This window comes from Hyperolius riggenbachi, chromosome 4 (assembly GCF_040937935.1).
Source record: "Hyperolius riggenbachi isolate aHypRig1 chromosome 4, aHypRig1.pri, whole genome shotgun sequence".
Lineage (NCBI taxonomy): Eukaryota > Metazoa > Chordata > Amphibia > Anura > Hyperoliidae > Hyperolius > Hyperolius riggenbachi.
In genome coordinates, this window is record NC_090649.1 from 468,039,214 (window position 1) to 468,327,571 (window position 288,358).

The following is a 288,358-nucleotide window of genomic DNA, read 5'->3' on the forward strand; positions in this document are numbered from 1 at the left end:
TATGGTGCAAAAAGTAAATTTTGCCATTTTCAAGCATCTATGACTTTTCTGACCCCCTGTCATGTTTCATGAGGGGCTAGAATTACAGGATAGTATAAATACCCCCCAAATGACCCAATTTTGGAAAGAAGACATCCCAAAGTATTCACTGAGAGGCATAGTGAGTTCATAGAAGATATTATTTTTTGTCACAAGTAAGCGGAAAATGACACTTTGTGACAAAAAAAGAGAAAAAAAAAAAGAATCCATTTCTTCTAACTTGCGACAAAAAAAAAATGAAATCTGCCACGGACTCACCATGCCCCTCTCTGAATACCTTGAAGTGTCTACTTTCCAAAATGGGGTCATTTGTGGGGTGTGTTTACTGTCCTCGCATTTTGGGGGGTGCTAATTTGTAAGCACCCCTGTAAAGCCTAAAGGTGCTCATTGGACTTTGGGCCCCTTAACGCAGTTAGGCTGCAAAAAAGTGCCACACATGTGGTATTGCCGTACTCAAGAGAAGTAGTAGAATGTGTTTTGGGGTGTATTTTTACACATACCCATGCTGGGTGGGAGAAATATCTCTGTAAATGACAATTTTTTCATTTTTTTTACACACAATTGTCCATTTACAGAGTTATTTCTCCCACCCAGCATGGGTATGTGTAAAAATACACCCCAAAACACATTGTACTACTTCTCCCGAGTACGGCGATACCACATGTGTGGCACTTTTTTGCACCCTAACTGCGCTAAAGGGCCCAAAGTCCAATGAGTACCTTTAGGATTTCACAAGTCATTTTGCGGAATTTGATTTCCAGACTACTCCTCACGGTTTAGGGCCCCTAAAATGCCAGGGCAGTATAGGAACCCCACAAATGACCCCATTTTAGAAAGAAGACACCCCAAGGTATTCCGTTAGGAGTATGGTGAGTTCATAGAAGATTTTATTTTTTGTCAAAAGTTAGCGGAAAATTGATTTTTATTGTTTTTTTCACAAAGTGTCATTTTCCACTAACTTGTGACAAAAAATAAAATCTTCTATAAACTCACCATACTACTAATGGAATACCTTGGGGTGTCTTCTTTCTAAAATGGGGTCATTTGTGGGGTTCCTATACTGCCCTGGCATTTTAGGGGCCCTAAACCGTGAGGAGTAGTCTGGAAATCAAATTCCGCAAAATGACCTGTGAAATCCTAAAGGTACTCATTGGACTTTGGGCCCTTTAGCGCAGTTACGGTGCAAAAAAGTGCCACACATGTGGTATCGCCGTACTCGGGAGAAGTAGTACAATGTGTTTTGGGGTGTATTTTTACACATACCCATTCTGGGTGGGAGAAATAACTCTGTAAATGGACAATTGTGTGTAAAAAAATCAAAAGATTGTCATTTACAGAGGTATTTCTCCCACCCAGCATGGGAATGTGTAAAAATACACCCCAAAACACATTGTACTACTTCTCCCGAGTATGGCAATACCACACGTGTGGCACTTTTTTGCACCCTAACTGCGCTAAAGGGCCCAAAGTCCAATGAGTACCTTTAGGATTTCACAGGTCATTTTGCGGAATTTGATTTCCAGACTACTCCTCACGGTTTAGGGCCCCTAAAATGCCAGTTCAGTATAGGAACCCCACAAATGACCCCATTTTAGAAAGAAGACACCCCAAGGTATTCCGTTAGGAGTATGGTGAGTTCATAGAAGATTTTATTTTTTGTCAAAAGTTAGTGGAAAATGACACTTTGTGAAAAAAACAATAAAAACCAATTTTCCGCTAACTTTTGACAAAAAATAAAATCTTCTATGAACTCACCATACTCCTAACGGAATACCTTTGGGTGTCTTCTTTCTAGAATGGGGTCATTTGTGGGGTTACTATACTGCCCTGGCATTTTAGGGGCCCTAAACCGTGAGGAGTAGTCTTGAAACCAAATGTCGCAAAATGACCTGTGAAATCCTAAAGGTACTCATTGGACTTTGGGCCCCTTAGCGTACTTAGGGTGTAAAAAAGTGCCACACATGTGGTACCGCCGTACTCAGGAGAAGTAGTATAATGTGTTTTAGGGTGTATTTTTACACATACCCATGCTAAGTGGGAGAAATATCTCTGTAAATGACAATTGTTTGATTTGTTTTACACACAATTGACCATTTACATAGAAATTTCTCCCACCCAGCATGGGTATGTGTAAAAATACACCCCAAAACACATTATACTACTTTTCCTGAGTACGGCGGTACCACATGTGTGACACTTTTTTGCAGCCTAGGTGCGCTAAGGGGCCCAACGTCCTATTCACGGGTCATTTTGAGGCATTTGTTTTCTAGACTACTCCTCGCGGTTTAGGGCCCCTAAAATGCCAGGGCAGTATAGGAACCCCACAAGTGACCCCATTTTAGAAAGAAGACACCCCAAGGTATTCCGTTAGGTGTATGGCGAGTTCATAGAAGATTTTATTTTTTGTCACAAGTTAGTGAAAAATGACACTTTGTGAAAAAAACCCAATAAAAATCAATTTCCGCTAACTTTTGACAAAAAATAAAATCTTCTATGAACTCGTCATACACCTAACAGAATACCTTGGGGTGTCTTTTTTTCTAAAATGGTGTCACTTGTGGGGTTCCTATACCGCCCTGGCATTTTACGGGCCCAAAACCGTGAGTAGTCTGGAAACCAAATGTCTCAAAATGACTGTTCAGGGGTATAAGCATCTGCAAATTTTAATGACAGGTGGTCTATGAGGGGGCGAATTTTGTGGAACCGGTCATAAGCAGGGTGGCCTTTTAGATGACAGGTTGTATTGGGCCTGATCTGATGGATAGGAGTGCTAGGGGGGTGACAGGAGGTGATTGATGGGTGTCTCAGGGGGTGGTTAGAGGGGAAAATAGATGCAATCAATGCACTGGGGAGGTGATCGGAAGGGGGTCTGAGGGGGATCTGAGGGTTTGGCCGAGTGATCAGGAGCCCACACGGGGCAAATTAGGGCCTGATCTGATGGGTAAGTGTGCTAGGGGGTGACAGGAGGTGATTGATGGGTGTCTCAAGGTGTGATTAGAGGGGGGAATAGATGCAAGCAATGCACTGGCGAGGTGATCAGGGCTGGGGTCTGAGGGCATTCTGAGGGTGTGGGCGGGTGATTGAGTGCCCTAGGGGCAGATAGGGGTCTAATCTGATAGGTAGCAGTGACAGGGGGTGATTGATGGGTAATTAGTGGGTGTTTAGGGTAGAGAACAGATGTGAACACTGCACTTGGGAGGTGATCGGACGTCGGATCTGCGGGCGATCTATTGGTGTGGGTGGGTGATCAGATTGCCCGCAAGGGGCAGGTTAGGGGCTGATTGATGGGTGGCAGTGACAGCGGGTGATTGATGGGTGGCAGTGACAGGGGGTGATTGATGGGTGATTGACAGGTGATCAGTGGGTTATTACAGGGAAGGACAGATGTAAATAATGCCCTGGCGAATTGATAAGGGGGGGTCTGAGGGCAATCTGAGCGTGTAGGCGGGTGATTGGGTGCCCGCAAGGGGCAGATTAGGGTCTGATCTGATGGGTAACAGTGACAGGTGGTGATAGGGGGTGATTGATGGGTAATTAGTGGGTGTTTAGAGGAGAGAATAGATGGAAACACTGCGCTTGGGTGGTGATCTGATGTCGGATCTGCGGGCGATCTATTGGTGTGGGTGGGTGATCAGTTTGCCCGCAAGGGGCAGGTTAGGGGCTGATTGATGGGTGGCAGTGACAGGGGTGATTGATGGGTGGCAGTGACAGGGGGTGATTGACAGGTGATTGACAGGTGATCAGTGGGTTATTACAGGGAAGGACAGATGTAAATAATGCCCTGACGAATTGATAAGGGGGGGTCTGAGGGCAATCTGAGCGTGTAGGCGGGTGATTGGGTGCCCGCAAGGGGCAGATTAGGGTCTGATCTGATGGGTAACAGTGACAGGTGGTGATAGGGGGTGATTGATGGGTAATTAGTGGGTGTTTAGAGGAGAGAATAGATGGAAACACTGCGCTTGGGTGGTGATCTGATGTCGGATCTGCGGGCGATCTATTGGTGTGGGTGGGTGATCAGTTTGCCCGCAAGGGGCAGGTTAGGGGCTGATTGATGGGTGGCAGTGACAGGGGGTGATTGACAGGTGATTGACAGGTGATCAGTGGGTTATTACAGGGAAGGACAGATGTAAATAATGCCCTGGCGAATTGATAAGGGGGGGTCTGAGGGCAATCTGAGCGTGTAGGCGGGTGATTGGGTGCCCGCAAGGGGCAGATTAGGGTCTGATCTGATGGGTAACAGTGACAGGTGGTGATAGGGGGTGATTGATGGGTAATTAGTGGGTGTTTAGAGGAGAGAATAGATGGAAACACTGCGCTTGGGTGGTGATCTGATGTCGGATCTGCGGGCGATCTATTGGTGTGGGTGGGTGATCAGTTTGCCCGCAAGGGCGGGTTAGGGGCTGATTGTTGGGTGGTAGTGACAGGGGGTGATTGATGGGTGATAGGTGATTGGCAGGTGATTGACAGGTGATCAGTGGGTTATTACAGGGAAGGACAGATGTAATTAATGCACTGGTGAATTGATAAGGGGGGGGGGTCTGAGGGCAATCTGAGCGTGTGGGCGGGTGATTGGGTGCCCGCAAGGGGCAGCTTAGGGTCTGATCTGATAGGTAATAGTGACAGGTGGTGATAGGGGGTGATTGATGGGTGATTGATGGGTAATTAGTGGGTGTTTAGAGAAGATAACAGATGTAAACAATACATTTGGGAGGTAATCTGACGGCGGGTTTGCGGGCGATCTAATGGTGTGGGTGGGTGATCAGATTGCCCGCAAGGGGCAGGTTAGGGGCTGATTGATGGGTGGCAGTGACAGGGGGTGACAGGGGGTGATTGATGGGTGATAGGTGATTGGCAGGTGATTGACAGGTGATCAGTGGGTTATTACAGGGAAGAACAGATGTAATTAATGCACTGGCGAATTGATAAGGGGGGGGTCAGAGGGCAATCTGAGCGTGTTGGCGGGTGATTGGGTGCCCGCAAGGGGCAGATTAGGGTCTGATCTGATAGGTAAAAGTGACAGGTGGTGATAGGGGGTGATTGATGGGTGATTGATGGGTAATTAGTGGGTGTTTAGAGGAGAGAATAGATGTAAACAATGGATTTGGGAGGTGATCTGATGTCGGATCTGCGGGCGATCTATTGGTGTGGGTGGGTGATCAGATTGCCCGCAAGGGGCAGGTTAGGGGCTGATTGTTGGGTGGCAGTGACAGGGGGTGATTGATGGGTGATTGACGGGTGATTGACGGGTGATTGACGGTTGATTGACAGGTTATCAGGGAAGATAGATGCATACAGTACACAGGGGGGGGGGGTCTGGGGAGAATCTGAGGGGTGGGGGGGTGATCAGGAGGGGGCAGGGGGCAGGGGGGGGGGGATAAAAAAAAATAGCGTTGACAGATAGTGACAGGGAGTGATTGATGGGTTATTAGGGGGGTGATTGGGTGCAAACAGGGGTCTGGGGGGTGGGCAGGGGGGGGTCTGAGGGGTGCTGTGGGCGATCAGTGGGCGGGGGGGGCAGATCAGTGTGTTTGGGTGCAGACTAGGGTGGCTGCAGCCTGCCCTGGTGGTCCCTCGGACACTGGGATCACCAGGGCAGGAGGCAGCCTGTATAATACACTTTGTATACATTACAAAGTGTATTATACACTTTGTAGCGGCGATCGCGGGGTTAACATCCCGCCGGCGCTTCCGTATGGCCGGCGGGAAGTTACGGCGGGTGGGCGGAGCCAGTTGCCGGGGGAAGCGCGCGTCATCAATGACGCGATCGCTCCCCCGGCATGCCTAAAGGACGCGCCGCCTGAAGGCGTATTGCGGTCCTTTAGGCGTCCACTTTGCCGCCGCCCATGGGCTGTGGGCGGTCGGCAAGTGGTTAAAGGACTTACGAGGCCAAAAACAAAACAAAAAAAAGTTAAGTACCTGCATCATGTTTGAATGCACGGAGTACGCCATCCGCACCCTCCGTGCAGTTCCGCCAGGTCCCTGCAGTTCAATCAGCCTCTTGTAAAATGGCCGCCGGAGATGGCCGCGGCTGCGCAGTCCGCATAGACGCAAGTGCGGTTGCGCAGCTCTAGGGCCTCCCCCCGATACACGCATAGGAGCAGAGGCGGGACAAGGTCCTCCAGCACCCAAGGCTGAGACACCAAAGTGCGCCCCTCCATCCCTGCCACCCCAGCCATTATACACTGATTGCTATTAGACTAAGAGGCGCCCCAGGGCCCCCAACACCTTAATATGTAGTTATCTGGCTTGCAGTCACTGCCATGTATCCCCTTTTCTTATTTTTTTCTGCTTCAAACACAATTAGGAATGACAGCTGAATGAATTCTGCGCTCCCTCTTACACTGCGCCCTGAGGCTGGAGCCTCTCCAGCCTATGCCTCGGCCCGGCCCTGCATAGGAGACAGCCTGTATGCGGACTGCACAGCTGCGGCCAGCTCCAGCGGCCATATTACAAGAGGCAGGAGAGCCCGACCCAGGCTGTGGGGCCGGGAGTGGCCCGGGGGACAATTGAACTGCGGGGACCCGGCTGAACTGCACGGAGGGTACGGATGGCGTCCTCCGTGCATTCAAACATGATGCAGGTACTTAACTTTTTTTGTTGTTTTTGGCCTCGTAAGTCCTTTAGCCACTTATGTGGTGTCAACTTTTTTAATATGTATATCAAGAGGAAGAGGGTATATTACTATTAATTTTGAAAATATGGGCTTGTAAATAGTGATGGACGCAAAACTGAAAAAAATGCACCTTTATTTCCAAAGAAAATATTGGCGCCATACATTGTACTAGGGAAATATTTTAAACGTTGAAATAGCGGGGACAAGTGGGCAAATAAAATATGTGGGTTTTAATTACGAGAGCATGTATTAGTTTAAAACTGTAATTGCTGAAAACTGAGAAATAATGCATTCCAATTTTTTTTCTTATTTTTCCCGTTAAAATGCATTTAGAATAATGTAATCCTTAGCAAAATGTACCACCCAACGCCTAATTGGTGATGAAAAAAAAAACAAGATATAGATTGTTTTGTTGTGATAAGCAGTAATAAAGTTATAGGCGAATGACAGCTCCGCTGACAGGTGAAAATTGCTCTTGTACAGAAGGGAAAAAACCCCTCAGTAGTGAAGCGGCTAAAATGGGCCGGAACTCTTGCACAGGACAGAAAGAAAACATAGAGAAATGCACCCTGTATGAATTTAGAGAATTTTGCCTTTCTAATTCCCCCTCATCTGCGACTAATCACAAGTGTAATTTGACTTCTCAGCTGCGTCAGCTGGTTTTCTCAGTAAAACAGCTAATTTGTAAGCACAGGATGTTAACCCTATGTCTGCTTCCATGAAAGCAGGAAGTAGACACACAGCAGATTTATTGCATGATTTGTATCAGCTGTAACAAAGAAATGTTTTTCTTTAAAGGACCACTGTATTGAGAAGGATATGGAGGCTGCTATATTTATTCTCTTTTAAACAATACTAGTTGCCTGGCTGCCCTGTTGGTCTATTTGGCTGCAGCAATGTCTGAATCACACCAAAAACAAGCATGCAGACAATCTTGTCCAATCTGACAATAATCTCAAACACCTGATCTGCTGCATGCTTGTTCAGGGTCTGTAGCTAAAAGTATTATCAGCAGGATAGGCAGGCAACTAGTAATGCTTAAAAGGAAATAAATATGGCATCCTTCATATCCCTCTCACTTCAGTTGTCCTTTAAAAGGAACCTGAGATGCGGGGGATTTTTAAAAATTATACCTACCTGGGGCTTCCTCCAGCCCTCTCCAGACTAATCGCTCCCTCGTTGTCCTCCTGCACCGCCTAGATCCTCTGGAATTAGGGCAGGAAAGTCCTTCAGTGTGGGACATACTGTGCACGTCTGGCCACGCACGCCCCCATCGCTTTTCCGTCGTTGATAGCATTTTTGCATCTGCGCTCCCAGTCATGGGAGCACAATGGGGGAGTGCGCGCATCTGGACTGCGCCTGCACCCGACTGGGTCAGACTGAAGGACTCAAGCGGCGCAGGAGGACGGCGATTGAGCTATGCTTTTGCTTATCTTTTAGCGCAGAGAGGAAGTTCTGAGTTCAGGTCCGCTAGGAGCAAAGTGTATTTTAAAGGGAACCTAAAATGAGAAGGATACTTTTAAAATAATACCAGTTGCCCGACTCTCCTGCTGATCCTGCGTCTCTAATACTTTTAGCCACAGCCCCTCAACAAGCATGCAGATCAGGTGCTCAGACTGAAGTCAGACTGGATTAGCTGCATGCTTGTTTCAGGTGTGTGATTCAGCCACAGAGATCAGCAGGACTGCCAGGCAACTGGTATTATTTAAAAGGAAACCTCCATATCCCTCTCAGTTAAGGTCCCCTTTAAGAATCTCTCTGCCTCTTTGTGCCCTGGGGTGTGTGCTTTTCCTGTGTAACGGATACATTTACTCCTGCTGGCAATGAATTGAAAAAGTCTCACATCAGCCCACAGTCTAAATATTTTCAAGGGCTGAGTAAGTCAATAATGTACTGTGTATTTGGATACAACTGTTCTAAGCTGTGAGCTATCTTTGAACGCTAATCTGTTAATGCTTAAAAGTAAAATAAACAGTATTTGGCAGGGATGAAGCGAAGGACCACTGGAAAAATAATCGGAAAACACATTTAGCACATTTGCACATTAAATAAACTTTGACTTGAGTAATAACATCAATATCGGCCATATCTGATGAATGGCACCATCTAGTGGTAGACTTTCAGAAGGCTGGAAAACAAATGCAATGGCCACTAAAAGAAAAATGTGGGGAGAGGGTTATGAAGGTCGACATACTTATTTCCTTTTAAACAATGCAAATTACCTGGCAGTCCTCCGGATCCGAGGTTTATGACTGAAGTCTGACTGGATTAGCGGCATGCTTGTTTCAGGAGTGTGATTCAGACATGACTACTGCCAAAGAGATCAGTAGGACTACCAGACAACAGGTATATACCTGAGGTATTGTTTACAATAGAGTGACCAGACATCCCAGATTTCCCAGGACACGTCCCAGATTCGCGGTCCGCTGTCCCAGGCTGCATAAGGTCCCGGGAAACGTCCCGCTTTGAGCAGCGGGACGTCCCGGCCTCGGGACTCTGGCCACTCTATCTTCATGAACTGGCAGCGACGTCTATAGACGTCGTGCCAGTTCATTGCCCGCAGCCCCGCACCAGCCTCCTTAGCCTTCCGGTGTTTTGACACCGGCAGGCGAGCAGGGGTACGGCAAGATGGCTGCCGAAGCACTGTACTGGAGACTATGTGTCTCCAGTACAGGGCTTCGGGCGCCATCTTGCCGTAGCCCTGTCAGCACGGGAGACAAGAGCAGGAAGAATGTGGTCCCGGGAGCAGCGCGCCAGAGGCCGGAGACTTCTGCCAGGTGAGTAAATGCTTTCTTTTCCAAGTGAAATGTGCTCCCATTGCGATTATTTTCTGGTGAAATGTTTGCCCGCATTGCGTCTATTTTCTGGTGAAATGTTTGCCCACATTGCGTTAATTTTCTGGTGAAATGTTTGCCCGCATTGCGTTTATTTTGTACTGACATGTTTCCCGCATTGCGTTTATTTTGTACTGACATGTTTGCTCGCATTGCGTTTATTTTGTGCTGACATGTTTGCCCGCATTGCGTTTATTTTGTACTGACATGTTTGCCCGCATTGCGTTTATTTTGTACTGACATGATTGCCCGCATTGCGTTTATTTTGTACTGCCATGTTGCCCGCATTGCGTTTATTTTGTACTGACATGATTGCCCGCATTGCGTTTATTTTGTACTGACATGTTTGCCCGCATTGCGTTTATTTTGAACTGGCATGTTTGCCCGCATTGCGTTTATTTTGTACTGACATGTTGCCCGCATTGCGTTTATTTTGTGCTGACATGTTGCCCATTGCGTTTATTTTCTGGTGTCCGGGGTAACTGTTGCTGCATTTATTATTTGATGGTCATAGATGGCTATGTTTGCTGCTTTGTGGTTACGGTATACTATTAGCATCACACAGTTTCTGCACACCCATGATGCAAAGTCTCGTTTGTCCACATCATGGCGTAAACACTGCTTTCTTCTGCCTCGCTGTTACATCAGTACGTTAGCTCCGCCCATACAATGTCATGGCCACGCCCATTTTCTGCCACCAGTCTTCGTCACTGCGCACTCCTCAGTCCCCCCACTTCCGTCCCAGGTTGGACCCACAAAAATCTGGTCACCATTTACAAGGAAGTACATATGGCAGCCAGGGTTGCCACCTCATCCCATATACGGGTACATATGAATTATACATGCCTTGTGGCTAGTTAGATGCAGTTTAGGCACTGATTATGTGTGAGTAGCCCCAGAACCATTATTACTTAGGTGTGCTGGTATTTAAAGGGATGGAGTGGAAACCCTAATGGCAGCCTCCATGTCCCTCTCAGCAGCAATAGGAGGTGGAGGGGTTTCACCCGGGCCCCTGGACCACTAGGGGCCCTCCATCCATCTTATTAGCTTTTCATTGGGGCTATGCTGGTGAATACCTCTATATGTGCATTTCGAAATGGTAATCCTGGTACACACCATGCAATTTACCATCAGATAGAAATATTGAATCAATTATTTCCAGCGGTTCTAATCTGATTTACGATTTTGTACAGAAGTGATAGGAAAATTGATCAGTAAAAAAAACAAAAAAAAAATCGGAAATCGGATCATACCTGTGTGTACCAGGAATTACTCTAAGGCTGGCTTCACAGTGGAACGTTAAAGTCCCACGTTACAGCATCAATGTGCTGTTTCATAGTGCCAACGTTGTGCACAGTAACGCAGCATGTTTAAACAAAGTGCTGCATGCTGTAAGTTATACTAGGCTAAGCCACGTTAGACTGTTTGCACATGCTCAGTAATGTTGGAGGAGGTGGTCTCCCCTCCTCCTCCACGGCCAGCCACATGGCTAATTAATATTCACTGCACTGTGGTGACTCTTGGTGGAACTCGTAGTGTTGTCCGGATCATGAACGAATCGTTCATTTGATCCGGATCTTTTTTGTGAGTCTCAGATCATCACAATGAAAGATTCGGTTCACAGTGGATGTCTGTCTGGAAGAAACAGGAACATACAGAATGTACAGTGCAGGGAAAGTCCTGTCCTGCTAGTCATTTCACCCCCAGTCGGCTTCCCTAGTAAAAGGATTCAAATGATTCGGTTCAAAGATCTGGATCTTTTCAATGATCCGATTCAAATGATCCGAATCCTTAAAAAGATCCGGACTTCCTATCACTAACCTGGAGCGGCTGCTTTGAGAGCTGCATAACGCAGCTCAATCTGACGTCCAACTTAAACACCACCATGCGTTGCGTTAGGGGCACGTTATGCGACCATAACGTCCCATAAAAGGTAACGTCTTGGTGTGTAAGTAGCCTAAATACAGCTATTTTTCCACTGAAATGTGTTTGACTTTATTCCCATCCATTAAATTGATATACCTTATACACCCGCGTATAAGCCTAATTTTTCAGCACAAAAAATGTGCTGAAAAGTTACCCCCTTGGCTTATATGCTAGTCAGTGGAGCAGAACGGATGGTGGAGCAGGTTTTGTTACTGGCACAGGAGCGTAAGAAACGTGCACTAGTGATCCTGCTCTTGCCAGCTGGCTCCATGCTGTGTCTCCGCCCCCCATCCCCTGCAACATGGTGTGCAGAGTGCGCTGCTCAAGACCACCTGTGTCCCCTGGCTTGTGGAGTGAAGCGTGCAAGCAACGTATCAGTGGTGCAATCATCGGGGATTCTTCCTGTGTGACAATTGCTGTGTCTCATATCTATGATGGCATTTTGCGGCGTCTTGAAACACAGCTGTATCATCCTCAGGGGCACATCTGGCCATGGGGAGGGGGGGCTGACTTGTACTCAGGGCACATCTGGCTACTGTTTAAGGGGCTACATTGGGAGGGGGCTTATACATGAGACAATCACTTTTTCCATGTTTCTGAGGGAAAAGTGGGTTTGTCAGCTTATACGCAGGTCGGCTTATATGCGAGTATATACAATATTTCTTATTTTCAAATATTATTATAAAGGAAAATAAACCAGTATGGGAAGGACCAGTGTGGTTTGAATTATACAAACATTTCTCCTATGAAATCTTTATGGAATGCGTGACCAAGGGTGTGCCAGGGGTGTGGTTCGAGATGTGACAGGGGTGTGGCCTAAGTGTCCCTCTTTATTATCTTAAAGAGAATCTGTACTCTAAAATTCTTACAATAAAAAGCATACCATTCTATTCATTATGTTCTGCTGGGCCCCTCTGTGCTGTTTCTGACACTCCCTGCTGCCATCCTGGCTTGTAATTGCCCGTTTTAGGCAGTGTTTACAAACAAAAGACATGGCTGCTAAGCAAAGAGTGATAGGCTCAGAGGAGAGCTTGGAGAGGGTGTGTAAAGCTTCTGCCTATCACAAGCAGTGCTGCACATTCCACACATTCCAGCCTGAGCCCGACAGAGCCGACAGAGGAAAGAAGATAAGATTTATTACAGAGACAGTGCAACTAGAAAAGGCTGCAGCAAGCCAGACCACATTAGAACAGGTATAGGAACTTATAGGATAGACGAAATAAGGCTCAAAATTTTGTTACAGAGTCTCTTTAATGGGGTTCTGTGGGGGGGTTGAAAATAAAAACGGACACTTACCTGGGGCTTCTACCAGCCCCCTGCAGCTGCAATGTCCCACACCGTCCTCCTACAATCCTCGGAACACCGCCACCAGTCCTGGTCTGATAATCGTCTAACAAGACGAATAGTGCTCGCTTCTGTGCGTCATTGGGAGCTTACTGCGCAGGCACAGTAGGAAGCTTTCTTATACTGCGCCTGCGCAGAAAGCTCCCAATGATGCGGGCGGAAGCGAGTGCGCGCGCAGCCGCAGTTGGATTAGATGCAGAATTAGACCGGGACCGGCGTGGGGGAACGGCAGATCGTTGGAGGACGGCGCGGGACATTACAGCTGCAGGGGGCTGGTAGAAGCCCCAGGTAAGTGTCCGTTTTTATTTTCACCCCCCCTCTCCCCCCACACAGAACACCTTTAAAAATGTGGGAGGAATGGTTACGCCACTACCTCTCAGTTCAGGTTCCCTTTAAATTTGGCCAGGAAAGATGCTGGATTTTTTATTTTTTACATTTCTACCCCAGCAGAAAACTTTGATCAACATTAAACATGACCGGCTTTGCTGCAGACGCAAGGACCATAGCTGCGTGTTGATGTTCTGCTTCACTGTATTGTACACAGTTGTATAAAACATAACACCAGCCTACACCAGCCAGCCTCCCACTATTCCCTGTTCCCCCAGGTAAAAGCGGGGCCTACAGGCAAACAATCTCCTCCGCTGTTTACCCCGGCCCAAAACATCCAGGCATTGCTGTGACACTGTTATGCTAGTTCCGCCTGCGTGTGTTTTATTGTCATTTAAATGATTGTGGAAAATTCCACAAGAGAAAACATTAGGGGATTAGCACAACACATTCCGGAGCTAAGCCGGGTAATAAAATTATTCTTGGGCTACTTTCTCTGAGACTAGAAGTTCAGGCTCAGATTTTGTTTCTTTTTATGCATTTCAGAAAACATAAATCTAAATGAATTGTGGATGAAAGTTATTTAAAAAAAAAAAAAAAGAAGGAAGGAAAGTAAAACAACTCACAGATTTCACCTTCTCCTCCACAACCAACACTGCCTGCTCAGTCACACCTAAAGGATACCTTAGCCCTAACTTAAAATTAAAGAGAGTCTGAAGCCAATTTAAATACTTGTATTTACCTTTTATTTATGTTAAGGATTTTGGCCAGTGCTAAAACACTGCGTTCCCTGCAGCAGAACGAGGGCTTTATACCCCCCAAATCCCGGGGCAAAAGTCCACGACTTTCCAGGTCGTGGATTTTGCTGCCCGGGGGAGGCAGAGCTTTGTTCTGTAGCTCTGCCTCCAGTGCAGTCAATCTGCGCTGATCGCCGCCTCTCCCCACCCCGCTCATTGAAAGAAGACTGAGAGGGGTGTTGAGAGGCGGCAATCAGAGCAGATTGACGTGGGTAGAGGCAGAGCTACTGTGCAAAGCTCTGCCTCTATCAGGAAGCGCTTCCCGATTTTTGCCCCGGTGATTAGGGGGTATAAAGCCCTTGGTCTGCCGGGGGAATGCAGCATTTTAGCACTGGTCACAATCCTTAACATAAAAAAAAGGTAAAAACAAGTATTTAAATTGGCTTTAGACTCCCTTTAACCACTTCAGCCTTCAGTCGTTTTTCACCTTATGCATCCGAGCAATTTTCACCTCCTTATTCGTTCGCCAATAACTTTATCACTACTTATGACAATGAATTGATCTATATCTTGTTTTTTTCCACCACCAATTAGTCTTTCTTTGGGTGGTACATTTTGCCAAGAATTATTTTTTTCTAAACGCATTTTAACAGGAAATTTAAGAAAAAAAAAACAACAACATTATTTCTCAGTTTTTGGCCATTATGGTTTTAAAATAATACATACTACCATAATTAAAAACATATGTGTTTTATTTGCCCATTTGTCCCGGTTATTGCACAATTAAATTATGTCCCTATCACAATGTATGGCGCCAATATTTTATTTGGAAATAAAGGTGCATATTTTTAGTTTTGCCTCCATCACTATTTACAAGCTTATAATTTAAAAAATATTAATTGTATACCCACTTCACATGCATATTAAAAAAGTTCAGATCCTTATGCTACGTACACACTTGCGATAATGATCGTTCGCTAGGAACAATAATTGAAAGACGAACGATACGGCAACGATAGGAATGCAACGATGGGGATGCAGCGATCATCATACACATCTTAATGATCGTTCTCGCAGAAAAGAACAATCAGAAGGAAATGTTGCGTACATATTTATATAAAATAAAAAAAAACACTAACATGGAGTTACAATAGATACAAATATATGATTGTTAACTTGAGCACAAAGTTTAATTGAAATGAGCAATGTAACAATCTTTACGGCCGCGCTATAAAGGAAGTACTGAAGCTGGGCAGAATTCAACGCAGGCGCATTGACCCTTGTAACGATCGTTATCGGCCGATGTCTGTACACACTATAGTTTTGTAACGATTGTCGGTAGATACGATCCATCAGGTTGGATATTTCCATCTTCCCGATGCCGTTCTTTTGTCGTTCGTGTTAATGATCGTTGGGTAAAGTTTTTCACCGATTGTCGGCGGAACGATCGTTAATTAGCTGTTTCAAACGACCGTAGTCGCCAGTGTGTACGTAGCATTAGGTAACTATTTATGTTTTGTTTGTTTGAATTGTAGGTTTTTTTATTTGGGTATTTTTTGGGTGTGGGAGGTAAACCGTTATTTTTAAATGTAATTTATTGTGTCTTTTTGTAATAAAAATGTATGTGCGTGTAGTTTTACTATTTGGCTAAAAGATGGCCGCAGTGAGATTTTTGTTTTCTATCCTGTGAGTGAGCATGCTCGCTTACAGGAACTACAAGGAGGACGTGATTTTTTTTTTTTTCAGAAAGGCCAAGACCTCTGAAAATAAGCTGTCGGTTTTTCTACCGGGGACTTAGATCGATGAATGGGAACAATGTTCCCATTCATTGCTCTCCGGGCTAACGGGGGGACGGCACCGCAGCAGCAGCAACAACAACAAATAACATTTGTAAAGCGCTTTTCTCCCGTGGGACTCAAAAGCGCATAAGCATGGCTCCGACCATCGTGGTACAGAGGAAGAATTTTATAAATCTGGAAATGCCAGGCTAAACAGGTGGCTTTTCAGTCTGGATTTGAATAGCTCCAGGGATGGTGCTGTCTTTACTGGGTGTGGCAGGGAGTTCCAAAGAGTAGGGGCAGCATGACAGAAGGCTCTATCTCCAGATCTTTTGAGGTGCACTCTATGAGTGACCAAGTTTATAGAACTTGCTGATCTGAGGTTGTGAGAGGTGTGGTGCAGCTTCAGCAAGTCTTTCATGTATCCAGGGCCCAGATTGTGCAGGTATTTGAATGTCAGCAGTCCAATCTTGAAGAGTATTCAGTAGCCAGTGCAGTGAGCGAAAAATCGGTGTAATGTGACAGTGGCGAGGCTGGTTTGTTAGCAATCTGGCAGCAGCATTCTGCACTAATTGCAGGCGACGCAGGTCCTTTTTGGGGAGGCCAGCATAAAGGGCATTGCAGTAGTCCAGCCGTGATGTGATGAAGGCGTGGACTAGGATCCTCTGGGGGAATCAGATGTTTAATCTTTGCAATGTTCTTCAGATGAAAGTAGGAAGATTTAACTACAGATGAAATTTGGTTTCTGAAGCTCAATTCCCCACTGATTAGTACGCCAAGGCTGCGCACAAGGTTGGAGCTGTTTATGTCTGAATTCCCAATCCTGATTGGTGTGGCTTTAGGATAGAGCTGTTTTGATGGCAAGTGCTGGCTTTGGACAAGCAGGACCTCAGTTTTGTCAGCATTCAGTTTCAACCAGTTATTCATCCATGGCTGTAGCTCAGCTAAGCAAGAGTTTATTTTGGGAGGAGGGTCTGTTCCAGCAGGTTTGAAGGACAGATATAGCTGTGTGTCATCGGCGTAGCAGTGGTACGTCAGGCCATGACGTTGGATAAGTGTACCGGGTGGCAACATGTAGATTGCAAACAGCAGAGGGGATAGGATTGATCCTTGTGGCACTCCGAATTGTAGAGGTGCAGGTTTGGACATTATAGGACCTAGGGATACTCTCTGTGTTCTGTCAGTCAGGAATTATCTGAACCACTGGAGGACCGATCCACTGATGCCACAGTACTCCTGCAGTCTGTTAAGCAGGATTTCGTGGTCAACTGTATCAAAAGCTGCTGAGAGATCCAACAGGATTAGGCTGGAGCATTCCCCTCTGTCCCTTGCCATGAGCAGATCGTTGCACACTTGCATGAGGGCTGTTTCACAGCTGTGGTGTTTCTTAAAGCCAGATTGTAGAGGGTCCAGGATGTTGTTTGCTGACAGCCTTGTTTCAAGTTGCAGATAGACAGCCTTTTCAATAACTTTACCTAAGAAGGGGAGGTTGGAGACAGGTCTGTAGCTGCTCATAGCATCTGGATCCATGGAAGTTTTTTTAAGAAGGGGCTTGATGATTCCTTCTTTTAGGGCCCTTTTCCACCTGCAATCGCTAGCGTTCACGCTGAACGCTAGCGATTGCTGAATCGCAAAACCGGCGATTCCCCCGACGTTTGCGGCCGCGATTTTGCTATGCTATGCACTGCATAGCAAAATCGCGGCAATTATCGCTCCGCCGCGCGTTCGCGTTCCCGACAAAAGCGAATCGCGGTAGTGGAAATGACCTACCGCGATTCCTATGTTAAAAAGCAAACCGTAGCGATTGTAAAATCGCTAGCGGTTTGCGGTTTTGCGATTCAGCCAGCGCAAACGCGCTGGTGGAAAAGGGCCCTTAGAGAGGTAGGAAACCTCTCTGCTTGCAGAGAGCAATTTACTATTTTATGAAATGCTGGACCAAGCAGGTCAGGGCATTTCAGCATATGTTTAGTTGGTCCAGGGTCCAGGTCGCAGGTTGTCTGGCGGAGGCGACGGAGGATGTCTGAGATCTCTTCCTCACTAATACTTTTGAAGTCAGTCCAGGGTGTTAGGTTGTTTTTGCAGCTATTTCCAGGAGTTGCATGAGTCTTGGGTGCTGTGGACTGAATGAGAGACCGAATAGAGGATACTTTGTCAGCAAAGTAGCAAGCAAATTTCTCGCATAGCTCCTTTGAGGGAGTTATAGTGGGTTTTAGACAGGATGGGTTACATAGTCTATCAACTGTGCGAAATAGTTGGGCTGGCCTGTTGGTGGCCATTGCGATCTCCTGTGATAGGTAGGAGGATTTTTTCTTGGTGATCGCATTTTGGTAACTTTCCAGGTGAGAGACAAAGGTGTGTTTATCTTTTGAATTCTGAGATTTTCGCCACTTCCTTTCTAGTCTGCGCATTTCTTTCTTTAGGTCCTTTAGTGAGCTGTGAAACCACCGTGCATGGTGAAGTGGTGTAGACTGTTTAATGCGACCTGGAGCAAGGGCGTCATAGGCAGATGACACTGCATGGTTGTATATCAGGACCATGGAGTCTGGGTCTGCGCAATGATTGGTTAATGTGTCAAAGTTGAGGGTATTCTGAATGTGCTGCGGTGAGACATCTTTCAGAGAACGGTATTTTATGAGTTCTTTCCCTCTGTGTTTTATCGCTGGTGCTGTCAGAGAGAAGTGGATGATGTGGTGGTCTGACCATACCACTGAGTTTATATCCATGTGTGTTATTAAAAGTCCGGAATGAAATATAAGATCCAGGGTGTGCCCTTTCTTGTGGGTGGGGAGGTTGACAGCCTGAGAGAAACCCAGTTCACTTATTATGAGAAGTAGTTCACTTCCTAGGTGGGAGTCGTGATCATCCACCCATGCATTAAAATCTCCCAGGATGATCCATCTAGGGTGTTATACTGTAAGGCAGGATAAGAGTTCAGATATTTCCTTAAGAAAGGCTGGACCATTTTCTGGGAGGCGGTATATAAGCAATATGTTGATGTTTGACTCTGCTGACAGTTGGGCTGCAAGACATTCAAAGGTTTCAGTGGGGCCTATGGGCAGGGGCCTTATGTTCAAAGAGGATCTGAAGCATATGGCAACCCCCCACCCTTGCGGACTTGTCTATCACAGTGCAAGACTGAATAATTGGTCGACACGGTTGCTTCAAGAGTTGGGCCTGCATGTTTCCCAAGCCAGGTCTCTGTCAAAAAGGTCAAATCAGAGAGCTCTATTAGGTCATGTATAGTTGCAGTCTTATTATTTATCGATCTGGCATTGCAGAGTGTGGCTGTGATTGAGCTTTCCTGGGGACATCTATGTTTTTTAGACTTGCATCTGCTACCTCTCCTCCCCCTTCTGCTTTTCTTGAGTATCCCAAAGGATTTTAAGAGGAGAGCTAGTGAGGTGTTAATTTGTAATGGTTTATTGGGAGGGCAGGCAGAGAGAAGATCCTTTGACGAGTATTTGTATGTTGACATTAGAGACAATAGACTTGTTTAGATAGCTTTTACTTCTGGAGTCCTGCTGAGATCGAAGGGGATCTGTGTAAAATCCTTTAATTCCTACACAGAATTGGATCATAGATTTATTTTAAGTAAAGTTCCTTGTTTTAGAGTTAGATGATAAATGATAAACTAAATGTGGAAAATAGTCACTTGGTGCATATGCCTTGGATAAAGGATTACTCACAGGGTGGAATGAGGGCAATCACAGGCAATTACGTCTTCGGAGAGGTTGAAGGTCTTGTTTCAGGTCAGCTGTTAGAAGGCCTGTGTGTTCAGCAGAGGTAAGCTTCATGGAGGATTTCAATCCAGTTTAAATCTCTGCCATCCAAAGTAATCTGATTGTTCTGGTTGGTTGTAGTTGTAGCCTTAGTCGTGGTGGGTGGAATTCCTCTGTATTTTGGGTCCAGTTTCAGCACAAATAGGTTTAAAGGTGTAGAAATCTGAGACAAGGTCTGGAGAAGCTTAAGAGAGCTGCAGCCCGGTTGCAGCAGCCTTTTGGACGTGAAAGTCACGGGCTGTCACAGGAAGCCCAATGGCTTCACCTCAAACCACTGCTCAGCTTAGTGTACAAGATACAGAGGCGCCAAAAGAATAAAAGGTAATGAAATGAACTTAAAAAACCAACTGGTTAAACAGAGGAGGCAGCGGTGGTCTTACCCCCTCCAAACAGACACAGGCAAGAACTGCGATTCAGACAGTCAACAATTTATTCGGAACTCCAAAAAACAATGCAACGCGTTTCATGGGCCATACATCCCGCTTCCTCAGGCAAAATACAGTAGGAGTCACAGCATTTGTATTATATCAGCGAGCTCGGCGCCGAGCTCTCTGATATAATACAGATGTTGTGACTCCTACTGTATTTTGCCTGAGGGAGCGGGATGTATGGCCCGTGAAACGCGTTGCCTTGTTTTTTGGAGTTCCGAATAAATTGTTGACTGTCTGAATCGCAGTCCTTGCCTGTGTCTGTTTGGAGGGGGTAAGACCACCGCTGCCTCCTCTGTTTAACCAGTTGGTTTTATAAGTTGATTTAATTACCGTATTTTTCAGAATATAAGACGCACTTTTTCTCCCCCAAAAATAGGAAGAAAAAGTGCCTGCGTCTTATATTCCAAAGGCAGGGAATCCCCGACTTCAGAACCGCCTGCCGATGCCAACCGCCGATCCGCCGCATTGTCGGGGACTCCCTGCCTTGTCCCCCTGTGTGGTCTGCCGGTCCACTCCCCCGGTAACAATAACTGCAGAGCAACTCACCTTTCTATGGATTCCAGCACTGTGTGGTCTGCTGTGTGGTCCTCCGCCTCCAGCATGTCAGCTACATCTGTAAATGAAAAGTTAGCGCAGAGACGCTCACCTACTCAGCGGCAGCCGCGGCGGTGGCAGTACGATCTGCAGACATCTCTCCCGGGAGGCTTCCCCTAGTGACGGCTCCTGCTAATGACTCATTGAGTCATGGGGAATGACTCATTGAATCATTAACAGGAGCTGTCACTAGGGGGATGCCGCGCAGCTTCCCCTATAGACGGCTCCTGTGAATGATTCAATGAGTCATTCCCCATGACTCAATGAGTCATTAGCAGGAGCCGTCACTAGGGGAAACCTCCTGGGACGAGATGTCTGCAGATCGTGCTGCCACCGCTGCGGCTGCCGCCGAGTAGGTGAGCAGACATCTTGGCCTCCCGGGACCGAGATGTCTGCAGATCGTGCCGCCGCAGCTGAGTAGGTGAGTGTCTCTGCGCTAACTTTTCATTTACAGGTGTAGCTGACATGCTGGAGGCGGAGGACCACACAGCAGACTACACAGCGCTGGAATCCATAGAAAGGTGAGTTGCTCTGCAGTTATTGTTACGGGGGAGAGCTCGACATGGGGGGGGGGCAGAGGACAGGATGGGGACTGGGGGGGGGGCACACACATGGACATGCACAGGAGGGGCACACACACACACAGGAGGACAGGAGGGGGACACAGGGACTGGAGGACCACACAGGGGGGGGTAAAGGGGACACAGGGACTGGAGGACCACACAGGGGGGGGGGGGGTGAAGCGGACACAGAAACACATACAAGGGGGGCAGGAGGGGACACAAGGGGCCTGGAGGACCACAGAGGGGGGCTGGAGGAGACACACAGGACATGAGGGGACACATGGGGCAAGAGGATCACACAAGGTGGCAGGAAGGGATGCCACACACAGGGGGACAGAAAGGGACACATAGTGGACACAAGAGGACAATGGGGAGAACATGTACTGTACAATACGCTCCTGGAATATGGACGCACCAGGTTTAGTATATACTGTATACATTTTTTTCCTAGATTTTTGCCCTCTAAACCTAGGTGCGTCATATTCCAGAGCGTCTTATTTTCCGAAAAATACGGTACCTTTTATTCTTTTGGCGCCTCTGTATCTTGTACACTACATTGAGTCCACCCTGGGTGGAGGGTTGGTACCCTATTTTCCTGTCTACAGAGAGCCACTTTTTATTCCTGAGTGGGGTCAGGATTGTTCTCCCCACCTGCCTATACAGTGGTTGCCTATTGGTAACCCTGGTTTGTAAGTATCATTTTAACTTCTCATATATTTTGTTGTCCCCAAGACGCATTATACTATTGGGGCTCTTGGTGTCCCTCTGCTTTATTCACTGCTCAGCTTAGCTCCACCCCAAACCACTGCTAAGCACTATATAGCATTAAGCTCCTCACCCAGACCCCATGCAGCTCCGCCTCCACAGGCATACATGCCTGTTGGGTGAACCAGATCAAGAGGCACTGGATGATCAGTGAAAAGCATTTTCACTTTCTATCTGCTGTGCATCTTTCAGAGGTGTATAGCTGAAGGAAATGGCTCATTAGGCCACTAGCCAGTCACCTTTGATCTGCTGTCTCAGATGGGATTGTCTGTGAAACTAGGTTTGCATTAAGTTCCTCTGGTAGCAGAGAACTGCTAATTAGCAGCCACTTGATGAAGAATAGGCTGGTCTGCATGGCTTTTGAACTTTGTGTACATGTAGACAGCCCATTGTCCCAATATACAAATCACGACTACCAGAGTCTGTGGACTTCCAAGTAGGGATGCTCATTCGGATTCCACGGAAATGCAATTTCCGAAATAACGATCAGAAATTGCATTTCCGCATCGGAATGCGGAAATCGGTAATGCAAGTGAGTTAGGCAGATTTCCGGTGGAAATCACGGAAATTCCCGCCAGAAATCGCGGAAATTCCGACTTTAACATCAATTTTCTCAAAAACTATAAGGTCTTTTTGAAAACTTTTTTTGCATCTTGTTCACAAGATTCAGTTTAATAAACCCTGAAAATTTGGTGTTTCGGCAGATTTTTACTGTAACGTAAAATGCAGAAAATCTGCATCTGCCCATTTTCTGCATTTACATTACAGTAAAAATCCGCCGACTTTAGCGGTTAATAGCAAAGCCCCCGTAAGTCCTAGAAACACCAAATTTCAGGGTTTATTAAACAGAATATCCTGAACAAGATGCAAAAAAAAAAAAAAAAGTTTTCAAAAAAGACCTTATAGTTTTTGAGAAAATCGATGTTAAAGTCGGGTGGAATTTCCACGATTTCCAGTGGAAATTCCGCATTGGAATGCGGAAATTGGTAGCGGTATTTGGCAATTGCGGAATTGGCATTTCCGACCATCCCTACTTCCAAGGCTATCAGGAAACTCTGGAATTTACATATGACAGCCTACTGGAAGTGGGTGAAGTGTTTTGAAGTCCTTTTGATACAATTTTACCTGTGGTCTGGAGGCGTTTGAGTGTTTGAAATTTGCGAACTTCAGAAGCTAAAACAGGAACCCTTTGAAGTTTGCATATCACAGAAGGGATATGACAAGCGTTCAGTGCAAACAATTTGGGACTGAACCTTAAATGCCCCAGGCCCCAAATCGGGCTATAAAACATCAGCTTGGATAGTCACAACTTGTAGCTCTTTGGAGATAGCAAACGCTAGGGCTATCTTGGTCTGACCAGAAGCTGCGTTTTCCTGCAAACAATGCTCTGTATACGCTGGTAACGTTGACTCCCGTTTTACTTTTATGCAAATATCCTTGTGTGTATTGTTGTAACTTTTATCTTTGTAACTTTTACTTTGTTTTTGTAAATCTTTTGTATATATTATTTTCTGCATTGTTCCACTTTTTGCTGGAATATTAAATAGTTATTTAATAAGTTTGACTTCTGCTGTACTAAGCTAACGCTCATAGCCTAGAAGAGACTGCAGTGTAACTTGCATTACCAAGTCAGTGCCCGATTGTGCCTTGCTACTGTATGATTGTACTGTGTGTGTGTGTGTGTGTGTGTGGCGTTCACGTATTTGGCCTAAAGCGCAAAGCTGACCCGAATACGAAAACGCGGATTGCATGCAGATCACTCGACAGCAGAGTGGAAGCATCTAGCAAGAGCTAGTGGTGGCAGTGAGAAGTGTTTGAGGGGTCACAGCCTTGTTGTAGCTTGAATAAGGCTGCTCCCTGCTTGATCTGGTCAAACCTGCAGTCGGGAACCGTATCTGCAGGCTTGCCGCGGGAGCCGGTTCCTGACAGGGCATATTCACTAATTGCAGGTAAAATGTCCTTGCCCAGACAGCAGTACATGTCAGTTGTGTTACACTACTGCGCATTAGTTGTATAATACAAGCGATGCAACCGGTGTAAGCAATAGTAAGATTGTTTTGTGCTTCCTTGGAACAGCTGTGTTATCACTATTTAGTGCTCGTTTTTTTTTAACTTGTTCTTTACCCGGTGTGAGGGCCATAATTGGAAGTGGGGGGGCACCATAGTCTAGTTTTGCCCAGGGTTTTATGAAACCTAATGCTTGGAATACACGGCTTGATTCTAAGCCATTTAGATGGCTCAATAGATCATTTCCGACATGTCTAATCTCCAGCCCGATCGCTTCACCGCTCGATTCTGCATGGAGGACAATAGGAAAATATAAGAGAAACGAGCTGAAGATAAAAGAATCGCCTGCAGAATCAAGCGCGGAAAGCGATCAAGCGCGGAATCGAGCAGCAAAATATCGAGCCGTGTATGCCCAGCATAAGGCTGGCCATATCAACCAGTGCATGGCCACCTTTGTTTTAGTGCTTGTAAAAGGGACCATACCACTACACGATTTTTATCGAGATTTTTCCGATGACCGGCAATTATTTGAGTGATGAGCCATTGTTTCAGCGATTTTGCAATGTGGGTACAAAAGCGCAAAATCACACAAACGACGTTTGGTGACCCGGGGCGATAACGTCCGTCACTATGAATCAGACAGTTAAGATCCCCGATGACTCCCGCAATCGTTTGACCTCTCATTCATTCCGGTTTGCCGTCGCTTGCTCCCAGGGGTAGGAGGATGGATGGAGAACCTCGCTCGTCGGGAGGAGACGCTGAGAGTTTCCCAGATACATCGTTAGGTGGGTATTTAGCTTTAGGGAAGCTAATACATGCAGAGAGACAGCATTTTGGCACTTGGCTAAACTGCTTTCGATATTGTTGTGTCACCAGTGGTCCAAAAATTCCCCGATCAGAACACAACTTCACTCTTCAGCCCAAAAAAATCTTGGGGTAGCAGAGTTTTTATTTTATCAGTGATTCCATTCACAACCAACTGGCTCGATCCGGGCATTGGCCCTTAGTCCATATTGCTGCCAGCAGAGTAGATCCATATAACAGGCCGGTAACAGACCCCCTGGGCAGCATTCAGTAGATTATCTCATAAACTGGATCTCCAACTTTGATGGGCCCTTTCTTCACGATCTTCACAAACTGCCCGAAGAGCGGGGAGGACTTGTACACTTCCTTATCGGCTGTCTCGCAGAGACGATAACTGTAAAAAGGCGATCACAAGTCACAACAGAGATTTTCAACTCGATAAAGAGATTCATTGTTTAACCACTTTACTACTGAGGGGTTTTTCCCCCCTTCTGTACCAGAGCAATTTTCACCTTTCAGCACTCCTTCCATTCATTCGCCAATAACTTTATTACTATTTATCACAACAAAAATATCTATATCTTGTTTTTGTTACCAACTAGGCATTCTTTGGGTGGTACATTTTGCTAAGAGTAATTTTAATTCTAAATGCATTGTAATGGGAAAAATAAGAAAAAAAAATGGAAAAAAAATGTATTATTTCTCAGTGATACTAGGATCATTTCCAACTGATAAACACATTGATAAGCAAAACAACGTATAGAGGCAAAGTGGAGATCAGAATATGTGTTTCATGGGCCAAATGTGGCTGTAAACTGCACTACAGCTGCTTTCCTCTACTCCCTGGATTCAGCCACTGGGCAGGTCAACTAGGTGTGACTAGGTTACGCTAAAAAAAAATTAGGATGCCAGACTACATCTCCCAGCATCCCTTTATTACAGTAGCAATCCTGTATGTTCTATGGTGAAGGCGGGCTTCTCTTTCACAGGAAGTAGGCGGTGATCCTTAGCTAAAGACCTTGATCTGCTAACAGGAAACTAGTACATCATGAAAGGTCTTGAGTTTGTATGAATGGGTGCCAGGGACGTTGCTAGGATCCTCAGAGATCCAGGGCACTTTGGGCACTCCCACTGGAAAATGGGAGGGGCCATGCACCCGAATGGGGGTGTGGTCATGGGTGGAGTCAAATGTACATAAACTTAAGAGCAGTCTAAGTAGGCCTGCCCAGCAAAATGTTGGATGAAGCTCCCCTCTCCATTAATACAAAAAAAAAAAAGCAGCATATGATATGAAAAAGCAGTGTCACTTAAAGGATACCCAAAGTGACATGATGAGATAGACATGGGTATGCACAGTGCCTAGCACACAAATAACTATACTGCTTTCCTCTTTTTCTTTCTCTGCCTGAAAGAGTTAAATATCAGGTATACAGGTCCTTCTAAAAAAATTAGCATATTGTGATAAAGTTCATTATTTTCTGTAATGTACTGATAAAAATTAGACTTTCATATATTTTAGATTCATTACACACAACTGAAGTAGTTCAAGCCTTTTATTGTTTTAATATTGATGATTTTGGCATACAGCTCATGAAAACCCAAATTTCCTATCTCAAAACATTTACATATTTCATCCGACCAATAAAAGAAAAGTGTTTTTAAAACAAAAAAAGTCAACCTTCAAATAATTATGTTCAGTTATGCACTCAAAACTTGGTCGGGAATCCTTTTGCAGAAATGACTGCTTCAATGCGGCGTGGCATGGAGGCAATCAGCCTGTGGCACTGCTCAGGTGTTATGGAGGCCCAGGATGCTTCGATAGCAGCCTTAAGCTCATCCAGAGTGTTGGGTCTTGTGTCTCAACTTTCTCATTTACAATATCCCACAGATTATCTATGGGGTTCAGGTCAGGAAAGTTGGCAGGCCAATTGAGCACAGTAATACCATGGTCAGTAAACCATTTACCAGTGGTTTTGGCACTGTGAGCAGGTGCCAGGTCGTGCTGAAAAATGAAATCATCTCCATAAAGCTTTTCAGCAGATAGAAGCATGAATTGCTCCAAAATCTCCTGATAGCTAGCTGCATTGACCCTGGCCTTGATAAAACACAGTGGACCAACACCAGCAGCTGACATGGCACCCCAGACCATCACTGACTGTGGGTACTTGACATTAGACTTCAGGCATTTTGGCATTTCCCTCTCCCCAGTCTTCCTCCAGACTCTGGCACCTTAAATAGGGCTGAGCTCCCGGATTCCGAATTTCGAGTTTGCCATTGGAATTTAGCAGTTCCGAGTAAGCACTCGAAACTCGAAAATTCTGAAATTCCGAGTACCGAATTCGCGTTTACATTGAAGTCAATAGTGCTAAATTCCATGGTTAATTGTAAAGCCCCCTTACATGCTATCATCACCAAATTTGGCATGTATGTTAAGCAGATGAGTAGGAACATGGTAAAAAAAAAAATTGTGAAAAGACCTTATAGTTTTCGAAAAAAACGATTTTAAAGTTTCAGAGGAAAAATGTTTTTTAAACTGTGTAAAATGACAGTGCTGCAGTACAGGCAGGGGCGGACATACGGCCGTGCAGCCGCACGAGGGCCCCTGAAGTTCCGTTGCTTCAGGGGCCCATTAAGTACTGCTGTTCTTTTTTTTAATTTTTTTTCCTGGGGGGCCCCCGACTCCTATCCTCCCCCCTCACCTCGGTGCCCCCCCCTCATGCGGCGGGAGAACGGCAAACATAGGAAGTCTCCGGCATTCCATCAGGCGCTAGAGGTTCAGCCGCCTGGTCTCCGCTGTCTCCTCCTCTGTATATCGCTCGCTACTAAATCAGGAAGTAGCGAGCAGTATACAGAGGAGAGGAGACCAGGCGGCTGAACCTTTAGCGCTTGCTGGAGCCCCGGAGACTTCCTGTATTTGCCGCTCTCCCGCCGCATGTACCGGGAGGGGGGCCCCCCGAGGTGAAGGAGGATAGGAGTCGGGCCTCCCACCCGGATAGCTACCTACCCGGCTACCTACCTACCCACCCGGCTACCTACCTACCCACACACCCACCTGGCTACCTACCAGGCTAACTACCCACCCGCCAACCAGGCTACCTACCCACCCGGCTACCCACCCACCCGGCTACCTACCTACCCACCTGGCTACCTACCGGGCTAGTTACCAACCCACCCACCAGGCTACCTACCTACCCACCCACCAGGCTACCTACCTACCCACCTGGCTACCTACCCACCTACCCACCAGGCTACCTACCCACCCTCCCGACTACCTACCTACCCACTCACCAGGCTACCTACCTACCCACTCACCCACCTGGCTACCTACCTACCAGGCTAACTACCCACCCACCCACTAGGCTACCTACCTACCGGGCTAGTTACCAACCCACCAGGCTACCTAACCACCCATCCGGCTACCTACCTACCCACCTGGGTACCTACCTACCCACCTGGGTACCTAAAGGCTACCCACCCACCAGGCTACCTACCTACCCACCAGGCTACCTACCAGGCTACCTACCTAACCACCTACCCACCAGGCTACCTACCCACCCAACCACCCATGGGAGCTGCGTGCCGGATGGAGGCTGGGACAGGAGGTCTGCTGCTGCAGGTGAGTAAATTTTTTTTTTTAATTTATATTAGCAGGTGTATGTTCTGGGTAGGTCTGCCACATGATTGCATGTATTTTCTGGGCAAATCTGCCGACATGATTGCATGTATTTTCTGGGCAAATCTGCCGACATGATTGCACGTATTTTCTGGCATATCTGCCGACATGATTGCACGTATTTTCTGGCATATCTGCCGACATGATTGCACGTATTTTCTGGGCAAATCTGCTCACATTATGTGTATTTTCTTGAGAAAACCTGCACAATTATGTGAATTTTCTGGGGAAAGGGTCACCAAAACTTGGGCCCACTGTCTTTGCGTTGCACTTTTCAAGGGAACCTGAGGTGAGAATAATATTGAGGCTGCCATATTTCTCTCCTTTTAAGCAATACCAGTTGCCTGGCTGCCGTGCTGGTCCTCTGCCTCTTATTCTTTCAACCATAGACCCTGAACAAGCATGCAGCAGGTCAGGAGTTTGACAATATTGTCAGAACTGAGAAGATTAGCTGCATGCTTGTTTCTGGTGTAATTCAGTTTATTACTGCAGCCAAATAGATCAGCAGGGCCGCCAGGCAACTAGTATTGTTTAAAAGGAAATAAATATGGCAGCCTCCATATCACTCTCACCCCAGGTTCACTTTAAATTAGTTAGCTCCGCCCTCATCCGGTCATTGCCACGCCCATTTTTGCCACAGCGCTGTGCGCCACAGGTTGTATCCACACCCATTTTTTGCCGTGGCGCCGCAGGTTATAGCCACGCCCATTTTTGCAGGTCATAGGGGCCCACAATTGCAATTTTGCACAGGGGCCCACTGCTGGCTGTGTTCGCCACTGAGTACAGGTTACTGCATTCCGAGTTCTGTATACATATTGTATACATTTCATGAAACCAGACAGCCTGGGGTCCCCCTTCCCAAGCCTCCTTAACCCCTTGTCCCCCATGCAGGCTGGGATAGCCATAATGCGGAGCCCCGGCCGACTGGGGCTTCGCACCCTGAGCTATACCAGCCCGCATGGTCCATGGTATGGGGGGGGGGGCTCTGGAGGAGAGGGGCGGCCAAGCCTCCCCCTTTCCCCCAGAGCCCTTGTCCAATCCATGGACAAGGGGCTCTTCCCCACCTCCGGTGCCCCAGGAGGAGGTGGGGGCTGCCGATGTCCTGGGGGGGGGTTCATGGTGCCATCCGGGGTTCCCCTTTAACAAGCGGACCCCGGGAGCCGCCCCCTCCCCAGGAGAAATGAGTATAGGGGTACACGGTACTCCTTACCCATTTCAGCAGAGTTAAAAAAAGAAATAAAAACACGACAATGAAAAAAGTCCTTTATTGTTCCAAATTAACCAGGGATACTTTACCTTGCGATAATCCCACGCCAGTAACCTCAGGAGTGCTCCCACGCACCCACCCAACTCCCAGGGCTGAATGGCTGTATACAGCCTCTGCAATCTGTATTGCATAAGCTAGAAACACGAAAATTGTTTGCTACAACAAGAATTTTTGGCAAACAGTGTCAAACAAAATGGCTGCTGGGGAATCCCCGTTCCCCAGAGGCCACCTCAGAGTGTCAGATTGAGCGTTCTTTCACATAAATAAGTGGGTCCAGGGGACCAGGGCACCTCCTGCTCTGGTCACCTGGACCCACCATCTATGTGAAAAATGCCTGGTTTCGCCACTCTAGTGTGGCCTCCAGCGTACCGGGATTTCCCAGTGGCCATTTTGATTGCATCACTGTTTGCCGAAATTTCTTGTTTCAAAGGCAACATTTTCGGGTTCATAGCCTCTGCTATACCGATGCAGAGGCTGACTGTGACCATTCAGTGGTGGGAGTTCGTCGGTATGGGAGGGAGGTGGGATGTCATAAGAGGATACTGGCGTGGGACCACTCCTGAGGATACTGGCGTGGGATTATCGCAAGGTAAGTATCCCTGGTTAATTTAGAACAATAAAGGACTTTTTTCGTTGTCGTGTTTTTATTTCTTTTTTTAACTCTGCTGAAATTGGTAAGGGGTACCGTGTACCCTATACTCATTTCTCCTGGGGAGGGGGTGGCTTCCGGGGTCCGCTTTTTAAAGGGGAACTCCGGATGGCACCATGAACCCCCCAGGACGTCGGCGGCCCCCACCTCCTCCTGGGGCACCGGAGGTGGGGAAGAGCCCCTTGTCCATGGATTGGACAAGGACTCTGGGCCCGGGGGAGAGGGGGAGGCTTGGCCGTCCCTCTCCTCCAGAGCCCCCCTCATATCATGGACCATGCGGGCTGGTATAGCGCAGGGTGCAAAGGCCCAGTCGGCCGGGGCTCCACATTCTGGCAATCCCAGCCTGCATGGGGGACAAGGGGTTAAGGAGGCTGTTTTCATGAAATGTATACAATATGTATACAGAACTCGGAATGCAGTAACCTGTACTGCAGCACTGTCATTTTACACAGTTTAAAAACCATTTTTCCTATAAAACTTTGAAATCGATTTGCTCCAAAACTATAAGGTCTTTTCACAAAAAATGTTGTTACCATGTTCCTACTCATCTGCTTAATTTACAGGCCAAATTTGGTGATGATAGCATGTACGGGGGCTTTACAATTAACCGCAGAAGTTGGCACTATTTAATTCAATAGAAATGCACTCGGAACACGAAATTCAGGTTTCGCATGCGGTACACGGAATTTCGACGAAATCGGAATTCAGCTGTTCCGATTAGCCCTAACCTTGATTTCCGAATGACATGTAAAAGTTGCTTTCATCCGAAAAAAGTACTTTGGACCACTGAGCAACAGTCCAGTGCTGCTTCTCTTTAGCCCAGGTCAGGCGCTTCTGACGCTGTTTCTGGTTCAAAAGTGGCTTGACCTGGGGAATGCGGCACCTGTAGCCCTTTTCCTGCACACGTCTGTACACGGTGGCTCTGGATGTTTCTACTCCAGACTCAGTCCATTGCTTCCGCAGGTCCCCCAAGGTCTAGAATCGATCCTTCTCCACAATCTTCCTCAGGGTCCGGTCACCTCTTCTCGTTGTGCAGCGTTTTCTGCCACACTTTTTACTTTCCACAGACTTCCCACTGAGGTGCCTTGATACAGCACTCTGGGAACAGCCTATTCGTTCAGAAATTTCTTTCTGTGTCTTACCCTCTTGCTTGAGGGTGTCAATGATGGCCTTCTGGACAGCAGTCAGGTCGGCAGTCTTACCCATGATTGCGGTTTTGAGTAATGAACCAGGCTGGGAATTTTTAAAAGCCTCAGGAATCTTTTGCAGGTGTTTAGAGTTAATTATTTACATAGTTACAGTTATTTTGGTTGAAAAAAGACATACGTCCATCGAGTTCAACCAGAGAACAAAGTACAAAACCAGCTTGCTCCCTCACATATCCATGTTGATCCAGAGAAAGGCGAAAAAACTCTTACAAGGCATGGTCCAATTAGCCCCAAAAGGGAAAAAAATTCCTTATCGACTCCAGATGGCAATTAGTGATGTCGGGAACCTCAGATTTTCGGTTCGCGAACCCAGTTCACGAACTTCCGCGGAAGGTTCGGTTCGCGTAAAAGTTCGCGAGCCGCAATAGACTTCAATGAAGCGAACTTTGAAAATAGAAAAAATTATGCTGGCCAGAAAAGTGATGGAAAACATGTTTCAAGGGGTCTAACACCTGGACCCCCAGGTGGCCGAGTGGGATAGACACCAAAAGTCCCAGGGAAAAATCTGGATTTGACGCAAAGCAGCGTTTTAAGGGCAGAAATCACATTGAATGCTAAATTGCAGGCCTAAAGTGCTTTCAAACATCTTGCATGTGTATACATCAATCAGGGAGTGTAATTAGAGTACTGCTTCACACTGACACACTAAACTCACTGTGTAATGCACCGCAAACAGCTGTTTGCGTAGTGATGGCCGTGCTGGACTAGTGCACAACATGGCCAGAGTGCAGGCTGTGGCAGTTTTCCAGCCCATATGGTCGCCGGGCTGTGGTAGCTCAATGATAGAACAACAGTGACTGTCCAGCTGATCAAATTTGGTCTGTCCACAATGAAGCAACGACCTTATTATCTTCTTGTATGTAGGTAGGCATAAGTAGGAGTCCCAGTATAGGTAGGTAGGCATAGGTAGGTGCCTCAGTACTTAGCTAGGCATAGGTAGGAGTCCCAGTATAGGTAGGTAGGCATAGGTAGGTGCCTCAGTAGTTAGCTAGGCATAGGTAGGAGACCCAGTATAGGTAGGTAGGCATAGGTAGGTGTCCCAGTAGTTAGCTAGGCATAGGTAGGAGTACCAGTATAGGTAGGTAGGCATAGGTAGATCCCCTAATATAGGTAGGTAGGTGTCCCCGTATAGGTAAGTAGGTGCCCCAGTAGTTAGGTAGGCATAGGTAGGTGTCCCAGTATAGATAGTTAGGTAGGGCCTGGCTGGCACAGTAATAACAATTACCAAGGTCCAGCTGCAACAGATAGGGCTGTATAATGTCAGTGTCAGTGAGCAACACACACAAAAAAAACACATGAGGAAAACATTAGCTCTCAAAAGAGCTGTTGAGGGGTGCTATTTTAGCAATAACAATAGCATTGTTAGTAGCAAGCCAAGAGCCTAAATAATCTTTCTCTAGAAGAAAAAATCTGCAGCAGCTCTCCCTAGTCTGTATTTGCAGCAGGCACACGAGTGAGTGTCATGGCCAGCGAGCCTGCCTTATATAAGGGGGGGGGGGGGGCTCCAGGGCTTAGTGTAGCCTGAATGGCTACAATATGCCTGCGGACTGTGATGCAGTCCCTCATAGTGCATTATGGGGCGAATCGAACTTTCGCAAAAAAGTTCGCCTACTTCAGGCGAACGCGAACCACCAAAGGTCGCCTGGAACCGTTTGTCTCTAATAGTGTTGGGCGAACACCTAGATGTTCGGGTTCGCGAACGTTCGCCGCGATGTTCAGGTGTTCGACCCGAACTCCGAACATAGTGGAAGTCAATGGGGACCCGAACTTTCGTGCTTTGTAAAGCTTCCTTACATGCTACATACCCCAAATTTGCAGGGTATGTGCACCTTGGGAGTGGGTACAAGAGGAAAATTTTTTTAGCAAAAAGAGCTTATAGTTTTTGAGAAAATTGATTTTAAAGTTTCAAAGGGAAAACTGTCTTTTAAATGCGGGAAATGTCTGTTTTCTTTGCACAGGTAACATGCTTTTTGTCGGCATGCAGTCATAAATGTAATACATATAAGAGGTTCCAGGAAAAGGGGCCGGTAACGCTAACCCAGCAGCAGCACACGTGATGGAACAGGAGGAGGGTGGCGCAGGAGGAGAAGGCCACGCTTTGAGACACAACAACCCAGGCCTTGCATGAGGACAAGAAGCGTGCGGATAGCAATTTGCATTTTGTCGCCATGCAGTCATAAATTTAATACAGATGAGAGGTTCAATAAACAGGGACCGGAAACGCTAACCCATCACAGATGTTCATTGTTCATGTTACTTGGTTGGGGTCCGGGAGTGTTGCGTAGTCGTTTCCAATCCAGGATTGATTCATTTTAATTTGAGTCAGACGGTCTGCATTTTCTGTGGAGGCGCGGATACGCCGATCTGTGACGATTCTTGGATTCCAAAGATGGGGTCCCTACATCTCTGCAAACCAGAGTTACAGGGGTCCAAAATTGGTAAAATCCCCCATAGGCTTTCATTGCCTCCCTATTTCACTTTCCAAAATCTCACGTCTTTTCAAAGGGCAATGGCTCAGCAGTGGCAAAACTCACCAGTCATGATCCCCCTAAGGGTCCCTACAATGCTAGAAAATTTGGTACTGCTGAGCCATTGCCCTTTGAAAAGATGTGAGATTTTGGAAAGTGAAATAGGGAGGCAATGAAAGTCTATGGGGGATTTTACCAATTTTGGACCCCTGTAACTCTGGTTTGCAGAGATGTAGGGACCCCATCTTTGGAATCCAAGTCTAACAATATGTCTTCTACCTGCATGAGACATTTCGTGAAATTCAGACGTTGCTAACGGCCATGGCTGAGATTTATGTACGTCACCATCACTACCATTGAAATAGCCCAAATAAACAGGTTTTTGTGACCCTAGGCTATGACCTCTTCGGCCTAGGACTGCATTGAACGCGACCCACGCATTGTGCGCATTCTGGACAATACCAATTACTGGGTTTATACCCTTCTGGATCCACGGTACAAACACAATGTTCCAAAACTGCTTGAAGAAAGAGTCCGACAGGTCAAAATGGAAGAATACCAGCAGGCCCTTGTGGAGACTTTAAAGAGGAGATTGACATCCTCCCCCTCCTCTAGCCAGTTGTACGCCGACAGACTGACTTCCGCAAACCCAGGACGACCAGGAGGGCAGCAAACAACACAAGCCGCAGCTAGTGCCCAAAAGGGAATGGTATCGGCAGTGTCCTTGGAGTGGGAAAATTTTCTGACACCCATGCAGCAGCACACAGAACAGCAAGCGTGCAGATCCACCTCCAACACCGATCGCCTGGAGAAGATGGTCAAGGACTACATGTCAGATGGCATAGCTGTGTTGAACAATCCATCTGCACCCTTCAACTATTGGGTATCGAAGCTAGACACCTGGCACGAACTGGCAATGTACGCAATAGAGGTGCTGGCTTGCCCGGCAGCCAGCGTTATGTCGGAACGCTGTTTCAGTGCTGCCGGAGGCATCGTCACAGATCGGCGTATCCGCCTCTCCACAGAAAATGCAGACCGTCTGACTCAAATTAAAATGAATCAATCCTGGATTGGAAACGACTACGCAACACTCCCGGACCCCAACCAAGTAACATGAACAATGAACATCTGTGATGGGTTAGCGTTTCCAGTCCCTGTTTATTGAACCTCTCATCTGTATTACATTTATGACTGCATGGCGACAAAATGCAAATTGCTATCCGCACGCTTCTTGTCCTCATGCAAGGCCTGGGTTGTTGTGTCTCAAAGCGTGGCCTTCTCCTCCTGCGCCACCCTCCTCCTGTTCCATCACGTGTGCTGCTGCTGGGTTAGCGTTACCAGTCCCTTTTCCTGGAACCTCTTATATGTATTGCATTTATGACTGCATGCCGACAAAAAGCATGTTACCTGTGCAAAGAAAACAGACATTTCCCGCATTTAAAAGACAGTTTTCCCTTTGAAACTTTAAAATCGATTTTCTCAAAAACTATAAGCTCTTTTTGCTAAATTTTTTTTCCTCTTGTACCCACTCCCAAGGTGCACATACCCTGTAAATTTGGGGTATGTAGCATATAAGGAGGCTTTACAAAGCACGAAAGTTCGGGTCCCCATTGACTTCCATTATGTTCGGAGTTCGGCTCGAACACCCGAACATCGCGGCCATGTTCGGCCCGAACCCGAACATCTAGATGTTCGCCCAACACTACACATGACCCGTTCGGCCAATCACAGCGCTAGCCGAACGTTCGGGTAACGTTCGGCCATGCGCTCTGAGTTCGGCCATATGGCCGAACAGTTTGGCCGAACACCATCAGGTGTTCGGCCGAACTCGAACATCACCCGAACAGGGTGATGTTCTGCAGAACCCGAACAGTGGCGAACACTGTTCGCCCAACACTCTCTAATGGCAATCAGATAAAATCCCTGGATCAACATCAGGCATTACCTAGTAATTGTAGCCATGGATGTCTTTCAACACCAGGAAAGCATCTAAGCCTCCTTTAAATGCAGGTATAGAGTTTGCCATAATGACTTCCTGTGGCAATGCATTCCACATCTTAATCACTCTTACTGTAAAGAACTCTTTCCTAAATAAATGGCTAAACGCTTTTCCTCCATGCGCAGATCATGTCCTCTAGTCCTTTGAGAAGGCCTAGGGACAAAAAGCTCATCTGCCAAGCTATTATATTGCCCTCTGATGTATTTATACTGGTTAATTAGATCTCCTCTAAGGCATCTTTTCTCTAGACTAAATAAACCCAGTTTATCTAACCTTTCTTGGTAAGTGAGACCTTCCATCCCACGTATCAATTTTGTTGCTCGTCTTTGCACCTGCTCTAAAACTGCAATATCTTTCCTGTAATGTGGTGCCCAGAACTGAATTCCATATTCCAGATGTGGCCTTACTAGAGAGTTAAACAGGGGCAATATTATGCTAGCATCTCGAGTTTTTATTTCCCTTTTAATGCATCCCAAAATTTTGTTAGCTTTAGCTGCAGCGGCTTGGCATTAAGTACGATTATTTAACTTGTTGTCGATGAGTACTCCTAAGTCCTTCTCCATGTTTGATGTCCCCAACTGTATCCCATTTATTTTGTATGGTCCATGGTCTAGCACCATACAAAATAGAGAAACAAGTTCATAAACGCTCTACCCCCATGGTAACACATACCAGTCGGTGCAGGATCTAGAGAGCCAGTCCTTTGAGCACAAACCATGGAAGAAGGATCCGCAAACCAGACTTGGTTGAGTGAAAAAAATGTCTGTTCTTTATTAAATAATGTCACATGACAAAAAGGTAGTGCAATAAAATCACAGGATCGACTAACGCGTGTCGGGCTTCCAATCTGCCCTTAGTCATAGTCAAAGTGTACCTGTTAAGGAAGCGGCTTATAAAGGGCTGGAAGGGATGACTCCACCCCTCTCAGACCAACAGCCAGATCCTTAAAGGGAAACATTACATACAAACAATAAAAACAATCTTACAATTTACAAAGTGTTCACAAAATGTGTAAAAAGATAAAAGTAATGTTAAAAAGAAGTAACCACTGGATCAAAAGCATAGTTACAAGAAAACACCTGAAGGAAGGCAAATGTAGAAAAGCAAAAGAATAGTATCATGGCAGTCAGTAATCATACACTAGGTTCAAATCCCAGCGTTTATTCAAACCATTAGGTGTGCGAGTGCCTCACCTATAAATCCAGTAGGCCTCACGTTTCAGGAGGAGTCTCAATATGTCACCCCCCCCCCCCCCCCCCCCCCCCCCCCCCCCTGGGAGGGAGGCTGAATCGTTCCACTCCCTGGAAACTGAATGATTTTAAATCACCTTGGTGAACTGTTTCAAAATGTTTAGAGACTGCTGACTTCTGAAAGGTATTCCAGTGTCACTACTGCATCTACTAGGTCATTAATAAATAAATTGAAGAGCACTGGACCCAGTACAGACCCCTGTGGGACCCCACTGCTAACAGTCTCCCATTTTGCGTATGTTCCATTGACCACAACTCTTTTTTTTCTGTCCATTAGCCAGTTCCCTATCCATGCACACAGACTCTTCCCCAGTCCTTGCTTCCTCAACTTTTGCACCAGACTTTTGTGTGGAACAGTGACGAAGGCCTTTGCAAAGTCCAAGTATATCACATCTACAGTATTGCCAATATCCACATTAGCGTTCACTACCTCATAAAAGATGAGCATGTTAGTCAAACAGGACCTGTCTTTAGTAAACCCATGTTGATGCTGAGAAATAAGATTATTTTGTACTATGAAGTCATGTATAGTATCTCTTATGCTGGGAATAGTTTCGTTTTTGCCTTCGTTTTAGCCTTCGATTCGTTCGGTAAACGAATCGAGTGTTGAAAACGTATGTGAAAATAGTCATAATCTCATTATAGTTTCGATTAATAGACCCCAAAAACGAACGACTAGTGATTGAACATGTTTGATATTATCTCTCTTTATCCATCTAATCGAGCCATTGGTAGGCTTGATGGCTGTTCAGATCGATTATATATTCGTTTATGCCGTCCGTCCCTGTACTACGTTTCGTTTCTTTGCAGTCTTCGATCATTGGAAAAACGAAACCATCAGAATCGAAAAAAAAAAAACGAAACCGTGGGTGGTGATATTAACCGTACGATCGATTATTTCGGGATCGAAAAGGACAAAAGGCACAATCGAAACGAAGGTTTAAACGTAGGCAAAAACGAAACGTGTATTCCCAGCATTAGTGACCCCTCAAATAGTTTGCATACAACTGATGTTAAGCTTACAGGTCTATAATTTCCTGGATCTGATTTTTTGCCCTTCTTAAATAATGGGAAAACGTGGGCTGTATGCCAATCCACTGGGACTCTACCAGTTGAAAGAGTCACAAAAGATAAGATAAAGGGGTTTATCTATAACTGAACTTAATTCCCTTAGGACCCGAGGATGCATGTCATCCAGGCCAGGTGCCTTGTCTGTTTTTAATTTAGTCTTGCCTTCACTTCTTCCTGCGTTAAAGAGGAACTGAACTCAGAATATGAAAACAGAGTATTGCAATCCATGTTAAAAATTGTAGGCAAAAACAGTACAATATATGTACAAAAATATGTGAATAAACTATAATATACAACTATATTGATAAGCCACACCCTCTGTGACTTACTCTGGTGCAGCAAGGCTCCCAGAGATCAATGGGAGACTCTCTCCTGCTTATGCAAATCCCCTGCAGTTTATGCGAATTTAATGTAAGTCAATGGGAGCCCTTTTTAAAAAGCTTTCAGAAAGTTCTGATGGCTAAAAAGTGCTCATAAAAGCGCTTATAGTGCTTCAAAGTATAAAAAGGACTGAACAAGTTTTTCCCTGGAAAAAAATGAATACATTTATATGCTTCACTGTTAATGCTTCACTCTATATAAAACTAAACAAATGTCCACTAAAAACATAACAGTCCTCCTTACACTGTGAAGCACCAAACCTCTCTTAGTGTGTATGTGAACGGATAACGAGAGGGGGACAATGGGCTTGATTCACAAAGTCGTGCTAAACAGTTAGCACGTGAAGTGCCGTGATCACGGACATTTGCGCAGGAAAACGCAGACTTTTGTCTGCGATCGCGGCACTTTGCGCGCTCAAAAGTCTGTGAGCGGCACTTCACATGCTAACTGTTTAGCACGCCCATGCTAAACAGTTAGCACGGCTTTGTGAATCAAGCCCATTGTGTATCTAAAAGGGTTGCTTTTTGGCAAAAAAATGTTTTTACTGAAATTAGCAAGAGTGAAGTAATGTCAGTGAAGTACTTCACAGCGTAAAAAGGACTGAACAAGTTTTTCCCAGAAAAAACATGACTACATATATACGCTTCACTGTTAGTGCTTCACTCTATATAAAATTAAACAAATATCCAATAAAAAAAAAGTCCTTTTTACACTGTGAAGCGCCAAACCTCTATTAGTGTGTATGTGAACTAATAGCGAGGGGGGAAGATTGTGGGTTGCTTTTTGGCCAAAAAAAAAAAGTTTTCCTGAAATTAACAAGCGTGAAATAACAGTGAAGCATATGCGTGCCTGTCATATTTTTTAGTGGACATTTGGTCAGTTTTATAAAGAGTGAAGCATTAACAGTGAAGCATATATATTTATGATTTTTTGGGAAAAACCTGTTCAGTCTTTTTTACACTGTGAAGTGCCAAACCTCTCTTAGGGTGTACGTGTGTGTGTGTGTGTGTGTACGTGTGTGTGTGTGTGTGTGTGTGTGTACGTGTGTGTACGTGTGTGTACGTGTGTGTACGTGTGTGTACGTGTGTGTACGTGTGTGTACGTGTGTGTGTGTACGTGTGTGTACGTGTGTGTGTGTACGTGTGTGTGTGTACGTGTGTGTGTGTACGTGTGTGTGTACGTGTGTGTGTACGTGTGTGTGTACGTGTGTGTGTACGTGTGTGCGTGCGTGCGTGCGTGCGTGCGTGCGTGTGTGCATGTCTATATTATAGATAGATAGATAGAGAAAGCTACATGATGACAAGCAGACGATCTCACACAGCAGGAGGCATAGCTAGAGAAAGGATAATAATACTTTATCAAGGCATGTGCCAGTATAGTGCAGGGCAGCAGCAGAAGCCACAGCTGTCACTTTCCTGTAACAGGGGGGCGACTGATGTGATGATGACCTCATGACACTGGGCTGCAAATCTCATTCTGTGGGCGTGAATGGGTATGTCTAACTCCAACTGTAACACCGCCCACAGAATCAGACTCTGCACCTCCCATGGAGTGAGAGCTGCAAAATGGAGGGAGAGCGTTGCAAAATGGAGCCTGCCATTCTCTTTTATTCATAGTTGTATTGCACAAATATATCTACTTTTATATTGCCCTTCACAAGTGTTTTGTGTCTAATCATTCATTTCAAAGGGATGAGGAGGCTCAATTTAGTGACTTTTCTTTGGTTCAGTTCCTCTTTAAGTAATTAATATTACAGTTGGAAGATTGAGACTCTTCTGCATCTGTAATTTGCAACAGTGCTGTTTCATTTGTGAAGACAGAAGCAAAGAAAGCATTTAATAACTCTGCCTTACCTTGGTCATCCACCATTGAGTTCCCACCCTCATCCTTTAGGAGTCCTATACAGTCAACCTTTTTTTTTTTTTTTTTTTTTTTTTTTTTTAGAGTTGATGTACTTGTAAAACTTTTTTGGGTTAGATTTGATATCCCTAGCGATTTGATTTTCAGCTTCAATCTTTGCCAGCATAATTTCTTTTTTACAATTTTTATTGCACGCCTTATAATTGCTTAGTGCAGCCTCGGCCCCCTCCTGTTTTAGGACCTTATAGGCATTCTTTTTACTCTTCATTTTATCTCTAACCTTTCCCATAGTCCCCAACAGTCCCGATTTGATCGGGACTGTACCGATTTGGGGGGCCCCTCCCGCCATCCCGCGCTGCCCCCCTTCTGTTCCGGCCGCTGGGCAGAGAGAAGAAAAAAAACTGATCGAGGCACCAGCCCCGGGGATCTCTGTATGCAGGATGGATTGCTGCCGCTATTTCTCCCTCCCTCCCTCCTAATGTGCCCCCCAGCGTTGCCCCCACCTGCCTGCAGAGAGTTGAATGCGGAGCGGGCTGTCATTTAATGATCTGGCAATTGCCTTTCCGTGCGTTTCATCTGCTCTTCTTGGCTTCCTGCTTACTGTGACGTCACAGGAAGCAGGAAGCCAAGAAAAGCAGATGCAATGCACGGAGCGGCAATAGTAAGATCATTTAATGACAGCCCGCTCCGCATTCAACTCTCTGCAGGCAGGTGGGGGCGACGCTGGGGGGCATATTAGGAGGGAGGGAGGGAGAAATAGCGGCAGCAATCCATCCTGCATACAGAGATCCCCGGGGCTGGTGCCTCGATCAGTTTTTTTTCTCGCCGCTCCCCCACACCCACGGGCACCCTCACGCTCCCCTCCACCCCTTTCAGGAGTCCTATTAATTAAAAGAAAAATATTTGTAAAAAAATAAATAAATACAAAATTAAATACAAAAAATTAATGGTGGGCGTGTCCAGGGGTATTGGGGGTGTGGTTAGGGGTGTGGCCTAAGTGTCCCGTTTTCTGGGCTTAAAATGTTGGGAGGTATGCTTTCCATCCATCCATAGAGGCCTTTTTTTATTCCTAGACATTTTGTTTCCATATGGGATATACAAACTACAATATTGATTGAGAATAAGTTTAAAAGCTTGCCATTTCCCTTCAGTGTCCTCCCTTTGTAGTACATTATCCCAGATGATTCAGATGATTAGGTTAATAGCTAGTTTAGAGAACCTTTTCATGATATGCTAATTTTTTGAGATAGGAATTTTGGGTTTTCATGAGCTGTATGCCAAAATCATCAATATTAAAACAATAAAAGGCTTGAACTACTTCAGTTGTGTGTAATGAATCTAAAATATATGAAAGTCTAATGTTTATCAGTACATTACAGAATATAATGAACGTTATCACAATATGCTAATTTTTTGAGAAGGACCTGTAAAAGTGGCTGACTCAGTCCTGACAGGAAGCAACTACAGTGTGACCCTCACTTAGTTACATAGTTACATAGTTATTTGTAACTAAGTGAGGGTCACACTGTAGTTGCTTCCTACAGTGTGACCCTCACTTAGTTACACTGATAACAAAAATTCCCCTTTTACCTATTTCTTGCTCTCAGAAGCCATTTTCTGCTAGGAAGGTGTTTTATAGTTGGAATTTCTTATCAGTGAGGGTCACACTGTAGTCACTTACATACCTGATATTTAACTCTTCCAGGCAGAGAAAGAAAAAAAAGGAACAGAATATAGTTATTTGTGTGCTAGGCACTGTACATACACGTCTATCTCATCATGTCATATGTCACTTCGGGTATCCTTTAACCCCCTTGTCGTTCTGATTCTTTCCAGATTTTATGGTCTAAAAGAGGTGCAATTTTTTCCACTCTTTCAGACCCTAAAACCTGAAAAAAAAAAATCATTCTGGCAGGGAGATCTGCAGCAGAATAAAAAAAATCACCTTCCTGGGCTCCAGCGCTGCAGTTTTCACTTTGTCCACTGGATGGCGCTAATATACATATAAACAAACCTCTATATTTCTCTAATATAAAGAAGTTAGTTTTAAATATTAGCCCTGCCCCCGATGACGTCACGCCCCCACCGCCGCTCTGCCTCTCCAATTGGCCACCGGGGACATGGGGATCCCGGAGGCCAGGGAAAGGCCCCACACTGCCGGGGAGAGAGGCTGGAGTCCCGCTGCGCAGCGCTATCGTGCGTGGGACTCCACATTAGCAGACCTGAGCTTGAGATCACCGCTAGCAGCTTCTTTTTTTCTACCCCGAGCTCAGGTCGGGAAAACCGCCAAGGAGGTTAAACAAAAGACAGATACATGGCTTCTGTGCAGGCTGGTCTGGCTTTCTGCTGGGCGGGATGGCCTGCTATCAGGTTATCTGGCAGTGCCCCATAGCATTACCTGACCTTCTAGTGGACCCCCTCCCATGCTCCCACGGGCCTCCCATTGAGGCACCACAACTCCCAGCATGCCCCCATAGAATAACCACAGCTCCCTGTATGTCCCCATAGAGGCACTACAGCTGACTCTGTCTGGGGGACATCTGGGGCACCCCAGAATAGATTTGGGGCACGTGCCACTGATCTTTGGGCCTAGACTCGCCCCTAAAGGGTGCACAGCTCGAGGCAAGCAGAGCAGCACAATGAGTTTATAAGTAATATGCATAACTACATAACTAACTTGACTGCTTTGTAAAATTTGTCTAGTCTCATTTTGGTTTTAGTTACCTGCGCAGTGTGTTCAGTGGCTCCTTCATGTCAATAATGCCGGTGTCTGGGTCCACTGTGGTCTGTATACACCTAGGACAGTCCATAATAACACACAGTGATACAGCAGAAATAGGGTTAAGCTTGATCAAATCATTTGGAAAATGTAACCAATATACCATAAACTCCTGATCAATTTTTCCAAAAAGAGTAAAATAAATAAATAAATAAATATATACAGTTTGTAAAGATTTTTATTGGGGAAATAAACAGAAACATTAATTTTTTTCTCGTTCGGTATTGCTTATTTCTTATACAAATCAATTTTTTTTTTTTTTACATAAAAAAACTGGAATAAATCAATTGATTGATGCTTTTCTGGCAATTAGCTAATTCCCGGTTTCATAAATAGGACCCTCTCTGTCTTTTAATTGATCGCTTCCCAGATGTTTTGCTTAATGGATCATTTGCTATTAAATCAGGGTTATTATTATTATGTATGTATATAGTGCTGACATCTTCTGCAGCACTGTACAGAGTACATAGTCATGTCACTGACTGTCCTCAGAGGAGCTCACAATCTAATCCTACCATAGTCATAGTGTAATGTCCTACCATATTATTATTATGTACTAGCTGATTGCCCGGGAGTTGCCGGGAATGTATTTGGCTAGTGTTGGCTCCGCCCACTTTTTCTAACCCTAACACACAATTTCTCAATGGCCAAGTTTGTGAGCTTTGCGGTCTTTGGCAATAATCTGCATTGAAATGAAAAAAATCTTATTGGCTGTTTGTGGCTCCACACCCTTTTCTGAATTTGAACCCAATGACCACCCGTACCAGGTTTGAGGCCTGTGCCATTAACAGTGCTAGAATGGCAGCAATTAAATATTCCCCTTGAGAAGCAATAGATGAAGTTTGATTCACTTTTGTAGGCTCCACCCACTTTTCTGAATATTAAACCTAGTCACCCAGTGACCAACTGTGCAAAGCTTGAGAACCCTACCATTAACAGTGTAAGAATGGCTGCAGTATACATTTTCCCAGTGAAATTTTTATTTGTCACCACCCACTAATGACACGGAACTGCCCGTGTATGTATTTGACCGGTTTTGGTTCCGCCCACTTTTTCTAACCCTAATGCCCGAACACTCAATGACCAAGTTTGTGAGCTTTTGAAATATTCCCCTTGAAAATCAACTGGTGAATTTTGATTGGCTATTATAGGCTCCACCAGGGATGAGCAGAAACTACGCCAGTGCGAATTTACGCATCGTAGTTCGCATCTACGCATCGTAGTTCATAGGCGAAGTTTCAAACCTACGCTTACGAATTTACGCGTAGCGAAGTACCGCTACGCGTAGCTTACGCCCACTATGCGTACTTAACATGTGTATAAGTGGTATGTAGTGACTGCACACTCCAGCACTGCCTCCAGTCGACGTGCCCGGCCAACGATCCAGCAGCACTCAGGATCAGCAGACGAAACAGCAAGGAAGAAGCCGGCACCGTCTATGAACAATTTTCTGCTCTTTTATTGCATATAGGACATTCCAGCAGTTATAAGCAACGTTTCAAGGCTGCACGCCTCTTTATCAAGCTTGCTGAAAGTCAATTACACCTTATACACTGACACATGGGTATATATACACAGCATGGTTAACAGCAACCAATGAAATTCAAATATGTATACACCAATCACAATAGTCCTAATATGTCGAACCTGATGGGGAACTTACATGCTGGTGCTTTGATAGGACGTAGTAGGGTGGATCCTCCCACCTGTCAAGTCCCTCTTGGCAGACAGCTGACACCCCCTGGGTCCGCCTATCACAACGGAGAGCCCACTCCTCCGTCCACGGCGGACCTGAGTGAAGCCCCATGTGATGACTCACAGTAGGCGGCGCCAAAGCGCCGTCCCTGTGCGTCTCGGCGGATACTATGGAGACGCGAGCGGCAACATGCCGCTGACGTCACCAGGTGTCTCTAGGGGGGAGGCAGCCTCCGGCCAATCAGGGTCAACCCACGTAAGTGCGGCGTGGACGTCGCACTTCTAAAACACAACATGATGCCATCTATCGGATGCATCTACCTCATATGGCTAATTTGCATAAATAAACATAGGTGGCCATACTCATACTACATACTCTCATAAAGCTCTTATCCAAACCACATAGGAGAGGAGAAGTAAGGGAGAAGGACCAGAGGAGCAGAGTATGAAAAGAATATAAAGAAATAGAACTGTGTAGGGACAGGGAGGAAAAAATAACAAGTTGAAAAATAAAAAATAAGAAATAAAAATAAAGAATAAAAAATAACTGGCATATACATAGCAATGTCCTTATAAGGGAACGACACCAGACCAATCCATTACAATTAAAGGGACAGTGTCTCAGATATGACGATACACTCACTAAACCCAACCAAAGCATTATCTATTAGGGGAGACTGGGTACAATGGAGCAGAGGACAAGAATAGCAGAAAAGACTACAAAAACGGTAATAAATCAAATTCTCGATTTAATCCTCTAGGTTCCATTGTATCCAGTCTCTTAATCCAATAAGCCTCCCTCCACAGTAATTTTTTTAGGCGATCCCCCCCCTCTTCTCAAGGGTGCTATTTTTTCTACAACCATAAATCGCAGCTGACTGACATTGTGACCTGCTTGAGCAAAGTGAAATGCTACAGCTTGATCTGTTAGTTTTTCCCTAATCGCATGTTTGTGTGATGACAAGCGTTTTTTTAATTTTTGAGTGGTTTGCCCAATATATAATAAGCCACAAGGGCATTTTAGGGCATAGACCACATAATCTGAATCGCAGGTATGCCACCCCTTAATTGGAATTTTGGTTCCCTGATGGGGATGTAATATCGCTGGACCCTTGATGACAGAGCTGCAGTGAACACAATTGAGACAGGGGTATGTCCCCCTCCTCTGGGTAGAGGTGACATCACTATTGGCGTTTACGTCAGCATGTACTAGACGATCCCTAAGTATAGGGGGTCTTTTGTAAGAGATTAGTGGGGGGTTCCTAAAATGCGCAATGTCTGGGAAACTATCGGCTAGCAAATGCCAATGTCGTTTGATAATCTTTGAGATACTCGGGCTTTGTGTATTATATACCGTGACAAATGGAACACGATCCCGTATCTGTTGTCTATTCCTCTGTCCCCCATATTGTACATTAGCTCTATTACGTGCTCTCTGTAAAATTTCCACTGGATATCCCCTATTTTCAAACTTGTGTTGCATCTCATCAAGTCTCTGCTCCCGTGTCTCCCCGTCCTCAACTATATGTTGTATTCTTTGAAACTGACTAATGGGTACCGAACCTCTAGTCGCCCACGGATGAAAACTCCCGTAATGGAGAAGGGAGTTCACATCCGTGGGCTTGACATAGAGGTCGGTATTCAACCTATCTCCACATCTGCGAACCAGAGTGTCCAAGAAGCTCACTTCATCGGCAGAGGAATGGATAGTCAGTCGTATATTGGGGCATCTGCCCATCAACTCATCCACAAAAGTCACAAGGGCCGACTGTGGCCCCGCCCACACGCAAAAAACATCATCAATATATCTATGCCATTGTCTGGCGTATTTTTGAAATAATTCACTAGTGTATACGTACATTTCTTCATATACCCCCATGAAGATGTTTGCGTAGGACGGGGCCACATTCGACCCCATAGCTGTGCCTCTGACCTGTAAATAAAAAGAATCCTCAAACCGAAAATAATTAAATTGAAGAACAATCCTCAGCAGATCACAAATAAACTTAACCTGAGGACCCGAGAAGTCCGATGCTGTTTCAAGAATATACTGTATCGCCTCTACACCTCCATCATGTGGGATGGAGGTGTAGAGGCTCTCCACATCTAAGGTAACAAGTAAACAGGGATATGTTAGGGGTTCCATGTTACGGATAATATTCAAAAACATTCGAGTATCCCGTAAATAGGATTTTAATCCAGCCACATAAGGTCTTAATATTTGGTCCAGGTATTTAGCTACTGGAGAGAATACCGACTCAACCCCTGCCACTATAGGACGGCCCGGGGGATCCACCAATCGTTTGTGGATCTTGGGACAAACATATCACAGGTGTGATGGGGTGTTCCTGTATTAAAAATTTGGCCAGCTTCTCATCAATGATTTTGGCTTGCAACGGCAATCAACCATACCGCAGGACATGATTGTAGTAAACATCTCTTCATTTGCTCTGACGCCTGTGCAGACCTCCGCCCTCAACCTTGGACTATCATATGCTCCAACTAATGCTCCTGACCCTCTTGAAATTGATGTTGAGTTACAGAGATTTTTTCGTTTCATCAAACTTAAGTACTTTTTTTCTATACCGAGAACGTTCGAATCAAATATCCCACCTGAGAATGACTCAGAGACTTTACAATTACAGGATACTAATTTAAGACTTAAAAGTCATTTCCAACCTCCATCTTGCCAGATCATAGATCTCTTCATGAAAAAGGTCCAAAATGAAGTAGATGCCCTTCTTAGGAATCCGAGACTGTTGGGTTTTTCTACCCGTAAAAACATCACGAGGGAACAATCACAAGCACTGAGAGAACTCTCAGAAAACCCGCTAATTACAATTAAACCTGCGGATAAGGGAGGGGCAGTGGTGGTGATGGACACAAACATGTATCGGAGTGAAGTCATGAGACAGCTCTCCGATACATCGACATACCAAAAACTTAATGGTGACCCGCTGTGTGACATTCAGAAACATATAGCTGAGGTCATATCAACAGCTGTGCAAGCCAAAATCATTGATGAGAAGCTGGCCAAATTTTTAATACAGGAACACCCCATCACACCTGTGATATATGTTTGTCCCAAGATCCACAAACGATTGGTGGATCCCCCGGGCCGTCCTATAGTGGCAGGGGTTGAGTCGGTATTCTCTCCAGTAGCTAAATACCTGGACCAAATATTAAGACCTTATGTGGCTGGATTAAAATCCTATTTACGGGATACTCGAATGTTTTTGAATATTATCCGTAACATGGAACCCCTAACATATCCCTGTTTACTTGTTACCTTAGATGTGGAGAGCCTCTACACCTCCATCCCACATGATGGAGGTGTAGAGGCGATACAGTATATTCTTGAAACAGCATCGGACTTCTCGGGTCCTCAGGTTAAGTTTATTTGTGATCTGCTGAGGATTGTTCTTCAATTTAATTATTTTCGGTTTGAGGATTCTTTTTATTTACAGGTCAGAGGCACAGCTATGGGGTCGAATGTGGCCCCGTCCTACGCAAACATCTTCATGGGGGTATATGAAGAAATGTACGTATACACTAGTGAATTATTTCAAAAATACGCCAGACAATGGCATAGATATATTGATGATGTTTTTTGCGTGTGGGCGGGGCCACAGTCGGCCCTTGTGACTTTTGTGGATGAGTTGATGGGCAGATGCCCCAATATACGACTGACTATCCATTCCTCTGCCGATGAAGTGAGCTTCTTGGACACTCTGGTTCGCAGATGTGGAGATAGGTTGAATACCGACCTCTATGTCAAGCCCACGGATGTGAACTCCCTTCTCCATTACGGGAGTTTTCATCCGTGGGCGACTAGAGGTTCGGTACCCATTAGTCAGTTTCAAAGAATACAACATATAGTTGAGGACGGGGAGACACGGGAGCAGAGACTTGATGAGATGCAACACAAGTTTGAAAATAGGGGATATCCAGTGGAAATTTTACAGAGAGCACGTAATAGAGCTAATGTACAATATGGGGGACAGAGGAATAGACAACAGATACGGGATCGTGTTCCATTTGTCACGGTATATAATACACAAAGCCCGAGTATCTCAAAGATTATCAAACGACATTGGCATTTGCTAGCCGATAGTTTCCCAGACATTGCGCATTTTAGGAACCCCCCACTAATCTCTTACAAAAGACCCCCTATACTTAGGGATCGTCTAGTACATGCTGACGTAAACGCCAATAGTGATGTCACCTCTACCCAGAGGAGGGGGACATACCCCTGTCTCAATTGTGTTCACTGCAGCTCTGTCATCAAGGGTCCAGCGATATTACATCCCCATCAGGGAACCAAAATTCCAATTAAGGGGTGGCATACCTGCGATTCAGATTATGTGGTCTATGCCCTAAAATGCCCTTGTGGCTTATTATATATTGGGCAAACCACTCAAAAATTAAAAAAACGCTTGTCATCACACAAACATGCGATTAGGGAAAAACTAACAGATCAAGCTGTAGCATTTCACTTTGCTCAAGCAGGTCACCATGTCAGTCAGCTGCGATTTATGGTTGTAGAAAAAATAGCACCCTTGAGAAGAGGGGGGGATCGCCTAAAAAAATTACTGTGGAGGGAGGCTTATTGGATTAAGAGACTGGATACAATGGAACCTAGAGGATTAAATCGAGAATTTGATTTATTACCGTTTTTGTAGTCTTTTCTGCTATTCTTGTCCTCTGCTCCATTGTACCCAGTCTCCCCTAATAGATAATGCTTTGGTTGGGTTTAGTGAGTGTATCGTCATATCTGAGACACTGTCCCTTTAATTGTAATGGATTGGTCTGGTGTCGTTCCCTTATAAGGACATTGCTATGTATATGCCAGTTATTTTTTATTCTTTATTTTTATTTCTTATTTTTTATTTTTCAACTTGTTATTTTTTCCTCCCTGTCCCTACACAGTTCTATTTCTTTATATTCTTTTCATACTCTGCTCCTCTGGTCCTTCTCCCTTACTTCTCCTCTCCTATGTGGTTTGGATAAGAGCTTTATGAGAGTATGTAGTATGAGTATGGCCACCTATGTTTATTTATGCAAATTAGCCATATGAGGTAGATGCATCCGATAGATGGCATCATGTTGTGTTTTAGAAGTGCGACGTCCACGCCGCACTTACGTGGGTTGACCCTGATTGGCCGGAGGCTGCCTCCCCCCTAGAGACACCTGGTGACGTCAGCGGCATGTTGCCGCTCGCGTCGCCATAGTATCCGCCGAGACGCACAGGGACGGCGCTTTGGCGCCGCCTACTGTGAGTCATCACATGGGGCTTCACTCAGGTCCGCCGTGGACGGAGGAGTGGGCTCTCCGTTGTGATAGGCGGACCCAGGGGGTGTCAGCTGTCTGCCAAGAGGGACTTGACAGGTGGGAGGATCCACCCTACTACGTCCTATCAAAGCACCAGCATGTAAGTTCCCCATCAGGTCCGACATATTAGGACTATTGTGATTGGTGTATACATATTTGAATTTCATTGGTTGCTGTTAACCATGCTGTGTATATATACCCATGTGTCAGTGTATAAGGTGTAATTGACTTTCAGCAAGCTTGATAAAGAGGCGTGCAGCCTTGAAACGTTGCTTATAACTGCTGGAATGTCCTATATGCAATAAAAGAGCAGAAAATTGTTCATAGACGGTGCCGGCTTCTTCCTTGCTACTTAACATGTGTATTGCGTAGTGAACTACGAATGCATTATTTGCATCTAATTTTCCGCATGCGATTGTATGCATACAAATTTACGCATTGGAAAGGGGAATGTACGCATAGAAGGGTTCCCAATATATGCATTTCTAAAGAAATTAATGCGTACAATTTTCTGCATACGGGCTTAAGTATCCGCATACACTACGCTTCGCGTAGTGCGTAATTGCTTATGCGTAATTGCGTATTTTAACGCGTATTCTACGAAATGCATACGAAGCGAATATTTGTTTTCGCAGCCGTAGTTTGGCGAAGCGTAATTGCGTAAAACTACGCGTATTTCAAGCGCAGCGAAGTTGGCTGACTACGACCATCCCTGGGCTCCACCCATTTCCCTGAATATTCATCTCAGTCACCCAGTGACCATCTGGGCAAAGTTTGAGATCCCTGCCATTAACAGTAAAGAAGTGCTGCAGTTTACATTTTCCCAGTGAAATTTGTTTTTGGCTCTGCCCACATTTTGTATCCTGGACACACAGTCACTCAATGACCAAGTTTGTGAGCTTTGGGTCATTGGTATCAATAATTTGTATTTTCCCAGTGAAATGAAACACATCTGATTGGCTGTTTGTGGCTCTATCCCCTTTTCTGAATTTGAACCCCAGTGACCCAATGACCAACTGTACCAGGTTTGAGGCTTGTGCCATTAGCAGTGCAAGAATGGCAGCAATTTTAATATTCCCCTTGAAAATCAACAGGTGAATTTTTGATTGGCTTTTTTAGGCTCCACCCACTTATCTGTATAATAATCAGTGCCATTAACCGTGCAAGAATGGCAGCAATGTAAATATTCCCCTTGAAAATCAAAAGATGAATTTTGATTGGCTGCTGTAGGCTCCACCCACTTTCCTGAATATTAATCCTAGTCACCCAGTGGCCAACTGTGTCAAGTTTGAGAACCCTGCCAATAACAGAATGGCTGAAATCAATCTAACAAATCTGATTGGCTGTTTGTGGCTCCACCCCCTTTAGTGAATTTGGTCCCCAGTCACCCAATTACTGACTGTATCAGGTTTGAGACCTCTGCCATTAACAGTGTAAGAATGGTAGCAATGTAAATATTCCCCATGAAAATCAATAGGTGAATTTTTATGTTGTAGGCTCCACCCACATTTCTGAATAATAATCTCAGTCACCCAGTGGCCAATTGTGTCAAGTTTGGGAACCCTGCCATGTAAAAAATTAAGTGTCTGGCACCGCCCACTTTTTCTAACCTTGACATATTACCAAGTTTATCAGCTTTGGGGTCCTTGGTATCAATACTTTTTATATCTGATTGGCTGTTTGTGGCTCTGCCCCTTTCTGAATTTGAACCCCAGTCACCCAATGACCAACTGTACCAGGTTTGAGGCCTCTGCTATTAACAGTATAAGAATGGTAGCAGTTTAACTATTCCCTTTGAAAAGCAAAAGTTGAATTTTGATTGGCTGTTGTAGGCTCCACCCACTTTCCAAAATCTTTATCTCATTCACCCAGTGACCAACTGTGCAAAGTTTGACAACCCTGCCATTAACAGTGTAAGAATGGCTGCAGTTTATATTTTCCCAGTAAATGTTGGTTTTGGCTCCGCCCACTTTTTGTAACCTTGACACAGTGTCACTCAATGACCAAGTTTGTGTGCTTTCAGGTTCCTGGCATCAAAAATGTGTGAATGAAAGCAGTTTATCCAGCAAAGAAATCTAATTGGCTGTTTGTGGCCCCGCCCCTTTGAATTTGGACCCCAGTCACCCAAAGACCGACTGTAGCAAGTTTGAAGCCTCTGCCATTAACAGTGTAAGAATGGCAGCAGTTTAAATATTCCCCTTTAAAAGCAAAAGGTGAATTTTGATTGGCTGTTGTAGGCTCCACCCATTTTCTTGAATCTTAATCTCATTCACCCAGTGACCAACTGTGGCAAGTTTGAGAACCCTGCGATTAACAGTCTAAGAATGGCTGCAGTTTACATTTTCCAATTTAAAATGAATGGCTGAATTTTGATTGGCTGTTTTATGCTCCGCCCACTTTTCCTGGATTTGTAACCTCGGTCACCAACTGTGCCAAGTGTGGGGACTCTGGCTTGATTACTGTGAGAATGGCAGCCTTTTAAATTTTTTCCATTGACATGAATGGGTGAAGTCTGATTTGCTGTTTGTAGCTCCGCCCACGTGTGCAGGGGGGCCGCGAGACCCCCAGAACATATCATCCCAGGTAGTAAGGGATCTGTTCACCAAGTTTCGTTCAAATCGGTCAAGCAGTTTTCGCGTGATCGCGGCACATACACACACACATACATACATACATACATACATACATCCGATTTTATATATATAGATTTATATAGCACTGACGTCTTCTGCAGCACTGTAGAGAGTACATAGTCATGTCACTGACTGTCCTCAGAGGAGCTCACAATCTACTTCTACCATAGTCATAGTCTAATGTCCTACCATATTATTATTATTATTATATAGCACTGACATCTTCTGCAGCACTTTACAGAGTACATAGTCATGTCACTGACTGTCCTCAGAGGAGCTCACAATCTAATCCTACCATAGTCATACGCTAATGTCCTACCGTATTATTATTATTATTATTATGTATTTATATAGCACTAGTCATAGTCTAATGTCCTACCATCTATATATATAATTCAGTAAGTGCCTCAACCGTCCAGCAAGAAGAAGAAGTACTTTGCATGAGAAAATTTATGCGTGCTCAAAGACCAAGTTTGAGGCCTCCTTTCCACGGACTGTTGAGCTGTGTGCTCAGCAAGCAGTTACCTGGCACAGGTAAGAAGTTATCAGGCAGCAACAAGCAGTTATCAGGCAGCAACAAGCAGTTATCAGGCAGCAACAAGCAGTTACTAGGCAGCAGTGAGCAGTTGAGAGAGTTTGAGAGGCATTTCACTGCCTATCAACAGTCGGTGGATAGGAGGCCTAACCCTAGCAAGTCTGGGTTTGCAAATCTGGCCTAATTGGCTATTCATAATTGAATAAGGGCCTCAACCTTCCAGCAAGAAGAAGAAGTACTTTGCATGAGAAAATTTATGCGTGCTCAAAGACCAAGTTTGATGCCTCCTTTCCACGGACTGTTGAGCTGTGTGCTCAGCAAGCAGGTAAGAAGCTATCAGGCAGCAACAAGCAGTTATCAGGCAGCAACAAGCAGTTATCAGGCAGCAACAAGCAGTTATCAGGCAGCAACAAGCAGTTATCAGGCAGCAACAAGCAGTTATCAGGCAGCAACAAGCAGTTACTAGGCAGCAGTGAACAGTTGAGAGAGTTTGAGAGGCATTTCACTGCCTATCAACAGTCTGTGGAAAGGAGGCTTAACCCTAGCAAGTCTGGCTTTGCAAATCTGGCCTAATTGACTATTCATGAGGCAATGCTCATGCAAATATGCATTTGCTTTCGCATGTCAAACTATGCAGGGTCAAAAAACCAATACTGCAAAGCGGTCGTGGAGCAGTGCTTTTCAGCACTGCTAGATTTGGGCGCAGCGAGTGCCGCCATAGACTGTAATGGGAATCAGCCTATAGCGGCGCTCAGTGAGTAACATCAGCGCCGTCAGAAGACGGAGCCGAAGTTGCTTAAAAAAACACAATAATTCGACCTCCAGCAATCGCTGGAAGCTGAATTATATCATTCCCCCACTATCCATGGCGGCCTGGAGGGGGAATCTATATATATAATTGAGTAAGTGCCTCAACCTTCAAGCAAGAAGAAGAAGTAGCGCCCTGCCCCCAGGGCCGGTCCAAGCAAGAAGAAGGGGCTGGTCCAAGCAAGAAGAAGTAGTGTCATATCAAACCAAGGGCAAAGAGGGATAATTTGCATATTCAGTAGCAGTGCATTGTGGGTAACCACAAATGTTCACTTATAGCTGAATTATTGCAGATTTGCTTCTATTTTAAGAAGGAAAATTACACCAAGCTTTGCTTTTTTTAGTAGGAGGGCTTTTTGGTCCCTTTTATCCCCCTATACATTCTTAGTAATTTGGGTCACCCTGAGCTGCTTGGTTACTCTGTTGTACTGGTCCAAGCCCTATCTCAGACAGCCATATCAATCTCTGCTGTGAACTGATGAGGACTAAAAGTCTGAAATAGGCTGTCACATGTGGGTTTGATATGATTGTGTAAAATTTAAAGCTATAGGGCCTGATTCACAAAATGGTGCAAACTGTTAAGCATGGGTGTGCTAAACAGTTAGCACGTGAAGTGCCATTTGTGGACTTTTGTGCGTGGAAAGTGCTGTGAATCGTGCAAAAGACCGCAAGTGCTAAACAGTTTGCACCGCTTTGTGAATTAGGCCCATAGGCTTGCTTGACTTACCAAGAGTGAAAAGGAATAGTTTGCATATTTAGTAGCGGTGCATTGTGGGTAACCACAAATGTTCACTTATAGCTGAATTATTGCAGATTTCCTTCTGTTTTAAAAAGGCAAATTACACCAATACAGTGGGGAGCATTGCAGGAAGTGACAACAGTGGATCGCACGCTGGAACACGGAAGAGGTGAGGCATCCCCGCCCGCTGCCTCTTACTAATAGTGGCGGCTGCTACTGTGCTTAAGCAGGAGGGGAGCGCACATGGGGGACACAGGTGAGGCAGGGGGGGGTTCCTGCTGAGCTTAAGCTGCAGGGAGAATGCACATGGGCGACCCAGGTGAGGGGGGGTTCCTGCTGAGCTTAAGCTGGAGGGGGAATGCACATGGGGGACCCAGGTGAGGGAGGGGGGTCCTGCTGAGCTTAAGCAGGAGGGGGAGCGCACATGGGGGACCCAGGTGAGGGAGGGTGGTCCTGCTGAGCTTAAGCAGGAGGGGGAGCGCACATGGGGGACCCAGGTGAGGGAGGGGGGGTTCCTGCTGAGCTTAAGCTGGAGGGGGAGTGCACATGGGGGACACAGGTGAGGGAGGGGGGGGTTCCTGCTGAGCTTAAGCTGCAAGGGGAGCACACATGGGGGACCCAGTTGGGGGGGGGGGGTCCGACCCCCCTCCCCACCACTGTGCCCAATACCCCCTTCCTGCCCTCTACCCCCTTATGCGGCGTATGCTACGCTGCGGGTCGGCTAGTATTAATATTATTTATATAGCACTGACATCTTCTGTAGCACTTTACAGAGTATATAGTCATTAGGGATGCTCATTCGGATTCCGCGGAAATGCAATTTCTGAAATTCCGATCGGAAATTGCATTTCCGCATCGGAATGCGGAAATCAGTAATGCATTAGGCGGATTACCGCCGGAAATCGCGGAAATTCCGCCCGACTTTAACATCGATTTTCTCAAAAACGATAAGGTCTTTTTGAAAAAAAAAATTAGCATCTTGTTCAGGAGATTCTGTTTAATAAACCCTGAAATCTGCATCTGCCTATTTTCTGCATTTACATTACAGTAAAAATCCGCCGACCTTAGCGGTTAATAGCAAAGCCCCCGTAAGTCCTAGAAACACCAAATTTTCAGGGTTTCTCCTGAACAAGATGCAAAAAAAAAGTTTTCAAAAAGACCTTATAGTTTTTGAGAAAATCGATGTGGACTTTCTGCGATTTCTGGCAGAAATTCCGCATCGGAATGCGGAAATTGGTAGCGGAAAGCGGAATCGGTATTTGGCAATGGCGGAATGCGGACTTACCGCGGATCGGAAATTGGCATTTCCGACCATCCCTAATAGTCATGTCACTGACTGTCCTCAGAGGAGCTCACAATCGAATCCTTCCATAGTTATAGTCCAATGTCCTTTCCATGGGCGTCCGCACATATGGCAAAAACGGGCGCCTGCCTCCCCCTGCCCCCCCGGCCGCCGCTCCCCCCCTCCTCTAGCCACGTCAGACCTCGATCAGGCGGCGACCAATAGTGCGGGCGCTAGGACCTAGCACACTGCACTGATATGCGGAAGTGACATCACTTACGCATATAGAGCGTGGTGCGTCCGTGCGCCCGCTCTTATTGGTCGGGTCGCCCCCTGGTCGAGGTCTGACACGCTGCTGGCTGCAAGGTGGGTGCGGCGGCTAGAGGGGGTCTCCTGTCACTCACTACTATTGGGGGTCCCTGTTACTCACTACCTAAACGTGGGTCCCTGTCACTCACTACCATTGGGGGTCCCTGTCACTCACTACCTAAATGGGGGTCCCTGTCACTCACTACCATTGGGAGTCCCTGTCACTCATTACCTAAATGGGGGTCCCTGACAGTACCTAAATGGGGGTCCCTGTCACTCACTACCTAAATGGGTGCACCTGTCACTCACTACCTAAATGGGGGCACCTGTCACTCACTACCTAACTGGGGTCCTTGTCACTCACTTCCTAACCTGGGGGACGCCTGTCACTTCCTAACCTGGGGGACGCCTGTCACTTCCTAACCTGGGGGACGCCTGTCACTTCCTAACCTGGGGGACGCCTGTCACTTCCTAACCTGGGGGACGCCTGTCACTACCTAAACTGGGGAGCTCCTGGCGCTACCTAAACTGGGGGGCTCCTGACGCTACCTAAACTAGGGGGGACACCTGTCACTACCTAAACTATCCAGGCCAGCCAGCCCAGCATCACCACCAGCCAACCAGCCCAGAATCAAAAAGGCCACAGCATCACCACCAGTCAGGCCAGCATTTACTTCAACCAGTCAAGCACAGCCCAGCATCACAGTCAGCCAGGTCACAGCATTACCGCCAGCAAACCCAGCCACAGCATCACCGCCAGCCAACCCAGCCACAGCATCACCGCCAGCCAACCCAGCCACAGCATCACTGCCAGCCAACCCAGCCACAGCATCACTGCAAGCCAACCCAGCCACAGCATCACTGCCAGCCAGCCCGGCCACAGCATCACCGCAAGGCCTTTCAGCCCACAAATCATCCTTAATCCAGCCAAAAACAGTATTGCCAGGCACAGCAGCCAGTAGAGGAGAATTGAGAAGCCAGGTGAGAGGTGTCTACCATATTAAGGGGGCATTCTGCCTATTTATGTGAAATGCTGTCTATGTGCCTCATGACTGCTGAATTTGTGTTGGTGGGGGCCTCATGATTGCTGAATTTGTCTTGTTGGGGGCATCATGATTGCTGAATGTATCTTGTTCGGGGCCTCATGATTTGTTGGGGGCCTCATGATTGCTGAATTTGTCTTGTTGGGGGCCTCATGATTGCTCAATTTGTCTTGTTGGGGGCCTCATGATTGCTGAATTTGTCTTGTTGGGGGCCTCATGATTGCTGAATTTGTCTTATTGGGGGTCACATGATTGCTAACTGCGAGACTATGGGAAAAGCTGAATCATCATATGAGACAATAGCATTAAACCTACTTTTTAAGCTTTTTAAAACAGAAAATAAAACTGGGAGGTACTAAAAAAAAGAAAACATTTTTCAGGCGTAGGATGGATGAAATTATTGTTTATCTTTACAGTTTATTTTCAAATTGGATTTTCCATAATGTTCATGTATGAGTTAAAACATTTCTATTTAGTTTAAGTTGCTGTTGCCACTTTGCGATTAGGGATGCTCATTCGGATTCCACGGAAATGCAATTTCCGAAATTCCGATCGGAAATTGCATTTCCGCATCGGAATGCGGAAATCGGTAATGCAAGTGTGTTAGGCGGATTTCCGCCGGAAATCGCGGAAATTCCGCCCGACTTTAACATCGATTTTCTCAAAAACTATAAGGTATTTTTGAAAACTTTTTTTTGCATCTTGTTCAGGAGATTCTGCTTAATAAACCCTGAAAATTTGGCGTTTCTAGGACTTAAGGGGGATTTGCTATTAACTGCTAAAGTCGGCGGATTTTTACTGTAATGTAAAATGCAGAAAATCCGCATCTGCCTATTTTCTGCATTTACATTACAGTAAAAATCCGCCGACTTTAGCGGTTAATAGCAAAATCGATGTTAAAGTCGGGCGGAATTTCCGCGATTTCCGGCGGAAATTCCGCATTGGAATGCGGAAATTGGTAGCGGAAAGCGTAATCGGTATTTGGCAATGTCGGAATGCGGATTTACCGCGGAATCGGAAATTGGCATTTCCGACCATCCCTATTTGCGATAAAGACAGTAAGTGACTTTTGGGTTGCAGTTTGGGCACTCGGCCTCCAAAAGGTTCGCCACCACTGTCCTAATCTAATGTCCCACATTGCTAAATTCATCTTCACCCGTGGCCACACCCACATTCTGGTCCATGGCCACACCCATTTTTGGTCCATGGCCACACCCATTTTTCGGCCGTAATCCCTATATTTTTTGGCACGCACTACCTCCCCGAAATGTTTGGTGCGGTGCACCACTTCTTCCCCACCTTTTTGCCCCCTCCCCCCCCCCCCCCGAAAATTTTCTGCGGACGCCCATGGTCCTTCCATATTATTACTATGTAGTTATAGATCACTGACATCTCCTGCAGCACTTTACAGAATACATAGTCATGTCACTGGCTTAGAGGAGCTCACAATCTAATCCTACCATAGTCATATCTTCATCATAGTATATGCCCAATTTTAAGGGGAAGCTTTACTGTATGTTTTTAGGATGTGGGAGGAAAACAGAGTGCCCGGAGGAAACCCACACAGACACAGGGAATATACATACCCCATCCAGATATCGCTCAGGTTGGTTTTCGAGCGAGGGACCCAGCGCTGCAAGGTGAGAGTGCTATCCACTACGCCACAGTGCTCCCCAGTAACAAAAAATGTACAGTTAATACGGGTACTGACCGTGGACATGGCATGACTCGTCTGAGGATCAACCGACTGCCAATCTGCACTTCTTTCCAGGAATCCTATTATACAAATAATTAAGTCATAATGTGTGCAAAAACAGGAAAGAGGTCATTAAAGCAGCCGCCAATTATGTGACATGGACAGGACACTAGATAGAAATCACATTCGTAATCTATACCAAAAACATTTTCATCCTTCAGAAGTTGGCTGTTGCAGAGTCAGGGGATAAAGGGAGGAACAGATTATTTACATTGTAATTCTGAGGGGCAAACGGGTTATCCTTAAACACAAAAGGATGTCTGAGGGAAGCAGCTGATCAGTGTTAAAGTGGACCTGAACTCTTGCACAGGACAGAAGGAAAACAGAGAAATGCACCCTGTAAATATTTATAGAGTTTAGCCTGTCTAATTCCCCCTCATCTGTGACTAAGCACAAGCTGTAAAATTGATCTCTCAGCAGTGTCATCTCAGGAATCTTCTTTGCCATGGCAGAGCAGCTGATTTGTAAACACAGGATGTTAACAATACGTCTGCTTCCATGAAAGCAGGAAGTAGACACTCTGAAGATTTATTGCATGATTTGTATTAGCTGTAACAAAGAAGAGTAGAGAGGAAGTTCTGAGTTTAAGCACATTGGGAGGTGTGAAAAAGGCCTATTTATCTCACTCCGTGTTTTCCATAGCTGAAATACTTATTCCGGCAATTACTAAAAGCATTTTACAAGGAAGGAAAGCAGGGCGTTCAAAAATTAATTGCAGCAGATGGAGTGAGGTGTACTTTAATAGTTAAAGTAAACTTGTAGCCAAGACAAAAAAGGAAGGGGGGGGACTTGTCAACGTATGCCGATACGAGCCTCCAACCTGCCGCAATGTCGGGGACTCCCTGTACTGTGCCCATGCAGAGGAGGACACAGGAAGACAAAGGGGGCGTACGTTAAAAAGGGGCGCTGGGAAAAAAGGGCGCGGGGTTTTAAACGATAAACATGGATAACGTTTAAAAATGTATTGCACTGTATTTCGTTTAAAATTAATGTTTTATAAAGTTATAAATCATTAAATAATGTGCATTAAATCGGCAATTGTAAAAACGTTAATCTTTCGTTTAAATAGGGAAACGTATAATAACGTTTAAAAAAAAATTACTAAGTAACCCTCCCTGTACCGACCCCTAACCCCTAGACCCCCCCTGTTAGTGCCTAAACCTAAGACCCCCCTGTTGGTGCCTAAACCTAAGACCCCCGTTGGTGCCTAAACCTAAGACCCCCCTGTTGGTGCCTAAACCTAAGACCCCCTGTTGGTGCCTAAACCTAAGACCCCCTGTTGGTGCCTAAACCTAAGACCCCCGTTGGTGCCTAAACCTAAGACCCCCCTGTTGGTGCCTAAACCTAAGACCCCCCTGTTGGTGCCTAAACCTAAGACCCCCTGTTGGTGCCTAAACCTAAGACCCCCCTGTTGGTGCCTAAACCTAAGACCCCCCTGTTGGTGCCTAAACCTAAGACCCCCCTGTTGGTGCCTAAACCTAAGACCCCCCTGTTGGTGCCTAAACCTAAGACCCCCCTGTTGGTGCCTAAACCTAAGACCCCCCTGTTGGTGCCTAAACCTAAGACCCCCCTGTTGGTGCCTAAACCTAAGACCACCCTGTTGGTGCCTAAACCTAAGACCACCCTGTTGGTGCCTAAACCTAAGACCCCCCTGTGATAAGCATTAATAACGTTTCAAAAACATATTGTGCGGTTTTTTCGATTAAAAATAATGTAAAAAAAAAAAAAAAATTGTACTGTTTTTCGTTTAAAAATAATATTAAAAAATGTATAAATCATTAAATGTGTAATCATGAGAAGCAGTAATAAAACATTAAGTCTCCGGGCGCCGCTTTTAAAACGTTATTTTTCTCCGGCGCCCTTTTTTCCTATCGGGCGCCCATTAAACGATATTTATTATGGGAGTGAATGGCGGCGCCCGATTTGTCCACTAGCCTCCTGCGCCCTTTTTTACTGTTACCGACAAAGGGGCATAGAGGAGGGCACAAGGAGGATAAAAGCGGACACAGTCAGGGAGAAACAAGAGGTACAAGGAGGCATGAGGTACAAAGGGAGCATAATCCACAAGATGCCCCTTTACCATGGATGCACTAAACCTAGGTGCGTCTCTTGGTCAGGAGCGTCTTATAGTGCGAAAATAAGGTATTTGATCTTCAGAGCAGAGGAGAGTTTAACTGGTAATAATGCAACTCCTTCACAGGGAAAGGATATAGATTTTATAATATATATATATATATATATATATATATATATATATATATATATATATATATATAATGTGTGTGTATATATATTATTATTGGGGTGTGTGTGTGTGTGTGTGTGTGTGCGTATATATATACACACACACACACATAATATATATATATATATATATATATATATATATATATATATATATATATATATATATATATATATATATATATATATATATATATATATATATATATATATATATATATATATATATATATATATATATATATATATATATATATATATATATATATATATATATATATTCTAATAATAATAAATATATATATATATATATATATATATATATATATATTCTAATAATAATAAATAAATATATATATATATATATATTCTAATAATAATAAATATATATATATATATATATATATATATATATATATATATATATATATATATATATATATATATATATATATATATATATATATATATATATATATATATATATATATATATATATATATATATATATAAAACTATTTGCCCCCTTCCTGATTGCTTATTCTTTTGCATGTTTGTCACACTTAAATGTTTCTGCTCATCAAAAACCGTTAACTATTAGTCAAAGATAACATAATTGAACACAAAATGCAGTTTTAAATGATGGTTTTTATTATTTAGTGAGAAAAAAAAACCTCCAAATCTACATGGCCCTGTGTGAAAAAGTGATTGCCCCCCTTGTTAAAAAATAACTGTGGTTTATCACACCTGAGTTCTATTTCTGTAGTAACCCCCAGGCCTGATTACTGCCACACCTGTTTCAATCAAGAAATCACTTAAATAGGAGCTATCTGACACAGAGAAGTAGACCAAAAGCACCTCAAAAGCAAGACATCATGCCAAGATCCAAAGAAATTCAGGAACAAATGAGAACAAAGTACTGCAATTGAGATCTATCAGTCTGGTAAAGGTTATAAAGCCATTTCTAAAGCTTTGGGACTCCAGCGAACCACAGTGAGAGCCATTATCCACAAATGGCAAAACATGGAACAGTGATGAACCTTCCCAGGAGTGGCTGGCCGACCAAAATTACCCCAGGAGCGCAGAGAAAACTCATCTGAGAGGCCACAAAAGACCCCAGGACAACATCTAAAGAACTGCAGGCCTCACTTGCCTCAATTAAGGTCATTGTTCACGACTCCACCATAAGAAAGAGACTGGGCAAAAACGGTCTGCATGGCAGATATCCAAGGCGCAAACCACTTTTAAGCAAAAAGAACATTAAGGCTCGTCTCAATTTTGCTAAAAAAACATCTCAATGATTGGCAAGACTTTTGGGAAAATACCCTGTGGACCGACGAGACAAAAGTTGAACTTTTTGGAAGGTGCGTGTCCCGTTACATCTGGCGTAGAAGTAACACAGCATTTCAGCAAAAGAACATTATACCAACAGTAAAATATGGTGGTGGTAGTGTGATGGTCTGGGGTTGTTTTGCTGCTTCAGGACCTGGAAGGCTTGCTGTGATAGATGGAACCATGAATTCTACTGTCTACCAAAAAATCCTGAAGGAGAATGTCCGGCCATCTGTTCGTCAACTCAAGCTGAAGCCATCTTGGGTGCTGCAGCAGGACAATGACCCAAAACACACCAGCAAATCCACCTCTGAACGGCTGAAGGAAAACAAAATGAAGACTTTGGAGTGGCCTAGTCAAAGTCCTGACCTGAATCCTATTGAGATGTTGTGGCATGACCTTAAAAAGGCGGTTCATGTTAGAACACCCTCAAATAAAGCTCAATTACAACAATTCTGCAAAGATGAGTGGGCCAAAATTCCTCCAGAGCGCTGTAAAAGACTCGTTGCAAGTTATCGCAAACGCTTGATTGCAGTTATTGCTGCTAAGGGTGGCCCAACCAGTTATTAGGTTTTGAGTTATTTTTCTCACTAAATAATAAAAACCATCATTTAAAACTGCATTTTGTGTTCAATTATGTTATCTTTGACTAATAGTTAATGGTTTTTGATGAGCAGACACATTTAAGTGTGACAAACATGCAAAAGAATAAGAAATTAGGAAGGGGGCAAATAGTTTTTCACACCAATGTATGTATGAATGTATGAATGTATGTATGAATGTATGTATGAATGTATGAATGTATGTATGAATGTATGAATGTATGAATGTATGAATGTATGAATGTATGTATGTATGTATGTATGTATGTATGTATGTATGTATGTATGTATGTATGTATGTATGTATGTATGTATGTATGTATGTATGTATGTATGAATGTATGTATGTATGTATGTATGTATGTATGTATGTATGTATGTATGTATGTATGTATGTATGTATGTATGTATGTATGTATGTATGTATGAATGTATGAAAGTATGTATGAATGTATGAAAGTATGTATGTATGTATGTATGTATGAATGTATGAATGTATGAATGTATGAATGTATGAATGTATGAATGTATGTATGTATGTATGTATGTATGTATGTATGTATGTATGAATGTATGAATGTATGTATGTATGTATGTATGTATGTATGTATGAATGTATGAATGTATGAATGTATGAATGTATGAATGTATGAATGTATGTATGTATGAATGTATGAATGTATGTATGTATGTATGTATGAATGTATGAATGTATGTATGTATGTATGTATGTATGTATGTATGTATGTATGTATGAATGTATGAATGTATGAATGTATGTATGTATGTATGTATGTATGTATGAATGTATGAATGTATGAATGTATGTATGAATGTATGAAAGTATGTATGTATGTATGTATGAATGAATGAATGAATGAATGAATGAATGAATGTATGTATGTATGTATGTATGTATGTATGTATGTATGTATGTATGTATGTATGTATGTATGTATGTATGTATGAATGTATGAATGTATGAATGTATGAATGTATGTATGTATGTATGTATGTATGTATGAATGAATGTATGAGGCTAGGTTCACAGTGCTCAGTTGTGTTGCTGAAAAATTCTCCATGTCAACTCACAGCCCATACAACTCTATGGGGCTGTTCACAGTAATGGATCGCGTTATTCTAACTCGCTGCATGCAGGCTTTGCATTAAAGTCTATGTCCAGTCTCCATTGCAGTTCACACTCATTTTAACACATGCGTTATGCAACTGGCCACTGTGAATCCAGCCTGTATGTATGTATGTATGTATGTATGTATGTATGTATGTATGTATGTATATATATATATATATATATATATATATATATATATATATATATATATATATATATATATATATATATATATATATATATGTTCATTATTTTCTGTAATGTACTGATAAACATTAGACTTTCATATATTTTAGATTCAAATACACACAACTGAAGTGGTTCAAGCCTTTTATATTGATGATTTTGGCATACAGCTGATGAAAACCCAAAATTCCTGTCTCAAAAAATTAGCATATTTCATCCGACCAATAAAAGAAAAGTGTTTTTAAAACAAAAAAAGTCGACCTTCAAATAATTATGTTCAGTTATGCACTCAATACTTGGTCGGGAATCCTTTTGCAGAAATGACTGCTTCAATGCGGCGTGGCATGGAGGCAATCAGCCTGTGGCACTGCTCAGGTGTTATGGAGGCCCAGGATGCTTCGATAGCGGCCTTAAGCTCATCCAGAGTGTTGGGTCTTGCGTCTCTCAACTTTCTCTTCACAATATCCCACAGATTCTCTATGGGGTTCAGGTCAGGAGAGTTGGCAGGCTAATTGAGCACAGTAATACCATGGTCAGTAAACCATTTACCAGTGGTTTTGGCACTGTGAGCAGGTGCCAGGTCGTGCTAAAAAAATGAAATCTTCATCTCCATAAAGCTTTGTGTGTGTGTGTGTGTGTATGTGTATGTGTATGTGTATGTGTATGTGTATGTATACACATATACATATACACATATACATATACAGACAGAGATAGAGATACACACACACACACACACACACACATACATATATATATATATGCGAACATACATATACACATATATACATACGCATACACACACACACACACACTGGGAGCAAAACCCATATTTACAACAGGCTTTCTCAACCAGGGTTCCTTGAGTACTCTGCAGGGGTTCCTTGTGTACTCTGCAGGGGTTCCTTGTGTACTCTGCAGGGGTTCCTTGTGTACTCTGCAGGGGTTCCTTGGCATTTTCCCCAATCGTGGGGGAAGTATAATAGAGCACATTATAATACTATTGTAATACTGTACTGTACTGCACTGGAAAAAGAAGTATTAAGTTGGGGATAAGAATAATAATGAGCACGTTAATAAAGTGTAATAGTGGGTAGTGAAATAAACAGCCTCCCCTACTTTTAGGCTGCTTGCACACAGGGACGTTACAGGCGCACGTTAGTGCGCCTGTAACGCTCCCCCAACGCACAGCAATGTAACACAAGTGGGCTGTTCACACTGCCCACGTTGCGTTACATGCAACGCTGTACGTTGCCCAGAGAGTGCAGCATGCTACGGCGTTAGAGCGGCTTAAGCCGCGTTAGACTGTTTGCACATGCTCAGTCATGTTGGGGAGGAGCGGAGAGCGGCCAGGCACATGGCTAATTCATATTCACTGCACGTTGTTGCCGCTCTGTGTGGCGATTGGCCGGCGGGACCACGTGATGCCGCATGCGTCCAATAGTACGCATCACGGACGCCAGAGCGAGCTGCACAACGCGGCTCATTCTGACATCCACTTCGAAGAGCACCAGGCCTTGCGTTAGGTGCACGTTATGCGACCTTAACGTAGCACCTAACGCAACGTCTTGGTGTGCAAGTAGCCTAAATGACCATGGCTCCTGCAAAATAAATGCAGGGGTTCCTCGAGATCAAAAAACTGTTTGCTGGGGTTCCTTGAGATCCAAAAGTTATTCGCAGGGTTCCTCCAGGGTAAAAAGGTTGAGAAAGGCTGGTGTAACATGTACAACTGTTGCTGTTGTACTTTGCCTAAGCCATATGTACCACAAGCAATTCCAAGTACAGCTCCACCGTACTTGGCGAATAAATCCTTCTTGTATCTTGTACTGTTTCTGGGTATAGGCAGCTGGTTCCATTGTCAATTATAATTACCTCTTCAAATGCCCGCACCATGATCCAATATGTTCCAACTATGGCATTAAATCTTTTGTACCTTAAACTTGGATTTCAACATTATAATTACTGGTAATAATGCAACAGGACTTTTTTTTTTCTCTCTCTTTTCTTTTCGGTTAGACGTTGTGTTCACTACAGACATTCAATTTACCAATTTTTAACAGTGAAATTGTATTTAAATTTTCAGACAAACATAAACAAGATAGAGTACAGTAAGATCAGAGTAGTGCATCCTGTAAGTAACTAATGTGCGTGGTATACAAGTAGGCAATGTGGTATAGTTATAGGAAAATATATAGTAACAAGGAGCTACCTGCTGCGAGATAGACCTTATTATTACTGTAAATAACAGCTCTACCGGCTACAAGTTTCATAAGTATATCTGATGGTAAAATGATTTTACTGCCGACTTCTCCAGAATCAGGCCCGCTGTTTTGAAAAGTAGCTTTTGTGAACATTTTTCAGAAGTTCTGTCAAAGATTCTTCCATTTCACCAGCAGAGGGCACTAGAAGATAGCATGAAAGAATTCTATACTGTAATAGCTTGAGCCCAATCTACACTATACGATTCTTTGTGCAATTCGATTACAATTCTATTTACGATCCGATTAAATCCAACATGTCCGATCGGAATTCGATTCGATTTGCCATTGCAAAACAATGGCAAATCAAAATGAATCGAATCCCGATCGGACATGTCAGATTTATTTGGAACGTAAATAGAATCATAATCGAATCGCATAAAGAATCTTATCGTGTAGATGGGGCTTAAAGAGACTCTGAAGCCTTAATAAAAATGTATGTATGTATACGTATATATATATATATATATATATATATATATATATATATATATATATATAGATATAGATATAGATATAGATATAGATATAGATATAGATATAGATATAGATAGATAGAGAGAAAGAGAAAGAGAAAGAGAAAGAGAGAGAGATAGATAGATAGATATCTATATCTATCTATCTATCTATCTATCTATCTATCTATCTATCTATCTATATCTATCTGGGGCATATTTGCCCCTGGTAAAACGCCGCTGTCCCGCGGCTGAACGAGGGTCCTTTCCCCTCCAAATCCCCCCTGCAAAATCCACGACCAACTTGGTTGTAGATTTTGCTACCCCTGTGCGCTTCCGTGTGAGGCAGGGCTATGAGCTGCAGCCCTGCCTCACACGCGTGTATCAGCGTCGGATCTCCGCCTCTCCCCCGCCCCTCTCAGTGAAGGCAGACTGAGAGGGGCGGGAGGAGAGGCGGAGATCCGCCGCTGATACACGCGTGTGAGGCAGGGCTGCAGCTCATAGCCCCGCCTCACACGGAAGCGCTCCCCGGGCAGCACAGGGGGGATTTGGAGGGGAAAGGACCCTCGTTCAGCAGCGGGATAGCAGCGTTTAAGCAGGGGCATGATATATAAAGGAATTTATTTATGGCTTCAGACTCTCTTTAATGCTGGGCATACACGGGTCGATTAGCCACCGGATCGACTCCCGCCGCGTCCCCGCTCGTGCGCCCCGATCGATTCCCGCTCGTCCCCACCGGCGCTTCTTATCTTCCGCTCGATTCGACGCTATTGTTCGCCCGCGGGTATCGAGCGCGGGATCGATCTCCGCGGTGATCGGACACGTCGGATATTATCAATCAAGCCATCAGCGGCTCGATTGATAAGCCTGCGTCGAGCCGTGTATGCCCAGCATTAGAGGAGTAAGGACTGGCTCACACTGGGGTGCTTTTCAGGGATTTGCTGATTGACGGTCATCAGCAAAGTGCTGTAACAATGTATCCCTATGGGACCATTCTCACTGCAGCGTTTGTAATTTGCGATCTCTGGTGATTTGTATAAATTGTATACATGCTACGTGCAGAGAAACTTTTAGCATTTTGGGAGCTAGAATCGCAAAATGCAATTGCAGATAAAATCCCACTTTAAAATCACAATTGCTGGCAATAACAGTATGCGATTCGAGCGAACCTGGCCTAACCATTGTACAGATTGTTCTAATCTCCCAATACAGGCCAGTGACCCAACAATAGCTCCAGAGATGGATTAAGATAAACTGGGACCTTGGTAAGGTACTAGCAGTGGCTCCTTTAGGTAATCTGAGAGGGAGAGGAGTCAGAGAACCTAAACTGAGAGGGATATGAATGTTTCCTTTTAAAAAATACCAGTTGCTTGGCAGTCCTGCTGATCTCTTTGGCTGCAGCAGTGGCTGAATCACGGACCTGAAATAGGCATGCAGCTAATCCAGTCTGACTTCAGTCAGGGCAACTGATCTGCATGCTGGTTCAGGGACTGTGGCTAAAAGTGTTAGAGAGTAGAGACACAGGATCAGCAGGTGAGTCAGGAAACTGGTATTATTTTAAAAGGAAAAATCCATATCCCAGTTTCGGTTCCCTTTAGCATTCACTGGGCCCCAGGCACCTGCCTAGATTGCCTTGTGGATGATCTGGGTCTGAATAGCTCTCACAGTCCTTTCCTCCTTGCAGAGTAAGCACAGCAGAGCAGAGAAATATTTACTTGGTCCAGCTCTGTATTGGGACTCCTCTTTCTGACAGCCATACACTTCACCTCCTTAAAGGGGAACTGAAGTAAGAGGTATACGGAGGCTGCCATATTTATTTCCTTTTAATCAATGCCAGTTGCCTGGCAGCCCTGCTGGTCTATTTCTCTGCAGTAGTATCTGATTAACACAACAAACAAGCATGCAGCTAGTCTTGTCAGATCTGACTTTAAAGTCTGAAACACCTAATCTGCTGCATGCTTGTTCAGGGGCTATGGCTAATAGTATTAGAGGCAGAGGATCAGCAGGGCTTCCAGGCAACTGGTATTGCTTAAAAGGAAATAAACATGGCAGCCTCCATATACCTCTCTCTTCAGCTCCCCTTTAATGCTCCAGAGTGGCCTGAGTATTATTTAGTATTTATATAGCACTGGTATCTTTCACAGCGCTGTACAGAGTACATAGTCATGTCACTAACTGTACCTCAGAGGAGCTCACAATGTAATCCTGCCATAGTCATATGTTCATTGTAGTCTAGGTATCGTAAGTCTAGGGCCAATTTAGGGGAAAGCAGGAGACATTGTCAGCGCTTCCAAACACAAAAAAATATGTTTTCATCGGTAGACTAGCGGTAGGGGAATCGCCGTGGGGAGGTCTAGTAGGGAATAATTTGTGCACATATGTATACTGAAGTTTGTCCATATTGTGGAGCTTTGCACATCTATTGCAGGCAGTTAATTTGGTGCAACTTCTGTTTGGAAGCGCTGCCAATGACTCCTGCTGTACAAAACTCAAGTATACTTATGGCTAGTGCTTCAATTTGCATTCAAATTTTAGATTAGGGACCAGTGCATAATTTGCATCTGATTTGCATTCAAGGTATGTATTTAGCCCCTGTGGGGCTCTGCATGCCTCTGTTGGTCTTCATTTCAGTTGCAGCCTATGAGCGCTGTCATTTGTTTGATGTCAATTTAGGGGAAAGCCAATTAACATATCAGTATGTTTTGGGGATGTGGGAGGAAACCAGAGAGCCCGGAGGAAACCCATACAGGCACAGGGAGAACATACAAACTCTGCAGATAAAGTTGACTTATCCTTTCATTTTAGCAGAGAGATCTGAAAACTAACAGAGACGTGCTAAAAGATGTAATCTTTACCTCGTCAAAAGCACTACATCCGGAGACCACAATATTGGGCCTGAAGTTCCTGGCTGAGACTTTCTTCTCCAGTTTGGAGTTTAGATCCACCACAGAGGCTTCTGAGAGCAGCAACAGGGGGCTGAGGTAAGGGTACGCCACCTAGTGGACACAGAGAAAGTAACATTCTGATGAAAACGGAGTTGGGCCCAGAGCCATAACCCACTAGCAATATATTACAGTCAGGGACTTACCTGTTCGCTCCCCCGATGAGGGCTCCCTCGGCGACAGTCAAGCCGCTCCATCCTCTTCTGCCTCTGCACGCACAGGCCCTAGCAACGCTGGCGTCCTTCCCGACAGAACTGCGCGCGCCGCTCCTAACACTGCGTTCCAGCGCTGAAGGGGACGGACGTTTTGGAGCAGACGCCCGTCCTATTCGCTGAAGAAATCTAAGACTTGGTGTCAGCTGACAGTTCTAGTCAGCTGACACATAGGTAGGCTTTGTCATTTTGTGTCAGCTGATCTGTGAGTCAGCTGACACTCAGGCAGGGCTGCAGTGTGTATGATTGGTTGCTGCATTGTGTGGCTGGCCACTGATTGGATGCTGCCTGTATTTAAAGCCTGCTCTGACAGTTTGAGATTGCCTGTGATAGCTTTGGCGGTGTGCTTTTGGCCCGGGAGAGATTTATTACGTATTGGATTATCTGTGTACCGACCTTGCCTGGAAACTGACTACTCTTGCCTGCCGCCTGTACCGACCCGTGCCTGGAACTCGACTACTCTTTGCCTGCTGCCTGTACCGACCCTTGTCTGGAATCCGGCTACTCCCTGCCTGCTGCTTGTACCGACCCTCCGCTTGATATCTGACTACTATCTGATTTCTGCCCGGACTGACCTAGGATTGCCTGCTCCTTGTGTACCTCAATACTTCTGATATATGTGTATGACCTTGGATTGCTACTGGACTTTGCTCATCTCCTGTTAGGTTCTGGTGAGTTACATAGTTCACTCTACGTTCAGCTCCTATACCTTGCACCTACAAGGCCTGGGTGTAACCGAAGTCGGGCAGGTGTTTCCTCACCTCCCGTTTAAGTGGGGACGCACCACACAGGGTGAAGAAGGTGGTGTTAGATTGGGGCATAGGAGCTGAGCAGTGAGCTGATAACTTGCCAAGCCTGACAATTACTAAGCCATTTCTAAGCGCTTGTGATTTGAAAAGCTCTTGCTAATGCCATTCTATGGGTGTGATCCCGCTTGAGTGATGTGATTTTATTAAAATACCCCATAACATTGTATTAGCGAGAGCTTTTCATATCACTAGCACTTAGAAAGGCTGATGGCGGGTTTGATCCCTTACAGATTGCCCAGCAGCAAGCTCATGGTGAACCAGAACACCTAGGAAGGTGTAAGGGGCTAAAAAGGACCCAAAACCTCCTTACTAGAAATGCCATGCAAAACAGAAGGTATTTGTGATTATTCAGGATGGAAGTAAGCATATAAGGTCTCCCACAATGCATCACTGTTGAATATGCAAGTCATTGAATTCCAGTGGTTCTGGAAGTGTGACCTATCCCTACGGTAGTCCAGTGGCGTCCCTACCATAGTGCGCAGGGGGGCGGGGCGCACCGGGTGTCAGACACCCAGGGGGGTGTCACTACGACCCCCCACAGCAGCACAGCAGGAGGGAGAAGCAGGGCTAGAAGGAGGGGCAGTGGGGGCAGCGGTGGGGAGGGGGGAAATATCCCCCCCCTCCCTCACCTGGGACCCCTCCTTCTGCCTCTCTCCCCCTCCAGAATAGCGGCGACAAGTGCGGGGCGGCCGGAGGCGTATGAACAATTACTCACCTGATTTCCGCGTTCCAAGCGTGGAACGCAGCGTCATGACGTCACAGGTCTCCGTCTTCAATGCCGCCCACTGTGCTTCCTGATTAGCGGAAGCACAGTGGGCGGCATTGGAGGCGGAGACCTGTAACGTCATGACGCTGGGAACGCGGAGATTAGGTGAGTAATTGTCTATACGCCTCCGGCCGCCCCGCACTTGTCGCAGCTATTCTGGAGGGGGAGAGAGAGGCAGAAGGAGGGGTCCCAGGTGAGGGAGGGGGGGATATTTCCCCCCTCCCCACCGCTGCCCCCACTGCCCCTTCTTCTAGCGCTGCTTCCCCCCCTCCTGGGCATCTTTACTGGGGGGGAACTGTACTAGCTATACTGGGGGCAGCTATACTGGGGGCAACTATACCAGCTATAGTGGGGGCAACTATACTAGCTATACTGGGGGCAGCTATACTGGGGGCAACTATACCAGCTATAGTGGGGGCAACTGTACTAGCTATACTGGGGGCAGCTATACTGGGGGCAACTAAACTAGCTATACTGGGGGCAACTAAACTAGCTATACTGGGGGCAACTAAACTAGCTATACTGGGGGCAACTATACCAGCTATACTGGGGGCAACTATACCAGCTATACTGGGGGCAACTATACCAGCTATACTGGGGGCAACTATACCAGCTATACTGGGGGCAACTATACTGGGGGCAACTAAACTAGCTATACTGGGGGCAACTAAACTAGCTATACTGGGGGCAGCTATACTGGGGGCAGGTATACTAGCTATACTGGGGGCAGCTATACTGGGGGCAACTATACCAGCTATAGTGGGGGCAACTATACTAGCTATACTGGGGGCAGCTATACTAGCTATACTGGGGGCAACTATACCAGCTATACTGGGGGCAACTATACCAGCTATACTGGGGGCAACTATACCAGCTATACTGGGGGCAACTATACCAGCTATACTGGGGGCAACTATACCAGCTATACTGGGGGCAACTATACCAGCTATACTGGGGGCAACTATACCAGCTATACTGGGGGCAACTATACCAGCTATACTGGGGGCAACTATACCAGCTATACTGGGGGCAACTATACCAGCTATACTGGGGGCAACTATACCAGCTATACTGGGGGCAACTATACTAGCTATACTGGGGGCAACTATACCAGCTATACTGGGGGCAACTATACCAGCTATACTGGGGGCAACTATACTGGGGGCAGCTATACTGGGGGCAACTAAACTAGCTATACTGGGGGCAGGTATACTAGCTATACTGGGGGCAGCTATACTGGGGGCAGGTATACTAGCTATACTGGGGACAGCTATACTGGGGGCAACTAAGCTAGCTATACTGGGGGCAACTAAACTAGCTATACTGGGGGCAACTAAACCAGCTATACTGGGGCAACTAAACCAGCTATACTGGGGGCAACTAGTTTCACTGGGGGCAACTATACTAGCTTCACTGGGGGCAACTACTAGCTATACTGGGGCAACTATACTAGCTAATACTTTAAATTACAGTTAGCTCCGCCCTCATCCGGTCATGACCACGCCCATTTGACGCGAAGCACGCCGCAGGTTGTGGCCACGCCCATTTTTTTTACGGGGGGGGGGGCGCGTCTTTTAATACCCAGCACCGGGTGCCAAATGCCCTAGGTACGCCACTGCCGTAGTCATTTGTCCATTGTAGTCTATGGCCAATTTTAAAGGGGAAGCCAATTAACTTATCTGTTTTTTCAAAAGTGGGTGGAAACTGGAGTACTTGGAGGAAACCCACACAGACACGGGAGGACATACAATTTCCATGCAGGTAGTGCCTTGGCTGGGATTCGAACCGGGAGCCCAGATAGGTGAGAGTGCAATCCACTACGCCACCGTACTGACCACTGTAGCGCAGTGGATGTCTGTGCATGTGCAGATAGCTGTCTTTACAAACTGTGCATGCGCAAAATGCTCCCAACTACAGGAGCCCCATTGAAGAGGCACACAGCAAGGACAGCTCATACACCCAACCCATGAGTTTGCAACTCAGCCAGGTCACGGACTTTACTTGGGGTGACAGTGGAACAATAGAAGGGACTCTGAGCACACAGACAACTCAAAGACTATGGGGGGGGGGGGCTAGAAGAAGGCCCAGGTAAGTAAAAGTTAACTATTGTACCCTGGCTCAGTGCACCTTTAAATAAAAAGTAGGCTGAACTAACTTATCTCAGCCACAGTACTTTGACATCACATAATCAGCTCAGTGACTATTGCTCAAGATAGGACAGGTGAACAAAGTTCTGTAGCAAAAACAGAACAATGAGATCATGACACTTTGATACAAAGTAACGAAGTCAGTGTACAGCGTGTAGAACAGTGTGAATTCGCTGAACCGTCAAAATAACTCAACACACAGCCAATAATGTCTAAAGCGCTGGCAGCAAAAGTGAGTACACCCCTAAGTGAAGAATGTCAAAATTGTGCCCAAAGTGTCACTATTATTTTCCTATAACTCTCTTAGGCAGAAGGATGTCAGAGGCCTTCCGCTCATTTACCTTCCATTTGACATGACCCCGGGGGGGGGGGGGGGGGGGGACCTGCACCCCAAACCCCTTGCCTTGCAGTGACATGTGACCTTCACAAACCCCCCCCCCCCCCCTCTGTCCCCCCACCCCCGGCTCTCCAACTGTTCCAGCTGCCCCAAACCATCCCCCCTGAGCTCCTCGGCTTGACACATACATTCAGTCACAGAACAGCTGGCTGCATTCAATGGTGTGGAGTCAGTGTGACCTGTCATCGGTGGCCCCATGTTCCTCCCTCCTTCTGGCTAGGTGGGTATTGGTTGTCATGTGGGTGCTGCTGATGCTGGGTGTCATGAGGGTTCTGGGTGCAGGTACAGGATACAGGGCGCCATGTGGGTTCTGGCTATGGGTGCCATGCAGTAGTTGATTGCAGGTACTCAGTGTCATGTGAGATCTGGGTGCAAGTACTGGATGGGACGTGGGTGCGAATACTAGGTTCCATGGCTGTACTGGGTGCTGACTATGGGTGAGCATTGGGGGTCACGTGGGTTTTAAATGCAGGTACTTAAGGGGCAGGTACTGGTTAAAGTAAACCAGAGACGAAGCACCCTCATGTATTTTACCATATATATCAGTGGGAACATTAGAGAAAACACCTACCCTGCACTCGGTTTCATTATTTACTGTTCAGATTGCTTCTTATCAGCCCTGATAAAATCCCCAACTGAGCATTAAGTCTGGCTTTGTTTAGGAATCTTTATAGCCGAGTCTGTCTTCTGTGCTGTCTTTTCAAACCCAAGCCTGCACCCTTGTGGCTCTGCTCAGGAATCATTATAGCTGAGTCATTATAGCAAAGCCAGACTGAATGCTCAGTCAGGGATTTTATCAGGGCTGATAAGAAGCAACCTGAACAGTAAATAATGAAAGAGAGCAGGGTAGGTGTTTCCTCTAATGTTCCCACTGATATATATGGTATAATACATGAGGATACTTCGTCTCTGGTTCACTTTAAAGAGACTCTGTAACAATTTTTTTCAGCCTTAGTTCTTCTATCCTATGAGTTCCTATGCCTGTTCTTATGTGCTGGGGCTTACTGCAGCTCTTCCTAATTACACTGTCTCTGTAATAAATCAATGTATCTTTCCTCTGTCCTGTTTGTCGGGCTAAGGCTTTGATTGTGTGGAATGTGCAGGGCTGCTTGTGATTGGTAGAAGCGATACACACCCTCTGCAGGCCCCCTGCATACTCACACACTATGCTTAGCTGAGCCTATTAGAAGCTGGTTAGTTTGTTTGTAAACATTGCCTAAAACTGTTAATTACAAGCCAGGATTGCAGCAGAGAGTGGCAGAAACAGCACAGAGGGGCACAGGAGAAAATAAGGAATAGAATGGTATGCTTTTTAGTGTAAGAATATTAGAGTACAGATTCTCTTTAAGTGCATGCTTGGTGCAGATAGTGGGTGCCATGTGCAAGTTTGAGTACTGAGTGCAATGTCAGGCCTGGGTGCACATACTTGGTGTCATGCGAGTGGGAGTACTGGGTGTTAGAGATGGCCCGAACGGTTCGCCGACGAATGGTTCCCGGCGAACTTCCGGAGTTCGCGATCGCAGAGAACCGCAAACTTTTCCCGGTAGTTCGGCTCACCCCCATAGTGCATCATGAGGGTCAACTTTGACCCTCTACATCACAGTCAGCAGGCACATTGTACCCAATCAGGCTACACTCCCTCCTGGAGCCCCACCCCCCCTTATAAATGGCAGGCAGCGTAAGGCTTTTCCCTCACTCGTGTGCCTGCAGTAATTAGTGAAGGGATAGCTGCTGCAGACTCTCATAGGGAAAGCTTAGTTAGGGTCTTGTAGGCTTGTTAGCAATCCATTCCGAATCCGAAGTCTCCCGAATGTGCGCACTCAAATTCGGCCGGATGGAGCTGTGGGTTCGGTTTTGGGATTCGGGGATGACGTCATTGGGCCAATAAGAAGTCCTCCAGCCGAGGACCTGGCAACCCTAGCAACCAATCAGAGGAGGGGAGCCTGGCCCTCCCCTCTATATAAGGCGGAGGCCATCTTGCGGAGCCACGCACTTGTGTGACTGCTTGCCTGGTACTGAGAGATTCTCCAGTGCTGTGCTGTGTCTGAGCAAGTGCATTTCACTGCTAAACCTAGCGTTTTGCTTCCTAAACCCCTCCTAAACACATTTATTGTTGTCTTATATAGTTAGCTAGTATTTTGATTGTTTTTAGTCAGCTAGTGTACACTGTATACTGTGCTAGGCTAGTGTTAGTCTGTGTGCAGGCTAGGCCTGCTATCCTAGGTAGCCTTAGCCTACTATTAGCTTAGATAGGTTAGGGATTCTAGTTAGTTGTGTACTTAGTACTAGTTTAGTTAATTATTTAGTACTACTGTAGTCTGGTACTTTATTAGTTTCAGTACTGTGTTAGTTAGTTACTGACTGTGTACAGGACACCACCAGCATCCATTGTGAGTGACATGTGACTGTCACCTGCCCGAGCCTATTGATTGATTGTGCCTGACCGTGTGTGACTGATTGTAATGGTCACCAACTGTCTGCCGCGCGACTTAGTTATAGTGTGTAGTACGCTAGGTATTTGTTAGTTACCTGCGTGCTTACTACTAGTGTCTACTACTATACTACTAGTACCCGTTCACTTATTTTTTTTTCACTGTTACTGTGTGATTTTATTATCATCTGTAGTGTGTAATAAATAAGAGTTACAACACAGGCCACCACCAGCATCCATAGTGAGTGACCTGTGACTGTCACTTGCCCGAGCCTATTGATTGATTGCGTCTGACCGTGTATGACCGATTGTAATTGTCACCAACTGTCTGCCGCACGACTTGGTTATTGTGTAGTACGCTAGGTATTTCTTAGTTACCTGCATGCGTACTACTACTACTACTACTAGTCACCACAAGGTCACCACCAACACAGACTTTATTAAAGTTTACACCCTTTCCCACCCTCTACTTTTTTTTTTTTTTTTTAACTGCATTTGTATAGTGCACAATGACTGGCAGAGGTAGAGGGCGAGGCACCACCAGGAGAGGCAGTGCCATTGCAGGAGCCACTGCCAGCAGCAGCAGGTCTGGGACTGGTCCGCCGCCAGCCACTGACCACAGGGAGGAGGAAGCAGAGGCGCAACAACAGCGTGTTGCGGCCATCTTTGAGACGGGTCGTCACCCACGGCCCATTTTGGAGAGTCAGGTGCAGGCTGTGGTGGAAATGATGGCGGAGCAGGAAGCCACCGTTTCCAGCCAGGCCTCCAGCACCAGCGAGACCAGTGCCACCAGCACTCCTGTCCGCAGCAGGCCTCCACCACCGCTTGAGGCCATGGTCACCCCATCGACCAGCCTGCCCTCAATGAGCACGCTCTTCTCTCCTGAGACTGTGACCATGTACAGGGATGTTTTGGAGAAGTATGAGTTGGAGATGATGGGGCCATCCAAAGAGGAGGAGGAGTTGGAGGCGCAGAAGTTTGTTGTTGGCGCTGAGGAGGAGGGGCGTGAGGCAGGGGATGTTGGGGTAGAGGAGTTGGTTGAGGCGGGCTCACAGGATATGTTTGGGGTTGATGATGATGACTTGCTGGATCCTTCCTATGTGGCACTAGTACCACCAGCACAGTTGGTTGAAGGCAGCTCGTCATCAGAGGAGGAGGCGTCTCTGGCACAGAGGCACGGCAGCAGCAAGGCGGCCAGCACAGGATGTGGAAGGCAGGAGCCACAGCCTGCAGCTTCAGTCGCTACCACCACCTGCAGCAAACCAAGTAAAACAAAAAAGGGCACAATCCTCCAAGGGCACCCAAAAACCCCAGCCCTCAAGCTCAAAGAGCAGGTTGAAGTCCCCAGTCTGGCGATACTTCACCAAGTGCCCAGTGGACGCGGCACGTGCAATTTGCAACAGTTGCGGTGTCAGTCTCAGCAGAGGTCGCGATCTGCTCAAGTTGGGTACCTCGTGCCTGCAGACCCACTTACAGAGCAGACATTTTGAAGACTTTAGTGAGTTGGAGAGGCTGATGCAAAGTGGTGCAGGTAGTGGTCAGAGCCAGACAGCCACTGCACAGATTTCAGCAGCAGCAGCAGCCGACCCTCCTGCCCATCCAGCAGCAGCAGCACAGCAGCAACTCACTCCCACCTCCCCCCCCCCCCCCCGGGCAGCCAGTCCTCAGTGGCCTCATCAGCTCCCTCCACAGTGGCCTCCTCATCTTCCCGTGCAGGCAAACGCCGCCAGACCCTGCTAAGCGAAGCATTCCCCGGTGTGACCAAGGTGCTGCCTCCCGCCCACAGGCGCTTCCGGTTGCTGAACGGGTTGCTTGCCCGGGCAATGTGCTCCCAGCTCCTGCCATATTCCTTTGTGCAGGAGGGGAGTGACATCAGAGCGCTGCTGCAGGTTGGGATCCCAGAGTGGCAAGTCCCCAGCCGCCACTATTTCTCTCGTAGGGCGATCCCAGCACTGCACCGCTCTGCCATGGCGAACGTGGGCCACGCGATCGATCATGCTGTGAGTGTGCGGATCCAGATAACCATGTATTCATGGAGCAGCCATTTTGGGACAGAGCGCTATCTGTCCTTTACGGCCCACTGGGTCAGCCTGGTGGAAAGCCCGAGCGAGGAAGCAGCAGGTCCACCCTCGGGCGCAGGCGCAGCAGCACCAGTCGCCCACTATGTGGTGCCACCGTGCGGGGTCAGGGGAGAAGCAGCAGCTCCCGCCGCCAAGCGATCCCGTCTCTCCAGCAGCGTGAAGGCCCGCCACTACCAAGCGCTGCTGGAGATGAAAAGCCTGGGGAAAAACTCTTTGACGGCATCGAACATGCTCCGGTACCTCAGGGAGCAGGAGAGGACGTGGCTGACCCCTAGAGGCCTCACTGTGGGATTGGTGGTGTCCGACAATGCCGCCAACCTGCTGGCTGCCATCAGCAGGGGAGACTTGCTCCACGTCCCTTGCTTGGCCAACGTCCTGAACCTGGTGGTGCAAAAGTTCATGCGCACCTACCAGGGGATGCAGGAGCTGTTAGAAGCGGCGCGGAAGATTGTACGTGCTTTCCGCAAATCAGCAGCTGCTGCAGCCAAACTGGCAGACATCCAGCAGCTGGAGGGCCTGCCACGACACCGCCTCATCATAGATGTGCCGACTCGCTGGAACTCCACCCTGGCGATGTTGGAGCTGCTGGCTGAGCAGAGGAGGGCTGTCAACCGGTACATCTATGATGCCACTGTCGCTGGCACCAGCAGCAGCACCACCAAACTCCAGCTCCTCACCAACACACAATGGGGGCAGATGCAGCAGGTCTGCTTGGTGTTGGCTCCCTTCCTGTAGGGAACCAACCTGGTGAGTGAACAATGGGCATCCCTCTGCCAGTGGGTGCCCTTTGTTAGTCTGCTGGACAGGGCACTTGGCGACTTGGTGGATTTGGGAGAGGAGGCCCGGACGCAGCTGGAACAGCAGCCGCCTGCGCAGTCCACTGCTCCGCAGGTATTTGAGTCCCTGGGGGAGGATGAGGATGAGGAGGAGTTGGAGGTGCTGGACGTTGCTGTTGGGGGGGGGACATCGGAGTGCAGGTGCAGTGGTGCGAGGGTGGAGAGAGGAGGAAGAGGCTCAGGGGCAAGAGGAGGAGGAGGACGCTGACCCTGATGTCTCTGTTAGACGGTCCACCCTGTTCCCCATGGCAGCGCACATGCTGTGCTGCCTGCGCACAGACCCCAGGATCAAGCGGATGCAAGCGAGGGAGGACGCCTGCATCAGCATGATCCTGGACCCACGGCTGAGGGGGGAGGTAAGATCAGTTTCTGCCTGCCAGAAACCGTGAGCAAGGGAGTTGCAGGAGATCCTTGTTCGGCGACTGGAGGAAGCCTTCCCCCCACTTTCCACCCCCTCTATCCCTGTCCAGCAGCCAGCACAGCAGCCGATGCCTGCGGCCAGCAGCAGCCTCAGGCGCCCAGGAGACCTGCTGTCATTGACGCAGGCATTCTACATGAAGGTACAGCAGCCAAGAGAGGAGGTGCGTGCAGCAGCCACCTTCGCTGAGAGTCACAGCCAGCGCATGATCCGGATGATGGCCGACTACATGGGGTCCTTCAGTGGGCTTGACACCGGCAGCGAGGAGCCTGTGGACTCCATAGAGTACTGGGTGGAGCGCTTGCACATCTGGAGGGAGCTTGCGCAGTACGCCCTGGAGGTATTGTCTTGCCCCCTTCCAGCGTGCTGTCTGAGAGGTGCTTCAGTGCGGCCAGTGGCGTGGTCACCGAGAAGAGCTCTCGTCTGTCCACAGAGGGCGTTGTCAGACTGACATTTTTGAAGATTAACCAGGCCTGGATAGAAGGCACGTTCCTGGCACCTGTTGTCGGCGAAAGGAGGACATGAGGTGCCTGTCTGGAATTACAATACATTGCCTGCTGCCTGCCATACGTGACGACTCCTCCTCCTCCTCCTGCTGCATTTATTTATGAATTTATTTATGTATTGTATTTCTATGTGACTCCTGCTGCTGCTGGCCTGCTGCATTTATTTATGTATATATTGTATTTATACGTGACTCCTCCTCCTGCTGGCCCGCTGCATTTATTTATTTATGAATTGATTTATGTATTTAATGCATTTATAAAGCGGCAACATATTACGCTGCGCTCATTTTCATCCTCCTGCTGTCAGTGGTCCCACCGCCAGGGTCCACACAATACATTGCATGCTGCCAGTGCCACACGTCACTCCTCCTACTGCTGCTGTATTTATCCTCCTGCTGTCAGTGGTCCCACCACCAGGGTCCACACAATGCATTGCCTGCTGCCAGTGCCACACGTCACTCCTCCTACTGCTGCTGTATTTATCCTCCTGCTGTCAGTGGTCCCACCGCCAGGGTCCACACAATACATTGCCTGCTGCCAGTGCCACACGTCACTTTTTTTTTTATTACACCTATTTCAATGTGATTTCCCTTTAAAAAAAAAACAAAAAAAAAACGCATCCCAATTCCCAAACACGAATTTTTTACCAAATTTTGAGCCCGACACCTGAACCGAATTTCGTGGTCGAAGGTGAATTCGAATGTCATGCGGACCCGAATTCGAATGTACCCAAACCGAATTTTGGTACATCTGAGCATGCCTGCTTGTTAGCTTGCTCCTTGCTGATTCTTATTACAAAAAAAAAAAAAAACACCCAAAACAGCTCTTTTGAGAGCTAATTTGGTTCTTGTGATCTATTTTTTTTTCTGTGTGTCCCACTGACACTTGTGTTGCATAGACAGCCTTGCTAATTCCTACTGTGTGTGCCACTGCCAGGCCCAGCACATTCAGTGACTACTACCTGTGTGTGTGACAGGTGCACACAGGGCCGGCCCGCTCATGAGGCGGGGTGAAACTTTTGCCTCAGGCGGCAAATTTCCAGGGGCGGCACCCGCCCGTCCGTGGGTGCGGGGAGCCGGCCCGCCGAGCTGGAGGGGTAGCTGGCAGGACGGGGGTATTGGGCCAGCGGCGGGGAGGGGGGTCGGACCCCCCCTCCCTCGCCTGGGTCCCCGTCCTCCGCTCCCCTCCAGCCTAAATAGAAGCAGCCGTATGTGTAAGAGGCACGGGCGGGGAGACACTCACCTCCTCCTCGCTCCAGCGCGCGCTCCACTGACATCACTTCCTGCAGGACGCTGCAGGAAGTGACATCAGTGGAGCGCACGCTGGGAAGAGGTGAGTGTCCTCCCCGCCCGTGCCTCTTACACATACGGCTGCTTCTATTTAGGCTGGAGGGGAGCGGAGGACGGGGGACCCAGGCGAGGGAGGGGGGGTCCGACCCCCCTCCCCGCCGCTGGCCCAATACCCCCGTCCTGCCAGCTACCCCTCCAGCTCGGCGCCCCCCCCCCCCCCCCCCGAGGGGGGGGGAGGGAGGGGCGGCGGTGACAATTTTTTAAAAATTTGCCTCAGGCTGCAAAAAGTCTAGGGCCGGCCCTGGGTGCACATTGTAATACCCACTGCATATACCTACCTGTTGTTCACTGTGCACCCACCCACCTACATGAGTGCACGCAGTGTCACTGTGCTTGTCCAGTACCTGTCTGTGTGTGACAGGTGCACATTGTAATACCCATCACTGCATATACCGACTACTACCTGTTCACTTCAGTGCACCCACCCACCTATGTGAGTGCACGCAGTGTGATATACCACTCCGTGCATATCTGTTAACTGCACCTGTGTAAATGCACATTGTATTACTCAAGTCAGTGCATACCTTTCACTTCATCCCCAGATATGGACAAAACAGGTAGAGGCAGAGGTAGAGGCAGACCCAGAGGAAAACCACCCGGCAGGTCTGTGCGAGGTTGTGGTGATGTGATTTTGTGCGGCCCTGGACCAAAGTACAGTGCTCAGAAGAAGGCACGTCCCATCAACTCCCGAGATTGTCAAGACATGGTTGACTTTAACACAGAATACCTCATCTTCAGCAGCCACCAGTGCTACTATAAGTACTGCTACATTTGACAGTTCGCAGGAGTTATTGGGTGAGGAATATAACTGTTGCACAGCCATTATTGTTACAACCAGATGAAGGCGCTAAGCAAGTTACACCACCTCATATGTCTGAGTTAGGCGACACTATGGACGTAACGTGTGGAGGGGCATGATGAAGTACCTGCTGTTGGTGCAGTTTTGGAGGTGTCTGAGGCAAGCGAAGCTGGGCAGGATGATTATGATGATGACGATGATACGGATGCCACGGATGCCACGTATGTTCCCAATAGAGGAGATGAACAGGGGGACAGTTCAGAGGGGGAGTCAGAGAGGAGTAGGAGGAGACAAGTTCCTGAAAGAAGCAGGGGGAGCTAGTCATCAGAAACAGCTGGTGGCAGTGTCCGGCGCCATGTATCGCCACCTATGTACAGCCAGCCAACATGCCCTTCAATGTCAGCTGCTGATGCCACCATAGTGCCATCACCCCAGGTGGGCTCAGTGGTTTGGAAATTTTTTAATGTGTCTGCCTCAGATCGGAGCAATGCCATCTGTTCTCTCTGCCTCCAAAAATTGAGCTGTGGAAAGGCCAACACCCATGTAGGGACAAGTGCCTTACGAAGGCACATGGAGAAAAGGCACAAACTGCAATGGGAAGAGCACCTGAGCAAAAGCAGTACACAAAATAAAAGCCACCCTCCTTCTACTCTTCCTCCTTCAGGTGCATCATCTTCAGCCGCTTTCTCCCTTGCATCTTCACAGCCACCCTCCTCCACTCCGCCTCTGACCTTGAGTGGTTCCTGCTCCTCTGCCCACAGCAGCCAGGTGTCTGAAGAAAAGCTTTGAGCGGAAGAAGCCAATTTCTGCCAGTCACCCCCTTGCCCAACAGCTAGCTTGGCGGAACGGTTAGCTCGCCAGCTGTTACCATACCAGCTGGTGGACTCTGAGGCCTTCCGTAAATGTGTGGCCATTGGGACACCGCAGTGGAAGATGTCAGGCCGCAATTATTTCTCTAAAAAGGCAATACCCAAACTGTATCGTGAAGTTGAGAGGCAAGTGGTGTCATCTCTGGCACACAGCGTTGGGTCAATGGTCCACCTGACCACGGATGCCTGGTCTGCCAAGCACGGTCAGGGCAGGTACATTACTAACACAGCCCATTGGGTCAACCTAGTGACCGAAGGCAAGCAGGGAGTACATGGGCTGTGCAGCGGACCAACTTGTGACACCTCCACGGCTCGCAGGAAGGCCTCCTGCCACCTCCTTTCCGCTGTCATCATCCTCCTCCTCCTTGGCTGAGTGTCAGTTCAACTCTACTGATGCTGCGATCTCCTATCGAGCTACACAGCCCTAGCTCCCCAGGGCCTATGCTGCATGCCAGGTACGACGGTGTCACGCTATCTTAGACACGTCTTGCCTTAAAGCGGAGAGTCACACTGGAGCAGCTCTCCTGGCTGCTCTTAACAAATAGGTTGATCAGTGGCTGACCCCGCACCAGCTGGAGATTGGCAACGTGGTATGTGACAACGGCAGAAATCTCATTTCCGTGTTAAATTTGGGAAAGTTGACACTTGTACCCTGCATGGCACATGTGCTCAATCTAATCATTCAAAGATTTGTGTCAAAGTACCCAGGCTTAGAGGTCATCCTGAAGCAGGCCAGGAAGTTGTGTGGGCATTTCAGGCGGTCTTACACGTCCATGGCACACTTTGCCGAGATTCAGCAGAGAAACAAGTTGCCGGTGAGACGCCTCATTTGCGATAGCCCGACTCGCTGGAATTCAACCCTCCTTATGTTCTCTCGCCTGCTAGAACAGGAGAAAGCCATCACCCAGTAGCTCTACAATTTCAGTAGAAGGACACAATCTAGAGAGATGGGGATGTTCTGGCCCAATAACTGGACACTGATGCAAAATGCATGCAGGCTCATGCGGCTGTTTGAGAAGGTGACCAACCTGATGAGTTGCAGTGAAGGCACCATCAGCGACTTGATCCCGTACGGTAACTTCCTGGAGCGTGCCGTGCGTAGAGTGGTGGATCAAGCTGTAGAGGAGTGTGAAGAGGAACAGCTATGGGAGAAACAGTTGTGGAAGCAATTTTCTGCAGAACCAGATGTTTCCTCAACACCTGTGACAGCACAGAGGGGGGAGGAGGAGGAAGAGTTGTGTGGGGAAGAGGAGTAAGACTTGGATGATGAGGAAGGCATTTCCTTGGAGGAGGCGGCGGCAGAATAACAACCGCAGCAGGCGTCGCAGGGGGCTTGTGCTGCTCAATGTTCCAGTGGTATTGTTTGTGGCTGGGGGTAGGAGGAGGACTTACCTGACGTCAATGAGGAAGAGCAAGAGGAGATGGATAGTACGTCTGGATCCAACTTTGTGGAGATGGCGTCTTTCATGCTGTCCAGACTGTTGAGGGACCCCAGTATAAAAGAACTCAAGGGGAATGAGCTGTACTGGGTGGCCACTACTAGACCCTCAGTATAGGCACAAAGTGCCGGGACATGTTACCAAGTCACCTGAAGGCAGAAAGGATGCAGTACTTGCAGAACAAGCTGGCAACTATGCTTTACAGAGCGTTTAAAGGATACCACAACTGACATGTGGCATAATGAGTTAGACATGGGTATGTACAGTGCCTAGCACACAAATAACTATGCTGTGTTCCTTTTTTTCTTTCTCTGCCTGAAAGAGGTAAATATCAGGTATGTAAGTGGCTGACTCAGTCCTGACTCAGACAGGAAGTGACTACAGTGTGACCCTCACTGATAAGAATTTCACCCTTTTTTATCTCTTTCTTGCTCTCAGAAGCCATTTTCTTCTAGGAAAGTGTTTTATAGTTGGAATTTCTTATCAGTGAAGGTCACACTGTAGTCACTTCCTGTCTGAGTCAGGACTGAGTCAGCCACTTACATACCTAATATTTACCTCTTTCAGGCAGAGAAAGAAAAAAAGGAACACAGCATAGTTATTTTTGTGCTATGCACTGTACATACCCATGTCTATCTCATTATGCCACATGTCAGTTGTGGTATCCTTTAAGGGTTAAGTCACAGCACACGGGAATAAAAGGTACCACTGCCAGGAATCCTTCTCCCATGTCCACGCAGGCAAGGACAGGACGCTCCAGTAATCTCATTGTGATGTCGGACATGCGGACATTCTTTAGTCCAATGCCTCGACTTAGCACTTCCGAATCCACCCTCCACGAACGCCTGGACCGGCAGGTAGCTGACTACCTAGCCTTAATTGTGGATGTAGACACTGAGCAGCGATGAACCCTTGGACTACTGGGTACCAGGGGTCGAGTGGGGCTTGGAGACAGGTGGACGACGTCCACTTGCTTTTTTCAGAGGGTGGACGCCGTCCACCCTGGCATGTGTGGAGGAAGAGAGCGCAGTGGAAGTAGAGCTGTGAGCAGCGGTGGGGAAGGGGGGCATATGTGGACATATCCCCCCTGACTACATATACTGTGGACATATCCCCCCTGACTACATATACTGTGGACATATCCCCCCTGACTACATATACTGTGGACATATCCCCCCTGACTACATATACTGTGGACATATCCCCCCTGACTACATATACTGTGGACATATCCCCCCTGACTACATATACTGTGGACATATCCCCCCTGACTACATATACTGTGGACATATCCCCCTGACTACATATACTGGGCACATATCCCCCTGACTACATATACTGGGCACATATCCCCCTGACTACATATACTGGGCACATATCCCCCTGACTACATATACTGGGCACATATCCCCCTGACTACATATACTGGGCACATATCCCCCTGACTACATATACTGGGCACATATCCCCCTGGCTACATATACTGGGCACATATCCCACTGGCTACATATACTGGGCACATATCCCCCTGGCTACATATACTGGGCACATATCCCCCTGGCTACATATACTGGGCACATATCCCACTGGCTACATATACTGGGCACATATCCCCCGGGCTACATATACTGGGCACATATCCCCCTGGCTACATATACTGGGCACATATACCCCTGGCTACATATACTGGGCACATATACCCCTGGCTACATATACTGGGCACATATGCCCCTGGCTACATATACTGGGCACATATACCCCTGGCTACATATACTGGGCACATATACCCCTGGCTACATATACTAGGCAACGATACTTTGGCTACATATACTGGGGACTACTATACTTATGGCTATTTATAATGGGGACACCTATAGACCTGGCTACCTATGCTGGGGGTACCTATTTTGGGGGAACTGCTGTCAGATTATCTGCATTTTTGTGGAACCGCTGTTATGTATTTTGGGGAACAGCTGCCAGATTATGTGTATGTTAGGGGAACGGCTGCTGCCAGATTACGTGTATTTTGGGGAACTGCTGCCAGATTGTGTGTTTGGGGGACCACTGCTGCCAGATTATATGTATTTTGGGTGTTACGTGTATTTTGGGTGATCCACTGCCAGGTTTTGCGTATTTTGGGGAACTGCTTCCAAATTATGTGTATGTTGGGGGAACTGCTGCTGTGACATTGTCTATTTTGGAGGAACCACTGCCATATTATCTGTATTTTGGAGGAACTTCTACCAGATTATGTGTCTTTTTGGTGAAATGCTGTCAGATTACATCTATTTTTGGGGGATACACTACGACAGAGCTCAAACTTCCTCGGCAGACCTTTTAAATCACTGCTAAGGTCATGTATATTTGGCCCCACCCAGGACCACGCCCACATAATGCTTGACCCCGCCCATTTTTGGCGCTACGCACGGCGCAGGGGTTTTTAGGGTGAGTCCACTCACCTCTTTTTTCCAGGACTAGACCCCTGCTGGGTACGCAGGCTTGACCTGTGGCCAGAGCTGACCCAATTTGCCATCCTGTCAGAAAGGACTTTCAGCGCAGCTGGAGGCATGGTCACTGAGAAGAGAAGTCACCTAAGTCACAAAAAAAGTGTTCAGTACTTGACCTTTATCAAAATGAATGAGGCATGGATCCTGGAGGGCTACTGCCCACCCCAAGACTAAGTCAGTCCCCACACACAGCATCTCTGCCTGCACGCCGTGTGACTGCCTGCCCCATGACTAAGTCGCTCCCCACACAGCACCTCTGCCCGCAGGCCACTTGACTGCCTTCTCCGCCACCACCAACAGAGTCCAGGACTCCAGGTGGATTCCTGAATTTTTAAGGCCGCTGGCTGCACTGCAGCTGCAACAACAAAACAAAAAGGCATGTACATGTGCCCATTCCCCTTCGTGATCATTACCTTGTGAAGGGGCTTGCGTATCACAATGAAGCAATGACCGCCGGCTATATGAGTGTCTCGTGGGGGGGGGGGGGCACACCCAAGATAATAAGGTCATTGCTTCATTGTTGACAGACAAATTTGATCAGCTGGACAGTCACTGTTCTGTCATTCAGCTACCTCAGCCCGGTGACCAGATGGTCTGTAAAACCACCACGGCCTGCACTCCGGCCATGGTGTGCACCAGTCCAGCACGGCCGTCACTACGCAAACAGCTGTTTGCGGTGCATTACACAGTGAGTTTGGTGTGTCAGTGTGAAGCAGTACTCTAATTACACTCCCTGATTGATGTATACACATGCAAGATGTTTTAAAGCACTTTAGGCCTGCAATTTAGCATTCAATGTGATTTCGGCCCTTAAAACGCTGCTTTGCGTCAAATCCAGATTTTTCCCCGGGACTTTTGGCATCCATCCCACTCCGCCATGCCCCCCTTACAGGTGTTAGACCCCTTGAAACATCTTTTCCATCACTTTTGTGGCCAGCATAAGTGTTTCTAGTTTTCAAAGTTCTCCTCCCCATTGAAGTCTATTGCGGTTCGCGAAAGTTTGCGCGAACCGAACTTTTGCGGAAGTTTGTGAAACGAAAATAAAAGGTCGGGCCATCTCTACTGGGTGCGGGTGGCAGAAGCAGAGGTCAGTATGGGTGCTGCAGGAAGGGGAAGTCATTGGCGGTGTTGGAGAGGAAGAGGTCACTGGGGGTGCTGGGGTAGGCCACTATGGGTACTGCTGGGGACCGGAAGGGTGCCGCTGGGAGAGGTCAGTGAGGGTGCTGGGGGAGGCAGTATACCTGCAGTCCTAATGCTGGGGAGGGAGAGGTCAGTATGGGTCCTAGGTGGAGGGAGAGGTCACTGTGGGTGTAACGTTAAGGGAGTGGTCACTGTGGATTCTGGGGTCACTGCTGTTAGAGAGACACAATCTTACCTGCTCCCACACAGTTGTGAGGATGGTTACACTAGGATTCCTGTATGACACCTCTTTACTACAAACTGTCCTGAAAGGGAGGAGCTTCCCACATGGTGGGCGTGGCTTCCTGCACTCTTAAGAAATGTGACCTGCCCCTACCCTATAGATCTCAATTAATTGGGAAACTTACATTCTCATGCAATCAACATGGCACATAGTTCATGGGCAATGAGACAAAGTTTGAAGGTAGAGGAACACAAGAAAGTCAAAGTTAATGATACATTAAGTATCACATGGGCCCCCTATGCTCCAGGGCCCCATAGCAGATGCTATGACTATTGCTACGCCCTTGCTGTTGGCCGATAGTTGGGCATGTGTACACTTGCAAGAGACAAGACATCCAACTGATAACAGGCAGTTTGCCCGATCTAACCGCCAGATTAACTTGCCCAACGATCATGCAGGTTGGCCACATGTGTACAAGTCATTTCAACTACTGGTTTTTGAATGCGGATATGTTGGTGCATGCTGAGTATTTAAAGGAGTTGGTTGTTTAGTTGATCAGCGCGTGTGTACCAGGCATGGTCGGAATAGCCAATTTCCGATTCCGTGGTAATTCCGCATACCGCCACTACCGAAATTCCGCTACCGTTTCATTCCCAGATACACGGATCATCCTCATCCTCATCCTCATCCTCCTCATCCATCCATCCATCCATCCATCCACTTATATCATCCAGTAGGGAATTGCAGATTTTCAAAACAGCTTATATACCATAGCTGGGATTTGAACCCAGTATGCAGTGTGTAGTAGGTATCTGTCTTAACCTCTAGACCATGAACCACACTACATGGTAAAGCTATCCTAGCATAAACCATACTACCATTATGATCAATGCAATAGAAAAAGTAGTATGATTAAGGATCGGTACTTTTTGAAAAGCATGCTTATATACCATAGCTGGGATTTGAACCCAGGATGCAGTGTGTAGTAGCTAGTAGGTATCTGTCTTGACCTCTAGACCATGAACCACACTACATGGTAAAGCTGGCCTAGCATAAACCATACTACCATTATGATCAATTCAATAGAAAAAGTAGCATGATTAAGGATTGGTACTTTTTGAAAAGCATGCTTATATACCATAGCTGGGATTTGAACCCAGTATGCAGTGTGTAGTAGCTAGTAGGTATCTGTCTTAACCTCTAGACCATGAACCACACTACATGGTAAAGCTGTCCTAGCATAAACCATACTACCATTATGATCAATTCAATAGAAAAAGTAGCATGATTAAGGATCGGTACTTTTTGAAAAGCATGCTTATATACCATAGCATATCTATTGAATTGATCATAATGGTAGTATGGTACATGCTAGGCCAGCTTTAGCATGTAGAACAAGGTCCTTCAGCACCCAAGGCTGAGACAGCAAAGTGTGCCCCCATGCCTCCCACCCCAGCCATCACACACTGATTGCTATTACACTAAGAGGTGCCCCAGGGCCCCCAACCCCCCCAACACCTTAATCGCTACTTATCTGGCTTGCAGTCGCTGCCATGTATCACCTTTTCTTATTTCTTTCTGCTTCAAACACAATTGGGAATGACAGCTGAATGAATTGTGCACCCCCTCCTCCACTGCGCCCTGAGGCTGGAGCCTCTCCAGCCTCTGCCTGGCCCTGAGTGTGGTTGATGGTCTAGGGGGTAAGACAGATACCTACTACCATGTAGTGTGGTTCATGGTCTAGAGGGTAACAGATACCTACTACACACTGCATACTGGGTTCAAATCCCAGCTATGGTATATAAGCATGCTTTTCAAAAAGTACTGATCCTTAATCATACTACTTTTTCTATTGCATTAATCATAATGGTAGTATGGTTTATGCTAGGATAGCTTTACCATGTAGTGTGGTTCATGATCTAGAGGTTAAGACAGATACCTACTAGCTACTACACACTGCATCCTGGGTTCAAATCCCAGCTATGGTATATAAGCATGCTTTTCAAAAAGTATCGATCCTTAATCATACTACTTTTTCTATTGCATTGATCATAATGGTAGTATGATTTATGCTAGGATAGCTTTACCATGTAGTGTGGTTCATGGTCTAGAGGTTAAGACAGATACCTACTACACACTGCATACTGGGTTTAAATCCCAGCTATGGTATATAAGCATGCTTTTCAAAAAGTACTGATCCTTAATCATACTACTTTTTCTATTGCATTGATCATAATGGTAGTATGGTTTATGCTAGGATAGCTTTACCATGTAGTGTGGTTCATGGTCTAGAGGTTAAGACAGATACCTACTACACACTGCATCCTGGGTTCAAATCCCAGCTATGGTATATAAGCTGTTTTGAAAATCTGCAATTCCCTACTGGATGGATGGATGGATGGATGGATGGATGGATGGATGGATGGAGGAGGAGGAGGAGGAGGAGGAGGAGGAGGAGGAGGAGGAGGAGGAGGAGGAGGGAGGGAGGGAGGGAGGGAGGGAGGGAGGGAGGGAGGGAGGGAGGGAGAGAGAGAATTTTGATGTGATTCCAGAAAATTCCGTCGGAATTATAAATTTCCGCGCAATTCCGTTTGAGAAATTCCGTTCCGACTAACAAAATCGAATTATTAATTGCGACCGGAATCTCGGAATTAATAATTCCGCGGAATTTTCCGACCATGCCTGGTGTGTACGTACTTGTCGTGTAAACAAGTCGTGTAGCTGATCATCATGTGCGGTTGGTCGTGCATTAAGTTGCACGTGTGTACAAGCTTTAACTGGGCAGAATTTTGACATTCTTCACGTAGGGGTGAACTAACTTTTGTTGCCAGCGGTTTAATCATGAATGGCTGTCTGGTGAGTTATTTTGATGGAACAGCTTCAGACTCCCTTTAATGTAATTGGATTTCCCGGTAACAGAGTCTGAACATAACCTCACCTGGTCATCCTCGTCGTATTTTGGATATTCATTCTTTGGATTCCGGCGCCTCATGTTATCCTCGAACTGCACAAGGCGGTACTTCTGAACGCTCTTCAGGAAGCTGGTGATCCAACGAGAAGCATCTTCTCCACAATCCCTGCCCTGGACTTCATTTCCAAAGACCCTCAATGACACAAAAGGACATTATGGAGTCAGGGGCTACAACCCTTCAAGTCACAAGACCAAAATTACCAATTTGTACATTAACAAACCACTCTAGGTGCATACATGTGAAAAAGGTGCCTCAGTAATTTGAGCACCGGGGATGGCTACTAGCAGAATACAAGGCCGGATTTATACTTTTTACGCCCCAAGGCCAACTTTCTTGTAGCTTCCTTTACATGTGCAGCACTGCCCTCCTATTCCTTGTGCTGCCCCCTCATTCCTCTCTGCGTTCTATACAGGTCCATTGGGTAGAAGCTGTCTATTTCCATGTGTTGCTCAATATTTGCCGCTTCCATATTCCATTTGCAGCCTCTTCTCACATATGTAGCAATGCCTCTTCCATGTCCAGCCGCCCCTTAGGCTGCTGCCGCCCAGAGCCCGGGACTAGATTGCCTTTCCAGAAATCCGACCCTGGCAGAATATGGGTAAAATTACAGATATTCTACTATTTCCCAGTGGGTAACATAATAGTAAAATATCGGTCATTTTTCCTAATGTTTTATTATCCCTAAACCTAACTCTATTCTTATTTAAACTCACTCTCTATTCATGCTTAACTGATCCCTCCTTCCCTGACGCAATATCCCCCAATATCTGCGGCGCCTTCTCTGCTGACAACACGCCGATATCCGTGCTACTCAATTTATTGGACGCCACTAACCCCTAAATTACCCTCTGGGTGCCTATTTTACCAAAGTGCCACCATCGCCCGAATAACCTGCTTCGTTCCAGGTACAAACATTCTAGTTTGTGGTTATAAACTCCCACAATCCAAAGCACTTGTTTACCACAAGGTGGCGCTAGTTGCTCACAAACTGTACTTTTTTTTTTTCCATTTTCCTCACATGGCTCTGTAACTATAAACAGTAGATTTCCTCAGCCACCAAATAAAGGGGGCAATGCCAAAACTTTTAGGTGTAAACATTACTGTTTTTTTGTGGAAGTCATTAAAGGATACCCGAACTGAAATGTGACATAATGAGATAGACATGTTTATGTACAGTGCCTAGCACACAAATAACTGTGCTGTGTTCCTTTTTTTCCTTTCTCTGCCCGAAAGAGTTAAATATCAGGTATGTAAGTGGCTGACTTAGTCCTGACTCAGACAGGAAGTGACTACAGTGTGACCCTCACTGATAAGAAATTCCCCTTTTTTACCTCTTTCTTGCTCTCAGAACCCATTTTCTGCTAGGAAAGTGTTTTATAGTTGGAATTTCTTATCAGTGAGGGTCACATTGTAGTCACTTCCTGTCTAAGTCAGCTACTTGCATACCTTATATTTAATTCTTTCAGGCAGAGAAAGAAAAAAAAGAACACAGCCTAGTTATTTGTGTGCTAGGTACTGTACATACACATGTCTATCTCATTATGTCACATTTCAGTTCGGGTATCCTTTAACGTTGCTCTCTTGGAAATGTAGTAAATAAACTGACTTCAGATCCACCCTGATGAACAATTCTGTGTACATTTAGGTATGTCTCTAAAATGTATTTATGTGACTCGAAATTTTATTCATGTCCTCTAGATAGTTACATAGGTTACATGAAAGAAAAGTACTCTTTTGCCAACTTTTTTTTCACAGTATGTCTGGCTAGGGGAGTGATGGGGTGTGGCTGGAGGTATGTCTTCAGAGTCCTAATGTGTGGGCTGGAGGGGTAGCAGGCAGAAAGGGGGTATTGGGCCTAGCGGCGGGCAGGGGGGGGGGGACCCCCCTCCCTCGCCTGGGTCCCCCAATCTGCACTCCCCCTCCAGTTTTAAAAAGTTAAGTAGCAGTCGCTACTAGTAAGAGGCAGCGGGCGGGGATGACTCACCTCTTCCGCGTTCCACTGTCGTCACTTCCTGCAATGCCGCCCACTGTATTGTAAGTGGACTGTGTCAGGAACCGGCCTGCGGCACGCCTGCGTACACGGTTCCCGGCTGCGGGTTTGACCAGATCGAGAGGGGAAGCAGCCTTAGTCAAGCTAAAACAAGGCTGGGGCCCCTCAGAACACTTCTCACTGCCACCACTAGCTGTCGCTAGACATGTCCACTCGGCTGTCGAGGGCTCAGTGCGCAATCCGCGTTTTCGTATTCGGGTCAGCTTTGCGATTTAGGCCGAATATGGGAACGCCACGCACACACACACAGTACAGTTATACAGTAACACAGCACAATCAGGCACTGACTTGTAATGCAAGTTACACTGTCGTGCAGCAAAAGCACTAACAGTCGTTCCGAATGATACTGTTAGCCACTCTGCTGTCGAGCGCAAAAGTGCCCCATACACACAATGCAATTACAATCTCATACGGTAGCGTTGCTCAAACGTACAATCCGGCATGGACTTACACAGTTACACTTCAGTCTCTTCTAGGCTATGAGTGTTAGTTTAGTACAGTAGAAGTCAAGCTTATTAAATAACAATTTAATATTCCAGGAAAAAAAAAAGGTGGAACATTGCAGAAAATAATATATACAAAAGCAAAGTAAAAAGTTACAAAATTAAGAGTTTACAAAAGGTACACACAAAGCTATTTGCTTATCGAAATAAACAGGGAAAAATAAGCATCATTAGCAGGGCCGGCCTTAGGTTTCACAGCGCCCTGAGCGTAACCAGATTTTGGTGCCCCCCCCCCCCCCCCAATTCATCCTCATCATGCACGCGTGCACACAAGATCCGTGTGTGTGTGTGTGTGGGGGGTGTGTGTGGTGTGTGTGGTGTGTGTGTGTGTGGTGTGTGTGTGTGGTATGTGTGTGGTATGTGTGTGGTGTGTGTGGTGTGTGGTGTGTGGTATGTGTGTGGTGTGTGTGGTGTGTGGTGTGTGGTGTGTGGTGTGTGTGTCAGATGCATGAACGTCCCCCTGGAGTCAAATAGGAGGCACCTGCTGCACCGCTTCCCTCCCTCCAATTAAAATATCTCCCCATGGCACACAGCTTCCCTCCATCCAGGCTCCAATAAAAGGGTCTTCCCCGCCGCACAGCTTCCCTCCTTCCGATTAATGTCCCCCGCTCTAAACTCCTTTCAGTTCCCTTCCCTCCCTTCCTCCGATCAGGGCGGGTTCTAGCTACAATGGGGCCCTGGGACAAAAGTAGCCCGGGGGTCCCCTGACCCCGCCGTTCCAGGCAGCAAATTCACCCCCCAGGGTCCCCAAACTGGCTGTTGAAGTTCCCCCTCTCCAGGCCTTCTGATCCCAGGGCCCACTGCAAAGTTTTTGGCAACACAGCAACTCACTTGTCCCTGTAGATGTGCTGCTCTATTAGTCCGAGCTCTCGTCTTCATCCTCGCAGGGACGCCTCTTCTCAATGGCTGGCGCATATTATTACATAATGACATGTGCCAGGTCACTGAGAAGATGTGTCTAATGAGGATGAAGACATGTAGCAGGGACTAATGAAGCAGTGCCAGTCGGGACAGGCGAGTTTTTGCTATGTTGTCAAAAACTTTGCAGGGGCCCCAGGGTGCACAAGTCGGGGGAAGGGCAGCTGCGTGCAATTGTGTGGGCATTATGTCTTTCGTGTAACACATGCTTTCATAATGTCCCTATTACATGAAGGGCAGCCACAATGCTCACCACTACATGTAGTGCAGCTGTGGTGTCCCATCCAATGCAAAGAAAGGGGGATGTAAAACAGGAAGAGACTGCAGAGAATCCACAAAGTCATGACAGATTTTACACAACTCCAGGGGAATGCAGATCTCCAGCCAGTCCCTTCTCTGAATGAGGGTCCTGCTCATGTTTGCAGCCTCCTGTACAAGTTTTCAGCCTTGTACATGGTGGTCCCTCTGCACCTACCCCCCTCAGTAACTTAACTATTCCCAGCATGAAGGCAGCTCTCTCTCTCTCTCTCTTCGTTCCTAAGTCCGTCCAACCCCCATCCCCCTTCCTGCTGCTGTGTGTAGATAGCTGATTTAAGGAAGAGTAAAAGTTCCCAGTGTGAATTACAGTGACACACGCAGCTCTCTCTTTCTTCTCCATACACCCCTCCCCTACCCAAACGTGCAGTGAGAAAGTACAGCAGGCCAGCAGCATCTCTTACCTGTGGATGCAGCTGCCAAGGACTCCACACACTCCGTCGGCTTCCTACTACAGAACGGCACCTCCTTCCTTCCTGAAATTACATCCTGTGCCTGCTGTGCTCTCAAGGAGGGAACCATAGCTGGATCAGGTCGGGTCGGGAGGCAGGACTGAGAGTGGCAATGCTGCAAAATAAGCTGACACTATACGGAGAAGTTCCCCTGCCTGCTGCTGCCTGTCCCCTCTTACTGTCACACATGCGCTGCCGCGTCTATATTACTGCACGGCTGGAGCCGGCCTGGAAAGCCTGGGGGCCTCTTCAGACCCTGGGGCATATACCCTATTTGCCTTTATTGTAGTCCTGCCTCCAGTCCAGGTGCAAGCAGTGGCTCTTGTTATAATTTAAGTAGGCCTCAGTTACTTGGCCTGAGTTTTATGTAAAAGGCTTGTCCGCAGTGTATGCCTTTAAAATAAATAGAGGTTTTGTGATGCAGGCAGAGGCATCTCAGGGTCTGCGTGTAGCAGAGGATACACGCAGACACTGAGAACATGTTCCTAAAAGAAGGCCATCGGACTACTCTGACCTTAACACTACACCACAGGAACAGAAAACATTGGCCATATTTACTAAACATCCACGTTCCTGCATATGGGTCAAATGCCTCATTGATTATTAATCGAGTAGGCGGGTATGATGACACCACGAGTGGGTCCACCAATAGACTGATATAGGGGGTGGCGAAGATGATGTCATATTTAACTCTTTCCTAGTCGGTATTAAATCTGGAGCGAGGGATGGAGAATTCACTTCTGCTTCTTTCTTCCGCACTAGCTAGCAAGGCTGACTGGGATGACTTCTAAGCATGTTCTTCCTTTCTGTAATCTGATATAATGTATGCTGTACATAGGTAGTTTAGTGTAACGTAGTTAGGAAGAAGGTACCTGATAGACTCCAGCAGGGAGTCTAATCACGAGCTTGTAATGCAACATGAAGATTGGCATGGCTAGGATATGATGTATGTATCTATCTGTATTCCTGTTTCCTGAATAAATAACGTAAACATTGAAGAAGCCTGAGAAAGTCTATATCCTGTTTGCGGTGTGGAGAGTCAAGTGATCTCACAGTCTGTGAGACGATGGTGTCGAAGCAAGGTGATTAGAACAGTTTATAACAGTGGTGCTGAAATCCTTCCCTGCCTAGCAATACAGGCAGACGGGGCCGGGGCCGAAGAAAGTGGTTTCAAGATATTCCACAGCAAAACAAGCGGAATAGACGGACACGGACTGTAAAGCTTATCAAGCTGATACTGATAAGCTGGTGTGAGTGTGTGGGAGCCGAGCACACACGGGCTGAAATTCGAGGGAACCAGCGGCGAAACTCGTGGATGTTAAACTTTGGCTGTAAGTGCACGCAGTCATAGCCTAAACCGGATCACAGGTGACTGGAAGGCTCCGAGGCCGGCTGGCAGCTGCCGCTGGAGATCGATCCGCTGAGCCAGTGTGGGTACACAGAGATGACGCTCAGTAGTTCCAGGGATGATCCACTCAGTTTCGTGGAGTTGCCAAAAGCTGGTCGAATTAGCAGGCGTACGAAGTCCTCTGCTCAGGCAAGTTTGATTTACGTTGTATTTGGTGTTATAACAAGGAGAGGATAATGTGTTAATGTGTACATTCTGTGTTAATTGCAGTGTGGAGGCTGCGGGCTTCTCATCTCTCCTGTGCGTGAAGGGAGGGGTGAGGAGAGGTGCAGCTCCGATATAAATACAGAATGTGTTTTCAGAGTTTATGCGCTTTGATTGTTTCTTAGGATTCGATGTTCCTGTGTGGCAGATGTTTTGTTTTCTCTTTCTCTGGGTTTTGTTTTGTTTTTCTCTCCCTGTCCAGAGACTGGGCAGGATGATAGATAAGGGAGGGGGGGGGGGGGTCCCCCGCGGCAGAGGGAAACCATCAGTGTTAGTGGTGGACAGGGGAGAGAGGTAGCAGAGTAGACAAGGAGAGAACAGTTGTAGAACTTAGAAGTAAGTTTTCTCTCGGTGAGCTGTTTTTTTTCTTTTCTTTTTTTTTTTTCGGGGAGCTGGGTGGACAGCCCTTGTCTCTGGGTAGCTGTGTTAAGGCCCATACTCACGGGCGAGAAATGTGGCCTGTCGCCAGCACACGTGAGCGTGTGGGCGACAGGCCGGCGACAGCTTCTCGCCAGGTCCCTCCGCGTACACACGCGGAAGAGGGACCAGCGGCAAGGCGGAAGCTGTCGCTGACGTTCCTCCTCCCCCCGCCGGAAGCTCCATGTACCTACATGGAGGTTGCTGTCGCTAGTCCGCGTACTCACGCGGACTAGCGACAGTTGCGGCGGGGGGGCAGCGGCGACTGTCGCCATGCGATTGAAAGTTTCAATCGCCTGGCGACATGAGCGACGGGCGACAGTTCGGGGTGCGCGCGTGTGCGGCGGCCCATACTCACGGGCGACCTGTCGCCGCAACACGCGCGCGCCGCGTGTTGCGGCGACAAATGTCACTCGTGAGTATGGGCCATAAGTTTGCATAGTGACAGCTGAGATAATGGGTGAGGTTTTTGTTTATTTTTTCTCCGTGCGTTTCCAGTCAGAGTTGCTAACATGCTTGTAAATATCTGCATCTGTTATGTTGTTCAGCCAGCTCGTCTGTTGTTCGTCTCAGCAGTACTAGCTGTTAATATGGTTTATAGTTACGCTGCGCGCTTGAGTAGTTCTGATCTGAGTTATGGCGGAGATAAACTGCAGATGATTTGTGGAGAGAGGGAGTTTTCCACGTCCCAAGGATTTCTCCTTAGGTTTTTACGGACATCCAGGAATGTATGATTTTTTTTTACTCTGCATTGTGGATAGATGCTTTGTAACTATGCATAAAAATGTTTGTTCTGTGTGTATTTTGTTTTCTCTCCTAAGATATAGGAAACGAGAGGCTGCTATGGGAGCAGCCATTTTAGCTGGCAGTCCAGGACTCAAAATGGCGGCAGTGGAGAGAGCCCGCCCCCGAGAGTCATGGCCCCCACACGTCATGGCAGGGGGGGGGGGGAGGAGGGGCTGGGGGATCCACGTCACGTCAGGCTGTGCTCGCGGCTCCGGGCAGAGCAGCTGAAAGGGAGGGGGGTAGAAATACAGAGACAGTCTACTGAGTGTCTCAGGTCTCAAAGTATTTCCCCAGAGGTTTTCCCTGAGTCCATGGAAAGGAATGCCAGGATACGTGCGCCAAGCGATTACTGAAAGATTAGCAGGAGCACGGATAGGAAAAGTGTCCCAGCTAGGTGCAGGGACACACGTAGCAGTGCAGGTCAGGGAAGTGTCTGTACTGAGTTGCTTACGGGATTATTCCTGTAAGTGGGGCACCTTAATGGGTGGTGCAGCATGAGTTCCCAATAGCGTATAGGGGGGGACAGTGCATCAGGGGGGTGCCGGAGTTGGAAAAAAGGGAGTTGACCAATTTGGGTTTCCGTCGCCGCTTCTGCAGAGCGGTAACGTTTTTTTCCGGTTTTTGTCGTGGACAGGGCCAGAGCTTGACTGAGTGGTCTATGCTGGGCTGGGGCTGTTTTTTTTGTGCGTTTTTTTTCGTCCACTGATTGGTCAAATATGTTTTTTCCAGCTCCTATCAATTGTAACACAAAGAACAAAAACTGACCGCAGTTCTTGGGGCAATTATACAGATGATAGAATTGCCATGTACAGAGTGACAGTGTATCAGTACGCTGTTTGCCATGTGACTACCTACCATGTGGGTATTCAGGGATCTGCATACAGGCATGCGACGCTGGTATGCTTAGCCCTGCACCCTGTGTAGTTTAAGTGCAAAGTGCTCCTTCCTACAGGGAGGCAGCCTTTTTTTGTGAAGTCTGGGGGTAGTGGCACGGCAAACATTGGTCAGAGGGTACAACACACAGAACTTCTAGCAGAGCTGGTATCGCGATGAAGTTCTAGATAAGTAAATGCGATAATGAGTAAGAGCATTGCAGGCTCACCTGCAAAGCAGCATCAGGTGTGGCATCCGTAATCTGTGCATGCGACGGCCGCGCATGGACAGATGAGGGGGGATGTGGAGTGAGCTGCAATGGGGTGAGAGCTTCCAAAGGTGAAGCGAGCTTCCAAAGGTGAAGTCCGCGGGAGCATATTTTAAACGGGTAAGTACTGAGGATAGTACGGAGGTAGGGGGGTGAAGTTTAACTCCAATCTACCAAAAAGAGTAAACAGAGTTCATGAGAACCATAAAGCAACGAGATCAATTACGTTACGATATATATTGATCAATTTAAAGTGTACAGAGTACAAGCCGCAGGGCGAATCCCAAATCATTAATAAGAATTGATTTGTTTGTATTTCGATTTCAGGTGTTTGGCAATATGGAATGGAGACAGCTGCAGTGCTGGCAGCAAGGATGGAGATATCATTCGGATAAGCGAAAGGTTCCAGATGCCAATCTAAGCTTGGAGGAACACGAGATTCCTGAAATCGGAAAGAGACTAAAACACGAGATTCCTGAAATTGGAAAGAGACTAAAACACGAGATTTCGGAGATCGGAAAGAGACTAACAAAACTGTCGGAGCAAAGCATAATGCAAAGTGCTAATGTTTTTCTTTCCCAAGGTGGTGCTTTTATAATGAAGAGTACCATGCTGATGGTGATCCTAGGTTGCCATTCCGTCCTAGGAGAACGAAGAGAGGACATTCTCATGTATAATAAGGGGTTAATGAGAATGCAAGGCCCAAGCATGTTAATGTTTGGTGACAAAGGTACTGATCCTTTCACACCTCCCTCGGATTGGCACAGATGGACCAAGCAGGGATAGAGGGAAAGAGCACTTGTGCCAGGAGAAAACAAATTTCATGGCACAATGTGGGTGAAAGGTCTGAAGGGTCAGGTGTGCGGGCAGTGGGGATTGAATGGCAGTGTAAATCTGCTATTTAATACCACACTCCCAGAATCGACGCACCGATCCAAAGGTTTGTTAAAAGGTACATTGCAGTACAATGGGTACGTGCAAAAGGTGGAGTGTGTGATTCAGGGGTACCTTGTCTTGGTTATGCAGAGTGAGATGGTTCCAGATTGGAGAGGAACGAGTAGGAGGCGTCAATTCTCCTGCCGGAGAGACGCGGGGGACAACATCACACTCTGGAGCTACCAACAGAGAGTGCCTCTGAAACAACTTTACACACGTAAAGGCTGGAAAGCCGAGGGTGGGTGGTTCTCGAAACAAGAAGTAAAAATCGAGATCAAGCCACATTTCCAGGTGACAAAGAGGGTGGGGAGAGCGGTCCCGGGGGAGGGAAAGCCCACACAGGGAACCCCATTCACACCACACGGGTCCCAACAGGGGACGATATTACACAGTCCATATGCAGCAGCTTATCCTCATGATAGTTGGGTAAGTGAAGAGGTACTCTTAATTGAAAGATTGCAGAGAGTACTGTCTTCCCGACCTCAGGTACATATTGTGCCTCAGGACGTAAGGGGGGAAGAGGTCCAATCAGGAAGGTTGGGGGCATATTTTGTCAGGGAGATGCTTAAAGATCCTGTCCAACTGAGATTGGACAAGGGGAGATATATTAATTTTTCTGGAGAAGGATCTTTTGCATGGCAGCTTCGAGATGTTTGGGTGAACAAATGGAAACGGTGCAACATTCCTTTAGGCACCGCCACTTCCTTAGTTCCCACCTCAACCCGGGTCTTACACCAGGACCTGAGAGGTCAACCTTTTTTGGTGCTAGACGGGGAGGTGAAGCAAGTAGAGTTGTCCTCATGCGGGCAATTCTTGCAGAAGTACCTGCGTTGGCCGGGGCAAGTCAAATTTAGTGAAGAAGCCTGCAGGCTCAATAACGCAGAATGCGAGGCTACCATTCAAAAGATCCACCCTGAAGCCCAACCGATAGTTCCGGTGGCGGAAGGAAAGGTTTGGTTTTTTAACATAAGTTCTAATGATACATTCAAGGTATATTCTCATAATTGTTCCGATAAGGGGGAGTTTCCAAGGGGAACATATTGTGGGAGCGGAGATCCCATATGGATCCAGTCATCCAGGTTGGATGACGTTGTTTCTCAAATTGTTAAGAGAACTCTAAAGTGCAAAGTTTCACGGGTAGTTCCCGTCCTGAAAGAGAACATGACATGGGACAAAGGGGAACAGGTTTTGATCCAAGATGACCACATTTTGTTACAAAGGTTAAACAAACAGTACACTAAGTTAGAGGTAAGATTTCACCATGATACAGGTGATCTTCACGAGGTAGAATACAAAAATGAGCAGGTGAGTTCCAGTCTGACCTGGTGGACAAAGGTTCCGGTGATGTTCCAGGGACACTCGGACTGGGCCTCTGCGGTTCCAAAGTTCTTTCTACACCCACTGGTCGTCTGGATGGGGATGACAACTTTAGGCATCATTATCCAGGTGAGGTTGCGTGTTAAAATTACGTAAAACAAATTAACCTGGTTCAGAGATTGGTGCCTCATAAACAATCTCCTGAACCAATAGTTTAAATTAAGGGATATACAGGGTTACGGGTATAGGTTTAGTAGTACCTGTGATGGAGCTGATTGTATAAAGGCGCTCTTTTAGAAGGCACCTGACACTGCTCCATCGAGTAACAAACAAACGAGTTTCACTTTTCTGTGGTCATGCAAGTGTGTGAGTGATACGCAAGTGACGTAAATGCTGAGCATGTGGTATAGAGGGACTTAGAAGTAGGGCCTCCCCAGAGAGCCTGGTTACAGGAAGACCAAGAGGTCTTGCTCTCTCTCTTCCAGGGGTAATTGCCTAGAGCAGAGAAGTTGTGTGAGCACGAACATCGAAAAGTGAAACATAAAAGAAAAGAAACCAGGTACTGGGAGGTTCAGACGCTGTGATCTGCGGGTCAAGCCGTTTTAGGGGGGATTGTTATAATTTAAGTAGGCCTCAGTTACTTGGCCTGAGTTTTATGTAAAAGGCTTGTCCGCAGTGTATGCCTTTAAAATAAATAGAGGTTTTGTGATGCAGGCAGAGGCATCTCAGGGTCTGCGTGTAGCAGAGGATACACGCAGATACTGAGAACATGTTCCTAAAAGAAGGCCATCGGACTACTCTGACCTTAACACTACACCACAGGAACAGAAAACATTGGCCATATTTACTAAACATCCACGTTCCTGCATATGGGTCAAATGCCTCGTTGATTATTAATCGAGTAGGCGGGTATGATGACACCACGAGTGGGTCCACCAATAGACTGATATAGGGGGTGGCGAAGATGATGTCATATTTAACTCTTTCCTAGTCGGTATTAAATCTGGAGCGAGGGATGGAGAATTCACTTCTGCTTCTTCCTTCCGCACTAGCTAGCAAGGCTGACTGGGACGACTTCTAAGCATGTTCTTCCTTTCTGTAATCTGATATAATGTATGCTGTACATAGGTAGTTTAGTGTAACGTAGTTAGGAAGAAGGTACCTGATAGACTCCAGCAGGGAGTCTAATCACGAGCTTGTAATGCAACATGAAGATTGGCATGGCTAGGATATGATGTATGTATCTATCTGTATTCCTGTTTCCTGAATAAATAACGTAAACATTGAAGAAGCCTGAGAAAGTCTATATCCTGTTTGCGGTGTGGAGAGTCAAGTGATCTCACAGTCTGTGAGATGATGGTGTCGAAGCAAGGTGATTAGAACAGTTTATAACAGCTCTCACCATCCATCTTGCAAACAGCGGCTTTGCGCAGCTCCCGGGACATTCTTCTGCATTGTGGCTTTAAGGGTCCTCGCTTGATGAGGTCATCAAGAAAAGAAGAATGCCCCGGGTACGCAGCAAAGCCGCTGTTTGCGAGATGGACGGTGAGAGCCACTGCTTGCACCGTTCTCTACATTGGAGGGATGAAGAGAGGCAGGGAACTGCGAGAAGCTCAGAGCGGGGACATTCAGAAGGAAGGAGGAAAGCTGTGCGGCGGGGAAGACCCTTTTATTGGAGGGAGGGAAGCGATGCAGTAGGTGCCTTATGTGACTCCAGGGGAAAGTGCGCCTCCCTGGAAGCCGGCGCCCTGAGCGACCGCTCCGGTCGCTCAGGTCAAAGGCCGGCCATGGTCATCAGCGTTGTTTGAAAGTCATTGGCGGGAGAACACCGCTTCGACCAGTAGTCGGGCAGCCCTTAGCGTCCTTGCTATCTCCAGAGAGCTACAATTCTTTAGGCATCTGGACGTGCTTCTTATACTGGGAGATATGCCTGGAGGTTGCAACTTCAATGGGAAGGGGAGGAACTAGTTTTAAAAGTGTATTTCACAGCAGATCAAAGGTGGGGACTTGACTGCTCTTGGCATAATAAGCCATTTCCTGGCCAGAGGCAGTTTCTTGCCCCAAGACTAACGCAATTTCCCCGTTTGTGACATCACGGTCTGCCAAGCCACTTGTCACATCTGGGCTAGCTGTGACATGCGAATTTCAAGATTTTTCCTGTCTCCGTTTTCAGATCATCAAAAAGGACTTCCCCCACTCCAGGTGAAAATTGATTAAGGCTTCCTCACATTCCAGCATGCCTGTCATATGTAAATGTCAAACATTCCTGTCCACTTTGAACTTGGCAGACTCACTTAGTCGTATACTGTTTTGATCAACAGGCAGCCGTCTACATTAATACAAAAGATCCAAGCAATGCCCCACATTTGCAGGATGCCAGACAAAAGGGGATCGTTACCTAATTACCTGTATCTTTGATGGCCAGAGGAACTGTATACTAATGTCCAAGCTCCCTGCTTCCAGAGGAATTTAAGGCAAACATAGGTCTATTGACACATTAGCAAATCCATTCAGAGGTTCCTGCTCTCCTGTTCACAAATGTACTATATACAATTAGTAGCTTCCCCCAAAGCCAGACTTGCTTGTAGCCGGCATACACATCTGAAGTACACAGCAGACAGGAAAATTAAGAAATAGGTTCCTGTATTATCCTTACATCATAAGCACCCCAGTACAGTATATCACCACAGACGGCATTGCAGGAAGGGACGACAGTGGAACGCGTGGACCCAGGCGAGGGAGGGGGGGGTCCGAACCCCCTCCCCGCTGCTAGGCCCAATACTCCCTTCCTTCCCGCTACCCCCTCCAGCTCGGCGCCCCCCCACCCACGCGTGGGGGGGCGGCGATTTCTTTCAAGTTTGCCTCAGGCGGCAAAAAGTCTAGGGCCGGCCCTGACAGTATGCCTGGCTAGGGGAGTGATGGAGGTGTATCTCAAGGTGTGTCTTCTGCATATACCTACTACTAGTACCTGTTGTGTTGAGTGAACTACCTTTGTAGAGTGAACTCACCTCACTGCATTTAACTACCTTTGTTGAGTGAACTCACCTCACTGCATATAACAACTACCTTTGTGTTGAGTGAACTCACCTCAGTGCATATAACAACTACCTTTGTGTTGAGTGAACTCACCTCACTGCATATAACTACCTTTTGTGTTCAGTGAACTCACCTCACTGCATATAATAACTACCTTTGTGTTGAGTGAACTCACCTCTCTGCATATAACTACCTTTGTGCTGAGAGAACTCACCTCACTGCATATAACTAGCTGTTGTGTTGAGTGAACTCACCTCTCTGCATATAACTACCTTTATGTTGAGTGAAATCACCTCTCTGCATATAACTACCTTTGTGTTGGGTGAAATCACCTCACAGCATATAACTACCTTTATTGAATGCATTTACCTCTCTGCATATAACTACCTATGTTGAATGAACTCACCTCTCTGCATATAAACTACCTTTGTGTTGAGTGAACTCACCTCACTGCATATAACAACTACCTTTGTGTTGAGTGAACTCACCTTACTGCATATAATAACAACCTTTGTGTTGAGTGAACTCACCTCACTGCATATAACTCCCTTTGGGTTGAGTGAACCCACCTCACTGCATATACCTAGCATCCCCCCCGAGATGGACAAAATGGACAAACCAGGTAGAGGAAGAGGTAGAGGCAGACCCAGAGGAAGGCCACCTGGCACCGGCAGCTCTGTGCGAGGTGGTGTTGCTGTTATTTCGTGCAGACCTAGCCCAAAGTACAGTGCTCAAAAGAAGGCACGTCACTTCCCAAAATTGTGAGGACGCGCTTGAGTATTTAACACAGAACACCTCATCTCCCGCAGTCACCAGCGCTACAACAAGCACCACATCCGCTGCATTTGACACTTCGCAGGAGTTATTTGGTGGTGGTGAAATCACTGATTCACAGCCACTACTGCAACAACAAGAAGAAGGCGCAGGTACACTACCTCATACATCTGAGTTAGGTGGCGATAGTATGGACGTAACGTGTGAGGAGGGGAATGATGAAGCACCTGATGTTGGTGCAGTTGCGGAGGTGTCTGAGGAAAGTGAAGCTGGGCAGGAGGATTAGGACGATGATTATACGGATGCCACGTATGTTCCCAATAGAGGAGATGACCAGGGGGACAGTTCAGAGGGGGAGCCGGAGAGGAGGAGGAGGAGAAGAGTCCATGAAAGAAGCAGAGGGAGCTCGTCCTCAGAAACAGCTGGGGGCAGTGTCTGATGCCATGTATCGCCAGCTATGGACAGGCAGCCAACATGCCCTTCAACGTCAGCTGCTGATGCCACCGTAGTGCCATCTCCCCAGGGGGGCTCAGCGGTTTGGAAATTTTTTAACGTGTGTACCTCAGATCGGAGCAAAGCCATCTGTTCTCTCTGCCTCCAAAAATTGAGCCGTGGAAAGGCCAACACTCACGTGGGGACAAGTGCCTTACGAAGGCACCTGGAGAAAAGGCACAAACAGCAATGGGAAGAACACCTGAGCAAAAGCAGCACCCAAAAGACAAGCCACCCTCCTTCTCTTCCTCCTTCAGGTGCATAATCTTCATCCGCTTTCTCCCTTGCACCTTCACAGCCACCCTCCTCCACACCGCCTGTGCCCTTGAGCGGTTCCTGCTCCTCTGCCCACAGCAGTAGCCAGGTTTCCGTGAAGGAAGTCTTTGAGCGGAAGAAGCCCATTTCTGCCAGTCACCCTCTTGCCTGGCGTCTGACAGCTCGCGTGGCGGAACTATTAGCTCGCCAGCTATTACCATACAAGCTGGTGGAGTCAGAGGCTTTCCGTAAATTTGTGGACATTGGGACACCGCAGTGGAAGATACCAGGCCGCACTTATTTTTCACGAAAGGCCATACCCAAACTGTACCGTGAAGTTGAGAGGCAAGTGGTGTCATCTCTTGCGAAGAGCGTTGGGTCAAGGGTCCACCTGACCACGGATGCCTGGTCTGCACGGGCAGGACCGCTACATTACGTACACAGCCCATTGGGGCAACCTGGTGACCGATGGCAAGCAGGGAGTACGTGGCTGCGCAGCGGACCAACTTGTGACACCTCCACGGCTTGCAGGCAGGCCTCCTGCCACCTCCTCTTCTCCTCCTGCTACATCCTCTTCGCTGTCATTAGTGGATGATTGGTGTCAGGACACCTTCTGGGGAAAAGACACAGGAAACAAAAAACACGGGAGCCCAATAGTGTAATATATTTAGTCAAAATTGTCAATGTAGAAGATGTAGGTCGGTTGCCCCCTTGGGTTGCAAGGGGGCAACCGACCACAGGAAGCAGGTGGAGACAATTAGCCCAACTCCACTCGGGGAGGTCACTAGGGACCTGGATGCGGTCGCTCTCCTTGGAAAAAAGAAGGGAGGCAGATGTCCACCGTGGTGTAAACCACATATGTTCTGCCTCCACCCCTCATACGGGTATCGTATGGGGGTTCGGGATGCACTAAATGGTTTAAAGAGGCGCCCTGGTGGGATATAAAAGCGTTTAATAGCAGTTTAAAACCGAGAAAGGTTTGAGGTTGCTTACCTCAAGGACGACAAATCTTTGTAAGGACAAAAGATTTTATTGGTAGCACAGGCAACGCGTTTCACGGGTCTGAGCCCGCTTCCTCAGGCCAATAGCAGTGCCAGGCCAATTGAAATAGCAAGCTAAGGGAGCTTAGGTCCTCAGAAAGGACCTTCAGTGCAGCTGGAGGCATTGTCACTGAGAAGAGAAGTCGCTTAAGTCACAACAGTGTTCAGTACCTCACCTTTATCAAAATGAATGAGGCATGGATCCAGGGCCGGTTTAAGCAACAATGGGGCCCCAGGGCAAAATAAACCTGGGGGGGGCCCCCCCCAACATATACCCCGGAACAAAAATCGGCATTAGGGGACCTTTTTTGCAGCTGGTATAGTCAGGGTGTGAAGTCCCAATCGGTTGGAGCTCCACATTCTGGCTATCCCAGCCTGCATGGGGGACAAGGGGTTAAAAAGTTTCAGGAGGGGGGATCCCACATAATTTTTTTTTTTTTTTTTTTAATTCCTACACTCTAAACATAAAAAAAAAAATGGGAAAATAGGAAAAAATGCCAGGGATCTTCATACAGCCATATTGCGGCTGTATAGTGATCCCTGGCCAAAGCGCTGCGGCTGCGTATAGACCCCCTGGAGACCCTGTCAGGAAATTTATTGCGCTTTCGTTTGATGCATGTAAAATTACACTACCGTTAGGTTTGCTACTAAAAGTGACATTTACCGCATTTAAAAGTATACTTTTTTCATTCGAAACTTTAAAATCGATTTTCTCAAAAACTATAAGGTCTTTTTGAAAAATTGTTTTTTCCTCTTATGCCTAATGATCTCCTTAACATATCCTGCAAATTTAGGGTTTCTAGCATTTAAGGTGGATTTGCTATTAACCATTAAAGTCGGCAGGTTTTTAAATGTGTATTTGTTTTTTTCCTTTGAAACTTTAAAATCGATTTTCTCAAAAACTATAAGGCCGATTTGAAAAAAATTTTTTTCTTCTTGTAGCCACTGGGGGCCCCTACAAGCTCTGGGGCCCTGGGGCAGCTGCCTCCTTTGCCTTAATGGTAGCGCCGGCCCTGCATGGATCCCGGAGGGCTACTGCACGACCGAAGACTAAGTCAGTCCCCACACACAGCATCCCTTCCTGCAGGCCACTTGACTGCCTTCTCCGCCACCACCAACAGGGTCCAGGACTCTAGGCGGATTCCAGAATTTTTAAGGCCGCTGCTAGCAGCAGTCGCTATACTAATTTTTCTGCTGCGTGTACATGCCTGCCTAATTTTTCTGGCTGCACTGCGGGCGGCTGCATAAAAAAAAAAAAAAAAAAAGAAGGGGGGGGGGGGGAGGGGGGTGCCATCAACCCCCAAGATTGTCAGGACATAGTTGACTATTTAACACAGAACACCTCATCTTCCTCAACTTCTGCACGGAAGCGTGACATATCTTCCTCCTGCTGCTCTGATTCTGGCACCCCACTTAACACTCAGTTTGCCGCCCCACCAAAGTGCCATCACCCCAGGGCTCAGTGGTGTGGAAATTTTTTTGTTTGTCTGCCTCAGATGAGAGCAATGCCATCTGTACTCTCTGCCACCGAAAATTGAGCCGTGGAAAGACCGAGTCCCGCGTAGGGACAACTTCCTTACGAAGACACATGATGACAAAGCACAAACTGCAATGGGATGACCACCTGAGGAAAAGCAGCACACAAAAGCAAAGCCACACACAATTGAAGATACCAGGCGGCAATTACTTCTCAAATAAGGCGATACCCAAACTGTACCGTGATGTTGAAAGGCAAGTGGTGTCATCTCTGGCACACAGCGTTGGGTCAAGGGTCCATTTGACCACCTGGTCTGCAAAGCACAGCCAGGCCTGCCCGAAGACTAAGGGTACGTACAGACATACAATAACGATCGTTCGTTCTGAACGACGAACGATGTTAAAGGAGGTATCGGCCGATGATCGTTTGAAGAAAGGCTACTTTGAACATCGTTCGTGTACGAACGATCTTGGAACGAGCGTTGCGTGCGCAACATGATTTATAAACTGATTTCAAACACAAGTGTCAAAAAGAACTGTTTGAGCATGTGCAAAGCTTTGAGAACGAACGATCAACGACCGATCGTTGTACAGACATTACTTTTTGAACGATGGTCGTTGGAAAAGATCTGGCAGAATGGATCGTTCTTTACCAACGACATATCTCGTTGGTCGGTCGTTTAAACGATCGTTCGTGCACTTTTTACGAACGATCGTCGGGCAATGCCGTCGGTAACGATCGTTTTAAACGACTATAGTCGCATGTCTGTACGCACCCTTAGTCAGTCCCCACACACAGCATCTCTGTCTGCAGGCCGTGTGACTGCCTGCCCCAAGACTAAGTCGCTCCCCACACAGCACCTCTGCCCGCAGGCCGCTTGACTGCATTCTCCACTACCACCAACAGGGTCCAGGACTCAAGGTGGATTCCTGAATTTTTAAGGCTAGCAGCGGCCACTATAATAATCTCTGTGGTGCGTGTACATGCCTGCCTAATTTCTCTGGCTGCACTGCAGCTGCAACAACAAAACAAAAAGGCATGTACATGTGCCCATCCCCCTTCATGATCATTACCTTGCCGCGGTGAAGGGGCTTGCGTATCACAATGAAGCAATGACCGCCGGCTATATGAGTGTCTCGGGTGGGGGTGGCACACCAAAGATAATAAGGTCGTTGTTTCATTGTGGTCAGACCAAATTTGATCAGCTGGACAGTCATTGTTCTGTCATTCAGCTACATCAGCCGGGCAACCATATGGGCTGTAAAGCCACCGTCACCTGCACTCTCGTCATAGTGCGCACCAGTCCAGTACGGCCGTCACTACACAAACGGATGTTTGCAGTCACTGCATACCTTTCACTGCATCTGTGACTGCACATTGTATTATACCTGGCAGTCAGTGCATAACATAACTTGCACTTGAATGGATGGCAGACTTGCCCTCCATAACTGATTCCCGTTAAAGGATTTAAAAGCTGATTCATTACAATTAGGGCCTCAAAAGTCCTCTTGAGTCCTGTATTGTTATTTTTGGTCACTACCTCGGGGCGGGCATGCCTTCCTGCTGCCCTCCTTGGATATGTAGTGGTAGCCGTTTCTCAGGCTCCACACCGGATTCAAACCCTTCTTCCCCGGGGTCACAATGGCAGACTTTCCCGCCTCCATATGATTCTCATTGTAGCGGTACTGAACACAGCAAGTAGAAAATGTAATTTAAAAAAACACAACAAAAAAACGTAAGCTTTTTAACAATGCCATGGAAAGTTGATAAGGCAGTCACACATTAACCGACATCACTGAGTGAGGAAGAGCAATCTCGCCATGTTGCGCAGTAGTCCAGCATGGCCGTCACTACACAAACAGCTGGTTGCGGTGTGTAACACAGTGAGTTTGGTGTGCCAGTGTGAAGCAGTACTCTAATTACACTCCCTGATTGATGTATACACATGTAAGATGATTTAAAGCACGTTAGGCCTGAAATTTAGCATTCAATGGGATTTTTGCCCATAAAACACTGCTTTGCGTAAAATCCAGATTTTTCCCCGGGACTTTTGCAGTCTATCCCACTACGCCATGCCCCCCTCCAGGTGTTAGACCCCTTGAAACATCTTTCCCATCACTTTTATGGTCAGCATAAGCGTTTCTAGTTTTTCAAGTTCACCTCCCCATTGAAGTCTATTGCGATTCGCGAAAGTTCGCGCGAACCAAAAATCGGAGGTTCGGTCCATCTCTAGTTGTGTGCCCCCTCCTACACTGCGCCCTGAGGCTGGAGCCTCTCTCGCCTCTGCCCTGGTCTTCAGAGTCCTAATTTGTCACAGTACGTTTGGCTAGGGAAGTGATGGGGTGTGGCTGGAGGCGTGTCTTCAGAGTCCTAATTTGTCACAGTATGCCTGGCTGGGGGTGTGGTTGAAGGTGTGTCTTCAGAGTCCTAATTTGTCAGTATGCCTGATTAGGGGTGTGGTGGGGGTGTGTCTTCAGAGTCCCTGTTCTTTATTAAAAATAAAAGTTGGGAGGTGTGCAGTGCTATAGAAGAGAATGAGGCTGTATAAATCCATACTATTGCTATACTCTGGGCCCCCAGATATGTACTTGCAGGTGAAAATGGCGTTACTTCTCGGCAATCTCAGGGGTACGTCCAGATTATCCATTCCCGGCGCACTGAGAGTTAAACGTCCATTTTCACAGGTTACCGTTATCAGCACCATCCGAGGTTCCTGTGTGGCCGTAACGTGGACTTTGTCCTCTTTCACAACAAGCCAATGTCTAGAGGAGAAAAACAGTCAAAAGAAAACAAACCATTAGTTCCCATACAATGACTCGCTGCTGCGCGTGCCCCGTACGCATTCACGTCGCCGTCCGTTAATACACAGGATTAGTGAATGGGAGCACAGGTCCCATTCACAGCTCTAAGCGCCTGTGATCAATAACCACCAGCATCAATGAGATGCTGTGGTCATTGATAAAACAAAAGTAAAAATATACACACATACACACACTACTTCTTATTAGCGTACTATGCACAGGAATGGAAGGATGGATCGCTGCAACCACCAATGTAACCAACGGAAGTCTGGGACCCAAAGCATCAACTAGCAGTAAACAAGGAAAGGATGTCCCGCTGCACCGTTGTAGGGTAAAAGGATCTCTGAGACTTTATTTAACACATCAGCAAAAACACAGACAACAGCTCACGCGTATCGGAGCTCTGTATGGCTCCTTAAAGCTAATGGGAACCGGGTTATTAAAAAAAAAAAAAAAAAAAAAAAGTCAGATACTCACCTAAGGAGAGGGAGGCTCTGGGTCCCATAGAGTACTTCCTCTCCTCTCCCGGTGTTCGCTGCTGTTCTGGCTCCCCGTAGCGGTATTCGACCGTTTCAGTCAAATGCCGCTTTCTCCTGGCCGAAGGGAGGCTTCGGAGATGCTTCGGGAGCCCGAGTGCTCCCGAAGACGGGCCGCTCTACACTGCGCATGCGCCCTCTATGACGCGTTAGCGTGTGCGCCACCTGTCTTCGGGAGGACTCGGCTCCCAAACACTTCCGAAGTCCCCTCGGCGTGTATATATAAATATAAAAATAAATTAACCCCTTACCTCCCCTCTCTTAGTTAACATAATAAAAAAAAAATTGTGAAAAATTAAAACATTAAGTGTTTTTTGAAAAAAAAATACATTAATAGTTACCTTAGGGACTCAACTTTTTGTTTAATAGGTATGTCATGAGGGTATATTACTGTTATTTTTGCAAATATGGGCTTGTAATTCATGACGGACGCAAAACAGAAAAAATACACCTTTATTTCTGAATAAAATATCGTCGCCATACATTGCACTAGGGACATACTGTAAACATTGTAATAACCGGGACAGATGGGCAAATAAAATGTGTGGGTTTTATCACTTGTAGCACATTTTATTTTTAGGCTACCCTGTGCCCTGCACCCACCATTAGCTCACAGCCTCCATCAGCACGGTATGTTGAATTTTTGTTCCACATGAACTGTTTTATGTGTACCATTCACTGAAAAATAAATACAATTGCCAGCAGTGCCGACTTTTGCATCTTCCTATCTCCTCCTCACTAAATCTGTACCCATCAAGTCAGAGCACGCCAGCTATGTGAAAGGAGGCTGTTTATCCTGCCAAGACCCCTCTCCATGCAGAGTGTACTGTAGTGCCGACCCCTTCCCTCTCCTCCCCTCATTCCAAGCACATTTTATTTTATAACAGAGAAATCATGATTTTGTTTCCATTTTTTTCTTAGTAGTCCCATTAAAATGCAATTAGAATAAAATAATTCTTAGCAAAACATACCACCTAAAGAAGGCCTAATTGATGGCGAAAAAAAACAAGTTAAAAATCATTTTCTTGTGATAAGTAGTAACAAAGTTGTAGGCGAATGAAAGGGAGGAGCACTGAAATGTGGAAATTGCTCTGGTCCATAAGGGGAAAAACCCTCAGTGGTGAACTGGCTAGCCAGACGAATCGATTATAATGATCGAATCAGACAGAAATCAGTGCCGCAAAGTAGCCTCCTAAACTTGGATTTCCAACTGAGATTGAAACAGTCATGCTGTAAATCACTCAAAAGGGCTCAGTTAGGTGCATGGAGGTAGCAGCATTCGATTTACCGATGAGTCAGACCCCAGGCCGGTCGACCCCCCCCCCCCCCCATGTAAAATATGTACTCCCCGGGTCCATTTGAGTATCACAGGCTCACCTGTCTGCTGCGTAACTTCCTCCTGTGTCCCTCATCTTTCTCAATAGCCAAGGCCAAGCCGTGCTGTGATGTCAGTACATGCAGGGGGGGGGGGGGGGGGGGGTCACTTGGTACAGGCACCCTGGCGGCCATGGAGAAAGATGCAAAAGACAAGGGACACAGGTGGAGGCGCTTGGACAGACTTCCAATAGATTTCACGCTGAAATCTATTGGAAATGTGTTTGCACTGCACTGGCAGCAAAAGATGGTCGAATCTGCAGACCATCTAGCCAGTGTATGGGCACCTTCACATTGGTATTGTATTCATAATTAAGAGTGCATAAACAAACAAGCTTGCAGGCCGGATTTACCTCACAGGAGCCTATAGACACAGATGTCCTGGCACTGTAGACTTTGCCCTCCATGAACCTACAAACCCCCGCCGAACCACACCGCAAATGTGCTGGCTGGCCTGGTCACTTCTCCCTTACCTGTCATAGGCAGCTACTGGTGCCCTTTAGCATTATGTAGCCAGAAGTACCCTCAGTATTAAGTAACGAGAGGTTCCCCCAAATGATAGGAGATCTGGTCAGTGGAATTCTGACACCTGGGTGAGTAATTCTCATTTATACTCAGCGTGGGACTTTGCATAGGCAAGGAAGGAGAAAGGCATTTGAGGAGGGGAGCCTGCCGCCTGTGGGCACATGCCTACAGTGCCTTATGGTAAATCCAGCCCAGGAAGCTTGACAACATGAGGTTTTATCAATAATTCAGTTCCCTACTAACATGGATTGTCTCTACTCCAACATATATTTATTTCCCTCTGCTTGGAATGACATAAATGACTCAGCAGTCCTTTTCTCTGCCTGTACACGGTGTTCACAAATGTTATCAGCACTGGAGCAGAGAGATAATTGTGAGTGTACTGACATAGTTACTCTCCCATGTGTGATCTGCATGCTTGTTCAGGGTCTATGACTAAAAGTATTATGGTGATAGCTTGGCCGCTGATCGACCATCAGATTCAATATTTATCATTTCATTTGATGACAATCTGTGCCGCCAAGAGCATGCTGATAATCGACAATTCAACCAGTTTTATGTGGAAATTGGTCGCGTGTATCGATCAGATATGGTGAAAAATCTTAGGCCGTCCTGCTCGATTGGGTGAGCGGCGGTAACAGCGTAGGGTAATTGTCAGGGGCGTTTCTAGGGTCCCTGGAGATCAGTGGCACCTGTGGGCACCAGGAGGGGAGGTACATGCGGCGTGCACAGCGCGCCGTGGCAAAAAATGGGCGTGGCCATGCGGTGAGTGGGCGTGGCCATGGGTGGGGCCAAATGTACATGAACTTAGCAGCGGTGTAAGCTACGGATAACGGGCCTGCCCATCGAAATATTGGACGGAGCCCCCTGTCCTTTATTTCGATCATTTACAATCAGTATAGGCATAGATCAAAGATGTATACGCACATACAATTTTGATTGGTCAATCACTGACCCCCAATTTCCCACCCCCGTGCAGTAAGTGGGCCAACAGACAATGAATTTTATGAACAGAGCTAAAATTGGCTAATCAAAATTGTATGTGTGTACCAGGCTTTACAGCTAATACTGTACATACTGAAAGTAGCAGGGATCAGCATACAATACAGCTGGTTTACAATCAATAAAGGCACAGAGTAACACCTTACACTGTACACACTGGAGGTAAATCAGCACACAGTGCAAGCACTAGAGAACAGCGTATACTGTACATACTGTAGGCAGCAGAATTCAGCACACTGCAGCTAGCGTGCCAAAAATATGACGATCACGTTGTGTGGCGTGCTTATCGCGCCGCACCAAAAAATGGGTGGGCCATGGACCAGAATATAGGTGTGGTAACGGGTGGAGACAAATTTACATGAACCTAGCAATGGTGGGACATCAGATTAGGACAGTGGTGGCGAACCTTTTGGAGGCCGAGTGCCCAAACTGCAACCCAAAAGTCACTTACCGGTATCTATCGCAAAGTGGCAACAGCAATTTAAACTAAATACTGTACAAACGTTTTAACTCATACATGAACATTATGGAAAATCCAAGTTGAAAATAAACTGTGAAGATAAACAATTTCATCCATCCTACTCCTGAAAAATGTATTCAATTTTTTAGAACCTCCCAGTTTTATTTTCTGTTTTAAAACGCTAAAAAAGTAGGTTTAATGCTATTGTCTCATATGATAAGGATTCAGCTTTTCCCATAGTCTCGCAGTTAGCAATCATGTGACCCCCAACAAGACATATTCAGCAATCATGAGGCCCCCAACAAATCAGGAGGCCCCCAACAAGACAAATTCAGCAATCATGAGGCCTCCAACAAATCATGAGGCCCCCAACAAGACAAATTCAGCAATCATGAGGCCCCCAACAAGACAAATTCAGCAATCATGAGGCCCCCAACAAATCATGAGGCCCCCAACAAGACAAATTCAGCAATCATGAGGCCCCCAACAAATCATAAGGCTCCCAACAAGACACATTCAGCAGTCATGAGGCACATAAATAGACAGCATTTCACATAAATAGGCAGAATGCCCCCTTAATATGGTAGCCCCCCCAAGTTAGGTAGTGAGTGACAGGGACCCCCAGGTTAGCTAGTGAGTGACAGGCGCCTCCAGTTAGGTAGTGAGTGACAGGGACCCCGATAGTGAGTGACAGGGAGCACCTTTAGGTAGTGAGTGAGTGCCAGGGAGCCCCTTTAGGCAGTGAGTGAGTGCCAGGAAGCCCCTTTAGGCAGTGAGTAAGTGCCAGGAAGCCCCTTTAGGCAGTGAGTGAGTGCCAGGGAGCCCCTTTAGGCAGTGAGTGAGTGCCAGGGAGCCCCTTTAGGCAGTGAGTGAGTGACAGGAAGCCCCTTTAGGCAGTGAGTGAGTGACAGGAAGCCCCTTTAGGCAGTGAGTGAGTGACAGGGAGCCCCTTTAGGCAGTGAGTGAGTGACAGGGAGCCCCTTTAGGGAGTGAGTGAGTGACAGGGAGCCCCTTTAGGGAGTGAGTGAGTGACAGGGAGCCCCTTTAGGGAGTGAGTGAGTGACAGGGAGGCCCTTTAGGGAGTGAGTGAGTGCCAGGGAGCCCCTTTAGTGAGTGAGTGCGTGCCAGGGAGCCCCTTTAGTGAGTGAGTGCGTGCCAGGGAGCCCCTTTAGTGAGTGCGTGCCAGGGAGCCCCTTTAGGGAGTGGGTGCGTGCCAGGGGAGCCCCTTTAGGGAGTGAGTGAGTGCCAGGGGAGCCCCTTTAGGGAGTGAGTGAGTGCCAGGGAGCCCCTTTAGGGAGTGAGTGAGTGCCAGGGGAGCCCCTTTAGGGAGTGAGTGAGTGCCAGGGGAGCCCCTTTAGGGAGTGAGTGAGTGCCAGGGAGCCCCTTTAGGGAGTGAGTGCGTGCCAGGGAGCCCCTTTAGGGAGTGAGTGCGTGCCAGGGAGCCCCTTTAGGGAGTGAGTGCGTGCCAGGGAGCCCCTTTAGGGAGTGAGTGCGTGCCAGGGAGCCCCTTTAGTGAGTGCGTGCCAGGGAGCCCCTTTAGTGAGTGCGTGCCAGGGAGCCCCTTTAGGGAGTGAGTGAGTGCCAGGGGAGCCCCTTTAGGGAGTGAGTGAGTGCCAGGGGAGCCCCTTTAGGGAGTGAGTGAGTGCCAGGGGAGCCCCTTTAGGGAGTGAGTGAGTGACAGGGAGCCCCTTTAGGGAGTGAGTGCCAGGGAGCCCCTTTAGGGAGTGAGTGCGTGCCAGGGAGCCCCTTTAGGGAGTGAGTGAGTGACAGGGAGCCCCTTTAGGGAGTGAGTGAGTGACAGGGAGCCCCTTTAGGGAGTGAGTGAGTGACAGGGAGCCCCTTTAGGGAGTGAGTGAGTGACAGGGAGCCCCTTTAGGGAGTGAGTGAGTGACAGGGAGCCCCTTTAGGGAGTGAGTGCGTGCCAGGGAGCCCCTTTAGGGAGTGAGTGAGTGACAGGGAGCCCCTTTAGGGAGTGAGTGAGTGACAGGGAGCCCCTTTAGGGAGTGAGTGAGTGACAGGGAGCCCCTTTAGGGAGTGAGTGAGTGACAGGGAGCCCCTTTAGGGAGTGAGTGAGTGACAGGGAGCCCCTTTAGGGAGTGAGTGCGTGCCAGGGAGCCCCTTTAGGGAGTGAGTGCGTGCCAGGGAGCCCCTTTAGTGAGTGAGTGAGTGAGTGACAGGGAGGCCCCCTCTCTAGCCGCCGCCGCTCCCCCCCCTACCTCTCAGCAGACCTCAGGATCAGCGGCGACCCGACCAGATGTACGAGCGGGCGCTGGACGCACCCGCTCGATATGCGGAAGTGATGTCACTTCCGCATATCAGTGCGGGCGCTGGGTCCTAGCGCCCGCACGATTGGTCGCCGGCTCGCCGCCTGATCCTGAGGTCTGAGACGCGGCGGCGGCGGCTGGAGGGAGCCGCTGACAGAGGGGGCAGCGGCGGCCGGGAGATCCGTGGCACCCCAGGAAAGATTGGGGGCACGTGCCCCCCTAAAACAGGGCTAGCGACGCCCCTGGTAATTGTTAAAGGGAACCTAAACTGAGAAGGATATGGATTTCTTATTTTAAAATAATACCAGTTGCCTGACTCTCCTGCTGAGCCTGTGTCTCTAATATTTTTAGCCACAGCCACTGAACAAGCATGCAGATCAGGTGCTCTGGCTGAAATCAGACTGGATTAGCTGCATGCTTGTTTCAGGTGTGTGATTCAGCCTCTGCTGCAGCCAAAGTGATCAGTAGGACTGACAAGCAACTGGTATTGTTTAAAAGGAAACATCCATATACCAGGAAACCCCTGGCTGCTGTGCAGAGCCGGATTAAAGGGAAGGTTCAGGGAGGGGGGGGGTAAAAAAATAAAAATCAATATCCACTTACCTGGGGCTTCCTCCAGCCCGTGGCAGGCAGGAGGTGCCCTCGCCGCCGCTCCGCAGGCTCCCGGTGGTGTCCGGTGGCCGACCCGACCAGGCCGGCTGCCAGGTCGAGCTCTTCTGCACTCCAAGGCCCGGCACTTCTGCGTCCCACGCGGGCGCGATGACGTCAGCGGACGTCCGCCGGGCTGTACTGCACAGGCGCAGTAGTTCTGCGCCTGCGCAGTACAGCCCGGCGGACGTCCGATGACGTCATCGCGCCCGCGTGGGATGCAGAAGTGCCGGGCCTTGGAGTGCAGAAGAGCTCGACCTGGCAGCCGGCCTGGCCAGGTCGGGTCGGCCACCGGGAGCCTGCGGAGCGGCGGCGAGGGCACCTCCTGCCTGCCACGGGCTGGAGGAAGCCCCAGGTAAGTGGATATTGATTTTTATTTTTTTACCTCCCTCCCTGAACCTTCCCTTTAAGACCAAATGGGGCCCTAAGCAAAGTAGCCAATTTGGGCCCCCTCCCTCAAAAACCCTTTAAAAATTGTACAAAAAATTTATTTTATTTAAAAAAAGAGCGAGGTGAATTAGAGAAGAACGAAGGATGGCACCAGGGCACAGGAAGTGGGGTAAGACTCCCAATACACACATAAGGAGTCCAAGGGGAAGCCGGGACTGGATTACCATGCTGGTGGGGCAGTGGCATATCTAGGGAAAAGGTTGCCTATGGCAAGCACTACAGTTGTGCCCATTTTGGGAATGGAGGGTACGCTGCAGGAAGTGACGTCAGTGGAGCGCACGCTGGAACGAGGAAGAGGTGAGTGATCCCCGCCCGTTGCCTCTTATAGCTGCAGCCATCGACGTCACTTTTTAAAGCTGGTGGGGAGCGGAGGACGGGGGACCCAGGCCAGGGAGGGGGGGGGGTCCGACCCCCCTCCCCGCCGCTAGGCCCAATACCCCCTTCCTGCCCGCTATCCCCTCCAGCTCGGGCGGCCCCCCACACCCACGGACGGGCGCCGCCCCCCAGAAGTGCCGCCTGAGGCAAAAGTTTCACCCCGCCTCATGGGCGGGCCGGCCCTGACTACAAGTCACACACACACAGCACTACAAGTCTCACACACACACACACACACAGCACTACAAGTCACAGACTCCCCCCCCCCACACACACACACACACACACACACACACACACACACACACACACACACACACACACACACACACACACACCACTGCAAGTCACACGCTGTGCCCTCATGAAGCAAGGTGAAACATTTGCATCAGGTACAGAGATGACGGGGGCAGCATGTTTGTACTGTGTGTTTCCACTGAAGTCAGAGTAGGAGGAGAAGTGAGGGGAGAGCGAGCGAGGTGAAGAGGCCATCATCGCGGAAAAGCAGCAGCAGGTCATGTGAGAACATTCACTGAAGCAGAATAATTTGTCAGGTGCTGTGCGATCATTCCAAATCGGGGAAAGGGTTGGGAGGCATCCTTACAAGTTTGCCTCAGGCAAAGTCTAGAACGGGCCCTGGTCGTCCCCCGCCCTGTTCCCATGTAGGTATACGTCACAGATGCATGCGTGTTGTAATGCCAGTAGCCACGTGGGGGTGCATATGCATAAATAGGACATTCAGCGGGGATGGCAGCAGGGAAAGTACCACTTCAAGTACATGGGGAGAACATAAAACAATAAGGGGACAGCGGCCGGGGTGGTAAGAGAGATCTATTGGTTGATCGGCCGCTACAAGTCGCTAGCACGTTAGCGATGCATCGCTTCCACCACACCGCTCTGCCAGTAACAGGCCTTCAGGAAACACCGCGACAGTATGCAGTGTTCCCAGTCTGGCCACCAGCCAAGCAGGAAGTGACACAGCACGTGTCACTTCCTGCTTGGCTGGTGGCCAGACTGGGAACACTGCATACTGTCGCGGTGTTTCCTGAAGGCCTGTTACTGGCAGAGCGGTGTGGTGGAAGCGATGCATCGCTAACGTGCTAGCGACTTGTTGGCTGCTGGCAGTCACTTCCTGCTTCGGGGTTCTTCGTAAGTGCATGAAAGTGTATTGTAAAAATACGCTCCCGCACATGCGCGCCATTGCGACGGTAATTGTTTTTAAATCCACGTGTCGCCATAGGTTAACATGACTTCAGGGCCGACACAGATTGCCCTAAGTCGACGCAGAAGCCGCGCGTTAACCACTTAACGACCGCCTAACGCCGATAGGCGTTGGCAGGTCGAAGTGGTGTTACCATGGAAACGTTCCATGTCAGTTTACAGAGGGTGTCTGCGTGAACTGCCTGTGAGCCTCCGATCGCAGCTCGCAGGCTAAAATGTAAACACGCGGGGAAGAAATCCCTGAAATGCTCCTAGCAGCAGCGCCGTAAAGGAGATCGGCGATCCCCGGCCTCTGATTGGCCGGAGATTGCCGGCATCTGATAGGCTGAAGCCTATCCTAGGCGGAGGACGGATATCCGTCCTGCGCAGCCCATAGCCTGCGGGAGAGGGAGGGAAGGGCAGAGAGGACGGAAATCGCTGTGGAGGGGGGCTTTGAGGAGCACCCCCCGCAGTGGCATAGCTAAGGAGCTGTGGGCCCCGATGCAACTTTTACAATGGGGCCCCCCATGCACTATATATATATATATATATATATATATATATATATATATATATATATATATATATATATATATATATATATATATATATATATATATATATATATATATATATATATATATATATATATATATATATATATATATATATATATATATATATATATATATATATATCAATTGATACGGTGCACCAAAACCTGCCAATGGCAACCACAGTGTCAGAGGTGCAAGAAGGAGAGGGGAACAGTTTGTTAATGATTACCACTATTCAAAGTATCTATAGAAGTGATTATTATGAGCACAGGACCAATAGAGAGCTAATACTGTAGTTGAGGGAGGGCTCCTCGGGGCCCCTCTGGCCCAAGGGCCCCGATGCGGTCGCTACCTCTGCACCCCCTATTGCTACGCCCCTGCCCCCCCCCCCCGCTAAGCAGAAATAGCCGGCGGCGATCAGACCCCCCAGCAGGACAATCCCCCTAGTGGGAAAAAAAAGGGGGGGGGGGGGAGAAGTCTGGTTGCCCTGGCTCAATCCTGATCGGTGCTGCGGGCTGGAGAGCCCACGCAGCACTGATCATAGGAAGATCCCCTGGTCCTTAAAGTGAACCTCCCGGAATAAAAATCGACTCTGAAACTCGACGCAGAACTGAAAAGGCTTGGTGTTTCTTTAACAGTTTCACAGCATCAGAACTTGGTTTCTCTTATACAAGCCTCATTTTTAGCTGCACAGAAGAAAACTGCCCGGGCTTTTTTCCCCTGATGCTGTGCAAAGCATGATGGGATTTCTGATGTTGTTCTCGTTCTGCTGTTTTGGTGCTTTTTTTTTTTTTACATTTTGAATTTGACATTTGAAACCTGGCGCATTCAGCTGGGAGGGGTTATCAGGACACAGGGCAGTTGGAACTGTGTCTCCTGCTCCCTGTCACCTCCTTTCAACCAAAAAGATGGCTGCCCCCATGACAAAGATGGCAGCCGCCATGAATCACAAACATTTGCCTGTTCTTTTAGAACAGGGTGGGTAAGAGATTATATTACCTATCTATTCTAATTAAAATAACTAATGTAACTTGATGACAGTATGTTTGTTTAGGCTGAAGTTCCCCTTTAAAGCGGACCCAAACCAAAACTTTTTTTATTAAAAATATTTAGTTGCACCACTCTGACACATACAAAGATAAGTAAACACTCCTTCAAGCCTATGGGCATTTCAGTGCATGCTTTTCACCCTTCTCTTTTCATAACTAGGATTATACTGGGGGCAGCCATTAGCAATTCCTCCATTGCCGGACACCATCTACTTCACCAGTTTGCCGGATTTTGTCCCGGCAATCTGAAAGGAAGGGAGGGGTTCCTCTAATAAATGTAAAATATTTTATATTTGTCATCATGCAGCTGAAAAAAGGCTGCTGTTTATTATTATAATTTAGAAAATAGATTTTATTTCTGAAATCTTGTATTTTTAATTTGGGTCCACTTTAAGTGGTTAACATAGTTTTGGACCTGGGTCGGGGATGTAAAAACGTCACCTCCATCGCACCGCGGTGTGAAAGGGTCCCTAGGGCATTTTTAGCAGCGTTTTGGGATCGCCACCGATTGCCAGCAATTCCCAAAAATACTTTGCCAATGAAAGTGGGTGGGGAGTACCCATAAGTGCGATTGCAATTAGGAGTAATCGCAATCACAGGACATGCAGCATTTTGAGTGTGTTAGTGCTCACTGCTCAATGCAAAATATATAAGTGCTGCATAAATCACTTATCAAAGTGATTATGAAGTGCTTTGGGGGCCGACCGAGCAATTGGCTTTAACCACTTAAGGACCACAGTCTTTTCGCCCCTTAAGGACCAGAGCTTTTTTTTCCATTCAGACCACTGCAGCTTTCACGGTTTATTGCTCGGTCATACGACCTACCACCTAAATGAATTTTACCTCCTTTTCTTGTCACTAATACAGCTTTCTTTTGGTGCTATTTGATTGCTGCTGCGAGTTTTAGTTTTTATTATATTCATCAAAAAAGACATGAATTTTGTCAAAAAAAAAAAAAAAAAGATTTTTTTTTTTTACTTTCTGTGCTGACATTTTTCAAATAAAGTAAAATTTCTGTATACATTTTTGTCCAAATTTATTCTGCTACATGTCTTTGATAAAAAAAAAATAAATCCATTCAGTGTATATTTATTGGTTTGGGTAAAAGTTATAGCGTTTACAAACTATGGTGCCAAAAGTAAATTTTCCCATTTTGAAGCATCTCTGACTTTTCTGACCACCTGTCATGTTTCATGAGGGGCTAAGATTCCAGGATAGTATAAATACCCCCCAAATGACCCCATTTTGGAAAGAAGACATCCCAAAGTATTCACTGAGAGGCATGGTGAGTTCATAGAAGATATTATTTGTCACAAGTTAGCGGAAAATGACACTTTGTGACAAAAAAAAAAAAAAAAAAAAAAAAAAAAAAAAAAAAAAAGTTTCCATTTCTTCTAACTTGCAAAAAGAAAAAAAATGAAATCTGCCACAGACTCACTATGCTCCTCTCTGAATACCTTGAAGTGTCTACTTTCCAAAATGGGGTCATTTGTGGGGTGTGTTTACTGTCCTGGCATTTTGGGGGGGGGGTGCTTAAGCACCCCTGTAAAGCCTAAAGGTGCTCATTGGACTTTGGGCTCCTTAGCGCAGTTAAGGCTCATACACACATCAGACCATAGTCTTTTGAAAATGAAAGATCACAGACCAATTTTACCCTCTTCCATGTAGTATGAGAGCCATACCTACACAGTCTATTCTATGGAGCTGAACTCCCCATTAGACAGAAATCTTTGCAAGATGCTGCACACAAAGATGCTGTAGACATTCAAAAGATCAGTATCTGCAAAAGATCTTTTCCTGCAAAAGAACCGTTCCTGCAAAATGCATTCATAGTCTATGAGATCTGCAGATCATCATACACACCTTGTTTAACAGACAACCATCTGCAGATCAGATCCACCAGGATGGATTTTCAGATCTGCAGATGATTGTCTGATCTGCAGATGAATGTCACTTAAAGAAGGTGTGTATGCGGATCTGCAGATCTCAGACTCTGAATGCAATTTGCAGGAATGGATCTTTGGCAGGAACAGATCTTTTGCAGATACTGATCTTTTGTGTCTGTACAGCATCTGTGTGTGCAGCATCTTGCAAAGATTTTTTTCTGATGGGGAGTTCAGCTCAATAGAAAAGACTGTGAAGGTATGGCTCTCATACTACATGAAGGGTGGTAAGATTGGTCTGTGATCTTTCTTTTTCAAAAGACTATGGTCTGATGTGTGTATGTGGCCTTAGGCTGCAAAAAAAGTGCCACACGTGTGTTTTTTTTTTTTTTTAGCACACACAATTTTCCATTTACAGAGATATTTCTCCCACTCAGCATGGGTATGTGTAAAAATACACCCCAAAACACATTACAATACTACTTCTCCTGAGTACGGCGATACCACATGTGTGGCACTTTTTTGCACCCTAACTGCGCTAAGGGGCCCAAAGTCCAATGAGTACCTTTAGGATTTCACAGGTCATTTTGTGACATTTAGTTTCAAGACTACTCCTCACGGTTTAGGGCCCCTAAAATGCCAGGGCAGTATAGGAACCCCACTAATGACCCCATTTTAGAAAGAAGACACCCCAAGGTATTCTGTTAGGAGTATGGTGAGTTCATAGAAGATTTTTTTTTTTTTGTCACAAGTTAGCGGAAATTGATTTTAATTGTTTTTTTTTCACAAAGTGTCATTTTCTGCTAACTTATGACAAACAAATAGAATCTTCTATGAACTCACCATACTCCTAATGGAATACCTTTGAGTGTCTTCTTTCTAAAATGGGGTCATTTGTGGGGTTCCTATACTGCCCTGGCATTTTAGGGGCCCTAAACCGTGAGGAGTAGTTTTGAAACCAAATGTCGCAAAATGACCTGTGAAAGCCTAAAGGTACTCATTGGACTTTGGGTCCCTTAGCGCACTTAGGGTGCAAAAAAGTGCCACACATGTGGTACTGCTGTACTCAGGAGAAGTAGTATAATGTGTTTTGGGGTGTATTTTTACACATACCCATGCTGGGTGGGAGAAATCTCTGTAAATGACAATTTTTTTTTTTTTAACACACCATTATCCATTTACAGAGAGATTTCTCCCACCCAGCATGGGTATGTGTAAAAATACACCCCAAAACACATTATACTACTTCTCCTGAGTACGGCGATACCACACGTGTGACACTTTTTTGCAACCTAGGTGCGCTAAGGGGCCTAACGTCCTATTCACAGGTCGTTTTGAGGCATTTGGATTCTAGACTACTCCTCACGGTTTAGGGCCCCTAAAATGCCTGAGGGGTGCTGTGGGCGATCAGAGGGAAGGGGGGGCAGGATCAGTGTGCTTGGTGCAGACTAGGGTGGCTGCAGCCTGCCCTGGTGGTCCCTCGGACACTGGGACCACCAGGGAAGGAGGCAGCCTGTATAATAGGCTTTGTATACATTACAAAGCCTATTATACCTTGTTTCAGCGGCGATCCGGGTGCTAGAATGACGCGATCACCGCATAACCACGCCGCCGATGGGCGTATTGCGGTCGTTTGGGCCCAGCCCTTGCCGCCGCCCATCGGCTGTGGGCGGTCGGCAAATGGTTAAATAAAACTTGAATACACTTACCGGGTCTTTGTATTACCTTCTTCTGTCTGTAGCCCCGCCCCCTAAAGGAAGAGGTCACAGGCGCTACTCTTATTGGTTATAGAGAAGCACCTTGGATCTCTTCCTTTAGGGGGACAGGCGGAAGAAGAATGCCTGGTAAGTATAATAGTTTTATTTTAAAAAAAACAAAACAAAAAAAAACGCAAATTGCAAATCAGAAGCGCTGTTCATGTTAATGCACAGCGCTTCAAAATGTCAGGTGATCACCATTTTAAAAAAACCTGCCACAGTTTTTAGCGTTGCGCGTAAGTATATATTAGAAATACGCTTCTGCGAACAATATTGATTTCCCAACAGAAAGTGAGCGTCCCTTTCTGCTTGGCCGGATGCCAGACGGAGATTACCGCGTACTAACCCTGTACTCCCTGAAGGCCTGTTTTTGTCAGTGCAGTGCAGCCCCCATGAAGCCAGCCTGAAGGTGAAGCTGGCCTGCAGTGTGAAGTCGGTCTGAAGGTCAACAGACTCATAATACTGTACCTTGAACTGATTGCGTCTGGTAAGTTCTTGGTGAGCAGTGGCAGCGCCAGGGGGGTGCTTTGGGTGCTGAAGCACCCCCTAAAATTCTCCAAGCACCCCCAAAGCACCTCCCAGCGTGAACGGCCTTTCGGCGTCTAATAGACTCCGTGTCAGTTCACTGACAGCAGCAGCCCGCAGCTCCGACAGAGGCAGAGCAAGGCTATGGTAAAATGGCGCCCGAAGCCCTGCTCTGGAGACTGAGTCTGCAGCGCTTCGGGCGCCATTTTCCAGTAGCCCTGCTCAGCGCGGGAGTTTCAGACAGTTGCCGGCTGCACTCTGCAGAGGATCGTGGGAGCTGCACGCCGGACGGGAGGAGGTCTGCAGTGCTGCAGGTGAGTAAGTAAATTTTTTTTTTATTATTATTATTTATATTAGCAGCAGGTGTATGTTCTGGCCAGGTCTGCCACATGATTGCATGTATCTTCTGGGCAAATCTGCTGACATGATTCCATGTATTTTCTGGTCAAATCTGCTACATGATTCCACGTATTTTCTTGTCAAATCTGCCAACATGATTGAACGTGTTTTCTGGTCAAATCTGCCGACATGATTGAACGTGTTTTCCAGGCAAATCTGCTCACATTACGTGTATTTTCTTGAGAAAACCTGCACAATTATGTGAATTTTCTGGGGAAAGGGTCACCAAAATTTGGGCCCACTGTCTTTGCGTTGCACTTTTAAAAGGAACCGGAGGTGAGAATAATATTGAGGCTGCCATATTTATCTCCTTTTAAAGAGGAACTCCAGCCTAAACAAATATACTGTCATTAAGTTACATTAGTTATGTTAATTAAAATAGATAGGTAATATAATCTCTTACCCACCCTGTTTTAAAAGAACAGGCAAATGTTTAATTTCATGAGGGCGGCCATCTTTTTGGTTGAAAGGAGGTGACAGGGAGCATGAGACAGTAGCAACTGTCCTGTGTCCTGACCACCTCTCCCAGTTGCTAGGCAACGTGAACAACAACATAGGAAATCCTATCATGCTCTGCACAGCATCAGGGAAAAAAAGCTTAAAATGATGCTTTGGAAAGAAAAACAAAGTTCTGATGCTGTGAAACTGTTAAACACCAAGCCTTTTCAGTACTGCTGAGTACATTTTTAGTCCGGAGGTTCACTTTAAGCAATACCAGTTGCCTGGCTGCCGTGCTGGTCCTCTCCCTCTTATTCTTTCAACCATAGACCCTGAACAAGCACGCAGCAGGTCAGGAGTTTGACAATATTGTCAGAACTGATAAGATTAGCTGCATGCTTGTTTCTGGTGTAATTCAGTTCACTACTGCAGCCAAATAGATCAGCAGGGCTGCCAGGCAACTAGAAAACGTCGGGTCCTCCCGTCGTGTCTGATACCTGATTCCGTGCCTCGCGGCCTGCCGGCCGCCTTCCCTCTGCTGGGCTTTGGTGCTTCCACTGGGGACACGTCACACGCTGGGGCTCCTTTTGATGCGCCCGGCAACCCACCAGCATCAGACTCCTGCGCTTGTCAGCGCTGACTCTCTCTTCTAGAGTCTCACGCTGCAGGGACTGGCACCGCTCAGTTGACTGCCTGCACACTTCATGTGTGTTCCGAGGTTTGATCAGGACCCTGCCATTGGATTACAGCAAACCTTCACCTGGGCTAACTGCAGACTCACCTGGAGTGGTACAGTATACAGTTGCTGTTTTTAATATTTTGAAAGAAAACAGCTTTTATCACACAGGTGGTATCGAAACTGAGGGCTTGCTCACACTATGGGTTTTTTGCATATTTTAAATGCTGGTGATTTTAGAAATCGCCATAAAAGTGCTTGTGCAAAGATTCCCTATGAGAGTGTTCACATACAAGCCTTTCGATTGCATTCCGCTTCCAAAAGCTCTGCCTGTAGCATTTTCTGAGCGCTTTGGCTCAATGGAAGGTATAGTGAAATCGCTAAGCACTTTGCAAAGTGCTTTGTATAGCGATTACTGGAGCGTTTCTAAGAATAAATACATTGGGGTCGATTCACAAAAGGGTGCCAACTCAGTTAGCACGCCTAAAACCTTTTGATCGCGTGCAAAGTTTAGTGCTGTGCGGTGCGCCTCAAAATCTCACACCGGGTGCACCCGAAACGTCACATACTGCACCGTTTCGGGCGCACCCGCCGCAACATTTTAGGTGCACCCAGAATGACGTGTCGCTCGCACCACTAAACTTTGCGTGCACTAAAGGGCTTTAGGCGTGCTAAGGGGCTTTTAGGCGTGCTAACTAAGTTAGCACCCTTTTGTGAATCAAGCCCATTGTATTTATTATTTTCCAGGTCAAAGAGTTCACTTCCTGACTAATGTCAGGACCTCAGCAAAAGTGCTTAGAAAAGCGCTTACACAAAAAAAAAAAAAAAAAAAAAAAAAAAAAAAAAAAAAAAAAAAAAAAAACACGCATAAAAACGGCCAGCGATTTATAATGTGCACAAAGCCTTAAGGTGGCCAAACACCATACAATTTTTTAAATATCTGTTCAATTTAAGAATTGCAATCAATTTTTCTGACTGATTGTAACATTTCAAAAATATGACCAATGTACAACACATGTATGTTCAATTTTTCCCCCAATTATGATAAAAATGATTGGAAACTGAGAAAATTGCTAGGGTGTGTATATTAATGAATTGACAATCTAACACACACACACACACCATACAATCTGTAGAAAGATTGAAGAAAAATATCTGGCATTCCTGATCAATAAAAATTGAAGAAAGAATGGGAAATACGATTTTATTGTTCTGTCAATTGGGGAAAAAAAAAAAAAAAAAAAAAAACGAGCTTATGATTTGATCGTTTTGATCGAATTGCAGTAAAATTGGATCATTTTATTGTATCGTGTGTGGCCACCTTTAGAGTGGATGTTGGCCAACTTAATTGTGGCGTATTGTGCAATGTGATCTCACGCCCCAAGGCATTTAGGAGAGGAGACTAACCGTACAATATTTTCCTCAGATGCGATCATTTGACTGGTATTTTGAAAAAAATAATCATGAAACGATTCTATGGTCGATTAGAATACAGAATGTTGTAGAATGTTGCATTTACAGTCGTATGTGAAGAGAGAAAGTGCCCTCATTTACTTATTTAAGGAATAATTGTAACGATCGGTGTCAGCACACAGAGAGAATCTGATTATTGGTGATCTGCAGTATCACCAAGAATACAGATTATACCTGATTATTGATGATCTGCAGAATCACCGATAATCCAAGTATAACTAACCTCTGGACACTTTTATAGTGTGAGTGTTTGGTGCAACAGTAATGACTTTGAGTAGGACCACCTGAGGAGCAGGTGGTCTCTGGCAGTATGGGATATACTGCCTTAAGGAAAGCACAACAACCTTCCAGCAGCCTGAGACCCCACGGTGGCCGGAGTCCCAGGGTGAAGGTAGGAGGAACCTGCAAGTGAGTGACACCTAAAGGCGGATGTCACTAGCAGGTCTGGAGACTATCTCTTAAAGAGAGAGAGATAGCTCTCGAGGTCGGGCAAGCCAGGTCGGCAACACACATACAGATAAAGTACAAAGACAGAAGACTGATTCGGTATCCAGGACAGGCCGGGTTTGGCAACAGGTAATCAGATATACGTAGGCACCGAATCAGTAAGCAGAGGGATAGTCAGGAATGCAAAAGGTCATAACAGATACAAACAATGCCTAGTCTTGGGTGTGAGGTCCGTGGTCTCTACACCCGGGAACTAGTCTGGAATATAATATGATGGTACAGAGTATCCCTAGACTTGGGTGTGAGGTCCGTGGTCTCGACACCCTGGAACTAGTCTGAAGTATAACAGAATGATAACACAGAGTTCCTAATCTTGGGTGTGAGGTCCGTGGTCTCGACACCCTGGAACTAGTCTGAAGTATAACACAATAATACACAGAAGTAATCTGGCTCAGTGTGAATTCCCAGGTCCTCCTGGTTCTAACACACTGTGGGATCTGACTAAGGTCTGAGTGCTTCCACGTAAGTGTTCGCAACGGCAGACAACTTGTGACTGGCCCGCAGTAACTATATATAGAGCAGCGCTCTCTGGCGCCACCCTTAAGTGATAGGCCAATAGTTACTAGCTCTGAGGTCAGCTGATCAGCCAGGTCAGCTGATCCCCCCCTTGGCCGTCATAAAAGTTCTGCCTCTCAGCCAGGCATGCTCAGATGTACCAAAATTCGGTTCGGGTACATTCGAATTCGGGTCCGCATGACATTCAAATTCGCCTTCGACCACGAAATTCGGTTCGAGTTGATATTCGGTTCGAGGTTACGCCTAAAAATTCGTATTCGTGAATTCGGGGGTTTTTTGTGTTTTTTTTAAAGTGAATTCACATTGAAATAGGTGTACTTAAAAAACAAAACTGAAAGCGTGACGTGTGGCACTGACAGCAGGCAATGCATAGTGTGGACCCTGGCGGTGGGACCACTGACAGCAGCAGGATAAATACAACAGCAGCAGTAGGAGGAGTGACGTGTGGCACTGACAGCAGGCAATGCATAGTGTGGACCCTGGCGGTGGGACCACTGACAGCAGCAGGATAAATACAACAGCAGCAGGAGGAGGTGGAGTGACGTGTGGCACTGGCAGCAGGCAATGCATAGTGTGGACCCTGGTGGTGGGACCACTGACAGCAGCAGGATAAATACAACAGCAGCAGTAGGAGGAGTGACGTGTGGCACTGACAGCAGGCAGTGCATAGTGTGGACTCTGGTGGTGGGACCACTGACAGCAGCAGGATAAATACAACAGCAGCAGTAGGAGGAGTGACGTGTGGCACTGACAGCAGGCAATGCATAGTGTGGACCCTGGCGGTGGGACCTGTGACAGCAGTAGGATAAATACAACTGCAGCAGGAGGTGGTGGAGTGACGTGTGGCACTGACAGCAGGCAATGCATAGTGTGGACCCTGGCGGTGGGACCACTGACAGCAGCAGGATAAATACAACAGCAGCAGTAGGAGGAGTGACGTGTGGCACTGACAGCAGGCAATGCATAGTGTGGACTCTGGTGGTGGGACCACTGACAGCAGCAGGATAAATACAACAGCAGCAGTAGGAGGAGTGACGTGTGGCACTGACAACAGGCAATGCATAGTGTGGACTCTGGTGGTGGGACCACTGACAGCAGCAGGATAAGTACAACAGCAGCAGGAGGAGGTGGAGTGACGTGTGGCACTGGCAGCAGGCAATGCATTGTGTGGGCAGTGGGACCACTGACAGCAGCAGGATGAAAATGAGCGCAGTGTAATATGTTGCCGCTTTAGAAATACAATAAATACATAAATAAATTGATAGGTAAATCAATGCAGCAGGCCAGCCGGAGGAGGAGGAGTCCGGTAGAAATACAATAAATAAATACATAAATAAATTCATAGGTAAATCAATGCAGCAGGCCTGCAGCAGCAGGAGTCCGGTAGAAATACAATAAATTAATAAATAAATTCATAGGTAAATCAATGCAGCAGGCCAGCAGCAGGAGTCCGGTAGAAATACAATAAATAAATTCATAGGTAAATCAATGCAGCAGGCCAGCAGGAGTCCGGTAGAAATACAATAAATAAATACATAAGTAAATTCATAGGTAAATCAATGCAGCAGGCCAGCCGGAGGAGGAGGAGTCCGGTAGAAATACAATAAATAAATACATAAATAAATTCATAGGTAAATCAATGCAGCAGGCCTGCAGCAGCAGGAGTCCGGTAGAAATACAATAAATTAATAAATAAATTCATAGGTAAATCAATGCAGCAGGCCAGCAGCAGGAGTCCGGTAGAAATACAATAAATAAATTCATAGGTAAATCAATGCAGCAGGCCAGCAGGAGTCCGGTAGAAATACAATAAATAAATACATAAGTAAATTCATAGGTAAATCAATGCAGCAGGCCAGCAGGAGGAGTCGTCGTCACGTATGGCAGGCAGCAGGCAATGTATTGTAATTCCCAGGCAGGCACCTCATGTCCTCCTTTCGCCGACAACAGGTGCCAGGCCTGGTTAATCTTCAAAAATGTTAGTCTGTCCACACCCTCTGTGGACAGACGAGAGCGCTTCTCGGTGACCACGCCACCGGCCGCACTGAAGCACCTCTCAGACAGCACGCTGGAAGGGGGCAAGACAATACCTCCAGGGCGTACTGCGCAAGCTCCCTCCAGATGTGCAAGCGCTCCACCCAGTACTCCATGGGGTCCACAGGCTCTTCGCTGCCGGTGTCAAGCCCACTGAAGGACCCCATGTAGTCGGCAACCATCCGGATCATGCGCTGGCTGTGACTCTCACCGAAGGTGGCTGCCCGCACCTCCTCTCTCGGCTGCTGTACCTTCATGTAGAATGCCTGCGTCAATGAAAGAAGGTTTCCTGGGCGCCTGATGCTGCTGCTGCCCGCAGGCACCTGCTGCTGTGCTGCTGGACAGAGACAGAGGGAGTGGAAGGCGGGGGGGGGGGGGAAGGGGAAGGCTTCCTCCAGTCACCGAACAAGGATCTCCTGCAACTCCCTTGCTCGCTGCTCACGGTCTCTGGCAGGCAGAAACTGATCCCACCTCCCCCTCAGCTGTGGGTCCAGGATCATGCTGATGCAGGCGTCCTCCCTCGCTTGCATCCGCTTGACCCTGGGATCTGTGCGCAGGCAGCGCAGCATGTGCGCTGCCATGGGGGAACAGGGTGGACCGTCTAACAGAGACATCAGGGTCAGCGTCCTCCTCCTCCTCCTCCTCTTGCCCCTGAGACTCTTCCTCCTCTCTCCACCCTTGCACCACTGCTGCTGCGCTCCGATGTTCCCCCCAGCAGCAACGTCCAGCACCTCCAACTCCTCCTCCTCCTCCAGGGACTCAAATACCTGCGGAGCAGTGGACTGCACAGGCGGCTGCTGTTCCAGCTGCTTCAGGGCCTCCTCTCCCCAAATCCACCAAATCGCCAAGTGCCCTGTCCAGCAGACAAACAAAGGGCACCCACTGGCAGAGGGATGCCCGTTGTTCACTCACCAGGTTGGTTCCCTGCAGGAAGGGAGCCAACACCAAGCAGACCTGCTGCATCTGCCCCCATTGCGCGTTGGTGAGGAGCTGGAGTGTGGTGCTGCCGGTGCCGGCGACAGTGGCATTATAGATGTACCGGTTGACAGCCCTCCTCTGCTCAACCAGCCGCTCCAACATCGCCAGGGTGGAGTTCGAGCGAGTTGGCACATCTATGATAAGGCGGTGTCGTGGCAGGCCCTCCTGCTGCTGGATGTCTGCCAGTCTGGCAGCTGCTGAGCGGCGGAAAGTGCGCACAATTTTCCGCGCCGTTTCTAACAACTCCTCCATCCCCAGGTAGGTGCGCATGAACTTTTGCACCACCTGGTTCAGGACGTGGGCCAAGCAAGGGACGTGGAGCAAGTCTCCACTGCTGATGGCAGACAGCAGGTTGGCGGCATTGTCGGACACCACCAATCCCACAGTGAGGCCTCTGGGGGTCAGCCACGTCCTCTCCTGTTCCCTGAGGTACCGGAGCACGTTACTTGCCGTCAAGGAGTGTTTCCCCAGGCTTTTCATCTCCAGCAGCGCTTGGCAGTGGCAGGCCTTCACGCTGCTGGAGAGACGGGATCGCTTGGCGGTGGGAGCTGCTGCTTCTCCCCTGACCCAGTGCGGTGGCACCACGTAGTGGGCGACTGGTGCTGCTGTGCCCAAGGATGGACCTGCTGTTTCCTTGCTCGGGCTTTCCACCAGGCTGACCCAGTGGGCTGTAAAGGACAGATAGCGCTCTGTCCCAAACCGGCTGCTCCAGGAATCCATGGTTATGTGGATCCACGCACTGACAGCGTGATCCAGCGCGCGGCCCACGTTCTCCATGGCAGAGCGGTGCAGTGCTGGGATTGCCCTGCGGGAAAAATAGTGGCGGCTGGGGACTTGCCACTCCGGGATCCCAACCTGCAGCAGCGCTCTGATGTCACTCCCCTCCTGCACAAAGGAATATGGCAGGAGCTGGGAGCACATGGCCCAGGCAAGCAACCCGTTCAGCAACCGGATGCGCCTGTGGGTGGGAGGCAGCACCTTGGTCACACCGGGTAATGCTTCGCTGAGCAGGGTCTGGCGGTGTTTGCCTGCATGGGAGGATGAGGAGGCCACTGTGGAGGGAGCTGATGAGGCCACTGAGGACTGGCTGCCCGGGGGGGGGGGGGGGGAAGCACTTGGTGAAGTACCGCCAGACTGGGGACTTCAACCTGCTCTTTGCGCTTGAGGGCTGGGGTTTTTGGGTGCCCTTGGAGGATTGTGCCTTTTTGGTTGTAGTTAGAGGTTTGCTGCAAGTGGTGGTAGCGACTGAAGCAGTAGGCTGTGGCTCCTGCCTTCCGCGCCCTGTGCTGGCCGCCTTACTGCTGCCGCGCCTCTGCGCCAGAGACGCCTCCTCCTCCGATGATGAGCTGCCTTCAACCAACTGTGCTGGTGGTACTGGTGGCACATAGGAAGGATCTATCAAGTCATCATCATCAACCCCAAACAAATCCTGTGAGCCCGACTCAACCAACTCCTCTACCCCAACATCCCCTGCATCACGCCCCTCCTCCTCAGCGCCAACAACAAACTTCTGCACCTGTAACTCCTCCTCCTCCTTGCATGGCCCCATCATCTCCAACTCATACTTCTCCAAAACATCCCTGTACATGGTCACAGTCTCAGGGGAGAAGAGCGTGCTCATTGAGGGCAGGCTGGTCGATGGGGTCACCGTGACCATGGCCTCAAGCGCTGGTGGAGACCTGCTGCGGATAGGAGTGCTGGTGGCACTAGTCTCGCTGCTGCTGGAGGCCTGGCTGGAAAAGGTGGCTTCCTGCCCCGCCATCATTTCCACCACAGCCTGCACCTGACTCTCCCCAATGGGCCGTGGGCGACGACCCGTCTCAAAGATGGGCGCAACACGCTGCTGTTGCGCCTCTGCTCCCTCCTCCCTGTGGTCAGTGGCTGGCGGCGCACCAGTCCCAGACCTGCTGCTGCTGGCAGTGGCTCCTGCAATGGCGCTTCCTCTCCTGGTGGTGCCTCGCCCTCTACCAGTCATAGTGCACTATACAAATACAGTAAAAAAAAAATAAGTAGAAGAGGGCGGGAAAGGGTGTAAACTTTAATAAAGTCTGTGTTGGTGGTGACTTGGTGGTGACTTGGTGGTGACTAGTAGTACAGTAGTAGACACTAGAAGTATGCACGCACGTAACTAAGAAACACCTAGCGTAATAGGCTACAAGTAAGTCGTGCGGCAGACAATCGGTGACAATTACAAACGGTCACACACAGTCAGACGCAATCAATCAATAGGCTCGGGCAGGTGAGGTGACAGACAGTCACAGGTCAGGTCACTCACAATGGATGCTGGTGGTGACCTGTCACTTACAGTCAGTAACTAACTAACAAAGTACTGAAACTAATAAAGTAACAGACTACAGCAGTAATAATTAACTAAACTAGTACACAACTAACTAGAATCCCTAACCTACCTAAGCTAGTAGTAGGCTAAGGCTACCTAGGCTAGCAGGCCTAGCCTGCTCACAGACTAACACTAGCCTAGCACAGTATACACTATACACTAGCTGACTAAAAACAATCAAAATACTAGCTAACTATATAAGACAACAATAAATGTGTTTAGGTGTTTAGGAAGCAAAACGCTAGGTTTAGCAGTGAAAAGCACTTGCTCAGACACTGCACAGCACTGGAGAATCTCTCGGTACCAGCAGCAGTCACACAAGTGCCTGGCTCCGCAACATGGCCGCCGCCTTATATAGAGGAGGGGAGGGCCAGGCTCCCCTCCTCTGATTGGTTGCTAGGGTTGCCAGCTCCTCGGCAGGAGGACTTCTGATTGGCCCAATGACGTCATCCCCGAATCCCGAAGCCGAACCCACAGCTCCATCCGGCCGAATTCCAGCGCGCGCATTCGGCATGCTTCGTATTCGGGTTCGGCATCGCAGCATTCGGGTTCGCATGCGGCAAACTTTAAAAACACCTGAATTTTTCGGGGAAACTTCGCATTCAGGGTCCTGCTGAGCAACCCTGCTCTCAGCGCGCGCGCGTATTCCTGAATCTGTGTGAACTAACAGGCCCAGCCACACCAGACGCATGCTGCTGCGTGCAAACCGCCGCGCTGGACCAGCCGCCTTGCTATCAGTACACGCGGCGGCTTTTCCGCGTTTCCTCACAATAATCAATAAATTACCTTCCAATTACCTTACTTACAAATCCGCAAATTTGATCAATTGATTGCATCTGTGGAAATTGTACCACATGGGTACCTTAAGGCCTTTTTCACAGTGGGATGGTGCATTTGATGCGACGTTAAAGTCGCACAACGTGCCCCTTATGCAGCACATGCAGGTTATAAAATTGGACGTAATTTTGTACTACGTTATGTGTTTTAGTGCGCCGTTTTCGTTGCATACTGATGGAACGAAAGCGGCGCATGCGTTATATATATATATAAAAAAAAATAATACATTACTGAGCATGTGCAACACACATAAAGGAATATTGCTACACGTTTCACACAACACAACGTGTGCACTGTAAATGTCGCACAGACTTTGCATTGCTGTGCGTTAGTCTGCGTTGGAACAGTTTCTAATGTGCGACTTTAACGTCGCACTGTGAAAGAGGCCTAAAGGATACGCGATGTGACATGATGAGATAGACCTATGTGTATGTACAGTGCCTAGCACACAAATAACTATGCCGTGTTCCTTTTTTTCTCTCTCTGTCTGAAAGAGTTAAATATCAGGTATGTAAGTGGCTGACTCAGTCCTCACTCAGAGGGCTGGAACCCACAGGAGCGCTTTTGGCAGCGTTTTGGCAGCACTGCGATACGCTAGCAGTTTGCCAAAACGCTGGGCTAATATTAATGGATGGGGCAACTTCCACAGGAGCGTTTGCGTTTCTCAGAAACGCAAACGCAGGACGTGCAGCATTTTGGGAGCGTTAGCGCTTCAATGTAAAGTATTGAACCGCTAGCGGAAACGCTCAGCAAAACCTAAACTGAGCGGTTTTGCTAGCGTTTTGCGGTTCAGCACACTGTAACAAAATGAAAAATAATTCACAGGACCAATCAGGATAAAAACGCAAAACGCTAAACGCTAGGCACCCGCTGGGGAAAAAAATACAATGTTGCAAAACATGACCAAAAACGCGCATGAATCCGCTTGCAAACTGCTCAGACAAAACGCTAGCGGTTGCGTTTGCTGATTTCAGTGAGTTCCAGGCCAGACAGGAAGTGACTACAGCGTGGCCCTCACTGATAAGAAATTCCAACTATAAAACACTTTCCTAGCAGAAAATGGCTTCTGGGAGCAAGAAAGAGATAAAAAGGGGAATTTCTTATCAGTGAGGCTACACTGTAGTCACTTCCTGTCTGAGTCAGGACTGAGTCAGCCAATTACATACCTGATATTTAACTCTTTCAGACAGAGAGAGAAAAAAAAGGAACATGGCATAGTTATTTGTGTGCTAGGTACTGTACATACACATGTCGGTTCTTATCCGTTAGCCGGGCGCATCCTCTAGGTGGCGACAAGTCTCCACCAGAGTTACATCTTTACCTACTATCCATGGCGGCCTGGAGGGGGGAATAGTAATTAGCACCACCTGCCGGATGCGCCCGGCTAATGGATAAGTACCCACATGTCTATCTCATTATGTCACTTCGGGTATCCTTTAAAGCCTGGCACACATTTTCAATTACGATTGGCCAATCACTGACCAATTTTACCACCTCCGTGTTGTATGAGGGTCAACAGATATTGAATACTATGAGCAGATTGTGTAGGTAAACCCTCATACTGCATGGGAGGTGGTAAAATCGGTCACTGATTGGCCAATCATAATTGAAGGTGTGTACTAGGCTTTAAAACGCTCCTGAATCTGGCTGGGAGCACACTAGGCAGTGCAGAAAAGCATGCGTTTTCATTTTCTGCTGCATTTTTGTATGCGGTGGCGTTTTGTGTGTGCATTTTCATTTTTATGCTGCGTTTCGCATTTGCGTTTTAATGATTTTCAATAATCAATGAAGCAAAATACAGTAACTTATTTTTTTAAAGCATCAAAAACACATTCCCCCGTGTCTCCACTCAGGGCTCGTTTCCACTATTGCGGTGCAGAATCGCCTGGATTCCACCGCTGTTGAAATTCCATGAAATAGCATGCGGATGCAAATTTTTGCGCGTTTTTTGCCGCGAATTCGCATGCGAATTCGCATAGGTGAGGGTATATGCGAATTTAACCATGTCACTGCCTGTTTGAATTACATTGGTACCTATGCGAATTCGCATGCGAAGTCGCATGAAAATTCGCATACCATAGCCGCATGCGAATTTCCTATTAAATACATTAGCGGCGATTCGCATGCATTCCACTCGCAGGCGAATTCATTGGCTCTTTTGTGCGTTTTTTTACCGCTGAAAAAAACGCACCTCAACAACGCTACAGTGGAAACAGGCCCATCCACTTGCATTACATGTGCGAATCCGCATGCGTTGGACGCATGCGGATTCGCGATAGTGGAAACGAGCCCTCAGATACATCACATGCGTTTTTGAAAATGGAGGACATTTTGCGTTTTCAAAACCGCACATGTATGTGTTTTTACTTGCAGCCCATAGACTTGCATTAGCGGCAATTTCCGTAAAGTTAGCATTTCTGCCTTGTGCGTTCCCTGCCTCTGAGTTGGTGCAGGATTATGCAAATATTGTATGTAAATTAGCACAGCTTTAAGGCCTAGTGCACACCAGAGCGGTTCTGCTGCGGGTTTGCGATCCGCTTGCGGGTGCAGATCCGCTAGGGTAATGTATTTCAATGGGCTGGTGCACACCAGAGCGGGAGGCGTTTTGCAGAAACGCATACTCCCGGGCTGCTGCAGATTTTGGATTGCGGATGCGTTTCTGCCTCAATGTTAAGTATAGGAAAACCGCTCTGAAAAACGTCACTTCAGAGTGGTTTGCCAGCCGTTTTTTGTTACAGTAGCTGATCAGTAACAGCTTTACTGTAACAATACATGAAATCTACTACACCAAAAACGCATCACAAAACCGCAAAATGCTAGCTGAAACGCTACAGAAAAAGAAAAAGCGTTTCAAAATCTGCTAGCATTTTGCGGATCTGCTAGCGGTTTTTGGTGTGCACCAGGCCAAATTAACAGACCAATCGAATCCTACTTCAGACAGATAAAACTGGTGAATTTTCAAGCTGCTTTAAATTTGCATGATCCTGCATCAACCCTGAATTATTTGCATCTCATCAACCATCCTTGTATAAATTTGCATATTCCTGCATCAACTTGGAATTATTTGCATCTCGTTGACCTAGCCTGCAGTATCCCCGGTCAGCCCTGCAACCTCTAGTTTCGTTGAATTTTAAAATCATCACTAAACTATATTTTCAGCCTGTTATTTATCAGTTTAAAAGCACACTGCAGAAAAAATAAAATAAAAAAATAAGCAGTTAAAATCTGACAGAACTTACCGGTCCATCTCCTCATGGGGTATTCTCAGGGTTTTCTTTGTTGTCAAAAGCATTTCCTTAGGCCTCTTATCCACAAACTGTTTACAGGCAGTGAAATGCCCCTCAAACTTTCACAACTGCTCGCTGCTGCCTGGTAACTGCTCGCTGCTGCCTGGTAACTGCTCGCTGCTGCCTGGTAACTGCTCGCTGCTGCCTGGTAACTGCTCGCTGCTGCCTGGTAACTGCTCGCTGCTGCCTGGCAACAGCTTGCTGAGCACACAGCTCAACAGTTCGTGGAAAAGAGGCCTTAATGGGAAATGCCAAAATAGTGTGCAAGTGAGTAGGAAGGCTGGCTGGTATCTTACTATTTTGGTAGTTTAACAACTGCTGTTCAGGAAATACTTTTGAAAAAAAAGAATACCCTGAGAATCCCCCATGAGGAGATGGACTAGTTCAGAACCTGTCAGTTCTGTCAGATTTTAACTGCTTATGTTTTTTTTTGGCATGGTCCTTTAAGATATTCTTAAGGCTCATACACACATCAGACTATAGTCTTTGGAAAATGAAAGATCACAGACCAATCTTACCACCCTTCATGTAGTATGAGAGCCATACTCTACAGTCTATTCTATGGAGCTGAACTCCACATCAGAAAAAATCTTTGCAAGATGCTGCACACACAGATGCTGTACAGACACAAAAGATCAGTATCTGCAAAAGATCTGTTCCTGCCAAAAATCCATTCCTGCAAATTGCAATGATAGTCTATGGGATCTGCAGATCATCATACACACATGATTTAACTGACATTCATCTGCAGATCAAGCAATCATCTGCAGATCTGAAAATCCATCCTGGTGGATCTGATCTGCAGATGAATGTCAGTTAAATCATGTGTGTATGATGATCTGCAGATCTCATAGACTATCATTGCAATTTGCAGGAATGGATTTTTGGCAGGAACAGATCTTTTGCAGATACTGATCTTTTGTGTCTGTACAGCATCTGTGTGTGCAGCATCTTGCAAAGATTTTTTTCTGATGTGGAGTTCAGCTCCATAGAGAAGACTGTGTAGTGTATGTCTCTCATACTACATGAAGGGTGGTAAGATTGGTCTGTGATCTTTCATTTTCCAAAGACTATAGTCTGATGTGTGTATGCACCTTTAGATACTAATGTATATAGAAGAGAAGGCAGGGTGGGGCCGTGTCTTATACCTGTTACCTCTGAGCTAGAGGAAGTTATTCTTTCTCATCTCAGAAAGTTAGGAGGTAAAGAGTACCTGTCACTGAGCTGGCCATTTTTCAGCCCGTACTCCCTGCACTCTGCTTCCTGCAGCGGGATCCCCTTGCACGACTTGACAGGGTACATGAACAGCTGTGACACCTCTCCCACTCTCTGCAGCTGCCTCTTCTTCCTGCTGGAGAGGTATAGCCAGGTGACGGCCACCGTGGCCCCCAGACCGGCCAGGCCCAGCAGCAGGGCGCGATGCTTAGACAGGACCTCCATGATTTTAGATAGGGACTCCTATCAGGGAGTAAACAAGCAAGCTGTACTCCTTCCTGCCAAACTACTGGAACAGGCTCTCCTTCCAGAGATTAGAGGACCCACCTTCTGCAGTGTTAACCCCATACCTCCCAACATTTTAAATCTAAGAATCGGGACACTTAGGCCACAACCCTAACCACGCCCCCCCCCCAATCCCCCCGTCACACCTACCATAAAAAAAATTGATTTTTTTTTCAATTAATAATATCCCCTAATAATTTTTTAATACATATGTCTCTCCCATAATGATGAGGAGGAGGAGGAGGGTGTCCGTGGGTGGGTGGATGGGTGGGTGAGGAGGAGGGTGCCAATGCAAGAAAAAAATGATCGAGGCGCCAGCCACGGGTAAATGGGATGCTGGACGCGTGCATCCCATTACTACCTCCCTCCCTCCCTCCCTTGGAATCTAACCCCCCCCCTGTGTCTCCCCCCTGTTTGCAGAGTGCGCAGCTAAGCGGAGCAGGCTGTCGGCTTACCGGTATCCATGGACGCGTACCACCATCTGGCTTCCTGCTTCCTGTGATGTCACAGGAAGCAGATTGAAGCCGGACATCGGTATGCGTCCATGGATACCGGTAAGCTGACAGCCCGCTCCGCTTAGCTGCGCACTCTGCAAACAGGGGGGAGACACAGGGGGGGTTAGATTCCAAGGGAGGGAGGGAGGTGGTAATGGGATGCACGCGTCCCGCATCCCATTTACCCGCGGTTGGCGCCTCGATCATTTTTTTTTCCACCCTCACTGCCCACTGCTGCCCGGGACTTGGGGGGCTCATACCGTGATAGCGGGAGAGCCCCCCAAAATTGTGACAGTCCCGTCGAAAACGGGACGGTTGGGCCCTATGAGTGTTAACTCTTTCTGAGACTTCTATACTTCTCTGTTGTATGAATAAAACAGTAACTGCGTTCTAAAGGTGGCCACTAACGGTCCAATTTTCTAGCAAAAAATCGTTGAGCGATCAGATAATTCTAGTTGGATGTGATCGGATTGGTTTTGCCCATCAATCTCTATTGAAGATTAAAAAAATAGTCATCTAATTGGATTTTCATGTAACCAAAATTTGGATTTCCTTGGCGGTTGTAATAGATAGAAATGAAAGATTGGTTCGTTGATAGTGTAGTGAACGATGTATTACTACATTTCACATCTGATCGCTCAAATGGTTTTTCCGTAGAAATTGGATCATTAGTGTCCATCTTAAGAAAAACTGACTGAGGGCGTGTTCACACTTTGAGCGTTTGCAGATTTTTTTTGAGCGCTGGCGATTTTGGAAATCGCTCTAAAAGCGCTTGTGCAATGATTTCCTATGGGAGTGTTCACATATGAGCGCTCCGCTTTCTAATGAATCGCAAAGCACTACCTGTACCATTTTCTGAGCGTTTGCTCTTCAATAGAAAGTATAGGGAAATCGCAAAGTGCGTGAAAAAGCGATTTGAATGGCGATTTCCCGAGCACTTTTTATGAATAAATACATTGTATTTATTCATTTCCGGTTACAAGAGTTCACTGACTGATGTCAGGAAGTGAAAAAAATAGTCGCTCCACAAAAACGCTTAGAAAAGCTTTTCATAGATCACAGAATAAATCGATCAGCGCTTGTGACAGCGTTGGTGATTTATTATGTGAACAGAGCAGGTGCACACCCAGAGCAGCTTAGTGTGGCAGTGCAAGTAAAATTTTCAAAGTGGTGCATGCTACTGCTGTAGCATGCTGTACTACAGGGGTGCAGCTAAGGTTTTTGTGGCCCCAAGCGGACTGTAGTAAGTGGCCCTATCCAAATGGGTGTGGCTATCCCGCATAAGTGGGCGTGGCCATGTCATGTGGGTGGAGCGGGAGGGCGGATTGGGGCGGGGTTGTTTGCGGGGAAAATGGATGTGGGGGCGATTGAAAAATGGGCGTGGCCATGACATTGTATGGGCGGAGCTTAACCGTAGCACAGCAAATATAGCCAACTATGACCATTAAATAATAAATGCAGCAACAGTTACCCCAGACACCAGAAAATAAAAACGCAATTTGTGCAACATTTCAGCAGAAAACAAACGCAATTTGTGCAACATTTCAACAGAAAACAAACGCAATTTGGGCCACATTTCAGCAGAAATCAAACGCAATTTGGGCAACATTTCAGCAGAAATCAAACGCAATCTGGGCCACATTTCAGCAGAAATCAAACGCAATTTGGGCCCATTTTCAGCAGAAACCAAACGCAATTAGGGCACATTTTCAGCAGAAATCAAACGCAATTAGGGCACAGTTCAGCAGAAATCAAACGCAATTAGGGCCACATTTTCAGCAGAAATCAAATGCAATTAGGGCACAGTTCAGCAGAAATCAAACGCAATTAGGGCACAGTTCAGCAGATATCAAATGCAATTAGGGCACATTTTCAGCAGATAAGGGCTGCAAAAAGAAAAGAATTTACTCACCTGGCACTGGCAGAAGTCTTCTCTCCCTGTCTCCTCTCCTGGCCGGTGGCCGGCTCCTCAGGCGCGCAGTTCCCACGGAGCTCCCTCCCTCCTCCAATCTCCAGCGCTGATTGAATGCAGGGCTACGGGAAGATGGCCACCCGAAGCCCTGTACTGGAGACATAAATAGTCTCCAGAGCAGGGCTTCGGCGGTGGCCATCTTCCCATAGCCCTGCTCTGCTCTGCCAGCCCCGCGGGGCTGCGGGAAAACAGTGACGTCACGCCGACGTCACTGAGCCGCCGAGGCCCCTACGATCTTGAGGCTCCAAGCGGCTGCTTGGTTTGCTTTATGCCTCGCGGCGCCCCTGCTGTACTAACTTAAGGCTCATACACACATCAGACTATAGTCTTTGGAAAATGAAAGATCACAGACCAATCTTACCACCTTTCATGTAGTATGAGAGCCATACCTACACAGTTTTTTCTATGGAGCTGAACTCGGAGGCAGGAAATTTGGGCGCATGAGGCAGGTGGACAAAAAGGGTGCCGCCATTCACTCCCATAATAAATATTGTTTAATGGACGCCCAACAGGGAAAAAGGACGCCGGAGAAACATAACGTTTTACAAGCGGCGCCCGGAGACTTTTAATGTTTTATAACTGCTTCTCATGATTACACATTATTTATTGATTTATAATTTTTTAAACATTATTTTTAAATGAAAAACAGCACAATATTTTTTTTAAAAAGTTATTAATGCTTATCACAGGTCTTAGGTTTAGGCACCACCAGGGGGGTCTTAGGTTTAGGCACCACCAGGGGGGGTCTTAGGTTTAGGCACCACCAGGGGGGTCTTAGGTTTAGACACCACCAGGGGGGTCTAGGGGTTAGGGGTAGGTACAGGGAGGGTTCTGTGTGTAGGGTTAGGTATAGTTTTAGTAACATTCTTATTAATCTTTTAGAAAACGTTATTATACATTTCACTTTTTAAACAGGGAAGACGTTTTTACAATTGCCGATTTCATACACATTATTTAATGATTTATAACTTTATAAAACATTATTTTTAAACGAAATATAGCACAATTTTTTTTTTAAACGTTATTCATGTTTATCGTTTAAAACCCTGCGCCCTTTTTTCCCGACGCCCTTTTTTAACGTACGCGATGAACTCCCCATCAGAAAAAAATCTTTGCAAGATGCTGCACACACAGATGCTGTACAGACACAAAAGCTCAGTATCTGCAAAAGATCTGTTCCTGCCAAAGATCCGTTCCTGCAAATTGCATTCATAGTCTATGATATCTGCAGATCATCATACACACCTTGTTTAAGGGTACGTTTCCACTTGAGCGGCGCGATTTGCTCGCGGAAACCGCGTCAACGAATCCGCATGCGGTTGCGGATTCGTTGACGTTTCCATGCGGATTTTCACGCGGAATCGCCTGCGGTTTAACGACGCGATTTTAACCATGTCAATGCCGGCAAGCATTGACATGGGTTTTTAGACGAAATCGCACGCGGAAACGCCGGGAAAACCGCAAGACTAAAGAGCTTGCGGTTTTCCTATTTAGTTACATTACCGACAATTCGCGTGCGGGTGTGCGGCGTGCGAATTCTGACGGCTCTGCTGTGCAGATTTTTTCTGCATAGCGAGCCGCACAGAATTCCTGACAAGTGGAAACAGCGCCATTCACTTGTATTTGTTGAGCGAATCTGCATGCAGGAAACGCATGCAGATTCGCTCAAATGGGAACGAGCCCTTACTGACAATCATCTGCAGATCAGACAATCATCTGCAGATCTGAAAATCCATCCTGGTGGATCTGATCTGCAGATGAATGTCTGTTAAACAGGGTGTGTATGCAGGGTCTGCAGATATCATAGACTATGAATACATTTTGCAGGAATGGATCTTTTGCACGAACAGATCTTTTGCAGATACTGATCTGTTGAATGTGTACAGCATGTTTGTGTGCAGCATCTTGCATAGATTTCTGTCTGATGGGGAGTTCAGCTCCATAGAATAGACTGTGTAGAGTATGGCTCTCTTACTACATAAAGGGTGGTAAGATTGGTCTGTGATCTTTCATTTTCCAAAGACTATGGTCTGATGTGTGTGTATGTGGCCTTACTCGCGCTACCCCAAAATGAACAACAGCTGCTCCAATTGTCCCACTCTGGACTCTCTCAGGTACAGTGACTTTGTAGGACCAGATCCCTGCACTTTTATTGGGCCAATAGGCTGCCTGTCACTTGACAGGCAGCCTACTGGGCCAAGGTGGGTACACACATCAGATAAAAGTCTTTAGAAAATGAAAGATCACAGACCAATCTTACCCCCTTCCATGTAGTATGAGAGCCATACTCTACGCAGTCTTTTCTATGGAGCTGAACTCCTCATCAGAAAAAAATCTTTGCAAGATGCTGCACACACAGATGCTGTAGCATGCGATTTCTTCTGCGGTGGAATCCAGGCGATCCCGCACCGCAACAGTGGAAATGAGCCCCAAAATGCATTCATAGTCTATGATATCTGCAGATCTGATACACACCTTGTTTAACAGACATTCATCTGCAGATCAGATCCACCAGGATGGATCTTCAGATCTGCAGGTGATTGTTTGATCTGCAGATGAAGGTCCGTTAAACAAGGTGTGTATGAGATCTGCAGATATCATAGACTATGAATGCAATTTTGCAGGAACTGATCTATTGCAGATACTGATCTATTGCATGTGTGCAGCATCTTGCAAAAAAATGTATCTGATGGGGAGTTCAGCTCCATAGAATAGACTGTGTAGGTATGGCTCTCATACTACATGGAAGGGGTAAAATTGGTCTGTGATCTTGCATTTTCAAAAGACTTTTATCTGATGTGTGTACCCACCTAAAGTGCTTGGATCTCATCCTACAAAGTTAATCAACTCCTAAAGGCTCATACACACATCAGACCATAGTCTTTGGAAAATGAGAGATCACAGACCAATTTTACCCCCTTCCATGTAGTATGAGAGCCATACTCTACACAGTCTATTCTATTGAGCTGAACTCCCCATCAGATAAAAATCTTTGCAAGATGCTGCACACACAGATGCTGTACACATGCAACAGATCAGTATCTGCAAAAGATCTGTTCCTGCCAAAGATCCGTTCCTGCAAAATGGGCTCTATTCTCAATGAGTTACCGCATGAGTTAAATTAGGTAGTGATAAACACCGACCAAAATATCTCCCTTTTCAAATTCACAAAAATGTTTTACCTCATGCGGTAAAAGTGTGGTAATTACCTCAAATTTATCTCCAATTTGAGATTCTCAATTGAAAAGTTGGTGTTAATTAAGGATGTTTTTATCACCTACAAATGGTAGGTGATAGTTATCACTTCTCTGCTTTTGGCCTTCAGGATGGAGCCTTTTGAGCTTTTTTTTGCTCGAGTTTATGTCAGTTTTACAGAGAAGGCAGAAAAGACGAGTGTGTCTAATCTCAAGGCGCACTTTCAGACCTAGTATAATCTTTTAGATGATTTAATAGATGCCGAGGAGGAAATTCTTCTCTGTTCTAAAAGATAAGCAACAGCATAATTACCTTTAAAGATAAACATTTCTTTGTTACAGCTGATACAAATCCAGCAAACAATTTCCAGTGTATGTACTTCCTGCGTTCATGGAAGCAGACATTGGGTTAACATCCTGTGTTTACACATTAGCTGCTCTGCTGAGGCAGCCAGCTGGCACAGCTGAGAGCTCAAATTACAGTTGTGATTATTCACAGATGAGGGGGAATTAGACAGGCTAAATTATATACATACGGGGTGCATTTCTATATGTTTTCATTCTGTCCTGTGCAAGAGTAGAGGTCCCACTGTAAATGTGACAGGCTTTCCTGGGTCGTCTCTGTGTAATGGGTGGCAAGTATATGGGCTGCCCTACAGTGGTCAAAAAAGCTTTATTTTCGTACATATTTACTGACAGTTTTATCACCGGTTTTATCACCTGTTTATCACCTGTTTTATCACCTGTTTTACCGCACTTTTATCAAACATTTATCACACTTGGTACATTTTTAGTGAATACTCACTTTTTTCACTATTTTTAGTGAATTATCACTGGAGGTAATTTTTCACCCAAAAAAGAGTTACCGCACATGGTTTTGTGAATAGAGCCCATCGCATTCATAGTCTATGAGATCTGCAGATCATCATACACACCTTGTTTAACAGACATTCATCTGCACATCAGATCCACCAGGATGGATTTTCATATCTGCAGATGATTGTCTGATCTGCAGATGAATGCCAGTTAAACAAGGTGTGTATGGTGATCTGCAGATCTCATAGACTATGAATGCAATTTGCAGGAACAGATCTTTTGCAGATCCTGATCTTTTGTGTCTGTACAGCATCTGTGTGTACAGCGTCTTGCAAAGATTTCTGTCTGATGGGGAATTCAGCTCCATAGAAAAGACAGTAACCTGAGAGGTCAAGCAGAGCTGGAACGAGAAGGGCATGACTGGGCGGGACAGGGACCTGGGACAGACTGACCAGACACAATTGGGCTCCAGGCGAATTAAAGAGGAGTGCCTGAGGTATCCCCCCCAGGCAGATATAAGGCATGAGCAGGGAAAGTTCTCTCTCTTTGCACAAAAAGGATACAGCGAACTCTCCTAGGATACAGGACACTCTCCTCTCTCAGGATCAAAGGCATGGTAAGTCTTTGTTATTTTCTCAGGACAGTAAAATCTCTTTGCATTAAACCTCAAGAGACCTAGCCAACTAAGCCCTAGGGAAAAAGCCTGCTGCAAAATCATCCATTCATGGTGTATTCCCTCCGGCCGCATGGTCAGTAGGGTTGCCACCTTTAGGGTAAAAAAATACCGGCTTGTGGGTGTGGCCTGGGGGTGTGGTCTAAAAGTGGGAGTGGTTTGTCACGGACTTTTTAAAGGACAACTGACCTGAGAGGGATATGGAGGCTGCCATAATTTATTTACAAATGCAAAATTCCTGGCTGTCCTGCTGATCCTCTTCCTCTAGCTATAGCCCCTGAACAAGCATGCAGATCAGATTTTTCTGACTAAAAGTCTGACAAGATTAGCTGCATGCTTGTTTCGGGTGTTTGATGCAGACATACTAATGCCAGAAAGCTCAGCTGGAGAGCCAGGCAACTGGCTTTGTTTAAAAGGAAATCAATATGGCAGCCTCCTTATCCCTCTCTTAGGTCAGTTTCTGACTATTTCCAACAGGTCCGATCGATTTTCTGTTCACTTCTATGGAAAAAATTCAAAAGTCAATCTGACAGTAAATCAGTCAGAAAATGGTATAGTATGTACCTAGCATTAGACTCGATCTGGGTCTCTTAGAGGCAGCATTAAAGGGAACCTAAACTGGGAAGGATATGGCTTTTTCCTTTTAAAATAATACAAGTTACCTGACTCTTCTGCTGATCCTGTGTGTCTAATACTTTTAGCCACAGCCCCTCAACAAGCATGCAGATCAGGTGCTCTGACTGAAGTCAGACTGGACTAGCTGCATGCTTGTTTCAGGTGTGTGATTCAGCCACTACTGCAGCCGACCTGTTCGTACCGGTATTCCTAAAAATTAACTGTTTCTTAAAATCAGGGATATTTCCTGCTTTACTGAAGGAAGCAATCATCAGGCCTCTCCTCAAAAAACCCTCCCTGGACCCAGATGCAATGACCAGCTACAGACCTGTCTCTAACCTTCCCTTTCTGGGCAAGCTAATTGAAAAAGCTGTTTACCTCCAGCTAGAAGCCAAAATCCTACAAAACAACAGTTATGACCCATTCCAGTCTGGCTTCAGGAAACACCACAGCACTGAAACGGCCCTCATCCAAATATGCAACCACCTGCTCATGGCAAGAGACAGAGGAGAGTGCTCGATCCTCATACTGCTAGACCTTTCTGCAGCCTTTGACACAGTTGACCATGACATCTTGATAAACAGGCTACAGGAATACTGCGGCATTGATGGCATAGTTCTTCAGTGGTTCCAATCCTTCTTGAGTGGCAGAACCCACAAAGTGTCTATGGGGCCCTTCCTGTCTACCCCTGTATCACTTAGGTATGGGGTGCCCCAGGGCTCAATCCTCTCTCCCCTGCTTTTCACGATTTACATGTTACCGCTGGGAAAACTAATCCAAAAACATGTCCTGACATACCACTGCTATGCAGACGACACTCAACTATATCTTTCCTTCAAGCCTGGTGTGACAGACCCAACTCTAACTATAAACGCCTGCTTACGTGAACTACAGCAATGGATGAATGACAACTGGCTGAAACTAAATGCAGACAAAACTGAAGTCCTTCTGATAGGAGGGCAGAGCATGATAACAAAACAACTTAACTTGCAGTCTTCACCACTGGGAATAGGAGGCACGGATCTGCGCAGCTCTGATCATGTGCGTAGCCTGGGAGTTCTAATTGATTGGGATTTAAAGTTCAGAACTCAAATCTCTGCTGTGGTGAAATCATCCTATTTTCACCTGAAGAACATTGCAAAAATCAAGCATCTCATACCCCCAGAAGATCTGCCAACCTTAGTCCACGCCTTCATCACATCCCGACTGGACTACTGCAATGCTCTCTACACCGGCCTTCCAAAAAAGGTCTTGTACCGACTACAGCTGATACAGAATACTGCTGCCAGACTGCTAACCAACCAACCCCGTCACTGCCACATAACGCCAGTCCTGCACTCCCTTCACTGGCTACCTATAGAATGGAGGGTCCTATTCAAGATCGGCCTACTGACATTTAAATCCCTGAATAATTTAGGCCCTGGATACATGAAAGATATGTTGCAGCTGCGTAGCAATCCCCGCATTCTCAGATCAACAGGTTCTAATAATCTAGTCATACCCAGAGTCCACTTGGAAATTTTTGGTCCCAGAGCCTTCTGTCATGCTGCCCCTACGTTTTGGAACTCCTTACCTCAACAGATCAGGACAGCTCCATCCCTGGACGTGTTTAAATCCAGACTGAAAACCCACCTGTTCAGTTTGGCATTTGCAGAAATATAACTTTTGTTGTGTGAATACTTCATCCTACTAATTACTGAATCTGAGAGAGCCTAAGCGCTTTGAGTCCTATGGGAGAAAAGCGCTATAGAAATGTTATTGTATTGTATAAAGAGATCAGCAGGACAGCCAGGCCACTGGTATTGTTTACAAGGAAACATCCATATCCCTCTCAGTTAAGGTTCCCTTTAATGGGTGTATTTATACTTACCTGGGGAGCTTCCTCCAGCCCTATGAGGTGCATGGGCTCCCTAGCCAGCTGCTTCATTCACTTGATATGCTCCCCCTGTTAAATTCTGGCTGGCCACGCTCTTCTGTGTTATGTGTCTACCCTCTGTAATGCTCCCTCAGCGGAGAGCATTCTGCACCTGTGCAGTAGTGGCCGGGTTGCGTATGTGCAGAAGCACATGGCTGGCCGTTATTGTCCAGATTACCGGGGGAGGGGGAGAATATCAAGTGAACAGAGAGGCTGCAAGGGAGCCCACACACCTCATGGGGCTGGAAAAAGCCCCAAGTATAAATACACCCAATAATAACATTTCAAGCATCAAGTCCTGGGGGAGGACGCTGAATGATGGAGTGGAGTTCCGAGATCAGCCTGCCTGCCCACGATCGTGGGCAGCAGGCTGTTACACATAAAAAAAAAATTATTGTTTATTTATATAGGGGCGGGGGGAGCGGGAAGAGCAAAGTTTCAACTCCCCTTCCTCGTTCCCCACATGCAGCCTCTATCTTCATCCTGTCCCGGCATCTGTTGCATCGGTAAGAGCTCCCCTTGTGACGACAAGCTGTTACGTCATCACAGGGGGCACTGTTACCATCACAAAAGATGCCGGGACAGGATGAAGATAGAGGCTACCGTGCGGGGGGGGGGGGTCGAGGAAGGTGAGTTGAAGCTTCGCCACGGCCGCTTCCCCCACCCCTCCTGCCCACGGTCGGACTTGGACACTAAGGGTCCACCAGATAAGTTTAAGCCTGAGGCCCACATGCTCAGCCCCCTACCACCTCCCGATTTGGAGCTCACATACGGATGTACTCTGGAAATTTTGAGCAGATGTCAGTGCTATATAAATACATAATTTGGTAGGACATCAGACTATGACTATGGTAGGGAATAGGTTGTGAGCTCTTCTGAGGACCGTCCATGACAAGGCTATGCAGGTGCTGGATTCACTGTCGTGGGATATGGTTACCTGCGGCGTGCGCATGTAACCATCAGATTCATACCTCAGATCAGCAGCGACCAGAGAGAGGCAGAGTAGGGTGCACACTACCCACCTGGACCTAGTACAATTCACATGCAGAAAGTGACCAATTACTTCCGCATTTGAAGTGTCCACGTCCTGCACATAGTGTGCGCCCTGCTCTGCCTCTATCTGGTCACCTGAGATATGAAGAGAGGCAGCTGGGATTGGGAGGCACACTGTGTGGGGGATGGGGGGGCGCCATAAGAGGGCAGCGTTGGTGCCATGGCAACCAGGGCTGTGGAGTCGGTCCAAAAATCCACCGACTTCGACTCCTCAGTTTAGGTTTCCACCGACTCCGCCTCCTCTAATTTGCATATTACAATTTTGTTGATTAAAAGTATTTAACGTGAAATTCGTCTCTTAACTGCCAATGCTTAGGAATTTTACAAGACAACTGAAGTGAGAAGGATATGGAGACTACTATATTTATTCCCTTTAGACTAAAACTAGTCCTTGGTAAGAGTACTTGTAAAAGGTACAAACTGGAACAAAAAACATCTATCAGGCCCTAGGCAATGTAAGTGTGGGTACATGTAAGAATGATGGGCAGGTACTCTGCAGGGGAATGAGGAGATTCTTCCTCTATTACGCATTCTTCATGCACAATCTGAACAAGGTTTATGGGTGACAGACAACACCTCTCTGTTCAATGTGCACAACATTCTCAGTGGATTCCCTGCAGCTCTGTGGGGAGTGCATAGGTAGAGTATAGTACTACTGTGTAACAAAGTAAACCTGAGACAGATGAAATTAAAGTTTTATACATACCTGGGGCTTCCTCCAGCCACCTTCAGGATAATCAGTCCCTCGTTGTCCTCCTCCACCACCTGGATCTTCTGCTAGGAGTCCAGGTATTTGAGCCAGTCGGGCGTAGTGCGCATGCACACACTCCGCCGCCAGGAGCATACTACACCTATTGCGCAGGTGCAGAATGTTCCTGGCTGTGGGAGCGGCACATGGCTGGATTACTAGGACTCATAGCAGAAGATCCAGGTGGTGGAGGTGGACAGCGAGGGACTGATTGGCCTGAAAGGGGCTGGAGGAAGCCCCAGGTATGTATAAAACTTTACTTTTCATCAGTCTCAGGTACCCTTTAATTCGCAGTCACCAAACCAAATTTTAACAACATATCAAATTATTTGATTTCATGAGCAAAGAGAGTGCATACATTTGCATAAATCAGCATCAATGCAGAATTATTTCCATCTCATTGACCATCTCTATTAGTGACACGGCTACACATCAGGCTTTATTCTTACAGCATAGATGTTATTTAGTATATATAAGAGATTCCTGTGTACACATCATATATACAGTCACAATCAGATATGTATATCTGACCTTAAAAATACGGGGACTGCTTTATTAAAGCAGCACAAGTAACTAATTTTGATTGGTTTATTTCATTTTTGTGGACTAAGCACAGCTATTACTGTATATATACACTATTTTAATGACTATTATCTGAGAAATAGAACATTTTATCATATTTTCTATTTTAATTACAGTTACAAATTCATTAGGAGTCGGTGCATTTTTTCCCGACTCCAGGAACCCAAAATTGCCCCGACTCCGACTCCTCAGCCCTGATGGCAACTGGCACCTGCACCATTTTTAAAGCATACCTCCCAACTTTGGAGACAGGAAACAAGGGACACTTATACGGGGGCCAAAAGTGCATACGGCACATGAATTGCGCCGCTACAAAAAAAGGATTGTGGCCATCATAATATGCATAGATGTGGTCGGCAGAGCCAACTGTGCATAAATCTTGTGGCAGTATTGCACCCCTCATTGAATATCATAAAATAAAAGCTTTAAAGCATAACTTAACAAAAAAAAAGCTTTACCTGTGCCTTCTTCTAGCCCCCCGTAATCTGTGTGGCCCTCAGTTTCTCTTGTCCTCGCTATGTTGTTCAGCTGTCTCCCCTCCTAAATAAAAGTGTTGTAGCTATGGCACATGCTTTGTTGGTCTGAGAGCTTATATACGGTACATCTGTGGTTTTCAAAGAATTGGAACCATGCATGCACTGAATACTGCTATGCAAAGCCACATAGGAGCTAGTCGAGCCAATGGGGCAGACTCAGAGCATGCACCATAGCTAAAAGTAAGCCCAGTCGCAACTTTTTAAAGGAAGCACCAGGCATTTTAAAGATAGGTCAGCGGCTACTGTTTAATTGTAAGCGATACACTCACATTCATGCTCCCGTCACCAGGTGTGTTCTGTGCAGGTGCAGTACTTCTGTACCTGCGCAGAGCACTCCCAACATCGGGACCGCAAGCAGTGCGGCCACGAGCATGCGCAGTAGCCGCCAACCTGGCTACGTCAGCAGCTGCTACGGTGGAGACACAGGGCGACCAGCTGGGAGCGGAGCTGCGTCAAGGAACGCATAAGCTGCCCGGGGCTATAGGAGCTCCAGGTAAATAAACCTGATGTTTCAGGACAAGAAAAACAGAAGCCACAGAGATTATGGGGGGTTGGCAGAGGCCACAGGTAAAGCTAAATTGTTTTCGTTTAGGGCCTGAGTCCACTAACGCAGTTGTGTCGGCTTTTCAGCATCTGTAACATTTATGTGTTTCTGAAAAGTAGACACACCTGCGCACAACTACGTTAGTGGGCTCAGTCCCTAACGGGGTGCTTTTCTTCTAAGTGAACAGCAGTGACCAGTTAAACAGCAAGTGGGATGGAATACTATCAATCAGGTCTTCCTTTTTCTTAAAGAGACTACGTAACAAAAATTGCATCCTGTTTTTTATCATCCTACAAGTTCCAAAAGCTATTCTAATGTGTTCTGGCTTACTGCAGCACGTTTTACTATCACCATCTCTGTAATAAATCAACTTATCTCTCTCTTGTCAGACTTGTCAGCCTGTGTCTGGAAGGCTGCCAAGTTCTTCAGTGTTGTGGTTCTGTGATGCATCTCCCCCCTCCAGGCCCCTCTCTGCACACTGCCTGTGTATTATTTAGATTAGGGCAGCTTCTCTCTTCTCTCTTATCTTTTACAAGCTGGATAAATCCTCCTCTGAGCTGGCTGGGCTTTCACATAGTGAGGAATTACATACAGGCAGAGCTGTCTGCACTCTGCAGGAAGAAACAGCCTGACACTTCAGTGGAAGATAGCTGCAGGGGGAAAGAAACACACAAATGATCTCTTGAGATTCAAAAGGAAGGGTGTATACAGCCTGCTTGTGTATGGATGCATTTTCTATGTGTGGACATACTGTACATCAACCTACTTCCTGTTTTGGTGGCCATTTTGTTTGTTTATAAACAAACTTTTTAAAACTGTTTTTAACCACTTTTAATGCGGTGAGGAGCGGCGAAATTGTGACAGAGTATAGGAGATGTCCCCTAACGCACTGGTATGTTTACTTTTGTGCGATTTTTAACAATACAGATTCTCTTTAAGGTGGCCATACACTGGCCCGATTCCCGGCCGTTTCGACAGCAGATTCGATCCTGGGATCGAATCTGCTGCCAATCGTTCGCGGTAAACGCCGCCGACGATCCGATTTCCTCCCGAAATCGGATCGGTCCGTCGATCGCACCGTGCGGGAAATTACCCTCGATCGCCCGCGGGTAAAGTGCGCGTCGCTAGCGGCGGCCGATCCGATGAAAAATACATTACCTGATGCGGGCTCCCGGGCGTCTTCTCCGCATCTTCTCAGCGCTGCACCCGCTCCATCCCGGCGCTTCCTGGGTCACTGCAGTGACCCAGGAAGTTCAAATAGAGGGCGCTCTATTTGAACTTCCTGGTCACGGAGTGACACAGGAAGCGCCGAGATGGAGCAAGAACAGAGCGGTGCAGCGTGGAGAAGATGCCCGGGAGCCAGCGTCAGGTAATGTATGCGCGGGGGGAGGACAGGCGGCAGGAGCAGCTGAACAGATTGTGATCGGTTTCAGGCTGAAATCGATTCACAATCTGTTTGCAGTAAAGGCAGCCATACGATCCCTATCTGATCAGATTCGATCAGATAGGGATCTGTCAGCTGGTCGATCTAATGGCAAATCGACCAGTGTATGGCTGCCTTAAGTGATAAAACAAGTTTGTGCCAGAGACATTGGAACACTTGATTGATGTGTATCCCATTCTCAAATTAGCTCACTGCAGGGGTTCCCTTTACAACAGGACCACAATGCTGATAACAAGCACTCTCCTCTCCATACAACAACACATAATCTCACCCTGAAAAGCTATAAAAAAACAAACAAACAAAATGTCAAAGCTTACCAGCTGCTGTTAATGAAAGCACCAGCACTTTGAAGGACTTTACTACTTCCAGGCTTTCTCCTCCAGAGTGACAGCAGCACATTGAGCCAGGCCAGAGATCACAGCAGGGAGGACATGTGGAGATTCTCCATTCAGAAGTCGCAGCCCAGGCATGAAGGGGGGAGGGGAGGGCCCTCCTGAATCATTCTGCACTCACTCGCACAGCTCACTGTCTCGGTCATCATGTGAGAGAAGCAGGGCAGACGGGCAGAGGTGATCCCAGCTGACTTCTCTGCAGTGCAGAGTGCAGTAGTGCACATGATTTCTGTAGTGCAGAACTGCGCGGGCTTCTTTGAAATGCTGCCCCTCCCTCCACTTCCTATTGGACATTTGGATGGCCACAACAGCAACAGCATTAGCTAGTCGTAAGCTGCTGCTGCTGCTATTGGCCAAACTCCTGATCTGTGAGGAGAGGAGGGCGGGTCTAGTCTCCGCTCCGTGACAGGGAAAATGTAACATTTGTAGTGCAGACGAGTAGAGATGGGAAGTTCGGATCTTTTCAATGATCCGGATGATTCGAATCGGATCATTGAAGAGATCCGGATCTTTGATTCGAATCTCGGATCATTTTACTACCGGAAGCATTCGGGGGTGAAATGAACAGCAGGACAGGTCTGTGGACAGGAGAAGGGGAGGGAGTGGACACACAGAGACGGGGAGAAGATGGACAGAGGGCAGGGAGTAGACAGAGATGGGAGGAGGGACGAGCAGAGAGCAGAAATGTTTGCACACAATACCCACATGCAGCAATCATATGCTTTACATGTATTTCACCTATATGTTCATCTGTACACTTTGAAAGAAAAGGTCGCACAGTGAAAGAAAGCATTCCCAGAAGATAAGTGCAGCTGTTTAGTGCCGAGTGCAGGAGGATCATATTGCCTTTCAATCACACTGTCTGCAAAGTTACTGAGCTGTGCTGAGCCAAAAGCTTCCAATGTGTTCACTGTGCAGCACTACGGAACAGACAGCCTGTAATCAGCAGCGCATTGCAGCCAGTATGTGTGCTCTACACATATCTGGCAGTGGCACCCATGTCCCCTCTCTCTCATCTACCTGTCTCCCTGCAAGGTTGCCTCCCATACAACAGAGCGATCCATCTCAGCTCTGCTTCCAGGACCCCGCTGCCCGCTGAGAGGGGGCGTGTCGCTCCTGGCCCCGCCCCTTTTGCGATCCGAATCACTCATTTTGATGATTCGGATGATCGACTCATAAAATAGATTCGGATCAAAGATCCGAATCGTTCATGATCCGGACAACACTACAGACGAGGATTCTACCGCATCTTCCGCATCTCCCCCTCTGCACTTCTGGAAGTTGGAACAGTCTGTCCAAATTACCGGGCAGATACATTGCCGGTAAAAACATTTTCCGGCAGCGGCTTTTTAATTGATTTTCCGGCTGGGCCGGGGGAATACCGGGCAGGTGGCAACCCTAATGGTCAGGCCCTGAGGACCTAGTTTTCTATATGCCAGTTCCCATCCCAGAGTTACTACAAGGAGATCCTACTGTATTCAGCTAGCCTTTTACCCTGTACAATGTCACTCCTTGAAGAATAAAGCTGAGGTTGTTGGAATACAAAGGGGGGAGGAGTAGCCATAGGCCCATGCTGGTTGAACAAAGCCACATGTTAGGGGGAAGAGGCAGTTATACAGAACAATGGTTAACATTCAGAGCCGGGCCGAGGCATAGGCTGGAGAGGCTCCAGCCTCAGGGCGCTGTGTAGGAGGGGGCGCACAATTCATTCAGTTGTCATTCCTAATTGTGTATAAAGCAGAAAGAAATAAGACCACACGCTGGGCGGATCGCTCACAAACCGCCGTATCAGTCCGGCGACAGGCTGTACACACGCCGGACTGTCACTGGAACGCCCACCCAGCGGGAGGTGACGACGGACCCGTCGTTGCCTCCAGTCCTGCGTGTGTACGGACCTTAAAGGATACCCGAAGTGACATGATGAGATAGACATCTGTATGTACAGTGCCTAGCACACAAATAACTATGCTGTGTTCCCTTTTTTCTTTCTCTGCCTGAAAGACTTAAACATCAGGTATGTAAGTGGCAGTTCCTTTCTGAGGCCCAGTGCACATCAAAACCACTAGCAGAGCTTGGAAACGCTAGAGGTTTTTGGAGCAGATTTCAGAGTGATTCTAGGCGTTAGAGACATTTTCTAAACATGCCTAGCGGTTTTTGGAGCGTTTTTGTGTAGCAGATTTCATATATTGTTACAGTAAAGCTGTTACTGAACAGGTTCTGTAACAAAAACGCCTGGAAAACTGCTCTGATCTAGCGTTTTCCAGAGCAGTTTGAGCTTTTCCTATACTTTACATTGAGGCAGAAACCCATCTGCAAGCTGCAAAAGTGCTGCAGGACCCACGTTTGCGGTTTGCTAAAAACCTCAAACCGCTGGTGTGCACCATCCCATTGAGATACATTAGCCAAGAGTTTTCACAGGCGGAAGTGGTTTGCGGATCGCTTCAAAAACCGCTCGGTGTGCACCAGGCCTCAGTCAGGACTGAGTTAGAGTACAGTGTGACCCTCACTGATAAGAAATTACAACTAAAACTCTTTCCTAGCAGAAAATGGCCTCTGAACCCTGGTGCACACCGAGCGGTTTTTGAAGCGTTCCACAAACCGCTTCCGCCTGTAAAAAATGCTTGGCTAATGTATTGCAATGGGATGGTGCACACCAGCGGTTTGAGGTTTTTAGCAAACCACAAACGTGGGTCCTGCAGCACTTTTGCGGTTTGCAGATGCGTTTCTGCCTCAATGTAAAGTATAGGAAAAGCTCAAACTCCGATGTGTTTATGGGGCGGGAGGGAGCCCCGGATAAGTATCAAATCTTTACTTTTCCGGGTCTCTGGTACACTTTAAAGTAAATGGGAATCCATAAAAAAAATAGAAAGCCAGATACTTACCTAAGGAGAGGGAAGGCTCAGAGTCCTAATGAGCCTCTCCTCTCCCGGGTCCCGTTCCAGCGCTGGCTCCCCCGTAGCAGCATTTGACTAAATTGGTCAAATACTGCTATTTCCGCAGCCAAAGGGAGGCTTCTGCAGACTTCTGGAGCCCAAGTGCCACCTCTATGATGTACTCGCGCGTGAGCAGTGTGGAGCCGCCTGTCTTTGGAAGGACTCCGCTCCCGAAGATTTCCAAAGTCTCCCGCGGCGGGGGATTTAAACGGGGGAGCTGCCGCCTGAACGAGAGGAGAGGGAAGGCTCATTAGGATCCAGAGCCATCCCTCTCCTGAGGAAAAGTATCTGGCTTTCTTTTTTTATAACCATATAAAAAAAAAAATCACTTTAACCTACTTGGGGCATCTTGCAGCCCCCCTCAGAGTGTCCTTACACAACCCTCCAACCAGTAGCGGCCACTCCCTCAAAGCTGGCCCTGAGCCGCGCGCACCCTGATCGCATTCCCATTACCAGGAGCGTTCTGCGCAGTGGCAATTTTTCCATACTCCGCCCGCCTGCGCAGAGCTGCCAGCTTTGCAGGAGTCGTGGAAAGCCGACGTGGGCACAGGATGACTGTAGGGGGCTGCAAGAAGCCCCAGGTAATTTAATCTTTATTTTTTAACTTAAAAAGACCACTGTAGTGAGAAGAATATGGGGTCTGCCAAATGTATTTTCCTTTTAAACAATGCCAGTTGCCTGGCAGCCCAACTGATCTATTTGGCTGCAGTGGTGTTTAAATAACACCAGAAACAAGTATGCATATAATCTTGTCAGAAACATCTGACGCATGCTTGTTCAGGGTCTATGGCTAAAAGTATTAGAGGCAGAGGATCAGCAGGACAGCCAGGCAACTAGTATTGTTTAAAAATGAAATAAATATGGCAGCCTACATATCCCTCTCATTACAGTTGTCCTTTAACCACCCTGGCGTTCTATTAAGATCACCATGGCGGCTGCGGGAGGGTTTTTTTTTAATTGAAAAAACTATTTCATGCAGCCAACTGAAAGTTGGCTGCATGAAAGCCCACTGGAGGGCGCTCCGGATGCGTTCTTCTGATCGCCTCCGGTGGCCAGAAGTAACACGGAAGGCCGCAATGAGCAGCCTTTCGTGTTTCGCTTACCTCGTCGCCATGGCGATGAGCGGAGTGACGTCAGCCGACGTCCTGACGTCAGCCGCCTCCGATCCAGCCCTTAGCGCTGGCCGGAACTATTTGTTCCGGCTGCGCAGGGCTCGGGCGGCTGGGGGGACCCTCTTTCGCCGCTGCTCGCGGCGGCGATCAGGCAGCACACGCGGCTGGCAAAGTGCCGGCTGCATGTGCTGCTTTTTATTTGATCCAAATCGGCCCAGCAGGGCCTGAGCGGCAACCTCTGGCGGTAATGGACGAGCTGAGCTCGTCCATACCGCTAAGGTGGTTAAGGACAGGAGCGAGGTCTAAAAAAATAAAATCTACTTACCTAGGCTTCCTCCAGCCCCTGGCAGCCTACTTGTCCCTCACTGCAGCTCCAGTGTTCGGCGCCTGCACAGAACGCTCCAGACCACGTGCGCACGATCGCGAGCGGCTAGGCCACGCGCTTATGCAGAAGATGCGGACCTGGCAAGGGGATCCTGGGACACCAGAGCTGTGGTGAAAGACATATAGGCTGCCAGGGACTGGAGGGAGCCCCGTGTAAGTAGATCATTTTTTTACAACTTGTACCTGTCCTTTGAGGCCTTGTTCACATTGCATTCCGTTCGTGTGGCCGTTTGCATTGGGTATTTGACGCATTTTTCTTTTTTTGATTCCGGAAGCTTGTGTGGGCAATTCGTTTTTGTATGAAGTGGTTTTCGAAGCATTTTTCTGGAGCAGTTTTGTAATTCACTCCTTGACGGAAGTCAGGAAGTGAACTCTTTGACCCGGAAAAAAATAAATACAGTACATTTATTCTTAAAAACACGAATGCAATCGCTGCACAAGGCGATTTTGTGAGCGTTTTGCGTTTTTCCTACACCTTCCATTGAGGCGGAATCGCCTCAAAAATGGCTCATGCAGCACTCCTCTGAGCGGATCGAAAACGAACCGCTCAGATGTGAACTCTGTCAGAGAATCATTGCACAAGCGTTCTTCGGGCGATTTTGAAAATTGCCCATGTTTGAAAAAAAAAGGGCAAAAATGCCCTCAGATTTTCTTTCATGGCGATTACGAGGTGAACTTTGCAATCACTCTTCTACAACTCAAATAACTTCACACAATTTTCTGGGTTTTATTGTCAAACGCAAACTTTATTTGCAGAAAATGTACATCACCAATTAACACAATGTACAAAAAATACACATACATTTACTAGCAGCTCTAACTACACAAACTGTTTTGCCACTTCGCCGTACATCCTTGGATTCTATCATTTCCTGGACAGGAAGTATCTGCTCAGCATACAAGGCCACACTTCCTGACCACCACAGCCAATCAAATTCCTGTTTTTACAAAGCATGTTGGCGAACAAAAAGAAGAGATCTCATTGGCTGCTTTGGCAATATTTTTTCCTTTTCAGACACTCTGCACTAAAATAGGAAAAGTCTCTGTTGGCAGTAAGAACCAGTGACCAGTCAGTTTTTTATTGCTATCTATGTACACACTGGGGACATTTCCTTTCCCGTTCTGTATTTTAAATGAGGAATAGGAAACACGTTAATGAATTAAATGAAAAGTCACTAAAAAAAAAAAAAGCAGCATAAAATAGCCAAACCCACTCTCATTGTAAAAGATGAAATCCTTTATGGTTTGTTTTTGTCACTGAGATTTGTCACTCACTTCCTGGATGGCTTGTGACACCCATGAAAGCAACATACATGGATCCAGACAGCAAGAAAAACCCAATAATGATTTGGTCTTTTTGTATATGATTTGTTTATTATAAAACCAAAGCCGCCCGGAGACTGAAGGCGGGACGGAGCTCCTCCCCCCGAGGAGATGCACGCACAGCCTGCACGTGATCTCCTTCAGTGGCCGGCTCCAGGACTTGACGCCAATTGGCGTTGGGCAGTCCTGGGGCTGCGGCCGCGCCCGTTGGCGTGGAGCGGTCGTAGAGTAGTTAGACACTGTAAGGAGAAAAACACACCCTGTGGAATATTTACCTCGGGATCCTAATGATTCTTACCCTCCTAAGCCTCAGGGATCCAGCGCCGTCTCCCCCAAAAATACAGCCAAAAAGGATGTAGTCTGTGGTGCAGTAGCGCCTGCAATACTTACCTACCGCAATCCTGTGTAGGCGCAGTAGAGCGGTCCCGATTGGGCTTGGCCTGATCGGAATGTCACTACTGGGCCTGCGCAGGATTGCTGTAGGTAAATATTTACCTCGCCGGTGTTCTGGGGCTGCCAGCACTGGATCCCGGGGGGGGGGGGGGGGGTGAGGAGGACGGGGGATACCTCATTAGGATCCAGAGACTTCCCCCTCCTGGGGTAAGTAAGTGTTTTTTTTTTTCTAACAGATTTTCTAGGTGACATGTGACATGAGATAGGGCCCATTTCCACTATCGCGAATTCGCATGCGTTTTTCGCAAGCAAATTCGCCTAGCAATACAAGAGAATGGGACTGTTTCCACTTGTTAAGATTCCTTTGCGTTTTTCTGTGCAGAAAAAATTCGCTTGGCAGAGCCATCAGAATTCACATATCGCATACCGCTATGCGAATCGCATACAATGTATTTAAGAGGAAATTCGCATGAGGTTTGGGTATGCGAATTTTCATGCGAATTCGCATGAAAATTCACATAAAACAATGGAAAAAGCACACCAGCACTGTCATGGTTAAATTCGCATACATTGTCATCCATGCGAATTTTCATGCGAATTCGCATACACCCACATGCGAAATTCGCATCCGCATGCTAATTTTTACCGCGGCGATTTGCACCGCACAAGTGGAAATGCAGCCATAGACGTGTATGTACAGCGCCAAGCACACAAATAACTAGACTGTGTTCCTTTTTCTTCTTTCGCTGTCTGAAAGAGTTAAATATCAGGTATGTAAGTGGCTGACTCAGTCCTAGCAGAAAATGGCTTCTGAGAGCAGGAAAGCGATAACAAGGGTGAATAGTTCATGGATTTTTGCTCCGGCATACTTCAACAAATGTGTCATTGAGCAAAAACAATAAACAGTTAACACTTAAAATAAAACTGTGGAATATCTTTAAAAAATCATTTTAAGGAGAAGGAAGACAGATACAATCGTTTATTTCATTATTTTCGCCTCAGGTGTCCTTTAACTCTCCCTAGCTCTAGACTAGAGCATAAATGTCAAACTCTGACCCACGGCCAAATCTGGCCCTCAGAGCCATTACATTTGGCCCTCCAGTGGTTTTCCCACTTTGCATTATGTTTGGCCACTCTAGACCACCAGGGAAGCTATATTTGAGGTGTAGCCCTAGATCACCAGGGAAGCCATACGAGGGAGGTAGGAGGAAAGCGCTAGACACCAGGGAAGTGTATAGGGGAGGGAGGACCACTGGCAACCAGGGAACTGTATAGGGGCTGAAGCGGAAGCCAGTAGACATGGAAGTTGGCCCACGACTAGGTCCCGGTGTACAATTTTGGCCTATTTTGCAAGTTAAGTGCAAAGCAACATGCTGCAATGTTTGGGAAATGGGCGCATTCGCATCTATAGGTTTCCACTACAGCATGCCGGATTCCATCCAAACATTGCATCCGAGATACTATGTTACAAACGGCTGGCAACACGGTAGGGAGCGTTGCAACTCACACATTACCTGAAGACGTTTATTTTTACATCCGTTGCAGAGACGTGCAACAAACCATGGATTCAATGTGAACTTTCCCCAAGAAAAAGGTCGCTTCTGCAGAAATTCAGTCCTTCATTTTGCAACAACTTTATCATTTATCATAAGGGACATTCACTACTAAAGCGGACCTGAACTCAGAACTCTCTGCTCTAAAAGATGAGCGACAGCAGAATGACCTTTACAGAAAAACATTTATTTGCTACAGTTGATACAAATCCTGCAGTGTGTCTACTTCCTGCTTTCATGGAAGCAGGCATATTAACATCCTGTGTTTACAAATTAGCTGCTCTGCTGAGGCAGTCAGCTGACAGCTGAGAGATCAAATTACAACTTGTGATTAGATACAGATGAGGGGAAAATTAGACAGGCTAAACACTCTAAATACACACAGGGTGCATTTCTCTAGGTTTTCCTTCTGCCCTGTGCAAGAGTTCAGGTCCACTTTAAAATACATCTGTACTCGCACCTTTGCTACACACACTCCTATTCAGGACGAGATCGTGAAAATAAAACAATTACATACATTGCTATAATACATTGTTACATTACAAATAGGCTCATTGATTATAGCACCTCCAGCAAACTGAAGGCAGGCTGTATGCAACTTGAAACTGGGCCAATTAAAGGGCACTGCCTGCTAATTTTGATTGGCCAAATGCCAATCGCATACGATTTGCATGACATTGGAATGCAAGCCAGAATTTTTATGCCATTCACCATCTCTAATCTTTTTGGAAATTTTCTTAAAGAGGCTCTGTAGTGACATAGTAGAATGAAGTAAATAACTCAGGATGCTTTTACGGTAAGGTTTCCGGTTTCGGCATCAGAAACACCTATATCTATATATTGCTGTATATTGGTATGTAGCCCCGCCCTTCAAGAGATGTTTAGCCTAGGCTGTTTAGCTATGAGGAGGAAGGGCAGGGATGCTAGCATTGGAGGTAGGAAAGCAATGCCAGCATGGGGGGGGGGGGGGGGGGGAGTAAGTGCGCTAGCAATAGTGGTAGGGAAGGGACGTCGCCATCTGGAAGTAGGACAGGGACACTAACATCAGAAGAAGGGAGGTAGTTTTAGCTTTAAGCTGACCACTAACTATCCAATCTTTTTCATCCAATCTTACCATTTCTATGTAATATAAGGTAACTGCCTGAGGTATCCATTCAGTACATTCACTCAGTTTACCTTTATACTACATAGATTTGGTAAGATTGGATGAAAAAGATTGGATCATTAGTGGCCACCCTTAGAGGGGAGGGAAGCAACGCCAGCATTAGAGAAGTGACCACTGCATGGGGCCTAGGGAAGTGACGCCAGCATCAGGAAGTAGGGAAGTGATGCTAAGTTTAGGAAGTAGGGACGTGACGCCAGCATCGGGTACAGGGAAGTGACACCAGGATCGGGGGAAAGGAAGGGATGCCAGCATCAGGAAGTAGGGAAGTGACACTAGCATCGTGGGAAGGAAAGTGACACCAGCGTCAAGGGGTAGGGAAGTGAGTGACGCCAGCATCGGGAAGTAGGGAAGTGACGCCAGCATCGGGAAGTAGGGAAGTGACGCCAGCATCGGGAAGTAGGGAAGTGACGCCAGCATCGGGAAGTAGGGAAGTGACGCCAGCGTCGGGAAGTAGGGAAGTGACGCCAGCGTCGGGAAGTAGGGAAGTGACGCCAGCGTCGGGAAGTAGGGAAGTGACGCCAGCGTCGGGAAGTGACACCAGCATCGGGAAGTAGGGAAGTGACATCAGCATCGGGAAGTGACATCAGTATTGGAAAGTAGGGAAGGGACGCCAGCATCGGCAAGTGACGCCAGCATCGGCCTCACGTGACTCCAGCATCGGCGGCACGTGACGCCAGCATCAGCAAGTGACGCCAGCATTGGCAAGTCAGGAAGTGACATCAGTATTGGGAAGTGGGGAAGTAACGCCAGCATCGGGAAGTAACGCCAGCATCGGGAAGTAGGGAAATGCCACTAGCATCGGGAAGTAGAGAAATTACGCTAGCATTGGGAAGTAGTGAAGAGACACTAGCCGGGGTGGTCAGTAAGTGACATAAGCATCGGGGTTGGGAAGCAAATCTTACATAAGGAGTTGAGAAGTGACACTAGTATCGGAAATAGATAAGCCATTGCAGGGCCGCACATCTTTAGAATGGCAGATGCAGGGCCACAAAGATATTGGGAGTGGGGAATCAATGCTAGCATCAGGGGGCCCGGGGGAACTCTAGTGTTTTTGGGGAGGTGGATACACACATGAAAACAAATCAAGCAAATGGGGTAGGGTAAGTGACACCAGCATCAGGAAGTAGGGAATGTTTTTGTCAATCTTTGCAGAATATGGAGCTGAAATTGATATACTGCCCTTAATTTAAAGAGGAGTCTCCTTTTTGAAAAAGGATTAAATAGTAAAAGTTTTCAATAAAATACAATAAGTCTATCAAATGTAAACCCACAAAATGTCATCTGAATCAATTTAGATCATTGCATCAGACACTACTCGGAAATGTATAAGATCATGCATGACTATGTCCATTTTTATGCAAATATATGCAGCTTGATAATGGACCAATCAAGTCAGATCCAGGTTTAAATTGATTGGTCCATTTTTAAGCTGCATTTACATAATACTGCATGAACCCTGAACGATTTGCATCTTATTGACACATTGACACATTCAATGACCACTGTGTCAGCTAACTGGCAGCAAGTGGCTTTGATTTGACAGCCACGGCTTCCACTGCTTGGATTGGTGGAGAGTTGCATGTTTGGAGACTTCTCCACTCAATCTCAGAATCAGATTTATTTCTGTGGCACCAAATAAGTTTGTATAATGCAATACAGTAGAATCCCTTTATAGTGAACTCCAAGGGAGCAGGAAAAGTAGTTTACTATATCAGAATTGGTCATATATTGTATAGTTATACAGGCACATTTGCTAGGACCTGAGGACTGAGTTTACTACATATATCCAGAGTACTGGTTAAAGGAAAAAACAGAAGTGAGAAGTATATGGAGGCTGCCATATGTGGTCAGTAAATTATTAGATCTAGTCTGTAAAAAATAACGTGGAATGTGGTCCAACACTGGTACAGGGCCCCATAATCTCCTATTGCCCGGGGGCCCCCATGAGTTGTCAGTCCGCCCCTGTCAGAAACACCTGATCTGCTGCATGCTTGTTCAGGGTCTGTGGCTAAAATGATTAGAGGCAGAGGATCAGCTGGATAGCCAGGCAATTGGTATTGCTTAAATGGCAACCTCCATACTCTTCTCACTTCAGTTGTCCTTTAACCCTCCAGGCGGTTTATCGAAATCCGCCAGGGGCAGCTACCCGACGGATAGCGGCGGCGATCGGATTGCACACGCAGCTAGCAAAGTGCTAGCTGCGTGTAGCAAAAAAATTAATTTTAATTAATGAAGCACTGTGAATCCAACAGGAGAAAAGCGCTATACAAATGTCAGGATTATTATGTTTTACTATATTTACTATAACGAGATTCTACTGTATGCAAAACAGAAACCACACTGTCCAGGTGACGTAATGAAGAGACACTGCCAATGCTGGTTCCATAATTCATAAACACTTACATCTGACCCTCTTCAACATGCTTGTACCATCATAATTCACCACTTATGTCCATCTCATACCAAATCTTGGTACCAGTTCCTTTCCAAGGTGAAGTGTCCTCTCCTTCCAAAAACCTTACAAAATACGGGGGGAGACAAACATCAACCACCACTAATTACAGTCAGTTTCTACTACAGATCATTGGCAGAACTGATGCCTCGATTCTGATTGACTGCAATCCACAACACATAGACATTTTATTTGGTCCACATCGCATTTATATCTTCTCAAAATACAACACCTGTAAGCAGCCAGGAATAGTCACAGGACAACAGTTTCTCCATCCACTGGTTATCAGTCAGCCAAGAGTGCCGAACTCACAGCTTTAGGTGTCTTTATTAAGCCATTAGCTATTGGTGGAAACTCAACAGGACAAGTCCAACTTCATATAGTTTCCTTCCAACCACCACCAATGAGAGGCAATGATACTGTAGCTCTGCCCTCCTCTTTCTGCGGCACAAACCGGGAAGATTGGCCGGGCCAGTGTATTCCTGTTTATACGGTCAAACCAAGTACTGGAGAGCACCAGATCATGTCGGCACAATCTACGGTGGCTTTCAGTAGCTAGCCCAAACCTCAAATAATTCACTTTAGTAAACAATCTCTCTAATCAATACTGTTACGTAATTACTCAAGTATAAAATTAAAAAATAAGCAGCTACAGTTGTATCAAGGTTAAAAAAAGTCCTTTTTGCTTTTTCTGCGAGTCAGTATTAACCCTCTCAAATCCCATGTTGGACTATGTCTGTCATTGGCATCTTCCATTTCAGGCACAAACATAGGATACATGGCTACTGCTAGGAGAGCCACTGCCGAAACCAGCAGGGCAAAGTGTCGGATTCAGTCCATCATGGAATTAAGTATTATGTGCGCACATTTGGGCTTGCCGCTAGGGGCACTGTTGCCAGATCCGGTCTGTGGATAAACATGTTGGACAAAGTGCTGATAGTTTGAACCCCTCCGACGCCATGCTGCACTGCATAATTACACTGGTTCACGCGCATTGGGGTGGAGCTACAGCACATGAGCTGGAGTCACCCCCCCCCCCAGTAAGACGCCAGATCGCCTTCTAGCTCTAATACAATGAGATTAGAGGTCCCACCAACATCCATATCAGCAGCACATATCGATCACTCTCCCTCCAAACAGCAGGAACAAAGGGCGAATTTGGGCGGGTGATGTGGGTGATCCATAAAATGGATTGGAGAGGGTTAAAAGCCAAATGCCAGGCAAGAAATTTAAGAAAATAAAAGCACAACTGAAATACATAGGTGAGCAGTTTTACATGCCACAGATTCTACAGGCTGGTTTCACACTATATGCGTTGCGCATCCTGAAAAACAGACTTCAAATGCAATATTGTTGGAAAGTCGTATCATGCGCACTGGGTGCGATTCGACGCATACAGTCCATTACGCACGCTTACCCCGCAACCGATAGCGCTCCCATCTGGTAACACACGGCATGCTGCACATTATAGTGACAGAAACAACTGCAGCATCGCAAATGTGGACTATTCCAATGTAATTGCATCGCGTTGGTATGCGGTTGTTTTGACCGTTGCAACTCAGCGAAACGGATGCAGTGTGAAAGTAGCCTTAAAGTGTACCGAGAAAAAATGGGTCAAAAGGATTTATACTTACCTGGGGTTTCATCGAGGCCCCTGTAGTCCATCTACTCCCTTGATGTTCTCCCGGTCCCCTCTGTTGCTGCACTCAGCCCTGTTAAGGCCAGGAGTCAGCTGAGTCGCGGGCTAATGCGCAAGTGCGATCCTAGCCACGCCCCCAACCAATCGTGCTCCCGTTGCTGGGACCGTTATGTACACGCCCAGGTCATTAAAGTGAACCAGAAACAAAGCACCCTCATGTATTTTACCATATATATCAGTGGGAACATTAGAGAAAACACCTACCCTGCTCTCTGTTTCATCCTTCACTGCTCAGCCTGCTTGTTAGCAGCCCTGATAAAATCCCTGACTGAGCATTCAGTCTGGCTTTGCTCAGGAATCATTATAGCTGAGTCTGTCTTCTCTGATGTCTTTTCAAGCCCAAGCCTGCCCCCTTCTGGCTCTGCTATGACTCCGCTATATTGATTCCTGAGCAAAGCCAGACTGAATGCTCAGTCGGGGATTTTATCAGGGCTGATAACAAGCAGGCTGAGCAGTGTAGAATGAAACAGAGCAGGGTAGGTGTTTTCTCTAATATTCCCACTGATCTATATGGTAACATACATGAGGGTGCTTCGTCTCTGGTTCACTTTAAGACTAACTGAGCTTGTGCAGAATGCTACTGGTCATGGGAGAGCAATTAGGGGTGCACAGCCAGGACAGCGCATGTGTAAAGAGTGTAGAAGCCATCGCGGATTTCACAGCAGCACAACCGATGGGACAGGAAGGACATAGAGGGAGCCGACAGACTACAGGCAGCTAAAGGAAGCTCCATGAAGTAAAAACCCTTTTGACCCATTTTGTCTGGGTTTACGTTAAACAGGATTTACACACCTCTAATTCCTGGTACACACCATGCAATTTCCCACCAGATCCATAGGTCAAATCAATAAATTTCAGACAGGTCAGATCTGATTTCCGATTGTTTATCTGATAGATTTTCTGATCACATATACAAAATTGATCAGAAAAACGATTGGAAATCCTATTGGTCCTGTTAGAAATGATCGATTCGACCCATCAATCTGAAAGGAAATTGCATGGTGTACCAGGCATAACAAACTATAGTCAGATGTCAATGCAGTTTCCTCAGTAATCTGCCTACTCATTGGACAACAGATCTGCATCGTTTTTCAGCCAATCCATTGTCCAACGAGCGGTCTGGATGTACACAGGTGACAAGGTGCTGCCAGGAAACTGTGGAACCACCCCCTGGCTGTGAGGCGTGGCAGAACTGTTTGGTGTATCTCAGAAGGATCTGAAGTTTTGCTTCAGCATAGATAAATATCGAGCTTATTTAAACCCCGGTTCAGATCATCAGTCAGTCAGGGTGAGGTGTGGCTACATCTGACAAACCAATCATTCTCCCTCCTGCATGCTCATGTGACTAAAGGGGGTGTGGTTGAGACACAGTAAGCGTGAGCAGGCAGGAACTATGAAGGCCTGAGCAGGGTTTCTTTTGGGGGGGGGGGGGGGGGGGGAGAGGGAGAGGTCTTTTTTTTTAAGTACATTTTATATAAAACTTTAAGAGAAATGAATGTAAAATAATGTTTGATAAAATGCATAAAAAGAATAAAAACAAGGGCTCTGACAGGCCAGTGGTAGATTTGATAACTACAGTCAGACAAAACGGCCAATCACAAATAAGATCTTCAGGTTCCTAATAATGGTACAATCTCCTGAACCATTTACCGTAAAATCAATCGAATCTTACGGTCAATGGTGCCAATCAACAATGATCGCTCTATCGATCTGAATTTTTGAACAATTCTTTTAGTCTGTTTGTTGGTGGGCCCAAAAATTGTTTAAGAAATTTGATTTTTAATGGGCACCTTAAAAAGGTACCCACTAATGGTACAATTTCCAAAACTATCAACTTTTACTTGTTGATGGAACAGAAATGAGAGTCTGGGCCAAACAATGGAGGGGAAATGATAACCAATCCGATCAAAATAATTATTCAGATATGTAGATTGATGGGATGATCGTCAGAATGATTAATGGTACTCGATTCAATAGATCATACGATCGAACAGCCAGGAGATTTTACCGTTAATGGGTGCCTTAATGCTAGGTACACACGATGCAATTTTCGGACAGATTTACTGTCAGATCAATTATTTCTAGCATGTCCGATCTGATTTCCGATCGATTTTTCCATAGATCGGACATGATCGAAATAATCGATCTGATGGTAAATCTGTCAGAAAATTGCGTCGTGTGTACCTAGCATTAGGGTGCATAAACACATCCGATATTGGCAGGCCAATGATTGGCCACTTTCATGCAGTATAAGGGCCAGCAAATTTTAAATGCTATGAACAGGGGAACTCTCATACTACTCGGGGGTGGTAAAATTGGCCAAATCAAAATTGGATGTGTGTATGCAACCTTTGCAGTTTAGACTGCGGCAATGTGCAGTTAGTCGCTGTAGAATAAAAATTGTATCTTAATAACCCAGTATAGGAATCAGAATGACCACACTTTGCATCCTGTAGGGGCATAATCCACATTTGCAGACCCACGTGGCCTTTCGTGGCCTCTGATGAGGAATCGTATCAGTACATCTTCCATCTGCTGTAAATGGTCGGTTGATTCGATAGATTTCAGAGGAATTCATCTTAGGCACTAATAAAATGTGTTCGCTGTATCCTCTAATATACAATTATAACACAGGCTGTATCTTCAGTGCAATTCCAAACTCTGATCACAGCACCAGAAAGAGTGTGTAAAGATATAACAGCGCCCCCTGCAGTCCCCTCAAGAGAAGACAGACAACCCATAAAATTCAATGCTGAGGTCTCCAATCCTGCGCTTTCCAGTTGAACGGTTGAAATGTCGGGACCGCAAATGTCAGGCGACGTCAGCGAGGCACGACGGCGCTCATCATCACTGTCGTATTGAACGGAGAAATATAGGCGGTGGCCAATCCCTGGAGACCGATCAACAAATAGCGACAGCTGGCCCGGACCGCTTTGCCGACATTCTGGAGAAAAGTGGGAAACAGACGGAAAAAAATTGATTAAACTCAGAACAGTAATCAAGACTTTGACAATTACATCTGAATTAGTAGGACTTGTAGTATTACCATCACTATAATCTCAGGGTTCAATAAACGTTTGCTTTCTAAAGTAGTTAGGCTCTCGATAAAACCCATCCTATAATTCTCCCAGCACTGGAATCTCATGTTCATATATAGATACATAGTTATTTGGGTTGAAAAAAAGACATACGTCCATCGAGTTCAACCAGAGAACAAAGTACAACACCAGCCTGCTCCCTCACATATCCCAGCTTGGAAAATGCCTGCATGAAGTTTGTATGTATCTCCTGTGTTTGATTTCTCTGAAACCCCAAAACTGGCCCTAAAGGGAACTTTAAGTGAGAACAGGAGGCTGCCATATTTATTTCCTTTACCAGTTCCCTGCCAGCCCTGCTTATCCATTTGGCTGCAGTAGTGTCTGAATCACACCAGAAGCAAGCATGCAGCTAAATCTTGTCAGATCTGACAATAATGTCAGAAACACCAGATCTGCTGTAAGCTTGTTCAGAGTCTATGGCTGAAAGTATTAGAGGCAGAGGATCAGCAGGACAGCCATGCAAAAAGGGTGGCCATACATAATTCAATATTTGGGGGGTTTTCACCAGAATTTTTATATTTTTCTATCAGATGTTTCCAGCATAACCCCCCCCCCCCCCCCCAAAAAAAAAAAAAAAAAAAAAATCAATCAATCTTATTGTGTATGGCCACTTTTAGACTATGATAAGGACATCACACTGAGTCCCTCTGAGGGAAGAGAGAGATAATATCAGCTGTTCTACGTACTCCGCAAAGCAGTCCGGAGAGTTGTCAGAGCTATATAGATGCATGATACTAATGTCTCCCATACAGGATAACCAATATTGAACACAAACCAAGACTTAAGGTGCGTACACACATGCGACTATAGTCGTTTGAAACAATCATTCCCCGATCATTTCAAACGACGATCGTTTAAAAAAAAAGCAGCCAACGACCATTAACCCTCCTGGCGGTATAAAAAAAAAAATCTGCCAGGAGGGAGCGCAGCAGTTTTTTTTAAATGTTTTTTTTCCTATATCATGTAGCGAGCCCAGGGCTCGCTACATGATAGCCGCTGCTCAGCGGCATCCCCCCGCCCTCTTCGATCAGGAAATCCCATTCGAAGAACGGGATTTCCTGGAGGGCTTCCCCCGTCGCCATGGCGGGATGACGTCACTGACGTCGGGACGTCATTGGGAGTCCCGCGTCACCCCTCGGCGCTGCCTGGCACTGATTGGCCAGGCAGCGCACGGGGTCTGGGGGGGGGGGGGCCGTGCGGCGCGACTGATAGCGGCGATCGTGCGCGGGGCGGCGGCGATCAGTGTGCTGGCGCAGCTAGCAAAGTGCTAGCTGCGTCCAGCAAAAAAAAAAAAATTAAACAAATCGGCCCAGCAGGGCCTGAGCGGCACCCTCCGGCGGCTTACCCCGAACTACGTTCGGGGTTACCGCCAAGGAGGTTAAGTCTGACGGACTAGCTACAGGGCCGTAGCAATAGGGGGTGCAGAGGTTGCGACCGCATCGGGGCCCTTGGGCCAGAGGGGCCCTCACTCAACTACAGTATTAGCTCTCTATTAGCGCTGTGCTCATAATAATCACTTTAATAGATACTTTGAATAGTGGTAATCATTAACAAACTGTTTCCCACCCCTTCTTGCACCTCAGACACTGTAGTTGCCATTGGCAAGATTTGGTGTGCCGTAGCAATTGTTATGTATAGAGTGCTTGGGGGGTCCCAATGTAAAACTTGCATCAGGGCCCACAGTTTCTTAGCTACGCCACTGACTAGCTAGATTGTTAAAAATGAACGATCAGCTTGGCAGATTTTTTCCAACGACGATCATTTGCAAAAGTAGTTCGTTGGAAACGGTCGTTCGTACCAGGCTTGACATGCGCATTTCGCTATTACTCCTTGGAACTTTTCATTTATATGCGCAAGTGCAATAGTTGCTTTACGTGATGTAACGTTCATTCTAACGATCAGATCGTTACACACCTTTAAAAGCTAACTTTACTTAGGTTGTTCTTTCGTCAATTAAAAAAAGTTTGTTCGTCGTTCACAATGAACAATTATTGTCGTATGTGTGTACTTAGCTTTACAAGCATCTTACATAGGTAACAAGCTATAGCATCCCTTGGAAAAACATTAAGGGCCCGTTTCCACTAGCGCGAATTCGCATGCAGACAACGCATGCGGATTCGCATAGGCAATACAAGTGGATGGGACTGTTTCCACTTGTCAGTTTTCATTTGCGTTTTTATGTGCAGGATTTTTCTGCATGGTAGACCCTGCAGAATTCCCCTGCGTGTGGAATGCAGGCGAATCGCAGGCAATGTATTTAATAGGGAAATCGCATGCGTTTTTTGCATGCGTTTTTTCCCGCGATTTCGCATTGAAAGTAATGTAAATTGACACAGGCAGTGACATGGTTAAAATCGCATATACCCTGCCTATGCGAAATCGCGGCAAAAACGCATGCGGAATCGCATCCGCATGCGATTTTGTCAGCGGTGATATGCGGCGATTCCGCACCGCACTAGTGGAAACGGGCCCTAACACAACACAAACAGACACAAACATACCTCTCCTCTGGAATGCCCTTCCACGACACATCTGTCACTCTCCAACCTTTATTTAAATGCTTCCTCAAAACTCACCACACACACACACATACGTTTAAATTGTAAGCTCGCAAGGGCAGAGCTCTCTCACCCTTTTGTGTCTTAGAATTCGTTATACATTTTTTATTCATCGTGTTACTTTTGTCACTGTCATTACCAATTCTGTATTTTGGTGTACACCATTGCCTGTGTTATTCTGTACCCCAACTTTCTTACTTTGTACATCGCCACGGAATAGGTTGGCGCTTTTTAAATTAACAACAACAAGTGTAGGTCATCATTGTAAAAAAGCACTTGTATGCTGCAATATCACAGCTGCCTCCAGGTGGCACTGTCACAATGGAGTCTGCCAACCCAGGTCACTATGGCAAAAACATGTTGCTAATCTTGTTCAGCAGCATTCCCAGGAACACAAGTGAGCACATTTCTCTTAGAAATTCAGTCATATGTTCTTTTCCTTACTGCATAAAAATGGGGAAAAGATAACAGATTGAAACAAGTGTTACAGAATAATTAAAGGATTTGAAGTAGTCAGAATATTTGCTTGGTTCTTGGTCTCAGTGTTCCCGTTTAGGGTAAGTCCACATAAAAGTGTAGCGTAGATGTCAATAATGGGTGTATTTATACTTACCTGGGGCTTCCTCCAGTCCCATGAGGTGCAATGGCTCCGTCACTGTTCTCTCCAGCCACTCTGTTCTTTTTGCTATCCCTCCTGAAATCCCCCCGGACACGCTCTTCTGCGCATGTGCGTATAACAAGTGAACAGAGTGGCCGGAGAGAACCATGAGGGAGCCCATGCACCTCATGGGACTGGAGGAAGCCCCAAATACGCCCATTATCAGGGCCGGATTTACCATAAGGCACTGTAGGCACACTCCTACAGGCGCCTGATAATGAAAAGGCAGCTTAATCCCCTCCCCAAGTGCCTCTCTCCCACCTTACCTATGCAGAGTCCCGAGCGGAGCATAAATGAGAGGCTACTCACCTGGGTATTGGCATTCCACTGACTAGATCTCCCTTCAGTCGGGTGCACCTTTAGCTACCTAACTCTTTGGGGCACCTGTAACTATTTATGACTGGCAAGTGAACTAAGCTAGAGTGACCAGACGTCCCGGATTGCCCAGGACACGTCCCGGATTCGGGGTCCGCTGTCCCAGGCTGCATGAGGTCCTGGAAAACGTCCCGCTTAAAGCAGCGGGACGTCCCGGCCTCGGGACTCTGGCCACTCTCTACTCATGAACTGGCAGCGGCGTCTATAGACGCCGTGCCAGTTCATTGCCTGCAGTCCCGCTCCAGCCTCCTCTTCCGGTGTCTGTTCCGACACCGGCAGGCGAGCAGGGCTACGGCAAGATGGCTGCCGAAGCCCTGTACTGGAGACTATTTGTGTCTCCAGTACAGGGCTTCGGGCGCCATCTTGCCGTAGCCCTGTCAGCGCGGGAGACGAACAGGAGGAGGAAGGAGGTCCCGGGAGCAGCGTGATAGAGGCCGGAGACTTCTGCCAGGTGAGTAAATGCTTTTATTCCAGGTGAATTTTGCCCGCATTGCGTTTGTCTGGTGAAATGTTTGCCCGCAGTGCGTTTCTTTTCTGGTGAAATGTTTGCCCGCATTGCGTTTCTTTTCTGGTGAAATGTTTGCCCGCATTGCGTTTATTTTGTACTGACATGTTTGCCCGCATTGCGTTTATTTTGTACTGACATGTTTGCCCGCATTGCATTTATTTTATACTGACATGTTTGCCCGCATTGCATTTATTTTATACTGACATGTTTGCCTGCATTGCATTTATTTTATACTGACATGTTGCCCGCATTGCGTTTATTTTGTACTGACATGTTGCCCACATTGCGTTTATTTTGTACTGACATGTTTGCCCGCATTGCATTTATTTTATACTGACATGTTTGCCCGCATTGTATTTATTTTATACTGACATGTTGCCCGCATTGTATTTATTTTATACTGACATGTTGCCCGCATTGTATTTATTTTATACTGACATGTTGCCCGCATTGCGGTTATTTTGTGCTGACATGTTGCCTATTGCGTTTATTTTCTGGTGTCCAGGGTAACTGTTACTGCATTTATTATTTAATGGTCATAGATGGCTATGTTTGCTGCTTTGTGGTTACGGTATACTATTAGCATCACACAGTTTCTGCACACCCATGATGCAAAGTCTCGCATTTGTAATACGCGATTTCATGAGCGTTTTCCGGCGCTTTTGGGATCGATTTTAAAAAAGTGTAAGCTTTTTGCCCGCGATTGTGTAGTGGTTTGCGATTAGTGATTTGAATTCTGATTGGTCCTTTTAATGTATCATAATTTTATTTACGGTTTGCACGCACACTCAAATCGCTATGTGTAGCGATTCATGAGCGATTTGCCAGCGCTTATATACTTTACATTGAAGTTCAAACACTTTCAAAATGCTGCATGTCCTGAGATTGCGATTTTGCTAATCGCAATCGCTACTGTTGAATTTGCTACATTTATTTACATTGGCAATGTGTTTAAGAAAAGCGCTAGCAATTCAAAGCGCTCTCCAAACGCTAAAGAAAGAAAGAAAAAAAAAAAAAAAAAAAAAAAAAAAAAAAAAAAAAAAATCGCTATAGTGGTTTCCAGCCCCCCCCCCAAATATGTATTTTGTACCAATTCCGGGTTTTGTACCAATTCGGTATTCTGTACATTGGTGTATACCTTTGCCTGTATTGTTTTATACCCCATGCTTGTTTCTTACCTTGTACAGTGCCACAGAATATGCTGCCGCTTTATAAATCAATAATAATAATAATTTTATTATAATATACGGTACATGCTTGTTCCGGGTCTATGGCTAAAAGTATTAGAAGCAGAGAATCAGCAGGACAGCCAGGCAATGTGCATTGTAAATAAATATGGCAGCCTCCATATCCAATTTTTTTTAAACTAATGTGTTTGGCCAATCACGCTCCCGCTGGAATAATAGAAAGCGCGGTAAACCATTTCCACTGCCGTGGTACGATTCAATTTTTTCTCCAGACGCTGCTCCTGCTGCATTTTTTTCAGCAATTGCGTTTGGGTCAAGTGAATGGAGGCGCAAAAAAGCATACCAAACGCAATGCTATGGGATTTCTCTTTTTTTTTTTTTTTTTACGCAAACAAACAGTTAAAAAAAAATAATGGTATCCTCTGCCTTTAAAGGTGGCAACTAACGGTCCAATTTTTAGAAAAGAATTGTTCGAGTGATCAGATCACAACTGATTATAAAAACAGTTTTCATAATTTTGACAAAATTGCCAGACAATAATTTTAAGAACTAATAGTGAAAATCAAAGTTTATATTCTGTCAATCCAATAACAAATAGGTTATTGCTCTACAGTTTATGCTCTATAATTGGACCGTTATTGGCCACCTTAGGCCCCATACACACATCAGACTATAGTCTTTTGAAAATGAAAGATCACAGACCAATCTTACCACCCTTCATGTAGTATGAGAGCCATACTCTACACAGTATTTTCTATGGAGCTGAACTCCACATCAGAAAAAAATCTTTGCAAGATGCTGCACACACAGATGCTGTACAGACACAAAGGCCACATACAGACATCAGACCATAGTCTTTGGAAAATGAAAGATCACAGACCAATCTTACCACCCTTCATGTAGTATAAGAGCCATACTCTACACAGTCTTTTCTATGGAGCTGAACTCCACATCAGAAAAAAATCTTTGCAAGATGCTGCACACACCGATGCTGTACAGACACAAAAGATCAGTATCTGCAAAAGATCTGTTCCCGCCAAAAATCCATTCCTGCAAATTGCAATGATAGTCTATGAGATCTGCAGATCATCATACACACATGATTTAACTGACATTCATCTGCAGATCCGCAGATCTGAAAATCCATCCTGGTGGATCTGATCTGCAGATGAATGTCAGTTAAATCATGTGTGTATGATGATCTGCAGATCTCATAGACTATCATTGCAATTTGCAGGAATGGATCTTTGGCAGGAACAGATCTTTTGCAGATACTGATCTTTTGTGTCTGTACAGCATCTGTGTGTGCAGCATCTTGCAAAGATTTTTTTCTGATGTGGAGTTCAGCTCCATAGAAAAGACTGTGTAGAGTATGGCTCTTATACTACAGGAAGGGTGGTAAGATTGGTCTGTGATCTTTCATTTTCAAAAGACTATGGTCTGATGTGTGTATGTGGCCTTAGGGTGCATACACACTTCCAATTTTGATTGACCAATCACTGACCAATGTTACCACCTCCATGTAGTAGGAGGGCCAACAGATTTTGAATTCTCTGAATAGATTCTGTATGTAAGATCTTCTACTAGATGGAGGTGGTAAAATTGACCAATCAAAATTGGATGTCTATACACCATAGATCCTAAACAGGCATGCAGATCAGGTGTTTGACTAGATTTAGCGTATGCTTGTTTCAGGTGTGGGATTCAGACACTACAGGATGCCAGGCAACTGGTATTGCTGAAAAGGAAATAAATATGGCAGCCTCCATATCCCTCTCACTTCAGTTGTCCTTCAGGCGCTGTTCACATCCAAATTTAAAAATTGCAAACGTTTTACGATTTTGTATGCAATGATTTTTTTAGCCCCTCCCAGCACTTGTCTGCACGCTGCGGTTTTCTAAAGTGCTTTCGCAGAGCAATTTTTTAATTCAATCCTTGACGCAATCCTTGACGCAAGTCAGGAAGTTAACTCTTTCACCCAGGAATGTATTTATTCTTATAATCGCAAACGCAATTGCCGCATAAAGCGATTTTGTAAGCGCTTGGTGCTCTTCCTATACCTTTTATTAGAGCAAAATCGCCCCAAAAATGGTACAGGCACCGCTTTGCGAAGCGCAAAGTGGACAAAACGCGCTGATATTGACCTTCTCAGAGAATCATTGCACAAGTATTTTGAGGGCGATTTTGAAAAGTCGCCTGCGCTTGAAAAAAGGCTGAAAAACACCCTTAGGCGTCTTTTTCACGGACTGTTAAGCTGTGTGCTCAGCAAGCAGTTGCCAGGCAGCAGCAAGCAGTTGTGAGAGTTTGAGAGGCATTTCACTGCCTATCAACAATCCGTGGAAAAGAGGCCTCAGTGTGAACAAACACTTAAAGGCTACCCGGACATGTGACATGATGAGATAGACATGTGTATGTACAGTGCCTAGCACACATAACTATGCTGTGTTCCTTTTTTTCTTTCTCTGCCTGAAAGAGTTAAATATCAGTTATGTAAGTGGCTGACTCAGTCCTGACTCAGACAGGAAGTGACTACAGTGTGACCCTCACTGATAAGAAATTCCCCTTTTTACCTCTATCTTGCTCTCAGAAGCCATTTTCTGCTAGGAAAGTGTTTTATAGTTGGAATTTCTTATCAGTGAAGGTCACACTGTAGTCACTTCCTGTCTGATTCAGGACTGAGTCATTCACCTACATACCTGATATTTAACTCTTTCAGGCAGAAAAAGAAAAAAAAAAGGAACCCAGCATAGTTATTTGTGTGCTAGGCACTATACATACACATGTCTATCTCATGTCACATGTCAGTTCGGGTATCCAGCTCAGAGTTTGCAAATCCTGTCAGTACAAACTGAACTTCTTTCCCAGCCCAAGACAACATCCCATAAAACATATATGCAATTAGCACCATCACAGGCTGAGGTCAGTTCCTGGTGTAAAGTCAAATTATCGCTATGATTAAGGTTATATAGCATTTACAAGCAGTGATTATATGTTACTGTCATTAGGTTGTGACATTACAGGAAGAGATAGTCTGAGGTGAGATGGAACCTAGGCAAAGTGACAGCAAAACAGGAAGGGGCGGGGACTAGGAGACGATCGCAGGCCTCTGGTCACCCACCGCAGATAACATTTTTTGGCATATAAGACTCACTCTGTCTCCCCGAAAATGGGGAGAAAAAGTGCCAAATGCATGAATACCCTGAATTAGTAATGCCCGCCGATACGAACGGCTGACCCGCCGGTATGTCAGTGACTCCTTTGTATTGTCCCCGGGTCCTACTCTGCTCTCCCTTAATAAATGAAAGCAGCTGCAGCCTGCCTCACCTAATCCATCGAAGCCTGCGGTGATCAAAGACCTCTCTCTCACTGCTACCCTAGTGCTGGCTTCTCCTGATCACATCATCAACAGAAGCCGGCACTAGGGGAGCAGTGAGGGTGAGGAGAGGTCTCTGATCACCGCAGGCTCCAATAGATCAGGTGAGCCGAGCTGCCACTGCTTTCCTATATTCAAGGGGAGTGGGGGGACACAAATTGGGGACACAGGAGGTACAAGGTACCCTGGTTCTTGCCCTCTAAACAAAGGAGCATCTTATCGTCCGGAGCATCTTATATGTCAAAAAATAGGGTAAGTACCCCCCTATGGCTGGCTTGTGGATATCTGAATCGAATTACAATTAACTTTATACCAATACAAGGATATGCATAAAAGATATTGAAGAGACTCAAAAAGGTTTATATGCAAACATACAAAAAGTCTTTATTGAAGACAAAAGTCGTGCAAAATATTCATAAAAAGGTATCCTTCAAGGAGCATATTCCATAGCCGAGGATGGCGAACATACAGCAGTGATTAACATCAAGATTAGTGCAATTGTAAGTATTGAGGCCTCAATTTTGCACGACTTTTGTCTTCAATAAAGAATTTTTGTATGTTTGCATATAAACCTTTTTGAGTTTTCAATATCTTTTATACATATCCTTGTATCGGTATAAAGTTTATGTGGGTGTTGTGGCACCTCTTTAACCACTTCAGCCTTCAGTCATTTTCACTTTATGCATCCGAGCAATGTTCACCTCCCATTCATTAGCCTAGAACTTTATTACTACTTATCAGAATGAACTGATCTAGATCTTGTTTTTTCCGCCACCAATTAGGCTTTCTTTGGGTGGTACATTTTGCTAAGAGCCACTTTACTGTAAATGCATTTTAACAGGAAGAATAAGAGAAAAACGGAAAAAAAATTAATTATTTCTCAGTTTTCAGCCATTATAGTTTTAAAATAATACATGCCTCCATAATTAAAACTCATGTATTGTATTTGCCCATATGTCCCGGTTATTACACCGTTAAAATTATGTCCCTATAACAATGTATGGCGACAATATTTTATTTGGAAATAAAGGTGCATTTTTTCTGTTTTGCATCGATCATTATTTACAAGTTTAAAATAAAAAAAAAAAAGTATAGAAATATTTCATCTTTACATTGATAATTAAAAAGTTTAGACCCTTAGGTAAATATTTACAGGTTTTTTTTATTATTATTATAATTTTTTTTTTATATTAAACATTTTATTTGGGTATTTTTTGGGAGGGTGGGATGTAAACAGAACTTTTATAATGTAAATGTGTGTTAAGGTTCTTTTTTTTTACTTTTAGTTGTAGTTTTACTTTTTGGCCACAAGATGACGGCCATGAGTTTGTTTACATGACGTCACTCTAAGCATAACATACGCTTAGAGGGACGTATGGGGGACGCAACAGCCAGAAAAAGCGAAGCTTCCGAGAGAAGCTGTCGCTTTTTCTGCGGGGGAGAGGAATCAGTGATCGGGCACCATAGCCCGATTCACTGATTTGTGGGTTAACGATCCGTGGGCACGGGAGCACGCGCGAGATCGGCCGTGGGAACGTGCGGATGCGCACATGGCCTCCTGGGCGTAGCTAGTACCGCTTTTATTTTATTTTTATTTTTTTTCTACACAGTGGCCTAGTGCACACCAGAGCGGTTCGGTCGAGTTTTCAGATCAGATTGCGGATGTGGAAACGCTTGGGTAATGTATTTCAATGGGGTGGTGCACACCAGAGCGGGAGGCGTTTTGCAGAAACGCATACTCCCGGGCTGCTGCAGATTTTGGATTGCGGAGGAGTTTCTGCCTCATTGTAAAGTATAGGAAAAACGCAAACGGCTCTGAAAAAGGCTACATCAGAGCGGTTTGCCAGGAGTTTTTGTTACAGAAGCTGTTCAGTAACAGCTTTACTGTAACAATATCTGTACTCTGCTGTACCAAAAACCGCAGCACAAAACCGCAAAACGCTTCAAAATAAGAAGAAAAACGCAGCTAAAAATGCTAGCGTTTTGCGGGTCTGCTTGCAGTTTTTGGTGTGCACCAGGCCAGTGTGTGCGTTTCCCTTTAGCCAAAAGTCAGCTGCTCTGAGCTGGCCGTCGGCCAATACTGCAGATTAGTCTGTGGAAAACCGCTTCTGTTTTTCTGGGGACTTACGTGTGTCCCCGGCCATATTTACTTTCTTTTAAACAATGCAGATTGCCTGGCCTTCCTGCTGATCCCCTGCCTCTAATACCTGAACAAGTAACGCAAATCAGATGCTCGGACTGAAGTCTGACTGGATTAGCTGTATGCTTGTTTCAGGTGTGGGATTCAAACATTATTGCAGCAGGACACCAGGCAACTGGCATTGTTTAAAAGGAAATACTGGTAGTCCCTCACCTAACTGAACCGGAATTGCCAGGTGGCAAGCAAGAGAAATCAAAACTATTTCACCTTGATCTGTGCCAGACGACATGCTCGAGACGTTTGCAGCAATTGCTCCAATTTCCATCTCTCATTTCAGTGGGATTTGGTTCCACTTCCTACAGGAACACGAATAGCTGAGCTCAGCAGATCTGCACTTATACCAACCAGGGCCCCATTTGAGCATCACTGTTTGGTAATGTGTGAGCTCACGAGTCATGTGACCAGCATGTGCTCTGAGGCATCTGCTGGCTTCCATGTGAGGAGCTGGTTCTTGTGACTCGGTCCATGCCAATCCTTTATAGTGTGTCCGAATGAAGAGTCATAGACCAAAACGTCTGTCTCCAAATTCCTTAGCAGGTTTCTGTACCTTTAGGGCCTTTTTCCATGAGCAGTTGAAAAGACTCAAAACTGCTTGCTGCTGCCTGGCAACTGCTTGCTGCTGCTCACTCAGGGCTCTTTCACACTAGGAGCCGATTCCGTGTGTTTTGACGGATTGCTCCTAGGACGAGTTTAGAAAGGTAGGCTGACCAGGAATCCTCTTTTGCCTGGACAGGTCCACTTTTTCCGGCTTGTCCGGGCCGTCCTTGCAGGTTTTTGAAATGTCCGGGTAGGTGAAGAGAGCCGAACACGAGCCGACTGTTTGGGAGCCAAGCGCAAGCCATTAGAGCCAATGCTTGAAATGAGCCGACTCTTTGGGAGCAGAGAGGCCAAGCGCAAGCCAGAAGAGCCGATGCTTTAAAGAGCCGGAATTCCCATCACTAGACTGAGTCTCAGTCTAGTGATGGGAATGCCAGCTCTTTAAGCATCGGCTCTTCTGGCGCGGCCGCTCCCGCTCGGCTCCCAAAGAGTCGACTCGTTCGGCTCCCGACCCAAACCAAATGGTTCTTCTTCGGGCTTAGGCAATCAATCCCTCCCTGCTGCTCTGCTCCGCCTCCATCCACTGAGACAGCGCAAATTGCGGAGCAGAGAGGCGGCAGCGAGGGGCGTAGTTTAGGCGAAGGGCTAGACAGGGCCTGAGTTCAGTGGTAGTCACGCTGGGCTGGTGCTGTATGTGTTGCCTGTGGGAGCAGCCTGAGCCCTGAGTTCAGTGAAAAAGTCACGCTGGTGCTGCGTGGCCTGTGGGAGCAGTAATTGGGCCCAAGTTCAGTGAAGTGAAGTCACGCTGGTGCTGTGTGGCCTGTGGGAGCAATAATTATAGCTGTGACACAGACGCAGTAGTGCAGAGAGAGGGTAGACTGTAGAGGGCCAGAGGCCAGGGACCGGAAAGCGGAGCAGTATTATAGCAGGAAGAATGCCGAAGCGTAAGTGCAGCTTCACCGATGAACTGCAAAGAAAATTTTCCACATACCGTCCCAGCCGGGACAAGTGGGAGGCGGAGTGCACCGTGTGCAAGCCCAGTACATATGTCTCGGTATCCAATAAAGGTGTCGGGGATCTGAACGCCCACATGGACACCAAGAATCATAAAAAAGCTGTGCGAGGTGAGAGTTCATCTGCAAAGTTGACAGAGTTTTTTGTCAGACCGGGAAAAACAGGAGGATGATGTAAATGCAGCAGAAGGTGCAATGGCTTTTCATACAGTGAAACATCACAACAGTTACAGGTCCATCGATTGCACCAGTACTTTGTTTAAAAAGGCATTTCCGGACTCTGACATTGCAAAAAGGTTTAGTAGTGCTCGCACCAAGACCGAAGCCATCAATGGTGCTATAGCCCCCCACTCTGTTGAAATCACTCATGAAGCACTCAAAGAAATCCAGTACTGTGGAGTTTCCACAGACGGGAGTAATCACGGAGCAGTGAAAATATTCCCAGTATTAATCCAGTATTTTGACTGGAAGAAGGGTGGCGGCGTGCAAACAAAAGGGATTGAAGTTAAAGACACACCCAATGAGACAGCAGAAACCATTGCAAAATATATCTCACAGAAACCCGGGCAAAAAACAATTTGTCGGAAAAATGCATTGCATTTACTGGAGACAATTGCAACACAAATTTTGGAGGAATCTGACGTGATGAAGCTGGAAAGAATGTGTTTGCAAATTTGAAGAGTTTTCTGCAAAACAAGACTCTGATCGGTGTGGGTTGCCCAGCACACATATTAAATAATTGTGCACACCATGGGGCAGGCACAATAGAAATTGACATTGAGAATATCATATTCAAAATCTACCAGTACTTCCACATTTACACTGTGCGCACAGAGAGCCTGAAGGAGTATTGTGATTTTGTGGAGATTGAATACAGAAGGATGCTCTCTCAGCAAGACAAGGTGGCTGTCATTGTTCCCAAGCATTGAGTGGATGTTACAGACCTTTCCAGCTTCAAAAGCATATTTTCTGTCTCAGCAAAAGCCACCCATAGCACTCAAGAGTTTTTTTTGAAAATGATTTTGCTGAAATCTACCTTTGGCACATGCACACACTCATGTATGTTCCACACCCACATTCAAGAAATAGAACAGGAGAACATGTCCATTATGGAAGTGAAGAAGATATTAAACGATATACATGCCATTCTTCTTCAACGCAAGAGCAACAACTTCATGTCCCCTAAAGTTAAGGGACTACTGGCACAGAAGCGCAAAGATGGACTTGATAAAGGCTGTGACCAGTTCTGTGCAGATGTGCATGGCCTGTACAGTGCATGTCTGGAGTATCTGGAGAAGTGGATGACTCCCATGGAAGAGTTCTCAACATTCATGTGGATGGATCCGAGTGAGTCACCAAACTGGAATGATGTGGAGGCGTGCATCAATTACCCTGGAGAGAAGGGGGTGGCAGTTGATAAGTGTTTTGACCAGGTCACCAACTTGAGGAAATTCACAGAAACGTGCCACCATGAGGAGGAGTTCAGTGGCCTGCAGGTACACCAGAAGTGGACCAAATATTTTGAAAAGGCAAAAAGCATTGCATGTTACTCAGAGCTACTGACAATTGCACAGTTTGTCTTTGCACGTCCCTCTCACAATGCAAAGGTTGAGAGGGTCTTTTCACTAATGCAAAGCCAGTGGAACAAGGAGCGGAACCAGCTCTCCGTAGAGTCACTAAAGGGGATTCTACTAGTTCATACAAAAAAAAATACAAAAATTTTTTTTTTAAAAAATGTATGCATTGAATCAGTAACGCGTAAAAATGTATGTGTTGATGTTCCTGCACTAGCGGGAATGCGTAAAAATGGACGCAATGCGTCCCGCCGACCTCCGAGGTCGGCAAGCTGCCAGCGGGGGACTGGAGCAGCAGTGAGTGACTACGAGGGCACAGGATGGCTGCATGGGGCTGGTAGAAGCCCCAGGTAAGTGAAACTCATTTTTTTATTTTGCTTGAACCTTCCCTTTAAAGAGAGTCTGAAGCGAGAATGAATCTCGCTTCAGACCTCATAGATAGCAGGGGCATGTGTGCCTCTGCTAAACCACCGATATCGCGACGCTAAACGGGGGTCCCTTCACCCCCAAATCCCCTCCGTGCAGCCGGGGAGCGCTTCCGCATTGGGGCAGGGCTAACCGCCTCAGCCCTGCCCCACGCGCGTCTGTCAGACGCGTACCTATGCCTCTCCCCCCGCCCCTCTCAGTCTTCCTTCACTGAGAGGGGCGGTGGAGAGGCGGCGATGCGCGTCTGATAGACGCGACTAGAGGCAGGGCTGCAGCCGTTAGCCCTGCCTCCAGGAAGGGAAAAATATTCGACCAACTTTGCGACCAAGGTATGCGGGTGTGGGTTTGGGGGTGAAGGGACCCCCGTTTAGCCTCGGGATATCGGCGTTTTAGCAGGGGCACACATGCCCCTGCTATCTATGAGGTCTGAAGCGAGATTCATTCTCGCTTCAGAGTCTCTTTAAGCCATCAATAACTGCTAAGAAAGATCAGCTCTTCAGCAAAATATGGATGGGCTGACAAGGAGGATGAAGATGAGAAGCCGGATGAAGAAGAAAGCTAAAGATGAAAAGTCTAGATTCTTCTTGTTTAACCACTTAACGACCGCCTAACGCCCATAGGCGTCGGCGGGTCGTTAGTAGTATAGCATGAAAACCTTTCCATGCCAGTTCACGGAGACTGTCTCCGTGAACAGGGGCGAGCCGCCGATCGCGGCTCGCGCTCATAAGGTAAAAATCCGGGGAAGAAATCCCCGCTGTTTACATGACACGCCGCTGCTGCGCAGCAGCGCCGTGACGTAGATCGGCGATCCCCGGCCTGGAAATGCCGGCATCTGATAGGCAGAGGCCTATCCTATCAGGCGCAGGACGGATATCTGTCCTGCAAAAATGGAGAGAAGCGTAAAGAGTCTGGCACTATGGTTTATTAGCAGCGTGAAAAGCAGTGCAAAATCGTGTCCATCAGAGCATAAACAACAAATTGCTGATAGCTGACATATGGTGAAATATGGAAACAAAGGTATCTTGCTGGTGCTAAAAAGCTGTACCTGGATGGTGGGAGGTGGCAGGTGTGGGCGCCAATGTGGTGCACGGCCTTACGACCGTTTCGCAGGGCAAAAACGCCTGGCTTCTTCTGAGGTTAGTGCGGATATCCGTCCTGCGCCACTCACAGGGTAAGGGAGAGGGAGGGAAATCCGGGGAGGGCGTAAAGCGCTGCTGAGGGGGGCTTTGAAGAGCCCTCCCCCCCCCCCGGAAAGTGCGGGTAGCCGGCGGCGATCAGACCCCCCCAGCAGGACATCCCCCTAGTGGGGAAAAAATTGGGGGGGGGGGGGGGGTGATCGCCCTGGCTATTTCCTGATCGGTGCTGCGGGCTGGAGAGTCCACGCAGCACCGATCAGAAGAAAATCCCGTGGTCCTTAAGTGGTTAAGTTGTTTTGTCTTTGTGAGACTCTTCTGTTATTTTATTACATTTCAGAGTTATATTGTAGAAGCTGGAACAGAATAGTTCATATTTAATGTTCATCAACCAAAGCTTGTCTGAATTTGTCTGGAGGCCGGGCCGATAGTCCGCTTTTTTGGAAATCAAAATATGGTCACCCTAAGAAAGGTAACTTGAAAGTCTATTTGACTTTCAAGTTAACTTTCACATTAGACAAAGCGTTCCAGAGCGTTACGTCATAACGCATCTGGGAGCTTCCTAACCTACAGCTGCTGTGTTTTCCCATCGGGTGAATCAGAACTACCGCCGCTAATCAGCGTCCCACCGCAACTTCCCAACGTCACGCCACAGGTCATAATGCGTGCACGTAATCTAGTTCATGCACACATTATCTAATGTGAAAGAGCCCTGAGCGTGCAGTTCAGCCGCCTGTGGAAAAGGGTCATTACTGATGACTGGCGCCTACAGGTGACTGGCGTCTTCCATTTATGGCATTTTTCTAACAAATAAATAAATGAAAACCTAAAATAAATAATTAATAATATACATATATACATACATACATACATACATACATACATAAATAAAACACAGAAACACACATGGAAGAAAAGTACGCTTTTCATGGCAGACACACAGACTTCAATTCACAAAGTATTACTGCATGCAGTAATGCAGAAAATAGCAGATTTTATTTTTACTGAACATTTAGGCCTCTTTTCCACGGACTGCTGATAGGCAGTGAAATGCCTCTCAAACTCTCGCAACTACTCACTGCTGTCTGGAAACTGCTTGTTGCTGCCTGGTAACTGCCCACTGCTGTCTAGTAACTGCTCACTGAGCACACAGTTCAACTGCCCATGGAAAAGAGGCTTTAGGCCCCTTTTCCATGAGCAGTTGATAGGCAGTGAAGAACCTCTCAAACTCTCACAACTGCTTGCTGCTTCCTGGTAAGGGGCATAAGGCCTCTTTTCCATGGGCAGTTGAACTGTGTGCTCAGTGAACAGTTACCACTCAGCAGTGAGCACAGTTCAACTGGCCATGGAAATGAGCCCTAAGGGCTGGTGCACAACTAAACGTGCTAGCACAATTGCAAACACTCAGCGTTTTTAGAAGCGGTTCTAGGCATGTGCCTAGCGATTTTCTAGCTATACCTTGCGATTTTTGGAGCATTTTGGTCTAGCAATTTCTTCACTTTTTGTACAGTAGAGCTGGAAGTGTACAGTTAAAGAAAAAAAAAACACCTTGGAAAAGCACTTTTTCACTTCCCTACACTTAGTATTATGGCTGAATTGCCTCAAAAATACTGCAGGACCCGCATTTGTATTGGGAGGGGGGACCACATTACTCTGGTGTGATCCATCCTATACAAATACATTAGACAAGCGCTTTTCAAAGCGCTAGCGTTTTAAAAAGCGATCAGAAGCGCTCTAGGTGTGCACCAGCCCTGAGGCCTGGTGCACACCAAAAACCGCTAGCAGATCCGTAAAATGCTAGCAGGTTTTGAAACGCTTTTTCTTCTTTTTCTGTAGCGTTTCAGCTAGCATTTTGCGGTTTTGTGAAGAGTTTTTGGTGTAGTAGATTTCATGTATTGTTACAGTAAAGCTGTTACTGATCAGCTACTGTAACAAAAACCGGCTTCCTAAACCACTCTGAAGCGCCGTTTTTCAGAGCGGTTTGCGTTTTTCCTATACTTAACATTGAGGCAGAAACGCCTCCGCAATCCAAAATCTGCAGCAGCCCGGGAGTATGCGTTTCTGCAAAACGCCTCCCGCTCTGGTGTGCACCAGCCCATTGAAATGCATTACCCAAGCGGATCGCAAACCGCAGCCGAACCGCTCTGGTGTGCACTAGGCCTAAGTGTCAAATGCTAATTCACTAAGGCAGTTACCGCATGGCAGGCTGAAATTACTGAGCAGTAAGGTAAATAAATGGCTTATGTGGTAAACAACATGTCAGTAAGGGCTGGGACCCACTACGGTGTTTTGGGCAGAGTTTTTGAATTGGCGACAATTCCAAAAAATGCTTTGCCGATGTATTCACATTTTTGCAGCGATTTGGGGGCCCCGCATTTAGAATTTTAACCTCCTTGCTGGTTATCCCGAGCTCAGCTCGGGGTAACCTGCGTAGGAGAATTTCTCAGGCCCGGCTGGGTCGATTTTCAAATTTTTTTTCCCTACACGCAGCTAGCACTTTGTTACCCGCCGATTCGCCGCTACCCGCCGCGCCCCCCCCCCCCCCCCCCCGACCCCTGCGCAGCCTGGTCAATCAGTGCCAGGCAGCGCTGAGGGGTGGATCGGGATTCCCTCTGACGTCCATGACGTCATCCCGCCCCGTCGCCATGGCGACCGGGGAAGCCGGAGGCGATCGGAGTGGGTGGGGGGATGCCGCTGCTCAGCGGCTATCATGTAGCTAGCCCTGGGCTCGCTACATGATTTAAAAAAAATAAAAATTAAAAAAAAGTGCTCTGCTGTCCCCTTGCAGCGGGAATTGGACCGGCAAGGGGGTTAAATAAAGTTATTTTTACTTACAGAGTGTCCTGATATCTGGCTTCCAGCCGTAGCCCTACCCCCTAGCAGAAGAGGTCACATGTGCTTCTCTGGTCCAATAGAAGCACCTATGACCTCTTCCATTAGGGGGCAGGGCTATAGACAGAAGCCTGACATTGGGACATCTGGTAAGTATACTTAAAGGATACCCGAACTGACATGTGACATGATGAGATAGACATGTGTATGTACAGTGCCTAGCACACAAATAACTATGCTGTGTTCCTTTTTTTTCCTTTCTCTGCCTGAAAGAGTTAAATATCAGGTATTTAAGTGGCTGACTCAGACAGGAAGTGACTACAGTGTGACCCTCACTGATAAGAAATTCCAACTATAAAACACTTTCCTAGCAGAAAATGGCTTCTGAGAGCAAGAAAGAGGTAAAAAAAATGGGGAATTTCTTATCAGTGAGGGTCACAATGTAGTCACTTCCTGTCTGAGTCGAGACTGAGTCAGCCACTTGCATACCTGATATTTAACTCTTTCAGGCAGAGAAAGGAAAAAAAAAGAAACACAGCATAGTTATGTGTGCTAGGCACTGTACATACGCATGTCTATCTCATCATGTCACATGTCAGTTCGGGTATCCTTTAAACCCACTAATCTAGAGTGCTGTACAGTTACTGTATAGCGCTTCCAAATCAGAGCGAAACATGAACCTAATCAGACTAGGAATTACTGCACTCATCGCTGATGCTCACAAAATTGCTTTGTGCACTGATTGCGTTCACTTTTTTAAGAATAAATACATTGTATTTATTCTTTTCCAGATCTAAGAGTTCACTTCCTGTCTAACGTCAGGAAGTGAAAAAATGGAATCGCTCGGCAAGACCGCTTAGAAAAGCGATTCACAAAACAAACAAAAAAAAAAAAAAAACACAGCTCGCAGGAAATAGCCGGAAATTGGAAAGAAAAATTGCGTCAAAAATCGTCAAACGTGGACGGAACGAAATGTGAACAAGGCCTAAGGCCTCTTTTCCATGGACAGTTGAACTGTGTGCTTAGCAAGCAGTTGCCAGGCAGCAGAGAACAGTTGGGAGAGTTTTAACTACTTGCCGACTGCTCCACGCCAATTGGCGTGAGCAGTGCGTCAGCCCCAGGACCGCTCCACGACGATTGGCGTGAACGGCTGTCTGTAGGGCTAGCAGGAGATCGCGCACAGCCTGTGCGTGCATCTCCTGCTTGGAAGCCGGAGCTGAAGCCTACCACAGCTGATCGCGCCGAAAGGCTGGCCAGGGGAGGGAGGGTAATAAAAATAATTTTTAAAAAAAGCAACATTTTATTTAAAAAAAAAATATAAAATATTTATTAAAAAAAATTGGGGCAGCGATCAGACTCCACCAACAGAGAGCTTTGTTGGTGGGGAGAAAAGGGGGGGGGGGGAGGAAATCACTTGTGCGCCGAGTAGTATGGCCCTGCAGCAAGGCCTTAAAGAGAAACTTCGACCAAGAATTGAACTTTATCCCAATCAGTAGCTGATACCCCCTTTTACTTGAGAGATCTATTCCTTTTCACAAACAGACCATCCGGGGGCGCTGTATGACTGATATTGTGGTGAAACCCCTCCCACAAGAAACTCTGAGGACCGTGGTACTCCTGGCAGTTTCCTGTCTGTGAACCTTGCTGCATTGTGGGAAATAGCTGCTTACAGCTGTTTCCAACTGCCAAAAAAGCAAGCAGCAGCTACATCACCTGCCAACAGTAAAAATGTCACCATGTAATAAATGTCAGAATGTAAATCAGGGATTTAAAAGATTTTACAATGGGCAAACACTGACTAAATCATTTATACATAATTATTGTAAAAATGAGGCACTTTTTTATTGAATTATTTTCACTGGAGTTCCTCTTTAAAGCTGGAGTGGCCCATTTAACTAAAAATTGCCTGGTTTTTTAGGGGGGGTTAACACTGCGGTTCTCAAGTGGTTAAAGGCATTTCACTGCCTATTAACAGTCCGTGGAAAAGAGGCCTAAGAAAAGGTTTTGGCAATTTTCCACCCTCCTACGTGACCAAAACAATGCACTGCTCCAATCCTCTCCACCCGTCAGATGCCAATCACCTGGGCTGAGCCATCACCTCCTGTGAAAGGGTAATCTGCAGGTCAGGTGGATACAATATGAACACAGTACACACCAGGTCCAGGAGCTCTGTGGCAGGGCTGGGAGGAGGCGCTTCTTGGTTGAGTAGCTATTGTTTACACACACAAGAGAAGTTACATCACAAATATAGTTACAGATTACCCAGCAAGCTCATGGTGAACCAGAACTCCTAGGACCAAAAAGCTATGCAAAACAAACGTTTGCCGTCTTGAAGCAGAAGGTATTTGCAATGATTCAGATTGGAGTGAGCATATGATGTATCCCACGATACCTCACTGCTGAATATGCAAATCATCCTTCCCTCTGTACATTTTACAGGGACAACAAATGATTTGCATAGCAGTGTTGCATTGTGGGAGACATATGCTCTCTCCAATCTGAATAATCACAAATGCCTTCTGTTTTAAGAAGGTAAACTTTTGTTTTGCATCACAAATACAGAATGGCAAACAAGCCTGTAGGGGAGGCGGAGTGTTGTATTTCCTGTATAGGGAACCTGAAGTTAGAGAGAAATGGAAGCAGACACATTTTAAACAATACAGATTGCATGGCTGTCCTGCTGATCCTCTGCCTCTGAACGTAGCCATACATCTAGCAAACTGGCTGTACGATCGACCATTCGATTTGATCCTTTTATCGAATAGAGAGAGAGTCAAGTGTGTTCCAGTATTCCTGATCCATGAAAAGTGTTCGATATGTCGAATCAACCAACTTTGGTTGATTGAGCAGGATGAAAGATATTGTTCGATTGCACAGGAATTGGCTACTGTGTTCACATATTATTCTATTGACGTTGAATCGATTTTTGCATTCAGAGCCTGGAGGCACATTGTCAGATTGCTTAGTGGAGGTGAAATTCATAGGATCTCAGCTTGTAGTGTGTGGGCCACTGGTCGATAAACTTTTCATCAGCCACGCTGAAGTTGATCGCTCAATAAAGTCAATCACTTAGTCGACTGAAGTGAAATCACCATATGTATGGCTACCTTAAAGGGGTTCTGTGGGGGGGGGGGGGGTTGAAAATGAAAACACACTTATCTGAGGCTTATACCGGCCCCCTGCAGCTGTCAAGTCCTGCGCCATCCACCTCCGATCCTCGGTTCCCCGCCGCCGGTCTGATATTTGTCTAACAAAACGAATAGTGCCCCCTCCCACGCATGTCATCAGCTTACTGCGCAGGTGCAGTACGGAGTTTTCTTGTATTGCGCCTGTGCAGTAAGCTCCTAATGACGCGTGCGGGAGCGAGCACACGCGCACCAACAGTCTTATTACATTTGTAATTAGACTGGGACCGGCGGCGGGGAACCGAGGATCGTAGGAGGACGGCGCGGGACATGACAGCTGCAGGGGGGGGCCGTTAGAAGCCCCAGGTAAGTGTCGGTTTTTATTTTCAAACCTCTCTCCCTCCACAGAACCCCTCTAAAGGAAGTCTGAAGCGAAATTAAAAAAAAAAAAAAAAAAAAAAAAAAAAAAAAAAAACACAACACATATACTCACCCATACAGGGGAAAGGCCCTGTGTCCTGTAGATCCTTCCCTTTCCTCCTATGGTCCCTGCATTCCAGCGCTGGCTCCCCCATTAAGTCTCTGACCAATGGGTTGGAGACTGCTCTCTGCGGGAAGCTTCGAAAGTTTTCAGGAGCCCGAGTGCTCCAGAAGACGTTCCACTCCATACTGCGCATGCGCAAGCACGAATTCTCGCGCAGAACGGAGCCGATATCTCCAGGGGAGGGATTTGAACAGGGGTTGTGAGCCTGGAGGCTGCCATATTTATTTTCTTTGAAGCAATACCATTTGCCTGGCTATCGGGCTGAGCCTCTGCCTCTAATGCTGGGGATACACAGGTCGTTTCTGGCTCTCGATTCTGCGCCCGATTGTTTTTGGCGCTCGATTCCCACTCTATTATCTTATCTACCGCTTGATACCCCCTTCGAGTCGCTTATCTTCCGCTCATTTTCCTTAACTTTTTCAATTCACCTAATTGACAAATCGAGCGGCAAAACGATCGAATGGTGATTAGACGTCAGAAATTATATAGCTAAAAGTATTCCCAGCATAATAGTTTTAGCCATACGCCCCATACACACACTCAACATGATAAGACGTCAATCCAACGGTTTGATTGACGGCTTATCAGTCTTATCAGTTCTTTGAAGAATAGCAAGCAACTTTTTTTTTTTGGTTATTCAACTTGTTTCACAACAAAAGTTGCTTGATAATTGTGCTGCATAAAAGACCCCTGTTGAGCGTGTATATGGGACTTATAGACCCTGAACAATCAGGCAGCAGATCAGGCGTTTCTGACATCATTGTCAGATCGGACAAGATTATCTGCAAGCTTGTTTCTGGTGTCATTCTCGCACTACTGCAGCCAAAGAGATCAGCAGGGCTGCCAGGCAACTAGTATTGTTTAAATGGAAATAAATATGGCAGCCTCCATGTCTTTCACGTCAGGAATTGGAAGGAGTCAGGGCTGGAACCCACTAGAGCGATTTTTTGAGCGTTTATGGAGTGTGAGAAATCGCTAGCGATTTCCCTAAACGCTCTGCCAATGTAAATGGATGGTGCAAATTCCACAGAAGCAATTGCGATTAGCAAAATCGTAAACGCAGGACATGCAGCATTTTTTTAGCGTTTGCGCTTCAATGTGACGTATATAATCACTGGCGTAATCGTTCATCAAAACGTGCATGGAGCGATTTTGCTAGCGTTTTGAAGTTAATGTAACAAAAATTAAAATTAACAGAAAGGACCAATCAGACTTTAATCCGCTAATCGCTACACACCACCGGCAAATTGATACACTTTTTAAAATCGCTCCCTATAACGCTCCTGGAATCGCTTACAAACTGCTCATACAAAACGCTAGCGATTGCGATTAGCGATAGCATTTTGTAGTGGCCTGGGGCCTGAGGGCTGAACCAGAACAGAGCTGATCAGATTCAGGAGTGACTGATTGATTAATCAGTTACTTGGAAATTCCACTCCAAAATGTCCTCAAATATTGACAGCTGGACAAGTCTTTGCACAATTCAGGCTGGGAACACACTTGAAGTCAATGGCCTGTTTGAGAATCGCACGTTGTATGCATTCCTTTGCATTTTTGGCTCACATATTTTTTCAGCGATTTTAAAAAACGCACGGCATTCTATTTCTATCCAATTCTTAATTAAATACGTTGCGGTGTAACCCCCAAAAATTAGGAAAGCTCATGGAAAATCGCAAGCAGGAAAGGCATGTCCAGACCTTACTCTCACTGTCGACGGCCAGAAGAGGCACCCTGTGGTAGAACAGTGGAGGCGCTGTGTGAGGATCTGAAGAACCTCTGGACCATCTGACCGCTTCCAACTACTGAGGGAACCATAAGCTACAGGAGAGTGGAGTTATTTGCAGGGTTGTGGAGGCGGAGTCAAAGCAATTTCTGGGTACCTGGAGTCGGAGGTTTCATATACTGAGGAGTCGGAAGATTTTTGTACCGACTCCAAAACCTTGTTATTTATTCCTCTTTCCTCAAAATTGGGTACTGATAGCAGCCCTGGACACTGCCCAATCCCTCTCCCATACATCAGGTGCAGATAGCAGCCCTGGACACTGCCCAATGCCTCCCTCCCCCACCTCCTCTCCCATACATCAGGTGCAGATAGCAGCCCTGGATATGGCCCCAGCCATCTCTCCCATGCATCAGGTGCAGATAGCAGCCCTGGACACTGCCCAATGCCTCCCTCCCCCACCTCCTCTCCCATACATCAGGTGCAGATAGCAGCCCTGGATATGGCCCCAGCCATCTCTCCCATGCATCAGGTGCAGATAGCAGCCCTGGACACTGCCTAATGCCTCCCTCCCCCACCTCCTCTCCCATACATCAGGTGCAGATAGCAGCCCTGGACACAAACCACCCCCCCCCCCCCCACTCCCACCTCGAGTACATTTGAAATCGGTGCCGGGAGAATTGGGCGCAGGATACAGCGGTATATGGCTGATCCTGCTTCTGCACAAGTCCAGGCCGATTTAATTACTATTCCCCCTCCAGGTCGCCATGGATAGTGGGGGAATGATATAATTCGGCTTCCAGCGATTGCTGGAGGCCGAATTATTATGTTTTTAAGCAACCTCGGCTCCGTCTTCTGACGGAGCCGACGTTACTCACTGAGCGCTTCAATAGGAATGATTCCTATTGAAGTCTATGGAGGCGCCGGCTGCGCCCAAATCTGAAAAGCACTGCTCCGTCTCCCACCTCTGCCAAACATCAGGTACAGATAGCAGCGATAGATAGAAAGAACTTTGTACAGCTTCACGGAATATGTTGGTGTTTTATAAATCAATAATAAATATATCTCTTACACACACACTCTCTACATCAAATACAAATAGCAGCCCTGGACACAGCCCTGTCCCCCTCTCACCTTAGCATATTTCTTCACTTTCTGCTTCCTCCTGTATTTCTTGTCCTTCTTGCTCTCAGCCTCCTCCGCCACCCCCTCCTCCAGGGGATCATACTTGTCGGGGAGAGGTGACAGGTGCACTTTCTTACTGCTCCTCTTCTTTTTCTTCTTCTTGCTCTTCTTGTCCTCTGCTGACTGCCCTGGGGTCTCTGGCTGGCTGCTGCTCACCTCCACCATCTCCTCCTCCTCCTGCAGCAGAATGTGCTCCTTCTTTGGCTTCAGCTTCCTCCACTTGCTCCTCTTCTTGCCTTTGCTCTTGGGGCCCCCGGCCATGATGACAGCCAGTCAGCCTCCCTGCTACCAGCTGACTTGCCCTGAACAGGTAAACTAAAAATCAGCAGCCAGAAACTTCAGCTTGGACTTTGTATTATTGCTGCACAGGAATGTCAGTGCTCTCCACCCCCACCCAGCGGCGACTGCCTGGAACTGCAATGCTTGTTATTTCCTACAGTACTATTCCTATGGGACAGCCCTGGCAATCCTCCCAGTCTAGTCTGGGGCAGTTCTGTTCTTTCACACAGTGGGGATCCTCCGGTACATTGTTCCATTAGGCATGGTTTATTTGTTTAGCTGGGCGCAGGATATCCCCTCCCAAACAGGGGATTGTATTCCTACACATGTTTTCATGGTTTATCTCTGCCAAATCACAGGAGTGTATGCACAATGTGAAATAGGAAGGGGGGAGGAGGGGGACATCCCAGTACCTAAAAATAAAAACTTATTACAGAATAAGGGCATTTTCAATGACGCATTTTCAACCACTTTCAAAATGCGTCACCACACATGTATCGATTTTTACTGGCAGATTGGATTGCAGTGATTGAGGCAGCAAAGACAGTAGGCATTGCGTGAAAGGTAGCGTTTTGCTGCATATGTGTTTGTGCGTTTTGAGTGCGTTTGCATTTCGTGCATGTGATTGCGTCATTATAATGCATTTGCATTTTGCACATAAAAATCACATGCGGTTTTTTGTGCATTTTGTATACGTTTTTTATATGCGTTTTATACTAATCTTTGGTGCGCTCCATCCCATTCAAATACATTAGCCAACCGTAAGCGTTTTAAAAAGCGCTCTTGGTGTACACCAGCCCTGACTAGGGATGGTTAATGAGATGCAAATAATTTTGAGTTGATGCAGAATTATGCAAACGTAGTATGCAAATATATGCAGCTTGAAAATGGACCAATCTAATTTGACCTCAGCAGGATTTGATTGGTTCATTTTTAAGCTGCATATATTTGCATATAAAATATGCATAATACTGCATCAACTAGGAATTATTTGCATCTCATTGACCATCCATATGTATGATGCAATGAGTCATAATGTCAATTGATTTGCAGCAAAAATTGATCAAAATGACATACAGTAAATTTTGTGGGGTATCGAACATTGCAACACTGCAGTATGATAGATTCTCAATGGATTTCATAGTGAAAACGATTAAATATCTGTGTGCAGACTAGTGTATGGGCGGTTTTGATACTTCTCTTCAGGGATCTAGTCCTGGGAAAAAAGTGAGTGGACTCACTTGGAGAATTCCTGCGCAGCGCACAGCGCGCCAAAAATGGGCGTGGTCAAGCACACCGTGGGTGTGGTCATGGGTGGGGCCAAATATACATGACCTTAGCAGTGATGTAAAAGGTTTGCCGAGGAAGTTTGAGCTCTGCCGTAGTGTATCCCCCAAAAATAGATGTAATCTCACAGCATTTCACCAAAAAGACACATAATCTGGTAGAAGTTCCTCCAAAATACAGATAATATGGAAGTGGTTCCCCCAAAATAGACAATGTGGCAGCAGCAGTTCCACCAACATACACATAATTTGGAAGCAGTTCCCCAAAATACGCGAAACCTGGCAGCGTATCACCCAAAATACACGTAAGTTACGTGACGTAACACCCAAAGGACATATAATCTGGCAGCAGGGCCGGGCCGAGGCCTAGGCTGGAGAGGCTCCAGCCTCAGGGCGCAGTGTAAGAGGGGGCGCAGAATTCATTCAGCTGTCATTCTTAATTGTGTTTGAAGCAAAAATAAATAAAAAAAGGGGATACATGGCAGTGACTGCAAGCCAGATAACTAGATATTAAGGTGTTGGGGAAATTGTGGGCCCTGTGGCGCCTCTTAGTCTAATAGCAATCAGTGTGTGATGGCTGGGGTGGCAGGGATGGAGGGGCGCACTTTGGGGTCTCAGCCTTGGGTGCTGGAGGACCTTGTCCCAGCTCTGTCTGGCAGTAGTGGTCCCCCAAACATACACAATCTGGCAGCAGTTCCCCAAAATACATGTAATCTGGCAGCAGCCGTTCCCCTAACATACACATAATCTGGCAGCTGTTCCCCAAAATACATAACAGCGGTTCCACAAAAATGCAGATAATCTGACAGCAGTTCCCCCAAAATAGGTACCCCCAGGTAGCCAGGTCTATAGGTGTCCCCAGTATAAGTAGCCATGAGTATAGTAGTCCCCAATATATGTAGCAAGAGGTATAGTTGCCTAGTATATGTAGCCAGGGGTATATGTGCCCAGTATATGTAGCCAGTGGGATATGTCCCCAGTATATGTAGTCAGGGGTATACGTGCCCAGTATATGTAGGCAGGGGTATATGTGCCCAGTATATGTAGGTAGGGGTATATGTGCCCAGTATATGTAGCCAGGGGTATATATGCCCAGTATATGTAGGCAGGGGTATATGTCCCCAGTATATGTAGGCAGGTGTATATGTCCCCAGTATATGTAGGCAGGGGTATATGTCCCCAGTATATGTAGGCAGGTGTATATGTCCCCAGTATATGTAGGCAGGGGTATATGTCCCCAGTATATGTAGGCAGGTGTATATGTCCCCAGTATATGTAGGCAGGGGTATATGTCCCCAGTATATGTAGGCAGGGGTATATGTCCCCAGTATATGTAGGCAGGTGTATATGTCCCCAGTATATGTAGGCAGTGGTATATGTCCCCAGTATATGTAGGCAGGGGTATATGTCCCCAGTATATGTAGCCAGGTGTATATGTCCCCAGTATATGTAGGCAGGGGTATATGTCCCCAGTATTTGTAAGCAGGTGTATATGTCCCCAGTATATGTAGGCAGGTGTATATGTCCCCAGTATATGTAGGCAGGTGTATATGTCCCCAGTATATGTAGCCAGAGGTATATGTCCCCAGTATATGTAGGCAGGGGTATATGTCCCCAGTATATGTAGCCAGTGGGATATGTCCCCAGTATATGTAGCCAGAGGTATATGTCCCCCGTATATGTAGGCAGGTGTATATGTCCCCAGTATATGTAGGCAGGGGTATATGTGCCCAGGTTACCCAGGTGTGCCCCCACCCGGAGGGAGCAGAGCAGGGAAGGCGAGCTATGGGGACAGTGGGGATGGGCGGACATCTCCCCCCCCCCATCCCTCACCTTTGTGCTCCCCTTCCTGCCTCTCCCCTCGAGCGTTGTTAAGTGTCGGGTTGGCGGCGAAAGTGGGCGGAGACTTACCTCGTTCCAGCCGCAAGGGACGCTCCGCTCTGTGTGTAGCTAGTCTGGTCTTCTAGCCGCACACAGAGCGGAGCGTCCCTTGCGGCTGGAAGAAGGCGGAAAGTCTCCGCCCACTTTCGCCGCCGAGCCCGACACTTAACAGCGCTGGAGGGGAGAGGCAGGAAGGGGAGCACAAAGCTGAGGGATGGGGGGGGGGAGATGTCAAAACATCCCCACTGTCCCCATAGCTCGCCTTCTCTGCTCTGCTCCCTCCACACAAGCCAGGGTGAACGGCGTTCACTCTGAAGAAAAAGTGGGTGAACGCCGTTCACCCGCGTCCACGCAGGACTCGACCCCTACTTCTCTTGTCAGATTCAGATCAGAGAGGGATTGATCAGTTTGCCACATTCGGTGGCACACTAAGGCCTGGAACTCACTAGAGCGCTTTTTTGCGCATTCAGGCTTCGTTTCCACTGTTGCGGTGCGGAATCGCCTGGATTCCACCGCGGACAAAATCGCATGCGGATGCGTTTCCGCATGCGGATTTCCCTGCGATTTCGCATGCGATTTCGCATGGCAAGGAGCCAGGCAAATTTAACCATGTCACTGCCTGTGCAAAGTTCCATTGCATTTCATGCGAAATCGCGGGGAAATCCGCATGACAAAGCCGCATGCGATTTCCCTATTAAAAGCATTGCGGGCGATTCGCCCGCATTCCTGCCGCACGCGAAATCTGACGGCTCTGCCGTGCAGATTTCCCCTGCACGCCAAAACGCACCCGCACGACGCACAAGTGGAAACTATCCCATCCACTTGTATTGACTATGCGAATCCGCATGCGGTGCCTGCATGCGGATTCGCTATAGTGGAAACGAGCCCTTAGGGTTCGCATTAAATTGCTAGCGATTTCCCTAATCTCTCTGCCAGTGTAAATAAATGTAACAAACTCCACAGTAGCGATTGCGGTGAGCAAAATTGCAGTCGCAAGACACGTAGCATTATGGGAGCGTTTGGGCTCCACTATAAGGTATATAAGCGCTGGCAAATTGCTCATGAATCTCTACACATAGCGATTTGTGTGCGATTTTAAATTACTGCAAACTGTTAAAAGGAAGAATCAGAATTTAAAATCGCTAATCACAAATTGCTGGCAAAAAGCTTACACTGTGTAAAATCGCCGGAAAACGCTCATGAAATCGCTTACAAAATGCTAATTAAAAACGCTAGCGATTTGCGATTTGTAGTGGCCTAAACGTGTATGGCTACCTTCATTGTATGCCGAGTGATATGTAATGATGTGAGGTAAAATGATCTAACTTTAGGGCCCCATTCACACTAGAACATTTTGCCGTGATTTCGGCAAAACGCTCAAACGCTAGCGCTGTTTTTTTTTTAAAAAAGCGCTAGTGTAATAAAACCCTATGGGCCCGTTCTTACTTGGACAATTTGCGCTAATTGCCGCAAATCACCCAAAATCGCGAAACACAAACGTGTCGCCTGCTCAAATGTAAATAAAAGCTGCCCCCCCCCCATACACACACAATAATGCCACTTGCACATCGTCTTATCTGTTGGCATCAAAAAACGCCTTGCTGGTTGAATAAAAGCAACTAAGTCAAAATTTGCCAGGAGTAGGAATATTTATGGGCAGCACTGTAAGGGGTTAATTCACTAAACTGCTAACTCATCGCACGGCTGCTCTAACGTTTTGCGCGCGCTGTAATGTGTGCAACAGTTTCTGCGCGCAAACGTGAATTTTCACACGCAAAATACTGTTTGTGCGTGGAAACCGTTACACGCGTTATAACGCACGCAAAACGCTAGCGCGGCCTTGCTGTGAGTTTGCACGGCTTAGTGAATCAACCCCTATGTGTTAATTTGTTTCATGTCTCATTGTAATCTCTGCTTATGTCTGTGTTGTGTCCTCAGGTCTACAATGCTCCAAAGCCAAAATGGAGCCAGCTATCTGGGAGAAGATTGCAGGACTGGGGTTAGTATTATCTAGCAAGCCCCTACATACAATTACATTGGGCACCTGTCCGTTTGTCCAGATGACATACTGGTTAATGAATTTGTAACTCTCACAAAAGAACACTCCTCACACTTTTGTAAATTCGTTAAGCAAAACTTATTAGAGACTAGTTGTACTTGAACAGACGTACTTGAGGTACTTGAACTAATGGTGAAACCACACTGCAGCCGCCGATCAGCGTTAGGCGGTAAGAGTGCTGAGTGGCATGCCTGACACTGTGTTGGGCATACTGCTTTCTGCAAATATTCTTGCCCAACACTGTCGGGCATATCGCTCAGGAGGTTAATTGCATATGGGCCTTACTTTGGCTTTGGGAACATATGTTCCCATTCACCAATCTGTACACTACTGCACGCCGCCATGGGCATGCGTGTGCCGCTTGTAAACAGGAGGGGACAAGTATCTATGTCCAGAGCCGTCTCTGTCATTAGGCAACTATAAATTTTGGCCTAGAGCGCCGTGGGTGGAAGTGGGCACTCTTTTGCGCGCTGTGTGTGTGTTTATTTTTTTATTATTTCACTATCAGGTCGGCGCCGGCTGTGACAGGCAGCTCAGCCTGTGCCTGGTACCACCTACTGGTCCGCCCCTTCCTTTCCCTTCAGAGCGAACAGCCAGCTGTGACAGGCAGCTCAGCCTGTGCATGGTGCCGCCTACTGGTCCGCCCCCTTCCTCTCCCTTCAGAGCGAGCAGCCGGCTATGACAGGCAGCTCAGCCTGTGCCTGGTGCCGCCTACTGGTCCGCCCCCTCTCCCTCTCTGTGCAGAGCGAGTGGCCGCAAGCTAGTTTGTCTATACGTGCGGCGCCGCCCCTAACTCCGCCCTCCGCCTGTCACACGTGCTTGAAGGCACCGTGTGACGCACCAGGGACCAGTGCCACCACTGGCTGGCTACAGGAGTCTTCTGCAGGTGAGTAAATGTTGCCCACATTAGCATAATTTTCTGGTGACCTCTGGCCACATTATGATCATTTCCTGGGGAACGCTGGCCACATTACGATCATTTTCTGGGGAACGCTGGCCGCATTACGATTATTTTCTGGTGAACGCTGGCCGCATTACGATTATTTTCTGGTGAACGCTGGCCACATTACGATCATTTCCTGGGGAACGCTGGCCGCATTACGATTATTTTCTGGTGAATGCTGGCCACATTACGATTATTTTCTGGTGAACGCTGGCCACATTACGATTATTTTCTGGTGAACGCTGGCCACATTACGATTATTTTCTGGTGAACGCTGGCCACATTACGATTATTTTCTGGGGAACGCTGGCCACATTACGATTATTTCCTGGTGAACGCTGGCCACATTACGATTATTTTCTGGGGAACGCTGGCCACATTACGATTATTTCCTGGTGAACGCTGGCCGCATTACGATTATTTCCTGGTGAACGCTGGCCACATTACGATTATTTCCTGGGGAATGCTGGCCACATTACGATTATTTCCTGAGGAACGCTGGCCGCATTACGATTATTTTATGGTGAATCATTGCTGCATTATAATTATTTTATGGTGAATCATTGCTCCGTTATGGTTATTTTCTGGTGAAAGATTGCCGCATTACGATTATTTTATGGTGAATCATTGCTGCATTATAATTATTTTATGGTGAATCATTGCTCCGTTATGGTTATTTTCTGGTGAAAGATTGCCGCATTACGATTATTTTCTGGTGAACGCTGGCCGCATTACGATTATTTCCTGGGGAATGCTGGCCACATTACGATTATTTCCTGGGGAATGCTGGCCACATTACGATTATTTCCTGGGGAACGCTGGCCGCATTACGATTATTTTATGGTGAATCATTGCTGCATTATAATTATTTTATGGTGAATCATTGCTCCGTTATGGTTATTTTCTGGTGAAAGATTGCCGCATTACGATTATTTTAAGTGAATCATTGCTGCCTTATGAATATTTTCTGTTGCCGCATTACTTTTATCTTATGGTGAAACTTTGCTGCGTTACGATTATTTTCATCAGGGGGGCACCACACGGGGGGGGGGGGGGGGGGAATTGCGCCACAGGCTTTCTCGCCTGGAGTGACAAAATGGCTAGAGATGCCCCTGTCTATGTCCCTGTGAGCTGAACTGCAGTTTGTAGGGTCGTAAATACTCGTCCCATGGGAGGGCAAGTGCTTAAAGGGTAACCAAGTTTAAAAAAAAAAAAATTGAATACCTCAGTAATAGAAAGCTGCTGGATGGTCCAGAGCCTCCATCTTTCTCAAATTCGCTCATCCACCTCTGGAACCCTCTGGAGTTACATGACAAGCCATGTTCTCGTGACTCTGCTGCCTTCCATATAAGAGCATAGCCACAATTAGGCCTGAACAATTTTAGGAAAAGATTGAATTGCACGGTTTCTGTCAGAATTTTCTATTTCAATTCCATTCTCTATTTTCAATGGATCAGCACACTGATGGGGAGTATGAGTTCCCCCAGTATAGTTTAGCCAGCTATAGGTGCAGATACAGCTGGTATGGCTTATCCTGCTGCTGCACAAGTCCCGGTGACGTTAATTACTATTTCCCCTCCAGGTCCACGTGGATGGTGGGTAATGATGTAATTTGGCTTCCAGCTATTGGTGACAGCCGAATTACAGTGTTCTAAAAGTAACTTCAGCTCCGTCTTCTGATGGCGCCGAAGTTACACTCTGTGCGCCGCTACAGCCGTAATTCCTATTACGGTCTATGGTGGCGCCAGCTGTGCCTAAGTCTCCTGTGCTGGATTGCCAGTGTTCGTCCATATCCCCCCTCTAGTGTATATAGGAAGATCCCGTTTACTGTAAATAGCCAGATTTCCAACCATCTTGCCGCTGGTACCTGATCCCCTCCTCCAGTAAGTTGCGATCCCATTCAGGCTCACCGCATTGAATTGATGCGCAGTGAGCCGCGGTGAAGAGGCAAGATCGTCTTTCTGCGATCATTATTTTTCGGTTTTCAACTGAAAATCGTTCCCCTAGCCACAATGCACAGGTGCAGGGAAGGCCGGCTCAGAGTCACTTGTGCATAGCTTTCTCCTCTGCGCACAAGCAGTTTTGTGCTACTGGGTATACATGCTACTGCATTCATACATGGATGGGGGAGGGTCAGCTGTGAAGAGGAAGGTCCTAGGGAACAGAGGTGAGGTGGAAAGGATTGGAGTATCTGAGGTAAGTATCATTATTTATTTATTTTTATTTTCATCACAGGTTTGCTTTAAAGAGAACTTGTAGTGAGAGGTATAGAGAGGCAGACCTATTTCATTCCTTTTAAACAAGACCAGTTGCCTGGCTGTCCAAGTGACTCACCTGATCTGCTGCATGCTTGTTCAGGGTCCATGCTCTGAACCGATTCATTTGATTCAATACAAAAAGAACCAGCTCATTGATGAGCCGGTAACTGTACCTTAGAATGCGTCCTGTGCAGGTCGTATAGCGCCGGCTCCCACTGTCTCTCCCCACCTGCCTGCACCTGTCACCCTCACCTAGGCTGGCACTCGGTGCACCCATGGGTGCACCAGATGCCAGGCTAGGTGAGGGTGACAGGTGAGGAGGCGGGGAGGACAGCAGGAGCTGGCGCTATGCGTCGGCAGGACGCATTCTAACGTATAGTATAGGTAATTGCCATGGAAGATCTTCAATCATCTTAATTGAAGATCGCAAGATAGAGGATACTGTATACGTTGGATCATTACCGAGGATATTGCCGTGGGAATTTTTTTTTTAAAGGTACAGGTAAGTATTTCTGTTTAATTAAGATTATTAAAATACTTTTCTCGTGGCTGTGTTTTTATTTCATTTAACCCTTTGTGGAAATGGGTAAGGGGTACCCCTATACTCATTTCTCCTGGGAGAGGGATGGGCATCTGGGGTTCCCTTCTTAAAGGGGACTCCCAGATGCCACCATGAACCCCACCCCCCCAGGGAATCATCGCCCCTACCTCCTCCTGGGGAACCGGAGGTGGGGAAGAGCCCCTTGTCCACAGATTGGACAAGGGCTCTTGGGGGAGGGGCAGGCCTGGCCGCCCCGAGCCCCCCCATACCCCCCCCATACCATGTACCAGGCAGGCTGGTATAGCTCAGGGTGCGAAGCCCCAGTCGGCCGGGGCTCCGCATTCTGGCTATCCCAGCCTGCATGGGGGACAAGGGGTTAAAGAGGCTCAGGAGGGGGACTCCACGTCATTTTTTTTTTCAGATTTCCCACACTCAGAACATTCCCCAAAAATAAACATTTTTTTTTAAATATTGTTTCCCACTATCTTTTTAACATATCCTGCAAATTTGGTGTTGCTAATATGTAAGGGGCCTTTGCTATTAACTGCTGGGAAATATTTCTCACGATCTGTCATTGACCGGCGGCATTGAAATGTATCGATTTTTTTTCTTTGAACTTTTAAAATAGATTTTCTCAAAAAGTATAAGGTCTTTTTGAAAAAATTTCCCACTTGCTCCCACTTTTCTTCTTAACATAACCTGCAAATTTGGTGATTCTGGCATTTAAGGGGGCTTTGCAATTAACCTTTAAAGTCGGCGGGTTTTGGGTGACGGTAGCTGAATCCAAATTCGTGATCACGGCCGAATTCGAGAGGCACTATTCAGGAAAATTCGACTTCGAATTTGGGAGCAGGATCGCTCTTCGAATTCGACTTCGGCAACCATGAAAATCTACCGGATATTCGGATATATTCGAATTCGAGAGTCCTGATGAGCACCCCTGCTAATCCCTACTATAGTCATATATCCTATGTGTATGTATTGTGTAGTGTATGTGTCGTAGTCTAGGGCCAATTTTAGGGAGAAGCCAATTGACTTCTCTGTATGTTTTTGGGATGTGGGAGGAAACCAGAGTGCCCGGAAGAATCCCACGCAGAGAACATACAACTCTTTGCAGATATTGACCTAGCTGGGATTCGAACCGGGGACCGAGTGCCGCAAGGCGAGAGCGCTAACCACTACGCCACCGTGCTGCCCAATGTATGCGTTAATGTTCATGCACCAGCAGGAATGCATGCAAATGTATGCGTGGCGGCCCGAAACTAGCTGGCGGCGTGGGACTGGAGCAGCAGTGAGTGACTACGAGGGCACAGGATGGCTGCATGGGGCTGGTAGAAGCCCCAGGTAAGTGAAACTTTTTTTTTTTTTTTGCCTGACGATTCCTTGAAGTCAGTCGGATAAGCAATACCAGTTTTCTGGCTGTCCTGCTGATCCTCTGCCTCCAATGCTGAGAATACATGATGAGATTTTTTCAGCAGATTTACTTTCCGATCGATTTTCCGATCGTTTTTCTGATTGATTTCCATTCAAAATCAGATCGGACTTGTCAGAAATTATCTATTGAACCAGCTGCCAAAATATCTCATGGTTTATTCCCAGCATAATACCTTTTGCCATAGCCCCTGAACAAGCATGCAGCAGATCAGGTGTTTCTGACATTACTGTCAGATCTGACTGGATTAGTGACATGCTTGTTTCTGGTTTCAGACACTACTGCAGCCAAATAGATAAGCAGGGCTGCAAGGCAACTAGTATTGTTCTAAAAGGAAATAAATATGGCAGCCTCCCTATTCTTCTCACTTCATGTCTATTTTAAAAAGATGCAGTTGGAGCAAAGCTTTGAAGCAAATTGTAAACAATAGAGTTGGGCCGAACCTCCGATTTTCGGTTCGCGAACCCTGTTCGCGAACCTCCACGAAAGGTTCGGTTCGCGAAAAAGTTCGCGAACCGCAATAGACTTCAATGGGGAGGCGAACTTTCAAAGTTTTAAAAAATTCTATACACTGCAAAAATGATAGAAAACATGTTTCAAAAGCTCTAATGCCTGGAGTCACACCTAATTGAGTGAAATACACTTCACTGCTCGAGGACCCACCCTTCCTCCCTCCTCCAAGCAAGGTCCTTTATACCATTTGCCTACCTACACTAATTAGTTATGGAACAGCTGCTACACACTCTGCTAGGGAGTTTTTACTCTCCCTCCTCCCACCTCCCTCCTCCCTCCTCCCTCCTCCAAGCAAGGTCCTTTATACCATTTGCCTACCTACACTAATTAGTTATGGAACAGCTGCTACACACTCTGCTAGGGAGTTTTTACTCTCCCTCCTCCCACCTCCCTCCTCCCTCCTCCAAGCAAGGTCCTTTATACCATTTGCCTACCTACACTAATTAGTTATGGAACAGCTGCTACACACTCTGCTAGGGAGTTTTTACTCTCCCTCCTCCCTCCTCCCTCCTCCCTCCTCCCTCCTCCCTCCTCCCTCCTCCCTCCTCCAAGCAAGGTCCTTTATACCATTTGCCTACCTACACTAATTAGTTATGGAACAGCTGCTACACACTCTGCTAGGGAGTTTTTACTCTCCCTCCTCCCACCTCCCTCCTCCCTCCTCCAAGCAAGGTCCTTTATACCATTTGCCTACCTACACTAATTAGTTATGGAACAGCTGCTACACACTCTGCTAGGGAGTTTTTACTCTCCCTCCTCCCACCTCCCTCCTCCTCCCTCCTCCAAGCAAGGTCCTTTATACCATTTGCCTACCTACACTAATTAGTTATGGAACAGCTGCTACACACTCTGCTAGGGAGTTTTTACTCTCCCTCCTCCCACCTCCCACCTCCCTCCTCCCTCCTCCTTCAACCCTTCAACCCTTCAACCCTTCAACCCTTCAACCCTTCAACCCTTCAACCCTTCAACCCTTCAACCCTTCAACCCTTCAACCTATTTCCTCCTCCCTCCGGGAGGAGGGAGGAGGGTGTCTTCTGGCAGGGAATTATACTTTTTTAAAAGCCAGTATATATCATACCATAGCTGGGAATCGAACCCAGATCACACTGCATGGTGGACACGTCAGTGCATCACCCTAAGCACTGTACCACTACAGTAGTAAGTGAAGCTACCGTAAAATGTACCATTAATGCTCAATGCAATAGAACCATTAGGTTGCTTAAAGGAGAACTGTAGTGAGAGGTATATGGAGGCTGCCATATTGATTTCCTTTTAAGCTATACCAGTTGCCTGGCAGCCCTGCTGATCTATTTGGCTGCAGTAATAATAATAATTATAATCCAAACATTTGTATAGCGCTTTTCTCCTGTCAGACTCAAAGCGCTCAAGAGCTGCAGCCACAGGGACGCACTCAAGAGGCCACCCTGCAGTGTTAGGGAGTCTTGCTTTGAACTCCTTACTGAATAGGTACTTGACCTAGCCACGATTCGAACCCTGGTCTCCCATGTCAAAGGCAGAACCCTTAACCAGTACACTATCTAGCCACTGTCGTGTGAATCCCACCAGAAACAAGCATGCAGCTAATTCTTGTCAGATCTTACAAAAATGTCAAACACCAGATCTGCTGCATGCTTGTTCAGGGTCTAGGGCTAAAAGTATTGGAGGCAGAGGATCTGCAGGATAGCCAGGTAACTGGTATTGCTTAAAAGGAAATCAATATGGTAGCCTCCATATACCTTTCACTACAGTTCTCCTTTAAAGGGAACCTTAACTGAGAGTGATATGGCTGTTTCCTGTAAACAATACCAGTTGCCTGGCAGTCCAGCTGATCTTTGTGACTGCAATAGTGGCTGAATCACACCCTGAAACAAGCATGCAGCTAATCCAGTCTGACTTCAGTCAGAGCACCTGATCTGCATGCTTGTTCAGGGGCTGTGGCTAAAAGTATTAGAGACACAGGATCAGCAGGCAATTCAGGCAACTGGTATTATTTTAAAAGGAAAAATCCATATCCTTCTCCGTTTAGGTTCCCTTTAAGGATTTGTAGCATAAAAGCCAACTCACATTGGCTGGGATTCGAACCTGGGTCTCTCTGTATGGTGGACAAGCACACTATCCACTATACCAACTGAAGCTGGCCTGAAAATGCTGGCCTGAAAATGCTGGCCTGAAAATGCTGGCCTGAAAATGCTGGCCTGAAATTGCTGGCCTGAAAACAAGCTGCATGCTTGTTTCAGGGTGTGATGCAGCTTGTTTTCAGGCCAGCAATTTCAGGCCAGCAATTTCAGGCCAGCAATTTCAGGCCAGCTTCAGTTGGTATAGTGGCTAGTGTGCTTGTCCACCATACAGTGAGACCCAGGTTCGAATCCCAGCCAATGTGAGTTGGCTTTTATGCTACAAATCCTTAAAGGGAACCTAAACGGAGAAGGATATGGATTTTTCCTTTTAAAATAATACCAGTTGCCTGAATCGCCTGCTGATCCTGTGTCTCTAATACTTTTAGCCACAGCCCCTGAACAAGCATGCAGATCAGGTGCTCTGACTGAAGTCAGACTGGATTAGCTGCATGCTTGTTTCAGGGTGTGATTCAGCCACTATTGCAGTCACAAAGATCAGCTGGACTGCCAGGCAACTGGTATTGTTTACAGGAAACAGCCATATCACTCTCAGTTAAGGTTCCCTTTAAAGGAGAACTGTAGTGAAAGGTATATGGAGGCTACCATATTGATTTCCTTTTAAGCAATACCAGTTACCTGGCTATCCTGCAGATCCTCTGCCTCCAATACTTTTAGCCCTAGACCCTGAACAAGCATGCAGCAGATCTGGTGTTTGACATTTTTGTAAGATCTGACAAGATTAGCTGCATGCTTGTTTCTGGTGGGATTCACACAACAGTGGCTAGATAGTGTACTGGTTAAGGGTTCTGCCTTTGACATGGGAGACCAGGGTTTGAATCCTGGCTAGGTCAAGTACCTATTCAGTAAGGAGTTCAAAGCAAGACTCCCTAACACTGCAGGGTGGCCTCTTGAGTGCGTCCCTGTGGCTGCAGCTCTTGAGCGCTTTGAGTCTGACAGGAGAAAAGCGCTATACAAATGTTTGGATTATAATTATTATTATTACTGCAGCCAAATAGATCAGCAGGGCTGCCAGGCAACTGGTATAGCTTAAAAGGAAATCAATATGGCAGCCTCCATATACCTCTCACTACAGTTCTCCTTTAAGCAACCTAATGGTTCTATTGCATTGAGCATTAATGGTACATTTTACGGTAGCTTCACTTACTACTGTAGTGGTACAGTGCTTAGGGTGATGCACTGACGTGTCCACCATGCAGTGTGATCTGGGTTCGATTCCCAGCTATGGTATGATATATACTGGCTTTTAAAAAAGTATAATTCCCTGCCAGAAGGGAGGAGGGAATAGGTTGAAGGGTTGGAGGGAGGAGGGAGGAGGGAGGAGGGAGGAGGGAGGCGGGAGGAGGGAGGAGGGAGGCCAATTAAAATCTCACTAGCAGAGAGTGTAGCAGCTGTCCCATAACTAATTAGTGTAGGCAGACAACTGAGTCAAATGGTATAAAGGACCTAGCTTGAAGGGTGGGTGGGTCCTCAAGCAGTGTGTTTGACCATAACATGTCTGCTGACAGTGAAATGGAGGGTAAAAATTTTGTTAACTGGGCGAAGCGAACTTCCACAAACGTTCGCCTGCGGGAGGCGAACGCGAACCACCGAAGTTCGCCAGGAACCGTTCGCCGGCGAACCGTTCGGCCCAACTCTAGTAAACAAGAGAAAATGTTTGCAGCAACTGACTAAAATGGCAGAAAAGGTGGGGTTCCATTCTTTCAGGCTCTTTCTTGGGAGTTTTTCCTTTAAAGCAAACCTGAACTTAAAGTTAAAAGTCAAAATAAACATACACAAGTCATACTTACCTCCTGTGTAGTGTACAAGTGAAATTGCCTCCGGGAGACTTGGGCACAAGATACAGCCAGTATACGGCTTAGCTGCTCCTGCATAACTCCCGGGGGCGTTAATTACTATTCCCCCTTCAGGTCCACGTGGATGGAGGGAAATTATGTCATTCATTTCCAGCTATTGCTGGAAATTAGTGTTTTTAAAGGATACCCGAACTGACATGTGACATGATGAGATAGACATGTGTATGTACAGTGCCTAACACACAAATAACTATGTCGTGTTCCTTTTTTTTCTTTCTCTGCCTGAAAGAGTTAAATATCAGGTATGCAAGTGGCTGACTCAGTCCTGACTCAGACAGGAAGTGACTACAGTGTGACCCTCACTGATAAGAAATTCCCATTTTTTTTACCTCTTTCTTGCTCTCAGAAGCCATTTTCTGCTAGGAAAGTGTTTTATAGTTGGAATTTCTTATCAGTGAGGGTCACACTGTAGTCACTTCCTGTCTGAGTCAGGACTGAGTCAGCCACTTACATACCTGATAGTTAACTCTTTCAGGCAGAGAAAGAAAAAAAGGAGCACAGCATAGTTATTTGTGTGCTAGGCACTGTACATACACATGTCTATCTCATCATGTCACGTCACTTCGGGTATCCTTTAAAGTAACTTCAGCTCAGTCTTCCCACGGCGCTGAAGTTACTCACTGTGCGCCGCTATGGCCGTAATTCCTATTACGGTCAAGGTGGCGCCGTCTGCGCCCAAATCTCCTGCGCTAGATTTTGATGTGCTCGTCCGTGTAGTCTACTCATCAATCTTTCTCCTCTCCTGCATCCTGTTTGTCCACTGTGATCAATAAAATTCTCCGTCCTCCATTTTGTAAATGGCCATTACCCTATAACCGCTTCCTGGTCAGTACACTTTTAAACTATAATATCGCCCACTTGAGCCATAGGGAATCATGGACATTACTTTGCACATCAGTTGTCCTTTCATTTATAACTGATGGCAATGAATATATAACTGACAGCAACTTATATATATCCGTTCTGACAAAATCTTATCAGAGCTGGAAGTAATCGTTGGAAGAAAATGGTGAGCTTCTGAGAGGAACTGACGGCAAGGTAAGTATATAATGTTCATTTGCAGGTACATCAATTGTTTATTTTAAATCATTTTACTTGGTTCAAGTTCACTTTAAGGTAAATATTAGATCAGTAACACCAAACAGGATAGGAGCCGGAGACTGTTATTCCCCTGCAGGGTACCCCTGTCTAATCATGAGGATTTACTACACATTAGGAGCTTGTCACAAGTCTTGCTGGAATTTCACGGTATTACACGGTATTACAGGAAGGGGTCACATGTCATCCTGTGCGAACAGCAATCAGTTCAGAGGAAACAGCCAACTCTCCTGTCAGTAGTTACATACATGAAGCCAAATGGCTGTAAAGGCCTATGCCACGCTGGAACAGGTCACTAATCCCACTGCAGTCGCTGCTATTGTGGTACAATATGGTTGCTGTTAAAGGACACATCCGAGCTCAATATAAAAAAAAAATCCACTTACCTAGGGGTTCCTCCAGCCCCTGCCAGCCGTCCTGTGCCCTCGCCGCAGCTCCGCTTCCCGCTGGTGGCCCGGGGTCCCTCTCTGCCGCAGTCACACTGCGCCTGCGCAGTACAGTCCGGATGACGTCAGCGCAACCAGTGAAGCCGCATGCTGGAGTGCAGGAGAAGCTGACCTGGCGAGGTCGGCATCTCCACCGGAGGTAACCGGGAGCCACCGGAGCTGCGGCGAGGGCACAGGAAGGGGTCTGGAGGAAGCCCCAGGTAAGTTGATTTTTTATTTTTAAAGTGCTCGGACCTTCCCTTTTTAACCACTTCAGGACCACAGTGCTAAACCCCCTTAAAACCAGGCTATTTTTTGTTTAATTGGCCACTGCAGCTTTAAGGCCAAGCTGCAGGGCCACACAACACAGCACACTAGTGATTTAAAGTTCCTTCATCTCTGGTTCCCTTTAACCACCTGGGCGGTATGGACGAGCTCAGCTCGTCCATCACCGCCGGAGGCTGCCGCTCAGGCCCTGCTGGGCCGATTTGCGCCAAATAAAGAGCAGCACACGCAGCCGGCACTTTGCCAGCCGCGTGTGCTGCCCGATCGCCGCCGCTCTGCGGCGATTCGCCGCGAGCAGCGGCGAAAGAGGGTCCCCCCAGCCGCCTGAGCCCTGCGCAGCCGGAACAAAAAGTTCCGGCCAGCGCTAAGGGCTGGATCGGAGGCGTCTGACGTCAGGACGTCGGCTGACGTCCATGACGTCACTCCGCTCGTCGCTATGGCGACGGTGTAAGCAAAACAAGGAAGGCCGCTCATTGCGGCCTTCCTTGTTTATTCTGGGCGCCGGAGGCGATCGGAAGAACGCCTCCGGAGCGCCCTCTAGTGGGCTTTCATGCAGCCAACTTTCAGTTGGCTGCATGAAATAGTTTTTTTTTAATTAAAAAAAAACCCTCCCGCAGCCTCCCTGGCGATCTTATCAGAACGCCAGGGTGGTTAAATCTGCCGCGCTGTATTCACTTTTGTTGCCAGTGGCTTAGACATTCAAGGACAACTGTAGTGAGAAGTATGTGGAGGCAGCCATATTTATTTTCTTTTAAACAATACCAGTTTCCTGGCAGCCCTGCTGGTTTATTTGGCTGCAGTAGTGTTTAAATCGCACCAGAAACAAGCATGCAGCTAATGCCAGGTCTGACAATAATGTCACCTGATCTGCTGCATGCTTGTTCAGGGAGTGTGGCTAAATATATTCGAGGCAGAAGATCAACAGGACAGCCAGGAAACTGGTATTGCTTAAAAGTAAATAAATATGGTAGCCTCCACATACCTCTCGCTACATTTGTCCTTTAATGGCTGTGTGTTGATGTTATTGCACAGCAAATAACCTTACACTGTTATACAAGCTGTACACTGACTGCTCTACAGAGTATCACAGCGTCATATCTTCAGTGCTGTCTGTTCCATGAAAAGATGAAATAGAATATTTACAAAAAAGTGAGTGGTGCACTCACTACTGTGAGATGCTATATGCTGGGGAGCAGAGCCGGCCTTTGGGGGGGGGGCAACTGGGGCGATCGCACCAGGCCCCGCGCTTGAGTAGGCCCGACCCCCCCCGGCCGCGTGCCTGTGCGGCCAGCTGGAGGAGAGGAGAGAAGAGGGAGAGCTGTGAGCAGCGATGGAGAAGGGGGCCATCTCCCCCCCTTCCCTCACCTTAGGGCTCTCCCTCCCTCGCTCGCTCTCCCCTCCGAACTAATGTGCAGGTGGCTGGCAGTGGGCGGAACTTACCTTCCGTCTCGCGCCAACGCCGGAAGTTCTGGTGCCGCTGCTCTGGTCTGGACCAGACCAGAGTAGCGGCTAATCCATCCCGCGCCGGCACTGCATCGAGACGGAAGGTAAGTCCCGCCCGCTGCCTGCCAGCCACCTGCACATTAGTTTAGAGGTAAGAGCAAGCGAGGGAGGGAGAGCCCTAAGGTAAGGAAAGGGGGGGAGATGGCCCCCCTTCTCCACCGCTGCTCACAGCTCTCCCTCTTCTCTGCGCTGCTCCCCTCCTGCTGGGGGCAAACCTGGCTACCTATTCTGGGACATATACCCCTACCTACATATACTGGGCACATATAACCCTGACTATATATACTGGGGACATATACCCCTACCTACATATACTGGGCACATATACCCCTGCCTACATATACTGGGCTCATATACCCTGCCTACATATACTGGGACATATACCCCTGGCTACATATACTGGGGACATATACCCCTGACTACATATACTGGGCACATATACCCCTGACTACATATACTGGGCACATATACCCCTGGCTACATATACTGGGCACATATACACCTGACTACATATAATGGGCACATATACCCCTGGCTACATATACTGGGCACATATACCCCTGGCTACATATACTGGGCACATATACCCCTGGCTAACCGTTCTCGGGACATCTCTACCCCTGGCTACCTGTTCTGGGGACATCTATACCGCTGGCCACCTATTCTGGGGACACCTATAGATCTGGGGCTACCTATTTTTGGGGAACCACTGCTGTCGGATTGAGTGTATTTTGAGGAACTGCTGCCAGGTGAGAGGTGTCTACCATATTAAGGGGGCATTCTGCCTATTTATGTGAAATGCTGTCTATTTATGTGCCTCATGACTGCTGAATTTGTCTTGTTGGGGGCCTCATAATTGCTGAATTTTTCTTGTTGGGGGCCTCATGATTGCTGAATTGGCTGAATTTTGCAAGACAAAAGTTACTACAACAATGTGAATTTTGTGAAACGTGAACCTTAGAATTTACAAATTAACTGAAGGATGAGCTCCCCCACCCCCGCACTTAAAACCACCACACAAATGTTTGTCTTTATATTTGTTGGCTTAGTGGCCTTTACCTGACATAATTGTTTTCAAACAATAATAATAAGGAATACTGCATTAAAGGCGGACAAGCCCATGAACGTGGCGATACGGTATATGGCCTACACTTAGGGCTCTAGGCCCCGCATGTGACACTCGCCCCAGGCCCTGCGTACTCTAAGGCCGCCTCTGCTGGGGAGACATCCTTTCAACAGTGTGTGGGGGGAGGGGGGGGGGGTAAATGTATTATTCTGCTTGGGGCCCTGCATGGTCTTAATCCGGCTCTGCTTGGCGGCACTGATTTTCATCTGATTCCACTATAATTATCGAATGGGATGGTCAATGAGCCACCAAGTCGCATAATGTAAGGGCACCTTTAGAGGCAGAGGATCAGAAAGACAGCCATGCTTTTTAGGCAGACAGATGGTTCGATAGACAATTTCCAACATGTCCGATTTCACTTTCAATCGTTTTACCGCTCGATTTCTGATAGAAGTGAATGGAAATTGATCAGATAAGAAAAGAGAATCGTGCGGAAAAACAAATCGAAACATGATTGAATGGTAAATCAACCGAAAAAAAAGCATTGTGTACCCCAACATAAAAGGGAATCCATATGCCAGTCCCCACATCCCTGACACTTTAGGTTTACTTTAAGGCCACCCACTTTCTGCAGGAATGTTTCGCTAGTCCCAATGCAGGGCTTTTTCATGTATCTGTGTAGAACTTCTTTTGATTGGTTGATTTCAAGTATCCTGGCTGCAACTCTGTAGCATGGCCACTTTATAGCCGATGCACAGTAACGATGTACACCTCACAAGTTCAGCAACACCCTGCCTTGCTGAGTTCACACTGCAGACGCACATCTGGAGTGAAGTATTGGAAGTCACCTCGTCCCAGCAGATCATTGGAGAACACCCCAAGGTCTTTCTCAACAGTTTTCCCACCGTGAGAAGCTTGGCAGTGATAGCCCAAGAGCCTGGACAAAAATGACTTGTTATATGTTCTTCTGGGCAGTATGGGCTTGAGTCACTAAACCGTGATAAGACAAATATCACACCTTATCAAAGTTATCACACGTTATCAGAGTAGCATAACGAGCGCTACGAGCTTATGCCTGCTAATTGGCAATGGCACTCGTCCTGCCCTGAGCCCCTCTGGGTTCGTAGCGCTTTCTATGCTACTCTGATAAGGCATGTTAACTTTTGATAAAGTGTGATAACGTTTGATAACTTTGATAAGGTGTGATATTTGAGTTATCACGGTTTAGTGAATCAAGCCCCTAGTCAGAATGTCTCCCATGACCTGGCAGAGATGAAACAAACACCAGAGTGACTAATTACCGTGCCTCCAGTAATACAGCTTTGTGGTACAACATAGGCCTGTAAGACAGACTTAAAGGAAACCTAGAGAAGAATACGGAGGCTGCCATCTTCTTTCTATAGGTAATTCCAGCTCTATGGATTCTGTGCTGAGGGTCTGCCTCTAATACTACAAGTAGACTGGTCCAAACTGAGCATGGAGATCAGATGCTCTGGCTCCACTAGCTGCAGGCTTTTGTTGCAAGTGTGTGACTCAAAAACAACTAAAGCCTAAAGCACAGCATGACAGCCAGGAGGACACAGAGGGACAGAGGAGGACACAGAGGGACAGAGGAGGGCACAGAGGGACAGAGGAGGACACAAAGGGACAGAGGAGGACACAGAGGGATAGAGGATGGACTGAGGAGGACACAGAGGGACAGAGGAGGACACTGAGGGACAGAGGAGGACGGACTGAGGAGGACTGACAGAGGAGGACACAGAGGGACAGAGGAGGACACAGAGGGACAGAGGAGGGCACAGAGGGACAGAGGAGGACACAGAGAGACAGAGGAGGACACAGAGGGACAGAGGATGATGGACTGAGGAGGACTGACAGAGGAGGACACAGAGGGACAGAGGAGGACACAGAGGGACAGAGGAGGGCACAGAGGGACAGAGGAGGACACAGAGGGACAGAGGAGGACGGACTGAGGAGGACACAGAGGGACAGAGGAGGACACTGAGGGACAGAGGAGGACGGACTGAGGAGGACTGACAGAGGAGGACACAGAGGGACAGAGGAGGACACAGAGGGACAGAGGAGGACGGACTGAGGAGGACATAGAGGGACAGAGGAGGACACAGAGGGACAGAGGAGGACGGACTGAGGAGGACACAGAGTGACAGAGGAGGACACAGAGGGACAGAGGAGGGCGGACTGAGGAGGACACAGAGGGACAGAAGACACGGACTGAGGAAGAAACGGACAGAAGATGATACAAGGGGGACACAAGAGGTACTAAGGGAGCACGAGGTACAAGAGTGACATAATAATTGGGGAGGAGAAGATCCACAAGATGCCCCTGCACCATGGTTTAGTATATTTTTTCCCTCTTATTTATGGCCTCTAAATCTAGGTATGTCTTATGGTCCAAAGATACAGACTCCCCCCCCCCCCCTTTCCCCCCATCTCTGTCTCTGGGGCCACTCGTGATATAAGATCCACCTTTTTTTTTCCCGTCAGAGTGTGACTCGACATATTGCAAAGAAGAATCCTATATATCCGCGTAGAGACTGAATTCTGCACACATCTGTGGTTGCCAGTGGGTAGCGTTTCTTGCGCCAGTGATCTAGGTCTCTGGACTATATTACGCTATATTGGTGCTCCTGGTTTCTCTTTTTGGGTTCCCGGAGCTCATCCTTTGAATCTCATTCAGCGGATACACCCATTATTTCTAGCAAAGGAACCACCGGAAAAAAAGGCTGCCGGTCCATTTGCATGAATGACCCTTTAGGCAGGTTCAGGTCAAGCCCAACTGGATCCAAAACTGAACAGCGCCACCTCTGTCAGTAATAAGGATGATATGTCAGAATAAACAAGAGTACAGAAGCAAAATGGTGGAAGGAATAACTGTTCCATGGGCCAAATGCGGTTGTCCAGCTCCACTGCAACCCTTCTGGCTGCAGGTGGTCGCCACTCGCCGCATCCCGTGTCCCACTCTATCTCCTTCTCTGCCTCATCCTCTGCTCCATCTGTCTTTAGAGCTACAAGAAAATGACCGCTGATGTCCATAAATGCAGACAATGGTGGCCAGTTTTTTGTAGCCCTGCTCTAACTATGAGTGGAGAGGGAGGCAGAATGGAGCAGCGAGGTGGGAGACGGAGTGTGGTGCTAAAGAGTGGAATGCATGGGGCTGGTGAGTGAGCCACCACCAGCTTATGCTACTGGGGGCACCCATACATGGCTACCTATACTGTCTACCTGGGGGAGGCAGGAAATTTGGGCACATGAAGCAGGTGGTGGACAAAAAGGCCGCCGCCGTTCACTCCCATAATAAATATCGTTTAATGGGCGCCCAACAGGAAAAAAGGGCGCCGGAGAAAAATAATGTTTTACAAGCGGCGCCCGGAGACTTTTAATGTTTTATAACTGCTTCTCATGATTACACATTATTTAATGATTTATAATTTTTTAAACATTATTTTTAAACGAAAAACAGTACAATATTTTTTTAAAACGTTATTAATGCTTATCACAGGGGGGTCTTAGGTTTAGACACCACCAGGGGGGTCTAGGGGTTAGGGGTAGGTACAGGGAGGGTTCTGTGTGAGAGTAGGGTTAGGTATAGCTTTAGTAAAATTCTTATTCATCTTTTATAAAACGTTATTATACATTTCACTTTTTAAACAGGGAAGATTAACGTTTTTACAATTGCCGATTTCATACACATTATTTAATGATTTATAACTTTATAAAACATTATTTTTAAACGAAATATAGCACAAATTTTTTTTTAACGTTATTCATGCTTATCGTTTAAAACCCTGCGCCCTTTTTTCCCGACGCCGTTTTTTAACGTACGCCTACCTGGGAACCCTATATCTGGCTACCTATACTGAGGGCACCTACACCTGGCTACCTATACTGAAGGCACCTACACCTGGCTATCTATACTGGGGCACCTATACCTGGCTACCTACCTACCTGTACTGAGTCTGAGGGCGTATTTGTTTTGGGGGGGGGGGTGCACCACGGCCGTAATGTGCGGTGTAAATTACCTGATGCTGTGCGATCATTCCAAATTGGGTTTGGGGGGAGGGTCCTATCTGTCGCACTGATTGTTTGTTTTTATTAAATTTCATGAAAGGTTCTAGACTTCATTTTAAAGTGTATTCAGGATAATGCCCTCTTTCCATCCATTTAGTGGTTGTTATTAGTATTTTTCTATTATACATGTGTGGTGCATCGCAGAGATCTGAGCGTTTGGCGTGATGTGTCACGACTTCAAAACGGTTGGAAACCACCGCATTAGCAGCTTCAATAGAGTTCTCTCATTTGAGATAGTGTAAGTGCACTGCTTTTGCAGTCTGTAGAACTGGTTGTGCTGTAAATATATCTTGGAAAGCATTGAGCTTTCCCTGCTAACAGAAACAGAAAGCAGAAGTCCTCTATTATTGTCTCACACTGCCCTCTAGTGACAAGTGGCCATAAATACACATTACAGCAGTACTATTTAGTGGCAAGCAGATTTTACAAAAGAAAAAGGAAAAAAAAGTGCAAAAATAAATTAATTGCTAAAGGGTTAAACACTGCAGCAGCAGAAGCAAAACTCCCTGTGAAAAATATTGAAGGAAAAAAATATATTAGATAACCTGCTCTGGCTTGTCAGGGCCGAGGCAGAGGCGAGAGAGGCTCCAGCCTCAGGGCGCAGTGTAGGAGGTGGGGTGCACAACTCACTCAGCAATCATTCCCCTATTGTGTTTGAAGCAGAGAGAAATAAGAAAATGGGATACATGGCAGTGACTGCAAGCCAGATAACTAGAGATTAAGGTGTGGGGCTGCCCCTTAGTTTAATAGCAATCAGTGTGTGATGGCAGGGGGGGGGGGGGGGATGGAGGGGCGCACCTTGGTGTCTCAGCCTTGGGTGCTGGAGGACCTCTCCAGGCTCTGGGGCTTGTTCAATTAGGCAAGAAGTTAGTGCAGTGATTTTGTGACCAATTAGATCTCGGTTTAGTCTATGGTAGAGAAGCTGTTGTACCTCACTGCACATCTTTATGAGATACGTCGATTATTTGCAGGAAGGGGTGTTTTTGGGTTTTTTGAAGCCTAGGAATTTTTGAGAACGTTTGGTTTGTTGTTTTATTCTATAATACTAGCCGACCCGCGTCGTAGCATACGCCGCATCTTCGATCTATCTAATAGAGTACGTGCCTCAACCTTGAAGAAAGAAGAATAAAGGTGGGTACACACATCAGATAAAAGTCTTTGGAAAATCAAAGATCACAGACCAATTTTACCCCCTTCCGTGTAGTATGAGAGCCATACCTACACAGTCTATTCTATGGAGCTGAACTCCCCATCAGACAGAAATCTTTGCAAGATGCTGCACACAAAGATGCAGTACACATGCAACAGATCAGTATCTGCAAAAGATCTGTTCCTGCAAAAGATCTGTTCTTGCAAAAGATCCGTTCCTACAAAATACATTCATAGTCTATATCTACAGATCTCATACACACCTTGTTTAACGGACTTCATCTGCAGATCAGATCCACCAGGATGGATCTTTGGATCTGCAGATGATTGTCTGATCTGCATATGAATGTCCGTCAAACAAGGTGTGCATTATGCTGGGCATACATGGTATGTTTTCTACCGTGTAATCGAGCCGCTGGCTCGATTCCCGCTCGTCCCCGCGGGCGCCCGGATCGATTCCCGCTCCTCCCCGCGAGCGCTTTCTTATTTTCCACTCGTTTCTTCTTTTGTCCTGCCCGCCGGTATCAAGCGCAGAATCGATCCGGCAGGGTATCGGACACGGCTCGATTACATGGTAGAAAACATACCGTGTATGCCCAGCATGAGATCTGCAGATATCAGACTATAAATGCATTTTGCAGAAACTGATTTTTTTGCAGGAACAGATCTTTTGCAGATACTGATCTGTTGCATGTGTACAGCATCTGTGTGTGCAGCATCTTGCAAAGATTTCTGATGGGGAGTTCAGCTCAATAGAATAAACTACATACTACGTGGAAGGGGATAACATTGGTCTGTGATCTTTCATTTTCCAAAGACTTTTATCTGATGTGTGTACCCACCTTTAGGCTTTCCGTTAGAAAATGTATACGTGCTCAAACACCAAGTTTAACCCTAGCAAGTCTGGCTTTCCAAATCTGGCCTAATTGGCTATTCATGAGGCAATGCTCATGCAAATATGTATTTGCTTTCGCATGCCAAACTATGCAGGGTCAAAAAACCAATACTGCAAAGCGGTCGACCTGCGTGAATAATTTCATGCTACATTAGCACTATCCAGGAGCGCCACGGGGAGGATTCCCAATGCCACCCTTTTTATACAACCAGGGGGGACCGCGGGGTCCCAGGCTCTCTTACTGCCTGGGAACCACAGCGGCACCCCAGAGGGGGAGGCTGGGTGGCGCAGCCGACCCCCCTAAGCGTGGCCAGCGCCAGGGAGAGCCGTCCGCACCCACCTCCCAATATTAAAAACAGGCACTTACCTTAACGTCCATTGCGTTCTGCTACATGCGCATTAATTTTCTCATGGAAAGCATTTTGTGCAGTTTGTATCCTTTGGAGGCAGGTGGTGGATTGGCTTGCTCCGGTGGTGTGAGCCCTGGAGTTAGTTGTCTGCGCTTGTCCTTCCCCCCCCCCCCCCCGGAGTGTTGTATGTGAGCCAGCCCTGAGCTCTAAAGCTCGGGGTGACCCATGCTTCTCTCCTTTCTCATGTGGTGCCCCCAAGTTAATGCGCATGTAGCAGAACGCAATGGACGTTAAGGTTAGTGCCTGTTTTTAATATTGGGAGGTGGGTGCGGACGGCTCTCCCCGGCGCTGACAACGCTTGGGGGGGTCGCCTGCGCCACCCAGCCTGGTGCTGCTGTGGTTCCCAGGCAGTGAGAGTGCCTGGGACCCCGCGGTCCCCAGGTTGTATAAAAAGGGGGCATTGGGAATCCTCCCTGTGGCGCTCCTGGATAGTGCTAATGTAGCATGTAGCAGTGTTGCTTGCGAATTTTCACCTAAGTCATTTTCGCATCAAAATTCCCGTTTTCGTTTTTGGCGAATTTTCACGCAAATCTTCAGAAATATTTGCGTTTTCGAAAATTCTTTGTATGCGGATGCTTATGCCCTTATGCAGAAAAATGTACACAATAATCCGCATGGAAATTAAGTCTATGCGGACGTTTATACGGAAAAATGTCCGCAATAATGCGCAAGAAACTTCTCTGCAGACGCTAATGCCCTTATGCGGAAAATGGCCGCAATAATACGCAAGTAACGTGAAAATGACTGGCATTAGGCGAACATTAACGCGAAAAAATTAGATGGAAAATTTGGCTGTCAAAACGAAATTAGGCGAAAATTCTGTAAAAATGTTCGCTCATCACTGGCATGCAGCAGGGCGACCACTTTATTGGTTTTTTGACCCTGCATAGTTTGGCATGCAAAAGCAAATTTGCCATTGCATCATGAATAGCCAATTAGGACAGATTTGCAAAGCCAGACTTGCTAGGGTAGGCCTCTTTTCCACGGACAGTTGATAGGCAGTAAAATGCCTCTCAAACTCTTACAACTGCTCGCTGCTGCCTGGTAACTGCTCGCTGCTGCCTGGTAACTGCTTGCTGCTGCCTGGTAACTGCTTGCTGAGCACACAGCTCAACAGTCCGTGGAAAAGAGGCCTTAAACTTGGTGTTTCAGCACGCATAAATTTTCTCATGCAAAGTACTTCTTCTTGCGCGAAGGTTGAGGCACTTACTCTATTATATATATAGATGGACAACAGTGACCTCTGCAGGACGCTACTATGTACTGCATCCAATTACAAAGATCTCAAGGTTGAAGTGGCACAATAGTATAAACATGGCCTTACATCTCTCGACTTGGCGGCCGATCAACCATCCAATTCGGTAATTATTTTCAATGATGAAAATCTGTGCTGCCAAGAGCATGTCTGATCGATGATGCCACCAACTTTGGGACAAAATTGGTCGTATGTATCGATCGGACATGCTGCAAGATGTCGGGCTGTGGTGGTTGATCAGGTGCGCAGCGGTAATGGCGAGCAATATCGGGACGTGCTACAAAACCTCCATCGCTGTTTTCCCAGGTGTATAAATGCCCCCTCTGTGTGCATTTATACATTACCTGTCCTGTGACGCCCACTCCGCACTGCCCATCTGTCTTTGAGAATCCCCCACTCTTCCATTAGCGCTGTACATGCTGCCACCATGACGCATGTGTGACATCATTTATGCGCCATGTGCTAAACACCGGCAACATTGTATACCGGTAGCGCTAATGAAAGAGCGGGGGATTCCCGAAGACGGTCAGCACCACATGGTGGGCGACACAGGGCAGGTAATATATAAATGCACACGCGGGGGACACATTTATACACTAGGGGGGCAGCGGCAAACTCTGACGGTTCCCAAGAGATTTCATGCTGCAATCGATCGGAAATCAGCCTGCAGTGTATGGGCAGCTGACAGATCTCTCTCTAATCAGATTCGATCGGTGACAGGAAAGTCTCTTTGTCAAATCTGCCTTTCATAACTAGGTGTATTATGGGCATCCTAAAGCCACTTTCACCTGGGCAACTGACAGGTGGTGAACTCACTGCCTGTTAGCTGCTCTCCTGCACCAGCTGGGAGCTGGTTGGCACTCAGTACCAGTGCTACACAGCCTGGTAGACAACAACGGGGGAGTAGCTGGAGGTGACAAGACCAGCAAACTTTTTCATGAAGTTTTGACTTGATAAAGCAAGTAACGTCTTGCAATACAAGCACAGAACACATATACGTGGGTCACGTCATCCCAACTGAACCGATGGTTCTTCTTTCTCTGATGCTGCAGGATTGTACTTAAAGTGTACCCGAGGCAATATGTGACATGTGACATGATGAGATAAACATGTGTATGTACAGTACAAAACATATGAATAATCAGGTTGCTTTACTTGTTTTATTTTACTGCCTGAAAGAGTTAATTTCTAGGCATGGAAGTGACAGCTTCTGGCTTGTCAGTAGCTTGTCAGGAATATAGTAAACATCACTGATAAACAAATTACAGCCGTAGAAGTTTTCCTGGCAGAAGATAACTTCTGAGGGCAGGGAGAGATAAAATACATGAACTATTGAACTTTTTCTAACTCTGGGACACTTAATAAGCTGCCACTGATTAGAAACAGTAAAACATTCAACCAGCTTTGTAAATGTTTGAATATAAGAGAAAACCCTGCGATACTTAAAAAAGTTATTTTTAGGAGTAGGAGGATAAATGTAATTGTTTTTCTCATCAGTTTATTTTCACCACGGGTTCACTTTAAAGAGAGCCCGAGGTGGGCTCAAAAATACAAAAAAAAGTAGGCTACCTGATCCGGGGGGGGGGGGGGGGGGGGGGGGTAGGGGGGTGGTGAGCTGCCAAAACCGCTGCTCCCGTAGGCCGCAATGGCCCACTTTCACTTGCGTGACCTGTGACCTCTGGCTGCACTGAGCTACTGTGTTGTCTCTCATAGCGTGCAGGGAGGTGGGGGAGCGGCAGGAGGCGTGGCCATGGAGAGAGCGCTGCCCTATGGCAGCTCAGGAAAACCTGCAGGAACGCCCCTGGCGGGTGTTTTAAACAGGGAATTCCTCTCCCCTGTGTTTATGTGTTTACCTTCAAGTTAGCAACAAATCTTGCAAAACTCGGGGGGCTATAGCGTGGCAGTGGGGGCAGAGAGCGGCGGTTGGGGGACACAGAGCCATGTCATCAGGCAGAGAACATGGCTCTGTGTCCCATCTGTTCCCCGAAGATCCACCTCTGGTTCTATTTAATCTGAGTGTAGGAGCTGTGCAATGTTACATTTCCATTAAATCCTCAAAAGGAGGCAAATGCATCATTGGAGAAGTTCTTAAACTTCTGATATAATCAATGAATTGTATGTGTAGTACAGTTAAGAAATAGAACATTAGTAGCAAAGAAAAGAGTCTCCTATTGTTTTCCAGTACAGGAAGAGTTAAAAAAAATGCCAATACAGTTCTGTCATCTGAAACATTTAAACAGCCAAGAAATCGTGAGAGACAGCTTGAGATAAGGTTTTACTGCAGAAAAGTTCAAAGGGGCATTATTACTGCTTTGTTTTATAGCTTAAAATAAAGATTTTTCCGGAAACCAACTTCCCCCTCCTGTAAGCATGGCTATGTGTTTAATGTAAAAGGCAGAGTTGGCGTCTCACATTTGTTTCTCTTTGGATACATTTTTCTCTGCAGTTTGAGGGCAGCAAGTCCCTATCCAGCACCAGCCTGTGCCAGAGGTCTCGGCCCAGCAGCGACCTGAACAACAGTTCTGTGCCATCTCCAGCTCACATGAAGGTGCAGAGGAGCATATCAGCCAATCAATATTATGCTATGTGTGTACAGGGCCGGTTCTAGACTTTTTGGCACAGCTGTAAACAGCTATTTCCCACAATGCAACAATGTTCACAGACAGGAAATTGCTAGTACCTCAGAGTTTCTTGTGGGAGGGGTTTCACCACAATATCAGTCATACAGTGCCCCCTGATGGTCTGTTTGTGAAAAGGAATAGATTTCTCATGTAAAAGGGGACATCAGCTACTGATTGGGATGAAGTTCAATTCTTAGTCACGGTTTCTCTTTAAGAAACACCACAGCTGTGAAACAGCCCCATCCAAGTCTGCAACGAGCTGCTCATGGCAAGGGACAGAGGGGAATGCTCCATCCTAATCCTGTTGGATCTCTCAGCTGCTTTTGATACAGTTGACCATAAAATCTTGCTCAACAGACTGCAAGAGTACTGTGGCATCAATGGCTCAGTCCTCCAGTGGTTCAGATCATTCAGAGAGTAGCCCTAGGACCTGTCATGTCCAACCCTGCCCTAAAATTTGGAGTGCCACAAGGATCAATCCTATCCCCTCTGCTGTTTGCAATCTACATGTTACCACTTGGTACAGTTATCCAACAACATGGCCTGATGTACAACTGCTACGCCGATGACACACAGCTATACCTGTCCTTCAAACCTGGTGGAACAGACCCTACTCCAAAAATAAATTCTTGCTTAGCTGAGCTACAGGCATGGATGAATGACAACTGGTTGAAACTGAATGCTGACAAAACTGAGGTCATTGTTGTCCAAAGCCAGCGCTCGCCATCAAAACAGCTCTATCCTAAATCAACACCAATCAGGATTGGGAATTCAGACCTAAACAGCTCCAACCTTGTGCGCAGCCTTGGTGTGCTAATCGATGGGGAATTGAGTTTTAGAACCCACATTTCGGCCATAGCCAAATCCAGGGCCGGCCTTAGGCTTCACAGCGCCCTGAGCGAAACCTGATTTTTGTGCTCCCCCCCCCCTTCATCCTCTTCCCACGCGCACGCACGCACGTATACACACACACTATACACACAAGCACGCACGTACACACACACAGGCCCATATGCAATTCCCCTTTTCTCCTGAGATATCTCCTAGAACAGTGGTTCCCAACCTTTTTGACATTGTGACACAACACGCCAAATGCACAGATCTCCGTGACTCGTCACACATGTATAATAGAAAAAATACTATTAATAACCACAAATGGATAGAAGCAGTGCATTATCATGAATACACTTAAAAATGAAGGCTAGAACCTTTCAGGAATATTAATAAAAACAATCAGTGGGACAGTTAGCCGCCTTAGAATGATAGCACAGCACTGACAATTTGCACCATGCATTATAGCTGCAGTGCGCCCCCCCCCCCCCCCCTCCAAAACACCCTCAGACTCAGTATAGGTAGGTAGCCGGGTATAGGTGCCCCCAGTATAGGATCTCATGTATAGGTGCCCTCAATATAGGTTGCCAAGCATAGTTGCCCCCAGTATAGGAAGTCAGTTGAAGGTCTCCATACCCCAATAGGTAGCCAAGCGTAGGTGCCTCCAGTATAGGTAGCCAGGAGTAGGTGCCCTCCCTCAGTATAGGTAGCCAGCTATAGGTGTCCCCAGTATAGGAAGTCAGGTGTTGGAGCCCTCAGTAAAAAATAGCCAGCTATAGGTGCCCTCAGTATAGGAAATCAGGTGTAGGTGCCCTCAGTATAGGCAACCAGCTATAGGCGCCCCCTTGGAAGCTGGCGCCCTGAGCGACCTCTCCGGTCGCTCATATCAAAGGCCGGCTATGGCCAAATCTTCCTAATTTCATCTGAAGAACATTGCAAAAATTAAACATCTGATTCCCCCAGAGGATCCACCAAACCCTAGTTCACGCCTTCATCACATTACGGCTGGACTACTGCAATGCCCTTTATGCAGGCCTCCCCAAAAAGGACCTGCTCGCCTACAATTAGTGCAGAACGCTGCTGCCAGATTGCTAACAAACCAGCCTCGCCACTGTCACATTACACCTATCCTTCGCTTACTGCACTGGCTACCAGAAAAATGGAGAATACTCTTCAAGATTGGTCTGCTGACATTCAAATCATTGCAGAATTTGGGCCCTGGATACATGAAGGACTTGCTGAAGCTGCACCACACCTCTCACAACCTCAGATCAGCAGGTTCCATAAACTTGGTCACTCCCAGAGTGCACCTCAAAACCTTTGGAGGCAGCGCTTTCTGTCATGCTGCTCCTACTCTTTGGAAATCCCTAGCAGTGGTGGGCGCACAAGTCCCTGAGGACTCGAATTCGTGATTTAAATGAGGCTTAATTGCCTCAGCTGCACGGCTGGGAAAAAGAGGGTTAGTTACCCATAAGTCCAACTGACTTCCTGTGTTCCAAACGTCTCGCACGTGTCCTATTGGACGCATTGCAAGACTCACTACTGCGTGTCAAGAACCGCAAGGGCCGATCCTTGGGTAATTCGCTCAGAGTCAGAAACCCGGTCTCGCTGTCGCTTTGTGCATAGATGCCCATATGTGGATTCGCAATCTATGAACCGACTAGCCGAGAGGAGTGTTCTGACTCCAAAGGATTTACCACACACATATAATTCAAATGCTTGCCACCACGTGCGAGTCAGCGCACGACTGTAACTATTTTAACACACTGAGAACACCACTGTAACTTAACCCTTAGCTGTATGCAGGGATCGGCATCAGATCTGTCTATCTGTGCCCGATTCAAGCATACGGGTTGTAAATACAAGATACTATAGAACACAAGGTAACGTTTTCGGAGGATTAAATACGATTGGGTATGTTCAGGAACAGGTCATAACCGTAAAACGATTTTTAAACGTTTTAATAACAAAAATGCATTACACACATTTACATACACTAATTAACATATAAACACAAAGCTTGAAATAAAAGGGAAATAACGGTGAGGTTTACTTAGCTTAGCAGTCCTTGAGGGGATATTGAAAGAAATAAAGTCCAGTTGAAATGCAGGCATTGATATCAGAGTCCTTGAAACAAAGCATGTTATGGTAGTCCATGAGCTCTGGTCTCCTAGAGCAGTGTTTCTCAACATTTTATTGGTGTGTACCCCTTTTAAAACCCTGTACTCACCAAGTACCCCCTAGCACAGTAAACATTACCACAAGTACCCCTTGACAAAAATATATATTTAATCTTAATATATGATAATTGGTTCTAAACAATTTCCAAACATTTACTATTGCTTTTAATTAGCCAAAATACTATTTTGGTTTTGTTTAAATAAGATTATCACTTTCTAAAACTCTAAATTTGTTATTCTTGGTTAAGTATATCAAGTCTGAGTACCCCCTGGAACTGTCATAAGTACCCCCTGGGGTACGTGTACCACATGTTGAGAACCTAGGCCCTAGAGCACGTGTGTGAAGACATACCTCCCAACATTTTAGTGCTAAAAACCCGGGACACTTAGGCCACACCCCTGGCCACACCCCAACCCCCTAGCCACGCCCACCCTTTTTTTTTTTTTTTTTTTTTTTTTTTTTGTTTTGTTTTGTTTTTTTTTTTTTACAAATAATTATTAATTAAAGTTAATAAATAACTCCTGAAAGGGAAGAAAGTTTAGGGTGGCCGTGGGTGGGCAGAGAGAGGGGGGAAAAAACGATCGAGGCACCAGCCCGGGATGCGGCATGGATGGCCGCCGCTGTTAAGCTTCTCCCTCACACCCTCCTAATATGCCCCACAGTGTCCCCTTCCCCCCCACAGAGTAAAATGGGCAGCAGAGCGGGCTGAAAATCTTACCACTGCCTCTCCGCACCGGAATGTCATCTAGCTCTTCTAGGCTTCCTGTGACGTCACAGGAAGCCGGAAGCCGAGAAGACCAGATGGGATCCCGGAACGCACGGAGAGGCAGTGGTAAGATTTACAGCCTACTCCGCTGCCCATTTTACTCTGTGGGGGGGAAGGGGACACTGCGGGGCATATTAGGAGGGAGGGAGGGATAAGTTTATTGGCGGTGGCCATCCATGCCGCATACGCTTCCCGGGCTGGTGCCTCGATCGTTTTTTTCCCTCTCTCTCCCCAGAGGCCAGGGCCAGGAGGGGGGCAGCGCAGGACAGCGGGACGGCCCCCCAAAATCGGGACCGTCCCGACGAAATCGGGGCGGTTGGGGCCCCTGTGAAGGTCTTTAGTTGATGGAATTTTGGAGACTAAAATTGTCGCCGATGGACCAGACTTTTATAAAATCTGACTTAGTGGGCTGGCTTACCTGAAAAGTAGGTGGGTTTACCTATTGCGGAGCACGATGGACAGGGGTTTTTGTAAAAGCATAGAATGACACCATCTACCAATAACCTGCGCCATTTCTGTCTGGAATGGCACACAACAAATCTGAGGGCAGATTTGTAACCTGCTGCGGCCGATGTTGGATCAAATGACACCAAATAGCAGTAAGGTAATGTGCGCTTAGTGAACGCTAAAGAACTCGGTTTCCAGGGCCTCTAATCTGCTATAACTTGGATGATCTATTAGGCTGATTATTAGGAACCGGGAAATATATTTGTCTTTTGTCTGCAATAACCACATCTTGAATTATTAATAAATGAAGTTTGTCTATTGTCTGTCCACATTTTTGAGAGGGAAAATCTGAGGTTTTTTTTTAGAGGAAACCAAAAGGACTGATCGCTGTCTGCTTTCTGCTGTACAGGCCAGCATTTGGTCGTAGCACACCTAGGTGTGAATAGCTATGAGGAAGTGGAAAGGTGAGGGGCCTACTCTAATTCAGAGTGGGTGATGGGGGAAGCCAAAGAAGAAGAGGAGAAAAAATGAACTTTTGTACATTTAAACAGAACTGACATTCTGCTCTGCTTTGCACAACGATACGGAATCAATAATCGTTTCGACTTCCGTATCATTCATGACACTGCGCACTTGTGGGCAGCACGGTGGCGTAGTGGTTAGCGCTCTCGCCTTGCAACGCTGGGTCCCCGGTTTGAATCCCAGCCAGATCAACATCTGCAAGGAGTTTGTATGTTCTCCCCGTGTCTGTGTGGGTTTCCTCCGGGCACTCCGGTTTCCTCCCACATTCCAAAAACATACAGATAAGTCAATTGGCTTCCCCCTAAATTGGCCCTAGACTATGATACATGCACTACACGATACATAGATAGACATATGACTATGGTAGGGACTAGATTGTGAGCTCCTCTGAGGGACAGTTAGTGGCAATACAATATACTATGTACAGCGCTGCGTAATATGTCGACGCTATATAAATACTTAAAATAAATAAATAAACTTCCTCCTTCCGTCTTGAAGTCTTGCAATGCATCCAATAGGACGTGTGCAAGACGTTTGAAACACAGGAAGTCCGACGGACTCATGGGTAACTAACCCCCTCTCTCCTAGCCGCACAGCTGAGGCAATTAAGCCTCATTTAAATTAGGAATTCGAGTTCTTAGGTAGGTACAACAAAGAGTGCGGAGTCGGCACTGCTGCAAACTTGTGCTTTAATCCACAGGTGGTAGTTCACAGATGGTAGTTCATCACATTGCGTGCAATACAAAATAAGGTAAACATACCGTGCGGTGGGGGCTGTAGGCTGTAAGCTGGTGGTGGGTGCTGGGTACAGGAATAGCCTTACGCCGTTTCGCACTTTCTGAGCGCTTCTACGGAGGCTGAGAGTGCTTAGGGACTCGTGAGCCCATACCTGCTCCCTATCATGCACAGTAAAGACAGCCCCTTCCCTGGAGTTATTCAAATCCAGACTGAAAACCCACCTGTTTAGCCTGGCATTTCCGGACTTATAGAATTCTTCCTCTGTACCATGATTTACCACTCAATCAATTATTGGTCTGAGCCATGCTTATGCGCTTTGAGTCCTATCGGAGAAAAGTGCTTTACAAATGTTATTTGATGTTGCTGTTGGAGAGAGTGGTGTTGGCACGCGGCGCCATCACCGTGGCAACAGGCGCCGCTTGCACGCAAATTCATATCGCAGCACCAGATGAAATTGCCAAGGCTGGATTACGTGCTGATGGCGCCTCTTAGACTCTAAATGGAACTGCTTCTGTTGCCTGGTCGGTAATCCAGCTCTGCCTTCGCCTTCATCCCGTGCTGCTTGGATCCTCCGGTGTCTCCCTCCAAACGCTGGACGCATGGCCCTGTGCCCTCCAATGTAACCGGAGCGCTCCACACTTGCACAGTAATCAAAAATTACTGCTGCTCATGCGCAGAATGCTCCTGGCCACAAGAGCACAATAGAGGAGGTGCGCGGCCAATATGCACAGTGCCTGGGTGACTTGCGCACCTCATGAAGGGGGATAGCAGTGATTTAGAAACGAGGAATGACAGTGAAGAAGCAGGGAGGCTTCATGGAGCTGGAAGAAGCCCCAGGTAAGTAGCCAGGCAATTCTTTTTTTCAGTTAAAGGTGTTCTGTGGATCAGAAAAAAGAATAAAAACTGACACTTACCTGGTAAAAACAAGGAACACCAAGAGCCCCAATAGTGTAATATGTACTGGTAAATGGTTACTAGATAGAGTAAATATTAAAGGGGAACTGAAGAGAGAGGTATATGGAGGCTGTCATGTTTATTTCCTTTTAATCAATACCAGTTGCCTGGCAGCCCTGCTGGTCTATTTCTCTGCAGTAGTATCTGATTAAAACCAGAAACAAGCATGCAGCTAGTCTTGTCAGATCAGACTTATAAGTCTGAACCACTGAAACACCTGATCTGCTGCATGCTTGTTCAGGGGCTATGGCTAATAGTATTAGAGGCAGAGGATCAGCAGGGCTGCCAGGCAACTGGTATTGTCTAAAAGGAAATAAACAGGACAGCCTCCATATACCTCTCTCTTCAGTTCCCCTTTAATGCTCCCAAACCAGGGTTAACATTAGGCAACCACTGAACAGAGGAGCCAAAAGGATAAAAGGAAGCTAAATGAGCTTAAAAACCAGATTCTTGGTAAATAGAGGATCAATTCATCTGGATCAATTCTACCAGGGCCGGCGGCATGGAACGGGTGATCGGAGGACGGCGCGGGACATGACAGCTTCAGGGGGCTGATGGAAGCCCCAGGTAAGTGTCAGGTTTTTTTTTCTGCTCCACAGAACTCATTTAAAAGTCCCTTTTAAAAAAATCAACCACTCCGGATTACATAGTTAAGCTCTTGCAGCTTTGCAAGTACACTTTGAAGCCATTGTATGTCACTACTATGTACATACATACACTATACTGTAGATATGGAGCTCAGCTCAGGCATACACACAGAGCATCTGTTGCCATGGAGACGTTGTGGCAGGCCATGGCTCTTCCCGCAGGAACAGGCCGCGTCTTCCGCTATGCGCCTGCTGGTTGCCAGGGAGACAGCTCCGCCTGTGGGGGTGTGGCCGAACACAGCGGCTCCTCCTCCTCCTGCTCCAGCTGTGGATGCGGCGGCGGAAGTGGCGGCGTCAGGCTGTCACCGGGCCGGGATATGCGGCGCTGAGCCGGAGCCCGGGAGCACGCGTTCCTCCGGCCACAGCATGGCCGGGAACTGCAGCGGCTTCACCGCGCCCGGCACCGGGGAGATCATCCAGCTCAATGTGGGGGGCACCAGGTACGGGGAAGGGGTGCATGGGGTATAGAGGGGGGTCATATGGGGTAATGGGATGGGGGGCACCAGGCATGGGGAATGGGGTACAGGGATGAGGGTACCAGGCATAGGATACAGGGAGAAGGCACCAGGACTGGGTATGGGGAGAGGGGCATCAGGTACTGGGTATAGGCAGGGGGTACCAGGCATAAGATACAGGGAGAAGGCACCAGGACTGGGAAGAGGGGCATCAGGTACTGGGTATAGGCAGGGGGTACCAGGCATAGGGTACAGGGAGAAGGCACCAGGACTGGGGAGAGGGGCATCAGGTACTGGGTATAGGCAGGGGGTACCAGGCATAGGGTACAGGGAGAAGGCACCAGGACTGGGGAGAGGGGCATCAGGTACTGGGTATAGGCAGGGGGTACCGGGCATAGGGTACAGGGAGAAGGCACCAGGACTGGGGAGAGGGGCATCAGGTACTGGGTATAGGCAGGGGGTACCGGGCATAGGGTACAGGGAGAAGGCACCAGGACTGGGGAGAGGGGCATCAGGTACTGGGTATAGGCAGGGGGTACCAGGCATAGGGTACAGGGAGAAGGCACCAGGACTGGGGAGAAGGGCATCAGGTACTGGGTATAGGCAGTGGGTACCAGGCATAGGATACAGGGAGAAGGCAACAGGACTAGGGAGAGGGGAATCAGGTATTGGGTATAGGCAGGGGGTACCAGGCATAGGGTACAGGGAGAAGGCACCAGGACTGGGGAGAAGGGCATCAGGTACTGGGTATAGGCAGTGGGTACCAGGCATAGGATACAGGGAGAAGGCACCAGGACTGGGGAGAGGGGAATCAGGTACTGGGTATAGGCAGTGGGTACCAGGCATAGGGTACAGGGAGAAGGCACCAGGACTGGGGAGAAGGGCATCAGGTACTGGGTATAGGCAGGGGGTACCAGGCTTAGCATACAGGGAGAAGGCACCAGGACTGGGGAGAGGGGCATCAGGTACTGGGTATAGGCAGGGGGTACCAGACATAGGATACAGGGAGAAGGTACCAGGACTGGGGAGAGGGGCATCAGGTACTGGGTATAGGCAGGGGGTACCAGACATAAGATACAGGGAGAAGGCACCAGGACTGGGGAGACGGGCATCAGGTACTGGGTATAGGCAGTGGGTACCAGGCATAGGATACAGGGAGAAGGCACCAGGACTGGGGAGAGGGACATCAGGTACTGGTGATAGGCAGGGGGGTACCAGGCATAGGATACAGGGAGAAGGCACCAGGACTGGGGAGAGGGGAATCAGGTACTGGGTATAGGCAGGGGGGTACCAAGCATAGGTTACAAGGAGGGGGAGCACCAGGCGTGCACTAGGCATGAGCTGCGGAGTGCGGGAAGGGGGGCACCAGGCATGGGGAGCAGGGTATGTGGTGGAGGGCACCAGTCATGGATGGGGAGCATGGTAAGGGGTCAGTAGGCATAGGGTATGTGGAGGGGGCACCAGGCATGGGAACTGGGGTACATTGATGAGGGTACCAGACATATAGGGTACAGGGAGGAGGCACTAGGTACTGGATATGGGGAGGGGGGCATCAGGCACTGGGTATGGGGAGGGGGGTACCAGGCATTGAGTAAAATGAGAGGAGCACCACATTGGGTATGTGGGAGGGTGTGCACTAGGCATCGGCTGCGAAGTACCGGGAGGGGAGCACCAGACATGGGGAGCAGGGTATGCAGAGTAGGGCATCAGGCATGGGTAGCGTGGTATGGGTTCACTAGGCATAGGGTATGGGGAGGGGGGCATCAGTCATGGGGAGGGGACTAAGTGGAGGGAGGCATCAGTCATTGGGTACCGGTAGGGTGGCACCAGGCAATGGGAGTGGGGTATGGGGAGGAGGGCCCCAGGCATATGGTACAGGGAGGGAGGCACCAGGTGTGGGGTATGGGAAGGAGAGCACCAGGCATATGGTATGGGGAGGGGGCACCAGGCATGGGGAGCAGGCTAAGTGAGTGGAGGCTACTGCAGCTTCTGTTATCATAATTATTATAGCTCTCATTATTAGTGCGACATATTCTGTTATTTTTAAAGGACAACTGAAGTAAGAGGGATATGAAGGAGGCCATGTTAATGCCCTTTAAAACATTACTAGTTGCCTGGCTATCCTGCTAATCCTTTGCCTCTAATACTTTCAGCCCTAGACCCTGAACAAGCATTCAGCAGATCAGATGTTTCTGACATTGTCAGATCTGACAAGATTAGCTGCAGTGTTCTCCCCAGGCTCTTTTAGCCGGGTGCTCCACCCGGCTAGTTTTGGTGAGCACCCGGCTGTTATCAGCTCACCTCCTCCTATGCTGTATGCAAAGTTGCACACAGAAGCACCAGCCTTGCATTCTCTCATCTCACCCCACCCGGCTAATTTTTCCTGCCACCCGGCTGATTTTTCCTGCCACCCGGCTGGAAAAAAATTCTAGGGAGAACACTGAGCTGCATGCTTGTTTCTGGTGTGATTCAGACACTACTGCAGTCAAACAGACCAGCATGGCTGCTAGGCAACTGGAAATAAATATGACAGCCTTCTTATCCTTCTCACTTCAGTTGTCCTTTAAAATGCCTAATGTTTGTACAGCCCATTAGAAAACATTTCGTTTTTATTGCCGTTCCCCATTTCCTCTCCCTGCAGAGCTTACATTGGATCTTTTTAGGCACTCCATTGCAAAGATTGATGAGTCTTAACGTCATGTAGGTCCCAAGGGCAGGAAATAAGTGGACATGGTCAGAAAGGGCTGGTGCACATCTAGATTAACTTCTGAACGCTTTTTAAAATGCTAGTGCCAGGGCTGTGGAGTCAGTATTATTATTATTTTTTATTTATATAGCGCCAACATATTCCGCAGCGCTTTACAAAGCACAATAAGACGACAAGGGGAACATAGATACAACTAACAAATGTACAGCAGAGTTCCAAGCAGCACAAATATTGATACAAAACAGTAAACATTAGGAGGATGACCCTGCCCTTGCGGGCTTACAATCTAATGGGTAGTGGGGGACACACTAGGTAAGGGGGTGGAGGATGGATGAGGCAGTGATTCTTTGCCTCTGATTACATTGTGACAGAGAAGTAAATAATAAACATACATATATCCAGGCACATCGCCTCTAGTTAGGACATTAAATAAATTATTAGGGAAAGGGAGGTGCTGAAGGGGGTGTGGCTAGAAACAGCAAAAATCAATTAACCCTTCGCACACTCACATGCAAATGTTCAAACAAATGCATTTACAGATTTACTCATCCAGGCACAACTGTTATCCCTACAGCTAAATTAAAAGCCAGGGTTTTAGTTCACAGAAGAATGCATTCCCATGCCTAGTCACCTATACTGCGTAGAAGTACCCAGGTAAACATAGGTGTCCTAACTCTGGCCCTGTAACATGCATAGTGCAGACATGCAAACACATTCATTGCATCAAACCTATCAATGGATTAGGAGCACACATCCTAACTTCCTCTCCTGGGAAAGACAGTGCATCTTACCAATCGCACTAGGGAGCTAATGTTATGTGTCCATGTGCACCATGCGCATACACCAGCATAAGCTGTCTGCCTACCGGATATGTAACTCTCTCAGGCAGAGAAAGAAAAAAAGGAACACAGCATAGTTATTTATGTGCTAGGCACTGTACTTACCCATGTCTATCTCATCATGTCACATGTCATTTCAGGTATCCTTTAAAAGCAAACACATTTGGTTTGGTGCACTTTTAGGCTGCATGAGTTAACATTATATTTGCATGCAAGCTGGAATTACTTGCATCTCACTGACCTTCTCTAGAAGGGAGAGAAGTGTCAGGCTGGGTGCACACATGGCTGTGCGGGAAAGGTTTAGTTTTAGATTGTGTGCGTTTGGTTTCTTTTTTTGCGTTAGCGTTTTTTCCGCATAAACGTTTTTCAAGAGTTTAGGGTGCGTTTTTATGCGTTTGCTGTTCGCCTGTCACTCCAGTCGCATTGTAATGACGCCCTCTAGTGGCGCCTGTGCGCCAATGCAAACATCATTACAATGCGACTAGAGTGACAGGAGACGGAACCAAAGCAACGGCGAGAGCGAACACTCAACGCTCTGCATATGCTAAAGCCGGTGGGCCCCGACCACATTGCTGCATACACCCGGACCTCAGGAGGATTCCCGGGGGCACAGATCAGTGAGCTTGAAGCACACACTGATCTACACATGCCAGGGAGGGGACAAACATCAGCTCTGCATGCCGCCACACTGTGGCTGGCTGATGATTGGGCAGGACACCACACAGCCCATTACCGCACAGCTCTGCTCTGCCTATGAGCTATCTATCTAGCGGTGGGGGGAGAGAATGTTAGTATGTTTGCGTGACTTGAGTATAAGCCGAGATCCCCACTTTTGGGCCGCTTTTTTGGAACTAAAAACTCTGCTTATACTCGAGTATATGCGGTAAGTATACATTCTCTCCTGGAAAAAATGAACAAAAAAAAAACCCTTTGGTTTCAATTCATCAAATGCTGTTCAATTAAAAAAAAGAAAAAGTCGGGAAATACCGCATTCGGTATTTTAGACTTTTTTTTTTGCTAATTCCTCAATATTGTCAGAGGTACGGTAGAAGTTCGGTAATTTTCCGAAGCCTATTGACAAAAACCTTTTCGGTAACAGCAGAAGAGTCTCTGTTACATGCTGTTTGTCTCCCTGCAGAGAAAGCATTATAATAGTAAAAAGCATCACCACCTCTCTTTAGATGAACGTATTTTTTACACTGTTTGTTATACTCCCTCTGCTTGCTGTAAATCTGACTATTAGTTTTTCTTAACATTTTATTTAATTGCTACAGCTGAGATGAATTTCCAGGAGACCTTACACATGCCATGCTTAGGTAATTTCCCCACTAGTTCCTCCACATCTTCAAACAGGAACCTAAGAGGTCAGGGCCGGTTTACACTTTTTTTTAAACGTATCCATGGGATACGATTTTAAAAACGCAGGAAGCTGAACCTATGTTAAAAATAGGACCAGCTTCCACTTGTGCAGCAACACCGATCGTACACGGATCCGTGTTGCATGGAAAGAAAACACTGCGGAGAGTCCGGACTTCACACGTTTTCCCGGACTGGATATAAAAAATTGTCCAATGCAAGCCTATGAAAACAGACACTGTCCACTCTCACTGGGCTAGTCGCCGCATCGGCCATTTTCGATACATCCACGCCACCGTGGCGTCATAACCCACTATCCACCACCGCTTGGTCCTTCTAAACAGCCCGGAGGCCTACAGGAAACACAGGGATTCTCCATTGAGCTGGAACAGACCAATGGGAATCCTCAGCAACAGAGCATGATGAACCAATGAAAATTCCCACTTGCTTGGCAGAATTGGCCTGTTCCAGCCTATGGAGAGCCATGCTTCTGCTGGCCTCCAGGCTGTGCCAGGGAACGAGCGATGGGACAAGCGGTGGCGAGCATATAGACGCGTATATACCGACGCGTGCACGGGCCGGAACGTGTCTGCCATCCAGATCCGATCTGTGTCAACCGAATCCGTTTTACAGAAAAACTGATCAGTTTAACACGGATCCGATCTGGAACGGCTCTAGTGTGAACCCAACCTAAAACTGCAGAAGGGTGGCAGGGAAAACCATGTTGTCTCTGCTCGCTGCCTAGGGGGTAGAAAAGCTAGACCCACTGGAGAAGCCCGCGGGTCCTATCAATGTGACTTGCAGGAGACAGGGGCTTTTTCTATTAGCTCCCTGCTCCAGTCAGTCGTGGGGACATAAACACTGAAGGCATTCAAGGCTGGTTTCTGACAGAGGAGAGCTGCCGGTAGTAATCGAACATGTTACTGTGTTTTACCGCATGCTGTAACATTGATTAATTGATATGTGTTGAGGTAATTACCTCACTGCTCGGTAATTTCAGCTTTCCATGCGGTAACAGCCTTGATGACAATTTCTTAAGTGCTTGTTAAGTCAGCTGTTTTTTGCATTACCGACTGAGGTAATGCCACCCAGTACAGCTCATTCCCCTTGAGTTTTTTTATACGGGGGTTCCTCAACAGGCTGGACAGCATGAAAGACGCCATCTGCACAAATTTGGATCCAGACCTACTATCCATCTCCTCTTGCTCTTCCTCAGTGACATCAGGTAAGTTCTCCTCCTCCCCCCAGCCACGAACAATACCACGGTAACATTGAGCAGCACAAGCCCCCTGCAAAGCTTGCTGCAGTTGTTCTTCTGCCGCCTCTTCCTCATCATCTGAGTCTGACTCCTCTTCCCCACACGACTCTTCCTCCTCCTCCCCTCTCTGTGCTGCTACAGGTGTTGAGGAAACATCTGGTTCTGATGAGAATTGATCCCACAACTCTTCCTCCTGTTCCTGTTCACGCTCGTCCACAGCTTGATCCACCACTCTACGCACGGCACGCTCCAGGAAAAAAAGCATACGGAATCAAGTCGCTGATGGCGCCTTCACTGCGACTCACCATGTTTGTCACCTCCTCAAACGGCCGCATGAGCCTGCGGGCATTTTGCATGAGAGTCCAGTTCTTTGGCCAGAACATCCCCATCTCCCCAAACTTTGTCCTTCTACTGTAGTTGTAGAGATACTGGGTGACGGCTTTCTTAGACACAAATCTCTGAATCATGAGATTCAGCACATGTGCCGTGCAGGGAACAGGTGTCAACTTTCCCAAATTCAAATCTGAAATTAGATTGCTGCCGTTGTCACACACCACGTTGCCGATGTCTAGTTGGTGCGGGGTCAGCCACTGATCCACCTGTTTGTTAAGAGTAGCTAGGAGAGCTGCTCCAGTGTGACGCTCCGCTTTGAGGCAAGGCAGGTCTAATATGGCGTGACTCCGTCGTACTTGGCATGCAGCATAGGCCCTGGGGAGCTGGAGCTGTGTAGCTGGAGAGGAGATCGAAGCACCAGTAGAGTTGAACTACTCAGCCGAGGAGGAGGACAACAGCAAAGAGGATGTAGCAGGAGGAGAGGAGGTGGCAGCAGGCCTGCTTGCAAGCCGTGGAGGTGTCACAAGTTCCGCTGCACAGCCACGTACTCCCTGCTTGCCATCGGTCACCAGATTGACCTAATGGGCTGTGTAAGTAATGTTCCTGCCCTGACCGTGCTTGGCAGACCAGGCATCCGTGGTCAGATGGACCTTTGACCCAACGTGTGTGCCAGAGATTACACCACTTGCCTCTCAACTTCATGGTACAGTTTGGGTATCGCCTTTTTAGAGAAATAATTGCGGCCTGGTATCCTCCACTGCGGTGTCCCAATGGCCACAAATTTACGGAAGGCCTCAGAGTCCACCAGCTGGTATGGTAACAGCTGGTGAGTTAACAGCTCCGCCAAGCCAGCTGTCAGACGCTGGGCAAGGGGGTGACTGGCAGACATTGGCTTCTTCCGCTCAAAGATTTCCCTCACGGACACCTGGCTGCTGCTGTGGGTAGAGGAGCAGGAACCGCTCAAGGTGAGTGGTGGAGTGCGGGAGGGTGGCTGTGATTGTGAAGGTGCAAGGAAGAAAGCGTGTGAAGATGATGCACCTGAAGGAGGGTGGCTTTGCTTTTGTGTGCTGCTTTTCCTTAGGTGGTCTTTCCATTGCAGTTTGTGCCTATTCTGCATGTGCCTTCGTAAGGCAGTTGTCCCTACGTGGGTGTTGACCTTTCCACGGCTCAATTTTTGGAGGCAGAGAGAACAGATGGCATTGCTCTGATCTACGGCAGACGCACTAAAAATTTCCAAACCTCTGATCCCCCCCCCCCCCCCTGGGGTGTGGGCACTATGGTGGCCTCAGCAGCTGACGTTGAAGGGCATGTTGGCTGGCTGTCCATAGGTGGCTATACATGGCGCCGGACACTGCCGCCAGCTGTTTCGGACGACGAGCTCCCCCTGCTTCTTTCAGCAACTCGTCTCCTCTTACTCCTCTCTGGCTCCCCCTCTGAACTGTCCCCTTGGTCATCTTGTCTCTTAGGATCCCACGTGGCATCCATATCGTAATCATCCTCCAAAGCTTCGCTTGCCTCAGACACCTCATAAACTGCACCAACAGCAGGTACTTCATCGTCATCTTCATCCTCCTCCTCCTCACACGTTACGTCCATATTGCCACCTAACTTAGACATATGAGGTGGTGTAACTTGCTTAGCGCCTTCATCTTGTAACAATAATGGCTGTGCATCAGTGATTTCCTCACCAAATAACTCCTGCGAAGTGTCAAATGCAGCGGATGTGGAGCTTGTAGTAGCGCTGGTGGCTGCGGAAGATGAGGTGTTCTGTGTTAAATAGTCAATCACTTTCTGACAATCTTTGGAGTTGATGGGACGTGCCTTCTTCTGAGCACTGTACTTTGGGCCAGGGCCACACAAAATCACGTCAGCACCACCACGAACAGACCTGCCGGGTGGCCCGCCTCTGGGTCTGCCTCTGCCTCTACCTGTTTTGTCCATATCGGGGGGGGGGAGGGGGGTGAAAGGTGTGCACTGACTTGACTAATACAATGTGCAGTCACACAGGTGCAGTGAAAGGTATGCAGTGACTGGTATTACAATACAATGTGCAGCTGTCACACAGGTGCAGTTAACAGGTTTGCTCGGAGTGGTATATTACACAGCGTGCGGTCACACAGGTACTGTGAACAATTATGCAATGACTGGTATTACAAATGTGCACCTGTCACACACAGACAGGTACTGGACAGGCACAGTGACACTGCGTGCGCTCACGTAGGTAGGTGGGTGCACTGAATAGTGAACAGGTGCAGTGATTGGGATTACAAATGTGCAGCTGCCTGTCACACACATAGGTAGTCACTGAATGTGCTGGGCCTGGCAGTGGCACAGTAGTAATCACACTTGGAACAAGAAAATGTATGCGTGTTCAAACACCAAGTTTAAACCTAACAAATCTGGCTTTGCAAATCTGGCCTAATTGGCTTATCATGAGGCATAGCTCATGCAAATATGCATTTGCTTTCGCATGCCAAACTATGCAGGATCAAAAACCAATACCGCAAAGCGGTTGCCCTGCGGGAATTAGTTCATGCTACATTATCACTATCCAGGAGCGCCACGGGGAGGCTTCCCAATGCCCCCCCTACAACCAGGGGGCCAAAGGCCAGCTGCAACTGTCCGACAGGGCTGTATATAATACAAGTGGGCCACGCAAAAAAACAAAAGTAGATCACAGGAGCAAAATTAGCTCTCAAAAGAGCTGTTGAGGGATGCTTTCTTAACAATAAGAATCAGCAAGGAACAAGCGAACAAGCCTACAAGAGCCTAACTAAGCTTTTCCTATAGCTCTCTCTGCAGCAGTTCTCCCTGCAGCAGCTCTCCCTTCTCTAATTACTGCAGGCACGCGATTGAGTGAAAAGGCTGACGCTGCCTGCCTTTTATAAGGGGGGGTGGGGCTCCAGGAGGGTGTTTAGCCTGATTGGCTACAATGTGCCTGCTGACTGTGATGTAGAGGGTCAAAGTTGACCCTAATGATGCACTATGGGGCGAATCGAACTTCCGGTAAAGTTCACAGTTTTCTGCGATCGTGAACCCCGGAAGTTTGCCGGTTCCCGTTCGCCGGCGAACCATTCGGGTTATCTTTACTTATCAGTCTTAAAGAGACACACAGGGGCAAAAAAAATTATGATATAATGAATTGGTTGTGTAGTACGGATAATTACTAGAACATTTGTAGCAAAGAAAATAATTTTTATTTTCAGTTTATATGATATATATTTTGAACTGTCCTCTTTAGAAGAAAGTACAATGACTGACACTTGAGATAACAAGCTTTAGAAGACAGAGCTCTCTGCGACTTTGAAAGTCGTGGAGCTCAATGGCTCCTTTGCATAGATAACTGGAGTTTCTTAACTCTTCCTGTACTGGAAACAAAATTAGAGACTTATGTCTCTGCTCCTAATGTTGTATTTCTTAGCTGTATTACACATACAAATCATATTATATTTTATGTTTCGCTTCAGTGTCTCTTTAAAGGACAACTGTAGTGAACGGTATATGGAGGATGCCATATTTATTTCCCTTTAAACAATACCAATTGCCTGGCAGCCCTGTTAATCTATCTGTCTGCAGTAGTGTCTGAATCACACCAGAAACAAGCATGCAGCTAATCTTGTCAGATCTAACAATGATGTTAGAAACACCTGATCTGCTGCATGCTTGTTCAGGGCCTATGGCTGAAAATATTAGAGGCAGAGGATCAGCAGGACAGCCAGGCAACTGGTATTGCTTAAAAGATAATAAATATGGCAGCCGCCATATCTCTCTTGTTACAGTTGTCCTTTAACACATCGGGTCTGACAAAGCCCATTTCTTAAGAGACCTAGTGGTTTCCACAGAAGAAACACTTTTTTTTTTAAAATAAATTTCTCAAAGCGTATTATAACGAAAGTAAACTAAGCTTTCAAAGATTATTGCTATAACTGATATCAAAGGGGGATATTTTTGGCTCATTCTAGAGTGCCTCTTTAAAGAACAAGCGACACCCATGCTAACCTAGAAATAAAAATTACATATATAAGTAGATAAATACTACTTCTACTTACATAACAGATGTATTGTGCTATCCACGTAATGATTCCTGTGAATTTTATAAGGGAAGAGCAGAATATCCTATTCTAGGCAGTGGCCATCTTGCCAAGCTAATGCTGACATCATATCCTCCCTGACTCTTGTTTCCCATCCTCCCTTCTCTTGCTCATTGTGTATTCATTAGCTGCCCTTCTCCCAGAGTCTTCAGACACTCCCACTGATGTGTATACTAGGAACTGCACTGTCTATTTTTTTTATTTGCACATCCAATCACTGAGTCACCTCAGCCTTGCTTTGCTTGTAAACGCAAGTAATCAGAGGGTGTTTCTGATAAGCAGCTAGGCAGGGAAATAAATGGAAGAGGAGGAATATATTATAGATAAAAAGAACTCCCAGCATTCAACTCTTTGGCACTGTTTGGCACTAGGCCCGGTGCTCCTAAAGTATGTGATAACTCCAAACCATAACAGCAGAAAAAGTTTTGCAAGTTTTGAATGCAGGAATAGCATCTTTATCACGTAATACACTCAGACAAGTTGCTGTTGAAATGGGATTTTTATGACAATAACGCTTTAAAGAGTCAGAGATAATAGACAAAGATGTGCTGATACATGAGCCGTTGGTGATGCAGGAATGATGAACCCCAGTGAGATAGTAGCAGGAAAGGATCAGTGTGACAGTGTATGAGAATAGAGATGAGTCACCGGCTGTAATTGGAGTAGCCGGGTGGCACAGGAGCAGCTGTGGATCGATGACAGTAACCCTATAGGAAGGCATATCGGCTGTGAAATAACTAAGCGTATACTGATCAGCCAGAGCATCACAACCACTGACAGGAGAAGTCAGTAACATTTATCTCACTTCAGTGGAATTTACCTGAAGTGAGAAGGATATGAAGGCTGACATATTTATTTTAAAGTGGACCTGAACTCTTGCACTGAAGAGAAGGAAAACAGAGAAATGCACCCTGTATGTATTAAGAGAGTTTAGCCCGTCTAATCCCCCCTCATTTGTGTCTAGTTGTAATTTGATCTCTCCTGTGTCTCCTGACTGCCATGGCAGATAAGCTTTTTTGAAAGCACAGGATGTTAACCTCCCTGGCGGTAAGCCTGAGCTGAGCTCGGACTATGCCGCGCAGGGAGATATCTCAGCCCCTGGTGGGGCGATTTTCACCATGTAAAGTGCTGTGCGTGCAGCTAGCACTTTGCTAGCTGTGCGCACAGCTTGATCGCCGCCGCTCTGCGGCGATCGCCCGCACGCAGCGGCAGAAGAGGGCCCCCCCCGCCAGAGCTCTGCGCTGCCCGGACCAATGAGTCTCGGGCAGCACTATGGGCTGGATTGAGTGCGCCTGACGTCAGGACGTCGGCTGACGTCCATGACGTCATGCCGATCGTCGCCATGGCGACAGGAGAAGCCAAACAGGGGAACGCGTTATATACGTGCTCCCATGTTTGCTATTGTTGCCGGCGGCGATCGGACTAGAGGGCCACATGCGCCCTCTAGTGGTGTTTCATGTAGCTACCACTCTGGTAGCTTTACATGAAACAAAAACAAAAAAATTAAAAAAAAAGTTTTTTTGACCATTTGAAAAAAAAAAATTAACCGCCAGGGAGGTTAACAATGTGTGCTTCCATGAAAGCAGGAAGTAGAAACAGTGAAGATTTATTGCAGGATTTGTGTCAGCTGTAACGAAGCAATTGTATGTGGTGGAGCGCACCTCTATAGCTGTAGATGTGCCTGGTCGGTCTGTCAGCACAACAGACTCTCTTCAGATATGTAGAACAGGACCGGCACCATCTGTGCTCTTTTATTTGTTCATCAGAAGTCCAGTACAGCCTACATCCTGCCGCTGATATAGGCTGTACTTGACTTCTGATGAACAAATAAAAGAGCATTATACTACAGATGATGCCGGTCCTTTTCTACATATCATCTGTAACAAAGAAATGTTAGCTGTTGCTTATCTTTTAGAGCAGAAAGGAAGTTCTGGGTTCAGGTCGCTTTAGGCTAGATACACACCGGGACGTTGCGTTATAGTGGACGTTATGGTCGCATAACGTCCCCTAACGCAACGCCTGCCGGTGTTGGTAGAGGACGTTGAGTGAGCCGCGTTAAGCGGCTCTTTCCGCATTAGGGCAGTAAGAGTGGCGCTGATTGGCTGGCGGGACCACATGATGTGGAGTGAAACACTCCGCATCACGTGGTACCGCCAGCCAATCAGCGGCCACCAGTGAAGTGCATATTGAGTAGCCATGTGCGTGGCTACGTAGCGGCCTCTCCCCGCCTCCTCTCCGCCCCAACACTGAGCATGTGCAAACAGTCTAACGCGGCTTAAGCCGCTGGAACGCTATAGTATGCTGCACGTTCTGAAGAACGTGCAGCGTTACATGTAACGCAACGTGGGCAGTGTGAACAGCTCCATTGACTTTGTATTGCTGTGAGTTGGGGAGCGTTACCGGCTGCACTAATGTGCGCCTGTAACGTCCCTGTGTGGAAGCAGCCTTAAGCAATCAGTCCTGCTGATCTTTTGGCATCAGTAATGTCTGAATCACAAACCTGAAACAAGCATATGTGGCTAATCCTGTCAGACTTCAGGCAGAAATATTAGATCTGTATGCTTGTTCAGGGTCTATAGCTAACACTATTATTGGCAGAAGATTGTCAGGACTGCCAGGAAACCGGGATTGTTTAAAAGGAAATAAATGTCAGCCTCAGTCCAGATCTATACTGAGCAGTCCCCTCCTTCCAGATCTATACTTTTTTCCTTTTTCAAATACTATTTCAAATGTGTTATCTTCAGTGACAGCCTCATGCATAGCTCATTCTATCTGCCTGGACAAACAGTATATGGTCAGTTTTTTTGATTAGTGCAGCTGTTATTCCTCCAGAGTTGCAATACTTCTTGCTGTGGGCAGCTTATCACACATGCAAGGAGAGAGGCATTCACATATAGGACATACTTTATAGAAGACACTAAAAAGTGCAGGTTTCATACTTAAAAAATAATATGGTAGGTGCCTTCCAGGCCCTTTAAGACTTACACAGTTGGCTGAAAACTGAAATGGCAAGATGACCATCAGTAACTCTGCATTACAAAAAGATTTATGCAGCACGGATATGTCATAGCAATGACAGCCTCCTGCATAGCTCATTCTTTCTACCAGAACAGCCAGTATATGATGCACATGCCGAGATTAAATATTTCAGACAGAAAATTACATTGGGGTGAGGAAAGATTTTACAATGAGTAAACTCTGAAAACAATTAATAAATTAATATTGTAAAAAAAAAAAAGCAATTTTATTAATTGTTACGTTTTATTCCCTACAGTTTCTCTTTAATGTGACTTAAAGAGAATCTGTATTGTTAAAATCGCACAAAAGTAAACATACCAGTGCTAGGGGACATCTCCTATTACCCTCTGTCACAATTTCGCCGCTCCTCGCCGCATTAAAAGTGGTTAAAAACAGTTTTAAAAAGTTTGTTTATAAACAAACAAAATGGCCACCAAAACAGGAAGTAGGTTGATGTACAGTATGTCCACACATAGAAAAATACATTCATACACAAGCAGGCTGTAAACACCCTTCCTTTTGAATCTCGAGATCATTTGTATGTTTCTTTCCCCCTGCAGCTATCTTCCACTGAAGTGTAAGGCTGTTTCTTCCTGCAGAGTGCAGACAGCTGTGCCTGTATGTAATTCCTCAGTATGTGAAAGCCCAGCCAGCTCAGAGGAGGATTTATCCAGCTTGTAAAAGATAAGAGAGAAGAGAGAAGCTGCCCTACTCTAAATAATACACAGGCAGTGTGCAGAGAGGGGCCTGGAGGGGGGAGATGCATCACAGAACCACAACACTGAAGAACTTGGCAGCCTTCCAGACACAGGCTGACAAGTCTGACAAGAGAGAGATAAGTTGATTTATTACAGAGATGGTGATAGTAGAAAGTGCTGCAGTTAGCCAGAACACATTAGAATAGCTTTTGGAAGTTGTAGGATGATAAAAAACAGGATGCAATTTTTGTTACGGAGTCTCTTTAACTGAATGTTTTCTGTTGTTCCAGATTCAGTACATCAAGACAAACTCTCATGTGGATCCCAGACTCCTTCTTTTCCAGGTAAGCGGTCATTTGGTTGCTGCTTAGCTTCTGATTGGAGGAAGCTGGCGGAGGCGGGGAGAGCAGTGTGTAATGGGGAGGAGGAGGACACTGATTGACATGTGCAGGTAAGCATCAGGCTAGCGACAAGCAGATTGTCACTAGCCTGGTGCTATTTATCAGGGGGGACAGCAGAGGTGGGGGGTGGGAGGGGAGACTGGCAGCAGCAGCAGGATATGAGGCATGTCATTGTGCACAGAACATGCCTCTGTGTCCGATTAACCACTTGACCTCCAAAGGTTTTTAAAGATAATTGAAATGTATTTCGTTTTTCTATGGGAATGTGTATAATAGGGTATTTGGATGTGGTTTTAGTTTTTGGCCCCAAGATGGCGATACAGAGTTAGTGTGTTCTAAAAATAGAAACAGAACCAAGTGTGTGTTTGTTTATATTTGTGTAAACACAGGGGATACTCTTAGGCCCCGTTCACATCACAAACGCGGATGGCCATGCGTGCGGAACGCAACGCGTACGAACGCACACCATCCGCGTTTGTGTGCGTTGCGTGGCTGATCCCATCACTGAAAAGTGAATGGGACAGCCACGCGTTTTTACAAAAAATGCGTGCAGCATGCGTTCCCGGACCGCACAGGTCCGGAACGCATGCAGTGTGAACATCAGACATTGCACTCTATGCAATGTCTGATGTCGTGCGTGTCGGCCACCTGCACGCGTTTCCAAAACGCGGCTGGAAACGCGTGCAGTGTGAACGGGGCCTTATCTGGTGGTGGTAAAGTAGTTTAATATTTAAAAAATCCACCTCGGATTCTCTTTAAAGGAAATCTAATACGTTTCCATTGTAGCGTGACATTTTTTGCCTGCAAAAAATCGTATAAGATTTTTCTGCTTGGTGAAAATTCGCATGTAAATTTGTACGCGTTCTTTTGCGAATTTTCATACGTGAAAATTCGCATTAGTTAAATATACATAATCTGCCATAATCTGCCTAGTAACAGCTTTGTCATGACTGCTGACAACTTCCTGTAACCATGGATCTAATGCAAATTTTCGTGCAAATAACGCAAAAATTCACTCAGAAGTCACCCCCTGTCTCTGACTGTGCCCACTTGCAAACTAAAGCCCCACCCACTTTCGAAAAAATTACTTGGCAGTGTTTAATAGTGCAGAGAGAGCTCTGCCACCCCGTCCTAAAATGCTGTGTGCAGCCTGTATGTCGGCGACTGACAGGACTCTGCAGCTGCATAGCTCATCCGTAATCTCCTCCACACTGCCAGCCTGTATGTTATCTGTGCCTGTGTGTCAGCGACTGACAGGACTGCAGCTGCACAGCTCATCCGTAGTCTCCTCTGTACTTCACACTGTCAGTCTGCATGTTATCTGTGCCTGTGTGTCAGCAACTGTCAGGACTGCAGCTGCACAGCTCATCCGTAATCTCCACACTACCAGCCTATATGTTATCTGTGCCTGTGTGTCAGCAACTGTCAGGACTGCAGCTGCACAGCTCATCCGTAATCTCCACACTGCCAGTCTGTATGCTATCTGTGCCTCTGTGTCAGCAACTGACAGGACTGCAGCTGCACAGCTCATCATAGTTTCCTCTGTACTTTACACTGACAAGCTTGTATGCTATCTTTGCCTGTGTGTCAGCGACTGACAGGAATGCAGCTGCACAACTCATCCACAGTCTCCTCTGTACTTCACACGGCCAGCCTGCATGTTATCTGTGCCTGTGTGTCAGCGACTGACAGGACTGCAGCTGCACAGCTCATCCATTGTCTCCTGTACTTCACACTGCCAGCCTGCATGTTATCTGTGCCTGTGTGTCAGCGACTGACAGGACTGCAGCTGCACAGCTCATCCATTGTCTCCTGTACTTCACACTGCCAGCCTGCATGTTATCTGTGCCTGTGTGTCAGCGACTGACAGGACTGCAGCTGCACAGCTCATCCACAGTCTCCTCTGTATTTCACACTGCCAGCCTGTATGTTATCTGTGCCTGTGTGTCAGCGACTGTCAGGACTGCAGCTGCACAGCTCATCCATTGTCTCCTGTACTTCACACTGCCAGCCTGTATGTTATCTGTGCCTGTGTGTCAGCGACTGTCAGGACTGCAGCTGCACAGCTCATCCATTGTCTCCTCTGTACTTCACACTGTCAGTCTGCATGTTATCTGTGCCTGTGTGTCAGCAACTGTCAGGACTGCAGCTGCACAGCTCATCCGTAATCTCCACACTGACAGCTTGTATGCTATCTGTGCCTGTGTGTCAGCGACTGGCAGGACTGCAGCTGCATAACTCGTCCGTAGTCTCCTCTGTACTTCACACTGCCAGCCTGTATGTTATCTGTGCCCTGTGAGAGGCTTCCAGATATCCAAGTCCTTCTGTGCTGAGAGACTAGGTTGTCCATTTCCAAGCTCTATAAAAGTTATTGCTGGATGTCCTGAGTATACAGAATTTTGAACTCTTATCAAATATCTAGCTTTCAAAGCTCTCCAATCCCCCCTCCCCTACACACACACACACACACACACACACACACACACACACACACACACACACACACACACACACACACACACACACACACACACACACACACACACACACACACACACACACACACACACACACACACACACACACACACACACACACACACACACACACACACACACACACACACACACACCACACCACACACCTCTCCTCACTTGTTTTCAAATACCAACCCAACCTCAGATCTGCACATGAGCTACTTTTGACCTCCTCCTGGTTTTAACCTCCAATTCTGTATTTTGTTGCAGTGTCCATATATTGGTGCACACCATTGTCTGTATCATTATTTACCCCATGTTTGTTTTTCTAACTTCGTACAGCGCCACGGAATATGTTGGCGCTTTATAAATCAGTACTACTACTAATAATAATGTATAAATATCTATGCTCCCAGTCCCCACTATTTGTTTTGTACTGTGTACAGCTATATAAATAAATACAAAATCTGTTTGTGTTGCAGTTTACTGAGCGGGAGAATTTCAACACTACGAGATGAGACCGGAGCTGTAAGTAATGCATGGTCCAGGGTTTGCACAGCAGTATTTTTGCCAAGGAAATCCATATCTGATTCCTGCTGGTGTATAGCAGTATTGCTGAGCTGGAGTCCTCTGTGAATCCAGTACTTTCAAATGGCCCAGGTCCAAGCCGCATACAATTGCATTAAATATGCATGCAAGCAGGAATAAGTATCTCATTGATCATCCCTGTAGGTGTCTTCAGTGTTCAGATGGGTGACCTCCGGCCCGGACATACTACAGGATCTTCTCAAAAAATTAGCATATTGTGATAAAGTTCATTATTTTCTGTAATGTACTGATAAACATTAGACTTTCATATATTTTAGATTCAACTACACACAACTGAAGTAGTTCAAGCCTTTTATTGTTTTAATATTGATGATTTTGGCATACAGCTCATGAAAACCCACATTTCCTATCTCAAACAATTAGCATATTTCATCCGACCAATAAAAGAAAAGTGTTTTTAAAACAAAAAAAGTCAACCTTCAAATAATGATGTTCAGTTATGCACTCAATACTTGGTCGGGAATCCTTTTGCAGAAATGACTGCTTCAATGCGGCGTGGCATGGAGGCAATCAGCCTGTGACGCTGCTCAGGTGTTATGGAGGCCCAGGGTGCTTCGATAGCGACCTTAAGCTCATCCAGAGTGTTGGGTCTTGCGTCTCTCAACTTTCTCTTCACAATATCCCACAGATTCTCTATGGGGTTAGGTCAGGAGAGTTGGCAGGCCAATTGAGCACAGTAATACCATGGTCAGTAAACCATTTACCAGTGGTTTTGGCACTGTTAGCAGGTGCCAGGTCGTGCTGAAAAATGAAATCCTCTCCATAAAGCTTTTCAGCAGATGGAAGCATGAAGTGCTCCAAAATCTCCTGATAGCTAGCTGCATTGACCCTGCCTTTGATAAAACACAGACAGTAGACCAACACCAGCAGCTGACATGGCACCTCAGACCATCATTGACTGTGGGTACTTGACACTGGACTTCAGGCATTTTGGCATTTCCCTCTCCCCAGTCTTCCTCCAGACTCTGGCACCTTGATTTCCGAATGACATGTAAAAGTTGCTTTCATCCGAAAAAAGTGCTTTGGACCACTGACCAACAGTCCAGTGCTGCTTCTCTGTAGCCCAGGCCAGGCGCTTCTGCCGCTGTTTCTGGTTCAAAAGTGGGTTCATGCTTCCATCTGCTGAAAAGCTTTATGGAGATGAAGATTTTATTTTTCAGCACAACCTGGCACCTGCTCACAGTGCCAAAACCACTGGTAAATGGTTTACTGACCATGGTATTACTGTGCTCAATTGGCCTGCCAACTCTCCTGACCTGAACCCCATAGAGAATCTGTGGGATATTGTGAAGAGAAAGTTGAGAGACGCAAGACCCAACACTCTGGATGAGCTTAAGGCCGCTATCGAAGCATCCTGGGCCTCCATAACACCTGAGCAGTGCCACAGGCTGATTGCCTCCATGCCACGCCGCATTGAAGCAGTCATTTCTGCAAAAGGATTCCCGACCAAGTATTGAGTGCATAACTGAACAGAATTATTTGAAGGTTGACTTTTTGTGTTTTAAAAACACTTTTCTTTTATTGGTCGGATGAAATATGCTAATTTTTTGAGATAGGAAATTTGGGTTTTCATGAGCTGTATGCCAAAATCATCAATATTAAAACAATAAAAGGCTTGAACTACTTCAGTTGTGTGTATTTGAATCTAAAATATATGAAAGTATAATGTTTATCAGTACATTACAGAAAATAATGAACTTTATCCCAAAATGCTAATTTTTTGAGAAGATCCTGTATGATGCACATGTGCCGTATTTCCACTTGGGCGCCTTACAGCCGCACTCCCTGGCAATGCCGTATGAGGGAAGCGTGGTCGCAAGGGGCCCAAGTGGACATATTGTGCATGTGCAGCACAGTCTGTCTGGGTCGGAGAATACCGACCGCTCCAAATAAGGAGACAATGTGGATCGGTAACGGAGAACGGAGGGAGATGGCAGGGCACAGGAAGTGGGATAAGCACCTCCACAACTCCACACACCACACACCGTCCTTTTTAAAAGGCAATTACCGCTAAGGTATCCTTTAAAGAGGAACTCCAGAGACAATAATGTAATTAAAAAAGTGCTTCATTTTTACAATAATTATGTATAAATGATTTAGTCTATGTTTGCCCATTGGAAAATCTTTTAAATCCCTGATTTACATTCTGACATTTATCACATGGTGACATTTTTACTGTTGGCAGGTGATGTAGCTGCTGCTTGCCTTTTTGGCAACAGCTATTTCCCACAATGCAACAAGGTTCACAGACAGGAAACTGCCAGGAGTACCAGGTTACTCAGAGTTTCTTGTGGGAGGGGTTTCACCACAATATCAGTCATACAGCGCCCCCTGATGGTCTGTTTGTGAAAAGGAATAGATTTCTCATGTAAAAGGGGGTATCCGCTACTGATTGGGATAAAGTTCAATTCTTGGTCGGAGTTTCTCTTTAAAGGACACCTGCAGTGAGAAGGATATGGAGGCTGCCATATTTATTTCCTTATTTAACAATGCAAATTACTTTCAGTTATATGCATGTTGAGATAAGCTTCATACCGTGGCTAAAAAAATAAATAAAAATAAAAAAAACTTCCCATAATCCTGTCTCTAATACTTATAGCCATAGACCCTGAACAAGCATGCAGATGTTTCTGACTGAAAAAGAGTCTGAAGTGAAAATTAAAAAGAAAAAAAAAGATACCTAAGGAGAGGGAAGGCTCTGGGTCCTGTAGTGCCTTCCTGTTCCTCTCCTGGTCCCCGCATTCCACTGCTGGCTCAACCCCCCGCCCTTAGCAGTCTCCGACCAATGGGTCAGAGACTGCTCTCTACTGCTGCGGCAGGCTTCGGCAGTCTTCAGGAGCCCAAGTGCTCCCAAAGATGGGTTGCTCCTTACTGCGCATGCGTGAGCACACTCTCACACACACTTGCACATGTGCAGTACAGAGCAGCCTGTCTTCAGGAGTACTTGAGAGCAGTCTCGGTCCCATCGGTCGGAGACTAACGGGGGAGCCAGTGGTAGAACGCGGGTCTATAGGAGGAACGGGAAGGTTCTATATTACCTTCCGTCTCCTTGAGGATTTCCTTCTGTCACAATTATTTATTTATTGTATTTATAAAGCGCCAACATATTACGCAGCACTGGACATTAGTTGAGGTTACAGACAATATTTAGGGGTTACATACAGCAATAAGACAGTACAGGAATACATGCAAACCAGATCACACAGCACAGTATGAGTACAAGGTAATGCTTAGTCAGTCACTGGATGGGAGCATGGAGATTAGGCGAGTTAGGTTCACTCAGATCCATAGGATGGGTTTACAGTAATGGAGGTGCATGATCAGGTAGGACACAAAAGGAGGAGGACCCTGCCCAAAGGCTTACAATCTAGAGGGAGAGGTAAGGACACGAAAGGTAGGGGACCAGAGTTCAGCTGTGGGTTTAGAGCACTTGTGAGGGGTAGTAGGTCAGAGTGAAAAGGTGAGTTTTTGAGGGCCTTCTTGAAGATGTTGAAGGAGGGGGCTGCCCTAATGGGTGGAGATGGGGAGTTCCATAGTGTTGGAGCAGCTCTTGAGAAGTCCTGGAGGCATGCATGGGACTGGGTGATGCGGGGGGCGATTAGACGAAGTTCATTGGAGCGGAGTGAGTGGCTAGGGGTGTACCTCTGAGTAAAATCGGAAATGTAGGTTGGACAGGTTTTGTGGACAGATTTGTAGGTCAGACACAGTGTCTTGAATCTGATTCTGGACTGGATAGGAAGCTGGAGTGCTTCACGGAGGGGATCCACCGTAGTGGAGCGATGGGAGGAGTGGATAATTCTGGCTGCCATATTTATGATGGACTGCAGCGGGGCTATTCGGGTCATAGGGAGACCAGACAGAAGGGCATTGCAGTAGTCAAGGTGGGAAATTATTAGGGCATGGATGAGGAGTTACATGTATGGCTATAGAAGCAGCTATGAATCATGTTTCCTGGAATTCTGAGTTTGGTGTTTTTATGAGAAATTACTCAAACGGCCAGTGGCCTAACTATAAATCCCCCCAACAAAACTTTGAAGCCCACCCAATGTTTACACCCTTCCCTTGCCTCCCCCTGGTGACCCTCACAGCGTGGGGGGCTCATTTTTCAAGAGACGTAAAACAGGTGTGGCCATCAGGCTCTTCACACCCATCACAAGTGTAGCCTTTAAAACACCTGATCTGAAGGATGGACTCCTATATCTGAGTGAAGTAGTATTTGGGCCCCCCTGCAGTCGCAGGGGCTGCTCCCCTCTAGTTACGCCCCTGCAAACGGCCTCATCCAAAATCATTTACTTGGGGCTTAAAAAGAGAAAGGAAACTTAGACAACTAAGCAGGTGCCACCTATGTGACAAAATATAGAAAATGAACCTCCCCATAAGGAAGGTGTTTTGCAGTTCCCCATCAGGTCCTCTGTATCCTCTCTGCATCCTGATTGGTTGTTTCCCAGAACGTCATTGGACAGCACCCCTGGTGAGACTTGTCTCCCTCCCAATTGTAGACAGGAACTGCAAAAGAAAAGATTTGCATAACAAATAGGCAGCCATACATGAGCCACTAGCTTACCATGAGTAACTCAGTTCAGTTTCCTGTCCCGGACGGGAATGCAGAGGAGAGGTCTCCAGGATGCTATCCATGACAGGTGGTCGGGGGCAACGTCTTTCAGGGCTCCAGGCATGCTGTACAGTGGACAGTCGGAGCCCTGCAGCGTGGAGGAGGCTTCTCCGTACGAGGCAGCAGAGATATAGCGCAGGCGCGCTTTCAGACCAAGGTACTTCCGGGTCAACCCGGAAGTCGTCACGCACGGCGTCCAGCGTGACTCTGATCGGGCGGCAGGGGCCGCGGCGGTGATTGCGAATCAGCAGCAGCTGATTCGCTGAGGTAATTTGCAAATAAGCGCGGCAGGGGCTGCGGGGATAAGTAGGTAATTACGCATAACAATTAAGCGGCAGGTGCCGCGACGAGGTAATCCAGAAATGAATTATGCTAATGGGCTAGTCAGCTGAGCCCTGTTGTTCATGTGATTCTTTATTTAATCTTTTTCCCTGTCTCACTCTGGTGGTTTATGTGAGCATGGAGGACGCTTCTGGGTCAGCTCCTGCGCAGTCTGCCAGGCCAGCCCAAGATTCCTCTCTGGCAAGTACAATGAAATATAAATATGCAGTGTGTATATGTATATATGTGTGTACTAGAGAGGGTGCTAATGGTTGGCTTATTATTATGTTTTATAGCCTGAAAAACATGAACAGCCTGAAAAACATGATAAAACTGACAAGGGTCAGCATGGATCAAGTGGATCTAGCAAATCTGCGAAGAAATGTGCCATTTGCTTCACTCGCTTGTCATCCTCATCCTCTAAAAAGTTGTGCCAGGATTGTACAAATAAACTTGTTAAAGATGAATCCCCTGTCATATTTAAAGATCTGATGGGTTGGATGCGGGCAGAAATGTCTTCAGCAATCAAAGAAATTAAAGATTCTGCTATTTCGTCTCAAGCTGTAGCCCCCAACCCTGCTGATATGCCTGGCCCTAGCAGTGACGCTACTGTTATGCCTATCAATATTGTGTCTTCTCCTATTCCGGCAGCACGTATTCCTGTGCAGGCTAGGAGAAGTAGGGAGAGTGATATAGAGGGCTCAGAACTCTCTGAAGGGGAAATATCTGCATTAGAAGAGATATCTGAGGGTGAAGAGATGGAAAAAGCTGAAAAACCACAGAAATTTGCTTTTTCCCCAGATTTAATGAAAGATCTCCTAACCTCCATGCATGAAACAATGGGTATTATATCAGAGCAAAAACCCCTGACACCCCTGGACCAGATGTATGAGGGTTTGGCGGACCCCCAATCCAGATTCATTCCGGTCCATTCTACTCTTAAATCTATGATTAAGAAAGAATGGGAAAATCCTGAGAAAAGGGCCTTTTGGCCCAAATCTTTATCTAAGCGCTACCCTTTTGCCCAGGATGACCAGGCTTGTTGGGGTCCTCCGCCAAAGCTGGATCCTTCTTTTTCCAGGGTGTCAAGAAAATCAGACCTAATGTTTGAAGACTTCGGTAACCTAAAAGATCCAATAGACAAAAAGATGGATAATGTTTTGCGCAGGGCTTGGGAGTCTGCTTCATTAACTTTTAAACCGGCAGTGGCATCAACGGAAGTTAGTCGTTCTCTGAAGACTTGGCTATCAGACTTGCAGTTTAAAATTGCTAATGGCGTTTCTAGGGAAGAAATTCTTAACGACTTTCCTAAAATTACGAATGCCTCAAATTACATGGTTGATGCGGCAGATGATACAGTAAAGTTGGCAGCCCGAACCACGGCATTAGTAAACTCAGCTAGAAGAGGAGTTTGGGTTAAGACCTGGAATGGGGATACTTCATCAAAATCTAAGCTTTGTGGTATCCCCTGTGAAGGCAATCTGCTGTTCGGTTCAAGGCTGGACGATACACTGGATCGTACGGCGGATAATAAAAAGAATTTCCCAAGGAAGCGCCCCTTTCAGAATAAGCGGCCATTTCGGGCCCCCGCCAAAAATGAAGCGGATAATAAATCTTCCAGGGGTAGAAGATGGGCTCCTTATAGACAACAAAGACCCCCCAATACCTCTACTAATACCAAAAAGACAGGCAAGCAATGACGCCATCATTCCAGTGGGGGGGAGAATCGCCAACTATTTCGAAAGATGGCAACAACTATTCAACAATCAGTGGTTACTGAATATAATATTAGAAGGTTACAGTATAGAGTTCGAGCAGCCTCCCCCTCAAAATTTTGTCTTAACCCCTTGTCCAAAAGACCCATCTTTAAGAATAGCCCTTCAGTCAGAAATAAGATCACTTCTTCAGAAAAGGGTAATTCGTCAGGTTCCAGCATGTCAAAAAGAACAGGGATTCTACTCCCCAGTCTTCCTGGTGAAGAAGCCTCAAGGAACCTATCGATTTATTCTAAACCTAAAGAAACTGAATCTGAGGGTCAAATACAGAAAGTTCAGGATGGACAATATTCGATCTGTAGTTCATCTCTTACAGAAGGACGACTTCTTGGCATCCCTAGACCTGAAGGATGCATATCTACATCTGCCAATCCACTTATCCTGCCAACAGTACCTAAGGTTCGCCGTGTGGATGGAAGGAGAGGTAAGACATTTTCAATTTAATGCCTTACCTTTCGGTTTATCTTCAGCTCCATGGCTATTCACCAAGGTTATGTCTGAGGTACTAGCCCTTCTCAGGTTAAGACAGATTAATATTGTCGGTTACCTTGATGATTTTTTATTATGGGGGTCTTCTGAGAAATCCGTTTTTGATCAGATATCTACAACTTTGAGCCTCTTCCAGGACTTGGGTTGGTTGATTAATTGGGAAAAGTCTGTCCTAGTCCCTTTCCAATCCTTAGAGTTTTTGGGTTTCATTATTTCTACTAGAAAGGAGAAATTGTTGTTACCTGATAGGAAGATCAGTGCTATTCTTAATAATGTTCTCTCGTTTCAGAAATTGAGAAGCATATCGCTAAGGAAAGCTATGGCACTTCTAGGTCTTCTAACTTCTTCCTTTTCGGCAATCCAGTGGGGGCAGTTCCATGCAAGATTCCTACAGATGTGGATACTAAGATCTTGGAACAGGTCTCTGACGGCTCTAGACAAGAAAATCGTCATTCCACAAAGTACAAAGGCTTCTCTGCTTTGGTGGCAACAGCTGGATCATCTGTCTCCAGGTCGTCTGTGGAGTTTTCCTCAGCAGAATACAATTACAACCGACGCCAGTTTATGGGGCTGGGGAGCCCACTTCAATTCTCTACCGGCTCAGGGAGCCTGGAGTATGACGATCAGTTCACAGTCATCAAACAACAGAGAACTGCAAGCAGTGTGACAGGCTTTACTACATTTCGGGCCCTTAATCAAGAACTCTCATGTGAAGATAAGGACAGACAACCAGAGTGTGGTGGCTTTCCTAAACAAACAAGGGGGTACGAGGAGTCAATCCTTATGGCAAAAGACGACGAAGATCCTATTTTGGTCAGAAAGAAATCTCTCATCCTTAACAGCGACACACTTAAAGGGAACCTCAAACCAACTGGCAGACTACCTCAGCAGGAAGAGGTTGGATGCGAACGAATGGTCATTAGATCAGGAAATATTTCAGCAGGTGACGTTACAGTGGGGCTGCCCAAACATAGACTTGTTTGCAAGGAGGGTGAATACAAAATGCCAACAATTTTGTGCCCTGTTTCCAGAGGACCTACCATGGAAAGTAGATGTCTTCTCGATCAATTGGGGAGAAGTAATGATGTATGCATTTCCTCCAGTTCCGTTGCTAGCACGAGTGATAAAGAAGATTATACAGGACAAGGCTCGAGTAATCTTAATAGCTCCACTGTGGCCAAAAAGACCATGGTTCACGTCACTGAGGGCACTAGCAGTAACAGATCCAATAATATTTCCTCCTCTACCACACTTGCTATCTCAGGGTCCAGTATGGCATCCGAATTTAGACAGGCTTCACCTTTCAGCTTGGAACCTGAATGGGGCATCCTGAAGTCCAAAGGGTTTTCAGATGAGCTATCAGAAACTTTGATACAAAGTAGGAAGAAGGTGACTCGAAAAATATACCAAAAAGCCTGGAGAATATTTAACGACTGGTGTATGGAAAGATCCTTTAACAATACATCTCTTAAGTCCGTATTGGAATTTCTTCAGTGTGGATATAAGAAGGGTCTTAGTATCAGCACCCTGAAGGTACAGGTATCTGCTCTGAGCGTATTTTTAGAAAGACGGCTGGCAGAAGATTTAATTGTACGTTTTTTTCAAGCTTTAAAGAGACTTAAGCCAGCAATTAAAACTAATGTACCTGCTTGGGATTTAAACATTGTTTTACAGGGTTTGTGTGAGGCTCCGTTTGAGCCATTAGCACAAATTTCAGACAAATTTCTTACCTTAAAGACCATTTTCCTGTTGGCCATTACTTCAGCCAGGAGAATAGGTGAATTACAATCGTTATCTATTAGAGAACCTTACTGCACCATTTCGGAGGATAGAATAACATTGCGACCTGATGCAGCCTTTCTACCCAAGGTAGTTTCCTCATTTCACAGAAATCAGGAGATCTTCCTACCCTCCTTTTGCGAGAATCCTAGTAATGATAAGGAAAGGAAACTTCATTTCCTTGACGTAAGGAGATGTCTCATACACTACATGGAAAGAACAGGTCCCTGGAGGAAAACTGACGCGATGTTCACCCTATTTGCTGGAAAACAAAGAGGCAACAAAGCTTCCAAGGCAACGCTGGCACGATGGATCAAACAGGCTATTACATCGGCATATCAGGTTCAGGGGAAGCATTTAAGTTCTCAAATTAGAGCTCATTCCACAAGGGCAATATCAACCTCCTGGGCAGAGAGGGCAGGGGCATCTATAGAACAGATATGCAGAGCTGCTACCTGGTCAAGTCAGAACACTTTTGTGAAACATTATCGCCTAAACATCTCGGCTGCAGCAGACTTATCATTCGGAAGAAAGGTGCTGCAGGCAGTGGTCCCTCCCTAGAGCCTATATCTTGTACATCGTCTCACCAGGGGTGCTGTCCTATGACGTTCTGGGAAAGACAACTTTACTTACGGTAACGTCTTTTCCAGTAGTCAGAAGGACAGCACCCCTGCAACCCGCCCTTCTTTTGGGTGGAATAATAATTATGTAAGTAAGCATCTATGAGGTCCGTGTCATCTTTTGTATTAACTGAGTTACTCATGGTAAGCTAGTGGCTTATGTATGGCTGCCTATTTGTTATGCAAATCTTTTCTTTTGCAGTTCCTGTCCACGATTGGGAGGGAGACAAGTCTCACCAGGGGTGCTGTCCTTCTGACTACTGGAAAAGACGTTACCGTAAGTAAAGTTGTCTTTTGTATTTCTGGTTGATATAGAAGGGATGATGTGTGTTACACTTCAGAGTAAGCCTGACACAGCTTGAGGAAGGACCTTGTCCGAAACGGCGTCTGTCGCTGCTATGGCTTTATCTATAAAAGAGCTATACATTACTGGCATGGTGCTGTGGATTCTTCGCATTAGATTTCTTTTGACTCATTTGGGCTATTTAGTCTTTCCACTTAAGCACACGACTTTCCCCGTTGGGTGCTTGTCTACCTGGTATCTATAAGGAAAGTCTGTAAATGAGATGGGCCATTTGGGGGAGGGGGGGTTTGACGGGTGACAGGCACTACTTACCTTAGGGGGGCTGCTCCCTAACCCCACCATCTGTATTGCAGAAAGAAATGGCAGCGCTTCCAAACAGACGCTGCACCTGAATTGACTACCTGCACAAGTATGCAGAGCTCGAATAACGGGCAGATTACACACCTTGCATTCAAAACAGGTACAGTAAAGGAGGGCGTTAGCTTCAGCATAAGTTGTGCACAAATTATCCCTACAAGACTCTCCCACGGCGGTGACGGGCCCCCATGGGAGAGAACCTAACCACTAGTCTAACAGTGAAGCATATCAAATAGTGAAGCCACACCTCTAACCACGCCCCCACCACCTCTCACCACGCATATCCCTAAAAATTCATAAGAAAATTGTAATTATCATTACTAATTTTTCTTCATATTAACATTTGAAATCAAGAAATACAGCAAACTCCCCGGGAACTGGCACCAGCCCGGAATAGCCTTACGCCAGATGCATGTGCTTTCCAGTTGCTTGTGCAAACCTTCTCCCCCCCGCAAATTAGTTACCGAGGCTCCAGCGATGGCTATCGGTCTCCCTGAACCTCATCGTGGGCTCTGATTGGCTTTCTGGCTTCCCCAGTGTACGGAACCCAGAGTGTCAGCTGACCCGCATCATGTGACAGTCTGGCTTCCGTACACAGATGCTGGAAACTGCTATGAGCCCGCGAGCAGATTCAGGGAGACTGCCAGCCATCGCTGGAGCCTCGGTAAGTAGTTTTAAGCCTGCCAGCCCCCTCAAAAGCCCCCCAAATGAGGCCCTGCTATCCTACAGGCATGCCTGTTAGTTGAGACTTCCGGTTTTCTGAATTCCGGATAACCGGGTACTTTGCTCTATATCAATTTAAAGGAGGGGAATAAAGTTTGGAGTCAATTTAACACATTTTTCAGTAGGAAAACGCATACCGGTATACAGTATTTACACAGATCTGTCCATCAGTCCTGAAAGAGGGACAAATGAGCAGGAAAAAGGGACAGAGGGATTGGGTTCCCAAAGAGTGACTGTCCCTCCGAAAGTGGGATAGTTGGGAACTATGGCATGCGTGCGTGTAAACACAGCGCTTTGCCTGCATGTTTTATTTTGCATCAGCATTTTTTTCTTGTGTTGATCTCAATACAATACAATACAATAACATTTCTATAGCGCTTTTCTCCCATAGGACTCAAAGCGCTTAGGCTCTCTCAAATTCAGTAATTAGTAGGATGAAGTATTCACACAACAAAAGTTATATTTCTGCAAATGCCAGACTGAACAGGTGGGTTTTCAGTCTGGATTTAAACATGTCCAGGGATGGTGCTGTCCTGATCTGTTGAGGTAAGGAGTTCCAAAACGTAGGGGCAGCATGACAGAAGGCTCTGGGACCAAAAGTTTCCAAGTGGACTCTGGGTATGACTAGATTATTAGAACCTGTGGATCTGAGAATGCGGGAATTGCTACGCAGCTGTAACATATCTTTCATGTATCCAGGGCCTAGATTATTCAGGGATTTAAATGTCAGTAGGCCGATCTTGAATAGGACCCTTCATTCTATAGGTAGCCAGTGAAGGGAATGCAGGACTGGCGTTATGTGGCAGTGACGGGGTTGGTTGGTTAGCAGTCTGGCAGCAGTATTCTGTATCAGCTGTAGGCGGTACAAGACCTTTTTTGGAAGGCCAGTGTAGAGAGCATTGCAGTAGTCCAGTCGGGATGTGATGAAGGCGTGGACTAAGGTTGGCAGAATCTTCTGGGGGTATGAGGTGCTTGATTTTTGCAATGTTCTTCAGGTGAAAATAGGATGATTTCACCACAGCAGAGATTTGAGTTCTGAAGTTTAAATCCCCATCAATTAGAACTCCCAGGCTACGCACATGATCAGAGCTGCGTAGATCCGTGCCTCCTATTCCCAGTGGTGAAGACTGCAAGTTAAGTTGTTTTGTTATCATGCTCTGCCCTCCAATCAGAAGGACTTCAGTTTTGTCTGCATTTAGTTTCAGCCAGTTGTCATTCATCCATTGCTGTAGTTCACGTAAGCAGGCGTTTTTATAGTTAGAGTTGGGTCTGTTACACCAGGCTTGAAGGAAAGATATAGTTGGGTGTCGTCTGCATAGCAGTGGTATGTCAGGCCATGTTTTTGGATTAGTTTTCCCAACGGTAGCATGTAAATCGTGAAAAGCAGGGGAGAGAGGATTGAGCCCTGGGGCACCCCATACTTAAGTGTTACAGGGGTGGACAGGAAGGGCCCCATAGACACTTTGTGGGTTCTGCCACTCAAGAAGGATTGGAACCACTGAAGTACTATGCCATCAATGCCGCAGTATTCCTGTAGCCTGTTTATCAAGATGTCATGGTCAACTGTGTCAAAGGCTGCAGAAAGGTCTAGCAGTATGAGGATCGAGCACTCTCCTCTGTCTCTTGCCATGAGCAGGTGGTTGCATATTTGGATGAGGGCAGTTTCAGTGCTGTGGTGTTTCCTGAAGCCAGACTGGAATGGGTCATAACTGTTATTTTGTAGGATTCTGGCTTCTAGCTGGAGGTATACAGCTTTTACAATTAGCTTGCCCAGAAAGGGGAGGTTAGAGACAGGTCTGTAGCTGGTCATTGCATCTGGGTCCAGGGAGGGTTTTTTGAGGAGAGGCCTGATGATTGCTTCCTTCAGTAAAGCAGGAAATATCCCTGATTGTAAGGAACAGTTAACAATTTTGAGGAATACCGGTACAAACAGGTCGGAGCAGTTTACGTTGTCTCTGCTAATGGTCTTTGGCGCTATATTAGGCTCAGATGCTGTAAGTTGGATGGCGGACCTTTTAGCGGAGACTTTGTCTGTGAAGAAATGGGCAAATTGGTCACAGAGGTCCTTTGAAGACTCGATATTAAGTGTTGTCTTTGACATGTGTGGGTTTTATAAAATGCAAACAGAATGCAACATTGTAGTGCAAATACTTTTTGGCAGCCAAACAGATTGATATGCACAGTGTGAAAGATGAATCTAACTTTTATTGCATTGGTTTAGAATATGGTAGGTTCTGTTCATTTAAGGACTCTGCTTCCACCTAGTGGATGACGTAGGAACTGCTTTGTTTCAGGGCAATGAAAAGACTGAATACTGTACATTGTCATTTCATTGTCGAGTCCTGAAATAAATTGCATAATATAAATATTATGTTAGTAATCAGCTGTTTGCTATGTACAGTATAATAAAATTTGTTATATACAGTATAATATATATTGGTCCATTTTCGGTAATTCAACAGAATTATTTGGATTTTGTTGACCAACCCTTGCCCATAGTTTAAAAAAAATATATATATATATATATATATATATATATATATATATATATATATATATATATATATATACATACAGGTTTGCGTCGTGTGGGTTTTTTTTTTTAATTAACTAATTGTGCTATACTGAAATCCTTTAGTGTACCAAAGCTTTAGATGAAAACTTCCTGTTCTGAGCTTAATGGGATACTGTAGGGGGGTCGGGGGAAAATGAGCTGAACTTACCCGGGGCTTGTAATGGTTCCCCGCAGACATCCTGTGCCCCCACAGCCACTCACTGATGCTCCGGCCCCACCTCCAGTTCACTTCTGGAATTTCAGTCTTTGAAGTCTGAAAACCACTGCGCCTGCGTTGCCGTGTCCTCGCTCCCGCTGAGGTCACCAAGAGTGCATAGCACAAGCCCAGTATGGTCTGTGCCTGCGCAGTATGCTCCTGGCGACATCAGCGGGAGCGTGGACATGGCAACGCAGGCGCAGTGATTTTCAGACTTCAAAGACTGAAATTCCAGAAGTGGAGGTGGGGCCGGAGCATCGGTGAGTGGCTGCACTGGCACAGGATGTCTGCGGGGGACCATTAGAAGCCCCAGGTAAGTTCAACTCATTTTTCCTCCGAACCCCCCCCCCCCCCCCCTACAGTATTCCTTTAAGTTTTTTTGTTTGTTTTTTCACAGTGGATCTCTGCTGTTCAAGTCTTTATTTTTTATCTGGTAAACAAGTAATAAGGATGCTATCCAGGCAATCCAAACGTTTAAATCACTATTACTTTTCTTCTCCATAAACCATCATTTTCCGGTTTACGTGACTCTTATTTGGTACACACAAAATTTGGTAAACACAAAGGAAGTTGCAGGGCATGCTGGGTTGTCCTTTTTTGCTTCTCTACTTAGCCTCAGACTTAACTAATGCAGCCTGATTGGCTGAAGCCTCTTTCCCTTCTGTTTCCCCTCCCACACCTCTATTCCTCGCTGATTAGCCAATATTTCTCATGCTGAGACAATGCACTTTCTATAGTTAAGGGCGGGCAATGCATCACAATCAGGCAGAGGAGCGAAATTACATCAAGATTGGCTTCAAAATTGCCACAGGTAAAATGAAAAATGCTAAGAAGGTTTTCTTCTTCTTTTTTTCTGTAGAAAAATTACTAAAATCAAAATGTAGACAGTCCAATTTTTCTGTTATGTAAGTAGAGCAAGTATTTATTTACTTATGTATGTGGTGTTTTTTTTCTGAGATACAGCTCCTCTTTAACTTACCCAAGTTACCACCTCTCACAACTGCATTGTAAGTTGTTTTCCATCCTTCAGTCTGTGAAGAAGGGTGGAAGTGTCAGTCAGGGCTCGTTTCCACTATCGCGAATCTGCATGCGTCCAACGCATGCAGATTCGCACATGTAATGCAAGTGGATGGGCCTGTTTCCACTGTAGCGTTGTTGAGGTGCGTTTTTTTCAGCGGTAAAAAAACGCACAAAAGAGCCAACGAATTCGCCTGCGAGTGGAATGCATGCGAATCGCCGCTAATGTATTTAATAGGAAATTCGCATGCGGCTATGGTATGCGAATTTTCATGCGAATTCGCATGCGAATTCGCATAGGTGCCAATGTAATTCAAACAGGCAGTGACATGGTTAATTTCGCATATACCCTCACCTATGCGAATTCGCATGCGAATTCGCGGCAAAAAACGCGCAAAAATTCGCATCCGCATGCTAATTCATGGAATTTCAACAGCGGTGGAATCCAGGCGATTCTGCACCGCAATAGTGGAAACGAGCCTTTAGATGGAGAGCAGCAGAGACCTAGGTAAATTAACCCTCTCTGCTGCAGCCCTGCCCCCATTGTCCAGATTCGCGGTTCACAAAATTGTCCTGGCCCTACCCCTTGGAGACTCCCAGAGAGAGACTCCACAGTAGAGAAGATGAACTTACTTCTTCTATGTTGTGTAATAGCCGTGTGTATGGAATCAGGTTTTTAAGTGAAACTCACCCATAGCTTTTGTTTGACACCGTTGCTGAGTACAGGTACACTTTAAAGTGTTTTATTTCAGACAGGTCCTCTTTTCTAATACTCTTCCTGCCTTTACCGTCCAGCAGATGGTCTGTATTCTGCAGCGTAAGGATATTAAAGCTCTTAGCCTACAGCATTATCTTCAGATATACGGCTTTTCATTTGAAATTGTAATTATTTTTTTTCTTTTTCACCGAATATGTTAGAAGGTCGATTAACTTTACTGGCCCCTAAAATGTATGTTCAGAAAAACGAAGTCTTGCTTTATTGGTATTAGGCAAATGACCTCCTATCTGACACATGTGCGAGTTAATCCTGACTATTATGCTGTCACAGTAACGTTTTCGATTTTTATTCTCTGTTTTTCTTCTCAAAGATATTTATTGATCGAGATCCAACTGCTTTTGCACCTATATTGAATTTCCTTCGCACAAAGGAACTTGACTTAAGGTAAAATGTTTATTTGTGTCCTTATCTTATTACACTGCTATCTAAAATGTGAAATAAGGAACACCTTTGGTGTGTTGACAAAACTGAAATGAAGGGACCTATTTTCGTAGCTATAAAAATCTATAGGTTCGTTCTTAACCTGAATCTGTTCTTAAGTTGGAACACTGTGCCATCTCTGTCCCCTGTACCTCCCCTTTGCCTCCAGTGTCCCCCTCTGTGCCACCTCTGCCCCCTGTACCTGCGTATATAAAAGCCATTTTTTCTTTGAATATTTTACAATCGATTTTCTCAAAAACTGCAAGTCCAATTTGAAAAAAAAAATTTTTGGGCTTGTTCCCATAGAAACACGGAATCCATGCCGTTCGTATCGGCGGGTCGTTCGTAAGTCGGGGACTGCCTGTATTTATATCTTCAAATTAAGATTCAAGAAAACACGAGTTGAAAATAAACTGATGATAAACAATTGTATCTATCCTCCTCCTAAAAATTACCCTTTTCTTTTATTTTTCTTTTAGATTTGCCATAGTTTTATTTTTAAATCTACTTTTTAAGTTTTTACTCTTTCCTAGTCTCTGCTCAATATACAGTGGTTTGCAAAAGTATTCGGCCCCCTTGAAGTTTTCCACATTTTGTCATATTACTGTCACAAACATGAATCAATTTTATTGGAATTCCACGTGAAAGACCAACACAAAGTGGTGTACAAGTGAGAAGTGGAACGAAAATCATACATGATTCCAAACATTTTTTACAAATCAATAACTGCAAAGTGGGGTGTGTGTAATTATTCAGCCCCCTTTGGTCTGAGTGCAGTCAGTTATCCATAGACATTGCCTGATGAGTGCTAATGACTAAATATAGTGCACCTGTGTGTAATCTAATGCAGTACAAATACAGCTGCTCTGTGACGGCCTCAGAGGTTGTCTAAGAGATAGCATCCTAAGGTCATAGCCTAGTGATGCTACAGTACAGAACTCATCCCTAACTGCCTCCCAAAGGATCAAGTCCCATGTATATGCACCTTTAGAATGGGGCATGCTTCCAGGACTGGCGCTTCCATAGGGGCAAACGTGACTATGAGCCAGCAGCTGGACCCCCCAGGTCTCCCCTCAACTTTCTTGTGGTCCCTGTGGCAAAGTTTTTGGCAGTGTAGCGACTCACCTGTCCCAGCTGGCGCTCTAATCCATTAGTCTGTGATTTATTGCCTTCCCATCTTCTTCCCTGCTGGCCGCATCTTCTAAGTGACCCAGTGGCATATTGGGAAATACAACTAAGAAAACTTGTTGGAGGCGCCCAGAAGATAATTATTTTAGAGACACTGAAGTGTTTAAAAAAAAATCTTTTTATTTAATAAATGTGTTTAACCTAATAGCCCTAACTAAACCGCCGCATCCCCGCGGCTGTAAGCTATCTAAATCCCCCTAACTCCCCCCTCCCTCTCCCCTGCAAAATCCACGATTTTCTCGGTCGTGGATTTTGCTGCCCTAAGCGCTTCCGTGTGAGGCAGAGTTATGAGCTGCAGCCCTGCCTCTCAGCGCGTCTGTCAGCAACGGATCTCCGCCTCTCACCCGCCCCTCTCACAGCTCTGCCTCACACGCGTCTGTCAGCAACGGATCTCCGCCTCTCCCCCGCCCCTCTCACAGCCCTGCCTCACACGCGTCTGTCAGCAACGGATCTCCGCCTCTCCCCCGCCCCTCTCACAGCCCTGCCTCACACGCGTCTGTCAGCGACTGATCTCCGCCTCTCCCCTGCCCCTCTCACAGCCCTGCCTCACACGCGTCTGTCAGCGACTGATCTCCGCCTCTCCCCTGCCCCTCTCACAGCCCTGCCTCACACGGAAGCGCTGCCCGGATTGCCCCCACGGGTAGTTTGGGGGGATTTTGTTAGATTAGAGCGGCGCGAATGCGGCGGTTTAGTTAGGGCTGTTAGGTTAAACACTTTAATTAAATAAAAAGCTTTTTTTGAGACTTCAGAGTCTCTTTAAATCATAAAGTCTAAGAGTAATTTGGTCTTACATCCATAAATGGACAAACCATATAAGTAAAAGTTTTTAATGATGCACAAAAAAAGACAACGCGTTTCACAGGTACTGGCCGGCTTCCTCAGGTCAATAACAAAGTGCCTAAGTCTGTAGCAGTCACAGCTGTGGTCGCCTCTTTATATTACGTAATAACATGCACCAAGTCATGGAGGAGCGGCGCTCCTGCAAGGATGTAGATGGGAACGCAGGGAGCAATGGACCAATGGAGGATCCAGCCAGGATAGGCGTGGCTGCACTGCCAAACACTGCAGGGCTTTTTTTTGGTGCTCACCGCCTTGCGCCAAAGCTTGGCTCGGCTATAGCAGTAATGCTATAGTCCGTGCCCCGCTCACGGGTAATTCAGGCATCTGGTGGCCTTCAAATGTTTTCTCTATCCGATTTACCTGGGTGCCCCATTGTAACTGGAGCCGGCCCTGCATGCTTCCAATTTTGTCACCCAAATCTCTGTGAAGTCTTTTGTAACCTTCTCCTGTGTCTTCCAGGGGGGTCAGCCTCAACGTTCTGCGCCACGAGGCGGAGTTCTATGGAATCACTCCTCTAGGTAGGTGTCCACAGGTCCCGCTGGGTCATTTTCCATTATTTTGCATGCCAGAGTAGTTATTCCATGTTTCCAGACTAGATATGTCACTGGAATCTGGCAAATCAACATTTTGTTTCTTGTACCGCTGGTTGATAATTGAGATGCTGATTGAATGCACAACAATGCTGCAGATTCATTGGTTTCCAAGCTATTCCAATTGGTATGAAAGGTAAAGATTTCTCTTGGGAAAGGGGGTGTCGGCTACTGATTGGGATTCAATCCTGGGTTAAAGGAAGCATCCGAGCAGGGAAACACAATGAGATCTACTTAGGGCTTCCTCCAGCCCCCAGCAGCCTCTACATCCCTCGCCACAGCTCCGGGGTCCCAGGATCCTCTCTGTTTCAGACGCCGACTTGCGCGCTGGTGTCATTTGGAGTGTTCTGCGCAGATGCAGAGCTAGTACACTGCAAAACCGCAAGCAGCTCTCGCGCAGGTGAGGTCGGCATATGAAACGGAGGGATCCCAGGACCCCGGAGCTGCGGCGCGGGACATAGCAGCTGCCAGGGGCTGGAGGAGGCCCCGGGTAAGTAGATCTCATATTGTTTCCTTTTAAAGTTCCCCCAGTCAAACATTCCTCTGCTTGAGGCCATCTCTGCTACTTTGGTAATATTGGAAGACACTATTACTTGCTGTCCAGAGTGCTGTAACATCCCCCACTGAACACTTTAATATTTATTTTTCCAGTAAGAAGATTGTTATTATGTGAAGAACTGGAACGCTCATCCTGTGGCAGTGTCCTGTTTCACGGCTACTTACCTCCTCCAGGTACCTCTTATCCTTTTGTGAGATATGTATATACAGTACAGACCAAAAGTTTGGACATGCCTTCTCATTCAGAGTTTTCTTTATTTTCATGACTATGAACATTGTAGATTCACACTGACGGCATCCAAACTATGAATTAACATATGTGGAAGTATAGTACATAACCAGAAAGTGTGAAACAACTTAAAATATGTCATATTCTAGGTTCTTCAAGGTAGCCACCTTTTGCTTTGATTACTGCTTTGCACACTCTTGGCATTCTCTTGATGAGCTTCAAGAGGTAGTCACCTGAAATGGACTTCCAACAGTCTTGAAGGAGTTCCCAGAGATGCTTAGCACTTGTTGGCCCTTTTGCCTCTACTCTGCGGTCCAGCTCACCCCAAACCATCTCGATTGGGTTCAGGTCTAGTGACTGTGGAGGCCAGGTCATCTGGCGCAGCACCCCATCACTCTCCTTCCTGGTCAAATAGCCCTTACACAGCTTGGAGGTGTGACTGGGGTCATTGTCCTGTTGAACAATAAATGATGGTCCAACTAAACGCAAACCGGATGGAATAGCATGCCGCTGCAAGATGCTGTGGTAGCCATGCTGGTTCAGTATGCCTTCAATTTTGAATAAATCTCTAACAGTGTCACCAGCAAAGCACCCCCACACCATCACACCTCCTCCACGCTTCACGGTGGGAACCAGGCATGTAGAGACCATCCGTTCACCTTTTCTTTTTTCCAAGCAAGCAATGTCTCCCCGCATGCATATACTTCAGACAGCGGTGGAGGATGAGCAAGTGGGACACTTCTGCGGGTGGTAGCGGGCGTGGCCAAGCGCCCGCTTTTTAACGGGCGGGCAATTTTACTAGTATACCATATATGGTTATTGACCGAGCAGTGTATCTGCCTTTTTCCCGCTGAGTGTTGCGTTTTTCCATTTGCCGTGCTAGGTTTTAGTTTTTGTTCCATGCAGAAAAGCTGCCTCCAGAATGTCCGCTTACGCCTCTCATGTTGGGTCCAGCGTACTTTCTCGTGGAGTATTTCAGTCATTAAGAGACTAATAAAGTGCCAAATGACTTTTCTGTTCATTTACTGAGCTACGAGTCCTCTTTTAAAAGGTTATTATTTCACTAAGTGCCGAATTAATAACATGAATTACAGTAATGAGTTTAATGGCTGGAATCTGTCCATTGTTAAGTGGACCGTAAAACCGGTTTTATATGTTCTGGCCTTTTCCGTGTCTTTTCTGGAACAAATAGTAGAGATCTGTTCCGTTTTACCGAGAGAACTGTTATGTCTGCATTATGAGTTCAAGGAGAACCGCAACATGTTACATAGAGACATCACCATAGTCACTTAACTGTCCCAAAGAGGGGCTCACAATCTAATCCCTACTATAGTCTTATGTCTAGATCGTCTAGAGTATGTATCGTAGGCTGGGGCCAGTTTAGGGGGAAGCCAAGTAACTTATCTGTGTATGTTTTGGGGGGATATGGGAGGAAACCTGAGTGCCCGGAGGAAACCCATACAGACACGGAGATGTTGACCTGGCTGGGATTCAAACCAGGGACCCAGATTTGCAAGGCGAAAGCGCTAACTACTGCGCCACCGTGCTGCCCATCCCCTTTTCCCATACAGTAGAATCCCTTTATAGTGAACTTCAAGGGACCTGGCCAAGTAGTTTACTACAGTAGATTCTCGGTTATCCGACTCTTAACTGTGCTCTAAGGGTGCTTTCTGGCTGCTTGAGACTCGATGTTAAAAATGGGCCATGCTAATACAGTACTGTACCCCACTTTATATGCGTACCATGAACTCTGTATTAAATGTTAAAATACAGTAATTGAAAGTATAACCTTGGGAGAGCCGTGGAACCCAGTCATTAAGCACAGCAGAGTCCACAAATGCCCTAAGAAGTTACCTTCACCACTGTGATAGGGGTTTATTTCTTAGGTGATTCCTTTAAGGGCCAAGAATACCGAGGTGAGAAGTAGGGAGAGACCGGGAGCCCAATGGTGCAGTATCGGTAGGTATAGGGAGGATAACATTATACAGCTATATACTCACAAAGGTGGGTGGCAGTCCCTGCAACCACCGTATAGGCCTGCAGGGAATTAACCATCCCAGCTCCAGGTCCTGCTGGATATTGGACGGTCGCTCTCCTGTAGTACAATAGACTTTCCAGAAATACTGCAAAGCTATTACCTCCAAAGGAGGTCTGACTGGTATTGGGTAGGATGGAGGCGCCCAATGTGTGTTCTGTTTTAGTATTTTTAAATGAAATAAAAAATGATTTAATAAAAATAGAGGCAATTGCTTACCTCTCCAGAAGATATAGACACGAGTCCAACTGGAAAAAAAAAGCAATGCGACAACGCGTTTCACGGGTCATGGCCCGCTTCCTCAGGTCAATACAAAATGCCTTGCCTCTAATGTGGCGCCTACACTCTATCCCCTATGCGGTCAAGGCATTTTGTATTGACCTGAGGAAGCGGGCCATGACCAATGAAACGCGTTGTCACATTGCGTATTGAATAAAAACTTTTTTCCAGTTGAACTGGTGTCTATATCTTCTGGAGAGGTAAGCAATTAGCTCTCTTTTTAGTATATAATTTTTTATTTGTATTTAAAAATACTAATCACCAATATGAGTACTGCCGGTGATTTGTGCTGGTTGGTTGAGAGTGAGACTGCTAGTTGAGTTCTGGATAATCGGGACTATACTGTTTAGGAATAATCATACATTGTACTGTATATCTAAAGGAATGGGGGGAGGGGGGTAGTATTCAATATGTATACTTGGAGGCAGTGTATTTTTTAAGGTTGTAGTTAGTAAGGCGCACAAGTTGGCCAGAGGTTGAATGGGGTATGCCCTGAGTTAGAGCGTATGCTTGTTGGAAAAAGTAAGCGCTTAGGCCCAGTGCACACCAAAACCCGCTAACAGATCCGCAAAATGCTAGCAGATTTTTAAACGCTTTTTTTTATTTTTCTGAGGCGTTTTGCGGATTGCTGCTGTGGATTTCAGTGTAGTACATTTCATATATTGTTACAGTAAAGCTGTTACTGAACAGCTTCTGTAACAAAACCGCCTGGCAAACCACTCTGATCTGCCGTTTTTCAGAGCGGGTTGCGGTTTTCCTATGCTTAAAGAGGAACTCCAGTGAAAATAATGTAGTAAAAAAAGTGCTTAATTTTTTACCATAATTATGTATAAATGATTTAGTCAGTTTTTGCTCATTGTAAAATGTTTCCTCTCCCAGATTCACATTCTGACATGGTGACATTTTTACTGTGGGCAAGTTATGTAGCTGCTCCTAGCTATTTTGGCTGTTAGAGACAGCTGTAAACAGCTAATTCCTGTCTGTGAACATTGTTACATTGTGGCAGTTTGCCCAGAGTACCGAGGTGCTCAGAGCTTCTTGTGGGAGGGGTTTCAGCACAAAATCAGTCATACAGCGCCCCCTAATGGTCTGTTTGTGAAAATCATTATTTCTCATGTAAAATGGGGTATCAGCTACTGTTTGGGATAAAGTTCAATTCTTGGTTGGAGTTTCTCTTTAACATTGAGGTAGAAACGCCTCCGCAATCCAAAAAATGCCTCACCCCGGGAGGATTCGTTTCTGCAAAACTCCTCCCGCTGTGGTGTGCACCACCCCATTGAGATACATTACCCTAGCGTATCTGCATAAACGCTCAAAAAGCCGCTCAGTGTGCCCCAGCCCTTAGAGAGACACTGAAGCAAAAAAAATAATTGTGATATAATGAATTGGTTGTGTAGTACGGATAATTACTAGAACATTAGTAGCAAAGAAAATAGTCCATATTTTTATTTTCAGTTATATAGTTGTTGTTTTTTTGTTTTGTTTTTTTATAACATTGCATCATTCTCTAGTATTTGCAGTTTACACACTACTCAGCATTCTTAATCATTTTACAGAGCAGGCTAGTGGACTTTTGAACTGTCCTCTGCAGAAAAAACAAAATACAGTTATAGACACTTGAGATAATAATAAGCTTCAGAAGACAGAGCTCTCATGGAGATCAGTGGCTCTTTTGCATAGATAACTGGAGTTTTTTAACTCTTCCTGTACTGGAAACAATATTAGACTCCTATCTCTGCTGCTAATGTTTTATTTACTAGCTGTAGTACACCTACAAATCATTATATCGTAAGTTTATTTTCACTTCAGATTCCCTGTAATGATTTAGAAGGTTATAGAGTAGCATTAAGGTGGCCATACACATACATTATGGGCAGAATCGACAGAGACAAATTTATCTCTAATCTAATCTGATTAGAGATAAATTTGTCTCTTGTCGATAGTGCCCATACACTACAGTCTGATTCCCGTCCACTTTCAGCGTGAAATCTTCAGGGAACCGGCTGAGCCCGCCACCTCCGCACCACCGCCCCCAAATGTATAAATGTGCCCCCCTGTGTGTGCATTTAAACGTTACCTGTCCTGTAGCTGCTTCTGCGCGGCGTCTCGTAACCTCCAGGCGGCTATCCGTACACGCTACTGCCGCCTAGCGTCTGACATCGGCGCATAACGTCTGACGTCAGACACTAGGCTCCAGTGACGTGTAAGGATAGCTGCCCGGAGGTTACGGGACATCGCGCGGAGGCTGCTACAGGACAGGTAACGTATAAATGCACACAGGGGGGCACATTTATACATTGCGACGGGAGTTTCGTCGTCTCGTCGTTCGTTCTGGAAATCGCCGCCGTACTGCCGACCAAGCAACTTCAGCCCGACATCTTACAGCATGGGCGATAGACAGAGCGACCAATTTCGGCACAGAAATTGGTCGCTCTGTCTATCGCGCATGCTGCAAGATGTCGGGCTGAAGTTGCTTGGTCGGCGGTACCGCGGCGATCGGGCATGCACTTGGCGGCAACGATTTTCATCCAATTCGATTATAGTAATCAAATTGTATGGTTGATCGGCCGCCAAGTCGCCTGATGTATGGCCAACTTTACTCAACCTTTTCACCCTGGAGGAAGCCCTGCAAATCGTTTATGGATCTCGAGGAACCCCTGCATTTATTTTGCAGGAGGCGTGGTCTTTAGAAGTAGGTGTGGCTGTTTTTCACTCCCCCCCCCCCCCCCCACTACACTGTCACTCATTATACTGTCTCCTTATCCTAGGGCTTATTATTAATGTGCTCATTATTCTGACCCCCAATTTAGTGCTTCATTTTACAGTGTCCCCTATGATAGTGTACTCTAATCCTTCCCCCCCCCCCCCCCCAGCCCACCAATGGGAAAAATGCTAAGGAACCCCTGCAGAGTACTCAAGGAACCCTGGTTGAGAAAGCCTGTTGTACAGTGTCGGATGTTGTGTGAAAGGGGGTTCATTCTAGAGATGTATTCGGTAAAGAGACTCTGTAACATTTTAGCCTTATTTCTTCTATTCTATAAGTTCCTATAGCTGTTCTAATGTGCTCTGTCTTGCTGCAGCCTTTTCTAGTTGCACAGTGGCTGTGTTATCTCTGTTATATGATCTAATCTTCTCTCCTCTGTCGGGTCTGTCAGGCAGGCAGTCAGGCTGGAATGTGCTGTGCTGCTTGTGATTGGATAGAAGCTATACACACCGTATCCACGCCCCCTGCATACTTTGTATGAATTACGTACTGAGCTACTCTCAGCCTATCACATGCTATGTCTTTTGTTTGTAAACACTGCCTAAAACTGGCAATTACAAGCCAGGATTGCAGCAGAGAGTGGCAGAAACAGCACAGATGGGCCCAGGAGCACATAATGAATAGAATGGTATGCTTTTTATTGTAAGAATTTTACAGTACAGATTTTCTTTAATGCAAGGAGGTGATTGTAGAGCAGGGCCGGATTTACCATAAGGTACTGTAGGCACGTGCCTACAGGCGCCTGATGGAGAGGCGGCTTACTCCCTTCCCCAAATGCCTCCCTTCCCTATGCGGAGTCCTGTTAATAGTGTAAATTAGAAGCTACTCACCCTAATCTCAGCATTCGACTGATGAGATCTCCTTATAGTCAGGGCATCTCTGGCTACTTAGCATTAGGTAACCAGAAGTACCCTCAATATTAAGGGACTCCTGTAACTACCTATGACAGGCAAGTGAGAAGTGACAGCGGGGCCAGCTAGCACACTGGCAGGGCGGGTTGGCGGGTGTTTGTAGGGTTCATGGAGGGTGAAATCTAAGGTGCCAGGACATCTGTGCCTATAGGCTCCCGTGAGCTAAATCCGGGCCTGTTGTAAAGCATGACAGAAGAAGCTCATTTGCAGATCTGAGATTGCGATTGGGTTGGTATCTGGAAGCTAGTGGGGAGATGTACAGGGGAGAGAGATTGTGGAGTGTTTTGTAGGTTAGGGTCAGGAGTTTAAAATAAATGCTCTCACTATTTGGTAACCAATGGGGAGCTTGGCAGAAAGGAGCAGCAGAGGAGGAGCGAGAAGAGGGATGAATGAGCCAAGCAGCCGAGTTTAGTACAGATCAGAGCGTGGGGCCAGTCTGTTAGCTGATAGTCCACACAGTAGTAAAGTGTTCTCCCGAGAATATTTTTGCAGCCGGGTGGCATGAAAAAGTAGCCGGGTGGGGTGCGAGGGGGAATGTAGGTCCAGTGCAACTCTACATACAGCATAGGAGGAGGATGAGGAAGCGAGCCGATGGCAGCCGGGTACTTGCCAAAATTAGCTGGTTGGAGTACCCGGCTAAAAGAACCTGGGGAGAGCACTGTAGTATGTTACAGTAGTTCAGAGGAGATATTATAGGAGCATTTACTAACATTTTAGTTGTGAGCTGAGTGAGGAAATGTCAGAGGGATGATATGTTTTTGAATATTTGAATCACAACGTTCAGTTGTTTGTATTTCTCATTTTTTTTTTTTTTTTTAACCATGATGATTAAAGAGTAAGAGAAATATGAATAAACCTCACCCGGTCAGATTGAGGCATTTACATGCTTTTGTCACCTTGTCTCTTTGCAGCTATTCCCAGCCGTAAGCTGACATGCGAGGCCGCGTCCTCCAGCCAGAGGGCGTGTGAAGGGACCGCCCAGGGCAGTGCGCAGCAGCAGCCCACCCTCTCTGCTATAGAAGGCATGGCCAAGCTGGGTAAGCACCGTTCCAGCATCACTGCTATGTGCGCCGCTGTATGCGGCTCTCTATCGTTATTGTATATCTAGGTACAGAAATGGGATTGCATTCAGTGTGGCTGGGCTGAAATAACCTATTGCTTTTTTTTTTTTTTTTTTTTATCTTGAATTTTTTTTTCTAGTTACTACACTGTTTTCTATGTACATAAATCAAGAGTTAGAGGAACTGTAGTGAAAATAACGTAATGATTACTTTTTTTTTTTTTTTTTACAATATTCATTTATAAATTATTTAGTCAGCGTTTGACCATTTGCATTTTTCCTCTCCCTGATTTACATTCTGAAATGTATCACTGGTGGTGACATCTTTAGTCCTGCCAGGTGATCTGTGCGGAATGTTTGTTACTGAGAGTTCTATGCACAGAGCTGCTAGCTTGACAGTTAAAGGGGTTCTTTAATCTGTTGTACAAAGAAAAAAAGTTTCACTTACCTGGGGCTTCTACCGGCCCCCTGCAGAAGTCCTATCTTGTGCCAGTCCTCAAGGATCCTCATGTCCCCTGGAGCAGGTCACTTTCCATTTTTTCGTCTAACCAGACAAACGCGTGGAGACGGGAGTGAGGATGCGAACGGACGCGCAGGTGGAGTGGCGTTCGTCTAGTTAGACGGAAAAAATGGAAAGTGTCCAGCTATGGGGGACATGAGCATCCTTGAGGACCAGCGCGGGACAGGACTTCTGCAGGGGCCCGGGAGAAGCCCCAGGTAAGTGAAACTTTTTTTTGTTTGTTCTTCTTTTACAACCGGTTAAAGAACCCTTTTAAAAAAAAACTGTTATATCCCATAATGCTACGAGGTTCACAGACAGGAAACTGTCAGGACCATGGTCATGACATCACACTGTGGGAGGGGTTTCACCACAATATCAGCCACACAGACCCCCTCCTGATGGTCTATTTGAGAAAATGTAAAGCTCTCTCATGGGAAAGGAGACAACAGCTACTGATTGGAATGAAGGTCAATCCTGGGTTAAAGTTTCTCTTTAAAGGGAACCAGAGAGGAACGAAAAAAAAAAAAAAAAGCTTTTATACATACCTGGGGCTTCTTCCAGCCCCATAAGCCTGGATTGCTCCCACGCCGCCATCCTCCGCTTCCTGGATCGGCGGTTCCAGGTCCTGTCACTTCCAGCGGACGCGTCCAATTGTCCGCATCACTAGGGGTTCCCTCCATACCCGTACGCATGCGGCTGCGCAGTAAGCATCCTCACGCGTACGTATATGGAGAGAGCCCCTGTGATGCGAAGAATTGGCCGCGTCTGCCGGCCAACTGGCGGCCATGACGGGACTCGGTACCGGCGGATCCAGGCAGCAAAGGACGGTGGCGTGGGAGCGATCCGTGCGTATGGGGCTGGAGGAAGCCCCAGGTATGTATAGAATCTTTTTCCTGGGGCCTCTGGTTCCCTTTAAAGGTACATTACAGAGTACAGCCTCAAATAAAAGATCACTGGCCCATATAAATAATCAACCATCAACAAATCAGATGGTGGGCAACTGAAAGTCAGTAAGTCGCAGAGCCTGCCCCGGCATCAGGCCTGATGTGTATAGGGCAGTGTTTCTCTAACCTGCCCTTGTGACTCCCCCGCGGTGCATGTTTTGCAGGCAGCCTCGCCTATACACGGGGGTGGGGTAATTAGTGTCTCAGCTACATTTCAGTGCTACAGAAACCATTTTGTAAACCATCTATACTTGTAGATCAGCTAACACTTTTGAGCCTTGAGTGTGGACTTATCTGAAGTCTTTGTCCTCCAGTTTGACCACCCCCTACTATGCCCTCCGCCATCCCCTCCACAGGGACCATATATTGGGCAGTGGCGTAGCTAGACATAGCAAAACGTTCATGGGGTCCTCCGATGTAGGCATTCTTGGGAAAGGCCACCTACCTCTACCTTATGGATATGAGCTAACTGGGAGATTTGCTTTCTCATGCAATCTACACTGCATATAGTCCATGGGCAGTTAGATAAAATCATAGGGTGGAGGAACACAAGAAAGTTCAATACATCAAGTACCACCTGGGCCCCCTCTACTCCAGGGCTCCATAGCAGCTGCTATGACTATTGCTACGTCCTTGATACTGAGTAAGTGTATGGTTGCGTGCCATAGTTTATGCTTATTTTTCCAGGGTTCCAGCAGCAGCTTTGGCAGCTCCAGTTGACTTGTGTGAGCTCTGGGATATTGACTTTGGTCATGTGACTGTGAGCCGTGTGCGGGCTCTGTCATGTGACATTCATCAAGATACTGTCCTGGAACTCTCAGGAGGAGTCAGAAAATGCACCAAAAATCAGACTAAGAACTGCCAGTATAAAATAAGACACGGGGATTCCTTGAAAGTCTCATGTAGTACAGTAGTAATAAGTTAAAGTGAACCTCCGGACTAAAAATCTACTCAGCAGCACTGGAAAGGTTTGGTGTATCTTTAACAGTTTCACAGCATCAGAACTTTGTTCTTCTTACATAAGCCTTATTTTTAGCTGCACAAAAACTTAAGCTCCGCCCCATCAAAGAAAACTGCCCGGGCTTTTTTTCACTGATGCTGTGCAAAGCATAATGGGATTTCCTATGTTGTTGTTCACGTTGCCCAGCAACTGGGAGGGGTAATCAGCAAACAGGACAGTTGGAACTGTGTCTCATGCTCCCTGTCACCTCCTTTTAACCAAAAAGATGGCTGCCCTCATGAAATAAAATATTTGCCTGTTCTTTTAAAAACAGGGTGGGTAAGAGATTCTATTACCTATCTATTTTAATTAACATAACTAATGTAACTTAATGACAGTATGTTTGTTTAGGCTGGAGTTCCTCTTTAAGCCTTTGCACACTCTCATGCAAGTCAGTCATCCAGGAACCACTTCTATTCCTACAGCTAAGTTAAAGTGGTCCTGAACTCTTGCACAGGACAGAAGGAAAACGTATAGAAATGCACCCTGTATGTATTGAGAGAGTTTAGCCTGTCTTATTCCCCCCTCATCTGCCTTGGCAGAGTAGCTAATTTGTAAACACAGGATGTTAACACTTTATCTACTTCCATGAAAGCAGGAAGTGGACACACTGCAGATTTATTGCGGGATTTGTATCAGCTGTCACAAAAAATGTTTTCTTTAAAGGTTATGCCGTTGCTTATTTTTTAGAGCAGAGAAGAAGTACTGAATACAGGTCCACTTTAAGCAAACCTATTAGCACATACTTTATTATCTTCTGCTCCGTTTATATTGTGTCCCTTTAAATGCAGATCAGCATATGTGGGTAAAAGAAAAAAAAAAAAAAAGTAACTGCAGCCTGCCTGCACTGTAATTTTCCCCCCAACGATCATGTGATTCACCATAAAGAGCGATCTTTAAAGCGACTGCAGCGCCTTACTGCCCCGCTGGGCCCTTAAACGGGCTTGCTGTCTGAACATATGTACCCATCATGCCAATGAGGCATTTATATACATGGCACAGAGCGCTGCTGACGCCTCCTCCCGCCATCAGACCTTTACTTCCAAGGGGGAGATCAGCGCTCCCTCCATGAGCCCCGCTCTCTACCAGCAACAAAGACTTCAAATCTACGCATTGCACTCCTGACTCGCAATAACAGTCGTTACCAGGGAAATGTGCGCGCCGCTGGCAGCGACCGGGGAGGCCGCTAATGAAGAGATCACGCTCTCCCTGACATCTCAACATCGCTTCCATGAGAGAATTCTGCCCTTTTTCTTTTTTTTTCCTTTCGTTCTTTTAAACCGCAGTTACGGCCGAAAATAAATATAGAATCAATGCCTGTAAGAGCCGCACTTGTAGACATTGGCCGTGTTGAGCAAAACTCTTATTATTAAGTATGGCTGGCGGTTCCTCCTTAAGAGACTTATGATTTAGTGAGCGTGTCACTTTCAATAGCCCCATTCCACCGGAGGACGGTCTCACGAGCTCAGATTTGAGAAGCAGTGATGGATTCGTGATGGTGATGCAATTACGGGACTTGCCAGGCGTGTACCTGACCTGTTAGATAAATGGAGGTGCCGCGCGTGCATACGCACGCTCCCGCCCCCCCCCTCCTCCTGCTTCCTCCTCCTCACATCCTCACCTCCTCTGCTCCACGCTAACATTTGTTCCGTACAACTGTCCAGCCATCGGTCTTATTTGGGAGCCCAATTTTCTTTTTCCTATCTGGGGTATTTGGGATGGCGCAACCAAGACTATAACTTACTTCCAGCTTCATAAAAATGAACATGGATTATTCCATTGTGGACTAGGAAAAAAGGACAATGGGATACCTTTTTCATTTAAAGAGGAAGTACACAAAGCATTAAAGGGGACCTGAAGATTATTATTTTTTAGCAAACAGTTTCACTTACCTGGGGCTTCTCCTAACCCCCTGCAGCCGTCCTGTCCCGCGCCGGAGCTCAAACATCCTCCCGTCCCCCGCTGTGACTCTATTTCTTCACCGCTGACTTACGAGTCGACGTCCACTGTGACGTGAGCGTCCTGCGCAGGTGCAGTATGAGGAAATCTCACTGTGCCTGCGCATTACGCTCCCGCCGACGGGAGCATGAATGAGGATGCGTGCGGCCAGGCCTGCGCATTCGCAGTGGATGGCGTTTGGCGAAAGAGAAAGTGGGCCGCGGCGGAGGACCAGAGGATCGGTCTAGGTATGCACGGGCACAGGATGGCTGCAGGGGGCTGGCAGAAGCCCCAAGTAAACTTTTTTTTTTTTTTTTTCTAGCAATCTTGAGGTTCCATTTAAAGGGGGGTCTGAACTCAGAACTTCTCTCTGCTCTGAAAGATGAGCAACATCATAATCATCACCTTTAACCCCTAGTCTCATGTCCAAACTAGCTACTTTAACCACTTCACCCCAAGGCGTTTTTTGCCTTAACGGACAAGAGCGATTTTCACCTTTTTAGTGCTCATCCCTTTCATTTGCCAATAGCTTAATCACTACTGATCACAATGAAATGATCTATATCTTGTTTTTTTCACCACAAATTGGGCTTTTTGGGGTTGATATTTATTTTCAGTAATTGCTTTATTTTGTATGCATTTTAAAGGGAAATACAAGGAAAAAATGAAAAAATACACTATTTCTCCAATTTCATCCCCTATGGTTTTAATATGAACACTGCTACTGTACATAAAACCCACACATTTTATCTGCCTATTTGTCCTGCTTATCACAACATCTTAATTATGTCTCTAGTACAAAGTATGGTGACAATATATCGTTTGGAAGTAAAGGTGTATTTTTTTTTTTTTGGGTGAGTTTTTTTTCCACTATTTTCACGTGCACAGGAATGGGAGCGCGCACGTGCACACGCACAGCGGCAGCAGCACTGTCTGACTTATAAAAACGTCCTGGAGCCATTAAGAGGCTCTAGCAGGACGTTTTTATAAGTCAGCTTGTCATTAAGTGGTTAGAGGTTAGAGTCGCTTCCAGCCGCGACCGCACTCGTGCACTCTTCCAACTGTGAATGATTGCTGCTACCAACAGTCCTTTACATAAAGGTCCAAGGATTTTTTTTTTAAGTTAAAGTGACCGCGAGTAAAAAAAAGTTTTTTTTTTTTATTTATTTTTATTTTTTTTTACCAGTTCACCCCCAAGTGGTTTTTACTCTAACGGACTAGAGCAATTTTCACCTGTCAGTGCTCCTCCCATTTATTCCCTAATAACTTTATTACTACTTATCACAACAAAATGATCTATAGCTTGTTTTTTTTCGCCACCAATTAGGCTTTCTGTGGGAAGTACATTTTGCTAAGATTTTTTTTTTATTCTAAGTACGTTTTAAAGAGAAAAATAAGAAAATAATGGAAAAAATTCATTATTTCTCAGTTTTCGGCCATTATAGTTTTAAAATTAAATTTTCTCCTGTGGTCAAAACCAGCACATTTTGTTTGCCCAGTTGTCCCGATTATTAAACAGTTTAAATTATGTCCCTATCACAATATACGGCGACAATGCATTATGTGGAAATATAGGTGTTATTTTTCTGTTTTTTTTTTTTTTTGTCCGGTCCATAATTACAAGCCTCTATGTAGTAAAGTTATAGTAATACTCCCTCATAAAATATAAAAGCTAGTCCCTAAAACAACTATTTGTTGTTTTTTTTTTAAAACTGATTGGCTTTTGTTTTTTTTACAAGTTTTTTTTTGAGGGAAGGGCTTTGGAAGTGTAAGTTATTAATTTTATTATTATTGTGTATAAGTGTATGTATGTGACTGTATGTGTAATTTTACTTTATGGCCACAAGATGGCGCTAATGAACACTCTCCTGTTTAGGAAGTGTTCACTTTTTTTTTATTTTTTATTTTTTTTACATTTTACTGAACTGTGACGGCTTCCTGTTTTATGAATGGAATTCACTCCAGGCATTGTGATTGGGTAGAGGACCGTTCGGTCCTCTTCCCCAATCACGGAACACGGATACCTGACTAAACGGCGGGAGTGAGCGATTTATTAAAATGTTCTGTTGCCGTTAACAGGCTCAAACAGGACGTTTTAATAGGTCAGTTTGCCGTTAATTGGTTAAAGTGTTAACGCCTACCAGACTAATTAACCCCTTGTGTCTCCTATACTTAGCCTTAAAGGAGTCATCAGCCAAAAATAACTTCCTCCCCCCCACCCCCTCCGCTCGCAGACACCAGCTTGGGGTCCTGTGCCTGCGCCAGTGCCGCTGTAAAGTCCACGTTGTCTGTGGTGTACACCGCGGACAACGGCTCTTGCGCAGGTGCAGTAGAGACGACCATGAGGTCGCCCTCTGCACTAGTGGGGAACCTGGGCCAATGGCTGAGAGTGGAGCTGTCAGCGTGGTACATGTCAGCTGCAAGGGACTGGAGGAAGCCCCGTGTAAGTAGAGCGTGGAAGAGGGGAGTTATTTTTGGCTGATGACTTCTTTAAGCTTCATGGACACCTGTAATGGCTACCGTCCATAGCCATCGAATGCGATCACTAGGGCGACAACTAAGGAACTTAACGCTATATAGGTGCATTAAAATGTTGTTGCCTAGCAACGCATCTATACAGCACTGGGGTCCCCAAACTGTAGACCCTAGCGATCGCATGTAATCGCTACAAATGCACAGGCTGGCGATAAAGGCACACTACATGCCCAACTATTGATGAAATATTGCATGTGTGGTATCATTTTAACCCGGGATAAGCCAAGTAATGTACTTTGAGGTGTTTCACAACTGTGGCACTTGTCATGTAAAAATTAAGAAGGGGAAAACATGAAAAAAATGCGTATTTTTTGCGTTTATGCCTAATTTCCCTTGATAAAGTGCCTGTGAAATAAAAAAAAAAAAATTACCCAAAAAAGCCTAGTTTGTCCTAAAAAAAACAAAACAAAAACAAAAAACTTGTAGGCAGCCAAGTGGCATAGCGGAGAGATCAAATTACACTTGTGATTAGTTGTAGATGAGGGGGGAATAGACAGGCTAAATACATACAGGGTGCATTTATGTCTTTCCTTTTGTCCTGTGTAAGAATTCAGGTCCACTTTAAAGTAAGAAAAGTGAAATGTTTCCAAAATAAATTCACATAATGTATAGAGCTGAAATTGGCAGACTTACTTTTTCTAAAAGTGGCATTTCACTTTAACCATTTAAGCCCCCTGGGCGTAATTGTCACGTCCATGCGGCTGCTATTGCGCTGCTGCGCGCTCCCGTGTGCGTCTGTGCCCCCCGGTTAGCCCGGAGATCAATTGATCTAAGTCTCCGGTAGAAGGACCGCTGGCTTCTTATCAGAACCCGCCGTCTTTCTAATAAAATAAAGTTTCCCGTCCTCCTTACGCTTCCTGGAAGCGAGAGCGTTGGCTTCCAGGACTAAAAAAATTTTTTTCGACTGTAAATAGTAAAACTACATCTACATACATTTTTTTAATAAAATAAACACGCATTATTACATTTAAAATTAACTGTTTACCTCCCACACCAAAAATTAACCAAATAAAATTTTTAATGAAAAAAAAAACCATAAATGGTTACCTAAGGGTCTGAACTTTTTTAATATGTATGTGAAGAGGGTATATTAAGAACATTAGTACCCAAGTGTCTGTCTTCCTATGTCCCAGTGTCTGCCTGTCCTCCTATGTCCCGGCGTCTGCCTGTCCTCCTATGTCCCGGCGTCTGCCTGTCCTCCTATGTCCCGGCGTCTGCCTGTCCTCCTATGTCCCAGCGTCTTCCTGTCCTCCTATGTTCCAGTGTCTACATGTACCCCATGTCCCCAGTGTCCTGGTGTCTTAAGCACATACATGCAGCTGCCACTTATTCATCAGGCTGTCCCCCACGTCCCAAATAAAAACCTCTCGCAGCTTTGATCATCGCGGTATCCCCCGGTACCACTGCAGTTGGTATCAATCAGGAAGTCCCGGACG

At 46.5% G+C, this 288,358-nt stretch overlaps 3 protein-coding genes and 1 long non-coding RNA gene across 4 annotated transcripts in view; 1 reads left to right on the top strand and 3 right to left on the bottom strand.

The window, feature by feature from the left end:
• Positions 1–24,666: 24,666 nt before the first annotated feature.
• On the bottom strand, positions 24,667–142,207 carry LOC137504447 (mitochondrial amidoxime reducing component 2-like). Its single transcript, XM_068232879.1, has 7 exons — positions 141,952–142,207; positions 112,438–112,611; positions 92,295–92,460; positions 70,341–70,481; positions 59,232–59,296; positions 43,092–43,163; positions 24,667–24,935 (listed from the first exon to the last, which is right to left on the bottom strand). Exons 1-7 carry the CDS (start codon positions 142,176–142,178, stop codon positions 24,809–24,811), a joined length of 972 nt encoding a protein of 323 aa, XP_068088980.1. The 5' UTR covers positions 142,179–142,207; the 3' UTR covers positions 24,667–24,808.
• Positions 142,208–162,361: 20,154 nt separating this feature from the next.
• LOC137504448 (uncharacterized) lies at positions 162,362–170,387 on the bottom strand. Its single transcript, XR_011019483.1, has 2 exons — positions 166,150–170,387; positions 162,362–165,982 (listed from the first exon to the last, which is right to left on the bottom strand). It is a non-coding gene; the product is annotated as an uncharacterized lncRNA (long non-coding RNA).
• Positions 170,388–170,756: 369 nt separating this feature from the next.
• On the bottom strand, positions 170,757–235,467 carry C4H1orf115 (chromosome 4 C1orf115 homolog). Its single transcript, XM_068279684.1, has 3 exons — positions 235,412–235,467; positions 198,226–198,578; positions 170,757–173,174 (listed from the first exon to the last, which is right to left on the bottom strand). Exons 2-3 carry the CDS (start codon positions 198,535–198,537, stop codon positions 173,052–173,054), a joined length of 435 nt encoding a protein of 144 aa, XP_068135785.1. The 5' UTR covers positions 198,538–198,578; positions 235,412–235,467; the 3' UTR covers positions 170,757–173,051.
• A 111-nt stretch (positions 235,468–235,578) lies between these two features.
• Positions 235,579–288,358, top strand: part of KCTD3 (potassium channel tetramerization domain containing 3) — a 96,678-nt gene continuing 43,898 nt past the window's right edge. The window contains exons 1-7 of the mRNA XM_068232880.1: positions 235,579–235,781; positions 250,387–250,440; positions 253,457–253,502; positions 269,440–269,513; positions 272,037–272,095; positions 272,819–272,899; positions 279,855–279,980. Coding sequence (XP_068088981.1) covers positions 235,708–235,781; positions 250,387–250,440; positions 253,457–253,502; positions 269,440–269,513; positions 272,037–272,095; positions 272,819–272,899; positions 279,855–279,980 — 514 coding nt within the window. The 5' untranslated portion in view covers positions 235,579–235,707. The remainder of the gene's footprint in view (positions 235,782–250,386; positions 250,441–253,456; positions 253,503–269,439; positions 269,514–272,036; positions 272,096–272,818; positions 272,900–279,854; positions 279,981–288,358) is intronic.

Excerpts from the sequence above, each read along its gene's own strand:
- LOC137504447 (XM_068232879.1), bottom strand. The coding sequence starts at position 142,178 with ATGGAGGTCCTGTCTAAGCATCGCGCCCTGCTGCTGGGCCTGGCCGGT. Across the intron at positions 112,612-141,951 it reads AATGGCCAGCTCAGTGACAG|ACATTGGCTTGTTGTGAAAG; the intron begins GTACTCTTTACC and ends TTTCTCCTCTAG. Across the intron at positions 59,297-70,340 it reads GATGTAGTGCTTTTGACGAG|GATTCCTGGAAAGAAGTGCA; the intron begins GTAAAGATTACA and ends TTTGTATAATAG.
- C4H1orf115 (XM_068279684.1), bottom strand. The coding sequence starts at position 198,537 with ATGGCCGGGGGCCCCAAGAGCAAAGGCAAGAAGAGGAGCAAGTGGAGG. Across the intron at positions 173,175-198,225 it reads AAGTGAAGAAATATGCTAAG|AATGTCGGCAAAGCGGTCCG; the intron begins GTGAGAGGGGGA and ends ACTTTTCTCCAG.